The sequence below is a fragment of the Protomyctophum parallelum genome (assembly GCF_964188405.1).
Source record: "Protomyctophum parallelum genome assembly, chromosome: 7".
NCBI lineage: Eukaryota > Metazoa > Chordata > Actinopteri > Myctophiformes > Myctophidae > Protomyctophum > Protomyctophum parallelum.
Window position 1 is genome coordinate 41,070,828 of NC_139705.1, and position 273,680 is coordinate 41,344,507.

General features: G+C 42.2%; 9 protein-coding genes and 1 pseudogene across 11 annotated transcripts; 4 read left to right on the top strand and 6 right to left on the bottom strand.

The window, feature by feature from the left end:
• Nucleotides 1-36,810: 36,810 nt before the first annotated feature.
• Nucleotides 36,811-40,040, top strand: LOC310862102 (P2Y purinoceptor 12-like; the record flags this gene model as incomplete). Its single annotated transcript, XM_083769839.1, has 4 exons — nt 36,811-36,993; nt 37,087-37,485; nt 37,663-38,045; nt 39,959-40,040. The coding sequence occupies 4 exons, from the start codon at nt 36,811-36,813 to the stop codon at nt 40,038-40,040; spliced, it is 1,047 nt and encodes a 348-aa protein (XP_083625965.1).
• Nucleotides 40,041-60,707: 20,667 nt separating this feature from the next.
• Nucleotides 60,708-88,950, bottom strand: hdac6 (histone deacetylase 6). Its single transcript, XM_083769420.1, has 29 exons — nt 88,925-88,950; nt 88,360-88,457; nt 86,349-86,444; nt 82,452-82,537; nt 82,171-82,255; nt 81,482-81,522; nt 81,243-81,339; nt 80,967-81,064; nt 80,715-80,819; nt 76,805-76,873; nt 76,575-76,701; nt 76,295-76,360; nt 76,105-76,164; nt 69,898-69,987; nt 69,601-69,710; nt 69,094-69,161; nt 68,591-68,735; nt 68,338-68,466; nt 67,874-68,042; nt 67,484-67,683; nt 66,888-67,080; nt 66,241-66,390; nt 65,908-66,085; nt 64,713-64,795; nt 64,384-64,599; nt 63,030-63,199; nt 62,316-62,460; nt 60,994-61,122; nt 60,708-60,854 (listed from the first exon to the last, which is right to left on the bottom strand). Exons 2-29 carry the CDS (start codon nt 88,441-88,443, stop codon nt 60,777-60,779), a joined length of 3,267 nt encoding a protein of 1,088 aa, XP_083625546.1. The 5' UTR covers nt 88,444-88,457; nt 88,925-88,950; the 3' UTR covers nt 60,708-60,776.
• A 4,643-nt stretch (nt 88,951-93,593) lies between these two features.
• On the bottom strand, nt 93,594-94,991 carry LOC310862103 (GATA-binding factor 3-like; the record flags this gene model as incomplete). The annotated part of the gene is made up of 3 exons (XM_083769840.1): nt 94,862-94,991; nt 94,117-94,242; nt 93,594-93,941 (listed from the first exon to the last, which is right to left on the bottom strand). The coding sequence occupies exons 1-3, from the start codon at nt 94,961-94,963 to the stop codon at nt 93,594-93,596; spliced, it is 576 nt and encodes a 191-aa protein (XP_083625966.1). The 5' UTR covers nt 94,964-94,991.
• A 6,689-nt stretch (nt 94,992-101,680) lies between these two features.
• LOC310861591 (acidic mammalian chitinase-like) lies at nt 101,681-107,854 on the bottom strand. Its single transcript, XM_083769101.1, has 11 exons — nt 107,764-107,854; nt 107,656-107,682; nt 107,081-107,285; nt 106,699-106,755; nt 106,436-106,601; nt 104,888-105,012; nt 104,657-104,780; nt 103,771-103,953; nt 103,187-103,303; nt 102,931-103,063; nt 101,681-102,519 (listed from the first exon to the last, which is right to left on the bottom strand). The coding sequence occupies exons 1-11, from the start codon at nt 107,786-107,788 to the stop codon at nt 102,245-102,247; spliced, it is 1,437 nt and encodes a 478-aa protein (XP_083625227.1). The 5' UTR covers nt 107,789-107,854; the 3' UTR covers nt 101,681-102,244.
• A 4,748-nt stretch (nt 107,855-112,602) lies between these two features.
• On the bottom strand, nt 112,603-113,661 carry LOC310862105 (beta-1,3-galactosyltransferase 2-like; annotated as a pseudogene). Its single transcript has one exon. The product of its transcript is annotated as a beta-1,3-galactosyltransferase 2-like (transcript).
• A 142-nt stretch (nt 113,662-113,803) lies between these two features.
• LOC310862106 (acidic mammalian chitinase-like) lies at nt 113,804-119,074 on the bottom strand (the record flags this gene model as incomplete). Its single annotated transcript, XM_083769842.1, has 9 exons — nt 113,804-113,848; nt 115,181-115,680; nt 115,808-115,937; nt 117,058-117,178; nt 117,284-117,408; nt 117,531-117,696; nt 117,798-117,854; nt 118,543-118,750; nt 119,050-119,074. 9 exons carry the CDS (start codon nt 119,072-119,074, stop codon nt 113,804-113,806), a joined length of 1,377 nt encoding a protein of 458 aa, XP_083625968.1.
• A 5,769-nt stretch (nt 119,075-124,843) lies between these two features.
• Nucleotides 124,844-125,542, bottom strand: LOC310862107 (COP9 signalosome complex subunit 7a-like; the record flags this gene model as incomplete). Its single annotated transcript, XM_083769843.1, has 1 exon — nt 124,844-125,542. The coding sequence occupies one exon, from the start codon at nt 125,540-125,542 to the stop codon at nt 124,844-124,846; it is 699 nt and encodes a 232-aa protein (XP_083625969.1).
• A 13,349-nt stretch (nt 125,543-138,891) lies between these two features.
• LOC310861626 (copine-9-like) lies at nt 138,892-242,655 on the top strand (the record flags this gene model as incomplete). Of its 2 annotated transcripts, none has more annotated exons than XM_083769157.1 (20): nt 138,892-138,974; nt 143,776-143,816; nt 160,963-161,009; nt 166,412-166,515; nt 168,230-168,269; nt 174,142-174,215; nt 190,111-190,174; nt 194,066-194,169; nt 194,587-194,691; nt 196,688-196,729; nt 206,081-206,156; nt 207,550-207,603; nt 208,643-208,704; nt 210,392-210,438; nt 215,611-215,792; nt 217,019-217,146; nt 234,346-234,448; nt 238,163-238,220; nt 241,317-241,390; nt 242,473-242,655. In XM_083769157.1, 20 exons carry the CDS (start codon nt 138,895-138,897, stop codon nt 242,653-242,655), a joined length of 1,668 nt encoding a protein of 555 aa, XP_083625283.1. The 2 variants fall into 2 exon arrangements, with proteins under 2 accessions (XP_083625283.1, XP_083625282.1); XM_083769156.1 differs by having other exon boundaries at nt 138,895-138,974; nt 168,230-168,275.
• On the top strand, nt 220,714-221,166 carry LOC310861282 (bis(5'-nucleosyl)-tetraphosphatase [asymmetrical]-like; the record flags this gene model as incomplete). Its single annotated transcript, XM_083768681.1, has 1 exon — nt 220,714-221,166. The coding sequence occupies one exon, from the start codon at nt 220,714-220,716 to the stop codon at nt 221,164-221,166; it is 453 nt and encodes a 150-aa protein (XP_083624807.1).
• A 17,889-nt stretch (nt 242,656-260,544) lies between the features above and the next one.
• LOC310862108 (E3 ubiquitin-protein ligase RNF13-like) lies at nt 260,545-261,399 on the top strand (the record flags this gene model as incomplete). Its single annotated transcript, XM_083769844.1, has 1 exon — nt 260,545-261,399. One exon carries the CDS (start codon nt 260,545-260,547, stop codon nt 261,397-261,399), a length of 855 nt encoding a protein of 284 aa, XP_083625970.1.
• Nucleotides 261,400-273,680: the final 12,281 nt, after the last annotated feature.

Below are 273,680 nucleotides of genomic sequence, written 5' to 3' on the forward strand. Positions count from 1 at the left end.
CGGCGTGCTATAGTATGCCGTACGATGTAGGCTATAGCCCATGGTCAAAAAGGATGAAAAACGAGGATATTTTGTCTTTTGAAAAATATGAAAAACTTAAAAAAACGATGGGCTATAACTCATCGTTTCTTCAATTTTTTTCAAATCCTCAAAAATGATGAAAAACGGCGTGCTATAGTATGCCGTACGATGTAGGCTATAGCCCATGGTCAAAAAGGATGAAAAACGAGGATATTTTGTTTTTTGAAAAATATGAAAAAAATAAAAAAACGATGGGCTATAACCCATCGTTTTTTTCATTTTTTTCAAATCCTCAAAAATTATGTAAAACGGCATGATATAGTATGCCGTACGATGTGGGCTATAGCCCATGGTCAAAAAGGATGAAAAACGAGGATATTTTGTTTTTTGAAAAAAATGAAAAAATGAAAAAAACGATGGGCTATAACCCATCGTTTTTTTTTCATTTTTTCATTTTTTTTCAAATCCTCAAAAATGATGAAAAACGGCGTGCTATAGTATGCCGTACGATGTAGGCTATAGCCCATGGTCAAAAAGGATGAAAAATGAGGATATTTTGTTTTTTGAAAAATATGAAAAAATTAAAAAAACGATGGGCTATAACCCATCGTTTTTTTCATTTTTTCATTTTTTTCAAATCCTCAAAAATTATGTAAAACGGCATGATATAGTATGCCGTACGATGTGGGCTATAGCCCATGGTCAAAAAGGATGAAAAACGAGGATATTTTGTTTTTTGAAAAAAATGAAAAAATGAAAAAAACGATGGGCTATATATAACCCATCGTTTTTTTTCATTTTTTCATTTTTTTTCAAATCCTCAAAAATGATGAAAAACGGCGTGCTATAGTATGCCGTACGATGTAGGCTATAGCCCATGGTCAAAAAGGATGAAAAACGAGGATATTTTGTTTTTTGAAAAAAATGAAGAATTTCAAAAAATGATGGGCTAAAACCCATCGTTTTTTTCATTTTTTCATTTTTTTCAAATCCTCAAAAATGATGAAAAACGGCGTGCTATAGTATGCCGTACGATGTAGGCTATAGCCCATGGTCAAAAAGGATGAAAAACGAGGATATTTTGTTTTTTGAAAAAAATGAAAATTTTCAAAAAACGATGGGCTATAACCCATCGTTTTTTCATTTTTTTCAAATCCTCAAAAATGATGAAAAACGGCGTGCTATAGTATGCCGTACGATGTGGGCTATAGGCCATGGTCAAAAAGCATGAAAAACGAGGATATTTTGTTTTTTGAAAAAAATGAAGAATTTCAAAAAATGATGGGCTATAACCCATCGTTTTTTTCATTTTTTCATTTTTTTCGAATCCTCAAAAATGATGAAAAACGGCGTGCTATAGTATGCCGTACGATGTAGGCTATAGCCCATGGTCAAAAAGGATGAAAAACGAGGATATTTTGTTTTTTGAAAAATATGAAAAAATTTAAAAAACGATGGGCTATAACCCATCGTTTTTTTCATTTTTGCATTTTTTTCAAATCCTCAAAAATGATGAAAAACGGCGTGCTATAGTATGCCGTACGATGTAGGCTATAGCCCATGGTCAAAAAGGATGAAAAACGAGGATATTTTGTCTTTTGAAAAAAAAATGAAAATTTTCAAAAAACGATGGGCTATAACCCATTGTTTTTTCATTTTTTGATTTTATTCAAATCCTCAAAAATGATGAAAAACGGCGTGCTATAGTATGCCGTACGATGTAGGCTATAGCCCATGGTCAAAAAGGATGAAAAACGAGGATATTTTGTTTTTTGAAAAATATGAAGAATTTCAAAAAATTATGGGCTATAACCCATCGTTTTTTTCATTTTTTCATTTTTTTCAAATCCTCAAAAATGATGAAAAACGGCGTGCTATAGTATGCCGTACGATGTGGGCTATAGCCAATGGTCAAAAAGGATGAAAAACGAGGATATTTAGTTTTTTGAAAAAAATGAAGAATTTCAAAAAATGATGGGCTATAACCCATCGTTTTTTTCACTTTTTTCATTTTTTTCAAATCCTCAAAAATGATGAAAAACGGCGTGCTATAGTATGCCGTACGATGTAGGCTATAGCCCATGGTCAAAAAGGATGAAAAACGAGGATATTTTGTTTTTTGAAAAATATGAAAAAATGAAAAAAACGATGGGCTATAACCCATCGTTTTTTTCATTTTTTCATTTTTTTCAAATCCTCAAAAATTATGTAAAACGGCATGATATAGTATGCCGTACGATGTGGGCTATAGCCCATGGTCAAAAAGGATGAAAAACGAGGATATTTTGTTTTTTGAAACAAATGACAAAATTCAAAAAACGATGGGCTATAACCCATCGTTTTTTTCATTTTTTCATTTTTTTCAAATCCTCAAAAATGATGAAAAACGACGTGCTATAGTATGCCGTACGATGTAGGCTATAGCCCATGGTCAAAAAGGATGAAAAACGAGGATATTTTGTCTTTTGAAAAAAAATGAAAATTTTCAAAAAACGATGGGCTATAACCCATTGTTTTTTCATTTTTTTATTTTATTCAAATCCTCAAAAATGATGAAAAACGGCGTGCTATAGTATGCCGTACGATGTAGGCTATAGCCCATGGTCAAAAAGGATGAAAAACGAGGATATTTTGTTTTTTAAAAAAAATGAAAATTTTCAAAAAACGATGGGCTATAACCCATCGTTTTTTCATTTTCATTTTATTTTTTTCAAATCCTCAAAAATGATGAAAAACGGCGTGCTATAGTATGCCGTACGATGTGGGCTATAGCCCATGGTCAAAAAGGATGAAAAACGAGGATATTTTGTTTTAAAAAAAAAATGAAAATTTTCAAAAAACGATGGGCTATAACCCATCGTTTTTTCATTTTCATTTTATTTTTTTCAAATCCTCAAAAATGATGAAAAACGGCGTGCTATAGTATGCCGTACGATGTGGGCTATAGCCCATGGTCAAAAAGCATGAAAAACGAGGATATTTTGTTTTTTGAAAAAAATGAAGAATTTCAAAAAATTATGGGCTATAACCCATCGTTTTTTTCATTTTTTCATTTTTTTCAAATCCTCAAAAATGATGAAAAACGGCGTGCTATAGTATGCCGTACGATGTGGGCTATAGCCCATGGTCAAAAAGGATGAAAAACGAGGATATTTAGTTTTTTGAAAAAAATGAAGAATTTCAAAAAATGATGGGCTATAACCCATCGTTTTTTTCACTTTTTTCATTTTTTTCAAATCCTCAAAAATGATGAAAAACGGCGTGCTATAGTATGCCGTACGATGTAGGCTATAGCCCATGGTCAAAAAGGATGAAAAACGAGGATATTTAGTTTTTTGAAAAATATGAAAAAATGAAAAAAACGATGGGCTATAACCCATCGTTTTTTTCATTTTTTCATTTTTTTCAAATCCTCAAAAATTATGTAAAACGGCATGATATAGTATGCCGTACGATGTGGGCTATAGCCCATGGTCAAAAAGGATGAAAAACGAGGATATTTTGTTTTTTGAAACAAATGACAAAATTCAAAAAACGATGGGCTATAACCCATCGTTTTTTTCATTTTTTCATTTTTTTCAAATCCTCAAAAATGATGAAAAACGACGTGCTATAGTATGCCGTACGATGTAGGCTATAGCCCATGGTCAAAAAGGATGAAAAACGAGGATATTTTGTCTTTTGAAAAAAAATGAAAATTTTCAAAAAACGATAGGCTATAACCCATCGTTTTTTCATTTTCATTTTATTTTTTTCAAATCCTCAAAAATGATGAAAAACGGCGTGCTATAGTATGCCGTACGATGTGGGCTATAGCCCATGGTCAAAAAGCATGAAAAACGAGGATATTTTGTTTTTTGAAAAAAATGAAGAATTTCAAAAAATGATGGGCTATAACCCATCGTTTTTTTCATTTTTTCATTTTTTTCGAATCCTCAAAAATGATGAAAAACTGCGTGCTATAGTATGCCGTACGATGTGGGCTATAGCCCATGGTCAAAAAGGATGAAAAACGAGGATATTTTGTTTTTTGAAAAAAATGAAAAAATGAAAAAAACGATGGGCTATAACCCATCGTTTTTTTTTAATTTTTTCATTTTTTTTCAAATCCTCAAAAATGATGAAAAACGGCGTGCTATAGTATGCCGTACGATGTAGGCTATAGCCCATGGTCAAAAAGGATGAAAAACGAGGATATTTTGTTTTTTGAAAAAAATTAAGAATTTCAAAAAATGATGGGTTATAACCCATCGTTTTTTTCATTTTTTCATTTTTTTCAAATCCTCAAAAATGATGAAAAACGGCGTGCTATAGTATGCCGTACGATGTAGGCTATAGCCCATGGTCAAAAAGGATGAAAAACGAGGATATTTTGTCTTTTGAAAAATATGAAAAACTTAAAAAAACGATGGGCTATAACTCATCATTTCTTCAATTTTTTTCAAATCCTCAAAAATGATGAAAAACGGCGTGCTATAGTATGCCGTACGATGTAGGCTATAGCCCATGGTCAAAAAGGATGAAAAACGAGGATATTTTGTTTTTTGAAAAATATGAAAAAATTAAAAAAACGATGGGCTATAACCCATCGTTTTTTTCATTTTTTTCAAATCCTCAAAAATTTGGTAAAACGGCATGATATAGTATGCCGTACGATGTGGGCTATAGCCCATGGTCAAAAAGGATGAAAAACGAGGATATTTTGTTTTTTGAAAAAAATGAAAAAATGAAAAAAACGATGGGCTATAACCCATCGTTTTTTTTTCATTTTTTCATTTTTTTTCAAATCCTCAAAAATGATGAAAAACGGCGTGCTATAGTATGCCGTACGATGTAGGCTATAGCCCATGGTCAAAAAGGATGAAAAATGAGGATATTTTGTTTTTTGAAAAATATGAAAAAATTAAAAAACCCATCGTTTTTTTCATTTTTTCATTTTTTTCAAAAAACAAAATATCCTCGTTTTTCATCCTTTTTGACCATGGGCTATAGCCTACATCGTACGGCATACTATAGCACGCCGTTTTTCATCATTTCTGAGGATTTGAAAAAAATGAAAAAATGAAAAAAACGATGGGATGGCCCATCGTTTTTTGAATTTTTGTAGAAAAAAGTTATCCTAATTTTTCATCATTTTTGACCATGGGCTATAGCCCATACCGTACGGCATACTATAGCACGCCGTTTTTCATCATTTTTGAGGATTTGAAAAAAATGAAAACAAAAAACAAAAAAACATGGGTTATAGCCCATCGTTGAATTTTTTAATATATTTTTTAACCTCGTTTTTCATCATTTTTGAACATGGGCTATAGCCCCTACCATACGGCATACTATAGCACGCCGTTTTTCATCATTTTTGAGGATTTGAAAAAAATGAAAAAATGAAAAAAACGATGGGTTATAGCCCATCGTTTTTTGAAAATTTTCATTTTTTTTCAAAAGACAAAATATCCTCGTTTTTCATCCTTTTTGACCATGGGCTATAGCCCACATCGTAGGGCATACTATAGCACGCCGTTTTTCATCATTTTTGAGGATTTGAAAAAAACGATGGGTTATAGCCCATCATTTTTTTAAATTCTTCATTTTTTTCAAAAAACCAAATATCCTCGTTTTTCATGCTTTTTGACCAAGGGCTATAGCCCACATCGTACGGCATACTATAGCACGCCGTTTTTCATCATTTTTGAGGATTTGAAAAAAATGAAAAAAGTGAAAAAAACGATGGGTTATAGCCCATAATTTTTTGAAATTCTTCATTTTTTTCAAAAAACAAAATATCCTCGTTTTTCATCCTTTTTGACCATGGGCTATAGCCCACATCGTACGGCATACTATAGCACGCCGTTTTTCATCATTTTTGAGGATTTAAAAAAAATGAAAAAACGGCGTGGGCTGAAAAAAAAACGATGGGCTATAACCCATCGTTTTTTTATTATTTTTATTTTTTTCAAATCCTCAAAAATGATTAAAAACGGCGTGCTATAGTATGCCGTACGATGTGGGCTATAGCCCATGGTCAAAAAGCATGAAAAACGAGGATATTTTGTTTTTTGAAAAATATGAAAAAATTTCAAAAAATGATGGGCTATAACCCATCGTTTTTTTCATTTTTTCATTTTTTTCAAATCCTCAAAAATTATGTAAAACGGCATGATATAGTATGCCGTACGATGTGGGCTATAGCCCATGGTCAAAAAGGATGAAAAACGAGGATATTTTGTTTTTTGAAACAAATGAAAAAATTCAAAAAACGATGGGCTATAACCCATCGTTTTTTTCATTTTTTCATTTTTTTCAAATCCTCAAAAATGATGAAAAACGGCGTGCTATAGTATGCCGTACGATGTAGGCTATAGCCCATGGTCAAAAAGGATGAAAAACGAGGATATTTTGTTTTTTGAAAAATATGAAGAATTTCAAAAAATGATGGGCTATAACCCATTGTTTTTTCATTTTTTGATTTTATTCAAATCCTCAAAAATTATGAAAAACGGCGTGCTATAGTATGCCGTACGATGTAGGCTATAGCCCATGGTCAAAAAGGATGAAAAACGAGGATATTTTGTCTTTTGAAAAAAAATGAAAATTTTCAAAAAACGATGGGCTATAACCCATTGTTTTTTCATTTTTTGATTTTATTCAAATCCTCAAAAATGATGAAAAACGGCGTGCTATAGTATGCCGTACGATGTAGGCTATAGCCCATGGTCAAAAAGGATGAAAAACGAGGATATTTTGTTTTTTGAAAAATATGAAGAATTTCAAAAAATGATGGGCTATAACCCATTGTTTTTTCATTTTTTGATTTTATTCAAATCCTCAAAAATGATGAAAAACGGCGTGCTATAGTATGCCGTACGATGTAGGCTATAGCCCATGGTCAAAAAGGATGAAAAACGAGGATATTTTGTTTTTTGAAAAATATGAAGAATTTCAAAAAATGATGGGCTATAACCCATCGTTTTTTTCATTTTTTCATTTTTTTCAAATCCTCAAAAATGATGAAAAACGGCGTGCTATAGTATGCCGTACGATGTGGGCTATAGCCCATGGTCAAAAAGGATGAAAAACGAGGATATTTTGTTTTTTGAAAAAAATGAAGAATTTCAAAAAATGATGGGCTATAACCCATCGTTTTTTTCACTTTTTTCATTTTTTTCAAATCCTCAAAAATGATGAAAAACGGCGTGCTATAGTATGCCGTACGATGTGGGCTATAGCCCTTGGTCAAAAAGCATGAAAAACGAGGATATTTTGTTTTTTGAAAAAAATGAAGAATTTCAAAAAATGATGGGCTATAACCCATCGTTTTTTTCAAATCCTCAAAAATGATGAAAAACGGCGTGCTATAGTATGCCGTACGATGTGGGCTATAGCCCATGGTCAAAAAGGATGAAAAACGAGGATATTTTGTCTTTTGAAAAAAAATGAAAATTTTCAAAAAACGATGGGCTATAACCCATCGTTTTTTTTATTTTTTCATTTTTTTCAAATCCTCAAAAATGATGAAAAACGGCGTGCTATAGTATGCCGTACGGTATGGGCTATAGCCCATGGTCAAAAATGATGAAAAATTTGGATAACTTTTTTCTACAAAAATTCAAAAAACGATGGGCCATCCCATCGTTTTTTTTATTTTTCCATTTTTTTCAAATCCTCAAAAATGATGAAAAACGGCGTGCTATAGTATGCCGTACGATGTAGGCTATAGCCCATGGTCAAAAAGGATGAAAAACGAGGATATTTTGTTTTTTGAAAAATATGAAGAATTTCAAAAAATGATGGGCTATAACCCATCGTTTTTTTCATTTTTTCATTTTTTTCAAATCCTCAAAAATGATGAAAAACGGCGTGCTATAGTATGCCGTACGATGTGGGCTATAGCCCATGGTCAAAAAGGATGAAAAACGAGGATATTTTGTTTTTTGAAAAAAATGAAGAATTTCAAAAAATGATGGGCTATAACCCATCGTTTTTTTCACTTTTTTCATTTTTTTCAAATCCTCAAAAATGATGAAAAACGGCGTGCTATAGTATGCCGTACGATGTGGGCTATAGCCCTTGGTCAAAAAGCATGAAAAACGAGGATATTTTGTTTTTTGAAAAAAATGAAGAATTTCAAAAAATGATGGGCTATAACCCATCGTTTTTTTCAAATCCTCAAAAATGATGAAAAACGGCGTGCTATAGTATGCCGTACGATGTGGGCTATAGCCCATGGTCAAAAAGGATGAAAAACGAGGATATTTTGTCTTTTGAAAAAAAATGAAAATTTTCAAAAAACGATGGGCTATAACCCATCGTTTTTTTTATTTTTTCATTTTTTTCAAATCCTCAAAAATGATGAAAAACGGCGTGCTATAGTATGCCGTACGGTATGGGCTATAGCCCATGGTCAAAAATGATGAAAAATTTGGATAACTTTTTTCTACAAAAATTCAAAAAACGATGGGCCATCCCATCGTTTTTTTTATTTTTTCATTTTTTTCAAATCCTCAGAAATGATGAAAAACGGCGTGCTATAGTATGCCGTACGATGTAGGCTATAGCCCATGGTCAAAAAGGATGAAAAACGAGGATATTTTGTTTTTTGAAAAATATGAAAAAATTTAAAAAACGATGGGCTATAACCCATCGTTTTTTTCATTTTTTCATTTTTTTCAAATCCTCAAAAATTATGTAAAACGGCATGATATAGTATGCCGTACGATGTGGGCTATAGCCCATGGTCAAAAAGCATGAAAAACGAGGATATTTTGTTTTTTGAAAAAAATGAAGAATTTCTAAAAATGATGGGCTATAACCCATCGTTTTTTTCATTTTTTCATTTTTTTCAAATCCTCAAAAATTATGTAAAACGGCATGATATAGTATGCCGTACGATGTGGGCTATAGCCCATGGTCAAAAAGGATGAAAAACGAGGATATATTTTGTTTTTTGAAAAAAAGTGAAAAAATGAAGAAAAAAAAACGATGGGCTATAACCCATCGTTTTTTTCATTTTTTCATTTTTTTCAAATCCTCAAAAATTATGTAAAACGGCATGATGTAGTATGCCGTACGATGTGGGCTATAGCCCATGGTCAAAAAGGATGAAAAACGAGGATATTTTGTTTTTTGAAAAAAATGAAAAAATTAAAAAAAACGATGGGCTATAACCCATCGTTTTTTTCATTTTTTCATTTTTTTTTAAATCCTCAAAAATGATGAAAAACGGCGTGCTATAGTATGCCGTACGATGTAGGCTATAGCCCATGGTAAAAAAGGATGAAAAATGAGGATATTTTGTTTTTTGAAAAAAATGAAAAAATTCAAAAAACGATGGGCTATAACCCATCGTTTTTTTCATTTTTTCATTTTTTTTTTTAAACCTCAAAAATGATGAAAAACGGCGTGCTATAGTATGCCGTACGATGTGGGCTATAGCCCATGGTCAAAAAGGATGAAAAACGAGGATATTTAGTTTTTTGAAAAAAATGGAAAAAAATGGGCTATAACCCATCGTTTTTTCATTTTTTTCAAATCCTCAAAAATGATGAAAAACGGCGTGCTATAGTATGCCGTACGGTATGGGCTATAGCCCATGGTCAAAAATGATGAAAAATGAGGATAACTTTTTTCTACAAAAATTCAAAAAACGATGGGCCATCCCATCGTTTTTTTCATTTTTTCCAAATCCTCAAAAATGATGAAAAACTGCATGCTATAGTATGCCGTACGATGTAGGCTATAGCCCATGGTCAAAAAGGATGAAAAACGAGGATATTTTGTCTTTTGAAAAAAAATGAAAATGTTCAAAAAACGATGGGCTATAACCCATCGTTTTTTAATTTTTTTCATTTTTTTCAAATCCTCAGAAATGATGAAAAACGGCGTGCTATAGTATGCCGTACGATGTAGGCTATAGCCCATGGTCAAAAAGGATGAAAAACGAGGATATTTTGTTTTTTGAAAAATATGAAAAAATTTAAAAAACGATGGGCTATAACCCATCGTTTTTTTCATTTTTTCATTTTTTTCAAATCCTCAAAAATTATGTAAAACGGCATGATATAGTATGCCGCACGATGTGGGCTATAGCCCATGGTCAAAAAGCATGAAAAACGAGGATATTTTGTTTTTTGAAAAAAATGAAGAATTTCAAAAAATGATGGGCTATAACCCATCGTTTTTTTCATTTTTTCATTTTTTTCAAATCTTCAAAAATGATGAAAAACGGCATGCTATAGTATGCCGTACGATGTAGGCTATAGCCCATGGTCAAAAAGGATGAAAAACGAGGATATTTTGTTTTTTGAAAAATATGAAAAAAATTAAAAAACGATGGGCTATAACCCATCGTTTTTTTTCATTTTTTGATTTTATTCAAATCCTCAAAAATGATGAAAAACGGCGTGCTATAGTATGCCGTACGATGTAGGCTATAGCCCATGGTCAAAAAGGATGAAAAACGAGGATATTTTGTTTTTTGAAAAAAAGTGAAAAAATGAAGAAGAATAAACGATGGGCTATAACCCATCGTTTTTTTCATTTTTTCATTTTTTTCAAATCCTCAAAAATTATGTAAAACGGCATGATGTAGTATGCCGTACGATGTGGGCTATAGCCCATGGTCAAAAAGGATGAAAAACGAGGATATTTTGTTTTTTGAAAAAAATGAAAAAATTCAAAAAACGATGGGCTATAACCCATCGTTTTTTTCATTTTTTCATTTTTTTTCAAATCCTCAAAAATGATGAAAAACGGCGTGCTATAGTATGCCGTACGATGTAGGCTATAGCCCATGGTAAAAAAGGATGAAAAATGAGGATATTTTGTTTTTTGAAAAAAATGAAAAAATTCAAAAAACGATGGGCTATAACCCATCGTTTTTTTCATTTTTTCATTTTTTTTTAAAACCTCAAAAATGATGAAAAACGGCGTGCTATAGTATGCCGTACGATGTGGGCTATAGCCCATGGTCAAAAAGGATGAAAAACGAGGATATTTAGTTTTTTGAAAAGAATGGAAAAAAATGGGCTATAACCCATCGTTTTTTCATTTTTTTCAAATCCTCAAAAATGATGAAAAACGGCGTGCTATAGTATGCCGTACGGTATGGACTATAGCCCATGGTCAAAAATGATGAAAAATGAGGATAACTTTTTTCTACAAAAATTCAAAAAACGATGGGCCATCCCATCGTTTTTTTCATTTTTTCCAAATCCTCAAAAATGATGAAAAACTGCATGCTATAGTATGCCGTACGATGTAGGCTATAGCCCATGGTCAAAAAGGATGAAAAACGAGGATATTTTGTCTTTTGAAAAAAAAGGAAAATGTTCAAAAAACGATGGGCTATAACCCATCGTTTTTTCATTTTTTTCATTTTTTTCAAATCCTCAGAAATGATGAAAAACGGCGTGCTATAGTATGCCGTACGATGTAGGCTATAGCCCATGGTCAAAAAGGATGAAAAACGAGGATATTTTGTCTTTTGAAAAAAAAGGAAAATGTTCAAAAAACGATGGGCTATAACCCATCGTTTTTTCATTTTTTTCATTTTTTTCAAATCCTCAGAAATGATGAAAAACGGCGTGCTATAGTATGCCGTACGATGTAGGCTATAGCCCATGGTCAAAAAGGATGAAAAACGAGGATATTTTGTTTTTTGAAAAATATGAAAAAATTTAAAAAACAATGGGCTATAACCCATCGTTTTTTTCATTTTTTCATTTTTTTCAAATCCTCAAAAATTATGTAAAACGGCATGATATAGTATGCCGTACGATGTGGGCTATAGCCCATGGTCAAAAAGCATGAAAAACGAGGATATTTTGTTTTTTGAAAAAAATGAAGAATTTCAAAAAATGATGGGCTATAACACATCGTTTTTTTCATTTTTTCATTTTTTTCAAATCTTCAAAAATGATGAAAAACGGCATGCTATAGTATGCCGTACGATGTAGGCTATAGCCCATGGTCAAAAAGGATGAAAAACGAGGATATTTTGTTTTTTGAAAAATATGAAAAAATTTAAAAAACGATGGGCTATAACCCATCGTTTTTTTTCATTTTTTGATTTTATTCAAATCCTCAAAAATGATGAAAAACGGCGTGCTATAGTATGCCGTACGATGTAGGCTATAGCCCATGGTCAAAAAGGATGAAAAACGAGGATATTTTGTTTTTTGAAAAAAAGTGAAAAAATGAAGAAAAATAAACGATGGGCTATAACCCATCGTTTTTTTCATTTTTTCATTTTTTTCAAATCCTCAAAAATTATGTAAAACGGCATGATGTAGTATGCCGTACGATGTGGGCTATAGCCCATGGTCAAAAAGGATGAAAAACGAGGATATTTTGTTTTTTGAAAAAAATGAAAAAATTAAAAAAACGATGGGCTATAACCCATCGTTTTTTTCATTTTTTTTCAAATCCTCAAAAATGATGAAAAACGGCGTGCTATAGTATGCCGTACGATGTAGGCTATAGCCCATGGTAAAAAAGGATGAAAAATGAGGATATTTTGTTTTTTGAAAAAAATGAAAAAATTCAAAAAACGATGGGCTATAACCCATCGTTTTTTTCATTTTTTCATTTTTTTTTTAAAACCTCAAAAATGATGAAAAACGGCGTGCTATAGTATGCCGTACGATGTGGGCTATAGCCCATGGTCAAAAAGGATGAAAAACGAGGATATTTAGTTTTTTGAAAAAAATGGAAAAAAATGGGCTATAACCCATCGTTTTTTCATTTTTTTCAAATCCTCAAAAATGATGAAAAACGGCGTGCTATAGTATGCCGTACGGTATGGGCTATAGCCCATGGTCAAAAATGATGAAAAATGAGGATAACTTTTTTCTACAAAAATTCAAAAAACGATGGGCCATCCCATCGTTTTTTTCATTTTTTCCAAATCCTCAAAAATGATGAAAAACTGCATGCTATAGTATGCCGTACGATGTAGGCTATAGCCCATGGTCAAAAAGGATGAAAAACGAGGATATTTTGTCTTTTGAAAAAAAATGAAAATGTTCAAAAAACGATGGGCTATAACCCATCGTTTTTTCATTTTTTTCATTTTTTTCAAATCCTCAGAAATGATGAAAAACGGCGTGCTATAGTATGCCGTACGATGTAGGCTATAGCCCATGGTCAAAAAGGATGAAAAACGAGGATATTTTGTTTTTTGAAAAATATGAAAAATTTTAAAAAACGATGGGCTATAACCCATCGTTTTTTTCATTTTTTCATTTTTTTCAAATCCTCAAAAATTATGTAAAACGGCGTGCTATAGTATGCCGTACGATGTGGGCTATAGCCCATGGTCAAAAAGGATGAAAAACGAGGATATTTAGTTTTTTGAAAAAAATGGAAAAAAATGGGCTATAACCCATCGTTTTTTCATTTTTTTCAAATCCTCAAAAATGATGAAAAACGGCGTGCTATAGTATGCCGTACGGTATGGGCTATAGCCCATGGTCAAAAATGATGAAAAATGAGGATAACTTTTTTCTACAAAAATTCAAAAAACGATGGGCCATCCCATCGTTTTTTTAATTTTTTCCAAATCCTCAAAAATGATGAAAAACTGCATGCTATAGTATGCCGTACGATGTAGGCTATAGCCCATGGTCAAAAAGGATGAAAAACGAGGATATTTTGTCTTTTGAAAAAAAATGAAAATGTTCAAAAAACGATGGGCTATAACCCATCGTTTTTTCATTTTTTTAATTTTTTTCAAATCCTCAGAAATGATGAAAAACGGCGTGCTATAGTATGCCGTACGATGTAGGCTATAGCCCATGGTCAAAAAGGATGAAAAACGAGGATATTTTGTTTTTTGAAAAATATGAAAAAATTTAAAAAACGATGGGCTATAACCCATCGTTTTTTTCATTTTTTCATTTTTTTCAAATCCTCAAAAATTATGTAAAACGGCATGATATAGTATGCCGTACGATGTGGGCTATAGCCCATGGTCAAAAAGCATGAAAAACGAGGATATTTTGTTTTTTGAAAAAAATGAAGAATTTCAAAAAATGATGGGCTATAACCCATCGTTTTTTTCATTTTTTCATTTTTTTCAAATCTTCAAAAATGATGAAAAACGGCATGCTATAGTATGCCGTACGATGTAGGCTATAGCCCATGGTCAAAAAGGATGAAAAACGAGGATATTTTGTTTTTTGAAAAATATGAAAAAATTTAAAAAACGATGGGCTATAACCCATCGTTTTTTTTCATTTTTTGATTTTATTCAAATCCTCAAAAATGATGAAAAACGGCGTGCTATAGTATGCCGTACGATGTAGGCTATAGCCCATGGTCAAAAAGGATGAAAAACGAGGATATTTTGTTTTTTGAAAAAAAGTGAAAAAATGAAGAAAAATAAACGATGGGCTATAACCCATCGTTTTTTTCATTTTTTCATTTTTTTCAAATCCTCAAAAATTATGTAAAACGGCATGATGTAGTATGCCGTACGATGTGGGCTATAGCCCATGGTCAAAAAGGATGAAAAACGAGGATATTTTGTTTTTTGAAAAAAATGAAAAAATTCAAAAAACGATGGGCTATAACCCATCGTTTTTTTCATTTTTTCATTTTTTTTCAAATCCTCAAAAATGATGAAAAACGGCGTGCTATAGTATGCCGTACGATGTAGGCTATAGCCCATGGTAAAAAAGGATGAAAAATGAGGATATTTTGTTTTTTGAAAAAAATGAAAAAATTCAAAAAACGATGGGCTATAACCCATCGTTTTTTTAATTTTTTCATTTTTTTTTCAAATCCTCAAAAATGATGAAAAACGGCGTGCTATAGTATGCCGTACGATGTGGGCTATAGCCCATGGTCAAAAAGGATGAAAAACGAGGATATTTAGTTTTTTGAAAAAAATGGAAAAAAATGGGCTATAACCCATCGTTTTTTCATTTTTTTCAAATCCTCAAAAATGATGAAAAACGGCGTGCTATAGTATGCCGTATGGTAGGGGCTATAGCCCATGTTCAAAAATGATGAAAAACGAGGTTAAATTTTTTTTTCAAAATTTCAAAAAACGATGGGCTATAACCCATGTTTTTTTGTTTTTTGTTTTCATTTTTTTCAAATCCTCAAAAATGATGAAAAACGGCGTGCTATAGCATGCCGTATGGTATGGGCTATAGCCCATGGTCAAAAATGATGAAAAATGAGGATAACTTTTTTCTACAAAAATTCAAAAAACGATGGGCCATCCCATCGTTTTTTTCATTTTTTCCAAATCCTCAAAAATGATGAAAAACGGCATGCTATAGTATGCCGTACGATGTAGGCTATAGCCCATGGTCAAAAAGGATGAAAAACGAGGATATTTTGTCTTTTGAAAAAAAATGAAAATGTTCAAAAAACGATGGGCTATAACCCATCGTTTTTTCATTTTTTTTATTTTTTTCAAATCCTCAAAAATGATGAAAAACGGCGTGCTATAGTAAGCCGTACGATGTAGGCTATAGCCCATGGAAAAAAAGGATGAAAAACGAGGATATTTTGTTTTTTGAAACAAATGAAAAAATTCAAAAAACGATGGGCTATAACCCATCGTTTTTTTCATTTTTAGATTTTTTTAAAATCCTCAAAAATGATGAAAAACGGCGTGCTATAGTATGTCGTACGATGTAGGCTATAGCCCATGTTCAAAAATGATGAAAAACGAGGTTAAAAAAAATATTCAAAAATTCAACGATGGGCTATAACCCATGTTTTTTTGTTTTTTGTTTTCATTTTTTTCAAATCCTCAAAAATGATGAAAAACGGCGTGCTATAGTATGCCGTACGGTATGGGCTATAGCCCATGGTCAAAAATGATGAAAAATGAGGATAACTTTTTTCTACAAAAATTCAAAAAACGATGGGCCATCCCATCGTTTTTTTTCATTTTTTCATTTTTTTCAAATCCTCAGAAATGATGAAAAACGGCGTGCTATAGTATGCCGTACGATGTAGGCTATAGCCCATGGTCAAAAAGGATGAAAAACGAGGATATTTTGTCTTTTGAAAAATATGAAAAAATTTAAAAAACGATGGGCTATAACCCATCGTTTTTTTTCATTTTTTCATTTTTTTCAAATCCTCAAAAATTATGTAAAACGGCATGATATAGTATGCCGTACGATGTGGGCTATAGCCCATGGTCAAAAAGGATGAAAAACGAGGATATTTTGTTTTTTGAAACAAATGAAAAAATTCAAAAAACGATGGGCTATAACCCATCGTTTTTTTGATTTTTTGACTTTTTTCAAATCCTCAAAAATGATGAAAAACGGCGTGCTATAGTATGCCGTACGATGTAGGCTATAGCCCATGGTCAAAAAGGATGAAAAACGAGGATATTTTGTCTTTTGAAAAAAAACTGAAAATTAAAAAAAAACGATGGGCTATAACCCATCGTTTTTTTCATTTTTTCATTTTTTTTCAAATCCTCAAAAATGATGAAAAACGGCGTGCTATAGTATGCCGTACGATGTAGGCTATAGCCCATGGTAAAAAAGGATGAAAAATGAGGATATTTTGTTTTTTGAAAAAAAAGAAAAAATTAAAAAAACGATGGGCTATAACCCATCGTTTTTTTCATTTTTTCATTTTTTTTTCAAATCCTCAAAAATGATGAAAAACGGCGTGCTATAGTATGCCGTACGATGTGGGCTATAGCCCATGGTCAAAAAGGATGAAAAACGAGGATATTTAGTTTTTTGAAAAAAATGGAAAAAAATGGGCTATAACCCATCGTTTTTTCATTTTTTTCAAATCCTCAAAAATGATGAAAAACGGCGTGCTATAGTATGCCGTATGGTAGGGGCTATAGCCCATGTTCAAAAATGATGAAAAACGAGGTTAAAAAAAATATTCAAAATTTCAAAAAACGATGGGCTATAACCCATGTTTTTTTGTTTTTTGTTTTCAAATCCTCAAAAATGATGAAAAACGGCGTGCTATAGTATGCCGTACGGTATGGGCTATAGCCCATGGTCAAAAATGATGAAAAATGAGGATAACTTTTTTCTACAAAAATTCAAAAAACGATGGGCCATCCCATCGTTTTTTTCATTTTTTCCAAATCCTCAAAAATGATGAAAAACGGCATGCTATAGTATGCCGTACGATGTAGGCTATAGCCCATGGTCAAAAAGGATGAAAAACGAGGATATTTTGTCTTTTGAAAAAAAATGAAAATGTTCAAAAAACGATGGGCTATAACCCATCGTTTTTTCATTTTTTTAATTTTTTTCAAATCCTCAAAAATGATGAAAAACGGCGTGCTATAGTATGCCGTACGATGTAGGCTATAGCCCATGGAAAAAAAGGATGAAAAACGAGGATATTTTGTTTTTTGAAACAAATGAAAAAATTCAAAAAACGATGGGCTATAACCCATCGTTTTTTTCATTTTTAGATTTTTTTCAAATCCTCAAAAATGATGAAAAACGGCGTGCTATAGTATGCCGTACGATGTAGGCTATAGCCCATGTTCAAAAATGATGAAAAACGAGGATATTTTGTCTTTTGAAAAATATGAAAAAATTTAAAAAACGATAGGCTATAACCCATCGTTTTTTTTCATTTTTTCATTTTTTTCAAATCCTCAAAAATTATGTAAAACGGCATGATATAGTATGCCGTACGATGTGGGCTATAGCCCATGGTCAAAAAGGATGAAAAACGAGGATATTTTGTTTTTTGAAACAAATGAAAAAATTCAAAAAACGATGGGCTATAACCCATCGTTTTTTTGATTTTTTGACTTTTTTCAAATCCTCAAAAATGATGAAAAACGGCGTGCTATAGTATGCCGTACGATGTAGGCTATAGCCCATGGTCAAAAAGGATGAAAAACGAGGATATTTTGTCTTTTGAAAAAAAACTGAAAATTTAAAAAAAACGATGGGCTATAACCCATCGTTTTTTCATTTTTTGATTTTATTCAAATCCTCAAAAATGATGAAAAACGGCGTGCTATAGTATGCCGTACGATGTAGGCTATACTATAGCCCATGGTCAAAAAGGATGAAAAACGAGGATATTTTGTTTTTTGAAAAATATGAAAAAATGAAGAAAAAAAACGATGGGCTATAACCCATCGTTTTTTTCATTTTTTCATTTTTTTTCAAATCCTCAAAAATGATGAAAAACGGCGTGCTATAGTATGCCGTACGATGTAGGCTATAGCCCATGGTAAAAAAGGATGAAAAATGAGGATATTTTGTTTTTTGAAAAAAATGAAAAAATTCAAAAAACGATGGGCTATAACCCATCGTTTTTTTTCATTTTTTCATTTTTTTTCAAATCCTCAAAAATGATGAAAAACGGCGTGCTATAGTATGCCGTACGATGTGGGCTATAGCCCATGGTCAAAAAGGATGAAAAACGAGGATATTTAGTTTTTTGAAAAAAATGGAAAAAAATGGGCTATAACCCATCGTTTTTTCATTTTTTTCAAATCCTCAAAAATGATGAAAAACGGCGTGCTATAGTATGCCGTACGGTATGGGCTATAGCCCATGGTCAAAAATGATGAAAAATGAGGATAACTTTTTTCTACAAAAAATCCAAAAACGATGGGCCATCCCATCGTTTTTTTCATTTTTTCCAAATCCTCAAAAATGATGAAAAACGGCATGCTATAGTATGCCGTACGATGTAGGCTATAGCCCATGGTCAAAAAGGATGAAAAACGAGGATATTTTGTCTTTTGAAAAAAAATGAAAATGTTCAAAAAACGATGGGCTATAACCCATCGTTTTTTTCATTTTTAGATTTTTTTCAAATCCTCAAAAATGATGAAAAACGGTATAACCCAAAACGATGGGCCATCCCATCGTTTTTTTCATTTTTTCCAAATCCTCAAAAATGATGAAAAACGGCATGATATAGTATGCCGTACGATGTGGGCTATAGCCCATGGTCAAAAAGGATGAAAAACGAGGATATTTTGTTTTTTGAAACAAATGAAAAAATTCAAAAAACGATGGGCTATAACCCATCGTTTTTTTCATTTTTTGATTTTTTTCAAATCCTCAAAAATGATGAAAAACGGCGTGCTATAGTATGCCGTACGATGTAGGCTATAGCCCATGGTCAAAAAGGATGAAAAACGAGGATATTTTGTCTTTTGAAAAAAAACTGAAAATTAAAAAAAAAAACGATGGGCTATAACCCATCGTTTTTTCATTTTTTGATTTTATTCAAATCCTCAAAAATGATGAAAAACGGCGTGCTATAGTATGCCGTACGATGTAGGCTATAGCCCATGGTCAAAAAGGATGAAAAACGAGGATATTTTGTTTTTTGAAAAATATGAAAAAATGAAAAAAAAAAACGATGGGCTATAACCCATCGTTTTTTTCATTTTTTCATTTTTTTCAAATCCTCAAAAATTATGTAAAACGGCATGATATAGTATGCCGTACGATGTGGGCTATAGCCCATGGTCAAAAAGGATGAAAAACGAGGATATTTTGTTTTTTGAAAAAAAAGAAAAAATTCAAAAAACGATGGGCTATAACCCATCGTTTTTTTCATTTTTTAATTTTTTTTCAAATCCTCAAAAATGATGAAAAACGGCGTGCTATAGTATGCCGTACGATGTAGGCTATAGCCCATGGTAAAAAAGGATGAAAAATTAGGATATTTTGTTTTTTGAAAAAAATGAAAAAATTCAAAAAACGATGGGCTATAACCCATCGTTTTTTTCATTTTTTTTTAAATCCTCAAAAATGATGAAAAACGGCGTGCTATAGTATGCCGTACGATGTGGGCTATAGCCCATGGTCAAAAAGGATGAAAAACGAGGATATTTAGTTTTTTGAAAAAAATGGAAAAAAATGGGCTATAACCCATCGTTTTTTCATTTTTTTCAAATCCTCAAAAATGATGAAAAACGGCGTGCTATAGTATGCCGTATGGTAGGGGCTATAGCCCATGTTCAAAAATGATGAAAAACGAGGTTAAAAAAAATATTCAAAAATTCAAAAAACGATGGGCTATAACCCATGTTTTTTTGTTTTTTGTTTTCATTTTTTTCAAATCCTCAAAAATGATGAAAAACGGCGTGCTATAGTATGCCGTACGGTATGGGCTATAGCCCATGGTCAAAAATGATGAAAAATGAGGATAACTTTTTTCTACAAAAAATCAAAAAACGATGGGCCATCCCATCGTTTTTTTCATTTTTTCCAAATCCTCAAAAATGATGAAAAACGGCATGCTATAGTATGCCGTACGATGTAGGCTATAGCCCATGGTCAAAAAGGATGAAAAACGAGGATATTTTGTCTTTTGAAAAAAAATGAAAATGTTCAAAAAACGATGGGCTATAACCCATCGTTTTTTTATTTTTTTTATTTTTTTCAAATCCTCAAAAATGATGAAAAACGGCGTGCTATAGTATGCCGTACGATGTAGGCTATAGCCCATGGTAAAAAAGGATGAAAAACGAGGATATTTTGTTTTTTGAAAAAAATGAAGAATTTCAAAAAATGATGGGCTATAACCCATCGTTTTTTTCATTTTTTCATTTTTTTCAAATCCTCAAAAATGATGAAAAACGGCGTGCTATAGTATGCCGTACGATGTGGGCTATAGCCCATGGTCAAAAAGGATGAAAAACGAGGATATTTAGTTTTTTGAAAAAAATGGAAAAAAATGGGCTATAACCCATCGTTTTTTTCATTTTTTCATTTTTTTCAAATCCTCAAAAATGATGAAAAACGGCGTGCTATAGTATGCCGTACGGTATGGGCTATAGCCCATGGTCAAAAATGATGAAAAATGAGGATAACTTTTTTCTACAAAAAATCAAAAAACGATGGGCCATCCCATCGTTTTTTTCATTTTTTCCAAATCCTCAAAAATGATGAAAAACGGCATGCTATAGTATGCCGTACGATGTAGGCTATAGCCCATGGTCAAAAAGGATGAAAAACGAGGATATTTTGTCTTTTGAAAAAAAATGAAAATGTTCAAAAAACGATGGGCTATAACCCATCGTTTTTTTATTTTTTTTATTTTTTTCAAATCCTCAAAAATGATGAAAAACGGCGTGCTATAGTATGCCGTACGATGTAGGCTATAGCCCATGGTAAAAAAGGATGAAAAACGAGGATATTTTGTTTTTTGAAAAAAATGAAGAATTTCAAAAAATGATGGGCTATAACCCATCGTTTTTTTCATTTTTTCATTTTCTTCAAATCCTCAAAAATGATGAAAAACGGCGTGCTATAGTATGCCGTATGGTAGGGGCTATAGCCCATGTTTAAAAATGATGAAAAACGAGGTTAAAAAAAATATTCAAAAATTCAAAAAACGATGGGCTATAACCCATGTTTTTTTGTTTTTTGTTTTCATTTTTTTCAAATCCTCAAAAATGATGAAAAACGGCGTGCTATAGTATACCGTACGGTATGGGCTATAGCCCATGGCCAAAAATGATGAAAAATGAGGATAACTTTTTTCTACAAAAATTCAAAAAACGATGGGCTATAACCCATCGTTTTTTTCATTTTTTCATTTTTTTCAAATCCTCAAAAATGATGAAAAACGGCGTGCTATAGTATGCCGTACGATGTAGGCTATAGCCCATGGTCAAAAAGGATGAAAAACGAGGATATTTTGTTTTTTGAAAAAAATGAAGAATTTCAAAAAATGATGGGCTATAACCCATCGTTTTTTTCATTTTTTCATTTTTTTTCAAATCCTAAAAAATGATGAAAAATGGCGTGCTATAGTATGCCGTACGATGTGGGCTATAGCCCATGGTCAAAAAGGATGAAAAACGAGGATATTTAGTTTTTTGAAAAAAATGGAAAAAAATGGGCTATAACCCATCGTTTTTTCATTTTTTCATTTTTTTCAAATCCTCAAAAATGATGAAAAACGGCGTGCTATATAGTATGCCGTATGGTAGGGGCTATAGCCCATGTTCAAAAATGATGAAAAACGAGGTTAAAAAAAATATTAAAAAATTCAAAAAACGATGGGCTATAACCCATGTTTTTTTGTTTTTTGTTTTCATTTTTTTCAAATCCTCAAAAATGATGAAAAACGGCGTGCTATAGTATGCCGTACGGTATGGGCTATAGCCCATGGTCAAAAATGATGAAAAATGAGGATAACTTTTTTCTACAAAAATTCGAAAAACGATGGGCCATCCCATCGTTTTTTTCATTTTTTCCAAATCCTCAAAAATGATGAAAAACGGCATGCTATAGTATGCCGTACGATGTAGGCTATAGCCCATGGTCAAAAAGGATGAAAAACGAGGATATTTTGTCTTTTGAAAAAAAATGAAAATGTTCAAAAAACGATGGACTATAACCCATCGTTGTTTCATTTTTTTTATTTTTTTCAAATCCTCAAAAATTATGAAAAACGGCGTGCTATAGTATGCCGTACGATGTAGGCTATAGCCCATGGTAAAAAAGGATGAAAAACGAGGATATTTTGTTTTTTGAAAAAAATGAAGAATTTCAAAAAATGATGGGCTATAACCCATCGTTTTTTTCATTTTTTCATTTTTTTTCAAATCCTCAAAAATGATGAAAAACGGCGTGCTATAGTATGCCGTACGATGTGGGCTATAGCCCATGGTCAAAAAGGATGAAAAACGAGGATATTTAGTTTTTTGAAAAAAATGGAAAAAAATGGGCTATAACCCATCGTTTTTTCATTTTTTCATTTTTTTCAAATCCTCAAAAATGATGAAAAACGGCGTGCTATATAGTATGCCGTATGGTAGGGGCTATAGCCCATGTTCAAAAATGATGAAAAACGAGGTTAAAAAAAATATTCAAAAATTCAAAAAACGATGGGCTATAACCCATGTTTTTTGTTTTTTGTTTTCATTTTTTTCAAATCCTCAAAAATGATGAAAAACGGCGTGCTATAGTATGCCGTACGGTATGGGCTATAGCCCATGGTCAAAAATGATGAAAAATGAGGATAACTTTTTTCTACAAAAAATCAAAAAACGATGGGCCATCCCATCGTTTTTTTCATTTTTTCCAAATCCTCAAAAATGATGAAAAACGGCATGCTATAGTATGCCGTACGATGTAGGCTATAGCCCATGGTCAAAAAGGATGAAAAACGAGGATATTTTGTCTTTTGAAAAAAAATGAAAATGTTCAAAAAACGATGGGCTATAACCCATCGTTTTTTCATTTTTTTTATTTTTTTCAAATCCTCAAAAATGATGAAAAACGGCGTGCTATAGTATGCCGTACGATGTAGGCTATAGCCCATGGTAAAAAAGGATGAAAAACGAGGATATTTTGTTTTTTGAAAAAAATGAAGAATTTCAAAAAATGATGGGCTATAACCCATCGTTTTTTTCATTTTTTCATTTTTTTCAAATCCTCAAAAATGATGAAAAACGGCGTGCTATAGTATGCCGTACGATGTGGGCTATAGCCCATGGTCAAAAAGGATGAAAAACGAGGATATTTAGTTTTTTGAAAAAAATGGAAAAAAATGGGCTATAACCCATCGTTTTTTCATTTTTTCATTTTCTTCAAATCCTCAAAAATGATGAAAAACGGCGTGCTATAGTATGCCGTATGGTAGGGGCTATAGCCCATGTTTAAAAATGATGAAAAACGAGGTTAAAAAAAATATTCAAAAATTCAAAAAACGATGGGCTATAACCCATGTTTTTTTGTTTTTTGTTTTCATTTTTTTCAAATCCTCAAAAATGATGAAAAACGGCGTGCTATAGTATACCGTACGGTATGGGCTATAGCCCATGGTCAAAAATGATGAAAAATGAGGATAACTTTTTTCTACAAAAATTCAAAAAACGATGGGCTATAACCCATCGTTTTTTTCATTTTTTCATTTTTTTCAAATCCTCAAAAATGATGAAAAACGGCGTGCTATAGTATGCCGTACGATGTAGGCTATAGCCCATGGTCAAAAAGGATGAAAAACGAGGATATTTTGTTTTTTGAAAAAAATGAAGAATTTCAAAAAATGATGGGCTATAACCCATCGTTTTTTTCATTTTTTCATTTTTTTTCAAATCCTAAAAAATGATGAAAAACGGCGTGCTATAGTATGCCGTACGATGTGGGCTATAGCCCATGGTCAAAAAGGATGAAAAACGAGGATATTTAGTTTTTTGAAAAAAATGGAAAAAAATGGGCTATAACCCATCGTTTTTTCATTTTTTCATTTTTTTCAAATCCTCAAAAATGATGAAAAACGGCGTGCTATATAGTATGCCGTATGGTAGGGGCTATAGCCCATGTTCAAAAATGATGAAAAACGAGGTTAAAAAAAATATTAAAAAATTCAAAAAACGATGGGCTATAACCCATGTTTTTTTGTTTTTTGTTTTCATTTTTTTCAAATCCTCAAAAATGATGAAAAACGGCGTGCTATAGTATGCCGTACGGTATGGGCTATAGCCCATGGTCAAAAATGATGAAAAATGAGGATAACTTTTTTCTACAAAAATTCGAAAAACGATGGGCCATCCCATCGTTTTTTTCCAAATCCTCAAAAATGATGAAAAACGGCATGCTATAGTATGCCGTACGATGTAGGCTATAGCCCATGGTCAAAAAGGATGAAAAACGAGGATATTTTGTCTTTTGAAAAAAAATGAAAATGTTCAAAAACGATGGACTATAACCCATCGTTGTTTCATTTTTTTTATTTTTTTCAAATCCTCAAAAATGATGAAAAACGGCGTGCTATAGTATGCCGTACGATGTAGGCTATAGCCCATGGTAAAAAAGGATGAAAAACGAGGATATTTTGTTTTTTGAAAAAAATGAAGAATTTCAAAAAATGATGGGCTATAACCCATCGTTTTTTTCATTTTTTCATTTTTTTTCAAATCCTCAAAAATGATGAAAAACGGCGTGCTATAGTATGCCGTACGATGTGGGCTATAGCCCATGGTCAAAAAGGATGAAAAACGAGGATATTTAGTTTTTTGAAAAAGATGGAAAAAAATGGGCTATAACCCATCGTTTTTTCATTTTTTCATTTTCTTCAAATCCTCAAAAATGATGAAAAACGGCGTGCTATAGTATGCCGTATGGTAGGGGCTATAGCCCATGTTTAAAAATGATGAAAAACGAGGTTAAAAAAAATATTCAAAAATTCAAAAAACGATGGGCTATAACCCATGTTTTTTTGTTTTTTGTTTTCATTTTTTTCAAATCCTCAAAAATGATGAAAAACGGCGTGCTATAGTATACCGTACGGTATGGGCTATAGCCCATGGTCAAAAATGATGAAAAATGAGGATAACTTTTTTCTACAAAAATTCAAAAAACGATGGGCTATAACCCATCGTTTTTTTCATTTTTTCATTTTTTTCAAATCCTCAAAAATGATGAAAAACGGCGTGCTATAGTATGCCGTACGATGTAGGCTATAGCCCATGGTCAAAAAGGATGAAAAACGAGGATATTTTGTTTTTTGAAAAAAATGAAGAATTTCAAAAAATGATGGGCTATAACCCATCGTTTTTTTTATTTTTTCATTTTTTTTCAAATCCTAAAAAATGATGAAAAACGGCGTGCTATAGTATGCCGTACGATGTGGGCTATAGCCCATGGTCAAAAAGGATGAAAAACGAGGATATTTAGTTTTTTGAAAAAAATGGAAAAAAATGGGCTATAACCCATCGTTTTTTCATTTTTTCATTTTTTTCAAATCCTCAAAAATGATGAAAAACGGCGTGCTATATAGTATGCCGTATGGTAGGGGCTATAGCCCATGTTCAAAAATGATGAAAAACGAGGTTAAAAAAAATATTAAAAAATTCAAAAAACGATGGGCTATAACCCATGTTTTTTTGTTTTTTGTTTTCATTTTTTTCAAATCCTCAAAAATGATGAAAAACGGCGTGCTATAGTATGCCGTACGGTATGGGCTATAGCCCATGGTCAAAAATGATGAAAAATGAGGATAACTTTTTTCTACAAAAATTCGAAAAACGATGGGCCATCCCATCGTTTTTTTCATTTTTTCCAAATCCTCAAAAATGATGAAAAACGGCATGCTATAGTATGCCGTACGATGTAGGCTATAGCCCATGGTCAAAAAGGATGAAAAACGAGGATATTTTGTCTTTTGAAAAAAAATGAAAATGTTCAAAAACGATGGACTATAACCCATCGTTGTTTCATTTTTTTTATTTTTTTCAAATCCTCAAAAATGATGAAAAACGGCGTGCTATAGTATGCCGTACGATGTAGGCTATAGCCCATGGTAAAAAAGGATGAAAAACGAGGATATTTTGTTTTTTGAAAAAAATGAAGAATTTCAAAAAATGATGGGCTATAACCCATCGTTTTTTTCATTTTTTAATTTTTTTTCAAATCCTCAAAAATGATGAAAAACGGCGTGCTATAGTATGCCGTACGATGTGGGCTATAGCCCATGGTCAAAAAGGATGAAAAACGAGGATATTTAGTTTTTTGAAAAAAATGAAGAATTTCAAAAAATGATGGGCTATAACCCATCGTTTTTTCATTTTTTCATTTTTTTCAAATCCTCAAAAATGATGAAAAACGGCGTGCTATATAGTATGCCGTATGGTAGGGGCTATAGCCCATGTTCAAAAATGATGAAAAACGAGGTTTTCATTTCATTCATTTCATTTCATTTCATTTCATTTTTTTTATTTTTTTCAAATCCTCAAAAATGATGAAAAACGGCGTGCTATAGTATGCCGTACGATGTAGGCTATAGCCCATGGTAAAAAAGGATGAAAAACGAGGATATTTTGTTTTTTGAAAAAAATGAAGAATTTCAAAAAATGATGGGCTATAACCCATCGTTTTTTTCATTTTTTCATTTTTTTTCAAATCCTCAAAAATGATGAAAAACGGCGTGCTATAGTATGCCGTACGATGTGGGCTATAGCCCATGGTCAAAAAGGATGAAAAACGAGGATATTTAGTTTTTTGAAAAAAATGGAAAAAAATGGGCTATAACCCATCGTTTTTTCATTTTTTCATTTTTTTCAAATCCTCAAAAATGATGAAAAACGGCGTGCTATATAGTATGCCGTATGGTAGGGGCTATAGCCCATGTTCAAAAATGATGAAAAACGAGGTTAAAAAAAATATTCAAAAATTCAAAAAACGATGGGCTATAACCCATGTTTTTTTGTTTTTTGTTTTCATTTTTTTCAAATCCTCAAAAATGATGAAAAACGGCGTGCTATAGTATGCCGTACGGTATGGGCTATAGCCCATGGTCAAAAATGATGAAAAATGAGGATAACTTTTTTCTACAAAAAATCAAAAAACGATGGGCCATCCCATCGTTTTTTTCATTTTTTCCAAATCCTCAAAAATGATGAAAAACGGCATGCTATAGTATGCCGTACGATGTAGGCTATAGCCCATGGTCAAAAAGGATGAAAAACGAGGATATTTTGTCTTTTGAAAAAAAATGAAAATGTTCAAAAAACGATGGGCTATAACCCATCGTTTTTTCATTTTTTTTATTTTTTTCAAATCCTCAAAAATGATGAAAAACGGCGTGCTATAGTATGCCGTACGATGTAGGCTATAGCCCATGGTAAAAAAGGATGAAAAACGAGGATATTTTGTTTTTTGAAAAAAATGAAGAATTTCAAAAAATGATGGGCTATAACCCATCGTTTTTTTCATTTTTTCATTTTTTTCAAATCCTCAAAAATGATGAAAAACGGCGTGCTATAGTATGCCGTACGATGTGGGCTATAGCCCATGGTCAAAAAGGATGAAAAACGAGGATATTTAGTTTTTTGAAAAAAATGGAAAAAAATGGGCTATAACCCATCGTTTTTTCATTTTTTCATTTTCTTCAAATCCTCAAAAATGATGAAAAACGGCGTGCTATAGTATGCCGTATGGTAGGGGCTATAGCCCATGTTTAAAAATGATGAAAAACGAGGTTAAAAAAAATATTCAAAAATTCAAAAAACGATGGGCTATAACCCATGTTTTTTTGTTTTTTGTTTTCATTTTTTTCAAATCCTCAAAAATGATGAAAAACGGCGTGCTATAGTATACCGTACGGTATGGGCTATAGCCCATGGTCAAAAATGATGAAAAATGAGGATAACTTTTTTCTACAAAAATTCAAAAAACGATGGGCTATAACCCATCGTTTTTTTCATTTTTTCATTTTTTTCAAATCCTCAAAAATGATGAAAAACGGCGTGCTATAGTATGCCGTACGATGTAGGCTATAGCCCATGGTCAAAAAGGATGAAAAACGAGGATATTTTGTTTTTTGAAAAAAATGAAGAATTTCAAAAAATGATGGGCTATAACCCATCGTTTTTTTCATTTTTTCATTTTTTTTCAAATCCTAAAAAATGATGAAAAACGGCGTGCTATAGTATGCCGTACGATGTGGGCTATAGCCCATGGTCAAAAAGGATGAAAAACGAGGATATTTAGTTTTTTGAAAAAAATGGAAAAAAATGGGCTATAACCCATCGTTTTTTCATTTTTTCATTTTTTTCAAATCCTCAAAAATGATGAAAAACGGCGTGCTATATAGTATGCCGTATGGTAGGGGCTATAGCCCATGTTCAAAAATGATGAAAAACGAGGTTAAAAAAAATATTAAAAAATTCAAAAAACGATGGGCTATAACCCATGTTTTTTTGTTTTTTGTTTTCATTTTTTTCAAATCCTCAAAAATGATGAAAAACGGCGTGCTATAGTATGCCGTACGGTATGGGCTATAGCCCATGGTCAAAAATGATGAAAAATGAGGATAACTTTTTTCTACAAAAATTCGAAAAACGATGGGCCATCCCATCGTTTTTTTCATTTTTTCCAAATCCTCAAAAATGATGAAAAACGGCATGCTATAGTATGCCGTACGATGTAGGCTATAGCCCATGGTCAAAAAGGATGAAAAACGAGGATATTTTGTCTTTTGAAAAAAAATGAAAATGTTCAAAAAACGATGGACTATAACCCATCGTTGTTTCATTTTTTTTATTTTTTTCAAATCCTCAAAAATTATGAAAAACGGCGTGCTATAGTATGCCGTACGATGTAGGCTATAGCCCATGGTAAAAAAGGATGAAAAACGAGGATATTTTGTTTTTTGAAAAAAATGAAGAATTTCAAAAAATGATGGGCTATAACCCATCGTTTTTTTTCATTTTTTCATTTTTTTTCAAATCCTCAAAAATGATGAAAAACGGCGTGCTATAGTATGCCGTACGATGTGGGCTATAGCCCATGGTCAAAAAGGATGAAAAACGAGGATATTTAGTTTTTTGAAAAAAATGGAAAAAAATGGGCTATAACCCATCGTTTTTTCATTTTTTCATTTTTTTCAAATCCTCAAAAATGATGAAAAACGGCGTGCTATATAGTATGCCGTATGGTAGGGGCTATAGCCCATGTTCAAAAATGATGAAAAACGAGGTTAAAAAAAATATTCAAAAATTCAAAAAACGATGGGCTATAACCCATGTTTTTTTGTTTTTTGTTTTCATTTTTTTCAAATCCTCAAAAATGATGAAAAACGGCGTGCTATAGTATGCCGTACGGTATGGGCTATAGCGCATGGTCAAAAATGATGAAAAATGAGGATAACTTTTTTCTACAAAAATTCAAAAAACGATGGGCTATAACCCATCGTTTTTTTTATTTTTTCATTTTTTTCAAAACCTCAAAAATGATGAAAAACGGCATGCTATAGTATGCCGTACGATGTAGGCTATAGCCCATGGTCAAAAAGGATGAAAAACGAGGATATTTTGTCTTTTGAAAAAAAATGAAAATTTTCAAAAAACGATGGGCTATAACCCATTGTTTTTTCTTTTTTTTTCAAATCCTCAAAAATGATGAAAAACGGCGTGCTATAGTATGCCGTACGATGTAGGCTATAGCCCATGGTCAAAAAGGATGAAAAACGAGGCTATTTTGTTTTTTGAAAAAAATGAAAAAATGAAAAAAATGATGGGCTATAACCCATCGTTTTTTTTAATTTTTAATTTTTTTTCAAATCCTCAAAAATGAGAAAAAACGGCGTGCTATAGTATGCCGTACGATGTAGGCTATAGCCCATGGTCAAAAAGGATGAAAAACGAGGATATTTTGTTTTTTGAAAAAAATTAAGAATTTAAAAAAACGATGGGCTATAACCCATCGTTTTTTTCATTTTTTCATTTTTTTCAAATCCTCAAAAATGATGAAAAACGGCGTGCTATAGCATGCCGTACGATGTAGGCTATAGCCCATGGTCAAAAAGGATGAAAAACGAGGATATTTTGTCTTTTGAAAAAAATGAACATTTTCAAAAAACGATGGGCTATAACCCATCGTTTTTTTAATTTTTTTCAAATCCTCAAAAATGATGAAAAACGGCGTGCTATAGTATGCCGTACGATGTAGGCTATAGCCCATGGTCAAAAAGGATGAAAAACGAGGATATTTTGTTTTTTGAAAAAAATGAAAAAAATGAAAAACAATGGGCTATAACCCATCGTTTTCTTTTTCATTTTTTTCATTTTTTTCAAATCCTCAAATATGATGAAAAACGGCGTGATATAGTATGCCGTACGATGTAGGCTATAGCCCATGGTCAAAAAGGATGAAAAACGAGGATATTTAGTTTTTTGAAAAAAATCTAAAAAATCAAAAAACGATGGGCTATAACCCATCGTTTTTTTTAATTTTTAATTTTTTTTCAAATCCTCAAAAATGATGAAAAATGGCGTGCTATAGTATGCCGTACGGTATGGGCTATAGCCCATGGTCAAAAATGATGAAAAATGAGGATAACTTTTTTCAAAAATTCAAAAAACGATGGGCTATAACCCATGTTTTTTGAATTTTTGATTTTTTTTCAAATCCTCAAAAATGATGAAAAACGGCGTGCTATAGTATGCCGTACGATGTAGGCTATAGCCCATGGTCAAAAAGGATGAAAAACGAGGATATTTTGTTTTTTGAAAAAAATTAAAAAAATCAAAAAACTATTGGCTATAACCCATGGTATTTTTTCAAATCCTCAAAAATGATGAAAAACGGCGTGCTATAGTATGCCGTACGATGTAGGCTTTAGCCCATGGTCAAAAACGATGAAAAACGAGGATATTTTGTTTTTTGAAAAAAATCAAAAAACGATGGGCGTGCTATAGTATGCCGTTTTTTTCATTTTTTCATTTTTTTCAAATCCTCAAAAATGATGAAAAACGTCGTGCTATAGTATGCCGTACGATGTAGGCTCTAGCCCATGGTCAAAAAGGATGAAAAACGAGGATATTTTGTTTTTTGAAAAAAATGAAAATTTTCAAAAAACGATGGGCTATAACCCATCGTTTTTTCCATTTTTTCATTTTTTTCAAATCCTCAAAAATGATGAAAAACGGCGTGCTATAGTATGCCGTACGATGTAGGCTCTAGCCCATGGTCAAAAAGGATGAAAAACGAGGATATTTTGTTTTTTGAAAAAAATGAAAATTTTCAAAAAACGATGGGCTATAACCCATCGTTTTTTTATTTTTTTATTTTTTTCAAATCCTCAAAAATGATGAAAAACGGCGTAGTATAGTATGCCGTACGATGTAGGCTATAGCCCATGGTCAAAAAGGATGAAAAACGAGGATATTTTGTTTTTTGATAAATATGGAACAATTCAAAAAACGATGGGCTATAACCCATCGTTTTTTTTATTATTTTTTAAATCCTCAAAAATGATGAAAAACGGCGTGCTATAGTATGCCGTACGATGTGGGCTATAGCCCATGGTCAAATATCCCGCTGAGCATTTTTCACGATTTCGGAGGATCTGAAAATATCGGAGCGCATGCTGTAGGGTGATACATCATGTAAATACAACATATTGAGCAGGGCACTGCAGGGAGTTGAACCCCGTTCTGGTAAACCAGGAAGTACCACACCAGTGCCTTAGTTTGTTTTGTTGTAATTTACAGGTCCAACAGCAATCACATTCATTACATTTCAACAGTAGTCATTTCACAATTTACACTTTAGGCAATAATAACAGTAAATAAAATAATAAATCACAAAGCTACCATTGTCAAATTTGCTAAATATGTTTAAATGTACTCTTGCCGACCTCCCACAACAAAATCATTAAAATAAGTAGATTATCATTTTTCACGATTTCGGAGGATTTGAAAAAAGGTGAAAATCATGGAAAGCGACAGTCTATTATCCATCGTCACGGAGCGCATGCTATAGGGTGCCATTTTTCACGATTTCGGAGGATTTGAAAAAAAGGTGAAAATATCGGAAAAGCGAGTCCATTGTCTCGAGTGATTTCCAAAATCGTAAAATCTTGGGATTTAGAAAGCGAGAAAGTGAGAAAGCGAGAAGCGAGAAAACGATAAGCGAGAAAGCGAAAAGCGAGAAAGCGAGAAAACGATAAGCGAGAAAACGATAAGCGAGAAAGCGAGAAGCGAGAAAACGATAAGCGAGAAAGCGAGAAGCGAGAAAACGAGAAGCGAGAAAACGATAAGCGAGAAAGCGAGAAGCGAGAAAGCGAGAAGCGAGAAAACGATAAGCGAGAAAGCGAGAAGCGAGAAGCGAGAAGCGAGAAAACGAGAAAGCGAGAAAACGAGAAGCGAGAAAACGAGAAGCGAGAAAACGAGAAGCGAGAAAACGAGAAGCGAGAAAACGATAATCGAGAAAGCGAGAAGCGAGAAAGCGAGAAGCGAGAAAGCGAGAAAGTGAGAAGCGAGAAAGCGAGAAGCGAGAAAGCGAGAAGCGAGAAAACGATAAGCGAGAAAGCGAGAAAGCGAGAAAGCGTGAAAGCGAGAAGCGTGAAGCGAGAAAGCGAGAAGCGAGGAAACGATAAGCGAGAAAGTGAGAAGCGAGAAAGCGAGAAGCGAGAAAACGAGAAGCGAGAAAACGATAAGCGAGAAAGCGAGAAGCGAGAAGCGAGAAAACGAGAAAGCGAGAAAACGAGAAGCGAGAAAGCGAGAAGCGAGAAAACGAGAAGCGAGAAAACGAGAAGCGAGAAAACGAGAAGCGAGAAAGCGAGAAGCGAGAAAGCGAGAAAGTGAGAAGCGAGAAAGCGAGAAGCGAGAAAACGATAAGCGAGAAAGCGAGAAAGCGAGAAAGCGTGAAAGCGAGAAGCGTGAAGCGAGAAAGCGAGAAGCGAGAAAACGATAAGCGAGAAAGTGAGAAGCGAGAAAGCGAGAAGCGAGAAAACGAGAAGCGAGAAAGCGAGAAGCGAGAAAGCGAGAAGCGAGAAGTCGAAGAGCGAGAAAGCGAGAAGCGAGAAGCGAGAAGCGAGAAGCGTGAAAGCGAGAAAGCGAGAAGCGAGAAAGCGAGAAAGCGAGAAGCGAGAAAGCGAGAAAGCGAGAAAGCGAGAAAGCGAGAAAGCGAGAAAACGATAAGCGAGAAAGCGAGAAGCGAGAAAACGATAAGCGAGAAAGCGAAAAGCGAGAAAACGATAAGCGAGAAAGCGAGAAAACGAGAAGCGAGAAGCGAGAAAACGATAAGCGAGAAAACGAGAAGCGAGAAAGCGAGAAGCGAGAAAACGATAAGCGAGAAAGCGAGAAGCGAGAAAACGATAAGCGAGAAAGCGAGAAAGCGAGAAGCGTGAAGCGAGAAAGCGAGAAGCGAGAAAACGATAAGTGAGAAAGTGAGAAGCGAAAAAGCGAGAAGCGAGAAAACGATAAGCGAGAAAGCGAGAAGCGAGAAGCGAGAAAGCGAGAAGCGAGAAAGCGAGAAGCGAGAAGACGAAGAGCGAGAAAGCGAGAAGCGAGAAGCGTGAAGCGTGAAAGCGAGAAAGCGAGAAGCGAGAAAGCGAGAAGCGAGAAAGCGAGAAAGCGAGAAAGCGAGAAAACGATAAGCGAGAAAGCGAGAAAGCGAGAAGCGAGAAAACGATAAGCGAGAAAGCGAGAAGCGAGAAAACGATAAGCGAGAAAGCGAGAAAACGAGAAGCGAGAAAGCGAGAAGCGTGAAAACGATAAGCGAGAAAGCGAGAAGCGAGAAAGCGAGAAGCGAGAAAGCGAGAAGCGAGAAAACGATAAGCGAGAAAGCGAGAAGCGAGAAAACGAGAAGCGAGAAAGCGAGAAAACGAGAAGCGAGAAAACGATAAGCGAGAAAGCGAGAAAACGATAAGCGAGAAAGCGAGAAGCGAGAAAGCGAGAAGCGAGAAAGCGAGAAAACGATAAGCGAGAAAGCGAGAAGCGAGAAAGCGAGAAAGCGAGAAGCGAGAAAACGATAAGCGAGAAAGCGAGAAGCGAGAAAACGATAAGCGAGAAAGCGAGAAGCGTGAAGCGTGAAGCGTGAAGCGAGAAAGCGAGAAGCGAGAAAACGATAAGCGAGAAGCGAGAAAGCGAGAAAGCGAGAAGCGAGAAAACGATAAGCGAGAAGCGAGAAAGCGAGAAAGCGAGAAGCGAGAAAACGATAAGCGAGAAAGAGAGAAGCGAGAAAACGATAAGCGAGAAAGCGAGAAAACGAGAAGCGAGAAAGCAAGAAGCGAGAAAACGATAAGCGAGAAAGCGAGAAAACGAGAAGCGAGAAAGCGAGAAGCGAGAAAACGATAAGCGAGAAAGCGAGAAGCGAGAAAGCGAGAAGCGAGAAAACGATAAGCGAGAAAGCGAGAAGCGAGAAAACGAGAAGCGAGAAAGCGAGAAGCGAGAAAACGAGAAGCGAGAAAGCGAGAAAGCGAGAAGAGAGAAAACGATAAGCGAGAAAGCGAGAAGCGAGAAAGCGAGAAAACGATAAGCGAGAAAGTATGCCGTACGGTATGGGCTATAGCCCATGGTCAAAAATGATGAAAAACGAGGTTAATTTTTTTAGCGAAAATTCTAAAAACGATGGGCTATAACCCATGTTTTTTTAATTTTTTTCAAATCCTCAAAAATGATGAAAAACGGCGTGCTATAGTATGCCGTACGGTAGGGGCTATAGCCCATGTTCACAAATGATGAAAAACGAGGTTACTTTTTTTTTTTTTTTTATAAAAAAAACTATGGGCTATAACCCTTTTTTTCCAAATCCTCAAAAATGATGAAAAACGGCGTGCTATAGTATGCCGTATGGTAGGGGCTATAGCCCATGTTCAAAATTGATGAAAAAAAAATTCAAAAATTCAAAAAACGATGGGCTATAACCCATGTTTTTTTTCTTTTTCTCAAATCCTCAAAAATGATGAAAAACGGCGTGCTATAGTATGCCGTACGATATGGGCTATTAGACGAGCGTCTAAAAATGGGATAAAAAACGTCTAAAAATAGACGTCTAAAACACGTCTAAAAATAGACGTGTTTTAGATGTCTATTTTTAGACGTTTTTTAGACGTAAATTTTTAGACGTTTTTATCCCATTTTTAGACGCACGTCTAATAGCCGGCTATTGCTCAGTGGGATGGTCAAAAATGATGAAAAACGAGGATTCAAAAAAAATTCAAAAATTCAAAAAACGATGGGCTATAACCCATGTTTTGTTTTTTTTCACTTTTTTCAAATCCTCAAAAATGATGAAAAACGGCGTGCTATAGTATGCCGTACGATATGGGCTATTAGACGAGCGTCTAAAAATGGGATAAAAAACGTCTAAAAATAGACATCTAAAACACGTCTAGTTTTAGACGTCAATTTTTAGAAGTTTTTTATCCCATTTATAGACGCACGTCTAATAGCCGGCTATTGCTCAGTGGGATGGTCAAAAAGGATGAAAAACGAGGATTATTTTTTATTTCAAAAATGCAAAAAACCATGGGCAATAGTCCATTGTCTCGAGTGATTTTGATCGTTTTTTTTAAATCCTAAAAAATGATGAAAAACGGCATGTTTATAGTATGCCGTCTGAGATGGGCTACAGCCCATGGTCAAAAATGATGAATAAAGAGGATTTGAGAAAAAGACGAAAATCACTCCGAGACCATGGGCTATAGTCCATTGTCTCGAGCGATTTTCGTCTTTTTTTCAAATCCTCAAAAATGATGAAAAACGGCACGCTATAGTATGCCGTCTGAGATGGGCTACAGCCCATGGTCAAAATGATGAAAAACAAGGATTTGAGATAAAGACGAAAATCTGTGCGCAGCTAATCTTGGTCACCGCCAGAGCGAACAGCATGAAACTTTGCAAGCGCACTCACCATAGGCCAAACATTTCAAATCAACCTCATGGTGGCTGTAGCTGCCATACATTTTGGATGAATGTGTTAAACAAGTTAAGAAGTTCACTGTGTTTTAGTTTTAGTTTAAAAAAATCTCTTTGTTTTACTGTGTATTGTAAGGCAGGTGAACACCCACAGGGCAGATCAAATCTCTCAGTACAAGACAGTTGGATCAGGAAGCTTAGAACATCCTGTTTTATGTTCAGAATCAGAATATTTATGTTGAGTTAACCTATATCTGTTTCAGCCATTGAGAGGAAGTCTAAGGCTGGCAGACGCATTGGGATTGTGACAACACAGCCACTCATTAGTTCCAGAGACCACAGATTGTAAGTCCAGTTAAATATAAAATATGTGTCATTTGGCATTCAAGAGCAGAAACTTTATTGGGTGTGGAGGGGGCAAGGAACCTGGATATTGATGGGGGTCACTAGTCCAGAAAAGGTTGAGAATTGTCTATGCTGTTAGTTGTTACTGTTATGTTATGCAACTAAAACGTGAGTCAAAATGAGTCAGCCTTTAGTAACTCTTTATAGTTGGAAGACATGTATATGTAATCATCCATCCATCATTATTACTGTGTTTTTTTGTCCCAATTCTGTCCTCTATTGTATTTCTTTTTTTGTTTTGTTCATTTCATCCTTTCTCTGAACTGGTTTAGACTCTCAAGGTTGTGAAGATGAACACCACAACATCCAATAACTCCACTGAGTGTGTTCTAGATACCAGTGTGACAGCGGTGGTCTTCCCTTGTCTATATAGTGTCCTCTTTCTAGTGGCACTGGTACTGAACAGTCTGGCTGCATGGATCTTTTACAACATCCCCACTACATCCACGTTTGTGGTCTATCTAAAGAATGTGGTGAGTGAAGGGATTTGTTTTGGAAATGTATTTGTCAGTGCAAGATAGAAACAGAGACTATAGTGATGAATAATAATGATCGTTCAACAATAGGTGGTGGCTGACATGCTCATGACTCTGACCATCCCTGTGAAGGTGCTGATTCTGCTGAATGAAGCAAGTGTGGGCTCCCTGCCCCTGCGTGTCTTCTACTGTAGATACTCAGTCCCTCTATTCTACTTGTCCATGTACATCAGCATACTTTTTCTGGGTCTCATCAGTCTGGACCGCTACCTGAAGATAGTCCGGCCATTTGGGAGATATGCTGTGCAGAAAGTCAGGGTTGGTAAGGTGCTGAGTGCAACTGTCTGGGTGGTGATGTTGTCTCTAGGGCTCCCAGGCATCATCCTGGCTGACAAGAGAGTGCAGCTCTCTAGAGGCATACCGAACTGTTACTCCATGTGGCATGACCAAAGGAGGCACTTGAAAGAAGCAGGCTCCATCTTACTTCAGGTAACACCTCTAAACTTTGCACAGTAATTATCTCTGCCAGGATACTGTTTGGTTCTCTGCACATATACTGTAACTAAAGTGGTTGCTGTGTGTGTGTGTGTGTGTAAAGTAAAAGTAAAACACTTGACATCTCAGTGAAATGTTTTGTTGTGCTTTCTATTGATGTATTGGGTCCAGGTGGTGTTCTGGGGCACACTGGTTCTGATGCTGGTCTGCTACACCTTCATCAGCAGGAAGGTTTATGAGTCATACACAGCCTCCAGCAGCTCTGGAGTGACCAGTCGCAGAGTCAAAGCAAAGGTCTTCATTGTGGTAGCAGTGTTTTTCATCTGCTTTGCCCCCTCCCACTTTGCCCTGGTTCCCTACACATGGAACCATAAAACAGCATACCACTGCACAGCACGGAACGCCATCGACATCACCTATGAGACCACCGTGTGGCTGTCGAGCATGAACGTGTGTCTGGATCCACTCATCTACATATTCCTGTGCAAGACATTCCGGAGGAAGCTGACAGCCACACTCAGCCACAAGCGCCTCCCACAAGGCAACATGGACATGTGTGTCACAGTGTGTGACAGGAGAGGATGTTAAATGTAACTTCGCAATCCACCAGTCTAGGTTACTTCCTACTCCTACTCCACCTGACCCGACACACACAGAACCACTATTGTTTAGAGCTGGTTTCTTCACTACAGCCTGCCGCTAAACCATTGATATCTTCAACACAGTCTACTAGAAAAGAGCTGTTCTCTGGAAAGAGGTCCCCATCCCTATCGCTTCTTCAATGCTAGGCGATATCATGAATAGAGTACACACCTACCACGTACGCCCAGTTACATGCTGCGGACAGGATGTCTGGAAATACATATATATAATGTACAATAGACCTTTTGAGTATGCACAGTGGACAAAATAATAGCCCTCATAAAACACCTGTAGAATATCAATTCACTGTGAAAAACATGTCATTTCCTTTCCCATTCATTGACTATCTTGTCCTCTTTGCCTGGGCCCTATACATCATTTTGGGACTCTGGTTGATTAACATATAATGTGGAGTATACTACTATATCTTAAGTATCTTTAGTTTATTTCAGAATGAATTGTAAGCATTTATTTTATAATTTAATTTATATTAAAATTAAAACTGATTGATTAAACTGTTCAGTCCTTGATGTTTTGTGGACATGTGTGGTGTGTGTGTGGTGAGTAAACATTCACTACATTTACATCCAAGCTGTAAATTATTCCAGGGGCCACAAGAAAGGACCAGACAGAAACTGTAAAAATGTACAAAATGACATTTATAATGAAACCACCACAACAGAATATTGCACAGAATATATTCTCAACATTTATGAACTGCATATAATGTCAATTAAATAACTTAAAAGAATAAAAGAAAAGATAACAGATTCACACATTTGGAACAATATGACCTACGGAGACAAATATCACTGACTGTCTCTGTCCTGCAGACAAACATTACAGTGTTGTCTGTCTAGGACCATGTTTGACCTACAAACAACACAGTACTGTCCTACAGAGTCAGAAAGAGACAGTTTGTCCCTGTAACACAGACGGTTCCAAATGTCTTAAACCGTTTTATTATTAATAGCTTTTGTCAACAGTCATTTGTCACATCTACAGTATTTTCTCTCCATACAGACTTGTTCTCAAACCAATCACCAAACAATCAATCTGTATTCAACAGGTGGAAGGAAAAAATGAATAAGATAACATTTTTCTCCTGGTGGCAGATGTCATGTGACCAATGTGTCACATGACCAGGGAATGAACAACAAAATAAAATAAAGCCACAATGTGCCGGTACAACAGAAACGAGTACACAAAACAATCTGAGTGTACAAAACAATATGAACATAGTCAACATACATATATGAACTCTGCTTTTTTGTTTGGCATGCAACCTTTGTATGATTTTTTTCCCCTTTCTGTGGGACAGTGTAGTCATTTGGTTGGACTGGATTTCCCACAAAGCACCAATACTGCTGGCATTAACTTCCGTAGCAACACATTTATTAAACCCTACTTTATTTGTTGGCCGGATTCCCAAGGGCTCTACACTAAATAACGTTGCTGAAAATAGGCAATCTAGAAGCTCACATCAGGTTGCGACACTTAGTGAGCATAGTGAGCTTGTAGATATTTTCACCAAATGTTCTCCCCAGAATATGGATGCTACGGTTTAAGAGGTTAACGTTGTCTTGAGGCAGACGGATCAAGGTAACTAGGATGTGGAGACTCTCACTCAGGTCTGACTTACAAAAATTTGATTGGATCAGTTTGACTTTTTTTTTATAGATTTGAATGAAAGTAAGAGAACACATAAGATCTTAACCATTTAAATCCTAAGTATATAGAGCTATTTTCGGGGAATGTTCGACCCATAATAGGGACGACAGAGTTTATGTGGTTAAGTTTCTACTCATCGGTACCTTCTCTGCAGCGTGCACAAACGCCCTGCTCTACGAGTACCGTGTTACACCGCCATCTGTGTTCCCAGAAAGGCAAAGTTGCTCTGTGACTAAGCGACGCCGTCGTATGACGTATTATAAATTAGGCTTTAAAGGCGAGCTTTTCGTTTATATGCTGTTTGTGTGTGTGCAAATCAAACACAAATGGCAAAAGATAAAAAAAGGAAAAATAAATCCCACGTGGCAAAAGTCCAGTCTGTCCAAATGACAACTCATGGACAGGTTAAACATCGCTTTCTCGTCAGCCTCGACAACTGTGACGTTAGCAAAAAGGCAACGAGCTAACTATTAAGTATCCAATTACAATAAAGAATGAGACGGAACAATTGCCAACATAAAATATAACCTGTTGGCCGAGAGCATGGGATCACTGAAGCTATTTGTAAATTATCGTAAAGATATTTTACACAATCTCTGAATCACAGTTTGATATTTGATATATTTGTCTTTTACTCTAAAAGACAAGACCATCTGTAGTGTAGGAGCCGTAATGTGTTTGCATTCTAATGTGCTATTATGATTGACGTAAGGTACAGGTCCTACTCAAAAAATTAGAATATCGTGCAAAAGTTCATTTATTTCAGTAATTCAACTTAAAATGTCAAACTAATACATTATGTAGACTCAGTACATGCAAAGTAAGATATCCCAAGCCTTTATTTGTTATAATTTTGAAGATTATGGCTTAAAACTTACAAAACCCCAAATTCTAAATCTCACAAAATTAGAATATTGTGAAAAGGTTCCATATTGTAGGCTCAAAGTGTCACATTCCAATCAGCTAATGAATCCAAAACACCTGAGAAGAGTTCCTGAGCCTTTAAATTGTCTCTCAGTCTGCTTCAGTAGAATTCACAATCATGGGGAAGACTGCTGACCTGACAGTTGTGCAGAAAACCATCATTGACACCCTCCACAAGGAGGGGAAGCCTCAGAAGGTAATTGCAAAAGAAGTTGGATGTTCACAAAGTGCTGTATCAAAGCACATTAATAGAAAGTTACGTGGAAGGGCAAAGTGTGGAAGAAAAAGGTGCACAAGCAGCAGGGATGACCGCAGCCTGGAGAGGATCGTGCGCAAAAGGCCTTTCAAAAGTGTTGGAGAGCTTCACAAGGACTGGACTGAGGCTGGGGTGAGTGCATCAAGAGCCACCACACACAGAAGAATCTGTGGAATGGGTTTTAAATGTCGTATTCCTCTTGTCAAGCCACTCCTGAACAAAAAACAACGTCAGAAGCGTCTTACCTGGGCTAAAGAAAAGAAAAACTGGTCTGTTGCTCAATGGTCCAAAGTCCTCTTTTCGGATGAGAGCAAATTTTGCATCTCATTTGGAAACCAAGGTCCCAGAGTCTGGAGAAAGACTGGAGAGGCACAGAATGCAAGATGCTTGAAGTCCAGTGTGAAGTTTCCACAATCTGTGTTGGTTTGGGGAGCCATGTCATCTGCTGGTGTTGGTCCACTGTGCTTTATTAAGACCACAGTCAACGCAGCCGTCTATCAGGACATTTTAGAGCACTTCATGCTTTCTTCAGCGGACAATCTTTATGGGGATGCTGACTTTATTTTCCAGCAGGACTTGGCACCTGCCCACACTGCCAAAACAACCAAAACCTGGTTCAATGACCATGGGATTACTGTCCTTGATTGGCCAGCAAACTCGCCTGACCTGAACCCAATAGAGAATCTGTGGGGCATTGCCAAGAGAAAGATGAGAGACATGAGACCCACCAATGCCAAAGAGCTGAAGGCCGCCATTGAAGCATCCTGGTCATCCATAACACCTCAGCAGTGCCACAGGCTGATAGCATCCATGCCACGCCGCATTAAGGCAGTAATTCATGCAAAAGGGGCCCCAACCAAGTACTGAGTACATATGCATGATTAAATTTTTCATAAGGCCAACATATCTTTATTTAAAATCATTTATTTATTGATTTCATGTAATATTCTAATTTTCTGATATTTTGAATTTGGGGTTTTCAGAAGCTGTACATCATTAGCTTCAAAATTATAACAAATAAAGGCTTGGAATATCTCACTTTGCATGTACTGAGTCTACATAATGTATTAGTTTGACATTTTAAGTTGAATTACTGAAATAAATGAACTTTTGCATGATATTCTAATTTTTTGAGTAGGACCTGTATGTCACTTTAATGGGCACTGCACAGGTAGTGGGCGTGTCACCGGGGCTGGGGCGCTGTCACTCTATTTTGATGGCGTTACCTGTCACTTGGGTGAGGGAAGTTGGATAGAGAGAGCAGGTGAGCGTGGGAGAAGACATTTCTGTTGACCGTATCAAACGCACCTTTTATCACCGTAACAACCACGTTCAGTTATAGCTAAAAGCCTGGGAACTGTTGTGACTCAATACGTGTGGTGACTGAATAAATGGTCAAACTTACTGGAACTTAACTGGAATGGACCTGGATTCATTGCGTGCGCGTCATACAAGCGTCTATTTACTCTCATGTTTAGCTCCTCGCGGCGGCCTTTAAACCGCCGCAACATTGTCAACAGAACGTCGTTCCATCGAAGTGTAGATCCGTTGGAAATGGACTTTACATCGTGGATTCCTTGGATCGCATTGGGACGCTTTGGATCGTGACAGCGAGACTTGTTCTTCACTGTTTGTGACACTGTTTGTCATTCACAAATGTTCACCGTTGTATTGGACACCGGAGCTGCCCGCCTCATTCATTCATGAAAACAGCCCGTCGGCAACGCGACAGCAGACTGAGCAGAGCGCAACAGAAGCGGTAGGCTATTGACATGAAGTTGACTTGAATCGTTGACTGTGTAGTTGTTGTTGTTACTACTGCAGTGCCGCTTGTCCATTGGGGACGTGTTGTTGTTGCTTGTGTGTTGTGTTGCTTTGTTGGGTGTTTTCTATGAGGAAGTGGATTTGGTGAATTGATTGGTTGTTGACAAACAGACTGGAATTGTATTGCTGTGGAAGTGAAAGTGATCGATCTTTGTGTGCCGCCGAGCACCGCTGCTGCTGTGGAGAATGTCAAACGTCAATGGTTCAAAAATGGATGAAACAAAAAGAGAAAGCAAACTCACTGCAAAAGCACTTGCAAACAAAATTGAAACTTTACAAAAGGAACGTAGAGTCATGGTACACAGAATGAAGGATGTGACAAATTCAATGAAAGACCAAATGCAATGTGATGAAAATGCCACACAAGTGAAATGTCAACTTGACCTACTGATGAAAATGGTTCATGAATGCACTCAGTTACACCAAACCTTGATTCCTTTACTGCCTGAGGAGGAACAAACCAGACAAAATGAATGGTTCAACAATGTGCTCAGAAACAATAATGGTTTTATTGAAGATGGACAAATATGGCTCTCTGAAACTGGTTTAAAAATGCTAAATATCACTGTACATGATGTCTCCTCCACAATTGTGACTGACCAACATGAAGGTCAGACTCAGGTGTCAATCCACTCTGAGAAACATACAGATATTTGTGTAGAAGATGATATCAGTCCGAATGACAGTGTGTCGAATGTTGGAAGCAGGGGGTCTGGCAGGCCGAGCTCTGCTAAAACTAAGTCCAGGCTGTCCAGCACTGCGTCAAGAACATCATCAGCCCGCATTAGAGCCGAAGAGGCTGACATGGCAGCTCTGATTGCTAAACAGCAACGTTTAAAGGACATTCATGCATTAGAGGAGCAGGAGGCAGCGATAAAAAGGAAAAAACAGACTTGAACTTGACGTGGCAGTTGAAGCCTCAATGGCTAAAGTAAGGGTTTTGAAAGGCTCTTCTTATGTTGCTAGTGGAGCATCGAGGCCTGCATCCAATGCCATGAACTCATATTTGGAGAGAGAAAAAAGGAAAATGAACAAACCATTGAGTGCAGATGCCAGGTCATATGTGCCTGATAACAAGCCAACAGGTGGCAAGCCCAAATCAGCTTCACATGCATTAGGCACACGACCTAAAATGGAACATAGAGTTCATCAGCATGGCATTCACCCAGCCATACAAAACATTCACCCAACAAGGAATCAGCCCTCAACAAGCAGCAGTGATCAACTCGTAACAGGAGCAGCAAACAAAACCAAATCACAGCCCTGCTTGTCCAACAACAATTTATGTCATTCCTGCCGAAAAGAGAAATTGAGGCTTTTGATGGTGACTGTTTAAAGTATCACTCATTTATAAGGGCATTTGAGCGCAGCATTGAAACAAACAATGACAACCCTACAGACTGCCTGTATTATCTTGAGCAGTACACCAGAGGGCAGTGCAGGGAACTGGTCAGAAGCTGTCAGCATATGGCTCATGATCAAGGATATGCCAAGGCTAAGGCGTTGCTATTGGAGCATTTTGGGAATGCACATAAAATCGCCTCCACCTACATGGAAAAAGCACTTTCATGGTCGGCAATCAAATCTGAAGACGTAAAGGCTCTACAGGCATACAGTCTATTCCTGAGAGGTTGTTGCAACGCCATGGAGGAGGTTGACTATATGTATGAGTTGAACACACCTACCAATATGATGACCATCATTAAGAAACTACCCTACAAATTGAGGGATAAATGGAGAACAAAGGCCTGTGAATTACAGGAAATGAGCAACCAAAGAGCCACTTTCATTGACATTGTCATCTTCATCGAGAGGGAAGTGAAGATTGCAAGTGATCCACTTTTTGGGGACATACAAGATGCTCCAGCAGCAGGAAATGAGGCGTGGAAAGCTAAATCCCAAACTCGTCCAAAGGCAAAGGGGAGTAGCTTTGCCACCACCATTGAAACAGTGGAAGAAAGAAATTTAGATGGAGCCACAGTCTGCCTGTTTTGTGGAGGGAAACACACGTTGGATCTGTGCCATCAATTGGAGAAGAAGATGCACGATGAGAAAATTGATTTCTTAAGAGATCATGGTGTGTGCTTTGGATGCCTATGTATAGGACATGTATCCCGCGAATGTAGGAAGCGCCTTTCATGCAAGGTATGCAATCTAAGGCATCCTACCCTCCTTCATTACTCGAAAGGCAGAGAACCACGTGTAACAGGAGAAGCAGAGACTGCAGTGGGCAGTGCTCTGATCACTGTTCAATCCAGTGGTTTAACAGGGGCTGATGAGCAGGACTGCACACTAGCCATTGTACCGGTTCGAATCAAGTCCAAGAAGGGACAAGAGACGTTGATTACATACGCCTTCCTGGATCCTGGGAGCACAGCATCTTTTTGCACGGAGAGACTGATGAACAAGCTAAATCTCAGGGGAAGAAAAACAAACATACTCCTTAGGACAATGGGCCAGGAGAAAATTATTGGAAGCCACATTGTTACAGGATTGGAAGTGTCTGGTCTGGACAGTGATTCTTCATGTGACCTACCTGAGATGTACACACAGAAGACCATGCCAGTAAATAGAGGCAACATTCCACGGCAGAAAGACCTGCAACGATGGCCACATCTGAAACATGTGAAAATTACAGAAATTGACTCTGACATTGACCTGTTGATTGGAACCAACGTGCCCAAGGCTTTGGAACCATGGCAAGTGGCGCGAAGCGCAGATGGTGGCCCATATGCAGTCAAAACAATGCTGGGCTGGACAGTAAATGGACCTCTCAGAGGAGACATACATACATCCAGATGTCACAGTGAATAGGATCTCAGTTGCAAACCTTGATGAGCTGTGGAAGCAGCAGCTAAAAGTTGATTTCCCTGAATGCAGTCAAGATGATGAGCAGATTGGTTTGTCAAGAGAAGATGGTCAGTTCATGGAGTACGTCACAAAGTATGCTGAACTAATTGACGGCCATTACACCATGGGCCTGCCTTTGAGGAAACGGGATGTGAACATGCCCAACAACAGGAGAGTAGCAGAACAGCGTGCTCTGGGCCTCAAACGGAGGTTTCATAAAAATGTTTCATTTCATGCTGACTACACTGCTTTCATGAATGACATCATCTCCAAGGGCTATGCAGAAAGGGTGCCTGTTGATGATCTGGAACGGAGTGATGGCAGGGTATGGTATATACCACACCATGGTGTTTATCACCCAAAGAAGAGGAAGATCAGGGTCGTATTTGACTGTGGAGCTACATTTCAAGGAACATCATTGAATGCACAGCTTCTACAAGGCCCAGACCTTACCGGCACACTCATCGGTGTGATGACCAGATTCAGGAAGGAGCCTGTTGTACTCATGGCAGACATCGAGGCCATGTACCATCAGGTCAAGGTGACAGCTGAGGATTCAGATCTGCTGAGGTTTCTCTGGTGGCCGGACGGAGACCATGGGAAGAACCTGGTAGAGCACAGAATGGTTGCACATCTGTTCGGAGCCACATCTTCACCAAGTTGTGCATGTTTTGCTCTGAGGAAGTGTGCAGAGGATAATAAGAACCATTTTGCAACCAGCGTGACTGAAACAATCCTCAACAATTTCTACGTGGATGATTGTCTGGCTTCAGTGACATCGGAAGAGGAGGCAGTCATACTGTACCAAGATCTACGTGCACTTTGTGCTAAAGGGGGTTTCAAACTCACGAAGTGGATAAGCAACCGACGGAGCGTGCTGGCTGCCATACCATCAAAGGAGAGAGCGAAAGAGGTGAAGGATCTGGACTTGGATACCGACACACTTCCTGTTGAAAGGGCACTGGGTGTGCAGTGGTGTATTCAGTCTGATGCGTTCATGTTCAAGCTCACTCTCAGTGACAAACCCTTGACCAGAAGAGGGATCCTCTCCACAGTCAGTTCGATCTATGACCCCTTAGGATTCTTGGCGCCTGTGGTGCTGTCAGCCAAAATCATCCTTCAAGACCTGTGCAGAAAGGATCTGGGTTGGGATGATGCTGTACCAGCCACAGCTGCTGAAGACTGGACAAGTTGGCTAAAGGAGCTCTGTCAGCTTGAAGATTTTAAAGTGCCCAGATGCTTGAAACCGGAGGATTTTGGGGGAGTGACTTCTGCCCAGCTGCACCACTTTGCAGACGCTAGTGAAAACGGGTATGGAACTGTTACTTACCTGTTATTACACAACATCCACGGAGAAGTGCACTGTGCCTTCGTCATGGGGAAAGCTCGAGTCGCCCCATTGAAAGCCATAACCATCCCTCGTATGGAGCTCACGGCTGCCATGGTGGCAAGTCGAATGGACAAGTTGTGGAGGAAGGAGCTGCAAATGCAACTTCAAGACTCAATTTTTTGGACCGATAGTACTTCAGTACTGAAGTATATCAGGAACGAGACCTCAAGGTTTCAGACCTTTGTAGCCAACAGGGTCTCAAAGATACTCAGCGTGTCAAATCCATCTCAGTGGAGGTATGTCAACACTGCAAGCAATCCTGCTGACATGGCCTCCAGGGGAGTCAAGGTGGAAACACTCCTGAAGGATGACATGTGGGGTTCTGGACCTATGTTTCTGACTAGGTCTGAAGAGGAATGGCCTGTAAACCCTGATGACTCCTTAAAGATCTCACCGGACGACCCTGAGGTCAAGACGAGTCTCTCGGTGAACGCAATACAGGCTGAAGAGGAAGTTGATGCAGTAGCCCGCTTGATCAATCACTTTTCTTCTTGGAACAGACTGAAGAAGACTGTTGGGTGGATCTTCAAGGTTAAGAACCTGCTACTGTGTCTCAGTCGGAAGAGGAAGCAATTGAGTGTGACTCTTGCACAATCGGGCTTGAATAAAGAACAACAGGAAAGAGAATTGGAAAAGGAATTGCAGATGGTCAAGGAAGAGGCTGGCAGTTCTCTTTCAGTGGAGGAAGTCAAAGAGGCAGAGATGGAAATTGTCCGCTTCTGTCAGAGAAAGAGGTTTCCTGATGAGATCAGCTGTCTGGAAAAAGGAGAAAATGTGAAAGCGTCTAGTCACATCTACAAGCTCAACCCAATACTCGAAGATGGTATTCTGAGAGTTGGAGGACGACTAAGTAGATCGGCTATGCCTGAAGAAAGTAAACATCCAGCCATATTGGCGAAAGATCTTCACATTTCTGACATCATTCTGCAGCAAGTACACCAAGATGTAGGACATGGAGGTCGTAACCACATGCTATCGTGTCTGCGCCAAAGATATTGGATCCCTGGTGCTAGTGTGGCTATAAGGAGAGTTCTGTCCAAGTGCATTGTCTGTAGGCGTCTGCATGCAACCCCTGCGCACCAGCAGATGGCAGATTTGCCTCAGGATAGAGTCTCACCAGATGAACCTCCATTCTCTCATGTCGGAGTTGATTACTTCGGACCTTTCGAGGTTAAGCGAGGAAGGAGTATGGTGAAGAAATATGGAGTTCTCTTCACATGCTTGGCGATAAGAGCCATCCACATCGAGGTAGCACCGTCACTGGACACGGATTCATTCATCAATGCCCTTCGACGCTTCATTTTAAGAAGAGGACAAGTGTTGGAACTGCGCTCAGATAATGGAACCAACTTTGTTGGATCTGAGCGAGAATTGAGAGAGGCAATGGAAGGTTGGAATCTGGCTCAAATCAATGACACCCTACTTCAGAAAGGAATCAAGTGGACGTTCAATCCACCTACTGGATCACATCATGGAGGAGTCTGGGAAAGGCTGATAAGATCTGTGAGAAAGGTACTGAATTCCATCCTGAAAGTACAAAACCTGGATGAAGAAGGCCTTCACACAGTTCTTTGCGAAGTGGAATCCATCATCAACAGCCGACCCATTACCAGAGCATCAACGGATCCAAATGATTTGGAAGCACTAACTCCTAACCATCTGTTGTTGCTTAAAACCAAGCCATCGTTGCCACCAGGATGCTTTCTAAAGGAGGATGTATACGCTCGACGCAGATGGAAGCAAGTACAGTATATATCCGACCTATTTTGGAAAAGATGGATCAAGGAATACTTACCTCTACTTCAGGAACGCCAGAAGTGGTCAAGAGTCAAGCGCAACTTAATTCCTGGAGATATCGTCCTCATAGTTGATGACTCAGCACCACGCAACTCATGGCTCACTGGAAGGGTTGTGCAAACTACACCAGATAGAAGAGGACTTGTGCGTCGTGTGCAGGTCAAAACAAAGACAAGCTGTCTGGACAGGCCTATCACCAAGGTTTGCCTGCTACTGGAAGCAGAAGATCCCTGAGGACTACAGCTGACCTTGACCTTCATAGACCTTTGCACACACTGCCACACATGATTGACATTTTTGCACACACGAACTATGACTTTGGTTTTCCCCAAACTGGACTCAGTGAGTGATGGACTATATCACTTTATTAGGCGGATTTTTGTCGTTTTTTGACATGAAGAAGAAGACCTCGTCTTTAACGTTTTTCTTACTGTCTCCTACATAGCCTAATGCATGATTGTAATTATTGTGTTCCCATAATTAGGGGCCGGAATGTAGGAGCCGTAATGTGTTTGCATTCTAATGTGCTATTATGATTGACGTAAGGTATGTCACTTTAATGGGCACTGCACAGGTAGTGGGCGTGTCACCGGGGCTGGGGCGCTGTCACTCTATTTTGATGGCGTTACCTGTCACTTGGGTGAGGGAAGTTGGATAGAGAGAGGAGGTGAGCGTGGGAGAAGACATTTCTGTTGACCGTATCAAACGCACCTTTTATCACCGTAACAACCACGTTCAGTTATAGCTAAAAGCCTGGGAACTGTTGTGACTCAATACGTGTGGTGACTGAATAAATGGTCAAACTTACAACTGGAATGGACCTGGATTCATTGCGTGCACGTCATACAAGCGTCTATTTACTCTCATATTTAGCTCCTCGCGGCGGCCTTTAAACCGCCGCAACATGTAGTGTTGACTGAAAGTCTGTTCTGTAATTTGGCAACAGGTTTCCATTCACGTGGTGCTTTTGGTCTTCAGGGGGAGAAATAGTAAGCTGTCAGGACTTGATTCTTGCTGCTGTCGTCTCCTACGGTCACAATGCTGTAGTCGTCACAGGCCATATGGCTCACGGCCCTGAAACAGACACCCCAGCAGCAGGGGAAGGTTTAAAACAGTGCTTTTATTTGTTCATAATCATCATCTATTTAAGCTATTTGGAGCACTGATGCAAATAGACAGTGTATAACATAACGATATTCGTACAGGTACAGTAGCAAAAGGCATGGCTGAATGTGATACCCACTATATGTGTTTATGCATTATTTGAACAGAGGAAGAACGTTTTCAGAAAAGCACACTATTTACAAATAACTTCTAAAATTAATATTCTTGCACTCAAAACAAAACATGAAACTCATCCCCAACTGAACCCGTCGTTACATGAATTGCATAACCTCTGACTTTCCAGGGCTTTATATCTGCCAGTAATATTTGGAATTCTCAGATCATTCGCCCTAAAATTACATGTTGATCTATTTTCACTATTCTGGAAGGTTTTCAAAATGTTTTGAAAGATTTCTCCTATGACGACATGCCCAAAGACAGGGGTAAATTATTAACAGATTATTTTAATAGATTATCGATTATTTTTTCATATAATTGATTGATAAATTGATTATTTCTGCTGTACTTTAACGTCAACCTGTCTGTTGTTGACACAGTGTTGTGTATTATACCTGTTCCTGGTTACGGTATCTCTGATGGTAAATTGGCTCTCCAGCTCAATAAAGCCATCATCTCTTGTCTGGTCTTTCCATGCGTACACTTTTAAAGTCCCGTCCCGACAGGCACCCACCACATGATAGCCATCCTGTAAACACAATTGCATGAAAAGAATTGACTAATTGTAGCCGAGAAAGGTGTTGCAGCATCCAGACACACTTGATTTCTTGACAACTTGCCTGCAAGTTAACCAATGCAAAGGTCACACAAACAATTGATATGTTTCACAGCTATAAAGTAGCCTGGTAAACCATCCCGGTCGGTCGTGTAAACTCATATTATCATAATGTCTTCTGCAGACCAGTCTGACCCAAGCGCTGTGTGAAAAATATATAAATAGAAGAGCCAATCGGTGTCTGTCAATCACAGGGCACTGAGTGCTGTGATTGAATACATATTCTACAACAGGTCGTTAAGAGGAAGCAATCTGATTGGTTGAAACAGCCTTCTAGCCGGTGGTTTAACCAGCACACACCACCACCTAATCAAAACAAAGAATTCAGCTGCTCTGTTCTCCCAGAGTGCTAGCAAACTCGGTGGCTAGGCTAGCTAGTTTCTTTGGACATTTGTGGTCGTAGTGACTACATCTGTCATTAAAAAAATATATTTTTTCAGCGATTCTCTTTGTTTTAAGGGTAACTGTTGTAGAATAGCAATATTACACTCGAGGGTGTTGTTTAACGTGATTATTGCCACTTCAGTGATGCTTGCGGAACTCGACTTCGTCTCGTTCCTGACCGCATCACTGTCGTGGCAATAACCACGTTAAACAACACCCTCTCGTGTAATATTGCTTAATTATAATGTGAATTCACGCGACTGGGATGGTTTACCAGGCTAGCTACAAGCTTACAAGTGCTTGTACTTTTCACCATAAGAAGAAGAGCCTACCACAAATATGGATGAAACAAGTTCAAATGGGCAGTGCTGGAAGCCTATACGGTGACCAATAAGAAATGGATCCGGTACACGATAGACAAAGATGTTCTTCTGATCCGCCATCACGAGTGTCTCCCCGTCCTTGGCCTCCAGCAGGAGGGTTTGTGGAGTTTGTGTCGGAGTCGAAAAGGGAATGCACCGCGACTCTACAATGGAAACATAAATTATACACGGGAAAACTGAGGTCTATTCATTCGAAAATCATTCCATATGACTCGAAACGTCGAAAGTAGGGCTGCAACTAATCTATTTTCTTAGTGATCATTATATCGATTACGACAGAGGTCTTCCAGCGCTTTTCAAGCCAGAGGAAGCTAGTACATTGTGTAAAATTTTGTTGCAGATTAAACTTTTTCATAAATTCCATAGATTGATTCATAGACTTGTTTGACAACACTGTTATCAGTGTATGTTGGATTCATGGAAATGTGTATTTACTATTTTTCATACATTTAACCACTTAAACCCTCAAAACAGGGGGGGGGGGGGGGGTCCTAACACACAAAGATTTAGCGGCCCCCTTGTAGTAACTCAGAGGACCCGCTGTTGAAGACCCATGGATTACACCATGCATCCACTATCCCAGCTTTAGAATACAGGTACAACATTCACAGCACAGATTGTATAGATACCCAATATATCTGGATCCAACCGGTTGTATTCGTGTATGTAGAATTCTACAACAGGTCGTTAAGAGGAAGCAATCTGATTGGTTGAAACGGTTTCTAGCCGTTGATCAAACCACTACTGTTCACCACCTAATCAAAACAAAGAATTCAGCCGCTCTGTTTTCCCAGAGCGCTAGCAAACTCGGTGGCTAGGCTAGCTAGTTTCTTTGGACATTTGTGGTCGTAGTGACTACATCTGTCATTAAAAAAATATATTTTTTCAGCGATTTTCTTTGTTTTAAGGGTAACTGTTGTAGAATTGCAATATTACACTCGAGGGTGTTGTTTAACGTGATTATTGCCACTTCAGTGATGCTTGCGGAACTCGACTTCGTCTCGTTCCTGACCGCATCCCTGTCGTGGCAATAATCACGTTAAACAACACCCTCTCGTGTAATATTGCTTAAATCCATCACATCGACGTATCCGGTCGCAGCGGATTCGGATTTTTTGCTGCGGATGATGGCCAGTCTAGCAGTCTGGGTGGGCATAAAGACGGCCGTGTGGAGCCATTGCCTCTCCAGATGCAGGATCACATTCAGTGATGGAATACTGATCAAATGCCTAGGAGATATCAACTGCCAGCCACATCAAACAAAATAAATGAAATGTTCTTTAATCCAGGTTTCATTTATCAGCTGCACACAGAAATGTAATATAATATAGTAAAACAAGCATTACCCAGTGCCTACAGAGCTATACTTACCTTTGAAGGCAAATTACAGTCTTCTTTGGTTCCTGCGAAGATTAATTCCCTGTTGGGAGAAGCTAGCAGAATGTTGAGATTGTAAGTGGCGCACACCACTATATTGGTTACATAACTCCAGGCATGGTCGTTCGGCTTGTAGTTAAGTGCGTGCAGTGATCCTCGTTCGGTGCCTACCTGAGAAACATTTGAATTAAGAGAGAGCGTTAACATTTCAGAAGAGAGGGACTTGAATAAAGATGACGTGAGCAAAGATTTGAAGAATTGAGTTGGTAACTTACAAAGAGATAGCAGCTGTTTTCAGTGAAATCTAATCCGTTTCTGTATGGTAGTAATGTGGCGATAGTAACTCCATGGGGTTCTGACCATGACCCCACTTCATTACCTGAGTCAACTTGCCAGCTCTTGATAACCCCTGAGGAATCTCCGGTAGAGACTAATCCAGTCTCTCCGTCAAAGACAATACTCGTCAGTCTCGTCTGATTCCTTAAATTAGCGGAATTAATCCACAACCGCTTCCCCTAAAACAAACACAACAAGCTAATTCAGTTCACTTAAATGGCCACACAAGATGCTAGCTTGTGATGTGAATACATAATACATTTGGAGTTACTGTTTAATTGATTGATTTTTTATAATACATAACATATATTGGTACATATCTGTCAACATGATCTTTCAACACAAAAAAGGCTTGAGCTTATTTCCATTAGTGGTCCTTTATGTATGAATGTTTAATATATGTTGTTTGCCCCCATTGTAGTCATTGCCAATTCCCTCATGTTTGTACAGTATAATAATATAGTAATCGAAGCTTAATTACTTTGACCTTCAATCCCTTTCAAATGTCTCTGCTTCTTTGCCTGTAATTAAGGTTGCATGCCAAATGTTTAGAGTCAGACTAAAAGAAGAGTAGGATTGACATTTTTGTTGCAAGGCTTTTGTACACAAGGTAATAATGTCTTTGTGACAGGTGTGTAGGTGAAGCACACAATGATGCACCAAGAACAATAAAGGCGGTAAGGCACAGGACTTGCACAGTACAAGAGAAGAACTATTATTGAACACATTACGGTCGTTGTGTAACCAGGACATTGAATTACTATGTCTAAGTATGCGACCCTTTTATCTACCGCGCGAATTCGGTAACATTGTGTTGTGTGCTGTTTACATTGCACCTAGCGCGAATGCTGCTAGGGCAGCCACCGCTGTAGCTGACTGTGTTCACAGGCAATTGAAACGCACCCCCGAAGCACCGTGTTTTGTCTTGGGTGACGTTAACCACTGTAAACTCGAATCTGTGCTACCTGGATTTCAGCAGTATGTTGACTGTAAGACAAGAGGGAACAACATCTTAGACAAATGCTATGGCAATATTAAGAACGCCTATAGAGCCAAGGCTAAACCTCCTCTGGCCAATGCAGATCACAATGTTGTTAATTTAATCCCCACATACAAGTCACTGCTTAAGAGCAGTAAACCACAGGTTAAAACCATTTATGTGTGGGACAATGATGGCATTGAAACGTTGAAGGGATGCTTTTGTTGTACTGACTGGAGCCTCTTCCATAGCCTAGACCTGGAGGAGGCTACAGATACCATAACAGAGTACATTAAGTTCTGTAAAGACAATGTGTTGACAAAAAAGACCATAACAATGTACCCCAATAATAAACCCTTCATTTCAAGGGAAATCAAAGAATGCATAGTTAGGAAACAAAGGGCATTCAACAGCGGGGATTTGGTAACCATGAAGAATATTCAGAAGGAGATTAACCTTAAAATAAGGGAGGCTAAACAGAAGGAGAAGGAGAAGGAGAAGTTTGAGGCCTACTGCTCCTCTTCTAATTCCAAAAGAATGTGGGAATCTATGAAGGCCATGACCAACATGGCTCCAGCTAAGAAGGGCCTTTGTGTTGCTAATGAAAAGGAAAAGGCAGATGAATTAAATAACTTTTATGCAAGGTTTGAAACAGCTGACTTTTCGCATGAACAAAATGCTGCCCTAGAGTCTGTATCCACACACAGTGATCTGGGAATTACTGTAGATGAACGTGAAGTCCAGAGGATGTTTTCCCACACATGTCCCTGGAAGGCTTCAGGTCCAGACGGGATATGTGGCCGGCTGCTGCATTCATGCAGTCAGGAGCTAGCTGAGGCTTGGTGTCCCATCTACCAGAAATCACTGGACTCATGTACTGTTCCCCCCACCTGGAAAGACTATCATAATTCCTGTTCCCAAAAGGGCAGGCTGCAAAGAAAATAATGACTACCGTCCTGTCGCCTTGACTTCAGTAGTCATGAAATGCTTTGAGAAGATCATTGTCAGTCTGCTGAAGGCAGCGGTAGGCTGCTCATTGGACATTTTTCAGTTTGCCTATAGGAGCAACAGGGGTATAGAGGACGCAGTCTTGACCTTGGACCATTTTCTTTTGAAACACTTGGACAATAACAAAGCCTATGCACGCCTTCTTCTTGTAGATTTCAGCTCAGCGTTTAACACAATACAGCCACACTTATTAATTAAGCGGTTGAGGGACCTAAGTGTCCATCCGCTTATTATTAGATGGTACCATTCATTCCTAACTAAACGCACACAAAGGGTCAGTGTCAATGGCACTATGTCAGAGAGCAGAACCATGAGTACTGGAGCACCCCAGGGCTGCGTTAGCTCACCTGTCCTTTTTTCCCTGTACACTAATGAGTGTAGAAGTGGCAACCCGAACAATTACATCATAAAATTCTCGGATGATACTGCCATCTTAGCCCTTCTGGATAAGGATAGGGATGTAGCTGACTACTTTTCAGAGGTACAGAACTTTGTTAAGTGGTGTGATGACAACCACCTAACTCTTAATGTTAAGAAGACACAGGAGATGGTATTTGACCCCAAGAGTATTGGTGACCACAGGCCTGTGGTCATCCATGACTCGACCATCTCACAGGTCTCCTCATATAAATACCTGGGGATCTGTATTGACAACTCAATGACTTGGAATACACATGTTGACAGTCTCTGTAGTAAACTACAGCAAAGACTGCACTTCCTTCGGCGTCTCAGGGTTCATGGTGTTGACCAAAGATTTATGTTAGTGTTCTATCGAGCAGTCTTGGAAAGCCTGGTCAGGTTTGGCATCACAGTTTGGTTCGGTAATCTCTCAGTGCAACTGAGGTCCAAATTGTTCAGATTGGTGCAGACTGCAGGGAAGATCATAGGGGTAAGACAACTCCCCTCTCTTCAGTCTATTTATGAGCAGGCTACATTAAAACAGGCTCAAAAAATTGTCAGTGATGTTACCCATGTTCTATATGGCGAGTTTGTACTTCTGCCCTCTGGGAGAAGATACAAAGAACCAAAGTGGAAGTACATTAGATTTAAAAAATCGTTTGTATCAGCATCAACTAAGATGCTGAACGAGGCTCTGAAACAGCGGTAACTACGTGAGGCCTGATTATCCACATCATGTGTGCAATTGTGTAATGTTGTGTCTTCCTCTGTAATGTATGTTTGTTGTCATTGATGTTTTATGTGTGGCTGTAGCTGGGGTGAAAGCCCAAGACAAATTTCCCTTGTGGACAATAAAGTTTACCTTGACCTTGACCTTGACGGTCACCAAGGCCTTCTTCAATCATGCATTTAAGGTCTTGGTGACCGAAACGTGACCAAAATTATTAAGTTATTCTCCTGTTTGGTGCAAGTTGGGCAGTGTGCTGGTGCATTTATTGTTCTATAATAAATGCAATTATTGATAGAATAATCACTAAGAATATTATAGATAGCTGCAGCCCTACATGGCAGATATGGGAATGTAAGTCCTGTAGACAGGTACAGTATGTAAGTACATACCTGAGTGACCCTTCAGGACCTTCTCCTTGCATTTGTACTTCTTCCAGTTGGGGTCAGCTTCGGTCTTTGAGTGGAACATGAGAAAACAAATAAAAACTACAGGCCTATTCATAGTCTGGATTTTCGGTGGTGAGGTGACCACCTCTCCGGTGGTGTGCTGACCACCGGAGCTGAAATAACGTTGAGCGGTGGTGAGTAAAAACAGAGAGAAGGGCTGGAGCGGTGGCGGTGGTTTGCTCTTCACCACGGCTCGTGACGTCATGTTGTAGTTCGGTGGTCACCTAACCACCGAAAGTCCAGACTATGTATGAGCCTTAAGACTATGGAATAAAATAAATGAAAGTGGAATGAGATAGCTGGGGAAAGAAATATTTCTAGAGGTGTGTTTGAACTTATAGGTGGTGGCTGGCATGTCTTGTGAGTTATAGGAAGTGCATAGTTTTGACAGGTCTGCCTGCTGCTGGGGACAGTGAAACCCTGACCATTAAACACGGGCAGACGCAACGATACAGTCTATCATTCATTGTGAAGCCAGCAACATGTTGATGCAAACAGACGTGTACAGTAGCTGCTCTGCCTGCTCCAAATGATATTCCCATTCGTCTTTGTGTCTGCCCGTGTAAACGCAGCATCGAGTGTGAGGCTTGGGGAACGGATGGAAAGTACCATAGTGTTATTAATAGGGCCGGGATTAATTGCGATTAATTAACTACAGAAAAATGAATGCACTAAAAAAATTAACGCATTTTAATCGCACGATTTTCTTCACCGTCGAACGTTGTCACTGGACAGTTTTCAGATGGACCTGCGCACCAAGTGTGTCCTCTTCAGACAATAACACCACCAGACACCGCAGACAGTTCACCAGACTGGGAGAAGCCGCTGAGATCACTTTGCTTGTCCCCGTGGATTGGAAATAGGATTTAAAAGGCTATCCGATGGTAGCGTGGATTACAGCACAGTTGTGTGCAATTATTCAATAAAGAATTATTACCCCCATTAGGCCTACTACAAAAACAATGTTTTATTGCTTAAACTTATGTATTCACTATTCATTGATTCACTAGTATACCAAAATCCATTTGAAAAAATTGCTTTCTCACTGTTCTCGGGTCAAATAATGATATGCGATTAAAATGCGATTAATCTAGATTAATTAATCGCAAAGCCTCTGATTAATTAGATTATTATTTTTAATCGAGTCCCAGCTCTAGTTATTAAGGAGGACTCCTTGGCTTCTAACGATATGGACCAGAGTTAAACTAATGTTAGCTCCCATGCCTATAGTTGCTACCCTCGTCAGAAACACCACCATCCAGATCGGGTGGAAGCTGCCGATATCACTTTGCTTGTGCCCGTGGATGGGAAATGAGATTTAAAAGGCTATAGAAGCGTGGATGAAAGCACAGATGTGCAATAAAGTTGTGTCGTGACATCATGAAAACCCCCTAGATTGACATATCACATGCATGATGACATTTTGACTTTGTTAATGGTATGGTCACATATGCCAATTATGAAAATTGCTCAACATATGCAAATTAGCATCCAGTTTCGACATGCTGGGGACCCATACTCAATTATGAATATTTCTAATTCTAACATAAACACTTGGTGTACTCAACTGTCCGGGTTCACAATGGGGCTCTAGGGCTGGCAAGTAGACTAGTACAGGCAGTACAGTCAAAAGTTATGTTAAGGATAACACAAAAAGCCCAAAGGACTTGTTTCCATTGTGTCTGACCTGTACCAGCTAGGGGTAGAGAGGTTCGCACTTCACTAGGATGGATGGATCAGTTTGCAACTCAAGTTCTTTGCGAACATAACATGAATCATCCGAATAAACGAAACCACACATTGAGTCAGTGAGTCGAGAATAGAACAATAATGACCAGATGCAGCTAGTGGCTAGCAGCGGGGCCAGGCTAGCAGCAGCTCTTTCTTATGAAACACACATTGGTAATGGCTAGCTCATCCGCTAACAACAGAACAGAGAAACTTCCAACCGGTTCTATTCCACAAACTCGATGGACTTTTAACGGGATGATGTGTGGTGGTCTGGTGGACCACCGTCCCCTCATGTCTCTCACCTGCGCCGCCATTTTGGCCAAAAATCCGTTTAGATTTGGAAAAATCCCGTCATCCCGTGTGGTGAGGTGTCTTTGTGGCTCCGCTGAACTGCCTTTATTGATTTAACAGTCTGGCGTGGTAAAAGCAGTGATCGCAATGTTTATGAAAGACAGAGTGGATAGGATGATGATGACCACACGCAGCTAACTGCTCTACTGCTAGCCTCACTCGATAGAATTACGGTGAGCTTCCGGTCTGTAGATGACGCCAACCCATGAGAAAGGGAAGGTAAAACGCTCCTATACTGCCCCCTACTGTCCAAGGTAAACTCAATACTCTCAGATACATTGACAAACGATTTCAAATCACAAAATAAAATAAATAAAACAATAATGTGACTACATTCTAGGTGGGTCACACTAGCCGATATCATGAATAGAGTACACACCTACCAACGTAATCCCAGTTACATGCTGCTGACAGGATGTCACTGGAAATACATATGTACAATAGACCTTTTGAATATGCAGTGGACAAAATAATAGCCCTCATAAAACACATGTAGAATATCCATTCACTGTGAAAAACACGTCATTTCCTTTCCTATTCATTGACTATCTTGTCCTCTTTGCCTGGGCCCTATACAACATAATTTTGGGACTCTGGTTGATTAACATATTATAATGTGGAGTATACTACTGTATCTTAATCTATTTAGTTTATTTCAGAATGAATTGTAAGCATTTATTTTATAATTTAATTTATATTAAAACTGATTGATTAAACTGTTCAGTCCTTGATGTTTTGTGGACATGTGTGGTGAGTAAACATTCACTACATTTACAGCCAAGCTGTACATTATTCCAGGGGCCACAAGAAAGGACCAGACAGAAACTGTAAAAATGTACAAAATGACATTTATAATGAAACCACCACAACAGAATATTGCACTGAATATATTCTCAACGTTTATGAACTGCATATAATGTCAATTAAATAACTTAAAAGAATAAAATAAAAGATAACAGATTCAGACATTTGGAACAATATGACCTACAGAGACAAATATCACTGACTGTCTGTCTTTGTCCTGCAGACAAACATTAAAGTGTTGTCTGTCTAGGACCATGTTTGACCTACAAACAACACTGTCCTACAGAGTCAGAAAGAGACAGTTTGTCCCTGTAACACAGACGGTTCCAAATGTCTTAAACCGTTTTATTATTAATAGCTTTTGTCAACAGTCATTTGTCACATCTACAGTATTTTCTCTCCATACAGACTTGTTCTCAAACCAATCACCAAACAATCAATCTGTATTCAACAGGTGGAAGGAAAAAATGAATAAGATAACATTTTTCTCCTGGTGGCAGATGTCATGTGACCAATGTGTCACATGACCAGGGAATGAACAACAAAATAAAATAAAGCCACAATGTGCCGGTACAACAGAAACGAGTACACAAAACAATCTGAGTGTACAAAACAATATGAACATAGTCAACATACATATATGAACTCTGCTTTTTTGTTTGGCATGCAACCTTTGTATGATTTTTTTCCCCTTTCTGTGGGACAGTGTAGTCATTTGGTTGGACTGGATTTCCCACAAAGCACCAATACTGCTGGCATTAACTTCCGTAGCAACACATTTATTAAACCCTACTTTATTTGTTGGCCGGATTCCCAAGGGCTCTACACTAAATAACGTTGCTGAAAATAGGCAATCTAGAAGCTCACATCAGGTTGCGACACTTAGTGAGCATAGTGAGCTTGTAGATATTTTCACCAAATGTTCTCCCCAGAATATGGATGCTACGGTTTAAGAGGTTAACGTTGTCTTGAGGCAGACGGATCAAGGTAACTAGGATGTGGAGACTCTCACTCAGGTCTGACTTACATACACCCCCCCCCCCCCACACACACACACACACACACACACACACACACACACACACACTCTCTCCTTCCACTCCTGCTCACCCCTCTCGGGAAAAAGGAGGAATCTCTTCTCCAAATTTGGCACAGTGAGCAGAGTTTTTGGCTTCAAACAACACCTAGAAAGAGAGCGAGAGAGACAGAGTCAGAAAGACAGACGAACGAGGTCATGATGACAATCTTGATATCAAGTTCTTTGTAAAAGAAAATGTTATTTTGATTTGGCCATCACGCGCACGCACGCACCCACAAACCTACCTCGTTGTGCACATAGCTTTCACAGCAGTAGCACCACACAGAGAGGTCTGCAAAGCTGAGGACTATGGGATGTTCAGCCACTGTGCCATGTATGACCATGTGCTCGTTGACATAGCGACCGCAGAACACCTACAGTAACACACAGTAGCCATTTAAATGTCAGTCCAATAACCACCTAAAAAACCCTTTTTTTACCTCTTCTCTACACACCAACTGCTAATCCTCATCTTCAAAGTGACTAATGCGACATCACTCTTGAGACTGAGTTTATTGATATGAAAAGTGAAACCGATCGCATCGCTCTACACTACAGCCTAGGAGCGCCTGTTGCGCAATCCACGATGTTGCACAAGTGGGACATCATCGGAAATGTCCCCCCCCCCCCCCCCCCGTTTAGCCGACGACAACCAAAATCTTAAAACGTTAATAACTCGGGATCTAAATCATCCCGTCCGATTCTAAGAAAAGATCCTGTGTTCCTAGTCGCGTTAGATTTAATCATGCCTCCCGTTGTTGTCGATCGCCTTTAGAGTGTTTTGGCTACATTTAGCTGGTCCAGCCACATCCGGTATAACTTTCGGTCCGTCTGTAAAAGTGCTCCGTTGCTATAAATCGATTGGGCGCTATGATTAAATAACCCCGGGCAATCGGAGTGTTAACCCATTTGGCTGGCCATTTGAAAGCCTTTAAAACCATTTGTATCCGTTTGATTATTGGCATAGTTACAGCAATTACTGTAGGCCTTCAAAATAGTACTTTGAAGAAACTCGCGTTCTGTAATGGCAAAAACATCAACGTCGGACCTTGGCAGATGAGACAGACAGACAGATAGACAGATAGACATTCACCTGGTAGCAGATGACAGACAGATAGACATTTACCTGGTAGCAGATGAGACAGACAGACAGATATACATTTACCTGGTAGCAGATGAGACAGACAGACAGATAGACATTTACCTGGTAGCAGATGAGACAGACAGACAGATAGACATTTACCTGGTAGCAGATGAGACAGACAGACAGATAGACATTTACCTGGTAGCAGATGAGACAGACAGACAGACAGATAGACATTTACCTGGTAGCAGATGAGACAGACAGACAGATATACATTTACCTGGTAGCAGATGAGACAGACAGACAGATAGACATTTACCTGGTAGCAGATGAGACAGACAGACAGATAGACATTTACCTGGTAGCAGATGAGACAGACAGACAGATAGACATTTACCTGGTAGCAGATGAGACAGACAGACAGACAGATAGACATTTACCTGGTAGCAGATGAGACAGACAGACAGACAGATAGACATTTACCTGGTAGCAGATGAGACAGATCCAGTTCTCGGTCTCAGAGCCACAGTCCTGACACGGCAGGAAGATGTCAATACCTGCAGGTGGGAGGGGCTTAACAGCATCCAGGTGAGGACACCAGGAGAGCGGTTCTACCACATGCATGGTGCTCTAGAGAGAGAGAGAGAGAGAGAGAGAGAGAGAGAGAGAGAGAGGAGAGAGGAGAGGGAGAGAGAGGAGGGAGAGGGAGGGATGAGAGAGAGAGAGAGAGAGAGAGAGAGAGAGAGAGAGAGAGAGGAGGGGGAGAGGGAGAGAGAGAGAGAGGGGGGGGGGAGAGAGTGGGGGAGGGGAGAGGGAGAGATGATAGAAAGAGTGAGATGGAGAGTGAGAGGAGAAATGGAGAAAAATGTAGCACTTAATACACGTTTTAATTACTGCAAAAACAGCTAACACAATTGTAGGAAAGGATAACCCATTTAGACCTGAGTTAAAAACATTCACCTGAAAGAATACATATTCGAAGATTTATGCCACATAAAAAAAAAAAAAGCAGACCTACAAGTTCATAGCTACTAAGTATGAGCTTGTAGATCAGCTATTTTTCAATAGCTAAATTATAACAATGTTTAAAATACAAAAAGGGGTTCCCGCCCAAAATGGGTTAAGAAACAACAATCATTATATTCACTGTACAACCATACAAATGACAGGTTTGGGCAGTAAATGTATGGTTAGTACCCACCGTCGTCCATGAGCTGACCACAGATCAGCTCCAGGGCAGTTGGAGGTTTGGACCAACCACACGAACCCACCTCTGCCCCCTGCTCTCTCAGCCGGTTCTGCCTCGCGTCACCGGAAACCACTTGGTCGCCGAAGGCAACAGGTTCTGAGGTTGTCGTGGCAACAGCCTAGGAAGGGGAGTGGGAGAGTCAGACAAATGATGCGATACATGGTTGTGATGTTGTCACCTGCAGCTACACCCGACAATGATGAACGACGCTGCTCTGCAATACTTCAAGAGAATTCAACCACTTACGACCCTATGTATTTAATTAACTGGAGTATCCAGAGCTCTATACTAGGCCCCCTCAGGTTTTCACTCTACACTAAATATATTAGCCAATCTACAAAGTCACCTTGTAGACAGACCTACAAGGTCACCTTGTAGACAGACCTACAAGGTCACCTTGTAGACAGAAATACAAGGTCACCTTGTAGACAGACCTACAAGGTCACCTTGTAGACAGACCTACAAGGTCACCTTGTAGACAGAAATACAAGGTCACCTTGTAGACAGACCTACAAGGTCACCTTGTAGACAGACCTACAAGGTCACCTTGTAGACAGATCTACAAGGTCACCTTGTAGACAGAAATACAAGGTCACCTTGTAGACAGATCTACAAGGTGACTGATTACCAGACGGCCTCTTTACGCCCCTCAGCTACAGCCACCTCTGTTAAAAGATGTTTACTTTTTCTGAGTTGATGCAGTGGATGGTAGTGTTAATTTAACATGTTCATCTCCTTTGTACATATAGTGTTCGAATTTGTTGATGACTTGACATATTATTGTTATTCGTTTTTTTTTTTTTTTTTTTTTGATTTTTGAAGGGACAGACAGTAGGCTGACAGGAAACGGGAGAGAGATGGGGGGATGACATGCAGTAAAGGCCATGTCGGGTCCGGGAGTCGAACCCGCGGCACACTGCGACTGGATTACCAGTCCGGTGCCCAGACCGTTACGCTACGGCCTGGGCCTTTGTGATTAGTTTTTAATAGATTCATAGAACCACAATGTAAATAAGTATCCAGGACCTTTATGTGTTATCCTTTTAGCCTTAATGTCTTACTGTACCATGTGCTGTTTACATTCCTGACAAATAAAGTAATCAATCAATCAAAAAACACCATACATACATCGCAAAACATGCACCATAGTGAGGAAATGTTGGAAAACGTTGCACCGCGAGGAAACGAGAAACAGTGGTGCGTGTTTCCTTGCTACATAGCAAGGAAACATCGTTGTAAACATTGCACGTTTCCTTGATGTTGTTGCAAACAAATGTGAAACATTTTTATGGTGACAACAACCTGAGGCTGAGGTATGCTGACAGCTGATTGGTTCTCTTCAGAGGTCACGTCAATAGACTCCGCCTTCACTTCCTCCTCCTTGGAGCTTCTACGAGTCGGAGGGCGAACCTTCTGTCTGGCTCCCCCCACCGGGACGGATGCAGGGCTACGATTGGATGAAGTGCTCTGACTGATGTCAAGGCTGGCCAATCCCTGCAAAAGCTGATCGACACCGTCCTACAACACAACATCATGATTAGACAGACAGACAGACGGACGTACGGAAGGACAGATATATACACAGACACAACAGCGACAGTCAGAGAGACAGACAGTTGGTTTGGACTGACCTGTGTTGACTTCCTGCCTTTCCCCTTAGAACCGCGCTTCCCACGATGCTTTGGGGTGGACAAGGAACGGATGGACTCTGATACTAGAGAGAGAGAAACGGGAGGGAGAAAAGAGAAAGGGGGGAGAAAAACAAATATAAAATATAACGAGAGCAGGAAGAAGTATACATACATACATACATACATACATACATACTTAGGTATGTGGTCTAGTCTAACTTGGACTCAGGGGGGTGGACGCCTCTGCCTTGCATAGTCCCCAGTGAATAGGCAGTTTGCCCTTCACTGGTAACCCCATTTTTGAATTAATTTTAAATATATGAAGGTATTGCGGGCAGTGATTTTTACAAAAAAGCCCCCCTTTTAAAATACACATACATACATGCATACATGCATACATACATACATACCTACATACATACATTTCAGAAGTTTTAGCAGTTTTTAAGGACCCACTTTTAGGCCAGTGCACCAGAGCAAACTTTTGCCTTTTTTTAAACCCTACCCATTTTAACCAAATACATACATACATACATACATACACACTTTCAGTGTGAAATGTATATGAATGCTGTAACTCATTATCACTTGCACGAGCAGACCACAAGTACTGTTTTCCGCGCATGTCCGTGACTGCTTCGGCCATGTGAATTCCCGATGACACGCTCAGCCAATCAGGGATTGTGTGTTTTTGGTGGCGTCGTTCACCCAAAGTTGGCTTGCTGCGTATGTCAGTGGCCCCTCGACCGATTGGATTGGGGCCGTGTGTTGGTGGCGTCGCTCGGCCAATCAGGGATTGGGTGATGATGTAACTATGTATGTTTATCTATAAACGGACATATGTGGATGACGTAAGAAATTTGAGTTTCAAACGTATATATAGGGAACTAAAATATAACTTAAAAAGGTCCATGGATGCTGATAGTGTCTGTTTCTATTCACGCCTTTGCCAAAGAAGCTTGCATTGGGAAGTCCATGGATGCTGATAGTGTTTATGGGTGTCATCTTTGTTATATTTTCTAGAGGGAGGGACGGTAAGTTGACAAGAGTCGGAGATAAGTTGCGTGCTCTGCTTGCGCACTGTGCAGCGCACATGTAGACCATTCATGGACAACTTGTGTGCGAAGCGCAAGTTGGCAGCTCGACAGAGTGCATTTCTAGTTGCCCTATTTTGGCACAAACACACAGTCCTCACAGTGTATCCGCAGCGATGACCAGTAGGGGGAGTGGCAGCGGATGACCTCGTTAATCGCCATGACAGCGTTCTGGTGAGGGGGGGGCAGAGGTGTCGCTAGAGGAGGAGGGACGTCTCCTAGCAATACACTGGTACACATCGCCATGGAGTCAGAGATGGACTGCAAGTTATACCCCCCCTAGAGAGAGAGAGAGAGAGGGAGACACACACAAAAGAAGCAAGGTTGTAAATAGTCTCATCTCTGTCATCACCAGTAGATTGACTTGTGTAGATGTGTGTGTGTGTGTGTGTGTGTGTGTGTGTGTGTGTGTGTGTCCTCGCAGGAGCGCATACCTCCAGGATGACGAGGACCTTCCCTCCGGCCAATGACATGAGGAGATGAGTCATGTGGGCGTATCCTTCAGGTGTAACCTGATACCCTCCCAGAGGGTCTCCCCTCGCTGCATCAAACCCAGCCGAGATGATGACTAGATCTGGATTAAACTACAAACAGAGATGATGATTAGATCTGGATTAAACTACAAACAGAGATTATGACTAGACCTGGATTAAACTACAAACAGAGATGATGACTAGATCTGGATTAAACTACAAACAGAGATGATGACTAGATCTGTATTAAACTACAAACAGAGATGATGACTAGATCTGGATTAAACTACAAACATAGATTATGACTAGACCTGGATTAAACTACAAACTGAGATTATGACTAGACCTGGTTTAAACTACAAACAGAGATTATGACCATGGGCGTAACTAGCGTGACACAGACAATGCAATTGTGTTGGGCTTTGAGCACACAGCCGGCCGCCCACCCATATCGCTGGTAAAATAGAATTACAAATACATACAGAGCAAATCATGCAGTGACAGTTGAGTTGACCAAAGTTTGGCGGAGCCCGGTGGTGGCTGGCTGCTAGCACACACGCGCCCCGCCCCCTAACAGCTCTGGTGTGAGTGGAGTGTAGGATTTGTACCTCTCTGGCGATCGGCATGACAACAGCGTGAAAGGCGGCCAGGTATTCGGGATCTCCCATTCGTCCTCCGTTCCACGGAATGTTGACATTAAACCCCGCCCCCTGGCGGATTCCCACCCTATCACAGCCTGCTTCCTCGGAGGAGGGGAAGAATGTTCCGTGGTCATAGCGATGGAGGGAGATGTAAAGAACACTGAAAGAGAGAGTGAGAACGATGCAACTTGTGCTGGTTCTGAACAACCGGCTGTACGACAGACTCGACACCCTGTGAGGGAGTGGAACGTGTGTGTCCAATTTGAAGTTGGTGGGGCGAACAGTTTTTGAGTTACGTGGATTACAGACGTACGTACGTACACACAGAGACATGGTGCATTTATAGAGAGATATAATATAACTATTTATAATATTGTATATTATACAACTTAGGCATTTATACAACACTCTCATCCAGAACGACATACAAGTGTAAGATCAGAGTAAAAGGCATGAAACCCTAGTCAACACACTTTAGGGTTAGTTGTCACATAAATCAGAAGTTATCAACCTTTTGGGCTGGGGACCCCAACCCTAACTCTACTGTCTGGTTTCAGCCTCACCTCTTGTCCTCCTCGAAGATGTGCTGGGTTCCGTTGCCATGGTGGACGTCCCAGTCCACGATGAGGACTCTGAGGTTGGCGGTGAGGGACTGGGCGTAGCGCGCAGCGAGGGCGGCCGTGTTGAAGAAACAAAAACCACAAGCTGTGTCTCTCTCAGCGTGATGTCCAGGAGGACGGACGATAGCTACGCCGTTACACACCTGAAGAGACAGACAAGAGAGTCAGTCAGACAGAGAGACAAAGACAGTCAGAGAGACAGATAGAGGCATACTGATTGCATACTCATACAGATGTCACACGTCCACACGGTTCCAACATGGTTGTGTAAAAATAGACCCCACAGCTCTTCAGTTAGAATGTTCCGTACAGTGTGTTTTGTTGTCTTGTTACCTTCCCAGTTAGAATGTGTTGGGCCGTGTTGAAGCAGCTCCCAGCAGCCAGCAGGGCACACTGGTAACTCTGGTTGTTGACAAAAATAGAGTTGAACTCTGTTCCCAGGCGATGCAAGTCTCTGGCCTTCATCTCCTCTGAAGACTTTATCAGGGAGATAAGAGACAAACTACACACACACACACACACACACACACTCCGAATGTTTACAAAAACACAACAGCCTAATGTTTGTATCCTCCCCCCACAACATTTTGCAAGGACATTATTTTACATTTACTAGTTCAGATTTTTTTTTTTTTTTTTTTTCACAAATAATCTAAAATGATTAGTTCAGATGAATGTTATTAATTTATTTTACATCTACTAATCTACTAGTTCAGATTAATATCAGAAGAATCACAGCTATATACTGTACCACAGAGTATAAAATATACGCGTGCCTGTGTGTGCATTGTGCATACCCGTGGCACATGGCCAGTTCCTCCTCGGTTGCCAGACGGGATGGTATCCGTTGACAACGATCAACCAATCCTAGCTCTTGGTGCTTTGAGAAAATCCTAGAAATCCTCTGAGGCTGTTCAGGATGATGACTAGAGAGAGACAAAAAGAGACACAGAGACAGAAAGAAAGAAAAAAAGAAAGAAAGGACAAGAGTCACAGAATGGAAAATTGACCAATACAAATGCTGACGCTGACACGCACACGCACACACACCTGTCCCACATATTAAGATGTTCCATCATCTTCGGGTCATAAACCAAACCGGTCGTCAGTCCAGCAGACTTGGCAGGGCTGACCTTTGCTGTACGGTCGTCGTCTGTTTCCCTCAACACTTCACCTTCAGCCAGTAGACCGCCCTCTACAGGAACATAACTATTATTATTACATTCTATTATGATACTTTACGTCAGTGTTTCTGTCCGGGCCCCTTGTGCAGGTAGTACAACATTTTAAACATGTTGCACTAAATCATAACTTGGATGAAAGATCCACTTTCATTGTGGCATCGCCACATCTGTGAAATAAACACTGTTGTCAAAAACCCTAAAAATATCGGTTTCTTTTCATCACTGGGACTGGGATCCCAAAATAGAAAATAATCGCACAATAATCCGTGTTAGTTAACTCTTGACAGTTACATATTCTAAGTATCAATAATTTAGCTGGGCCCCAGGACAAGAACCAGGACATGGTGGTGGAGATTTAGGTTTTGTTACCAAGTACTTGAAGACAGGACCAGTAGGGGTACAGGGCTGATATGGTGTCAGACATGGACTTCAGAGCGCTGGGATGGACAGACAGACATTAAAAGGTCAAGCAAAGGCAACACATTATAAAATTACATTAGGATACAATAAAAACTAAATAAGTAAAAAACTAAATTACTAAATGAAAGGCTGCAGCAAACAGAAAGGTCTTTAGCTGTGATTTAAAAGAACTAGGAGTGGCAGAACATCTGCCGTTTCTGTGAGTTTCTTCCAGATATGTGTGATGCTTAACAAGTTAACAACTAAAGGCTTCTCCTCTACGTTTAGTTTTGATTAGGGACAGAAAGTAAAATGACCTTATTAGAGGTCTGGATGATTCATGATAATCGCACAAGATCAGAAATGTGGTCTGGCCCCTACTGTGGGTGTGCAGGAAAAAATACTCTAGTTAATTTCCAAATAGTACACAAAGTGGTTACTAGGTATTGTAGTATGATAGTGAAATATAAACATTACCTGGTACTAGGTGCAGTACTAGGAGCTACCAGGGCAGGACAAGGGTCCCCTAGTAGAGATCTGATGCAGGCTGCAGCGCCCTCTGCTGTAGACTGCAGGTTATATCCACCCTGAAAGAGATACCCACATCTGTAGTTCATTACATTGAGGTAATGTACAACCCATGGACATGGTGCCGGGACTGACCCCAATCCAACCCTTGACACTCTAACCAGTACAGTGTGTAGTTCTTTATATTTATGTATGTAGTAGCGTGTGCAGTTCTTTATATATTTGTGTTTGAAGTACTTGCATTACCTCCAGTGACAGGACCACTCTTCCCTCAGCCAGGCCCGTCAACATGTGGGTCAGGACTGACAAACACTGGGGACTGCAACACATCTCCCCCTGAAGGCATGCACGCACGCACGAACGCACACACACACACACACACACACACACACACACACACACACACACACACACACACACACACACACACACACACACACACACACACACACACACACACACACACACACACACACACACACACACACACACACACACACACACACACACACACACACACACACACACACACACACACACACACACACACACACACACACACACACACACACACACACACACACACACACACACACACACAGTACTTTAGTAATAAAAAACAAACAAATGATAATGTTGATATGATATTGATCACTGGTTCTCAAAAGTAGGGTCCTGGGGTACTTGAGGGGGTTGGAAGTGAGAAACAGTTTAAACACTGCAACTATATCAAGCTATTTAGCTAAAGACATGAAATTATATATATATATATATATATACATACATATTAACACACAAACACACAAAGCTGTCCATAGGGCACGCTAGCTCCCCTCAAAGAGCCAGAATGCAAAATGCTTGTCATTCAGCCTCACTTGAATTGCTCAGTGGACTGTCTCTCACACAGCGATATGGATAAAAATATCACACCCGCGTGACGTGAGCGGCACTGTTATCACCATACATCACATTCCGTGCTCAGCCAGTCAGCTTGAGCACATTCCGCGCACACACACACACACACCCTCAAAATACAACACAGCTCTGCGTTAGGGAACCCTGTAGCGTGTGGAAGACCCATAGATCCATAGACCCCAAGGTAGCCGCAATGAAGTAATAAATGTAGCAATAGAGTTCAAAGGGTGCAGATGAAGAACAGCTGCACTAATTGGCGTTGTTAAGGTGTGCATGGCAACAGTTTGTGTCTCGTGTGATTTCACACCAGAAGATATAAGATGATGCACCGTGTTGAAAATGACTGTAGACGTCGAGAGAGAAAAGAGAGCGAGATAGACAGACAGACTTGCAGACAGACAGGCAGACAGAGTTATGTTGCCTTGGACCGTTTCCAAAGCAGGAGGACCAAAGCGATCCAGTCATGCTGCTGTAGCAGTGAGGAACAAACTGTATTCCTTTGGAGGCTGTGATGGAGGGAACAGATGGGACTACAACAGACAGATGGATGTCCATGTCATCAACACAGTGTCTTTATGCTGGAAGAAGTTACCTCCAGTGGAACCTGGAAGAGGAGACAGTGACCTTGAGGTTCCATCCAAGCGCTACGGCCACACAGCTGTGTTGGTTGAAGATACGGTCTACATCTGGGGAGGCTATCCTTACTGCAATGTGCTTTATGCATTTGATGTTGACTCCCACAGATGGTTCCAACCCAGGGTTTCTGGGACTGTTCCAGAGGAGAGGATCTACCACTCAGCCTGTGTGTTGGAGAAGGTCATGTTTATCCATGGAGGACACACCAAGATATCTGGAGACCCTAATGACATGTACAAGTTGGACACCAGCACAATGGTCTGGACTTTAATTAACACCAGAGGAACTCCACCTCCTGCTTCACACGGTCACTCTGCCACCATCGTCAGGACAAAGATGTTTGTAATCGGGGGCCGGAGGGAGGGGGTCTACAACACCATCAGAGTGTTTGACACGGAGACAAACGCCTGGCTGGACACACCTTCTGCACAACTTCTACCAGAAGGACGCTGTAGTCATTCAGCAGTTATCTACAATGGAGAGCTGTACATGTTTGGTGGCTGGAACAGTAAACAGATCTTCAATGATGTGTGGAAATTCAGTCCAGAGACCTTCTCCTGGAAGAAGGTTGAGCCCAAGTGGAAAGGACCATGTCCAATGTATGGTATGTGCTGTTGCATTGTGGGAGATCATATCATCCTCTTTGGAGGATACAAAGGATATCACCCTTATCCAAGGATATCACACATCTCTGATGAGCTGTTCATCTTAGACTTGAGTCCTTGTCTTAAGACGTTATGTAAGCTAGAAGTTATTCAGTACGCTCTGGACCAATCAGAACTCCCACACGACATCAGGTGGGAACTGGCAGCCATGCGACAACAGCAACAACAACCGAGACCACATTCCAGACGACCAGAAGGAACAGCAGAAAGATCAAGAAATGATGGATCAAAATCTCATCCCACCTGATGGTGAGCCACCTCTCAGCATCACTTACTGAGATTCAAACCTGAACACGGTGGAACTCTCTTTATTTATATGATCTTTTTTTATTTAAAGGACCAAGCAGTCCTGAAAGGACTTTTATTGTTATTGTAAAAATAAAATTGTTATTATTTATTGTTATTGTTAGTTTTTTCCCCTTCTCCTTCTGCCAAAAAAAATAAATAAATAAATTAAAAAAAAGGATTATCGGCCTACAGAAAAAACTAAAATCTTAAAGACTATCTGGTACACAGGAAGCTAAAAGGAATAAACACACCAGCACGCCAGAGACCAGAATACTTCAAACCCAAACAAATAGTTAAAAATAGAACTACCAAACGCATGTTGGAGATTAAACAACAGATAACAGCCAGCAAATGTGTTTATTTAATCACATGTGAAAAATGTGGCTTACAATTATGTAGGAGAAACGAGTAAAACAATAGCTACAAGGCTGAGACAACACAGATACAATATTAACAATGCAAAAAAGACAACTACAAGGATTGTTCAACATTACATGGCACATGGCATTGAAGCTCTAAAAGTATACCTGGACTTCAACACAATCCCAACTGGACAGTAGGACAAAGACGTTTTAATGCAGGGGTCCCCAAACTACGGCCCGCCATGTCATTTTATGTGGCCCGCCTGCCTCAAGCAAAAAAAAAGAAAAAACTAAATATAGGATTTTATTTTTATTTTTCATTAGCACTGGATGAGAGCAAATAATTAGAATAATAAATTAAGATTAATTTGTATTATTAAGGGACCAAGAAGACACGCAGTGACTTTGGTCACTTCTTGTTTTTGTAGTTTTTTTTCTTCTCCTTCCGCCAAAAATAGCTGTTCTGACTGAACCGTGCAGTCGCTTTTCGTGAAACTCGGTAATCTGGTAGAGGGCCATGCCAAACGGTGACTATGTGAAGCCCATGACCATTGGCCAAATGGTGGCGCTATAGCACTGAAATTGAAAATTAAGTTGAAAATGCAAACTTTGAATGTACATATCTCATGAACCGTTTGACCGTTGGCAATGACACTTTGATACACATATGTGTCTCCTCATGCCGAACAACTTCCATATTCTGACTTTTGACCTCTGACCTTTAGATTACCCACTAATTTGAAATATATGAAAAACAGTTAAAATGTATCTTCTCCCAGAATCTTTGATCAAAATGCACAAAAATGTCTACACTTGAACTTTGGACTTATACGAACAAAAAATCGTAACAGATTTCTTTTAAGTGAAAAAATGAAGTTTTTATGAGCCAATAAAAAAATTCTGTCTTGTGAAACCTCTCATGCAACCAATACGTCTACCAAATACGGTTGGCAGAGCTAATACCTATACTGCATGTTACTGTATAGAATGAGTCAACTGACAGAGTCTGCTTAGCTCAGTCGGTAGAGCTCTCACCTTTGGACCACAGGGTCACTGGTTCAAATCCGGGTAGTGACAACTCGGCCTGTGATTCTTATTTGTGCATATTTCTCTTTCTCTCTCTCTCTCTCTCTCTCTCTCTCTCTCCATCACTAGGACATGACAATCATCACAATAATAGAGATACCAGTAACTGTAATAGAGTAATAAGTCTAATAGTGTAATAAGTGTATTTAGTGTAATAGTGAAATAGTGTAATAGTGTAATAAGTGTAAAAGTAGTGCAATAGTTTAATAGTGAAATTGTGTATTACGTCTAAATTTGTAATAGTGTACTATTAGTGTAATAGTAGTGTAATAGTGTAATAGTAGTGTAATAGTGTAATAAGTGTAATAGTGTAATAGTGTAATAAGTGTAATAGTGCAAAAGTGTAATAGTGGTGTAATAGTGTAATAAGTGTATTCTGTCTTCTCTCTCTCTCTCCACCCCCCCTCTCTCTGTCTCTCTCTCCACCCCCCCCCCTCTCTCTCTCCACTCTCTCTCTCTGTCTCCACCCTCTCTCTCTGTCTCCACACTCTGTCCTCTCTCTGTCTCAACAATCTCTGTCCTCTCTCTGTCTCAACAATCTCTGTCCTCTCTCTGTCTCCACACTCTCTGTCCTCTCTGTCTCCACACTCTCTGTCCTCTCTCTGTCTCCACACTCTCTGTCCTCTCTGTCTCCACACTCTCTGTCCTCTCTCTGTCTCCACACTCTCTGTCCTCTCTCTGTCTCCACACTCTCTGTCCTCTCTCTGTCTCCACACTCTGTCTCCACACTATCTGTCCTCTCTCTGTCCCTGTGTCTCTCTGTCCCTGTCTCCACACTCTCTGTCCTCTCTGTCTCTCTCTCTCTCTACACTCTCTCTGTCTCCACCCTCTCTCTCCACACTCTCTGTCCTCTCTGTCTCCACACTCTGTCCTCTCTCTGTCTCCACACTCTCTGTCCTCTCTCTGTCTCCACACTCTCTGTCCTCTCTCTGTCTCCACACTCTCTGTCCTCTCTCTGTCTCCACACTCTGTCCTCTCTCTGTCCACTCTCTGTCTCCACACTATCTGTCCTCTCTCTGTCCCTGTCTCCACACTCTCTGTCCTCTCTGTCTCTCTCTCTCTCTACACTCTCTCTGTCTCCACCCTCTCTCTCCACACTCTCTGTCCTCTCTCTCTGTCTCTCTCTCTCCCTCTCCTTGGTCCCGCCTTATCGCTGCTTGCAGCTATATTTGCTCTTGTATTTGCTATTGGACACTGGGGAGGCACTGGGGGGACACTGGGGAGACACTGAGGGTACACTGGGGAGGCACTGGGGAGGCACTCAGGGAGGCACTGGGGAGGCACTGGGGAGGCACTGGGGAGGCATTCAGGGGGACACTGGGAGGCACTGGGGAGACACTGGGAGACACTGGGGAGGCACTGGGGAGACACTGGGGAGGCACTCAGGGGGACACTGGGAGGCACTGGGGAGACACTCAGGGGGACACTGGGGAGGCACTGGGGAGACACTGGGTAGGCACTGGGGAGACACTGGGGAGACACTGGGGAGGCACTCGGGGGGGACACTGGGGAGACACTGGGGAGGCACTGGGGAGACACTGGGGAGGCATTCAGGGAGGCACTGGGGAGGCACTCAGGGGGACACTGGGAGGCACTGGGGAGACACTGGGGAGGCACTCAGGGGGACAATGGGAGGCACTGGGGAGGCACTGGGGAGACACTCAGGGGGACACTGGGGAGACACTGGGAGACACTGGGGAGGCACTGGGGAGACACTCAGGGGGACACTGGGGAGGCACTCAGGGGGACACTGGGAGACACTGGGGAGGCACTGGGGAGGTACTGGACATTTCATATCACACACACACCATGATTCACTAGGTCCCTCAAAAAAAAAAACAGCTTGGCATGGCGCAATTTATTTCAAGCATGGCGCAGCGCCATGCCAACAACATTGTGCAGGAAACCCTGGCACTATGCAGCCCTGTAGTGCTGCATGTACAGTACGTGCACTGGTTATTAATATTTGGTTATGTGTGGCTTTCTGGGGGAAAAAAAATGTTTACGTTGGCACCCCTGCGATCGTCACACTTTTTCTGTTACAAACTGACCCCGGCCCCCATCAGAGAAGGGAAAAGTTATGTGGCCCTTACAGGAAAAAGTTTGGGGACCCCTGTTTTAATGGATCAAGAACCTCAACACGGATTTTCCTGGAGGTTTAGACATGCCAAAATATTAGACAAGTTGTTTTGATTTTGTACAAAACCTCCACAGCCATATACATGCTAAACACAGCCAACAATCAATGGAAATCAGACTTTGAATATAGGGGACAAATTAGCATATTCCACACCAAGCCAACCTGGGACACGAAGCAAGAGGTGTCACTGACACCCAATGGGCCATTAGACACCGGGCCCAGGAAACAAAAGAGAAACACATGACAGGGACACCTTGAAATATAACCCCCAAATTATATATATATATATATATATATATATATATATATATATATATCCTGTCCATGAAAATGTTTGATACACAGAGCGAAAAATGTTTACCTTTGGGTCTCCGACCAAACAGTCAAACCCTGCAGCGACCAGGATCAACTCAGGCTGGAACTACAAACACAACACCTATTAGTATTACACGTGTGTCATTGTAGCGTAAGCAGTATATACTGTGTGTGTGTACATGTGTGTGTGTGTGTGTGTGTGTGTGTGTGTGTGTGTGTGTGTGTGTGTGTGTTACCTCGTAGGCTACTGGCAGTAGAAGCTGCTGAAAGGCTGCGATATAGTCTGCATCTGCCATTCCAGCCTATATTATAAACATACATGAATCAGAATATGTTGTACAGTATGTTCAGTATTATAATGTATATATGTTTGCACATACAGTATGAGCAATTTGTCTCTGTGAGGTTGGTGGTAGTTCCAGAGCTCTGCCAGTGGGGGGCAGAGATGATTCAGTCACAATACACACAGAATCAATAAATAATGATCACTAGTCTATCATCATTGGTATTATTGACCTTATTCCATGGCAGGTTGATATTGAAGCCTTGTCCTGCTCCAGTTCCAATAGCACTGCTGTCCGACTCTGAGAGATGAGGCCAAAATGTACCCTGTTCATACCGATGAACTGAAAAATATAGCACACTGAGGGAGAGACACAGAGAGAGATGTTAAATTTACATACATTATGACCAGTGTGTATATTCAGTGTGTGTGTGAGTGTGTGTGTGTGTGTGTGCGCGTGTACCTAGGGTCCTCTTGGAAGATATACTGTATCCCCTGTCCATGATGAACATCCCAGTCCACTATCAGCACCCTTGACAGACAGACAGACAGCCAGACAAAGAAATGCAAAAATAAACTAATTAACAGAAACTAAAACCACTTTCTGGAGTTACTGTAGTAATGTGACGTAAAGGGTCACTTTACACGTGCTGATGTAGCAATTAATCATGCCTCAGGTAGTGATTTATTTATTACTTGCGCAAGCAGAGCGCGCAAGTAATGTTTTCACCCGGTCTCTTCCGCCGTGACAGCTGTCCCGCCATTCGATGTTTATGCAGAAAAACATCAAATCTGTGCCTGTTTTGCTGAGACCAAATGACCACAAATGACCATATTTCTTACGTCATCATTTAGAGCTAGTCATACGTATACTATATACATAATCAGTAAAAATAAAATAGCAAATTGTGCCTCATCTGCTGGGACCAGAGTACGTGGTGTGTATATGTATGACTAGCTCTTAATGATGACGTAAGAAATATGGTCATTTGTGGTCATTTGGTCCCAGCAAACCAGGCACAGATTTGCTGTTTTCTTGCATAAACATCAAATGGCGGGACAGCAGTCACGGTTTTTGGCGCAAAGTAACCACAGTATACCGCTAATCAACTTACAACTACCGTACACACTTTATACAGTATAGAGTATAGGGTATATATGTATACGTATATAGTATATGCCTATATATATATATACTATATATATTTATTACGTCATCATTTAGAGCTAGTCATACGTATACTATATACATAATCAGTAAAAATAAAATAGCAAATTGTGCCTGATCTGCTGGGACCAGAGTACGTGGTGTGTATATGTATGACTAGCTCTTAATGATGACGTAAGAAATATGGTCATTTGTGGTCATTTGGTCCCAGCAAACCAGGCACAGATTTGCTGTTTTCTTGCATAAACATCAAATGGCGGGACAGCTGTCACGGTTTTTGGCGCAAAGTAACCACAGTATACCGCTAATCAACTTACAACTACACACTTTATACAGTATAGAGTATAGAGTATATATGTATACGTATATAGTATATGCCTATATACTATATATATACTATATATATTTCTTACGTCATCATTTAGAGCTAGTCATACGTATACTATATACATAATCAGTAAAAATAAAATAGCAAATTGTGCCTGATCTGCTGGGACCAGAGTACGTGGTGTGTATATGTATGACTAGCTCTTAATGATGACGTAAGAAATATGGTCATTTGTGGTCGTTTGGTCCCAGCAAACCAGGCACAGATTTGCTGTTTTCTTGCATAAACATCAAATGGCGGGACAGCTGTCACGGTTTTTGGCACAAAGTAACCACAGTATACCGCTAATCAACTTACAACTACACACTCTATGTTGAGCGACTACGGGAGATTGATGTTTAAATAAGTCGCTGAGAGGCGATGGGATGGGCCAGGTTGTCAGACGCGCTCCGCAAACAAAAGGATCTCGCTGGGTCCAAAACAATGCGTTAAAGGTGTTTTATTAAAGGCAGGTGCATAACTGAAACGGTGCTCAAACATAAAGTAAAGCAGTCACAGCGATCCAACGTAAATAAAGTAAATAAAATAAAGCAAAATAAGCGGTATAAAGCGGTCAACAAAAGTGCGGCTTCCCACACACCCCCTCTCTCTCACTGTGTGTGAAGCAGGTGAACATGCGAGTTATTGAATGAATCAGGTGAATCAGGTCCGCCCCTATGCCCGTCAATCATCCACGTTAATCACCAGTGACAGCCCACTTATTTCATAGACCAAACATCATTTCATAGACCAAACATAATAAACCAATTCATGGCTCTTACACTCTATATAGTATATATGTATACGTATATAGTATATGCCTATATACTATATATATATAGTATATGCCTATATAGTATATGCCTGCTTTGCTGGGACCAAACGACCACAAATTACCATATCTCTTACGTCATCATTTAGAGCTAGTCATACGTATACTATATACATAATCAGTAAAAATAAAATAGCAAGTTGTGCCTGATCTGCTGGGAGTACGTGGTGTGTATATGTATGACTAGCTCTTCACCCAAACGTATATAGATAGAAACTTGAATCATACTTAATAATACTAGGTGTTTATTAGGGATGCGCCGATCCGATACTCGTATCGGAGATCGGCGCCGATCCAGGCTAAAATTCTAGATCGGGAATCGGTGGCAATGGGCCGATCCATTATCCGATCCAGTCAGATGCCGCTCCGTTCTCCCGTTGGAACTTGAGACATGCTCCTTCCCGTGCGCACACACAGTCAAACAGCCCCCTCGCTCCCTCAGCCCTCTCCCTCCTGATCCTCGAGGGAGAGGAGGGGCTCGGGCTGCGCTCAGTCACTGTGCACTACACTAGTCTGTCGTTCTGTCACTTCTGTCCCGGGTGTCCCCCCGCTGTGTTCTTAACTTTTTTAGCAGGTCGCTCGTATTTCTTTATGTAAGATAAAGAATCCGATGAACACGGAGAGCCAACGAGGACAGTTGCCAAAGCCTCCATTCAATTACATCCTACTTGTTGTTGCTGTTCCTCATGTTAGCGATAGCTGCTAAAGCTATCAACAGTAGCCTACCTACACAACATTGCTAGGCTAGCAAGCTAACGTTGCAGCAAAGGGATCGTTGGTGTGTGTGTGTGTGTGTGTGTGTGTGTGTGTGTGTGCGTGCGTGCGTGCGGGGATTCCGAATATTAAAATAATAATAGTAGTTTGAGTATGCTGGCCCACAGTAGCTACAGAATGTGCGTAGGGAGAGGGAACATATGGGGCTAATGCTGGCAATGATGCATTGAATAATATCTGAATAGAACATTAACTAGAGTTATAAAAGGAATAGAAACCAAAATGATGTGGTTGACTATCGTCAGAAATAAATTAAATTGTGGTTGTGCTTTACAACTTTCCTTTTATGTGTAGGCCTAGCTGGTTTATAATCCATAGTTACTATGTATAATAATAATAATAATAATATACATAGTAACTATGGATTATAAACCTAAAATAATAATTATTATAATAATTATAGGCATAATATTATTATGCATAGTAACTATGGATTATAAACCAAAAATAATAATTATAGGCATAATAATAATAAAACCCCCTAGTGGCCAAAGACGTAATCTGCGTATTAAATCAATAAAAACTATGAAAGTGCATAATACTGCACAGCTTTTATTTGTACTTAGAATGTTAAACCCTCAGAAATCGCCGTGGTTGACCAATATTATTAATCCACGTGTTAATAATATATTATATTTTTATATATAATATAATATATATAATAATGTATTAAATACATTACATTATACATTAGACATAGGGTATCGGATCGGTACTCTGGATCGGCAGATACTGGACCCCCATGTATCGGAATCGGTATCGAATGCCAAAAAGCCGGATCGGTGCATCCCTAGTGTTTATATGCATAAAGTAGGTAGGTAGCAAATAGTTACATTTAAAAATTATACATTTCAAACGTTCCTTCACATAGATACTGAGATTTGACAGTTTACAGCGGTCGAAAGGACTTGCGCGCTCTGCTTGCGCACTAGTTGGCCATTTATGGCCTACTAGTGTGCAACAAGCAAGTATGCACTCGACAGAGTGCAGTTCTTGTTTGAACTGTCTATGAAACATACACACATGTATATAACATGCACTGTCTAGGAAACATACACACATGTACATATGAACTGTCTAGGAAACATACACACATGTACATATGAACTGTCTAGGAAACATACACACATGTACATATGAACTGTCTAGGAAACACACACACACCTGTACATAACATGCACTGTCTAGGAAACATACACACATGTACATAACACGCACACACAGAATCCTACCTGCTGACGTTGTGTGTTTTCTGTGCATAGCGTGCTGCCAAGGCCACGTTGTTAAACACACTGTATCCATTAGCCACTGCAGACTGGGCATGGTGGCCTGGAGGTCTGAGAGAGAGAGAGACAGACAGACAGACACGTTAATGTGTGGTGGATAACACCTGAAGACACATTTATAAAACAAATGATTTGTCTCTCTCATACACACACACACACACACACACACACCATGTATTTTGATAAGATTAGACTTACCTAGCAACAGAGAATCCATTGCGGAGTTCAGAGGTCATAACCTTGTCCACGAGCTGGAGAAGAGAACCTACTGCTGACAATGAAACCTGAAATGTCTCCTACACACACACACACACACACACACACACACACACACACACACACACACACACACACACACACACACACACACACACACACACACACACACACAATAGAAGGTCCAATATGAAATGCAAATCAATACAATCGTTGTAAAGCAGCGTATGAGTGTATACAATTACAATCTATACATACAGTGTGCAGGTAGACAGAGTCATAGTTGTCGGATAGCTTTTGAAGTTCTGACTCTGTCATCGACTGAGTCGACTTCATCAGATCAACATACTCCTTACTGAAGAGGATGGGAGGAGAGATCAGGACAGGACAGTTACAAAAAAGAAGATACTTACATACTGTACAGTAATAGTGATACTATTGACACTGATCTGTCAAGAATGGCAGATCTCTTATTACTTAGAGTAAATCGGACTCACGTGTGAACAAGCAGCAAGTCCTCTTCACTGGCTGGCCTGGGCTGAAAGGACAGAATGAAGGGAGCGAGGGAGGAATGACGGAAGGGAGGAGAGAAAGATAGTGAGCTTTAACAGTAACAACAACACACAGAACGCACCTTAGCATGACAAGTCTCATAAAATGTAACGTTTAAACTGCTAAAATCATAAACATTGTGTTTTACCTTGAACAATGATGGAGCTCTTATATATAATGCTACCTGACCCATGTTTTGGGATGAATTCTTAGAGGCATATAAAACAAACCAGCTCTTTAGTAGCTGTACTCAGCTGACACCGTAGTAATGCTGTCATGCCACAGCTAAACCTACACTGATCTTTAAACTTCTTTCCTATAATGACATGCCCAAAATATGGAGTAGGTTGAAAGTGGTTAAGTCTGTCCGTGGGTTTTATCTAACCACTGAAAAGTATTAACAAGAGCTTGTGACTAAATCACTGCAATGATTGGACCCATTGCCTGAAAAGTAAACAGCAGACAGCAATGATATGCTTACTGTATGATGAATAGAGGAAATGGATTTCAGAGTCAGACCCCTAGGATGACTAGCTGGTGCCACTGGGGACTCTTTAAAATAATTAAATCAACCCATCATGAACCAATCAAACAAGCATGACCTAGTCATGTACAGTATTGATGAATATCAGACCTCCAGAGAGACACAGCGAGACCGCAGTCTTTGCCTGTCCAACTCCTCCATGATGGATGTGACTCTGGCAGGACACTCTGGGTGACTGGAAACAGACAGAGACAATAATCACGAGACAGACAGAGACGATATTCTAATGAGACAGCAAGAGACAATATTCTATCATCAAGGCTGAACTCGGGTCTAACATCACTAAAATAGATGGTCTGTTTGCATTACTGCTAATCTAAAGGTTGTTAACTACTGACGAGGGCTGTTTCAGTGTTGCACAAGTTTGTTACCTGGGATCCCAGAGACATTTGTGCGCGGTGAATATGTCGCCATAGACTAAACCTGTTCCACTGGCAGGCAGTTTGTTGTCTACACCCTGAAACACACACAAACACATTGGATTAGAATAATGTGATCCCCTACACACTTGTGATCGAAACGTTACCACTTTCAATTAAAGATACAACTGGGAGCAGTAAATTGGTGTGCAGACTTTCAAAAATTGCCTATTTACAAGCTAGCAATGTGTCACAAGCAACCTTTTTCTTTCCTCCAAATATGGAATTTAAGGATTAACCGATTCCATGCCATTACCATAGGTGGGATCGTGAGGCGAGTGCCAGTGAAATGTGCGACATAAGCAAAGAAGAAGAGCCACATCTGCCTGACCCGGAAGTGTCGGGCGGATGTAGTCTAGCCTCACTCTAGGCTGTGTACCAACTCGTGGTGAATTAATTTTCTCAGCGTGAGCACAAATCAATGTTTTATAAGGTCCCAAACATGGTACTTTGTCCCCCTTTGAGCAGAAAAAACATTAATAATAACCCTGTGCGTGTGCACGTGTAACTCTGATTATCATGTAGGCTGTTTCTACAATGGGAGGCCTGTGAAGGCTAGCAACGGAAGCGAAAAACGAAAAGGTACCAATACATTTTATTTATATTTTTAATCAAATCTTGTGTGGCCCAGATGGTAATAATAGCTCGAGATATCTCATGGATGGCTTGGATTGGGTTTAAAAGTGGTTAATGTGATCACACTTCTACATTGGATATACTAACTAAAGCGATGGTATTGTCTGAGCTTACACCTATCCAAATTCGTCGTCTCATCGAAATGGCAATTAAGTACTGAATATATTGGTACATTTATACATACTAGTCCTTACCCGTTCTGATATATTTCAACTTGTATAATATATTTGTGTGTGTGTGTGTGTGTGTGTGTGTGTGTGTGTGTGTGTGTGTTTTTATGAATAAAAACAGCAGTATAACATGAAAGTATTCTTACAAATGCATGGTAGGGAAACGTTTTCATGGCAAGAGCAAGGACCGCAACATTTACACTTATTAGCCCACAGAGCCCCATTTGAAAAGTATCAAGGACCCCCAGTTTGACATGCACCTATATATGGACAGTCGCACAGATCCAATTTGCAGGTGGATTTGCGTCCAAAACGGTCTCAATTGTGAGCTTTGGCTTGCGAGAACTCATGGCTTTTGCAACCTGCGCTTAAGGTTACAGCTTAATAGTATTAAGCTGTATGCCTCACTGTGTGGAGTCTGGAATCATTATTTTGTGTAAGGCAACATCAAGGCTTGACTTAAACATTACTTTCCCAACTTTTGTAAAACAAAATGTAACAAACACAGATATAAATGCACTGAATTATTTATTAAATAACTGTGCAACAATTAGACCAGGTTAATGTGTGCGCAGGCTAGCCTGGCTGCATTCCACATGTTATACTGTCAATACTACACTGCTGTGTCACAGAGGAGGTAGAGTTGTTTTCATACTGTAATTACACATAATTATCGGATCGGATAATGGATCGGCCACCGATCCGATACCCGATCTAGAATTTTAGCCTGGATCGGCGCCGATCTCCGATAAGAGTATCGGATCGGTGCATCCCTAATTTGTAGCGAACTGAAAACGGCCACACGATGACGCACGCGCACACATACGCACACACAGCTTAAGTAGTTTACACACACGCTCACAGCGAAAGTAGTCTGCACACACACACACACACACACACACACACACGAATCCAGCCAGGCAAGGGCAGAAGGTTCCTATTATAACGACAGTGGGTGCCCACCTCAGAGTAGCCTGCGCACACGCTTTTAGCGAGGTGCTAAGCAAGGGTTGTTCTGGTATATCAATCAATCCGTCCACTCCATGTGCGTGCGCACGTGCACTCTTTACGTGCGCGGCTGCACGCTGTTTCACCCACGTTTGGTTAAAAGTTATATCAAGTGATCCAACAGAGCCAGCCCGATAGATAATCATTCCGTTGTGATCGTGGCCGTGCTGTTCAATGTTTCACATTAGGTGCAGGAAAGATGAGATCTGTAACTGCGCGACGCGCGTCGTCAGTGACCAGGCGTGTCACCCGCGTTTGGTTTGAAGTTATAATATGAAGTGACGTTCAAACATTGCATTGCAAAAAGTGGTTAAATAACCTTAGTAGGCTATGCGCCGTGTGTAACAGCTGCCTGTCTGCCACAATGGTGCCTGCGCTGTTTTTACCCGTGTGTGGTTTGAATCGTCTGTTACTAAGGTAGAGTGTTCGCCTCAATCGCTTGTCCGTCCATTCGTGCAAAGAATAGCAGCCAGAGGGGGAGGGGCCTGAGGTGGTGTGGACTCGGAGCAGATCAGCGAGTTTGGTTAAGGGGGTTGGAAATATCCCGATCGCTCGCCCGCTGTCTATTGCGAGCAAAATTGACAGCGGGCGAAACAACTCAAGTTACGTGGAAAACTGTGTCCCAGTATTAATCAGTGACCGTCCCAAAATGCAATTCACTTGTGACACTGGTCACACGTGATTTCTGGGGAGAGGAGTTTTGCCGCCCTGTGGCTGCGGGGGGTACTGCACCCGGGTGCGTTTTTAATTCACTAATAAATAAATTAATAATCATTAATGTGTCAAATCGAAAAAAGGGCTTCGTTACGCCCTCCATATTCATATGGTCAATGCCTGTGTGAAAAGTGGGAGCAATTGGTGCAGGCAGTAAGGAGTTACGGCACTGTTTCTGACACACACACACACACTCAGACATTCGCTTAATTATAGAGTGATGATGACCATCTGCACACACTAGGGTTGGGTGACGATACGAATACATCGTCAATCGCGAATATACGAATCCAATCGCCGAATATTTTTATTAGGCGATTTCTCTGGACGATTTAGCCCAATTAACCTGTAAAGTGTGAGCAACATGTGAATCAATTTGGCCCAGCAAAGTAGTAACAGCGTCCGGGTGGAAATCACCTCCTCCGTTATAATGTATGCTCCCACAGTCCCCGCACTCAGCAGCATCGGGCACCAGGGCACGGCACTTACAGCAGCCGCCAGCCAAAGTAAAGGCTGGGAGCCTGGGAGCTGAGGAAGGCTGTAGCCTACATGTTGTTTAAGCTCCGGAGTCCAGACCCATGCAGTTTAATAATATACAGTCACAACAGAATGCACACTGCTGTCTCGTGTCTCATCACAATCCCAATGCCTCACCCGTGAAGTCGGGGGGGGAAAATAAAAAAACTGTCTACTAGTGTTAGTGTATAGGCTCGGGGATCATAATAGCGCTTAGCTTAGCATTAGCTTAGCGTGTAGCCCCTACTGGTGCTGCCCACTGATTGAACTTCATATCCGCCTGTACTCTAAGTTATTTTTATTGACAACGTGAACGAACACCGACACCAGCGCTGCAAAAATAGTCAGATCTACAAGCTCTCAACGCGTAGCGAACGGCACTGCAAAAACAGGCAGGACGCGATGCCTTGAGAGCTTGTAGATCAGCAGCAGCCAGCAGCCCGGCCGCAGCAGCTTGTGGGCTCCGCTCCAAGCCTCCGACTGACCGGTGCGGGGAGGCAAGGGAGCAAGTTACCCTGGCTGCGCAGCTGCGCTGCAGAAACAGACTGATCTACAAGCTCTCAACGCCTAGCGAACGGAGCTGCAAAAACAGGCAGGACACGGCGCCTTGAGAGCTTGTAGATCTGTCTTTTTTGCGACCTGCAGTGAGCTGTTCTCACTTTACTTTTATGACACGAATACATCGTTAAATCGGCGAATATTTGTCAGACGATGGGCGGTTGAAAAAAATTGGCATATCGCCCAACCTTAGCGCACACACACACACACACACACACACACACACACACACACACACACACATTACCAGGTTTTGTAATTGGTCGGCCAGCTGCTCATGTTCTCTGTTCTTCATCCTTCCTCTCCTCTTTGCCTCCTGCAAACTGGATTTATTGCTGGCACACTGAAACAAACAGATCAGAAAAGAGAAGACCGAATCATATTATACACAAATGAGGCAAGAAGAATTCAGACAATAAAAGTACGAGTGATTTTAGAGAGAGGACTGAGGAGCCAAAACTTACATGACCTGTCAATGCAATGTAAACCCAGTCTGGCTCATTGAACAACAGGGACTTTTATACCTGCCCACGGCTACAAGCAGGAAACATGAGGGTTCGTTGATTGATTGCGTCAGATAACGAGGTGAAGAAACAGTCACTACTGTCTTAGGACAGTGCTACTCAAAGAATGCATAACCGAGTCCTCACTAAAGATGAGTAGTTCCAAAGGAACTTCCTTTGAGGCAAACTCCTATAGAACACAGTTCAGGGAGAAGAGCTATTTAAAAATACTTAAAAGATACTTTTGGCCAAGCTTTCGCCACCTCATAGCCAATTAGCCATAGTCAATGTTATTTTGCATGGCCCCTGTTGTTGAATATTTACATGGCTTAACATCGAGAAAGTTACACGACTGACCCACACAGGTGATGGCATTACAGTAGTCCATAGTCTTACCGCGCAACATGAAAACTCCTGTAGGGCGGTCGTTAAAACACCTTGAGGGCCCGGGCCTATTTAATCCATTAATAAAATGTGCCCATCGTCAGCAAGCGCCTCTAGGCTTGCTGACGATGGATCAGTTTTCATAGCACTAATTTGACAGATTATCAATCTCCGTCTCGGGCACATGACCGTGCACTTGAACTTGACGGTGATTTACGTCATGGGCCCCGATGGTGTTAAAAGTTGATTTCTCCCTCTGTCATTTCCTCATATTTCTAGTTTATTTAAATAATGTCGTGCACATTTGCCCAGTGCATAGCCTACTGCAGGCCTGGTTGACTAGATTTAGAAGACATTTTGCATCAGAAATGATCCATTATTTATATGGAGAAATCCCGTCATTTAACATGCATCAATGGGTGAGAAGGACAGCTTGACCTGTCTCTTCGCTGCTAACGTGCCTATTGGACAAGGACGGGTTGGTGAGGGACTTAGTGAAGCTCATCAGTCAACAGTGGCTGTGCTAGAAATGCAGTTTAATGATTGGATTAAAAGCTTGACCACATTAGGCATAAATAGTAATAGAGTTCCTACAGTCATCCACTGTAGCCTGGTTAATAAACCAGACCGAATCAGCCGTTGGCAAAAATAAATTGCCTGCCGGCGGATTACGGTCTGGAGAGGCTCAATTGTACGCCCATTTCCTACACCAGAGAAATGGGGTGGCCAATCGGGACACGGTATGCAATATGGGCGGGCTTTGGTACAGTGACTTCCAATGCTTGAGACCTTTGACTGACAGTAGCTCTGACCAATTGCGTCAAAGAGAAAATGTTTCAACCCGCTCCCCTGGAAATGAAATCCAAGCTGAGCCTCATCAGACTAATATCCCGCGATCTGTGCGATATTAGTCTGGTTTATTAACCAGGCTACATCCACTGGTCCTAAAATCCCTGGAGTCTGGATGCAATCTATACATTTATCTAGGTGCCCGGACCACTGGGCCCGGGCCACATTATATTTGAGCACAGGTGATGGGTTTTGTATTTAGTGCCTCCTTTACCATGCAGCGTCATGGCAATTAACACGCCACTCACTCTAAATGGAAGCAGTATTTGTATTTATACTGTATACATACAGTATAAAGCCCTGCTCGCAAAAAGAAAATCCCTTTTTATGGCACCACATTTTTAAATATTAGAAACTCAAGAATCTCCTTTACAAGATCTCGAGGTTGGATTAATATAAACAGCATGAAACATCATTTTCTATAATACCTGAAATTGTGGGGACAAACAATAAGGTGTCTCCCTTATTTCAGTGACCATGACACACACACACACACACACACACACACACACACACACTTACACCAGGAGACAGTCTTGGGGAGCGTCTCGCAGTCTTTGGTCCTCCTCCACCTGCCTGAGGTTCTGGTTCTAACCCAGGATGCATCACTGCTGCTGGGTCTACTCCGTTTGACACACACACATACACACACACACACAGTGAGAAACAGGAACGAACTGAGGAACATGGGGGTGATGAAGAGTATGTGTGGACTACCGGTATTCTTCTAACATTATGATACAATTCAGTGTTCTTTAAAGAAAAACTATGATCACCCTCTCGGAGTTAAATTAACACTGAGGATTTTAGTATTACTGTGCAAATTTGCAAATGTTTGGTGTCGCTCGCTTGCCGATTAACAATTAACTTAGCTTGTATACGTTTCTTTTCGGCAAGCGACCCCGTCGTACGTTGACGTATAAACAAGTGTCTGCTGGCTAAACAACAATGAACCCTGAACTAACATGCATTAAACGCGTCTAAATGTCTGCATTCGGCTCTCATTTGAACACCAATGTAATCGATAACTGGTCAGAACGGACGAAACCATTCAACTGTAGAGAAATAATGTCATAAAGTGTCTTACTGGGCGCGAGTTGACCAAAACAGACACGTCGCATACAAAATGCGTTTAGCCTAGGAGGAGGGCGAGACTTGATGATGTCACCCACATGAACGCCTGGTGACCATACTCTAAACTGGTGACGCGAGAAACATTATCCAGAAAGATATTCCAATCTGAAATTAATTAGAATACACATTTTAATTCAGTTAAAAAAGAAAAAAAAGAAAGGTTGATTCAAACAAAAAATGAATCATATATATATATATATATATATATATATATATATATATATGCCTACATTTTTGAAAAGAAAAGTCGATTCTAAACTATAAACAATAGGCTATATGCTATATATATAATAGAAAGATTAATACAAATATATATTCAGATGTAAAAAAAATAATGACCTGGGTTAGGGACCCACGTTCGAATCCCAGGTAGGCCTTGAAAGTTATGGATTTTAGTTTATAGGTTCTTTTTTTGGGGAAGAGAGAGGGGGAGGAGAGGTAGAGGGGGAGAATGAGAGGGGAGAGGGAGAGGGGGGAGGATGAGAGGGAGAGGGGGGAGAATGAGAGGTGAGAGGGAGAGGGAGAGGGGGGAGGATGAGAGGTGAGAGGGAGAGGGAGAGGTGGGAGGATGAGAGGTGAGAGGATGAGAGGTGAGAGGGAGAGGGAGAGGGGGGGAGGATGAGAGGTGAGAGGGAGAGGGAGAGGGGGGAGGATGAGAGGTGAGAGGGAGAGGGAGAGGGGGGAGGATGAGAGGTGAGAGGGAGAGGGAGAGGTGGGAGGATGAGAGGTGAGAGGGAGAGGGAGAGGGGGGAGGATGAGAGGTGAGAGGGAGAGGGGGGAGGATGAGAGGTGAGAGGGAGAGGGAGAGGGGGGAGGATGAGAGGTGAGAGGGAGAGGGAGAGGGGGGAGGATGAGAGGTGAGAGGGAGAGGGGGGAGGATGAGAGGTGAGAGGGAGAGGGAGAGGGGGGAGGATGAGAGGTGAGAGGGAGAGGGAGAGGGGGGAGGGTGAGAGGTGAGAGGGAGAGAGGATTGTGAGCGAGAGAGAGAGAAGGTGCATGGAGAGGAGGAGGAGGGATGGAGAGCAAGAGATAAGAGAAAGAAAGAGGATACGAGAGCATGTGGTTATATGGGTCGTGTTATATGGGCATATAGCGACTAACGGATGATTGTGTGCGTGCGTGTGTGTGTGTGTGTGTGTGTGTGTGTGTGTGTGTGTGTGTGTGTGTGTGTGTGTGTGTGTGTGAGTGTGTGTGTGTGTGTGTGTGTGTGTGTGTGTGTGTGTGTGTGTGTGTGTGTGTGTGTGTGCATGCGTGCGTGCGTACGTGCGCAACTGCATGTGTGTGTGTGTGTGTGTGTGTGTGTGTGTGTTTGTGTGTGTTTGTGCGTGTGTGTGCGTGTGTGTGTGCGTGTGTGTGTGTGTGTGTGTGTGTGTGTGTGTGTGTGTGTGTGTGTGTGTGTGTGTGTGTGCATACTGCATATGTGTGAGTGGACCTGTACAGAATATTTTGTGGTTGCTAATCTCTCTGTGTCATTTAACTGGCACCATTTCCCCACGTTGGCCCGAAGACCGCCATCCTCCACCGCCACCTGCATGGCACCCAGAGAGGCCTGCCTGTGGAAGACCACCAAACAGCTCCCTCTTTCCTCTCCAGGCCTTTTCTACTGGGGGTCCGGAAAACCAACAACAGCCTGATGGGTTGCATAACGCTCTCCCCCCAGTGTGGCCAACAGTCACTGATGGAGTGGGGAGGGGTTCTCTCTCTCTCTCTCTCTCTCTCTCTCTCTCTCTCTCTCTGTCCTCCACTCGTTCAATCTTTGAAACTTTGGTTTTACTGTAAACCACTTTCTACACGCAGGGAACCCCTTTTGGTGTTGTATGTTATACTTTAGCTATTGAAAAATAGAAGATCTACAAGCTCATAGCGAGCCACCGAGTGGCGCGCTACGAGCTTGTAGGTCTGCTATTTTTGAAAAAAATCGACTGACATAGAAGCATAGATTTTTCAGAAAACTGTCAGGATGTAGAAGACATTTTTAGAATCTGATCTCAGGTCAAAATGATTTAACAGAAACACATTATAACACACGTTATACATAAACTGCACCTCTATCACACATTACAGCCAAAGCAGACAGAAAATAAAACATTTGTGTGGCATCACTGGCACCCTGTGTGACACAACAGAATAACCCATTGGCTATTATGGGCTGCCACAGACGGGCGCACGCACGCACGTATGCATGCAGACACCATATCCCCCCCTTGCCACTTGCCCGTCTCAATTGTTGCTGTTATGTACAGTACACTCCCAATCTTCCGCCGTAGCCTGAAAACCCACCTTTTCAGACTCCATCATGGACCATAGCACTTACCCTAACCCCTTAGATAGCATTTCTGTTGGCTTAGTAGCATTTGATACAGACTTATAGCATGTTATGTAGACAGCACTATAATTGTATTGTATATAGTCATAGCACGCCATAGTACATATGTATAGCATAGTAGTAAATATGTATAGTTTATATGTATAGTGTATGTATAGTTTCATTATATAGATATTCCACTGTTACTTTCTTAGCTTACGCATGTTTCATGATAAATACTTTTATGTGATGTATTCCCATGCTTTTGTTCTTGCTTAAATGTAAGTCGCTCTGGATTAAGAGCGTCTGCTAAATGCCTAAATTGTAAATTGTAAATTGTATATGGGTGCGGGGAGGGGATTTGGCTCACATATTGTATAGAACCTACAGTAGCATCCTCTCTGACTCGCCTGTTTAATCATTCTGCCATCTGACATTTTGTTTTATAAATGCAATTTTGGGTCATGGGTGGGATGGTCAACTTTATTAAACCCTTTTATACTTTGTCGATGTATGGTTTCATTGGGGAAACTAGCATTGTCTACATGGCTTGTTTTCTCAAAACCCTTTACACAATGGATCAGAGATCTGATGTTTCACTTACACTTCGTTGACTGCGGCTTCCCCCATGGGGTCTGTACTTGGCCCGCTCCTTTTTACCCTCTACACGGAATCTCTTCAACAACAATAGCTGAATGTTCGCCTATATGCTGTCACTTACTGTTTGCCTATTATGACATGCCCAGAATAGGGTTCATGTGGTTAAACATTATGTGTGACATACGTGAATGTTGGACTGAACGGTGACTCTGAACTGTGTGCATTGGTTAGTCATAGTTCTATCTAACTTTGTGGTTAACAGGCTCATGCAAACAGGACGAGGGCGATTTGCATAAACGGTTAGCTGGAGAATGTACAACTTTCAAAAGCTACATTTACATATAATGGAACAGAACAATAAAATAACCGTGTGTGAACAATGCGATGACAATCCATCTCAGTTATGAACTTCAAGTCTCCCTGAATAGCAGCTGGACCTATCCGTCAATTAGTTGAATTGCAACAGGTTCCTTTTACAGTAGCCATGTTGTTCTTTGCTGTTGAAATTACATGAATGTATTTTTTGTGTATTTTGTCCTTTTGACAGATATGTACAATACAAATACTATAGTCATGTACAGTATATGCATTTTTGTCAATAAAAACAATCAATCAATGTAAAAAGACATATTATTCTTACAAATCATTAATTTCATGCTTCTCTCTTTCTGTCATAAAGTAGCCTACTACATTTTCAGATTTATTCAAAAACGTGTTTAATAAAAGTGAAACACATTATATCACTCATAATATCACTCATCAACAAAATAAAACAAACTTGCTATTTGCAAACAAACAAGACGCCAGTATCTGGATAAAGGAAAGGTCATGCTAATGCATGGTGTAAATAGCAAACTGGAAAATTAAATTACAAATCCATGTTAGCTAACAGCAGTGATGGAAGAAGTATAGTTTACATTTTTTTAAATAAAAAGTATCATTATTACAATGTAAAAATAAAAAAGTACTCTGATAAAAAAAGTACTCTGATACGCAGAAATAGCCCATTTCACAAGTTTTCAAAATGTCTAAAAATAATTTGGAGATAACTAGCAGATCTAGAAGCTCACAATGTGGCACATCATGGTGCATTGTAAGCTTGTAGAAGCTTACAATGCTTGTAGTAAATGTACAGGGCTGAACTGGTTAATGTTTTGTAACAATTATCTAAATCTACAAAGTAGACGGGCCCCACCACTATAGTTAAAATACCATTTCGACCAGTGGTTCTCAGAATGGGGTTTGGGGACCCAGGTCCTTTTGAAGGTTAACCGAGGTGGAATACTTGGTGGAATAAAATATTTAGAAATATCAAGAAACATTTTCTAGCCTTTTTGAAAAAGTCTTCTCTTATGGGAATCCCTGGCACAAAATCTCTACAGTTGTTTCTTTGAGAACTATACTGATTTAAAACTGCAGCATACTCCAACAAAACAAGAACTTTTTTTCAGGCTTCGGCAAGTCAATAAGAACAAAAGGACATCATGGCAATGCCTTTGTGACGTTCAGTTTATCATTTATAGCTAAACGTGTGTCAGAGAATACGCTCATGATTTGTTTCTTTTCCGCAATCTGCCAGCAATGTACTGTACCATATGGACTGTTTTGTAGAGAGGTTTTGGTCCCATTTGCACACTCTCAAGAGTTATACAGTACAGTACACACCAAACTGGTGGTCCTTGAAATAAATAAATAAATGTTTGAGAACCTCTGCTTCTTAGACTACATCATGGTGCGAGCCAAACCAACTATGGGAAGAGAGGGGCTGGAGAGGAGAAAGAGAAAGTGATGGAGGGAGGGGGTCAGAGGAGTGTAGCGGAGACAGAGAGAAGGAGGCAGGGTGGGAGGGAGAGGATAAATCCATCAGGGAGGAAAGAGAGGAATGGATGTAGGAGGAGGAAGATGAAGTTAGCAGCATGTTAATGACGGCTTCCTCGGCGGGCAGGGCCAGTCTGGACAGCTCAGTTTCTGATAGGCCGCCCCTCCTGCTCTTCTTGCCCCTATTGGTCAACTTGCGTTTTCTGCTTTGGATTCCTTCCTTTTTCATAGCCAATGGCCTGTTGACCTAAGGAGCAGCAGAGGATTGAAAATTGAGTGCCTCCACTCCGACATTCCAAGTGCTTATGAAGGTGGCCGGGGATCGAGTCCCCGGTTCAAATTATTGTTATTTTGGGTGGTCACGGCCTGAAAAGGCTGAGAAGCAGTGGTGTACGTGGTTTATAGTAATGTAATGAACCTACATGGTGTAGTTTATAGTACAGTCCACAGGCATTGCAGACAGGATCTCCAGTGATGTTTCTCCTCCACAGGGTGGTGACCGTGGTCAGACAGTTGGCACACTGCGTTCCCTGTCTGCTACTCACCCTCTATGAACACGCACGCACGCACGCACACGCACACACGCACACGCACACACACACACACACACACACACACACACACACACACACACACACACACACACACACACACACACACACACACACACACACACACACACACAAATACACTTCACAAGTTGACATTAAGTTTCCCAAATGCATATGGTGTAAGACTGCACATGCTCAGATGCTAAGCCGCACACAGAAGCCTGTGAACATAGACATTTCGTGCATAGATGTGCAACGCAATGGTAGGCCTCAGGCCTCAGGTCTACCATTCTGAAATGTAATAATATGTGGACTGCTGGACAACTGACAGTAGGCTCTCTTTACTCTTAAGAATATATATATTTTTTTATTATTATATATTTTTTCAAATATTATTAAATTCAATTTCAGAATGGTAGACCTGAGGGCTGAGGCCTACCATACCAGGCCTGAGGCCTACCATTGCACGAAATGTCTATGTTCACAGGCTTCTGTGTGCGGCCTAGAGGAGCATCTGAGCATGTGCAGCACTACAAATCTGGATTGTCAATCCAGTAACATTAGGAAATGACAGGCAGGCAGGCAGGCAGGCAGGCAGGCAGACAGACAGACTTACAGGTTTCTTTCTAGGTGGTATCAGAGGTTGGTTGTGTGCGTTGGTTCCACAGGTGATACAGAGGTAGTGTCCTGTCTCAGTTTTATGCCACAGAAGAGACATCGTTGCTCCACAGTTAACACAAACACGCTCCTCTACACATGCACGCACACACGCACGCACGCACACGCACGCACACGCACACACACACACACACACACACACACACACACACACACACACACACACACACACACACACACACACACACACACACACACACACACACCAATAAAGTGTCCATATAGTCAGTGCTTCATATAATGTCATAAAAACAAATAATAATAATAATAATCCATGAAATGCCAATAAAAAGTGTAAATTTGGTCAGTGCAAAAGTGTGAGTGATCTTTAGCATGAGAAGTGATACTACATTTATCATTCTTATACTGCATGGAGAAGATATAGTCAAACAGAGACAACTTAGACATGTAGTCTGACAGACAGACGAATGGACAGACGGACGGACGGATGGACGCACGCACACGCACACGCACACGCACACACACACACACACACACACACACACACACACACACACACACACACACACACACACACACACACACACACACACACACAGCCGGTACCTGGTATTTTGGGATTGTGGGGGTGAAGCCCCGCCCCATGCAAACCATCACCATGGAAACTATCTCCTCCCTCGTACGCAGGGTGGAGTGTGAGATAGATCCTGCTGTCATTCTCCGCCCCATCCTGCATGTCTTCCAGACAGGCCTCCTGAAGCCTGGGACTGGAGGGAAGCTTCTTGGACCCCACAGACGGCAGCACTGCCTGGGGGCTGAGAGCAGAGGATGGATCACTGCAAGGCCCCGTTCAGTAGAGCAGGGCGATATGGCCAAATACATGTACGTCAACAAATCTTCTCTTACGTGGGTGATTGGTCCCTGGCACAAAACCTTTTCAGATGGAGGTCCACAGTGAAACACATGAGAACTCCCTGGTCTAGCGGATGTATTGCGTATCACCCATGTTTCATTCAGCGAAACACTCATCATTAATACATTGAACATGGAACATAACATGTTTTTTTTAAACTACAGTGTTTTGAGTTTACCTGCTGCTGTAGACAGAGGACAGAGGATAGGAGAAGGGAGGAGGAGAGGAGAAGAGAGGAGTCCTTGGAGAGCAAGCAGCGGACGATGGGAGTGGCGGCGGCCTCCAGTTGAATGCAGGGTGACCATATAAGTTCAACGGAGGCGTGGTCGTGGTGTATGGGGAGGCTGTAGATTGACAGCTGGGACTGACCAACCAGGAGTCCGGATTGCTGCCTTCCGAACCTGTAAGCGAGGAAATGTATATCTCAACGAAATAACAAATTCATTAGGAGGGCAACGATGTCGTTTCCGAAAATAGCCAAGCTTGCAGATTAGATATTTTCAGAAAGCGACAATATGGTGAAGCATTACCCATGATGCTGTGTGAGTATCCATGGTGTATAGATGAGGCATTACCCATGATGCTGTGTGAGTATTCATGGTATATAGATATGAGGCATTACCCATGATGCTGTGTGAGTATTCATGGTATATAGATATGAGGCATTACCCATGATGCTGTGTGAGTATTCATGGTATATAGATATGAGGCATTACCCATGATGCTGTGTGAGTATTCATGGTGTATAGATGAAGCATTACCCATGATGCTGTGTGAGTATTCATGGTGTATAGATGAAGCATTACCCATGATGCTGTGTGAGTATCCATGGTGTATAGATGAAGCATTACCCATGATGCTGTGTGAGTATTCATGGTGTATAGATGAAGCATTACCCATGATGCTGTGTGAGTATTCATGGTATATAGATGAAGCATTACCCATGATGCTGTGTGAGTATTCATGGTGTATAGATGAAGCATTACCCATGGGCCATGATGCTGTGTGAGTATTCATGGTGTATAGATGAAGCATTACCCATGATGCTGTGTGATTGTGAGTATCCATGGTGTATAGATGAAGCATTACCCATGATGCTGTGTGAGTATCCATGGTGTATAGATGAAGCATTACCCATGATGCTGTGTGAGTATCCATGGTGTATAGATGAAGCATTACCCATGATGCTGTGTGAGTATCCATGGTGTATAGATGAAGCATTACCCATGATGCTGTGTGAGTATCCATGGCTGGCGCTGGCATCGCTGCTGCAGGACGTGGCCTCAGTCTCACTCCACTGGAACGATCTCTGGGATTGGATTTGAAATATTGGAGAGGCAGAGCTAACCTGTGAGGAAGATGACGTTATTTGACCACGTTTATGGAAAATAAGAGAGGGGTTATGCTTACTGCGAAATAAAAGCACAACACAATTCAACAATGACAACTTGATTTTTGTTTACGTAGAATTCAAATGTTATTTGCAAGTATACGTTCCAGCTATAAAATTCATAAATTGACTAAAAGTAACTAACTATTTGAAAATTAATTTTAAAAATATATTTCTGGCCCAGGCCGTAGCGTAACGGTCTGGGCACCGGACTGGTATTCCAGTCGCAGTGTGCCGCGGGTTCGACTCCCGGACCCGACACGGCCTTTACTGCATGTCATCCCCCCATCTCTCTCCCGTTTCCTGTCAGCCTACTGTCTGTCCCTTCAAAAATCAATAAAAGGCGTAAGCCGCAAAAAAATATCTTAAAAAAATAAATTTATATATATTTCTATCAAATATTTATAGTGTAAAATCTACGTTGGAGCCTTTAATTGCGTAACCTCAGTGTGCAGGTTGTGTAGGTCTGAAACCACTGGAACTGCAGGTGCACTCCAGGCAGACAGCATCATTTCTGCCCAGGAAGACATTGATTGATGGATTGACTGATTGATTAACTGATTGATGACACACACACACACACACACACACACACACACACACACACACACACACACACGGCCGGTACCTGGTATTTTGGGATTGTGGGATCACGTGTGCTGCTCAAACAGCAGCACACGTGCACACACACTCGACAACACTACTGTACTACTGTTACTACTATTACAACCACTACTACTAATACACCAATTAAAACAACAACTTATACTGCTGCTTCATGCTATTACTACTACTACTACAGTAGTAGTAGTAGTAATAGCAGCAGCAGTATAAGTTGTTGTTTTAATTGGTGTATTAGTAGTAGTGGTTGTAATAGTAGTAGTATACTACTATACTACTACTACTACTACTACTACTACTACTACTAATAATAATAATAATAATAATAAAAAGAGTTGTGATACTCACAGTCTGTCAGACCTTTCCAAGAGTGAGAGAGAGAGAGAGAGAGAGAGAGAGAGAGAGAGAGAGAGAGAGAGAGAGAGAGAGAGAGAGAGAGAGAGAGAGAGAGAGAGAGAGAGAGCAGGGAGAGATAAAGTAGTAGTATGGTAGGAGATGATAAGAAGTAACAGGTTTGGAAAGCATGGTAGAGAAAGAGTGTGTGTGTGTGTGTGTGTGTGTGTGTGTGTGTGTGTGTGTGTGTGTGTGTGTGTGTGTGTGTGTGTGTGTGTGTGTGTGTGTGTGTGTGTGTGAGAGAGAGAGAGAGAGAGAGAAGGAGGGAGGGAGGTGTGTTTCAGTTTGTGAAGGCGGAGAGTTGTGGTTAAGAAGAGGTTGCTGGGAGGAGAAATTAACAGATTCTGATGCAAATGTAACAATAACTATACTACGACTACAACTACAAATTATTATTATATTTAAGCTTTTGCGTGGACCGTATAAAACATATTTGTGAGAAGACTCATGTGCTCCAATACTTATAGTCATGAAAAGTTGTCATATATTGTCATTGCCTCAGCCAATTGATTGCCATGGCAACCACACACCTGCCAATTGATTACTTAATCCGTCCACTTTTCACAGTCAGTTTGCACTCTTCACACACAGGCAGACAGACAGATACAGAGATCTCCATGTGGGACACAGACAGTAAAAATGGGTGCTGCTGTGACAACAGGTATTGCATACTACAGATATCTCCATACACAGTATATGGGCACAAAAGGGACACAGACAGATAGTTAAAATGGGTGACAAGTTGACAACGGGTATTATTAGGTTCCAAAGTTGCATCGTTCCCAAGTAGGCCGGTTGGCCGACGGACGGACTCGTACAAGTCTAGTCATCTTAATGCATATACATTCACTATGTCATACAGTTCTAGGCTTTTCCTTTATAAATACTGTAGTCCTTATTTTTGTCCTCTGTCCATGTGTATTGTCCATTTCAACCATTTATCGACCATTTTGCTGTTCCTGTAGTCTTACTCTTATGCAATGTGTCCGTTTTTCCGTAAGATATATTTCTTCTATCAGGGCTTGACTGGGACAAAAATTCGGCCCGGTCATTTTCGCGTGAATTTGGCCCAGACCGGCCCACCACAACCAGCGCGCAGATAGCAGAAACTCTACCGCCTGCTCCGCATCACTAATACCACCACATAAATGATACAAACCAACAGACAACTACACAACCCCTTGTAGAGGGTTTATTTGTCACTCACTGATACAGTGGTGCAGTGAAATTTTCATGATGGCACTGGCAGAATGGCAGCACGCCCGGACCTTTCCTGGTGGCCTGCCACCTATTGGCCTGCCTGCCTGTCAAAAAAAAAGAAAAAGAAAAAAAGGGGGTTTTATCATGGCGGCCCGCTACGGTCGCGGCCCACCGGGAATATGCCCGGTACGTCCTCTGGCCAGTCCAGCCCTGTCCGTCTTGCCTTATTCCCTGCTGCCAATACAACATTTTACCAAATATCTGTCCTCTTCTCGTATTTCCAGAACACATGTGAGTGTTCCACATTTACATCTCCTGCACTCTCTCCAACATTGTATCTGTTTCTTTACCTGTGTACTTTAAACTTCCCTTTGTTTGGTCACAAGAAGACTTCATAGTCTTATGATAAGGATTTAGTTTTACCATTATCTATGTATTGCAACATGTTGATGCTGCTATGCATCACAACTCATTAGTGTGGACTGTGTTTAAAGTTGCTATAAGCGATAACATTGATCAATCGACATTGGTCAAAAAAAAAGACTAACCAATCAGGAAGTAGACAGGCAAATTGACCAATGACAATGCTTCTAGGAAAATCTTTGAATGCAGATTGTGATGCGTATAGATGCATCCCCTTGATGTGTCACAGAGTTTACATTTTTTGGGAGCGTTTTACCCATTGCTGGCTGTCTGAATACAAAAAAAATATATATATAAAAAGATGCAAAACAGTATGGAAAGGATTATTCTTTATTCATGTGTTCATCTTCAATCATACAGTCATACGTTTTTACAGTTCAAAATAATACAGAAAATGTTGCATTATCCATTAATTGAGTATAGTGCAATCGATTGATTGGAAATCAAATTACTGTAATATCAGCTGAATTCCATTTGTGATGAAAAGTTTTCTCACAATAGGTGCATGCGTTGCCAGCATGCATACATTTATTTAAGTAAAAGTACAAAAGTATTGGTCAAAATGTACTAGATACCAGGTATCAAAAGTAGAAAGTACTCATTATGTAGAATGTCCCATTTCACAAGTTTTCAGAAGTATAAAGTTTATTGTGAAAATAGCAAATCTACAAGCTCACAATGTGTCGCATTGCGACGGATTGTGAGCTTGTATAGAATACAAATCTACAAAGTAAATAGTAGTAACTTAGCCTGGCATCATGGCTAGACTGTGGCTGATTTGTCTGGTTTCAAATAATTGTAGTGGAGTAAGTGTAGTAGAAGTAAAAGTAGGGGAGAGCCGCCACGGTTGTAACGCGTCATGGTTGTAACATGCACGTTATCTATTGATTGGTCAATCACCCAGGAAGTCTGAAGTGTTTACCTTCATCCTACGGGGAATAAAAATCCACATGGATGTCTTCATGATTATGTTATGTTATTAGTTTGCATCGTGTTTAGACGGAATGCATGTTCATTCTGGTCTGTAAGCAACGCCAAAGAACAACTTGCTAAAGTCGGTCAATTGTAACACATATACCATTAAATACCATTATATGTAATATTTACATATTTGACATATTGGCCAATATTATATGTTAGTCAGCTGTCTTTCATTACAGCGTGTATTCTAAATTAGTTTAGGGTTGTATAACATTGTACAACTCAATCAATCAATCAATCAATCAAACGTTTGTTTAATCAATGCATTTTCCCATTGAACTGACTCAAACGCCCAAACTGGTACACCCGGTACTATTTAATATTTTGAAAAGTTTGATACATTTTCTTATCACATCCATGGTATGAAAACAATGTTAAGGAGTTGCTTCAATGAAATATAATTGCTTTAAGCTGAAAACGATATGTTTAATGGTGTTTTTTAGCATTGTTACATTTATCACGCATGCCGTTACAATTAATCCGATATGCGCAGCAAATGTAACACTGGAACAGCGTCCACGTTCGGTTTAATAACGTAAAATATAACGTAAAATATTACATATGTAGATAAACGGATCTCTGAGTAAAAGAGTGAAATGTGCAAAGTGTTATAACCATGGCGGCTCTCCCCTACTCTAGAAAAAATAGAGTCTGCAACACTGGTATGAAAAACTCAGCTCCACTGGTTTATTTGATTCAACGTTTCGATCCCTTAGGATCTTCTTCAGGAATAGTGTGACAGGGAATGGGTGTGTACCTATATACAGGAAGGGGTACAACTGATTGGCTCTAACGATGGGTGGTGACTCATGCCACCTAAGCCCAAACCAATTAGCCAGTTTCCAATGTCACAATACTAATAATAAACATGACAGGTTTAAATATACACAAATACAAAAATACAACAGGTACAGAATGTGTACACAATATGCAATATTTAAGCACAATAATACACATTGATTTCAGGATAGGACACAAAAAGATTGTCATGGATAACAAAAATCTTATTTGAAATTCCAGATGACTCATTTATTAATTGTTTGATGTTGAAAATAAAAAAGGATAAAGTCCCAAAGCTCCTAGTGAGGAAGCTGAGACCATTACTTTAATTATCACCAATTGTGTCCGATGCTGAGAACAAATGAGGATGAGGACTAGTAGTTCTTCAGGAGGGGCACTCCATCAGAGTACATCATCCGACAACCTACAGATAAGAAAGAGAACATGTGAGATACAAATAGTACAACAGGTGAGTGCCTAAACATAATAGAGTGTGGGGCATGCACACTGTACTACTGCAAGAGTTAAAATCATGTTAAAAACCTTCAAGTAAAAAGGGGGATAAATTCACCACAAATGTACTCAAAGGTATACTGGATATACTCTCCCCTACTCAACATAGGAAATACTCCACTAAAGTACAGTACTTGAGTACTTAGTTAATTTCCACCCTTAGGCCAGTCGCAACACTTACAACTGTCTCGAAAAACTAAACCTGCAACACAGTTTTGGACGTGTGTGATGCCATGTCCACAGTTATAATAAGAGCCTTGGGCGTCAGGCTTGGCGTACACCCCATCTGCCCTGCCTGCACAGAAGGAAGCACCAGGTGCTGTTTTGGTGGTTGAGGGTGTAGTGGTGTCAGTGGTGTGCTCTTTGGTTGGAGATGGTGGTGTCTTTACCCCTGGAGTTGTATGTGGAGCGGGAGGGAGATCTATGGAGGAATAACAATATTTGAATAGTCTGTACATTGCAATGAAAGGGTTAAAAAAAAATTATTTTTTATATTGAATATTATTTAAGATATATTTTAACCAAATGAACCCTATTCTAGGCATGTTATAATATGCAGAACATTAGGCAAAAATAGTGGGTCTACAAGCTCAAAATATGTTGTGTTGTGAGCTTTTAGATCCACTAACTTTAGCCAAGAGATTTGTTGTTGAAGGGAAAATAGGCAGAGGCCAAGAACAAACCTGGAAAGTTAAAATGTCAGTCAAAAATGTTCTTTGTTATTATAGTGTTATTACATATTACACATTATTATAAGATTATTATTATTATTACAATTATTATTATTATTATTATTATACAGATTGACATTGTTTGATGTTTAGTTATTTACCTGAATTGAGAAGAGAGCTCAGGGAAGTGATGAGTGGATAGGTGCCCTGATTGCAGAACTGTCCTGTAAAGTCATCAAGGTCCACAGCCCATACGAAAGCTCCCCCAAACATGTTGTCTTTTATGTAGCGGACCTGAGGAAGCAAGGAAGACAAAGAACAAGAAAAACACTAGGATTTGCAATTGGCACGAACAAATCAATCACAATCTGAGAATTGCAAAGGGATTGTCGTGCCAAAGATGAAACAGACGATCACCTTGGTCTCAAGGCTGGCCTTGTTGTCAAATCCAACCCATTCATTTCCTTTGGAGGCATATGGGACTTCCTGATCGTCAATCCACTGGATAGAGGTCCCTTGAAGAAATGTGCAGATCTGAGGAATATCCAGACACATTACGATCAATATATCAAAATAACAATCAAGTGAAAGACATTTTGTATGAACCCCACTTCAAAGCTTTGGTACAATAAGCCATGCCAAACAGACATTCATTATGTGATGATGGACAATAGAAGCACAAACAACAGTGGTAGGGGTGGGGTTGGGGGGGGTCTTCCAAACTATGAAAGATAAAGTGATTCTGATTCTGGACATTGATCTGTGAGTCCTGACTGTCCTACAGTCCGTATGGGTCACATATGTACAGTAGTGTATTTCGACAGCTTGTTTGCTGTTTGTGTCGCAAAACACTAGCATATCAAGAGCCTGATTTTTGTAAACAGACCGTCTGTGTCACAGCCTCTGCATGTACAGTGTCGACATGCAGGCATTAGTGGTCCATTGTGTTTGACTGCATCTAATAACAGTTGACCTGTTGTGTTATTCATGCATTTCTTTACCTCATAGTAGGACCAGAAGCCAGCCTCTCTGGTGAAGGGCCCGGCAGCAGCAGGTCCGCTGACAGGAGCTCCGATAGCAGTGGACTGAGAGGAGAGGCGAAACGCTCGGCCATAGGTTCCAACACCCAAGTTTAGCTTCTCCACAGGCGCTCCCTGATCACGGTAATACCTCATGGCAAAGTCCTTGTTGCGTGAAAAGGAGGACAAAGGGTTAGGGTTAAAATTGACGATTTACAAGCTCACAGTGTGTCATGATGCAATGCCTTGTCAGCTGGTAGATCAGCTATTTTCGGACCATGTCTCAAGTCAGCTCATAATTTAAATGAATAGAAACACAACAAGGAGGGAATTTGGGTAGAAATGTCTTGTCATGTATTTACACGACACTGGTTGCTTCCTGAGGCCCCCACCATAAAAGAATGGATAGAATAGTAAATTATATTTATAATATGGAACAGATCACTTTCTCTCTCAGACTGGAGAAGGAGAAATGTATAAAGTTTTGGTCTAATTGGGTGGAATATATTATTCCTTTGCGACCAGATTTTGTAGCGGCAAGGATTGATTGATGATTGATGATTCTGTCTTACTCATGTTTTCTTTTTTGGTTCCGTTGTTTTTATTTGAATTACTGCTCACAGTTTCAAATACTCCCTTATGTCTCCCTATGAGTATTAAATTGTATTGTACTTTAATTTCTGTACACATCATCCATCTCTCCCATATGCTTTATTTTATTTTTATTCTTTTATGTTCCTGTCTAAAAATGAAGAAAAAAAAACCTGTGGACGAAGAAACACTATTTGAAAAATTGTTGTATAATATGATTGTGGATGTCCCTAAATAAAGAATAAAAAAAGAAACACAACCAAAGGTGAATTCTCACTGTATTGAAGTAAACGGCCTTTCCAGTGTCTTGGGAGCCCTTGTACAGAGGACTGTTATGGCCTGCAACGTTCTCCCAGGAGCCATGAAAGTCGTACGTCATCACGTTGATCATGTCCACGTACCTGACAAAATGGAAGTGAGGTGTCAGTTTACCCACATCCAGAAGACTTAGCCATCAAATTTCTACAGACATTGAATCTTCTTAACTCTCATACAGTAGGCTACATACTTAGAAATCTCTGCTATTTCATAAGCAGCATCGATGGTCCCTTTCCCAGCTGCCACCGCAGCAGTAAGCATTAGTCTGGGGCGACCAGTGGCTGCTCCCTCTGTCTCATAGGCCTGTCGCAGTTCCTATAGGTTGCACGCACACACGCACGCGCGCACGCGCGCACGCACGCACGCACGCACGCACGCACGCACGCACGCACGCACGCACGCACGCACGCACGCACGCACGCACGCACACACACACACACACACACACACACACACACACACACGCACCCTCACACACACACACACACACACACACACACACACACACACACACACACACACACACACACACACACACACACACACACACACACACACACACACACACACACACACACACACACACACACACACACACACACACACACACACACACACACACACACACACACACATATACAGTACATGAAACAACAAGACTGGTGAAACAATTAATCCATTAGTCGTTTGATGGATAAAGAATCAAGTTAAACATTAGTTTCAACATGTCATCTTGTGTTATGTAATGAATTTACAGTATAGTTACACCAGAATATGAATGATTTTCATCAAAATGAAAGGTTTTGTTTTTGACAGCTGCATAAATATTTCAAAGAAAACAATTCCAAGATGTCATTTCCCATACTTTATTTTTAACATAATTTATGGTTTAAATATGGATTAACCACTTGTCTTAAACCATGGGTTTTCAACAGGTGGTCCGTGGACCACTGGTGGTCCATGGAGGTATTGCATGTGGTCCCTGACCATTCATTTAGTAATGTAGGATTTGTTGATTTGTTTTAAATGTTTCCACTAGTTGAGAAACCGTGAAGTGAATGACCTGGTGACCTATGATGAGTCCATCCATGTAGTCATTTACTGACAAGAGGTCAAGAAAGAGGTCAAGAAATTCAACAGAAAAAGGGAGTTAGATTCTCAAGAAGGGGGAAGTGCACCGGATTGTCTGGTTGAGTCATTCATTATTATTAGGACATTTTACCAGTAGTAGTCAACGGTTGAGAAACAGTGGGATGTACAGTATACATACACATGGGATGCATAGCAAGTGTTAACTTACAAAAGCACTAATCTTAGCCCATATCCCCACCCAACACAATAGTGGTCCCCAGGTTGATTCTAAGCCATGGTGGTGGTCCCTCGTTCACAATCAGTTGAAAACCCCTGTCTTAAACCATACTTGGTTGACTGCAGTCCCCCAGTACAGGGGTCTGGCCCCCTCTTGTTTCGCATCCACACCAAATCTATTCACAGAAATGTAAATGATGGATCTACAAGTTCACAATGCGACGCAATACAACACGCTATGAGCTTGTAGAGGGGCTGATTAATTAATGGCAATGGCATGGCCAGAATAGGGACGATAGGGTTCATGTAATTAAATTAAACGTGTGGATTAGTCAGATATCGACACAACAAATATTGATGCACTAACATATTGTGAAAATAGTCTTTACACAGTAAAAGCAAGACATTTGTATGTTCCTGCTGGCCTGACCTTGCATAACAAGGTGAACTTCTGTTTGTCCCCCACAGGACTTCCTCGTGCTCCTGGATATTCCCAGTCCAGGTCTAAACCATCAAAACCATGTTTTCTCAGCAGAGTTATGGAGGACTGGATAAATGTATTTCTATTGCCTGGGGTTGACACCATTCTGCTGAATCTGGAACAAACAGTAAATACATTGATGATGGTTGTCAAGAGGGCATATCATCATACACATTTTAAAGATTCTATGCGGACCACGTCAAGTATCTCACTTTAGGGAGCCAAAATTCCATCCTCCAACCGCCAACAGTGTTTTGAGATTAGGATTCCTATGAGAAGATACAAGCACAGTTTAATTCGTTGAATGAAAAGTGTCATTGTGAGTATCCAACATCTACCACAATGATTGCAACAATGGTTATGTTCCATAGCAATTTATAATTACCCGCCCATTATTGTGGGAGAAAGGACCTCTCTTTAACCACTTTGGGTCAAAATATTCACCATGCATTTTTTTAATTAATCAACGACTCAAGCATTGTGAGCATTGTAATTATTTAAAAAGGAGGAAAAGGAAAAGAAATAGGGCTTAAGAGGATAATTAATTCAATTGTTTAACTGCTCAAATTAATTATTGTGGAGGAAAGGACCAACCTATCTTTAAGTCCATTAAAGGACCTATAGAGTGTCTCGTCATTCCATTCAAAAGTGACAAGCTCATTGGCATCATTAATCTGAGCGAAGGCATAGAACAGGTGTGTGCAGAGGTTGGGATCGATGTTAGCAGGTAGAAACTTCCCTTGTCCAGGTCTGTATTGGGCCCAGTTGGTGAAGTAACAGCCCAGCCTGTACGAGGAACCTGATACAGTGAAACAATAGTTGATTGATTGACATTCATACAAACAATGCAACAAGAATGGATGCCTTTTCCCCAACATTCAGATGCACAGATCTATATCAAATGGATAAGCAATTGTGTGTGTGTGTGTGTGTGTGTGTGTGTGTGTGTGTGTGTGTGTGTGTGTGTGTGTGTGTGTGTGTGTGTGTGTGTGTGTGTGTGTGTGTGTGTGTGTGCGTGGGTAGCTTGCAATTGCATGTGTGCATGCAACAAATCTGTGTTGATATAGGCTAATTTAGATGTTTAACGATGGTCAGAGTGTTATCAAAGATTGCATATTTAAACATTCCATTTAATCATCTAATATCAATCTAATAACCTGAAGACTCACCTAAACTGCCCAGGCTGATGCACAGACCTTCAAAAGGTAGAAAGATTCAGAAATTAGATTTAGACTTCAAGAATATTCAGTCTGTTAAATGACGTATAAATGGCTTACCTGCAAGCAGAATAAGCTTGTTCATGGTGTTTTTAATTGGGTAAGTGTCCAGTGTTTTGGCGAGATCAGTTCCCAATACACAGATTACCTCCAGGTACACATGCAGACACACAGACAACCCCTCTTATACAATAGATGTCTGGCCGCCAACAGAGCCATGGGATCAAAATAGAGGAAATGTAAAAAGGGAAATGTAATTGTTTGTCAAAGAACTCATGACAATGAGTAACCATTAACCAAAGACAAAAAGAAAGTACGTCACTTCAAGCTGTTTGCCACACATTTGTTGCAACTTGCAACATACTGTCCAATCCAAACACCCAAACAACATTAGTCACTAAAATACAATAAAGACCTCCCTGAAGATATGGCTGAATTGCCTTTTGTGTGACGCACCCATGTCTCTGGTGCGAACACGCACACATGCACATACGCACGCATGCACACACACACACACACACACACACACACACACACACACACACACACACACACACACACACACACACACACACAGTTAACGTCTCACTGAATATCAAATGACAAATTTCACTTGAAACTGGACTGCGATTGATTATCGGAATATACTTTTCAACCAAAACATTTTGTTTTAAACAAAAAAAAATACCACTTTTATTGTAGGCCTACAATATTTTGAACAAACATGAGCATTATGTTGACCAAGGGTTCCCAACCTTTTCAGCCTAGTGCGGACCCCCAAAATAATCACATTTAAACTGGGGAATGGGAACTCCCCACCCCAGGATGGGCGAGATCCATTTTCGATCTCGCTGTCTCTCCCCCACCCTGGCAAGCACTTGGAATTGTATAGGCATTGCATTTGGTTTGACTCTGTTCCACAGACAAATATTGTGAAAATAGCTAGAAAAAGCAAAAGTTCTGGTTGCAAGGAAGTTCTAAACAAGTGTAGTAAAAACGGGGATAAGATAACCCACGTGTAGCGGCCAGCACAGCCTCCTTCAGGATATGTTTATGTATTCATAGTTTCATACCCAGAAGAAGGCTGTGCTTGTGAAAATGTGTGTTTTGAGCTTGTAGATCGGCTATTTTCACAATGTGTGCCTCTTTCTCTGTAACAAGCACATGTTTATCCGTGCTCCTTCTCCTACCAAACCACACTGTTAGCACACATCTCTCTATGCAAAATAAAATCTGCACGCTCCCAGAATCCAGCTGCACTACATAGCATCCACGCAACTGTCATATTTACTGTACAATTATTACTTTTGTCAAACACACTGTTATTGCGCAACATTTCGCTGCGATGCAAATTACATCACAACTTTCTCATTCCCCGGCACCTCCCCTTTTCACTGCACACACACACACACACACACACACACACACACACACACACACACACACACACACACATACACACACACACACACGTGCGCATTTGTGTGTGTTTGTGTGTGTGTGTGTGTGTGTGTGTGTGTGTCAACAACTTAATTGGTATGCCCAAAAAGGAGGCAAGAAGGCTGTATTGTGCTGTCTCTGCTATAATCGGCAGCCACCACATATGGTAATGTTTCTTACCCACAGGCCACAGGGTATGATATAGGTATGTGTGTCAGATATAAGAAGGGGAGGTGTCAGGTGTAAAGGAGCAACTTGGACACTCAGGCATGAAGGAAGCATGAGTTCAAGTCCGTTGCTCTCCCCATGTCCCCCATATATGGGGACTAGGTTGGTGGAGGGTGTGTAGAGCCACAGGGGTGAAAAATGGGTTACAAAATCGTGGGATAAAAAATATATTAAAAAAAAAAAGAAGGGGAGGCTGCAACAGCTACATTTTGGGGATGTAGGCCTACAGTACAAGATTGTTTACACTACATAACCAAACCTGATGACCCACATGAGATTACAAAGGTGTGTCTGTATCTCTGCGTGGGCCACTCCTTAGTCCTTACTGTCCACTACCTAATACCAAACGCCAGCAAGCACACACGGAGGACAAACACAAGTTCACACTGCTCTGCCAGGTCTGCTAAAACTAAAACTGCTCAAACTAAAACTACAGAAACCTTTTTAGCTCAATAGTTTTTAGAACCACTGTACTGTTACTATTATCATTCATTATGACCCATTATTGGGTTTGGATGTAGGAGTTACGCTCTGCCTTTGAGCAGGAACGATATCTGACCGAAAGGCCCAGACTGATGCTCACAGCTGCAGTGGCTGCTGGGAAGGCAAACATTGACAATGGTTATGAGGTCGCTCAGATCGCTAGGTGAGTTTGCTGCCTTTTCACCAACATGTACTGTGTATCTCAAGTATAATGCAATGCATTTGAAACTTACTAATGCAAATACTCTAACCTCGCATCACCAGGCTTTCCACCGCCTCGGAGGAAAGCCTGGTCTCTGTTTCAAAAGTCCGTATGATCCGGGCTGGGGCCGGATGATGTGGTTACGTCATGTTGTAGTATTGTTTTGTAGTCGGAACAGGCGGCGGCAACTTCCTTTTCTTTCTCAATAAAAGCTCTCGTAAGCGAGAGCTTTTATTGAGAGGGAAAAGGAAGTTGTCGCCGCCTGTTCTTCCTGTTTGTAAGCATATCATCCGGCTCCAGCCCGGATCATATACCGAAATGAAATGGTGCCCAGGCTACAAATACTCTGTTTATAACACTTTCTGGATCACTCAGACTTTTACCATTTTGGTCACAGTGTATTACAATTTTGTAATACATTATAATACTTTCATAACGCATTATAACTATATAATGATGCATGCATGGTGATTATAAGAGTGATTATAAGAATGTTATAAAGTTCTAACACGCTACTCATTCCAACATTGTAACATTTTACTTGACTTACTGTAATTACATAACTGTGTGTCATTGTGTGTGTGTAACAGGTCCCTGGACTTTTTATTTTATTTTTATTTTTATATCTTTTATCCCACGATTTTGTAATCCATTTTTCACCCCTGTGTCAATCATCAGAGGAAATCATCACATTTTGACCTCACAGGTACATTTAGTTCCATTTGTATAGTTTTGGGGTCCCAGATAAACAGAAAAAGGTATCAAATGGGTTCATGGTCTAATTGTCTCCACCAGGCCGAAGGCATGGGGGGAGAGTATGTTTTGCACTCCGTCCGTCCGTGTGTCCGTCCGTGTGTGTGTGTGTGTGTGTGTGTGTGTCCGTCCGTCCGTGAGCAGCTAATCTCGGCCACCGTTAACCCGGTCGATGCCAAATTTTGCACACACACTCCCTGGATGCCAACGATGAACCTCTGCCCCAAACTTTCCAGAACGGCCTGTTATAGCGCCACCAGGAGGCCGCTTTGTGCAAAACAGGTTTTTGCACAGCACACCTACAGATTTTGTCCAAACATCACGCAAATTGGTACACAGTCTCTCTAGAGCCATTCAACCAAACCGGTCTTTCAGATTTCTCACACTCCATCCTGATTGGATTGGATGGCTCACCAGCCGAGAGCACACACTTGGCAAGGATAATGAGGATTTAAGTGAAGCATCTAGAGAATTCCATAGATGAGGGCCTCTAAATTTGATGATTGATGTTTGGAAGTGCGACAATAGGGTAATTCAAAATGATCTCTTTGCCTTGTGGGGTAGGAGTGAATGTCAGAAGTAACACGGAAGAAATTGTGAAAAGAAGACGGAATGTCTTGTATGCATTTTTTTAATTTAAACATAAATAAACAGGTCTGAAAAACGTTTACTTTGTCAATGGGTATAGTGAATATTTAATAAAGATGATGTATTTGTATTTATGCGGGGGGGGGGGGGGGGGAAACAAAATGTTTTGTTCTTTAAAATGTTGAACCAAATAAAAATATTTCAGCAATAGGCCATACGGATATATCTGTGCTAGGGCGTGACCTTCGGGGTTGTCATTGCGGCCAAATCTAATATGGCCACCCCCTGAACCGGTTTTGATAATGGTGGTGGGTGGGTGTCTGAAGTGTTAGACACCAAAGTTCAGCTATTGTTGCATGTCTGTGTCGTACCGCGGAGTAAATAGCAATCTACAAGCTCACATTGCGTCAAGAATGTGACACGCTATGAGCATGTATATCTGCTATTTAATGGAAGTCACTGGTGTTCTAAATCTAAAGTGAATTACACCATGTTACAGGTAGGATGTAATTATTTGTTGACAGGGAAGGCAGCAGTAATTGACAGTAAACGTGCTCACGTTCAGTTATCTTGCATTAAAATAGACACTGGAACACTGGCTATGTTTGCCAATCAGAGATTTGAGAGGATGTGTTACTCTCACAAAAGGTACTCATACGGGCGTGCCAATGCAAACACTTCGGTGGCAGTGTTTAATTTGGTCCCAACTGCCCAAGCCACGTCCGAGGCTCTGAGCCTTCTTTCACCACCAACGCCTCCATTATCACTCAATTGGACCGGCCGCTACCACACAGGAGTTCAACAAAGCAATTGCCGTTTCAGTCGAGTGATAATCATGGAGGCGTTGGTAGTGAAAAGGAGGCTCGCTCAGCTTGGCTAAATGAAACTAAATAAAGTTGATGCTCTGCAACACCCTACAGTGCTGCCGAGTGCTTCGTGCATCAACAACAAGCGAGGATGCACAGGAAATTCGGGAATCAATGACCGATTATCGTGTGTACAATCATAAGGTGGTTAGATCTTAAGGGAAACACCATTTTACCAGTACAATACAAAACAAATCGGGGCGCTATAAGCGCCATGTTATTAGTGTGATTAATGTATGGAAAAACCGACTGCGGAAAACGCTGCTGAAAATCTGAAAAATATTCATGGTCTGAAAAACATTTTCCGTTTGGCGGTTATTTTCCAACCCTATAGACAACTCATTCCGAGAGCGCTCCATCTCTCTGAATTTTGCACCAGTACTCCAGCAGCTGACCGGGATGAAAACTGTGGACTGTGACCATGTTGCTGTAATCGAAGCTGGAGTAGGACAATCCGAAGGGGTTGAACAGCGGACCACACCTCTCTCCACCGGGCTGTGGTGTGGGCTTGATCCCTAGCCAGTCCAGGCAGATCGACTCCCACGTACACATCCTCAAAACGCAGGATGCAGATGCTCAGAGAAGCTCTGTACACTTCTGTCGCAACGTCTCCGGAGAACACATAGCCCGACCCTGAGCAGTAGTCTGGGTAACTATCGCCTGGGTACTCTTCTAGGGGCATGAACAACTTTGATTTATTGTCTCGGATTGCCAGGGCGTCTCTATGGATACAGCCGGTAAAGTAGTTTGTCTTGGGTTTCAGTTCCGGTCTCAGCAGCTTGTAGATAAGGAAAAGGTAAACGGTGTTCACAAGGATGTCACTGTCAGTTTTCAGAACATAGCTGGCCCGGGGACAGTGCATGGCCACCCAGTTCATCCCCATCAGTGTCTTTAAAGTCAGGTTGTAGTAGGTATCCAGGAAATCCTGCTGAATGATATCGTGGTGCCTCAGGCTCTCGGACTCCAGGGTCTTCTGCTGTAGGCGCCCCAGCTTGCCTTCCGTCACCCCCACCAGGAACAGCCGGATGATTCCTAGGCCTGGAGCGAGGCTCTCACCCATGTCCGCCGTATGGCATTCCGTGCCTCTACTTCACCGGCCATGCTGAGTATCAGCAACACTAGGAATGGTGGCGGCTTTCCCTCTGGGCATTTGTTTGGCTCCCTAATGATGTAGTCAGGGAACGGCCAAGGAGTTGGCGTGCCCCATGGGTGGCCGATGGGAGACCCCTCATGGGTGGTCACCTGTTTGGTCTGGCCACCGGTATGGTTTTCACCCGCTTCACTTGGGCTGGCTTTACCTGGCAGAAAGATAACTGTCTGCCAGCCCACATTGACCAGGACCCCTAGGAACGAGAGGAGACACAGAAGTGCAACGATGTGCTTCCTCTTCCACTTCATGGCATCTGGTGGTGGAGCCACTTGGACCGCAGTCGGATTGGTGAGAGAACTTCAAGGCGATGTGTCTTCATGTCAAGCAGCCGAAGCCGAGGTGTGGATCTGAATAAGCCTTGAATGGTATACAGAGAAAACATGATCAAAATCAGCAGGTCTTTATATACACGGTCTGACGAGGTAGTTGACAACACTTGGGTTTAATAAGACATTCACTTAGTAAGAGACCACACCTTCGCTCAAGATTAACAGTTTATTGAAACAGAATGAGATGAATGCATGTGGAGTGGAGTGAGGAACCCAAGGTAGGGCGAGACTCAGGGTGGGGGCGTAGTCTCTGGAGCTGACGGTCATCTTTGCTCTATACTCGGAATGAGCGGCTGGTCGTCTCTGCTCCGTCACTGCCCCCCCCTGGATTCCTAGAGAATCGAGGCGGAAGGAGGAGGTTGGGGTGGAGGAGGATGGCGATTTTGAAGAATAGTGAAAATAGCCGATCTACAAGTGCAGTACACACAACCCATGTTTGGTCTGTCGTGGAGCAGAACAAACAACTTGGTTGAGAGATCGCAGGTGTATTTATGCTGTGGTGATTGCACCGGGGATTGGCCGGGTGATAATGAAAGGCAGATGAGTTTGATGAGGAGGGAGGAGTTGTTGATAATGAGGGAGGAGTGGTTAAGGTCAAGCGGAACTACGTTGTATAAATACAACTTCCCATAGGTTTAAGATAAATCTAATAAACAAATACAATCTTAAGAGCATGCACGATTGCAGACTGTTAAAATCGGGACACCTGTGGTAGGTAGCATCAGGAACATACTGTTTATACAAATATTCGTAAAAATAAAGTCCCCCCATTCTGTGTTGCCTAGAACTGGAGGTCTGAAAAAAACAGTAACATTATGAAGTACATTTTTGTGTCACTGAGATGTACTTCATAATGTTACTGATTTTTTTTTCAGACCTCCAGTTCTAGGCAACACAGAATGGGGGGGACTTTCTTATTATATCCACACAACTCTAAGGTATATTAATGACAGTAAAATGAGTGGAATCCCGTAGTCACTATTCACTGGGATACCAAAAACATTTAAAAAAAAAGGTTTCTCACTGTTCTCGGGTTAAATATTGATATGCGATTAATCGAGATGAATTCATTACAAAGCCTCTGATTAATTAGATAATTTTTTTTAATCGAGTCCCAGTTCTAATATATATATATATATATATATATATATATATATATATATATATATATATATTAAGGCCAGTCACAGCATTTGCAACTGTTTCTGTAAATGAGGTTAGCAGGGCATCTCTGGAGGTAGGTAATTCCGTTGGAGCAGTGATAGAAAGAGTTTGTGTCCTCGACATTTACATAGAGGCCATTTGCCTTCCCGCCACAGAAGCTACTACGAGGCCAGTCACAGCATTTGCAACTGTCGCTGTAAACGAGGTTAGCAGCACAATTCTGGAGATACGTTATTCCATTGTGGCAGTTATAGTAGGAGTTGGTGTCTCTCACATTTACATAGAGGCCATTAGTCTTCCCTCCACAGAAGCCACTGCCAGGTACAAGAGTGGTGGTGGCAGCAGTGATTGTGGTGGTAGAAACAGCAGCAGTAGAGGTAGGAACAGTAGCAGTAGGGATGGGAACAGCAGTAGTGATGATGGGAACAGCAGTAGTGGAGGTGGAGGGAACAGCAGTAGTGATAGTGGTAGGAACAGCAGTAGTGATGATGGGAACAGCAGTAGTGGAGGTGGAGGGAACAGCAGTAGTGATGATGGGAACAGCAGTAGTGGTGGTGGGAACAGCGGTAGTCATGGTGGTGGGAACAGCAGTAGTGGTGGCAGCCGTGTTGACTACAGAGGGGCCACTTTCCATCCCTCCACAGAAGCTATTGCTGTTTCCAGGTGCAAGAGTGGTGGTGGTGGTGGCAGCAGCAGTGATGATGGTGGCAGCCGTGTTAGGGATCTTAGCTCTGCTTACTGGTGGATTGTTTGGCGTGAGAGTGGGACGGGAATCTGACCAACAAATAATAATATGTTATTAAGATAAAACACAATCATTTCCTGTGAAGAATTGTGGTGATGGATGAGGTATGTTTCATAATGATGATGAGTGGTGTTCTTTTTTGATTGTTTTGTTTACCTGAATCCAAAAGAGAACGCAGGTGGCTGATGAGGGGGTACCTGCCCTGTCCACATTCTCCAGAAAAGTCATCCAGGTCAATACTCCATACAAAGGCTCCTCCAAAATTGTTGTCCTTCAGGTACTTCACCTGTACAACACAACAATAAATATATCGAATGCTGCACACCAAAACCAACTCATACATGGAAACAATTTTGAAGAACAATTATGACATCAAATTATGTATAAATACATGATACATACAATTACGTTTCATTCATTCTTAGGCTTTGTTGAATTTTTGCCAAAGTCATAATTATATAACTTAACTAATAACTCAAATGAAATAGGCTACTATGTTTCAGTATGAATAAATAGTTCAGGATCTTTATTTTTTACTTTTTTTACTATGTAGACATTTACTTGTTTTAGACAGTGATGACTTAGTGCAACTACAAGTTTGGATCATAAAGCTATGCTGTATTACCTTGTTTGCAAAACTCTCTTTGTTATCAAATGCCACCCATTCCTTTTCTTTGGTTGCATAAGGCACCATTTGCTCAAGAATCCAGTGGACTGTAGCCCCTTGCAGGAAGGTACAAATCTGTTGGACAAATGAAAATCTTAAAAAATTAACTGCAGTGAGTGAAGTTCAGTTGTGGCTCTTGTATCGACTGTTGCAGCAAAATGGACAGAGAGTTGTTCCATTTTTGGAATATTAAATACAACATTCACTGACCTCAAAATAAGACAATAATCCAGCTTCTCCTGTATAGTATCCAGCAGAGCCAGCACCGCTGACTGGTGACCCGACACCAGCATCTACTGAAGATGTGCGAAACGTGCGTCCATATGTAGCAAAACCAAGCATGAGTTTTTCAACAGGAGCTCCTTGCTTTCTCCAATAATTCATAGCAAAGTCCTGGTGGCAAAATGTAAGTTAACATATGCACAATTGCAATGTATATAGCCAAAGGCCCCATGACTAGATCATTCCCTCCTATTTCAATTTATTTAGCTGTTATTTTACCAGGAGAAACCTGAGGTTAACAATTTAAACAATAATATAGTCACTTCAACCTATCTTCATATAATTGGTCCTCACTAATGCTTATATATATGGTAACATTTTCGGTCTGTCTCTCAGCTGTGGAGAGTTCGGAAACCTGCCTACCAGTGACATCATCATTGAGGAATTGAGGCCATTTAGCTGCTAGCGCCCCTCAAAAAGTTAATGCGGAATACCACATTTGGATATTTCTTCTCACCACATTTTTTGTATTATTTTCCTCTTCTGAAGAACTGGTGTACAGAGGACTGTTGTGGCCAGTGAATGTCTCCCATGGTCCGTAGAAGTCATAAGTCATGATATGAATAAAGTCCAGGTACCTGTTATACAACATACATTGACACAGTGAGTTATGGATGACAAAATACAAGTTTCAATTATGGAATGAATAGCTTGTTAGAAAACAAATTCTCACATGAACTCACATAGCTATATTAGAAATCTCATAACCACTGTCAATGTGTTCCTTCCCAGCAGCAACTGCCGCCGTGAGCAGCAGTCTTGGTCTTCCGTTGAGATCTCCTTCCTCCTCAAATGCAGCACGCAATTCCTACATCCAAATAGAACATGTGCGATAAGCATGACAATGTATGCAATGTCAATGCAATCACTAGTGATAACAACAGATAAAGACCTGCATCATCTGAGCAGTTTTTAAACTCTCTAGCAGACCTTGCAGAGCAGAGTGAATCTCTGCTTGTCCTCTGGAGGGCTTCCTCTTGCCCCAGGATACTCCCAGTCCAAGTCCAGCCCATCAAAGTCATGGCGTCTCAATAAAGCAATGGCTGACATGATGAATGTCTGGCGGGTGGCGGCAGATGAAACCATTTTGGTAAATCTACAGAGGCATAAAACAACAGAACAAACACCTCAAAAACATTACAAGGCTGTTATCCAACAGCATTATGAATTCATACTGCTAAAGTCTTTTGAACTCACTGTGTAGATCCGAAATTCCACCCACCAACAGCCAGCAGAGTTTTCAGCCCAGAGTTGCTAAAAAGTAGACATGCAAGAGACTTTATGGATGAAAAAGAGATGTGCTACTTTTCACAATCTTATCAACCTGTTTTGAGCAGCGCTTTAGTAGGTGCCACAGTGGGTTCCACAGTGGGTGCACGCCACAGTGGGTTCCACAGTGGGTGCACGCCACAGTGGGTTCCACAGTGGGTGCCACATGTCCATGACTGTGACCGTGAAGTCATGTGGCAGCCAAGTCTATGGTCTTTTTAAAGCGCTGCTCACTTCACAGTTCACAGAGTTCATTCGTATTCATTTTTTTTGATGAATTACCATTCACAATATTGTACTATTTTTATTGTATTTTTTGTGGCACCTCCCCTGAGCAGAGGTGAAAGTGCATGCCCCTGCCATGCAGAGTCCAAGACACTTTGGGTAATAACATCATATCCTGTGTTTGTAAAACTGATCTGAATATTTCTACCTTTGAAGATCTGTGCATCAGCCTGGGCAGTCACACACACACAAACACGCACGCACGCACACACGCACACACACACACACACACACACACACACACACACACACACACACACACACACACACACACACACACACACACACACACACACACACACACACACACACACACACACACACACACACACACAAAACCGGGGATCCTTGAAATAAAAAAGAATCACTAAGGTAGAACACAACTCACCCATTCTTGAGTCCATTGAAGTCCTTGTAGAGGACTTCATCATTCCACTCATAGGTGGCCAGCTGGTTGTAATGGTTGATGATTGAGAAGGCGTAGATCAGGTGTGTACACAAGTTGGGGTCAATGTTAGCAGGCAGATATCTGCCAGTGCCAGGTCGATACTGGGCCCAGTTGGTGAAGTAACACAGTAGTGGTTTGGTGGATGACACTTTTCAACAAAAACGTTACGTTGAGACTATAGTATAGAATATGGGAAATTGAATTTTAAAGATGGAATCATGATTGTAAATTCTTATTGAATTAATTGATTGAATGAATGAATTAATGATTTTTTTAATAATGAACACATACCCACTTGAAGACCACTGATTAAAAGGGTTAGTCCTAAAAAGACCAAACATTTTTGAGTAACTGCACCATTGAGTTACTGTATATCATAGATTATAAATAATATTAAAGGAATATTATTATTTCATTTGATTAACAGTTATTAAGATTTCCACCTACCAGCCACGAGGATTAATTGAGCCATGTTCTATTACAGTGAGTATACTCCCTTTATACGAAGTGGCCTGAAATAATAAAGAGTATAATAGTAGGGGTGTAACAATACATTTTAACGATACGATACGTATCGTTGACGATACGATACATAGATGATATTGATTAATTCATGGTGATACAATACGATACGATTCAATGATTTAAAATCTGTGTGAAACAGTGGATACTGGATAGTGCAGGTTTTTTAACGGAAAATGTATGAATATGGATATAAATAAGTAAATAGTGATTATCTGGCAAATACATATTATACTTGAACACATACAGACAAACCTGTACCTTGACATGAACACAGAACACTGCACCTAAAGATAAGTAGTAATGACTTACTTGTTTCTCAGTGAGGGACTGGTCCTTCTTATGAATCAACGCAACTGGGATCATCTCTGTGGTTTATATAGAGGCAGGGTCTGTGGCTGCATTCCAGCAAGGTCAAGATATCCTAGTTATATATCCTAATTATATAGTACTGTTACACATACACCCAGTCGCCTGCATTGAACCCAGAACCTTGGGTTCCTAACATTGTCACCAAACTGTTCCAAGATGAGTGGAAATTACTGGGGGTGAGGTGACAGTAGGTGTGATGCTTTACCTCAGCAATCCATCCCTCAACTCCTCAAGGGTCTTCTAGTGCATTGTAAAAGTGGATTAGACACCCTTTTGCTGTTGGTATGGACAATAAGCCACTCTGACTCACTTACATGCCTGGCTCAGGTTAAACCCTTTGGTAAAACATGAACAAATATATACTGTTTATAGAATGAGTCCCTGCGACATACTAGCGTCATGTCCAGGGGGTGTACTTGTACATCAAGCTGCCTCACGCTACAGAAACAGGAGATAGGCTCCTGCCCTATGGGCCTCATGGCTCTGCAAGGCTACTTACTTACTTATAATATAGAATGAGTGACAATTTTGACAATTATATAACACTGACAGCATTCTCCGCTAGCACTGACTGCACACATTGTTCTTTGCCTGTGTCGGTTAGACCACTGTTTACCAGATTTTGTGAGAAATAAACAGCAGGTCTATGAAAACAAGCCCAACAGAAGCGAGTCCTAGGCTACATGAATGTGAAAATAGCTGACCTACAAGCTCACAACCCGTCACATGCTTCCTTGTAGATCTGCAAAAAAAATCCTGAAAAGAAAAAGTGAAATATTTTGAATATAATTGAAACAAAATTTTAACTGGTTTAAAAAATGGAAGCGAGGCCCAAAAAGCCTGCAACCACCGCTATTTACTTATAATAAGCAGACATGGCAACACTGGGTTAGACTTGTGTAGCTGATACCCAGTCCAGAATTTTAGGCTGCACTGCCACCGGAGGCATTTCCAATACTGGTATCCAGTGACGCAGACATGCAGTGTAATTCCATTTACTCAGAGTACTTCCATTGTTCATATACTTTTACACCACTACATATCTCAGAGGCAAACCATTTTTTTTTTACACTACTATAATTATATTTGAAAAGTATTAGAAAATTGTAGATTCAGATTATTACAAAACATACGTATGTATTATGTACATTTTGATGCTTCATCATTTTCCCGATCTACAAGCTGTAGCGTTGCTATTTCTTTTAAAAATAGACAAATTATGAATTGTGAAAGGCTTAATGAGTATAATTTTACTTTACTTTACTTGGTATGGATATTGGGACTGTCCCGATATCCATAACAAGGGATGTACTTACAGTAGGGCCCGACGGGACAACTCATATAGTTCTCACGCACAGTTTTACTGCAGGCAACAGTGACAGACAGGCTGTCTATGTTTAAGACGTCACCACCCTTTGTTTGTTTTAAGTAGGTCATATTCATAATCGCACATACGCACGCACACACGCACACACACACACACACACACACACACACACACACACACACACACACACACACACACACACACACACACACACACACACACACACACACACACACACCCCACTTTATCAGTTTCAATAAATCATTTTTTAATCTCTGGGGACTCCAATACGCTCTGTAAAATCTTCAGTGTCAATTTGACTCTTGTACACTCTCATTTGTAGCCTATACTTTGGCCTACACTCTTTGGCAAACCTACACTCTGCCATAGAGGGCGGAGCTTATACGAGAACCGAGCGGCGCAGAACAACGAACGGCCCAGGAAATGAAAACGCAATGCATTTCCCCATAGGCAGTTTTTATTTAATTTATTTTAAGACCTTTTAAGCGTCGTACGAAGCCAACTCTTGTCGTGACAAATCATGACAACACACACAATATTTTGGACCAAACAAATAATTACAAAGAAGAAAAACAACAAAAAAAGTGTTGTAACCTGCCGTTTTTTTCTACTTTCTAATTCTTTGTTTGGCCCGGAATATTGTGTGTGTTGTCATGATTTGTCACGACAAGAGTTGGCTTCGTACGACGCTTAAAAGGTCTTTAAATAAATTAAATAAAAACTGCCTATGGGGAAATGCATTGCGTTTTCATTTCCTGGGCCGTTCGTTGTTCTGAAAGGGGGAGGGACTGCGCCGCTCTATAGTGTAGCCTATATGGATTGTTTCATTATAGATATTCCACTGTTATTGGTCAATTGGGATCCAGCTCTATATATGTTCCTGTGTGTGTAATAAACTTTGTGAACCTTTAGCGTGATACTGTCTCGTGTTGCATTATTGTTCTCCCGGGCCCGGCGCCGCTGTCGCCGTACCAAAGGTATACTTCAACCGGATTGTCACACACCACCCAGCCGCGGCACACACTACCTGTCTGTCAAACCAGACGAGGGTCCAGTACTTAGAATTTACAACACCTGTGTTTAATGGTCAGGGTGTCCACTGTTCTGAAATGTGATTGCTGTCCCAACCCTGTGGAATGCACTTCCCAAAACTCTCAGAGACATGCCACCACCCTTCAAACCCACCTCTTCAATGTTGCTTTCTCCAGCTATCTCATTCCACAGTTTTTTGTTTTATTTTTTAACTTTTTTTAAAATTTTAATCAAACATGGAAACGAAAAGACTATGACAATACATACAACAAAAATAAAACAAAACAAGACAATATACGTACAATACACACAAGGGGAGATATCTGCCTCTCTTCTCTATTGATGATCATTATACATACAGTAAGTACTTAACAAACAGGTGCATTTGCTTCAACAGATTTAACTGAATTTAAACAAAGTCAGGTCTTATGGTAGAGACATGAGTAATCCATCTAAACCAGTCTATGATGCCAGATCGAATGATATGTTGTACTTAAGTCCATATATGGTGTGTACCTTACTTCCTTGTATGGTAATACTGGGAGGTTCTGGGTATCCTATACAGGGGCGTCACTACCGTGAGGGCCCATGACGCCTGAGGGCACACCCAGGTCGGGAGGAAAAAACAAAAAAAAAGAGGTGGCAAATTTAAAAAATAAAAATAAATAAAGAGGCGGCCGGGCCCCTTAACAATATATTGTTAACTGAGGTTGATTTTACGTCGCAAACCATTGTAGAAAAATACAATCACGATTTAACCTGTGAATTCCCCATTCAACGTGTATCATTCCGTGAGTGCCTGAGACAGCATTTCAAACGTGAAGACCATCCGAGAGCTCACAAAACTGCTTATTGTGGAGAACAGCAGCATTACATTAGTGCTAGTTTTGGCGAAGTCTGCACTGTATTGCTGCTTTTCATAACCATTCCAGTCACAGTGGCATCAGCCGAACGTTCATTCTCAAAATTAAAGCTGATCAAAAGTTATCTGAGGAGTAGCCTACAATGGGACAGGGTCGGCTCAGTGGACTTGCCACTCTGTCCATCGAGAATACGTGCACGCCAGCTGGATGTGAAGGACCTGATAGATGATTTTGCAGAGAGAAAATCCCGGAAGGTTCACCTATAAGGTAATCAGAGCGCAGAGGCAGAGCCTCTTTATTTAATTATATAATTGCTGTCTAATTTTCGTGGTGCGCCATCACCATATTTTTATAGCTCAACTTCACCTCTTTTTGTTCTCTCTTTTTTTCTCCTCTCAACCCGCTGTCCAAGGTGCTAATTCAAGTGGCCTGCTGCCTGTGGGTGGTCTTCAAACGAAGCTTTTCATATGGAGATATGGAGATTTCATATGGACATTGTTGTGTTGGAAATGGAATGTTGCTGCATTTTACATGGAGGACTTCAGCATAATGAATTGTGCATGGGCGCATACAGCGCGCTGCCGCTGCTGCGCATAACTGTCCATTCTGCCCATCAGCTCATTTTTTGCGGTCAAAACAGCTTTGAGAAACAAAATGAATAGTTTAAAATAAAATGCGTTTGTGTTTTACAGTACTTGATTATTTTGTTGTTTACTTTATTAAGCATTTCTAGCTTGCCGCTTTTTAGTTTTCCGTGCTGTGCAACATGGCCTTATAGATTGATAGCGCATTGTTTTGGCTGTTTTCTTAGTTTATTTTCATAATTGGCTAAACAGAAAAGAGACCGAATTTGATATATAATGCCACTTGCCACAGCTTGAATCTATTCATTTTAGAGTAGTGTTTGGTCTGATACAAAACCGTTGTTTTAAACATAGTTAATTTGTTTCTATAGCGGCTTGGTGGGGGGGGGGGGGGGGGGCACTCTGGACCATCCTGCGTCAGGGCCTGTTGCTGCCACTGATCCTATATATGGTTTCCATTGTAGAGTCACGGTTAGGTAGCTCTGTCCAACCTTTGGTGCAACCATGACGATGTAATGCTGTCATTCTGGCAACAAACCGGGGTGAAGTGACGAGCACTAATATATTAAAGTCTAACTTATGTTGATTAGGTGATGCAATGGTGATGTAAAAGAAACGGTGCAAATTAACACATGATGCCATTAACAAACAATTGTGTTTGTTGTCATGATTTGTCACAACTCGAGTTGTCTTTGTACGACACTTTTTGAAATGTCTATGGGGAAAATGCATTGGGAATTATTTCCTGGTCCTGGCGTCGTCAAAGGGGGTGGGACTGCGACGCTCTATACTCTATAGACTATTTATGTTTTCTTTAAGCATATGATGAGGCATATGATGTACAAAAGAAAACAAAGGCACCCCTCACTTCACATATAAGTGTGATTGTTTTTGTAATTTTTATTTATTTACTATCCTCAATCTATGGAGAGAGCCCAGTTATATGTTCTTCTCATTATTTATTATAATTTGTTTCCCTCAAAACTTTGGCATCCTCTAAGTCTTGTCATACTTTCAACTCTAAGCCTAGTTAATCGTCATTCAATTCATTTCTCCTTTTCTTCACGAATAGCAGGGAGGCTATTTTTTTGGGAGGTTGTTGGGAGGTTACTTTTTGAATCTTTTAAAACTATAAATTTAGCTATGATGGCCATCACATATGACGCACGATGCGATCGTGGAAATGACGTCCATTTCGAGATGATGGCCATATAGGAGCAGTGCCAGTTTCGATTATGTCAGTCATTGGCGGTCAAATACGGCTGAAATATGGAGATGACTGACGTAATACTACTGACATAGATGACTGACTTTGCAGACTTTTTTTTCACGTTTTGTGAATTAAAGCCTAATTCTGGGTCAAAACATTGTCTGTATACAATGGAAGATTCTACAGGTCACAACAACTTTGAAGAGAATTGGTGTTGAGGAGGGGGCGGGTGAGTGGACCTAGTTAAGAACCCTGAGGGATGCCAGTCAACTGTAGCATAGGGTTAAGATAAGATTCCCAGATCCACAGATCACTCTTCCCTTCTACTTCTACCGGCATATTGGTTTCCAAAATTTCCAAATCCATAGTTGTGCCCGGACCTTTTTGTGACCTTTTTCTTTAAATCTTTAACCTGTGTTTCGACCTCATTCTTCTTTTTCTGTTGTCTCTTTCTTTCATCGTTCGCTCTATCAACCTGCATGGAAATGCCGCTCAACACTGCGTCACACCCTGTACACCACTCCTGCAGTGTGTTGACGATGCCGGGGAGCGCGTTGGGGCCCAGGTCTCGGCTCTTGCTGCAGTCCACCTCCACCTGCTGGTTGCGCTGGTCCAACTTGCCCTGGATGACGCGGCAGTACAAGGCCTCGATCAGCAGGTCCTCCAGTTCGCGCACGTTCTTCAACTCCAACTGCTGCAGCAGCAGAGAGTAATGCAGGCACTTTTGATTGGACGCCAGGCTGATGATGGACAGTTGGCGAAGCTTGTTCCTCTGCGCAGGGGTCAACTCTGGAAGGGATGCAGCCCTTTGTCTGTAGTCACTGTAGGTTCCATAAGCAAAGAGTTTGAGGAGTTGGTACACTGGAGCATGGGGACCTTTCTCCAACTCTCTGACATTGGGCAGTTCCAGGATGTCGGAGAAGACATAGAGGTTTGGCGCCTCGAGCAGAGAACTGACAGCCTGGGCAAGAGCTGGGCCAGACAGAGTCTTGAGTTGCTCCACCTCCATCTTATAGTTTAGTTAATTGGAAATACAGTAAAAATATAACAAAACACACTTGTTTGTATTGTGCCTGTTCAGTTCCGCTGTCACAACGCTGACTACTTAACTGTGAGTTCCTCAAACCGATAAGATCTGATGAGAGAGAGAGGTCTAGCACGGATCGCACAGATTGCTCGTTTGAGTTCGGTGAGCCATTATAAATATCATTCATGATGTAGCATGACATCACTAGGTCTGTCCAAATATGATGTCTACCCTGGCTGGGAGCATGTTGCCATGGTGATTAGTTTACTCTAGATGCTTGATATGTTGATATAACGTTTACAGGCACATCTATCTTCACAATCAGAATCTGCTTTATTCAGGTTCAGGTTCAGGTTCAGGTTTATTTGTCATATGTATAGATAATACAATGACATTTATTTTGCTCAGAGCACTCTCAGTCTTACATACACGGGACATAAACAAACATCTATAGTGCAAAGAAAAAGACAAAAACACAAAAAATGTGAATGTACACGACGGACACGTTCACCTGCGCATCGCGCATTTCTACATGTTTGTATTCATTTTTGTGAACATACAGTTCTCACGGCATGGAACAGCTGGGATGAGAAGAATGCCCAATAAATGCCCGTTTATAAAGAACCGACCTGTGTCGTCAATGTTGTGAGAAGAGCTACAGCCATGATCATGCAGACACTAGTTTGGTTGTAAAAAGTCTTAAAATCAAACAGAGAGCATGGAAGGCTGATTATACCTGATCCCATAAGAGGCTATTGCTGCTTTAGTAATACATTTGTGAAAATTCCTATCATGTGGATCTCAGATTTCATGTGGCCAGCCACCAATAGTTATGATGTCAGTCTCTATGACGTCAGTTGTCTATGACAGGGGTTCTCAACGTTTTTGGCTGGGGACTCCCGGAAATGCTTTGGCCATGTCTTGGTGTGTCTCGTTCGAACCCGGGCTCCCCCAGAGTTAGTGTCGAAGTGTCCTTGAGCGAGACACTGAACCCCACATTGCTCCTGATGTGCTGGTTGGTGCCTTGGATGGTTTCCGCCGCCATCGGTGTGTGAATGGGTGAATTGATGCACAATCTATGTAAAGTGCCTTGGATAAAGGTGCTATATAAATGCACCATTTACCATTTATAGGGAAGTGATAAGCAGTGGGTGGTCTCTACTCCAATGCAACTAAATTTAATAATGTACAGTATTTAGATTTTAACTAAATTATAATATTTCAGTTCTGAAGACACCAGAACTAAGGAAATGCATGTAAGAATAACATTATCTGTGGACATCAGCTTTATCATATGAAATACAAGCTTTTACATGTAGCCTATACTGTAGGCTGTAGGGCGTAGGCTATGCATGGTTGCCATGATTTAATCTGTGTTTTATTCTGTGTTGTACTGTACTGGCCACTTTAGGTGTTGCAGCTTTCCGTGCTCGGACATACAGATGCAGAGACAGACATACGGGCATGGTTTGTTTTGATAAGTGTGTGTGCGTGTGTGCGTGCGTGCGTGCGTCCGTGTGTGTGTTTAGAACTCTCATCATTTCAAAATACAAAACAAGTGCAGAGCTGATTTAATGCAAAGAACACTCGGCTGTCAGATTCAATGAATGCTGCAAAAGTGAGGAATGGACACTTTTGACTGTTTTGAGCATGACACAACAAAAAGAAGCACAAAGAAAATCAGCATTCGCCTCAATGAATCACAAATGAAGTGGATAGAATTATTGGGATGATGGATGGTTGGGAACTTGTAAATGTATGTGCAAGCAACTGCAGATTATAGAAATTCTTCAGAGGAGTTTGGCACTTTTTAATAACTTTGTCCAACATTGTTTTCTCACTCAACAGTAAAGAAACCAACATACAGTATTGGTGTCTACTGGTATCTGCACATTTCTGCAGTGACAATTGAAGGACTTTTGAGATGTTTACTGTTTAATGTAAGTAGGCCTAAATGTAAGTAGGCCTATACAAAAGTATACAAAAAAACAATGCCCAAATTCTGAAACAATACCTTAGAAAGAGGAAATGTAAAAAAAAAAAACGCCCCAAGGCATTGTAAGCATAGCCTATATCGGTCATTTTCACAATATTGATCTCATCTGTGGAACAAAATGCCTCTTGTCAAATATATTAAATAGGTTAAATAGATGAACCAGCGATCACTAAGTAGAGATGGTAGTCGAAACTGCATGGCCCCTGTAAAAACATTAAAGACCCCCCCTCCCCCCTTTTTTTCTGTGTATATTAGTTATTTATTTTGCATTGAATTGTATATTTGTACGTCATTAAATGTTCTGATGAATTGAAAATGGAGGACCCTTATGTAAACAAGTCTTAGTGCCTTCTAGTTTTACCCTCTTAGATCTTGTATTGACCTGAACTTAACTGTACCCATTCTACAAATATTAATGTAATATAAAGTGTTAATACAATTTTCAATCAATCAAATGTATCTTTAATATCCAGTAGGGGGAAACCTCACTCTTTGAAATGCTATATTATAGCCTAGGCCTACAGTCTTGTGCAAGGAGGAGAGATATATATATATATATATATATATATATATATATATATATATATAGTTACATACCTGTCCTAGGGGTGCCAGATACACAACAAAAATACAGGGGAGACACAGTACTCAAATGAAGTATAAATGTATTAAGTAATCAAAATAAGGAATTAAATCAGACCAAATCAAATCAAGAGCAAACAGATGAGGTGTGGAAATCAGTAGTGTAGTGCGTGTATGCATGAGTGAGATGTATGTGTGTGCATGTTGTATGTATTAACCGAAATGCTGAAAAAGGTGCATGGTGGGAGAGGAGCAAAGGAGAACTGAAAACAACAGAACTGAGGAAGGGACTGGGGAGACAGGCTTTTATACAGGGTGTCGGCACCGGGCCCAGGTGCCGCCGCTTGACTGATTGTCATGACATCATAGCACTGCTCCCCAATCCACTGCAAGATGAGAACAGAAATTAGGACAGCAAAGTAAAGAAACCATAAACTACTAACCAAAGTGTACTATAACAATAATATATAAAGCTACACCAGACCACATAATATAAGATAACATACTTCAATATAATATATATATATATATATATATATATATATATATATATATATATATATATATATATATCCTATACCATACTATATACAGGGAACCGTCACAATATTTGTAATTTAAGGCAATGTAAAAAGATAATTGAGATGAATTAGTGAATGAATGAGATGAGATGAATTTAATGAAAATGAATTAGGCCTATAATAATATGTTTATGCCAGTATCTCAACTTTCACTAAGAAAGGAAAGAGGCCGTAGTCACGATGCTATAAACTTTATTAATCCAACGTTTCGGCAAACAGGTTGCCTTCTTCAGGGTCTCAACTTTCAACACACTTCTGCTTCTGTGTAGCTGAATCCACCGATACATCATGACAATGATGAACAATAGTTAGGCCTACTCACAGACATATTTACATTTTTGATTGATTGAATACTTCATTATCAGTTTGCAAAAAAGTACGGGGGAAAAGTTTTACAATATGCTAAAAGCATAACACAAAAAGCTCAAGGGCTTTTTTCCATTATGTAATAATTTCATCAAGACAGGAAGACATAATAAGTTACACACATGCATTACATACATGCATTAACATGTATTACATATATACATGTTTTAGGATTGATTATTTTACTTGTTTATAAAGCGCAATGGTCTCGCACCTTCCTACCTACATGACTGCCTGCCTAGATATGTCCCAAGCCGCCCCCTCAGGTCCTCCACAGCTGCCTTGCTTGATGAAAAAAATCACACCTGTGTGAACTGAGCGGTACAACTATACATTTATTGTTATATTGTACTCTACTGTGTACTGTATTGTAGTGTACTGTGTGGTGGTCCCTGGAACATCCAGACCCCCAGGAACTCGCCCAAGGTGCCTGCCCGGTTCCGGGGAGCTGCCCCGCGTCCGAAACGGTCGAGAAATGACAGAGTTACCGTTTGGGGGTCCCCGGAACATCCAGACCCCCAGGAATGTGCCCAGGGGGCGGTCCGGTTCCGGCGAGCTGCCTTGCGTGTGAAATAGTCGAGAAATGACAGAGTAATCATGTGGGGGTCCCCGTGGGGTTCCCCGGAACATCCAGAGCCCCAGGAACGGCCCAGGGCTCATACTGTAGTGTACTCTGTGCCACTTTACTCTGTGCTGTACTGGCCACTTTAGGTGTTGCAGCTTTCCGTGCTCGGACATACATACAGACACAGAGACATACGGACACACATAGCTCCGTAATGGAGCGGAGGCACCGTTCAAAAATGGCAACTAAAAAACACGGTGTAGCAGCTTTCTGCTTCTATGGGCCGATGGTGTGGAACAAACTCCCACTATACCTTCGACAGGCAGCCTAGTCTGTAGACATGTTTAAAGCACAGCTCAAGACCTGCTTCTGCACTCTTGCTTTTAGTTGATCTTTTAAATTCTTACGTAACGTACATACAGTACATACAGTAGGCCTACATACAGCTGACCGGCTGTTAGTATTGGGAAAATTTATATAGGGGTTTCTTGTGACCCTACCATTACCATTCTATGGCAGGCAAAAAGGTCAAACTAGGGGGTTTTCATGATTCTGAATCCATTCCAAGCATTAGTTTTGCACAAAATACACTCCTTGGGCTAAAAACAGCCATAGCCACTTGCCCAAAATGTCCTGACCTCATCACATTTGCGCATTGAGCATTTGTGCCTGTCGTAGGCATGCGCAGAGAAAGTTCAGTCAGGGAACCTCAGTGCAGTTGCATGCCGGCCGTTAATTGGGCCGCCTCAGCATCACTCTCTCATTCACTCAGCCAATCACACACTTATTCCATCTTCATACCGGCTAATTTAACCGGAGGTTTGCATTTCTCCTCCTGCTTCCTTCCTTGCTGCTGCGTATCAGCGTGCTGCTGTATACAAACCTGCTGCTCACCCACCTCCACCCCAGCTACCACCTGTCGTTTTGGATCTTTAGGTACGGGGGATTCATAGTCCCTATATATGGTCGGGACTGATGCGCTTGATCTGAGTACCTAAAAAGCAGATCCAATACATTGCCAAACCATAATAAATGTATTGCTCATCTTATATTCAATAAAAATATATTCCATCCATTCTTGAGTTGTCCTGACTGAATCATGAAAACCCCCTAGTTTGACATGTCACATGCTACTTAAAGCATAAGGAAAGGTTGCCGCAAAGGTCACAGTTAACTATTATCATGCATTTCCCGTCAGTCAGTCAGTCAGTGTATCTCTCAAAATCCATATATATGGTGCCCAGGTCTCGTGACATCACATGACATCATCAGGGATGGAGATCCGATGTCATAGTAAATGCGACCTGCTGTCACACTAAGCCCATATATGGAGATCTCTGATGTCATCAATATTAGTATATGGATATATGTCAGAACCTGTTTGGCAAAAAATAGAGTTCTCAATAGCCCCGGAAATTAAGGCCTGGCCCTACCTGGGCTCTCATCAAATCCTGTATATTCAATACACTGCCCCCGCTGCCACCCTTAGATCTCCATATATGGAGCTGACCTGTTCTGACATTCCATATCTTGATCTGACCTCATCACACCCTGTATACTCAAGATACGCTCCATATATGGCATGCACGCCTAAAGGGCGAGGTCGCATGCACTGCCCCCCAGGCGTCTTATTGTATATGCCCCGAGCTGAATTCAAACAGTTGCAGTTGTTTAGAAAGTTTGATTTGCTTGTCTACTCTACAGTACATATTATCCTGGCATTTAATGTTTGTGTTGCCACAAAAAGCTGATTTGTTCAGACACATGACCTAAATTCTCCTTTCATTGTCAATGGCAAATGTCACACCCATGTGAAGTGAGGGGTGCTCTTATCATCATACATCATCATGTATACATCTACGACCCACGGTCGCAAAAATCACACTTGTGAGTCGTGTGAAGTGAGGGGCGCAGCGAGGGAAGTATTTATATCAGCCAGATGACGTCTTATGTTGTCATTCACTGCATTAACAAACATTATAGTCCATGGACTTGGTTTGCAAAGAATTATATTATTATATTATATCATAATGGCCCTAAACAAACATTAAAGTCCATTGACCGGGGAGTGGGGACAGGTCATTTATAATTATAAATTAACACTTAGGATTTTACTGTGCAAGCTAGTGTGTCATTAGTTTGTTCTGGGTTCCAGAGTTTGTGGTCCTCTTCATGAGACAGAAGCATTGAACCAGACTGCTTCATCTTCAAGGGACCACCCAGAGTCTACCAGACTGCTTCCTGTGCAAGACTCTGCACCGTGAAATGGAAGCTAAGCCGGAATTCCTCCACGTCGGATAATTAAATGTCAATCCACACAAGCAGGCACGCACGCACGCACACAAGCACAGCCACACACTCGCACGCACGCATGCACACACGCACACACACGCACAGTCCACTTTGTCAGGCTGTCAGATACACTCGTAGAGATGGTCTGAAAGGAAATGGTTCTAGAAACTATACTTTCCTTCTTTATATCAGTATTTGCCACACAATCTCTTTGATCTCTCTCTCTCTCACACAGGCACACACAGGCACACACACACACACACACACACACACACACACACACACACACACACACACACACACACACACACACACACACACACACACACACACACACACCATGCACACACAAGCACCCACACCCAGTCACGCACACACAGGCACACACAGGCACACACACACACACACACACACACACACACACACACACACACACACACACACACACACACACACACACACACACACACACACACACACACACACACACACACAGGCAAAGGTATTTCCTTGGCCTCTATGGAGGTGGCATACAAAGTTATCCACAGATCCGTGCAGTTAGAGGTAAAAACACTTTTCGGCCAGTTATAGCACCACCATGGAAATGTTCATGTGGCATTTCTTCCTCGGCCTAGTGGGAATGTGCGTGCACAATTTCACAGACGGACAGACGGACGGACAGACGGACGGAGTGCAAAACATACTCTCTCCCCATGCCTTCGGCCTGGTGGAGACAATCACTGACTGCTTCAGTCATGTCCATCACAAATACTGTAGCCTACACTGCTGAGAGTGTATAGGGTCCCCTTAGTTACATGACCCTGCTCTCATTTACACAGAAATGAGAATGAGAACTTAACTAGAAAAGTGTGCACCTCAGAGCCCAGACCTCTGCCAGGCTGGGTGGCCTGTACCCAGGCATGTGGAAAGGCATGAACACCACCTGTCATCAGGTTGACCTTGGACTTTTGCTTTCCCCCATGTGGACCTACCTGTGGATTTGTATTCCAGTAAAGCAACCTTTTGTCAGTTTTGTGAATATGTGGTTGAACTTTACACTTGCCGATACTCTGCACCTTAAACTCATGTAGGTGGCTACATGCACTGATGATACTGACAACCTTGCTCGTGCACCTTATTCCTAAATCTCAAAAAAATAATATTAAATATGTAGATGTAGATATGTTCTGATTCCGATTAAGTTGTCGACAGAGCACGATTTAGAAAATTGGGTATGACTGGATGTTCTGCGGTATATATTGGTGATTTTTTTGTTTTTGTTTTTAAGAAATAGGTCCTGCCCACACATGTTGAAGGCATTACAGGCATTCAGTGTGGAATATCAAAATGAACCCTGTTTGATGGTAATTGGTTTTATGTAGACTGTGGCCATCTTGACATAAGAGTTTGGAAGTGCTTACTTTCAGCAAAGCAACATCCTGCTGCCTGCATTATGTGCAAATTCAAAACAGGTGCAGGACACTGAGGATAGTTGAGTGATATCTAAAGTAGCTAATGCCTTCATTCTCCGGAAGGGAAATCTTGTCTATGAGATCTTTCCTCTTGGCAATATCGGTAGGGCGCAGTGGTCCAACTAAAAACATATTTTTCCGGTGGAAAAACAATCCCTTTCTGGCCAAAAAGTACATTTTATACGTGTAGTGGGGGGCTCAGAGTGCGTCCAGCCGTCCACTAAGGAAAGTATAGGCTTTCTAATCACACAACCCGTCTTTGTATTGGTGAGTGGACCAGAGCTATATCTAACGAGCACTTCCAATCTGCAACACTTAGAAGAATAATCACCTGCAAGCTAGGAAAGAAAGCTCATAACATGTCTCCAGTAGATTTTTATGAAACAAACACTTTGCAGATATAGAAAGAGGATAATTCAAGCTGTTCATATATACAGCTGCAATGCTGGTGAGTTTGACATTGTTTAATACAATCAGATATGACTTTTCTGTTTGGAATTGTATATATGGGCTGGCAATGGGAAATTGCATCTAGTTATCACCATGCCATTAACTTGAGTTGAGTTGAGTGGTGGTGAGTAAAAACAGAGAGAAGGGCTGGAGCGGTGGCGGTGGTTTGCTATTCACTGCGGCTCGTGACGTCATGTTGTATAGTTTGGTGGTCACCTCACCACCGACAATCCAGACTATGAATGAGCCTTAAGTGAAATGTAAACAGTTAGCCTCTAGGCGCTCGGGTGGTGCAGTGGTAACTTGCCGGCCTGCTCACCACCGCTGACGTTGTGGGGGCTCCTCACTGGCAGGTAAGTCACTAGGATACAGAAGTGACAAACAACACACACACACAAAATGTGCGTGGGGAAGAATCAGTTGGCATAAAAACTCAATTGGGCCTGGCCAGGAAAAATCTCTGTGTTTATCCAATACACAGTGCTTTTCATGAAAGTGCCAGGTCTGATGGAGCTAGTATAGACTATACCACTTGTCTGTTCTGCCTTCCAGTCGCATCTGATTTGGGTGGCATACAGGTAAAAGACTTGGCCACATACGGAGACGCAGGTTATCTACAGTAAATGGTTGGCAACAGTGCCCAACAGTCCCCATCTGCTGTGTTGACTGACTGTCACAGGATGCAGCCTGGCAGGGAATCATGCGTTTGGCGTTACGGTCTTCAGACCCCTGCTGGTTGGTCGAATCTCCTGTTCTGCTGGGATATGGGATCTGGTGTGAAGCAGCTGGCCACGTACTGTTTCAGTGGAAGCACCAGTGATGGAACTGTTCACATGTCACAAGTAAAAGTAGCCAGTGGCGTGCACAGACATTTAGAGGGGCAGGTGCTCAAGTGAAAAAGGGCACCTTGTGCAGCGCGTGGAAGATAGATTTTGGGGCAAAAATTATTATATAATATTTAAAAAAATAATAATCAAGAATCAATGTCACCATGGTCCACATACTGTACACTGTACAAAAATAACTTTTTCAAAAGTGCACATTGCTGTCTAGAGGGCAAGGGCAATATATGGCAAAATGTTCTACATTTCATTATGCTTTAAATAGCATGTGACGTGTCAAACTATGGGGTTTTCATCATTCTGAATCCTCCTGTGTGAAAACTCCTTGAGCTAAAAACGGTCATAGACACTTGCCCATAAGTGCCCAAATGTTGTTGTATTTGAGCATTTTAATAACAGCACTTACAACGGCTATGGCTTGGAATGGATTCAGAATGATGAATTGAAAACCCCCTAGTTTGACATGACATGCTATACTTAAAGCATAATGAAATTTAGAACATCTTGTCACGGTCCGTGACATGTTATGTTTTCTTGTGTACCTTTTATTTTGTAGTATTGTTTTGTGCCATCCTGTCTTCCCCTGTAGTTCTGTACCTGCCTTGTCTAACCTGTGTTGTGATCAGTCTTTGTTTTCCATCTGTGTCCTCTTAGGCCCCCAGCCAATCCCTGTCTTGATTTTGAGTTTTGTTCACCTGTGTCTAGTTATCCCATGTCTATAAGTATGCCCTTGTGTTTTCAGTTCTTTGTTGGTTCGTAAATTGTTGTCAGTGTATTCTAGCTCCTCGTGGTTCCTTGTATATTTCCTAGTCCCAGTGTTTTTCTTTGCTCCTAGTTATCCCTAGTTTCCTCGTGTTTCCTGTGTTTTGTTCCTGTACCTGGTTTTTGGTTAATAAACCACCGTGCACTCGACCTGCCTTGTGTCTGCCTCATCCTCTGCCATTGTCCTGCGCTTGGGTCCTACACACCTCTGACTCTGATCGTGACAGTACGAACCAACCACGATGGACCCAGCGGACAATGCAGAGGTGGACGATTTTTCCAAACTGCTGCTCTCCATGAGTTCCATAATGGAAGACTGCCTTCGTCCGTCCACCAGTGCAGAGAAGAAGATCGAGTCTGTGAAACAGGTTCTCCGCGTGGCCTACTCCAGGCCCGACCTAGCAGGCAAGCTGGATGGGGTTATTAAGGGGTTGTGGGCTGCCATAGGCAATGTGCCTGCTAGCCTTCGGGCTGCTAGCCTCCGACCTGCTTCACCACCTGCTCTCCAGCCTGCTAGCCCTCAATATGCTTGCCTGTCTGCTCACCATCCCAGCTTGCCCTTTACCTGGAAGAACTTTGGGGTGACCAGGGAGGTGTTTTTTGAAGACGGTGAGTTCCTTGAGCAACTTGCTCAATATTGGAGGAGGGACCGTGAATTTGCGAAGTATTTTGCGTTTTTTCAGTGGGAGAGTCGTGGTGCCCCTCAGCCTCAGTGGGCACCTGGTTCGATTTCTCCAACCTCCTCTACACTTCCTGCCACCCACGAGCCTCTGCTGCCCAGCGCCCACGAGCCTCTGCTGCCCAGCGCCCACGAGCCTCTGCTGCCCAACGCCTACGAGCCTCTACTGCCCAGCGCCCACGAGCCTCTGCTGCCCAACGCCTACGAGCCTCTACTGCCCAGCGCCCACGAGCCTCTGCTGCCCAGCATCCAGGAGCCCCAGCTGACCAGCCACTTTGAGTGTCCACCGGCAAGCGATACTGAGTCCTCGCTGTCTAGCGACTCCAAGTCTCAGCTGCTATCCGGTGAGGCCAAGACTCCACTGCTGCCCAGCGTGACTCCGCCCCCAGCCCTGCCTGGTACCTTATCAGCCTTCTGTACCACTATCCGGCCGGACCCACTGTCGGCTGCCCACGACGACGTCCTGCCGGACCCCCCGTCGGCCGTCCCCGCCGACATCCTGCCGGACCCCCCGTCGGCTGCCCACACCGACATCCTGCCGGACCCCCCGTCGGCTGCCCACACCGACGTCCTGCCGGACCCCCCGTCGGCTGCCCACGCCAACGTCCTGCCGGACCCCCCGTCGGCCGTCCCCGCCGACATCCTGCCGGACCCCCCGTCGGCTGGCCCCGCCGACGTGCCACCTGACCCCCGCTCCTCGCTTCTAGTGACTGTGTCTCCTTGTCCCCAGGTTCCCCTGTCTCCATGCCCTTCTACTCCAGTTTCCCAGCGTAGCTCACTTTCTCCGTCTGCCAGCCCCTTTGTCCCCCATGTCTCAGGCCCTCAGTTTCCCCAGGCTATGTCCAGTCCCCAGCCCCCTCTGTTCCACTCTGTCCCACCTACCAGCCCGTTAGTCCTTCTCCCTGTCTGTCTGTCCGCCTGTCTGTCTGTATGCTTGTCTGCTAGTGTGAATGCCTGTCTGTTTGTCCGTCTTTCGACCCCCCAGTCCTCCTGTCGCCCTTCTGACCCCTTTACCCGCCTATTGTGTCAAACATCATGTCTGTCTGCCTGCCTGATTGTCTGTCAGTTGATCTGTCTGTCCCTCGGTTTGTCCCACCTGTTGTCTGTGTGCTTGTCTGTGTGTTTGCCCGCCTGCCTGTCTGTGTGATTCCTTGTGTAGTTGTTTCTGTGTTTTGACCGTTTTTTTGCCCTGCCCAGTCCATGCCAGTCGGTGTTTAGTCCTGTGCCCCAGTTTCTTTTTCTAGCCCCTGGTCCCATGGCCCAGTTGAGTTTTGTTCACCTGTGTCTAGTTATCCCATGTCTATAAGTATGCCCTTGTGTTTTCAGTTCTTTGTTGGTTCGTAAATTGTTGTCAGTGTATTCTAGCTCCTCGTGGTTCCTTGTATATTTCCTAGTCCCAGTGTTTTTCCTTGCTCCTAGTTATCCATAGCCTCGATAGCCAGGCTTTCATTTCGTCTGCGCGAAAGATGAAAGCCTGGAAAAAGCCGTGGGCTGAACAAGTCTAAAAGTGGGAGTCAACCCTTCCGGGTGGGCGTCGCTCTAAATGATGTGACGTAGCGCTGCACTAGGGGGGAGAGGAGGGGCCGGGGGTGACGGACAGATCGATGAGATCCAATCAGGGTGCGCGCATTTCTGAGGCGCGACCCGCCCCTCTAGACGAGAAATGTCTCGCTCTGGGTCAGGCTAAGTTATCCCTAGTTTCCTCGTGTTTCCTGTGTTTTGTTCCTGTACCTGGTTTTTGGTTAATAAACCACCGTGCACTCGACCTGCCTTGTGTCTGCCTCATCCTCTGCCATTGTCCTGCGCTTGGGTCCTACACACCTCTGACTCTGATAGTGACACATCTTGCCTACAATGGTTGTATGGTACCCCAACTTTCAGCAGCTGTCACAAATTCCCCTAGGGTGGTTGAATATAAACCAATGTGGGATATGTTAGTAGAGAGTAGACACCTTTACAAACACATTGGTGAAGAAAGTCCTTGGTAAGAAATTTATTCCCAGGTTTTATTAATATCCCCTGACTATTTGGATGAGGGAGACAGTGAGGGACCACAGCATACATGGATCAACAATGGCTCAGAGGATTTTGAGTGTCACTTATAGTTACTGAATGGCTACTGAATGGAAAATACGATCAGCAATGCATCATTGTCTACTATTATTATTATTAGTATAGGCTAATGATACTACTACTACTAATAATAATAATCATAATAATAATCATAATATGATGATGATGGTCAGATAATATTTATCATTGTGATGATTCAGAATCATCATCATCATAGTTATGATGATGATGATGATGATTCTGAATAATAATATTTATCGTTATGATTCATAACGATAAATATTATCTCTGAGAGAGCGAGAGAGAGAGAGAGACACACACACACACACACACACACACACACACACACACACACACACACACACACACACACACACACACACACACACACACACACGAGAGAGAGAGAGAGAGAGAGAGAGCCTCGGAGAGGGGGTGTGTGCGTCTTGGCACCGGACAAACGCGGTCCGTGCTGTGAAAAATGAACTTTCAATAATCCTCGAACAACTTTATCTCCTCTCTCTCTCGCTGGAGCTAAACCAGTAGGCTAATACACCAGAATGGATGTACTGCTACCGTCACAGACCTGCCGTGTGTGAGAACAAACGTAAGAACAAACAAAAAGAAGAACAAGCCGAAGCCAAACAGTTGACGTCTTAATGTCACGCGTCGAGATGATGGCTTCAATAGGAGAATTCGACCCTCTCAACACCAGAGTACCTGCAACTAAAATAGAAGTTACCGTCTCGTGCAGGTAAGAGCTGTAATATAAACTTATAAACTCCGGGTTTCTTGCACCTATTAAGGTTATTATGGAGGGAAACGTCTAAATGTAAAAAGTATTATATGAGAATGGCAAAAACTGCAGCAGTAGCCGCCTATATTTCTCAACTGTAGGCTATAGCCAGTCTGATCCTGACTGTCTAGCGCGCGCACACACACGCGCACACACACGCGCACACACACACACACACACACACACACACGCACACGGGAAGTAGCGCACATGCACGCGATAGGCCAGTAGCCTACGCACGTGCAAGACAGACACCCGCAAAAGCTGGAAACCACTTAATATCTTAAATAAATTGGTTTCCCTCCTGCACGTATAACCCTCCCATCTCCCATCTGCCTGTCAACGTCCTTGGAAGGATGTGTCTCTAATAGTTAATCCCATCAGCAGCAATATATGGACCCCAACTCGATCATGAGTCTCCTCCTATAGATGTGAGACCACCTGGCTAGTGGCTAGGCTATTATTAGGCTACAGGTGGTGCATCTTTCTAACTAAAATGGCTACATACATAAAAGGGTCAATTTGGTTATGTAGCCGCAACACTTTAGATTAAAATTGCAGTCCACAATTCACACTATAAACAGTTGATTCGTTACAGATTGTCTTTAGTTTGTTAATTAATCTTGAAAATGGTTCTAGCTAAATTGCATGGGGATTTGGATTTGTTTTAGTATTATTTTTGAAAAGATTGGAATGTCTATCACCCACCCCAGGTGGGTCCATTTCACAATCATATTATTTGCACTTTAATGTTGCAGCTGGTAAAGATGGGGCTGATTATAAGCTTATAGCTTAACCTATAATAAGTATACTATCATTTATAATGTTTTGTATTAATAAAGTACATCTGCAAAGTAACTAGTAACTAAAGGTGTCAAACGTACGTAGTGGAGTAAAACGTACACTATTTACCTATATGAAATGTAGTGGAATATAAAGCATTTAATTCAAGTAAAAGTACCTCATATGTGTACTTAAAGGCGTAGTGAAATGAAAAATAAGTTTTTCACACTTTCTTTCACATAAAAATGAAGCTCACCAGTTTAATTTCCCATATGTGCGCATCCGTGCAGCACAGCTGCTACTGATTACATTACAGAAATCAGACAGTGTAACATCCAGACAGTGTATTACTCGGTTTCAACTTAATCATCACGCTAAAATACGTATCTGAAAACATTATAGGGTAAAAATAAGCTACATAACAGTAAACTGGTACAGCTAGCCAACTATCTGACTTGTAAACAAACACACACCATGCTCCTGCGTATAGAGCACCGAAGTCGGACGTCACTTGACTGACTCATTCTTAACCCCATCCTTTTTTTCCCTGTAGCCATTTTTAAAACTAGTAGTCACCAACCTTGGTGTCAAATTGGACAGTGATTTTAAGCTTAAACAGATTGAACTTGTTAAATCCAGCTTCTCAGCTCAGTCAGCTGAGACTACAGCTAAAGTCAAGTCTGCTGTAACGCTTGTTTCATCATATATGGATATGATCATATCCTCTTGCCTTTTAGTATATTTTCGCTACTAAGTGCAGCACTTTGTTTCAATGCAGTTGTTCTGTTTTAAATATGCTCTATAAATAAGGTGGATTGGATTGGTTTGGACTGACTGACTGACTGGCTGGCTGGGGGGCTGGCTGGCCGACTGACTGACTGGCTGGGGGGCTGACTGACTGACTGACTGACTGACTGAATGACTGGCTGGGGGGCTGGCTGGCCGACTGACTGACTGGCTGGGGGGCTGACTGACTGACTGACTGACTGACTGAATGACTGGCTGGGGGGCTGGCTGGCCGACTGACTGACTGGCTGGGGGGCTGACTGACTGACTGACTGACTGACTGACTGACTGACTGAATGACTGGAGGGATGTCTTGAGAGCTGGCTGGCAGGTCCGACCTCAGACCATTATACACTATTCCAAACCCTAACCTAACCCTAACCTCACAGGAAGACCATTATACACTATCCCAAACCCTAACCTAACCCTAACCTCACAGGAAGACCATTATACACTATCCCTAACCTCACAGGAAGCCACGGGTGATTTCTGAGTCTTAACCAGCCACGCAGGTCTGACTTATGGGCAGTCCCAGGTGAATATTCCATGGACTTGACTTTCTTACTATGTGTCTGGCTGTTTATTGACCACAAATGTCTTGGCTTGGTTGCAATTGTTAATCCTACCATTGAATAATAATGATGATGATTGTTGCACACAAGCTCCCCTGAGGAAGTAATATAATTTGGCAAACATACACTGATTGGTTCATATTAAATACAGATATACATTAAATTACATGTTAATCTAACTCAGTGAATGATGTAATCTTTATCTCTCAGAATTAAATTAACATTAATTTAGCAGTGTAGTATTTATAGCTTATGTGATGGCTTTTAAACTTTGTTGTAATGAAGGCCTCTTTTTGTCTTGCAGCCTAGCAAACAGATTTGTTAATATTTTCCATTACCAACCTGCACACCTGCCTATGTAATTTTATACAATGTCATTGTGTCTTGCAGGACTTTAAAGACTTAGGGCTGTATTTTGCGTGTCTTAAGTACCAGGTCTTATTCCCTAACTTGAGTAAACTAAAGACCTGGAGGCGTGATCAATGCCATTTGACTATTCTGAGTGGCCAAAGAGCATTGACCACGCCTCCAGGTCTTTAGTTTACTCAAGTTAGGGAATAAGACCTGGTACTTAAGACACGCAAAATACAGCCCTTAAAGTCAGGAGTAGTATATTCGCCTAACGTTTTTCCTATCTTCTATTGCATTTTCGGGCCACAGAACTGCCGCTCACTGGATAATTCACACCATTCTCTGCAAACACTATGGACATGGTTGTGCTAGTACTATAGAGCAGCCGGTTCTGAAATGATCAGGCCAGTGCCCGTTTGGCACCAACAAGTCCATACCATGCTCAAAGTCTGATGTTCAGTTTGAACTGCAGCAGATCGTCTCGACCATTTCCGTAGACCTAAATGCATTGAGTTGCTGCCATATAATCAGAATTACTGTCCCTATCTCTAACCCTAACCTAAACATAACCGCAAGCACGGGAGCAGTGCATGTTCGCCAACCTTACTGCATGTTCGGACTAACAGGACTTCTGATCTATGGGTAGTCCCCATATAAATGACTCATTCGAAATGTGTGTTGTTAATGTTAACGTCCAGTTGGAGAGTGTAAATGAAGTCCTGACCTATACTCCCGTTACCCCTGTACCCCTGTACCCATATATATGCATATATTTCACTCTTATCAGGAACATCTGACCCGTTTTCCATCTATCTTCTTCCCTTTACTGAAAATTATAAATGATGGGACTCGGAAGCTGATATAAAAATAATTTCACACTGTTTTTACACCTGTAAACCTGTGATGTGACATTACAAACAAAGCTGGAGTTAAGGATCCTTTTTTTTGGTTATGAGCACATAAAACGCCATTGGCGTTGATCTACATCAATAAATGTTCCGCTTAACGCTAGGGATGCACCGATCCGGCTTTTTGGCATTCGATACCGATTTCGATACATGGGGGTCCAGTATCTGCCGATACAAGGCTTGACTTAAACATTACTTTCCCAACTTTGTAAAACAAAATGTAACAAACACAGATATAAATGCACTGAATTATTTATTAAATAACTGTGCAACAATTAGACCAGGTGAATGTGTGCCTGGCTGCATTCCACATGTTATACTGTCAATACTACACTGCTGTGTCACAGAGGAGTTAGAGTTGTTTTCATACTGTAATTACACATAATTATCGGATCGGATCGGATAATGGATCGGCCCATTTGCCACCGATACCCGATCTAGAATTTTAGCCTGGATCGGCGCCGATCTCCGATAGGAGTATCGGATCGGTGCATCCCTACTTAACGTCAATGCCGTAGTCCGTAGATGTACGGCAGTTGATCTTTTATAGTGCTTTTGGTTGATCAAGTCGTAATGCTACTCATGGTAGCTTTGGGTTGCTAGCTGGTGTTGTCAATAACACTGGATCGCGACATCTTGATTGCCGTGCGCATATAGACTTATTATATCTATTTCTTTCAATTGCCTGTAAATGGCATTTCTGGTCAAAACCAAGTTTATTCCACGGCACAGAGCCGACGCTGTGATCAGGTAAACAGGAAGTGATGATGGAACGTCACACACACTAACATAAGACCATAACATCTGGTGTGGGTTTTTGGCTCTTCAAAATAATATGCAAATATGAGACTACTAGTCTCTCTCTCTCTCTCTCTCTCTCTCTCTTTCTTTATTCAAGCAAGCTCTCTTTTTCAAGGGCGCCCTGATCACAGCATTTAAAACACAATACATATAGGAAAAAAAACAATAACAAGGATTTGAACCACAGAACAACGCCACAGATGCAAATAAAGTATGACATGAAACAGGTGTAGTCACTTTGTGGGCTCAAGAAGCACCGTCTATTGAACCTGTTTTAGAGAGTCCTGAAGTTTGTTCTATTTGTGTGGCTTGTGGTAAATGAGTACACACGCGCGCAAACACACGCGCACGCACGCACGCAAACACACACACGCGAACACGCACACACACGCACACGCACACACACACACACACACACACACACACACACACACACACACACACACACACACACACACACACACACACACACACACACACACACACACAGCATGAGGTCATCAACATTAGACATCTCATTAGACGTTCCTTATGCCTGTTTTTCCTTTGTTTCTATAGGAATCTCCTGGATTCGGACACGTTCTCAAAGTCTGATCCTGGTATGTAAATGATGAATGTCTTTGTCTTCTTGCTTCGTGAGTTGTTTGACAACAGCAGCGAGTCTAATAGGCTATGTGCATAACTCCACTCCACACCTGCTCCCTGTTGCAGTTCATTGTCCCATAGCTTCATTTGATTGGCTTGTTTGATTAATTGCAGAGCCGATCAAAATTCGCACACACACACACACACACACACACACACACACACACACACACACACACACACACCCTCACACACACACACACACACACACACACACACACACACACACACACACACACACACACACACACACACACACACACACACACACACACACACCAGCAGTGCCTTCCAATTCTGCTTGAGTTTGTTATTATATTATTTGATACGTTTATAATTCAAACACAATGTCACGGTGCATGGATAAGTAAATTACAGTATATTCATACAAATATCAGAAGCCCAACCTTGTTACACCAGTCAAATACAAAGCCTCGTGGCTGAGCCTTGGGATAAGAGTCCCAAACTCCTAAAGTTTTAAGTGTTTCTTTGCAAGTACGGTGACGAGAGGGTAGTGGTTGCTTTCTTCAGCAATAGAGGGGGCAATACATGGCTCTCTTGCAAGGTCTATTATTGCAAGTATTATGTATGTATTTGTTTGTTTATTTGTTTGATTTTCGTATTTTTTGTTTTCCTTTACCCCAAATGATCCTGTGGGCTGGATTTGACCCCTTAAGCAAGGTAGATGCAGTTTGACACCCCCCGGTCTAAAGTGCGTGTATTGGTTGTCAAATTTGTGCCGATCATGCTTTGGCAGAGATGGAGAGAAACTGACAGACAGACAGGAACAGGGAAAGAAAGAGCAGTGTGTACCTCATGGGAGGTATTTACACACAGCGGGTGATTACCTACTGCCTCCACTGTTAGATTCTGTCTGGCGAACTGTAGCGGCATGGAGAGAGACAGTCCCTGTCAGTGTTGGGAAAGTTCTTTTATTTTATGAACTAGTTCAGTTCACAGTTCAGAAATTTAAAAAGGAACTAGTACAGTTCTTGGTTCATCATTAAACATTTTGAACTAAAGTTCATGGTTCCAATTATTATTACCACAGCCCATAGCCATATATAACCTCAGACTTTATTTAATAATAAAAAAACCTTGGGGGATTAATAAAGTGACAACTTGTACAATATCTCCATTACCATTATCCAAATTAATTCCTTATTATATATAAAACAAAATACATTTTGGAATACATATGCAATGTGAAATGCCACCTAATTCTTAATCCTTTTCCTTGTCTTTATTATGGGCCAACTTGTGAAAGCTGCATGCTTTTATTTTGAAGGGTCTCAGTTCTCACAGCCTGCATATTTCCATGTGCTGAAAATAGCTGATTGACAAGCTCACAACGCGTTGCGTCCGCAACGCGTTGTGAGCTTGTAGATCAGCCATTTTCAGCATGGAACACGTGTACGACGAAGAATAAATCAGGCATCACTGCGCTTCTGTGGAGGGAGCGAGATAGATATATTTGTTTGACCGAAGGAGGCGATCATGTTTGGACATCTGGACAGCTATTTTGGACAGCTATTTTTCGTGGCACATTATGTTTAATCACAACAACGTCACGTTTACTTTACCTCCTCAGTGTTTGGGTCGGGACATGTAGGACTGTATGTGTCTGCTGTCTACGTGCATATGCGCTCTGCGTGCTCCAGTGAAATTGTACGGCTGAGAAAGATGAGTTAATTTGTGTTGGATAAGGACTTATTGGTGGGATTTCCGCTAGATATTAAGGAGTGGTTAGGGTGTGTTTTAGCGGAGGTTTCGCCTGGAAGGCTCACTCACTCTTGAACGAAGTTGAACGGGAGAAAGTGACGTTCACACACGCCAGAAATGAACGCGTTCACAATGACGTTCATCAAAAGAAATACAGTTCAGTTCACGTTCAGCCAAAAAAAAATCGCGTTTGTGAACGATCGTTCGTGAACGATCGTTCGTGAACGATCGTTCTTTGAACACGTTCAGGTACAACACTGGTGGACTGACGAATTGGTTGTTCAGTTTGACCCACCAGTTTTGGAGATATGCCTTTTCGAGTAATGTCTTGCAGAAAACAGCGAGTTGAGAAAACAGGCTTGAAAGGTTCACTTCTGTGGTCTCTAACATTATACCTGGCTACTGTTTAAGCATTTATTTCATATTTACATGTCGATTTCAGCTCTGACACTTATTTCAGACATGCTCTAGTGTGTGAAGAGTCCCTGTGCTATTAACTCATTTTGGAAATGGTGAAAAGCTGGAGTTTGCGCGATGGCAGGCTCTCAGTCAAATCTGGTCACATATGCTTTCACTCTGTGCAAACTGCACGGGCAGAGCCGTTTCCTCAGCAGAAAGCTGTGTTCTTGTCCAACTTGCCAAATCTAATTGATTGGAGGAACACCCATGAATTACAACCCCTTTTCGCTTTGCACCATGCTAGATTATCCACAATCTAACTAGATACATTGGAGTTGGACATGCGCCCAAGTGCCATGTGCTGTAGCCAGAACTAAACTATTGTCTGGGTGATTTATTTTGGGAGACCCGTAAAAGACTCCCTTGGGAGTCAAGTCTACTGAAGATGAATGCATGGACAGGTTTTTCCAAATCCTGCTGAGACATAAGTCCTTTATAAAATAGCAGATCTAGAGGCCTACAAACTTGTGAGCTTGTAGATCTGCTATTTTGTAGAATTTCGAGAAATTTGTATTTTCTTGTATCAGGACACCAGGGTGAAAGTGGTTAAGGTGATAGTAGGCTGACTTTGAAGTTATCTTAATGTGGCTGTTTAAATTCAGGTGTGAGTGCATGACTACAGCAAGATTTCTTTCAGCTTGAATTGATTTCACTGTTTTCTGTTCATAATCATGATCAATGGATTTGATTCGTCTCAGGTCGGTTCCCCATGGCTTTAGAAGGTTTGTGTTATCTACCATGCCATGATGCCAGTCCCTGTGATTAACTTAATAAGACCTGAGGCTAATTCTAAAAATGTTTTCACGATTTCTTAAATAGCAGATCTACAAGCTCGCAGCACGAAGCAATCGATGTGCTGTGAGCTTGTAGATCTGCTATTTTTGAATAGCCAACTAAAATGACACACATGCTTTCCCGGTTTTAATGGATTAAACTGTGTGTGTGTGTGTGTGTGTGTGTGTGTGTGTGTGTGTGTGTGTGTGTGTGTGTGTGCACGCGCACGCGTGCATGCTTGTGTTTCTGTGGTGTCTTGTGAGTGTGTAGATGTTTTTGGGAACACATCATAGCTTGGTGAAAGAATGAACAACAAAGATAATAAAATTACACCAGTGCGGTCGCTGTCCTGATCTCATTTATTTATATCACACACTTTGTCCTTGGAGGGGTTGTAGTACGTCACTGCCTTGTTGAAATTCAATTTCACCATTACTCCACTCACAAATTACCAGTTGCATTTGTGTTTGTATTCTTGCGTTTTGATAGATGAGAGAAGTGGAGAGAGTGACAGAGAGAGAGACAGGTCATGAATTATATTGAAATATTTTGTATATTATCTATTCTATAACTAATTTTATTATACAGCACAGATTGGGGTTCAGCTGTCGTAGCTGGTTTGGAGACATTGATTGAACTGCCAATCGATCACATTCTGTAAGTGAATCCTGCCCTATAATGGATCTCTGAATTAGGGCTGACCCAAAAAAATCGATTAATCGATGTTCAATCGATACGCACGGGAATCGATTTTTAAATTTTGAATCGAATAGTCATTAAAAAAAAGCGGCCGCTTTTGGTCCGCGAGACGGCCCCATTTGGTCCGCCAGCCATGCTCGCGCCTCGCAGCACCGCAACGCCTCCTCCCCTCTCCCCCTCACTCGTGGTGGTAACAACAAGGAAGGAAGTCAACACAGCAGCCTGCAGTCATGCCGCCACAAAATAAATCTAAAGTGTGGTTGCATTTTAGAATATGCAAGGAGAACAAAGAACAAGTGGTGTACAGTGTCAACTAGAAAAAGTGCCCTTCCGGGCACAGGTCTCCACCAGGTTATCCACAGATCCGTGCAGTTAGAGGTAAAAACACTTTTCGGCCAGTTATAGCGCCACCTTGAGGCTGAGTTGAAATTGTTCATGTGGCATTTCGTCCTCGGCCTAGTGGGAATGTGGGTGCACAATTTCACGGAAATCACGCGATGTGTTCATGATTTGCAGCATTTTGTTTGAAACTGAGCACTCCTGTGAACTTTGGAAGCCAATCTTAACCAATCAGGATGGAGTCTGATAAATCTGAAAGACCCGTTTCGTTGAATGGCTCTAGAGAGACTGTGTACCAATTTGCGTGATGTTTGGACAAAATGTGTAGGTGTACTGTGCAAAAACTTGTTTTGCACAAAGCGGCCTCCTGGTGGCGCTATAACAGGCCGTTCTGGAAAGTTTGGGGCAGAGGTTCATGGTTGGCATCCAGGGATTGTGTGTGCAAAATATGGCATCGAAAAACTTGTTTTGCACAAAGCGGCCTCCTGGTGGCGCTATAACAGGCCGTTCTGGAAAGTTTGGGGCAGAGGTTCATGGTTGGCATCCAGGGAGTGTGTGTGCAAAATATGGCATCGACCGGGTTAACGGTGGCCGAGATTAGCTGTTCACGGACACACGGACACACGGACGGACGGACGGACACGCGGACGGACGGAGTGCAAAACATACTCTCCCCACATGCCTTCGGCCTGGTGGAGACAACTATGTGACAAGAAATTGGCGTATCACATATGGGATGGCCCAAGTGGTGCGGGGAAAAAGGTTGGGTCTGCAGGCTCGACTCGACCGGAGACCTGACAAGACACCTCTCCCCAGCATTCTTTTATCCAACGTCAACTCCCTGGATAATAAAATAACAAACATCAACCCCTGGCAACAACAGCCCCCACTCCCCCCAGCAAGCTCCCGGGGTTCCTAACAATGGATCTGCAGTTCACACCTCAGTGCTGGAATATGATGGTAAGGATCTACAGACGAACGTCCCTCTATCAGTGACAGAGTTGGACGTCCACTCGTCCTTCTCCCGCATCAACACTCGCAAAGCTGCAGGCCCTGCCGGCATCCCAGGACGAGTCTTCAAAGCATGTGCCACTCAACTAGCTGGTGTTCTCAAGGACATGCTCAATCAATCACTCCGGGAGTGCAAAAGTCCCAGCATATAACCTTTTCCCATTTATTTTCACATTGTTATAATGATCATTAGACTCAGAGCATAGGCCTCCTATCTCCCTCCCCCAGTCAGAGTTCAGAGTTTTAATGAATGTAGAATGATGTGCAGGATGTAATTTACATACAAATATGAGTGAATTCATTTATTTGACTAATTTTTTTAAATTGTTTATTTACCGGTAATTGTTTTGTTTTTTTAATGCCAGTGTGCCAGTGATCACCCTCCTTTGTGCCAAGGTTGGCACCAGTGCCAAAGGTTGCCTACTCCTGCTCTACAGTTTACTTATCGCCAGAACAGATCCACGGATGACGCGATCGCCACAGCTCTCCATAGACTATAGCTCAGTGTTTAATACCATAATCTCACCCATACTAGACACCAAGCTAAAGAGTCTGGGTCTGAACACAAACCTCTGCAGCTAGATACTCAACTTCCTGACAGACAGACGTCAGTATGGGCACAACAACTTCTGCCCCTCTGACCCTCAGCACAGGAGCCCCCCAGGGATTTGTTCTGAGTCTCCTTCTCTACTCCCTGTACACCCATGACTGCGTGGCTCTGTTCAGCTCCAACAAAGTGATCAAGTTTGCAGACGACACCACAGTCATAGGCTTGATCACAGACGATGATGAATAAGCCTACAGGAGAGAAGTGGATAACCTGGCACAATGCTGCAAGGAGAACAACCTGGCTCTCAACGTTGACAAAACAAAAGAGCTGATCTTCAACTACAGGAGACCTCCCAGAGACCACTCATCACTGAGGATCTCGCCTGGGCAGTACAGACATTGTGGGTGGTGAAGACAGCACGCCTCTACTTCCTGAGGAGACTTAATTAAGAAAGCTGGCATGGGCCCCAAAGTCCTAAAAGCTTTCTACAGAGGCACCACAGAGAGCATCCTGACTGACTGCCTGGAATGGCAGCTGCACCGACCTCAACCGCAAAGCAATGTAGAGGGTTGTGCGGACAGCCGAACGCATCAGCGGATGTGATATCCACACCCATCGAAGCACTGTATGACGAACGTTGTGTCAGCAAAGCTTGTGGAATTATGAAGGACCCAAGCCATCCCAACCGCAAAACGTTGGAAAACGTTTTCGCAGTCTCAAAGCCACTGGAAACAGACTTCTTCCCCCAAACAATCAGATACATGAACAAACTGATAAGAACCAAAGCGAAACCGGGCAAAGGAAAACGCTAGTCCCCCACCCCTCACCCACTATCATGATCAATTTGCACCCTTCTAAACTAAATTTGCTGTATGGAACATAGCCTCAATTGCACCTTCTTAAACTAAATTGTGTTGTATATATGGAACATAACCTACTGTGAAGCTGTTGACAAAATGTTTACCTAACTTTGCTACTACAGGGAAAACATGCACATAATTATGTTACTATTATTATTTACACTTTGATTGCTCTTTCTTGCACTCTTTATTCTTGTTTGCTGTGCTTTCTGTGGGTTTGTTATGTTTTTATGTTATGCTGCTGCATTGTCTGTAAGGAAGCCAAAACAAAAATAAGTTTTACTCTTATATACCTGTACACAAGATGTAACAATAAAGTACAACCTTGAAGTCCAAAAGAGGCTCAAAAGAGGAATGGGGATCCCTGCGAAAGTAATGGGCTGTTCAGAGATAGTCTCTATCGTTTGAGAAGACATAAATGCAATACTATGAAAGGTTATTTCGGGGGCGCAGATAAAAAATAATGAAATTCATGAGTTTTTTCCCTCTTCAATTTCAAACCATTCACTGTACTCACTTTGTTTAACTTTCAACACTAACTTTCTTTTTAAGTCACACAAGATGATTAAGTTCAGTTCCTACATGATTTTGATGCTATGCTGATAAAGATTCCAATTTCAGACCATACTGTAGATAAAACCAGTTAAGATCAAGAACCTTAGGTAGGATTATGATTGTCTGAGAATGGGCAAGTTGGTTTGTTTGTATGTTTATTTATTTATTGTGTCTTTCCTTAAGTTTATTTTTCATTTTTTCATCTATTTATTTATTCCGAACATATTTAACCATAAATGAACAGACAAAGGAAATAAAGGAAGAACTAGATTTAAAATAATAATAAAAAAAACCCAAAAAAACCAAACACGTGATATCTATTATCCTTAGTTTATGTTGGAAAAAGGAATAGGAAGAAGTTTAGTTAAAAACGTATCGGGTCCTACCCCTTCTTTGTTTTGACCTCGCATTAAAGCCAGGTCAAAACAAAAAGCAAAGTTTCCATGAATAAAAAAATCAGTCAAGCATACAAGACAGTCTAGATCTACATACATTTATACACACACGAACACATTATGCGTGTTCATTGTTAGGGACTGCAATATGTAATAAGTATACATGTGTAATCATTTTCCCCTGTCATAAACTTGTGAACTCATTGAATAGATTAACGTTATCTAAACCAGGGCAGGGGTATAGGCAACCTGTGGCACATTGGCACAAAGGAGGATGATCACTGGCACACTGGCATAAGTGTGAGAGTGAGGATTATTTTTTGTTTAAAATAAACTTAAACATTTTGTAAGTCCCTCACATTTGTATGTAAATTCCATCCTGCACAAAATCATGGCAATTAGTTTAAAAAAGGTTGCAGAACCCTGATCTAAACTAAACAGTAAAATGTAGTGTTATTTTAACTCAGAGTGCCCTATTTAGAGCATCTATGCCATGGTATACATTCTAAACACAGGGTGCATGGTGCGTTGGTGGGTGGTGGTCTCTCAATATGTCGCTAGTCAGTTATCTGTGCACAAAGCTCTGCCACTATAGGTGCGGGGGGGGGGGGGGGTTATTAAGCCTCTGAATTAGTCATGAGTGTGTTTTGGGCATAACACAAACTAGTATGCTAATCAGATTGTCCTCTTCCATTCCCTTTAAGAGCTAGGGGCGCTCGGGTACGCTTGAACCCTGCCGCATTGTTATTACAGTGACGGATTGGATGAGACACAAACAATCTCCTGTTCTGGAAAAGTGTGTGTGCAACCATCAAGCAGCACTAATAATGTGATAGCCCAACGATTTCAGGAGATAGGGGGAAACTGGCATTTTGGGCACGTGCAAAGAATCGCACCTTCCTCCAGCAATGTCTCCCTCATTTACAGTATATGTCCAAGACAGATCAGTGTTCAATGTAGTGCCGTGATCCCCCCCCCCCCCCCCTAAAACATGATCATCATGTACTATGATCATACTAGGAGTATTTTTTCAAAAACATTTACAGAATGTGTCAAAATTATGTTTTAACTTTTTTACTGTGTAGTGTACGTACCACAGCTTAGAAAATAAAGTTCACAAGAAGTACGCCTACCTGTACACTCACAATAAGCACCTGTAGCTCATGACAGAATATAACTGAAAGTGAAATTGCTTCCTTCGAGACCCTTGGGATGTCATGTCTGTCTACAAATAATACATTCCCTCAAATGAAGGAGATATATTTCCTGTGTCTGGCATTGTTTATCACCTTGGTATCCAGCTGGGTCATGTTTTAAAGTTAAAACGTTACTGTCAGGCTGTCAGAAAACTTCCATCAGGCCTGGGCCGTGGCTCAGTGGTCCAGGCACCATTGCTCCTCTGTGCTGCAGCTGGCTTCCTCCTTCTCCTGGCTGTAGATCATCAGCAGATTAGTGAGGCCTGTGCCCACCTCGTCCCACCTAAGCTGCTGTGTGGGTGGAAATCATCCACCACATCCTATACCTCCCACTCCAATCCAGCTCACACACACACATGCATGCACGTATGCTGCACACACACACACACACACACACACACACACACACACACACACACACACACACACACACACACACACACACACACACACACACACACACACACACACACACACACACACACACACACACACACACATCCTCTTCCCAGCCAATCTCATTGGCCCTGCACCTCAAGCCCATGAGCAGTCTTGGTTCTGCTCACCACACTGTCCCTCTGTCTGCCTCCTCTGTGATTAGGCTAGTTGTTACTGTGGCGCCAAGTCCAGGAGACAGGCAGCAGAATTCCACAGCGTAATCTAAGCCTTCACACAGGTGACTGTTGCTGTCAGCTCACCTGGCATTAGCCGGATAAGTCAAAGAATAATAATACAAAAAAGAGAACCTGCCATTTTTTAATTAGGCTTGATCAACTTGTGGCGTTAATTTCTATATGAAAATACAGAAAGGATTTCATTCTGGTCTTGAATTGTTTGTGTATCTTATAGATCCTGCCTCTGTCAAGTCAGTCATGATATGATAAGTCATTGTCGTGCTGCTGTTGTATGACTTTGTTTGAACTAAACAGAGCTGAGAGACATGTTGCAGTGGGACATGTGACGCTTGTTGGACGGCTATTTTAGGTGTGCGGCACCTGCTCTCAACTAACTCAGGCTTTTTTAGTCTTCTTTGCCACACTAGAGCAGCCAGCTCTTCCAAATAACAGCTTAATGTGGCTCTCAATTGTCGGGCTGATTCATTTCATTTCAGAGTCAACGGTGTGCCCGTCCATTTCCAGGCAGAATGTTGTCCGGGAGTCTGAGATGGAGTTAACCCATCAAAACCGGGAAAGCCTCTGTGTCATTTTAGATTTTCTTTTTTTGCGTTGGCTATTCAAAAATAGCAAATATACAAGCTCACAGCGCGTCACTTCGTGCCACGCTGCGACCTTGTACGTTTGCAATTTTTTTTCCTTTTTTTTTAAGTGTGAGAACTGATTTCGAGGGCATTATTTTGTAGAATCGACCTCAGGTCTTAATTTGTTAAGAGGCAGGGAATCACCCTGATGATTTAGCCGTTCTCTGCCTGGCCAGATGGGCCCCTCCTATCCCAGTCACTTTCCATAAAGCATGCAATCTGTCAAATGGGCCACACTCTGGACACGGTCGACACCAAGAGAGACCCACATTTATAGAAGTCCCCTGTCGAGTTTAGGTGTTGTTAGCATGTGCCCTTGGGGAGAGACAATCATTTCCTGTGAATTTGAGCTCCGAAACCCAGTAAGAAAAGGAAATAGATGCATTTGTGCCGTGCCTGTTCTTTGTCTGTGTGAACCTGCCGATTGCTAGTGGAAGATGTTTGGCTTTGGTGAAATCACCTCAATAGATGTTAATCAAATTGATAATGTGCTAGTTGTATTGTAGGCCTAATCAACATATAAAACATCATATTTTAATCAACACCAACATACCAATACTCTGTTAACTGCCCACTGTCACGGTTCGCAGTGAAGGACTGAACCCAAGTGCAGAGCCAAACGCAGAATAGTCATAAATTACTTATTTATTAAAGCAGAGAAGCATACAGCCAAAGTAAATAGTCAATGCAAAATGTAAATCCAAAACAGGCAAAACTTCAGGAGGAAAATTGCAACATCACAGGAAGTCCAAAAATGAAAAAAAATGCATAAATGCATAAACCAGAAGTCCAAAAGTTATAACAAGCAACTGAAATCCAAGATACCTTTTAGGAGACAAAAAGAACAAACCAGAAGTCCAAGGCAGATCACTGGAACAACAATGTATGTCCTGACAGTGTGTTTGTGTAATGAGTCCAGTTTTATAGGGAGCAGGGTGATTGCAGAAGTGTTCTCAGGTGTGGAATGGGCATGGCACTGTTGGGCTGAAGAGGGGGTGGAAATAGGTGTGTGACAAGGACTGAGAGAGGGAATGGAGAGTGGGAGTGTCTGATTTAGAGACTGTAGAGTCTGTAGAGCGACAGACCATGACAGTACCTCCCCCTTAAGGGACGGCTTCCAGACGTCCCACCATGCTGGCCCGGAACACAGAGCAGGGTGGGTGGAGGGGGTCTGGGGGAAGGGAACTGATGCTGAGCAGATGAAGTCAGGTGGGCGGCCCGGGGGCTGGGACGAGACAGTCAAGCTGTCGTCGGGCGGACGACCGGGAGGCCGAGACGAGATGAAGGACGGATCTGGAGGTCGGCCAGGAGGCCGCGACGAGACGAAGGAAGCGTCGTCTGGAGGTCGGCCAGGAGGCCGGGAGGGGACGTAGGACGCGTCGTCTGGAGGTCGGCCAGGAGGCGGAGCCGAGATGTAGAATTTGGGAGGGATGCCGCAGAGGCTGGAGGAGACGCCAGGGATGCCGCAGGCAGAGGCGACGCCACAAGAGAGGATGCAGGCAGAGGCGACACCACAGGAGGAGCTGCAGGCTCTGGAGCCAGAGCTGCAGGTGTCAGGGCTGCAGGAGCCATTGCTGCAGACTCAGGAGGGAGGGCTGCAGGTGGAGCTGCAGGCAGAGGCGAGGCCGGAGGTGCTGCAGGCAGAGGCGAGGCCGGAGGTGCTGCAGGCAGAGCTGCACACCGAGGAGACATGGAGGGTGCTGCACACCCAGGAGAGGATGCTGCACACCCAGGAGAGGATTCTGCACACCCAGGAGAGGATTCTGCACACCCAGGAGAGGATGCTGCACACCCAGGAGAGGAGGATGCTGCACATCCAGGAGATGAGGAGGAGGCTGCAGACGGGACCCCAGAGGACACTGCACACCCAGGAGAGGAGGGTGCTGCAGATTCTGGAGCCTGGACTGCAGGTACAGGAGGTGGTGGAGAGCTGGGCGGCGGAGAGCCGGGCAGCGGAGAGCCAGGCAGGCTGAGCGGCGGTGTGCTGGGCAGAAGGGTGGTCTGGACACCAGGCAGCGAAGTGCTGGGCAGTGACGACCACTGGGGATGTAGGGAGCCATGGCGACCACGCCTTCCCCTAGCAGGCCCACGGTTCCCCACACAAAAGGCTAGGTGCGACCCCTCATATGGGTCCTGGACTTGAACCGGCTCAGAGTACACAGGTATTTTCACATGTTTGCAGAAATATGAAAATAAGTCCAAGGGTTGGTTCCCTTGTTGGTCTGGAACAGGGCAGGCTGATTGCAGACTCACTACTCCAAGCCTAATGAAGTTGGGAGCTGGCTGAGAAACATGTGGTATTGAGGCGTCTTCAAAGTCCTTAAGCCTCCCACGCACCACACCCAGGTGGGGGACAAAATGGCTTACCCATGGTCTCTCCTTGAACCAATGCTGCTGTATTGATATCTCCACTTGGAGTCCAGTACGCAGTTTAGGTGGAGAGGCCAAGAGACGAGAAACCACATTTTCAAATTCTGCCACCTTTCTATGAAAAAGCTTAAGCTCTGCTGGGTTCATTATGGTCAACTGAAATCCAAGATACCTTTTAGGAGACAAAAATAACAAACCAAGGCCTATCACTGGAACAACAATGTATGTCCTGACAGTGTGTTTGTGTAATGAGTCCAGTTTTATAGGGAGCAGGGTGATTGCAGAAGTGTTCTCAGGTGTGGAATGGGCATGGCACTGTTGGGCTGAAGAGGGGGTGGAAATAGGTGTGTGACAAGGACTGAGAGAGGGAATGGAGAGTGGGAGTCTGTAGAGCGACAGACCATGACACCCACTGCCTGGAGTTAGTTAAGTTGCACATAAAATGTTAGGCAGAGAGTTACATTTCAAATCACAAACTTTGTATTGACTGCAGTGCGAATACAACTGTAATTGACACAAGGACTTTTCAATCACACTTCACGGAATACAAATGATGGAATTCTGAGTGAAAGACTGGAGAGAGGTAGACAATGAATGTGAATGAGAGACAGGGAGACAGACATGGTACGACTGGTCATGGCTGTACATTTCAATGCATTACAACACTATTACTGTTAGGGCTTAGGGCATGTCTCCTGGCAGAGATTTGACCCTTAAGGGCTGTATTTTGCGTGTCTTAAGTACCAGGTCTTATTACTTAACTTGAGTAAACTAAAGACCTGGAGGCGTGATCAATGCTCTTTGGCCACTCAGAATAGCCAAATGGCATTGATCACGCCTCCAGGTCTTTAGTTTACTCAAGTTAAGTAATAAGACCTGGTACTTAAGACACGCAAAATACAGCCCTTACTGTTTAACACAATTCTTTTAAGAAAAGTATGTTTTTGTATTGGTAGAAGTGTCCATAACTGGGTCAAAATGAGCCTGTAGTGTATGTATATCTAATTAATGTGTAAAAAAGAAAAAAAATAGTGTCTTATAATGTTTGGTTCATAAATCAGTCAAATGACAAAATAAAATCAGATCTGCTATTTATGCCCCATGACACCATTGTATGGCAACGAATAAACTAGGGCTTTTAAAGGGTATTTCTTCACCAACCAGCTCAGTGGTCTTACCCACTGACCCCCTTTCCACCGGTTGGTTCCCAATGGGAACCGGTTCAGTTCTTTTTGGTTCTTAGTCCATGAGCCAGAGCTCCAAAATTGGTGGGAAAAACGAGACCTATATTAAGTTGTTTATAGCAGGGGTCTGCAACCTTTTTTAAATTAAGACACCAAGTGAAAGATTCCAACATATTTTGCTTATCCTTCTTTTTTAAATATTTTCTTTCACGTTGTTATAATGATCATTAGACTCAGGGCAATAACAGAGTTCAGTTTTAATGAATGTAGAATGCAGGATGTAATTTACACACAAATGTGAGGGACATTTATTTGACTGCATTTTTTTTAATTGTTTATTTAAAACCAAAAATACTCTCACACACTTGCCAGTGTGCCAGTGATCACCCTCCTTTGTGCCAATGTTGTCACTGGTGCCTAAGGTTGCCTACCCCTGGTTTATAGGATCAATACAAGTAAATGAATACATGATAACCCTTCCACAGTAGTAGCTTTTTCATATTTTCTATTATTTTGCATATTTTCCTACATAATGCCTCATTAAAAATGTAACATTTGTAATACAATAAATCATTGTCTTCATGTAAGTAATCAATTGGGGAAGTGTCATGGTGATAACAATATAATATAGGTATGGTTTTGCCCACTCAATTTATAATTAATGTTCCAATTTTGGAGCTCTGGCTCATGGACTAAGAACCAAAAAGAACTGAACCAGTTCCCATTGGGAACCAACCGGTGGAAATGGGGCCAGTGACTGTGCACCCTGAGATTGGGAGGTCTGGGTTAAATGTCGACAGGTGGTGTACTGTACTTCTACATCATGGCTGGTGGATATACTTGCACATTAAACCACCTCACAATACAGAAACAGGAGATAGGCTCCTGTCACATGTCTTGGCAAGGCTACTTATTTGATCTTTATTTCACAAGTCATATTTGAGTAATGGCAACAACAAAAAGCTATGGAGGATGAAATTGACTGTGACTCTGCGTTAAAAGTATGACATGGCAGACGGACGTCACACTGATGTAAAAGACCAGTTGATGAGGGAGAGAAAACACAGTGCATGAGAAAGAACAAATTGAGATTAGATGACCCAGAAAAGTGCTGATGCTTTGAAGAGTCGTTTGTAGGCAGTGAGAGGCACAGGCAATCAAGGAAAGAATAAAGTTAGAAAGAATGTAATTATTAATTAATACTTCTGTATGGATGGATGCAGTCACTTCTAACGTTACTGTTTCGGGGGAGTCTCTATTTTTTAGGAGGTGGTGGGTGAGAGCGTACTTTATTCAGTACCGGTATATATGTGCGCACAACATACTGTACATAAATGCTATGCACAAATAAGCATGCATGTTGAGTTGTTGACAAGTGCTTTACTAATAGCCTATTATTTAGGAAACTACATACAGAAAAATATAAATTCATACAGGGCGGTGTGATTGCTTGGGGGGCCTGAGTGTTAATTTCATTCTGAAAGTGTAAAAATGAACCTGGGAAAACTCCCTTTTTCATTTTTATAGTTTCAGGAATGATCAGAAGGCTGCAAAAATCAAGAATCCCCCCACGGCAATGTGTAGAACAAACCTTCATTTAGCATACTGCATTATTTGGCTACTTACTAAAAAAGTAAGATATTATTTGTAAACTAAATACAATAAATAATTTTGTCGAATCCCTACCTTTACTGTGACTGTGACGCTTTTGATCCAAAATATAATAGACTCTTCAAAACCTGACTTAAAATAAATATAACTGTATGAAATGAGCATCACACCTGTCACAGACATGCGCAGAGCAAGTTCAGTAAGGAAACCTCAGTGCAGTTGCTGCCGGCCCTTTAATTGGGCCGCCTCAGCATCACGTTCACATGATTCACTTCATCCAATCACACACTCATTCCATCTTCATACCGGCTATTTAAACTGGAAGTTTGCACTGCTCAATCTGCTTGCTGGCTTGCTGCTGCACACACTGATACTGCTGCGCTGCTGTCTGCCTAAACTTTTGCTGCTCACCCTCCTCCACCCCAGCTACCACCTGTCGTTTTGGATCTGCTGTTTAGGTACGGGGGATTCGGATTTGGAGTCCCTATGGTTAGGACTGATGCGCTTGATCTGAGTACCTAAAAAGCAGGTCCAATTCATCACCAAACCATAATAAATATATTGCTCATTTTATATTCAATAGATATATATTCCATCCATTCTTGAGTTGTCCTGACGGAACTCTGTTTCTTTCATTCATCCTCATATTCCTCACTTGCATCTTAGCTCCTCCAACAAAACAATGTGAAAATTAGATGTGAGGTTGAAACGTGAAGCCGGTAAAATTGATTCGATTGGTAAAATGAATATTGTTGTGGGACGCTTTCACACTATCAGACCGTTGACAGCGACATTAATCAGATGGGGGTGGGCCGCGAGGTGTTACATTCTGATCTTTCATGCAACAACTTCTACAGTAAACATGGCCAGTTACAAATTGCCGCCATCTGTAAGAGCTCTTTTATAGAGCACCGAAGTTCTGACGTAACTCGCTCATCCCTTCGATTCCCCTTGTTCGCGGAAGTAATTTCTCTATGGAGAATAGCATGGGCTCATCTTATCATATGAGTGAAACGGAGAGAGAGAGAGAGAGAGAGAGAGAGAAATAGGTGCGATGAACTATAAATTAAGGTTACAAATGGACCAGTGAGTGTCTGGATTTGACGTTGATGTCATCATCACAATGTGTTTTGTTACAGTGGTGAGAAGCCATGGTGCCCTACCGCCTGCCCTCATCTGCCTCCTGTTAATTGCTTGTTAGGTGGGGAAATGCGTTTTTAATTGTCCACTGACACAGACCATCTAAAGTTCATTAGAGCTAATGCCCGCACGTTGGACGGACGGACGGACGGACGGACGGACGGACGGACGGACGGACGGGCGCACGCACGCACACATGTAGCAAATCTTGGTCTTTCGTGGGTGGTGTGCCTATATGCTGGTTAGTGGTTAATGGTGTTGGGGGTGCGTGTGTGGGTTTGATACCATAATAGTAATCAATCAATCAACTAATCAGTCCTGAATTGGTATTCCGACTCCTGATACACCACGATAACATAATTGTTATCGTGGTGTATTGATCTTCATTATAACTATGAAGATAATGATTATGGAGCTGGCCTGTTCTGACATCACAAGCATGTTCTGACATCTGCATAGACTCCATATTTGGGCATGCCTGATAAAGAACTCCATATATGGGCATAAAAGGGACACATAACTGTAATGTGGCATGCATTTCCAAGTAGGCCAGTGCCCAACGGGCACCGCTCTAGTAAACATGAAAAAATGGGAACACTCAGTAAAAGTTGAATATTCCAAGATTCAAATATACTTGGTAAATGGTACTTGAGTAAAAGTAATCAATTACTTTCCACCACTACTTTACCATCCCCCGCTTGCTATTTAATAAAGCACTCCAGGTTAACAATGGTGGTCTAATAGTGGTGTTAATAGCTTATTGACTCTGCCTCAGCTGTAATCACACTGGACGTGGATCCCATTGATTTGGTTAGTTTTGTACCTGTCAGCTGTAAGAATGCGCCATCGTCTGGGGCAATTAATTACCACGCTGACTGTCTGTCTCACAGCTTTAATTATAAACTTTCTTCTAAATTTCTCCTCTTTTCTTCCCTCTCCCCTTGTCTTCCCTGTGACCCCCTCCATCACCCCTCCAGTGGTAGTGTTGTATTTGCAGGCGGCTGGAACCAAGGAGTGGAGAGAGGTACTGTAAACTGAACTATATCATCATTTATTTAACTCACGACCATGATCACATGGTTTGGAGCACAAATTCATAAAAGTATACAATCGAAAGTATACAATACATTACAGATTACACGATATACATAGACATATCGGAAGGCTTTCCCTGTTTGTACAGTGGAAGAACATTTTTCAGAAAAGCACCCAGTTTATAGATTCTCTGATTCCCCTGTAATAACCGTGTCTGACTGCATAATGTACCCAAACTCATTGTAGTTGTTTTTTTGTTTGTGTTTGTATTTTTCATCATTCAGCAAGTTCAAATAAGGCATGTTTATTTTAAGATTTTTCCCCACAGAGAATGCCGGAAGTTAAATGCTAATTGTTCTGTAGAAACGTAGATATTAGCATATTGGCATTGGAAAACGTCCCACATCCCTGTCATGTTTAATGCACGAAGGGGATGAATATTTCTTCTCCTGTGAGGAATTGTCATCTTTTTCCTCTCTTTTTAGACACCTGAAGGTACAGGAAAGACAAGCTTGGCATGCAGCTTGTAGTCTTGAGTGACTTTGGAATTTCAAAGCTGCAAATTTCACATATCACACATCTCTCAATATTTGCCAATTGCCATTGACAATGAGAGGAGAAATTAGGTCAAATGTCCGCCAAATATGACGTAAATCTGTGCCAACACAAACATTAAATGCCATTGACAATAAAGGGAAAATTTACGTCATATGTAGACGAGCAAATTAGTTAACGGTTAACCGATTTGCTCGGCTACATATGACGTCAATTTTAGCCGCTAACCAAAGACATAAATTCAGTTCAAAGAAAGAGGAAATTAGGTCGTATGTGCCTCAAATATGATGTAAATTTTGTCCCCTCATATTTGCCATTGACAATGAAAGGACAAATTAGGTGAAATGTCCGCCAATATGACGTAAATTTGTGGCAACACAAACATTAAATGCCATTGACAATGAAGGGAATATTTATGTCATGTAGACAAGCAAATTGGCTAACCAATCACATAAATTCAGTTGTTCATGAGATGATGTATAATGATAAGAGCGCCCCTCACTTCACACAGGTGTGATTTTATATACAGCTTTTGTCCCCACACGTCTCAAGATTTGCCATTGACAATGAAAGGGAAATTCAGGTCAAATGTCTGCTAAATCTTGTTCCACACATCTCAAGATTTTCCACTGACAATGAACGGAGAAATTAGGTCAAAATTTAGCTAAATATGACGTAAATTAAACATCAAAACATTAACCGCCATTGACATTGAAGTGAAAATTTACGTCATGTAAACGAGCAAATCAGCTAACCAATCACAGGCAACAGGCATTCTGATTGGCCAGTATGAGATGATGCATGATGATGTATAAGAGCGCCCCTCACTTCACACAGGTGTGATTTTTTATTTATCTATAACTACTAATTCTAGAGATTCCGTCCTCAGACTGCGTCCTCAAACATTGTGCAACACTCTCCTCATCACGAGATTGCCCCCTTCTCCTAAGTGGCTGGAGCAATTCATCTGAATTTGCACAAAGATATTGACCAATGCAATGACCGTTCGTACGCACCAAATTACGAAGCCCGTTTTTCACTCACCCAAAATGTTTATTAACGTTCAAGGGCCCGGGCTGTGTGCGATTGCTTCCCCATGCGCAATCACAGTGTTTAGTGGCGGCACCTGTGTGGTGATATTTGGCATCCAAACGTCCTCCATTCACCTCCTCTACTCAATCTCTCTCTCTCTCTCTCTCTCACCCTCTCACGCACTTACGCACGTACGCACAAACAACCTTCAGTTCAAAACCCTGTCTACCCTGCCAATTTGCCTCTTTTTTCTTTCCGGAGGCGTTATTTATCCACTGGCGCTGATGTGTCGTCAGGGCTTTGATGGTACCGATCCGCTGGTTTATAGACGCCTCACACGCCCTCATCCTATACATGACAGGACCTAATCAAAAACACACCATGAACTTGCACCATAATCAACAGAGCAAACATCCCGCTGTGGGCCCTTGCTAGCACACACATACAGCGAAATTGTGAGTGCATAAATGCGTTTGAGAGCGCTTAAGAGCAAACCCAGACAAATCCTTTGTTGGCTTTGACATAATACCTCGTTAGCACATCACGCCTTGATAGTGAGACAGAGATAGAGAGGGGAAAAAAACAGAAATGCTTGAGGATGGAGAAAGATATGACAAGAACAATTCACATGGAGATAGAGGGTTGGGATGGAGATAGAGGGTTGGGAAGTCACAAGGTGAGCAGTACAATGAGTCATGTCCCAGAAAAAGAAGGCAAAACGCAGATGAAGCCTGTAGGCTGGTCAAAGGAAAAGGGTTAGGTGTAAGGGAGGGGCGAAGGGATCAGGGCAGGTGGTGGGTGTTGTTCGGTAGCAGGGTTTAGGCAACAGGGCACTGGGCAGGTCAGGCAGCTATAGCTGGTTAGGGGTTCCCAGTCACAGAGCTTCTGATTCGACAGAGGAGAAAAATAGCATCTGTGACAAATCAGGCATAGCACAGATTTCTGCCGGTGTCTCTGGTCTTCTTCATTTCAGTCTCTGAAGGGGACTGAAATGTGGGAGAGAGGACTTTTATGCCGGGCAGGGCACTGGGCAGGGCTGCAGTCTGTCAATTCCTCCTTAGTTCCAGATTTTTGTACTGGGGCCAGTTTACTTTTAGCCAAGTAGTAGCCTGACCAGTTTGTTTTGAGATGTCTACATTAGATGTCATGTCTTCTTTTATATTCCTGATTAACTGACAAAGGACGCAATCGTTCAGAAATAGTGTTTGTTCACAAGGCGGTCAGCCGGCTCTCATTGACTCCAACGTATTTACGGTTCAAGTTTTGTGTGACCTGACTGTATCTTGCCAGGGCCATTCAGATTTAAAGGAATACGCACACACACACACACACACACACACACACACACACACACACACACACACACACACACACACACACACACACACACACACACACACACACACACACACACACACACACACACACACATTTCTTCATGGTGAATGAAGAATCAAAAAATGGGGGCCAAGATCAACAACAGCAAAACTTATTATTTTCAAAGCATTGTCTTGTTTTGGATTATTGATTCACTGTGAAGAAATGTGACAAAAACAAACATTGTCCACAAATTCAAGGGCTTCACGGGGTCAGTAATTGATAGAATTGTTTGGGGTTGAAGTATTCATTTAACTCTGAGAACATGGTACAAATGCCATGGATACATTCACACGGAAGATTTTACTGTATAGATTATCTACAGCTACCACTACCCCCTGCTATTAAGACACATTTTCCTGGGTAACTAAACAATCTGCCACAGTTCACACACAATGCATCAGCACCTATTAACCAATCAGTCCCCCATCGATAGATTATCAGCCACTAAAATAGAAGCGCAGAGAGGGGATATACCACAGGATTTCTCTGCTGGGTCGATATCGCCAGGTATACGGTTCCGATATCCAATAAACTGGCTTGGTATAATGGATAGGATGGTGGGTGGAGTTGGGACTAAAGGACATGAGCAGGGGGTATTGAGGCTGTTTCTGAAGGCAGTGCTAAGGATCAATAGCTCATTACACCATGTTGTCGGGGACAGAGATGGAACGGTCCAGCGAGGGGGATTACTGGACTGATTGTGGAGGAGATATAGCGAGGATGGTGGACCGTGGGGGCTGGGACGGGACGGGAGGGCGTTCTGGGGAAGGTGGGCCGTGGGGGCTGGGACGGGACGGGAGGGAAGGTGGGCCATGGGGGCTGGGACGGGACGGGAGGGCGTCGAAATCTACGTCATGTCTCCGTGGACATATATATTAGCTCATGGACTTTACCAGGACATAAAATGGAATTTCTGTCATGGGAGAGATCGTGTTTCAGAGAAAACTTTAAATTTGTTGTTGCTGTTGTTATTGGGTTTACTCCGGTTTTTTCCACTTCTTAGTATTACAGTAGCCTATTTATTATATTTTCATCATATTCTCATCAAAACATTTGATTGGTCCAGCTTGGTCATAAATTCTCCCAGAAGATGAACTCAAACTTTAACATGTTCTGATTTTGGGGAATAATATGGGATTTTTGAAAAGGTTTATACTTTTTGAAATATTAAAGCCATGACTGAATTCAGTTCAGAGCCATGCACAAATACATTTCTGTTCAACATTCAGTTTAAACGTTTGGGTAATCCAAGACTCTGAACTATAAGGTGGAGGATGGGGTCGGGAAGGCAAGCTTTGCCGCAGCAGCAGCGTGTGGCAGCAATTGAAAAGCTGAGATCTAGTGAGGGAGCCGTATTTAAACGGACCGCCTTGTTGAGGAAATGAGCTGTGATTGGTAATAATAATAATAATAATAATAAACTTTATTTATATAGCACCTTTTTTTACAGTGTCTCAACGGATTTAATCTGGGCCTCAAGACAGAGGTCAGAGTCCAGTAGTACACCCAGATCTTTGGCTACTGGTGTGACATTTGCTGACAAGGAGTCGAGACAGTTTTGTAGGTGGGTTCTGGAGGCGAGAGGGCCAAACAGGAGAATCTCAGACTTGTTAGTGTTAAGTTGTAGGACGTTTGAAGACATCCAGCTGGTGTGTAGGAAAGCGTGGCTGATTGCTTTCAATCAGCATACTGACAGCTGATTACAGCTGAGACGTTTGCGACTCCCGTGCCCTGCTGCATGAACTAACAATATGCTTCTGTATATGTTTCTTCAGGAACGTTAGTTCAATCTAGTGTTTTGTCACTGTCGGGTAGAAACCACGTATTGGTCAAACTCTGTGGGTTTCGGACATACAAGGTTTTGTTCTTTGTCATCTTCATCAATCACAATAATATGTGTGATGATAGTTTCAGTGTCTAGTTTGTATCTGTCTGGTTACACTTTGTATCTGTATTACCTGTGGATGGAGTTTTTTGTCACCTGAAACCGTGTGTGCACATTCATTATCAGCCCGCTATCCAACCGCATTAATTATATCATCATGAATATATAATCAATTATATAATTTGTATTTACCGCACCAACCGCTGCCTGTAGTCCACCGTGTTGTTGTTTTGCACGGACCCCAGCCAACGTGTATACTGTATAGGCAGCTAATTTGTGCCAGATGGATGTGTAATTGTATGTAACAATGTAATTTTTTTTCTACTAACGCACACCGATATTTTGGGCGTTTTAAAGCTATAATAATATGCCATTAATTTATTTCCTGCATTATTTCACCCGCGGTTTATCCAATATTAATTAATAATATATTTAATTTACCCATGAAATCCACCCTAAACTGCGGTTACCTGCGGCTAAATCCGCCATCCGCAGGCCTCTAATCTGTGTGGTGACCGTTTGTATCTGTTTGGTGACAGTCTGGCAGGACAGAGGTGATTGACAACACTCTAAACCCGGACTTTGTACGAAAGTTCTTCCTGGACTTCTACTTTGAAGAGAAACAAAACCTGAGATTTGACGTGTAAGTAACACCGCCTGATCTTTCTTTTTAAGTGGTGCAACCACTTCCTTAGTAGCTTTGTGTGTGCCTGGCTGACTGGCTGGCTGGCTGGCTGGCTGGCTGGCTACCTCTGTCTGAGCACGGAAATAGCATTTAGTTGGTTTTCAAAACCAAGTGTCACTGTTGTGCAGCCTGGCTAACACACACACATCACATTTAGCGCTATCATTTATTGAAAAATTATTATTAATCGTCGGATCTGTGCTGTCAAAGAAACGTTGTTTTGACCAAAAATGCCATCTGGGACAAGGAATAGGAGATACAGGCAATCGAAAGAAATGGATAGAATGGATTATTATTATGGCGACGGCGATCTAAGATGGACGATCCAGTGTTGTGCTAACAACACAGCTAGCTAACCGGCTAACGTGAGTAGCATTATGGGTCGCTTGATCGAATGCACTATAAAAGCGCAATTGACATTAATCATCGGCAATGGTGTTAAGCGTCAGTATCAAAATTAGGCTTCAATTGACAAAGACCTTCGGCAATGGCGCTGAAAGTTAACACATTACCTGCAGTCACAGAATATTTACATTCACATTCCTCTGATCGTTGATAATTAGATAAAGGAGCGCAGATAAACATGTGAAAGAATCATCTAGAATGGAAGTGGATGGGAGCTGTTTTTATAGCGATCACGTGATTTCCTAGTTCCTGGTTTCAACGACAGTCAAACTGTGACTCAAACGGTGTCAATTGTGGACGGTGTCAACCAGGATATATTTCATTTGTTCAAATATGCGGATGATATGGCCCTGGTTGCCTTACTGAAGAAGGGGGACACAGCGGGGGAGGAAGCATACAGAGTACAACTTGTAACCAACGCCTCCACCTACTATGCAAGCTCACTCCTTTAGAGTGAGCAAACATATCATGGAAACAGTCTATAAAAACCTGAACTAAACTAACTAACTAACTACTCCTTCAAACTAGTGCTTTGCATAAACATTAGTTGAGTAGAGGTTTGGGTTGTGTAGTTCCTTTACGTCAACTATTAGACAGTCCACCTTCAATAGTTGCTCTGTTGATTAGAAATATTCCCAAAACGTCTCACTGTTCACTATTTTAGTTCAAACAAACGCAAACAAAGAGGACTCTTCCCATGCATACACCATACAACACGGCAGTGGCTCAGGAGTAGAATGGCAGCTTGGGAACCGGAAGGTTCCTAGTTCGATTCCCAGAGTTAGGGCCGATTCATACTCCAATTTTACCGCTGTTTCGGCGCTGTAGTGCCGAAATGATTTTGGCTCGTCAGAAAATTTCAGGAGCACCTTAGAGCCGACTTTAGGATGGTCCCCGCCCCCCCCGAACCTCAAATGATTGTAGGCTCTACAGAGCCGAACCGACTTTTATTCGGCTCTAAAATAGGAGTATGAATCGTGTAGTAGTGTCAAAGTGTTCTTGAGCAAGACGCTGAACCCCTAATGGTTTCCTCCGCCATGTGTGTGTGAATGGGTGAATGTAATGCACAATCTATGTAAAGCACGTTGGATGAAAGCGTTATATAAATACACCATCTACCAGTATGTAAAGCACCTTGGATAAAGGTGCTATATAAATGCACCATCTATAACACTACAAAACCTGATTATGCATGCAAGGACAGAGCATTAGGAGAGTGCATCTTATTAGCAACGGTCTTACCAATCATAATATGTTCTATTTACAGGTACAATGTAGACTCCAGAAGCTGTAGCATGTCTAAACACGTAAGCGTGAATATATTTTATATAAATGAATTCCTTTTATACTTTGTTGTATAGATAATGTCATGCAAAAGTAGTGAAAATGGCCGATCTACAAGCTCACAAGCCATTGCATAAGCTTGTAGATTTTCACAATTTTTGAAAAATGTATAACATTTATGAACATTATTGAACTTCTATGCCTATATTGACACACCCAAAATACTGCCAGGTTGGAAGTGGTTGAGTGTGACTGTGGGTTTTTATAAATATTGAACCAATGAAAAGTATTAACTAAGATGCATTTGAACACAGGTAATAATTTTCCAATTCCTGAAAAGTAGCAGTTTTGGACAAGGTTTTTGCCTGACAGCGACGATTAGCAATCACCTCGAGTTGGCATGAATAAAATGTTGGCATGAATAAGATATTGGCATGAATAGGATGTTGACATGAATAAAATGCCTGTCAGTGGATCTGAAAGTGGGTTCCAGGGACCTCACAGTTCCCTGAGAGGCTTTAACTCTGAGAGTATTAGAGATTTTGTCACCCGAATCCGAGTGTGCATATTTATAAAAAATAAGCAAAAGTGTATACTGTATACAGTAGTATAGCCAATCCACAAGCTCACAATGCGTCGCTGGCTCTCTGCGACGCGTTGTGAGCTTGTAGATCGGCTATTTATAAGTTGTGTCACTCACCATTGCCGACAGTTCACCAAAGTTACGGTTGTATATTCCCATTCCCATGGCAACAAGGCTGCCGTCCGTTCAGTCATTCACGTTCGCACATCGCAACGAACGTCTTTTCATGTGGCATACGTATATCCAGCCCTCGCTCCCATGCAGTCCCATGGAACAGAGTCCCACGCCAAACTTATATTCTTCCCTTCTGTTTCAGTTAGTTGTAAGTTTCTTTCATACTCTCAGCTGCCTGTTAGCCTAGCAGCTAGCAGACCTATATTGGTCCTTCCTTAGCCAATATAGGCGTCTGATTTGTGCCTGATGAAAATGTTAAAATACTACTAACGCACGCACGTCGCACGCCGATATTTTGTGCCTTTTAAAAACTATATTATAAGCCTAAGGAATATAGATGGATGCCATTAATTTATTTCCAGCATTATTTCACCTACGGTTTATCCGATATTAATTAATAATATATTCCATTGACCCTAAACCGACCCTAAACTGTGGTTAACCGCGGCATCCACGGCTAAATCCGCCATCCGCTGGTCTCTAGAGAGTATTCAAATGGAACAGAATGAAAGGGTGATTTGCTGATGGTGTATTCTCTTTTATCCTCATGCTGGTCACATCATGTGAGAGAGCAGAAGGTAAGTAGCCTGCATTATGTACACTCATTGACCCATTCGGACCTGAGATCAGATTAAAAAAATGTCTTCTACATCCTGACAGTTTTCATCTTGACCTGAGATCAGATTCTTTAAAAATGTCTTCTTCATGTCAGTCGTTCTTCGATTTTTCAAAAATAGCAGACCTACAAGCTCGTAGCGCACCACTCAGTGGCGTGCTATGAGCTTGTAGATCTGCTATTTTTGAAAAACCAAAACGGGTTCCCGCCTAAAATGGGATAATGACGGCAGAAGAAATCCCTGACTGCATTGCAAGTTAGACACCTGCTATTTGCATGGTAGACCAAACATCTACCACTCAGGCAAGAGGGAATAATACCTGCTTGTCTAGGCAAGATCATTTGCTTCATACATTGACATAACAACGCGTCATCAGAGCGGAGGGAGGGGCGTCAGCTGCGACTCCGTGGCTCCGCCCACCCCCCGGGGTAAGATTTGTGATTTGTGATTTGCTCTCGTTCACTGCAATGCAATTTGCGGCATTTTCAAAACAATATTGCGCAGAGTAGCGATTATCTAACGTATTTGCAATGCCATACGTTGAAAGATCTGTTGCCCGCGGACAAGGCACGTTACCTCCGCAAGTTAGATATTATCGGCATAGGTGTTTGCCGTATGTGATTAAGGATTGGAAAAAGTTGCATTGGCAGCCATAGAAAATTCTGCCCGGGGTAAAACACCGGATGTGATGTTTTTGGGCGTTCCTGTCTTGTTAAAAAACCGGCTGTGACGTTTTTGGGCGTTCCTGTCTTGTTTCGTGTCAGTGTATACAGTATCTTCCGGCAGGGCTATTTTGTCAACCAGAGTAGGGAGACCATCTCCAACCATTGCAGATGTACTAATTAATATAGGATTATCTCTATACCATTAGTCAGGGGATATTAATAAAATCTTTGAATACATTTCTTACCAAGAAATGTCTTTGTCTTTGTAAGGGTGTCTATACTAACATACCCCACAACTTTATATTCAACCACCCTAGGGGAATTTTTTATAGCTGCTGAAACCATACTACCATCAACAACCAATAGAGGGTATGCACGGACATCATCATCATACCCGGAAGTTATGCGGGGACGCCTAATGAGTGTCAACAAACTACTTTTCTGGCCTTGACAGTCCATACATCTAAACAGAAAAGCCCTATCTGATTGCAGACACAACACAATCAGTGCCGGGATTCCTTCAAAATAGAAGCTCTGGGGTGCCGGATGTCACATGCTACTTAAAGCATAATAAAATGTAGAACATTTTGCCTTATACAGTATATTGGTTGTTGATGGTTAACTTTCAGCAGCTGTCAAACATTCCCCTAGGGTGGTTGAATAGAAACCAATGTGGGATATGTCATAATTATGTTAGACACCTTTACAAACACATTGGTAAAGGTGTTGATAGTATTCCCTGACTACATACAGATTGGTTGAAATAACATTTTATTCTTTAAGATTTGTTCGAAATTGCAGCCTTAAATTCACTAGTTTGAAACGCATGCTTCCATTGCTCACAGTGGGGAATTGTTGCGTTGTTGTGTGCCTTTTATGTTGTTATTTTCATTCTGACAGTTTGGTCACATTTTCATCAAAGGGCAAAGCGATGCCAGCTGCCAGCCAGCTGTGGGGGAATTCATTAATGTGGCGCATTGTCACTTATTTTTTATCTGTCTGCGTTTTGTCACTTGTTCAGGTAAAACATCTTTCAGAAGTTCAACTTCAAAGATGGAGCAGATGTTGTTTGAAATGACATATTACAAATAATATAGCATGCACAACTTTGTATGCTAGCCATGCACACACACACACACGCGCAGTCGCGCACGCACATACACACACACACACACACACACACACACACACACACACACACACACACACACACACACCCCTGTCTTGGGTGAGGTTATTATGTGACCTCTTAGACCATGCATTTATATTACCACTCATTTTCAACACTATGTCATTAATATACCTTAGCGTTTCATTCAACCTTTATTTAAATTATCTGAGAAATCAATTGAGGGAGACCCTCATTTTCAATGATGTTGAGATTACACAAACATAAGTGAATTGGATGGAGCCCGCACACCATAGGTACTAGCAAGACGTTCTTTATTTAAATACTGACAACGTTTCGATCTGTTAGAGCTTCATCAGGTCATGTGAACATACACACAAGTTTGTACATTTATAATAAGGGAGTGCCCCCATTACCCAATCAAAAACACCACATTTTGGTGCCCCTCCCATCACTACAGGTGTGACTCATCAACCCTGAGTGAGTGGGTGGGGACCCAGACATATTGATGTGAATATAGTCTGTTCAGAAGATTTAGTGCACTAGTTAAAAACATTTAAAAACCAATTTAAAAAAAAACATACATGTATGTCTATATTCAAATTATCGGTACATCAAATAAAGGTCCCACATGTCCTGTACTAGGTCTGTGGGCTTAAATTTCCATTTCCAATGTTATTTCTATTTGTTGCATTGTTCTCCTTTTGTAGGGTAAAACTTTGCAAAAAACTGAAAAACAGGAAAATACTGATGCAGATACATAAAGAACAATCAAGAACACTACCAAATTAACTACATAAAGACACCAAAACTATATATATATAAAGTACACACCAAAAAAGAAATGCATGAAAACAACAACATATGCACCAGGTTGGATTTATTCAACGCAGGAGGCCACTTTTTTAAAGCTTAGGACAGTATAATTTTGAACCATATTTTTTACTTTTTACTTTTTAAATTTTTAAATTAAAATGGAGAAGCAGAGCTTCACTCCAAACAAAGGGGTTTCTACAGGAAATGTCTAATTTCGTCTTCTTGGTTTAGGCCCCTCGGCATCATGGTTTGAAGAGTATGAATGTGGTAACTTTCTCTTCTTAATAAGAGGTTATTTATGTTACCTCCCCTTCTTGGGGTTTTTACATGCTCTATACCAATGTATCTCAGGGAGGAGACACTATGGTTTGCTTCAGCAAAGTGTAAGGCCACTGGACTGCGTTGATCCCTGGTGCGTATGTTGCTCCGGTGTTCAGCAATCCTGGTCTTGAGAGCTCTGGTGGTCTTTCCTACATAGGCGAGACCACAGGGACATGATATTAGATACACAACATTGTTTTGGTTACAGGTAATGATCCCTCTAATTTTTATTTTCTTCCCTGTGTGAGGATGGTTATATGTGGTGCACTTCGTAGTGAAATTGCACTGTGTGCAGGCTCCACATCTATAGTTCCCATCTGGGACATCTAGAAAAGTACCTTTTCTTAAGGGAGGTAGATCTGATTTAACCAATACATTTCTCAAATTTGGGGGACGTTTGTTTACCACCCTTGGGGGATCTTTGAATACATTACCTACTTGTGGGTCTGTACTAACTATATGCCAATGTTTTTTAATAGAACAGAGATTACACAAACAACAATGATACAACAACACAAGAACAAAGAAAACAATGAACAAATTAAGAACAAACAATTTAAAGCGGTTAAATGTTGACAACAATCAGTTACATACAGGTAATGCACGATTATTAAGTATGTTCCTAAAATTATGCTAGGGTTTTCAGTTCGTGTTGGGTGCACCAATACTGAAAGCAGCCTTTCCCAGCTCAGAGTTGGCAAAAGGAGCCAGAAGGCCTAACCAATCACTGGAGCGAGTTACAATGTGACTGTCATGGTTTGCAGAAAGTTGAACCCAAAAGCAGAGCCAAACACAGGAACCAAGTTAAGGTATTTATTCACAATAAGTGAATGGGAAGGTAGCATAAAACAAACATGAATGCTGAGAAGAGCAGGCAGGGCAGGTGGCAGGCAGACAACAAGCAGGCGGGTGAACAGGAGAGCTGGGTTCATGAAAGGTTGTACAATGATCTGGCGATGAGTGGAGTGAAGGGTTTAAATACTGTCAGGGCTGAAGAGTTGATGGCCGGCAGGTGTGTCGGCCAGCTTGCCCCCACAGCAGTCACCCGCGTGGGTGGAGCTTCTTCGTCCACCAGCTGTCTAAAAACCCGTAAAAGACGCCGGCAGACAGCGGAAAATGGCCGTGCCTGTCTGGTAGGTCTGGCAACAGCTAGACACACACCCCATGGCCCCTCCCACCAGACAGAATAAAATAATAGGTGATCTACACATGATCTACTACATGTTACATCTGTTTAGAAAGTCGGCACAAAATACATTACGTACATTTTCAATGAATTTAGGCTTGTAGAACTTTGCTTTTCAAAGTCTTTTCAAAGTCCAGTGTCCCTCTCTGACACAAAAGTCTTGTTCACAGACAAGGAGTTGGTTTGGCCCAATTTGGCCCCAATCACTGGGTGCAGGTGTGTTTCCTGACAACCTATTTAAAGTCCTGAACCCCATTTTAATTGTTTTAGATCCATGAGCATGTCTCTGTTGAGTGTGTTGTGTCCATGTCTGTGTCCATAACTCTGCTGTGTCTAGTCTATTGTGTCTAGATTGTGACTATTTTTGAATAGAGTCTATTGTGTCTCTTTTGTCTCCCATCCAGTTCCTGGGTCAGACCTTCTGCACGTTGGGAGAGATCATTGGCGCTGCGGGAGGACGGGTAGAGAGGACGCTCTCGTAAGTCTTCCAGCATCCCATGCTGTACTGTTATCACTCGTTCTCAACCTTTTAAGGCTGTGACACAACACCCCCCAAAAAATAATCACATTTGAACTGGGGACCCCCATCTTGACAAGCATAGGGATGTAGAAGTTGAGGCATTAAATGTAGTTTAACTCGTCACTCGGCCACATACTATAAATCGAGCAGATCTACAAGCTCATAATGACCATTACTGATGCAGTAATGGTCCCTCCAGCCGAATGATTGACCAGAGAGTGAATAAATGTTAGGAACTCAGTTCCTAAGTGTACAAATGGAACCAAGTAGTCGACTACAACTGTGGGTCCTTGACCTTCACTTTGAAAAGACTGAGAATCACTGCTCACTACAACATGGAAGCACGTTGGACAGAGATCCTTGTGTTTGTTGATGGCCGCTGTTTATTGTTTCATCTTACATGCATGAAGGAGCCAGAAAATATGACCTAGCGGCTTTGGAGATGTTATTTCATCAGTATTGCACATGTCCTACCAGCTGTAGGAATGCTGTTTGGTTCATGGTGGAGACAGTACTGTATATTGCACAAGGCACTGATGTAAATAGGTTTTCAATGTAATGGGACCCAGGACCCGGGTGGTCATTTAGATGGGTCCCAGGGACATCTTATGAGTTCTACTTCAACAACGTTAGAGTACAGTATTGCATCCCAGGACCCCCAGAGGGTGACATGAGTGCGTCCTTTCTCAATTTAGTGAGTCTAAGGATGCAGGATGCAGGCTATTTGCATCACTGCAAGGAGTCGTACCGGCTGTAGGGATGTTTCCTGAACAGGTATATTGCAGCTTCTCCCAGTGGAACTGGCTGGTGAGACCATGGGCCCCAGGGGCCAATGCGTCACAAAGCCCCCCACAGCACATCACTGGACTGTTTCACCGCTGACATGGTTGAGAAGTCTTATCAAGCAGAGACAGACCACATATAGTCGGCTCTGATCCACTGACAGCTCCAAAACACTGTTGGGTGTGTGAGAGAGAGAGAGAGAAAGGGTGGGGGCTGGGGGAGGGGGGGGGGATAGTCGAATGAAGCATGAGGGAGGGATTGAGGGAGACGAGACAAGAGAGTAGAATGGAGGAGGGAGATATGACAGGAGGAGAAAGTGAAAAAGAATAAGCACTAGACGCTCTTTGATGACAGATATAGGAGGAATGAGGTGGGCCTACTGTCGTCACCAAGGCAAAACAAGTTTATTAGCACATTTCGAGGCAATTCAAAGTGCAAACATAAAAGTATACAATTATGAAACAATTATGAATATGTATTAGATAAGTGACTATAAGAAAGATATAAAATAAGAGAAAGAAATGGCAAGAAGATGTTAAAAATACCAGTAAAGGGCAGTGGCAAAGAGAAAAGAAACTGACACCATGGCACTAAATACATAAAAAAAGAAAAAAACTTGTATTGACATTTGACATGCCTTCATATATTTCTGTATTTGTATTGAATCATCTAACCCCCCCCCCCCCCCCCCCCCCCCCCACACACACACACACACACACACACACACACACAGCAGTGGTGGTTCATACAGTGACAAATTTGTGTCTCAAAAGATATTGTGAAGTGTTTCATCTCGATAAATATCTGAGATATTTTGCCACTTGAGTGAGTGTGGTGTTCTGTGTTGGTTCAGCCCATGTCCATGATTCAGGCTAAGCATAACTGCATGAGACAAATCGTTGTTTGTCTCCACTGGGAATTTGCACATTATCCATAGATTACCCGGTATAGATTTATCTCTATTAAATGGAATCTTTGGACTCGGAGTCCGGACAATAACTCATCCATGGCATTCAGTGTCTGTGTAATCAATCAAGTTTTCACTTAATTTATTTTCACCTTGGTGAAAGGTGAGAGCCATTGTGTGCCATTGAGTGTCACCATTGAACGGTTATAATACACTCTCAATGAATGTCTTAATGACATCCAATGTCAGGACAATGGTGTCTATGACAGACACTATAATAATTCCTCACCTCTCCCTGAGAAAGCACAGAGGTTACACAAGCATTAATGTCCTTTATTTAGACAATTAGCCCTTCACTAAGTCCCTCCCCAACCCATCCTTGTCCAATAGGCACGTTAGCAGCGAAGAAAGCTTGACCTGCATAGCAACCGTTGCTAAACTATTTAGATTGGCATTGGCCAATCACCTTTTGGGGTGGTATTTAGTGAAGGGCTAATTGGAAAGCCGGGAGAGATACCATTTTAGACATAATGATACTTGTGAAAAGGGACAATCTGCATAGTGTATAATGAGTAGGCCACTTTCACTTTTGGTATATTTTGATGCCAATACTTCTGTACTTTTACTGGTGCGGTGGTGCCTTGCCTGCCTTGTTCTTAATGTTTTTTTTGTTTTGTTTTTAAGGTTTTTAGACTTTTTACCTATTACAAGTTGGGAGTGAGCACAATGTCCACATTTCATTGTAAATCCTATGGGCTGTGATGCAGGAAAGGTCTACAAAGAACATTAAAAAGTGACGTGACAGGGGAGCTTGGCATGTCAAACATGTTAAGCTTTAAGTTTTAAGCTTGTAGATCACTAGCTTGTAGATCTGAATGCGTTGTGTTTAGGGAGGCAGGCTGGTGGCATGGGCGGTGCCAAGGAGAATTGGGGGCGGTATGGGGCGTTGTTGCTGTGCCATTAAGCTAGAGAGATCACATGAAACCCTCTTTCCCAGTGTCTCTGTTTAGAAGCCTGCAGGGAATAGACTGCTGTCTGAAAGACCACTAAAGAACCAGACACCACAGCCCCGAGGGGAGGGAGGGAGAAGGGGAGAGAAAGAGAGAGAGAGAGGGTGGGCGGGTGAGGGACACAGATTGGACAGGGAAGGGACAGATTGGGGACATGTGTGTGTGTGTGTGTGTGTGTGTGTGTGTGTGTGTGTGTGTGTGTGTGTGTGTGCATGCCTGTGTGCGTGCGCGTGCCCACGTGCGTGTTATGTGTTCGCATGTGGGTCTTTGTACATTACAGTACATTGTGACTTTGTACAAAGTCACACACACACACACACACACACACACACACACACACACACACACACATTATATATAATCTCGGGTCTGTCGTCTTCAGGTCTCTCGAACACCCACGCACGCACGCACAAGCACACACACAACCTGGCCATAATTCATAAGATTGTAGCTAAATGGGAAGGCAGGGTCTATCATTAGGAGGTGTGCTTTTAGAATCCTGATTTATACCTCATTGTACACCAAAAATAGCCAAGTTATTAACCAAGAGTGGACTATAACTCAGGCAGTGGTGGAAATACTACTTAAGTAAAAGTATCAATAACACAATCTAGAAATGATGTTGAGTAGTTAGTTTCATAGTCTTCTTTCGGTACGACTGAATTGGATAGGCTGTGAAACTGAATATGCCTCTGGGACATAACGTCTAATCTAATCTAATCTAATCTGCATAAAAATGATAAGAAATGCCATGTTTAAAAATAAAGATCCAAGGGGGAGAAGATACTGTGATAAAGAGGGCCAGATAAATTAACATCGGGGTGCATAGTCACTAAAGCTTACTGAGGAAGATATTTCAGTTAAACAGGATCTGAACCACTCTACGTTTTTACCTTTTATACCAACATACCGCATTCTAGACGTGAAGTAAGAACCTTCTTAGGAATAGGCCTAAAGTAAGAGGAAAAAAGAGCTGTTTAGATTATTTTTAAGATTAAGGTTCCAGCACTGCAAATTTAAAATAGGCTAGAACAACGCCTGAAGCAATTAAGATGTAATTTACAATTACAGCTTGTATTACATCAATTACATACGTCTTTGAAGGGGCGAGGTGGGACGCTATCAGTGGAACAGGATAGTTGAGAGACAAATATTTTTAAGAATTGGAGGAAGAACTGATTAAAGATTGATTAAAGACAGCAGAGCAATGGCTGATCTGTACGGATCAAAGGGGGCGGGAGTGAAATGTAAGCTCTAATAGAGGCAATCTTGTCAACGAAGAAGTAGGTGATTTTTCACAGACTTCGGGTGAAACTTCCAGCCAAGTGGAATGGGGAGTAATGAGAATGTTTTTTGGTTCGTAGTGGTTGTTTGAGATCATATCGGAACATGCTTTTCTTTTTCAGCTTTGGCGAGAACGATTTTCTGGTATTAATCCAATTTATCTGGTAATTATCCTCTCTCTCTCTTTTATCTCTCTCTCTCTCTCTCTCTCTCTCTCTCTTTTAATTCAACTAAATTGCAAGTGTATAGTCTCCGCGACCTCAGTGATTATCACTGTGTGTGTGTGTGTGTGTGTGTGTGTGTGTGTGTGTGTGTTTTAGAAACGCGCTCTTACCTGGCTGTTGCTATAGAAACCCACGAGTGCCTGGCAGGGTGTAAAAGTAGTCTGATTGGCCCATGAAAAAGGGGAACACAGTTGGACACAGTTATGCAAGCACGAACGCACGGTAACTTAGTACAGGTAAACGGAACAGGAATGTCATATATTAGGGATGCATCATTAATCTGTAGCATAAAATCGGCCATATCGGCCATGAAAATGCCATATCGGTAACGGAAAGGTCCCAAAACAATACAGAAAAATGTTTAAAAAAAATCATCAATGAGTTCAATACATTTCATTTGTGTACTCATTCAGTATAGTCATTCAGTTGTGAAAACAGACACTTGGAAAAGAGTATAGGCTATTTATTGATTGATTGAATACTTTATTAACCGGCTTTGGGCCAAGCCCCTAGCGCCTAGACTTGTTTCCATTGTGGTCCTCTGTATAATATCAGGATCGGTCAGTATCGGTTTCGGCAGAAATTACCCTGCAAATAATCGGATATTGGTCATAATTTCATAATCGTTGTTTGTTTTTACGTCCGGAGAGCCCATCCAGGACAGGCAGACACGTACTGTACGCCTCCTTGCTCAGATCTGAACCCATTTGATTTGGCGTTAGGAACACGTTGCAACCACATGCCCTTGCTGACCCCAGGCAGGGTTTGAACCCACAACCTTCGGCAAAAAAGGCATATGCGCTAATTGGGCGGCCCTATTTACACACATGTATGCACTTATATGTTATAAGTGCACGTGACGTGTACATTGTAAATTGTATGCATCGTGGTTAGAAGAATCGGCACACACAAGCACTGCAACAGCAATACGTTTAAATTTGCAGTCATTGGAAGTAATAATGTGTATGTACAAGAACATTGTCCTCATGGACATAAATCAAACACACAGCCACTGCTGTCTTTCAGATTAATCCACGTTTGAGTATAGGAGCCAGGTCCGTACGTCCATAAATCCCACCACAGAATTAATCAGAAAAACGTTAATCCAATCATTAATCAGAACAGCCTTTTAATTATCATAGATTAACTTAGAATTAAAATAGCAGCTGAATAACACAAGCACAGGTCTTCAACAGGGGATCCGGGACCCCCAAGCGGTCCTCAGAGTTACTACTGTACATGGCCAGTCCTTTGCTGATGACAGAAATGGGGACAGACAGAGGGGACATGAGACAAACAGTGAGACAGGCAGACAGACAAAGTGCATAAACAGACGTGATGCTGCCTGATGCACACGTTCTGTTTGCAGAAAAAAGAACTATAACCTGTATTCCAATGGACAGACAGAATCATTTTCAACCTGCATGGCGTCTCTATCATTATAAAGGCAACATTTCCCCCCTTTTCATCTTTCACTATCGTGATGCGTTGTGATCTTGTAGATCAGCTATTTTTGCTACTTTTGTGAAAAAATAGGGTATTCATTTATGAAAATAAATAAATACAACCCCCCCCCCCCCCCCCTCAAAAGAAAGAAATGTAGAAATACTAGGGTTTCTGCCCCAACAGCGACAATTTGGAAATGGAATAAATGTGTGGATTCCATTAGGGTTCCCAGACGCCCCTGGCAGTCAGACAGATGGAGATTGATGAGGTGGGACAGCACCTAAATAAGCTGTCAACAAGGGTGGTTACGTCTGTCGTTGTCATAAATCCACAACACCATGTGCTGTCTAACGATGTGTCTGCGAGGCATATTGACAGCCGCCTGTTAGACTGCACGGCGTGTTAGCACTGAAGAGGTGATTTGTGACGGCTGAGTGAACACATTGGTGGGATTGTCTACTATTCTCGTATTGGTGATGCCATGTTTGCATCTACTGTATATCTAAAGCCAACACACAATGCACACATGGACCTAAGGGTTGCAAACTCACAGTTTAAATCACGTCTACTTTTATACCAAGGCCTTCTCTTTAGTTTATTGTTTTGTTTATTGTTGTACTGGTTTTATTGTGTATTTTACCATCCCCCCATTCCAACAGAAAAATCCAAATAAAAGATTATTATCCATAAGAATTTATACAATAGGATTTGCTCCTATTGGAGCACCTGCCAGTGAGGAGCCCCCACCAGGAGGACGTAGAGCCTTCGTCCCACTCCTCCCGCCCAACACTCCCCGCTGACAGGGGCCGTCCCAGCTCGTAGGAGTACGTGCATGTCTATTAACGCCCTCCCCGTCCAGCTTCCCTCCACCCAACATGGGCCAGTTGTGTTTGTGTAGACTAGAAGTCTAACAACTACACAATAGCATTGACAACACAGACATGTGTGGGAGGAATCAATTGGCATAATGACTAAATTGGGGAATTTAACGCACGCACACACACACACACACACACACACACACACACACGCACACACACACACACACGAAATGTTCGTATTTTGTGCTCTTTCATAATACGTTTGAGATGTGCTATTTTGGAATACAGTATGTTTATTGTTTACTGGAGTTTGGGTTTAGCACTCCACTGCAAATCTGTTGAAACGCAGCCTGTTTCTTCTTTTGTTTTCTTTTTTTTTATTCACACACCACATGCTCATAGCCAAAGCCGAAAACATGCGCACGCACGCACGCACGCACGCACGCACGCACGCACACACACACACACACACACACACACACACACACACACACACACACACACAGACAGACAGATACATTTCTCTCTTTTACACACACCAGTGTCACCATCCCGTCGGCGGTTCCCTGCGGGCTGTGTCCTCGACAGCACTCACCTGCCATCTGGCACGGTCTGCTCCGCTCCGCTCTGACAGCTCTCAGACAGACCACCACCGCCGCCGCTGCTTCTGCAGATCGGCTCCATGCAAGACCCAATATTAGGAATTCAGCTAATTGCTGTCCTGTTGGCTGGCAGGGCCCCCAGATTTATATCCGAGGCCTGGTTTCTGGATCCTGTGCCATGCGGTTCAGTCAAAGGGCTTCAAAGGATTTAGGACCATTTATACTGTATATCGCACCAGATGGACCTACTGTTGTGTTGTGCACAGCACACTGTAAATGTAAGAAATGTCATTGGCAAGCGTTGCTCCCCGAATGGGCACTGCACTAGTCCACGTACAATACTAACGGCAGTTTCAGACATTTGGAGAGAATTAGCAGCTTTAGCAGGGTCCAATGGAGTTAAGAGGTTTAGTCTGAAGTGCTTTAGGTTCAATATTAAAAAGGAGTTAGGTGGTTTCCTCCCAACAGCAACGACTATGGTAATTAGCTTCAGGAGATTAACTGACGGGCGCCTTTTCCGCCAACAATTATAGTGAAAGAGTGCATTCTTTCAAACTACTGAGAGTTGTGGGGTCCAACCACCTCCTATATCCTGACCCCAATACATCAAACAAAGAGTTCATGCCATGTAGCTATATGAGATGGACTCCCTGGTGATACATTATATAGCAGGCCTGCCTATGGTCTCTCTTTTATCTGATCTGTCCAGCTTACATGTTCAACCATTCTGAAATAACAATCCTGAGAGAGACTGTAGGAACGCTGAGAGGGAGATAGTGTTGGAGAGACAGTGGGCTCCACTTGTGTTGCCGTCGTTTCCCGCGACGCGGCCCGCAATTCAGCCGCTGCCCGAAAATTACGAGTATAGGAGCTTGCTCTGTCCCTTAATGGTATTTTGGTCCAGTGTCACCCGCTATCTACTTTGCCGACACCGGTATTTGCACCTAGAGGTGTAGTCATGGGCGTGTTGGCACACTTTCCCCTAAATTGCTATTTTGGTCACATACATTTGGGAAGGCGATAGTTTAAAAGCACCTGTAAGCCTGTAATGTCCGGGCCCAGAGTCAGGCTGCCTCATCTCTCCTTATTCTCCTATTGCGTCTGTTTGTAATTTTCCTATACTCAGCAGAAGTGAGTGCCACTTCCTTGTGTCCATTGTGTTTATATAATTGTAATAGTCAAAAAGTTATTTGTGCCAGGCATTGTGTGGTGTGCGTGATTTCATTGGCTCGTTTAGTTACCCATCCATAGCGCAGCAAATGGGGTTTAATCCGATTTACAGAACTTTCCTTTTCATACCGTTCCGTAGAGACGGCCTACACGCACAATATATATACCAACCGAGATTTGAGCAAGTTGTTGCCAGAGGGAGGCAGTTTAGAGACCAGGATTACTGCATGTTTTTTGTGAGGGTACCTATCTCTAGGGGACACGGGGAGAACATGCAAACTCCACAGAGAAAGGCCCTTATGCCAACCCCGCCTCGGGTATGGGCACTGCATATAGCGGAGGATAGAACAAGCCCCCAGCACCCACAGCGTCCGCAGCGGGACCTTCTAGCTGTGAGGCGACAGCACTACCGACTGTGCCACCGTGCCCCCACAATGCCGCTTTTGAAATGTGTCTGTGTTTCACTGTCTGCAGAATGCAGCTGTTATTCTGTGTAATTGATATCATGGGAGTCTTGTAGAGTGAAGTGAATATGTAGTTCTGGTCATTTTGGGCTCTCGTGTGGTGGTCAAACCATTTCAGCAGCACACTCTTTTAACATCTGTCCAGCAGTTCTGGTATATCCGCCAGCTGTCGGCTGTGGAGTTTGAGTGGATTTACTCATAAATAATTCCCGCCTTGTTGCCTGGCTGGCACTGCAGGCAGTTGGAAGCCCGAGTCCTCAGCCCCACATCACACAGAGCTCTGTGCTCACATTCTTTCTGTTCTGGTCTCCCTCTTGTTATGCCTCCACCAGCGTCAGCCGTGGCTGTCTGCATTGTGTCATCGGGTTGTCCATCCGTCTCCCTCCATATTATGTACATATACGCACGTACCACAGACCCACTTTGTGAATGCGATATCTCAGCAACGCACAGCTCGTAGTCACGATGCCAAAAATACTTTTTATTGGGTTGCCAACGTTTCGACAAACAAATTGCCTTCTTCAGGGTATGATCTTTGTTACGCATAACTAAAGCCAAAACCAACATGCAGGAGGACACACAACACATTCCATTCCAACTTTCTTGTATGTTTGCATAATATACAACCATACATATATTATAGCAATAGTATATTATACTATTGCTATAATAGTGTGTGGTTGTCACAGAAAGGCATCTGGACTTATCTCACGGCACACCATTGTCACCATGCGTGGAGGGAATTGGCACGTCAATTAAATTGGGGAGAAAAAATAGATTAAAAGAAAGCTGAAACCAAAACAACCTTGTTGAACGGCACCTGCGGACATCTCTTATGTCTTATAATGAAACACTGTGACTTCCCTGTAAGTGGCCCCTAGGGGCCCCTTTATCCCTCCCAATCTCTCTCTCTCTCTCTCTCTCTCTCTCTCTCTCTCTCTCTCTCTCTCTATCTCTCTCTGTGTCTCTGTCCTAATTGCTTTTTTATTTCCTCAAGTCTGTCCTTCCTGTCCTCAGTAGCTCGCAGGGTGAAGACCTTTGGATCCATGACCCTGACGCTGTCAGAAAGTTCCTTCCATCTCTCTTCTCTGTCTCCCAATCTATTCCAACTGTTTTATGCTCCTTTGTTGTTTTATTTGCCCTCTGCTTTCGCTCTGTCTCGTCCCAGTTTGATCTTTTTAACATCAGCTCAATTTCTTCCTCGACCCGCTCAGCCTCACAACTGACCATTTAATGATCCTGAGAGAAAGTGAACTGGAAAGGAAACAAAACAAATGGAATAGAGGAGTTTCAGTCCAACGGCTTGTCACATCCTCAAGTTTACTGGAAATCAACACGCTAGGAGTTACAAATGTAGAAACACAAAACACAAAATAACAGGATTTGACTAATTGGCGTGTCCAGACACACAACCAGTGGCGTGCACAGACATTTAGAGGGGCAGGTGCTCAAATGAAAAAAGGGCACCTTGTGCAGCGCGTGGAACCGGCTGGTTGCCTTAACCCATTTTGGGGCGGTAACCCATTTTGGTGTTAGCATTATGGTATGCTTTAGCTATTGAAAAATAGCCGATCTACAAGCTCTTAGCGCGCCACCGAGTGGCGCGCCACGAGCTTGTAGGTTTGCTATTTTCTTTTAATCAAAGAAACTGACATAGAAACATAGCTTTAGATTGTGGGGGCCTAAATAATATAGTAGAAGCGTTTTTATCAAGAATTGATCAATGTCACCATGGTCCACACTCCACACACTACAATTCTTTTTTTTTTAAGAGCACATTGCCAAAAGGGCAGGGGGTGCTCTAGCACCCCCTAGGGTATCTGTGCACGCCACTGCACACAACTGTTATTTGCTGTACCATACAGTAGTTGTCTGCAAATGAGCTTTAATGAGCTTTAGAGATAAAAAGCAGACAACACTGCTGGCTGGAAGGCATATACCGCCGTTCTGCACAGCATTAAGTGCTCAACTCCAAGCTGCTTATTTTCACCTGACGGGGCATGGAAGTATCACGTTGTTCCAACCAGCTCCTGGCAATATAGAGACCAGGATTACTGTACATTATTTATGTATGTACCTACCCTAGGTGACACGGAGAGAACATGCACACTTAACACAGAAAGACCCTTTTGCCAACCGCTGCTGTTCAAACCGTTTGAAAAAAGTTTAAAAATGTAGCAAGTTATGGTTATTTAAAAAGTAAAATCGAAAAATAAGAAAAAGGCGCACATTCGTAGCCACAATGCTGTATATTTATTGACAATAATCCAACGTTTCGACCTAGGAGGTCTTCTTCAGGGAATAAACCAGCCAGATGGCAAACACACACTTATAGGGGAGCAAAAACAGGTGGACTCCATAATAGTGGGGTGTGGTTGTCATCAGGAAAAAACAATCAGGTAATTAGTATCAGAATCGGAATCAAACTTTATTGTCACATCACATTACAAGTAACATGGGTGAAATTCTTGTTTGTGCAGGCTCATCATAGCAGTTACAGCTATGGCTGTAATTGCTGAAGCCCCACCCACCTCCCCAACACAAGGTCGCTCAGTTATAGCTATATGTCAGTGTTGTTACTACTCAAAGGTTTCATGACGTGACTCCACCTTGTTTACCGCCATTGCTAAATCTGACCACCAAGTCAGAAAGCCTGAACAATGTAAAAAACAACAGCCCACACACATCAAAGTTATTTTTATTTTTATCAGATTTGAACCACATTCCAATGTGAATTGAAATGTGATTCAAATTAGATTTTTACAGATGAGTCTCGGTCTGCAGTCTGGACACTCAGACATTAAAGCCTGATATATATATACTGTTGTTGTATACTTTGTTGTACAATAGTGTCACTTGCCGTGACAGATGTGCTATTTTCAGCAAGAGCAACAGAGTCAACTCACGCATTATATCCGCAGCAACCAATGCAGATAGTTTGAACAGATCTGATCACTTGCAAATATGTCACTCAGCAGTCAGCACTAAAGATCAGATTTGAGAAACAAATTTGCCTGCAGTGTGAAGGTTGCAATGATGCCTGAATGTCGAGCATCAATGGATCTGTCTGTGTCATGTGCTGAAGAACACAAGGCAGCTTGCAAACTGTCCATCAACTTCCGGCAAGCCAGTGCTTTGTCTACATAGCCTATACCCATCTTGTATCACCACGTCTTTGTAACTCCCTATGCTGGCCACTTTTGAACATCTAGCCATGTCCTGTGCACAAAAGATATAGGCATAGCTTAGAAGAAGCAATCAGCCTCTGGAACTGACTGATATTGAACTTAATTAATTATAGCCTGGCATTTGACACCGTGGACCATCATGTCTTGCTAAATGTCCTCTCGAATACTGGTTTTCACCACAATGTGCTAGGCTGGTTTAAAAGCTACTTATTTGGCCACACACAGTGTGTTAAATTTGGTGACACACTGTCTGACTCTATCACCCTAGAGAAAGGAGTCCCTCAAGGTTCCATTCTAGGACCTTTGCTTTTTCTGCTGTATGTGAACCATATTTGTAGTCAATCCAAGCATAGTAGGTATCATATGTATGCAGATGACACAATTCTGTATTCCTGTGCCCCCTCACTTGATGTGGCAGTGTCAAAGTTGGCCTCTGACTTTGTCTCCTTGCAGCATGAACTGCTAAACAGCAAACTGCTACTAAATGGCCACAAAACCAAGGCCATGCAATTTTCTCCAAATAGCCTAGTCAATGTCCCCTCAAATATCACCACTCTGGATGGAGTATCCATCGAATGGGTTGAGTTGTATAAATATCTTGGGATTTGGTTGGACAACAAGTTAAACTTCAAACACCACATTGACACCTTGGCAAAAAAGCTTAAGTTCACGCTGAGTTTCTTCTACAGAATGAAGTCCTGCTTTTCTAATGCTTCTCGCAAAAAGCTGGTTACAGGCCTCTTCATGTCGCAGCTTGATTATGGAGATACTGTCTACCGCTTTGCTAGTTCCTCAACTCTGAGCAAACTTGACCCCCTGTTTCATGCTGCATTGAGGTTTATAACCAATTCCTCCTATAGGACTCATCACTGTACTCTGTACGCCCTCGTGGGTTGGTATTCCTTAACGTCTCGCAGGTTGCTACATTGGTATACTCTCATTTATAAAGCCATTCTTGGTAACCTCCCACGTTACATTGGTTCTAAATTTGAACTTGTCCAAAACTCTCTCAACCTCAGATCAAATGCTTGGTTACGCTACGTCGTGCCCGCAACAAAATCTGAGGCTGGGAAAAAAAGCATTGCTTATTTCGGACCCTGGTCTTGGAATGACCTACAGTCCAGACTGGCTGCTGTGATTCCCCTAGTGAGCTTTAAAAGGATTGCCATGGGCACACTTCCCATACATTGCTCCTGCTTTGACGTATAGCAATTGTCTGCTTGCTTTTTAGTCAACTAGCAATTAGTCCTTACTGGTCGCATTCCTGTTCTCCCTTTGAGCTTCTTCGGTAGTGGGTACTGTATTTATGAGCATTGTATGTCTGTCCTGTTTTGTTACTGGCAGAGCTGTGTCACTTATTTTGCCTATTGTCTTGGCCAGTTCACAATTGTAAAAGAGACTTCAGTCTCAATGTGGTTTTTACTGGTTAAATAAAGGTTAAATAAATAAATAAATAAAATATATGTTAATACCTACAGTACTAATACGTAATAACAGATGCTCCTTCTTTTGCAATTACAGATAATTCACTTCCTTTCCTTCACAATGGGAGCACACACTATTGCCTACATGCTAAGCACTGCAGAAAGTAATTATGTATGGCTGGCATCGCTTGTGTATTTTGCATCGCCATTTGCATTCAGTTGTTGGGCCATAGGATTGTGTTTAGCAATCATTATAGCATTTTTAAGAAATTATCAGTTTCTTTAGACTCCTGCCGGATGTACTGCTTAAATCAGCCATTTTCGGACTCTTGGGATGTCGGAATGGGCCGTTTGAGCAAAATCCCCAACATCCCCGCACGCACGCACGCACACACACACACACACACACACACACACACACACACACACACACACACACACACACACACACACACACACACACACTTCCATCTTTGAAAATTGCTTTTTTCCAGTGTGAAAATACTGAGTGAATCTGATGTGTGGATAGATTAGGATGCAGTAGGCAGGAGAGTCTGCATGTACAACGACAAAAGCTGAATCTTTCCTTTGAGAGCATTCAAGCAATCAATACAGGTTATATAATGGTTTGAACTACTAAAGATTTGACTTCTAGGGACAAGAAAAATGAGTTTGTATTTTCAAATTCTTGGCGTCTATTGTTAATTGTATCTCCATTATGAACACAGATATGTCCTAGAAGTGTGAAAAACATATTTTTCATTGTGCCTTGTAGATTAGCTCCATTGTCAAATTGTTCTAGTGCTGGGCTGAATAGCAGCTGGACCTCATTATAACTGTCAATGAGTTGAGTTATACAGGAGCAGGTTCCATTTAATGTCCCATTTTGAATGGAACCATTGTAAATGGCAGTCAGGTGACATAGGGCTATAGGGAACATTGGAAAAACTATACCTGACAGCTGGGAGCCTGTCACGTCAAACGTCTGGCGAAACATGCAGTAACTATACTTTTACTCAACTCGTCAAAAATAATACCCCTTGGGAGTGACAGTATGTAGACATGTGTGTGTGTTAGTGTCATTGTATTTCTATATGGCCATAAACAAGTAACCATGTTTGTGTGTGCATCTGTGCATGATTACTGTACATTCTTCATCAATCTCACAATATGCTTATTCTTCCCCACTCTGTCTGTCTGTCTGTCTGTCTGTCTGTCTGTCTGTCTGTCTGTCTGTCTGTCTGTCTGTCTGTCTGTCTGTCTGTCTGTCTGTCTGTCTGTCTGTCTGTCTGTCTGTCTGTCTGTCTGTCTGTCTGTCTGTCTGTCTGTCTGTCTGTCTGTCTGTCTGTCTGTCTGTCTGTCTGTCTGTCTGTCTGTCTGTCTGTCTGTCTGTCTGTCTGTCTGTCTGTCTGTCTGTCTGTCTGTCTGTCTGTCTGTCTGTCTGTCTGTCTGTCTGTCTGTCTGTCTGTCTGTCTGTCTGTCTGTCTGTCTGTCTGTCTGTCTGTCTGTCTGTCTGTCTGTCTGTCTGTCTGTCTGTCTGTCTGTCTGTCTGTCTGTCTGTCTGTCTGTCTGTCTGTCTGTCTGTCTGTCTGTCTGTCTGTCTGTCTGTCTGTCTGTCTGTCTGTCTGTCTGTCTGTCTGTCTGTCTGTCTGTCTGTCTGTCTGTCTGTCTGTCTGTCTGTCTGTCTGTCTGTCTGTCTGTCTGTCTGTCTGTCTGTCTGTCTGTCTGTCTGTCTGTCTGTCTGTCTGTCTGTCTGTCTGTCTGTCTGTCTGTCTGTCTGTCTGTCTGTCTGTCTGTCTGTCTGTCTGTCTGTCTGTCTGTCTGTCTGTCTGTCTGTCTGTCTGTCTGTCTGTCTGTCTGTCTGTCTGTCTGTCTGTCTGTCTGTCTGTCTGTCTGTCTGTCTGTCTGTCTGTCTGTCTGTCTGTCTGTCTGTCTGTCTGTCTGTCTGTCTGTCTGTCTGTCTGTCTGTCTGTCTGTCTGTCTGTCTGTCTGTCTGTCTGTCTGTCTGTCTGTCTGTCTGTCTGTCTGTCTGTCTGTCTGTCTGTCTGTCTGTCTGTCTGTCTGTCTGTCTGTCTGTCTGTCTGTCTGTCTGTCTGTCTGTCTGTCTGTCTGTCTGTCTGTCTGTCTGTCTGTCTGTCTGTCTGTCTGTCTGTCTGTCTGTCTGTCTGTCTGTCTGTCTGTCTGTCTGTCTGTCTGTCTGTCTGTCTGTCTGTCTGTCTGTCTGTCTGTCTGTCTGTCTGTCTGTCTGTCTGTCTGTCTGTCTGTCTGTCTGTCTGTCTGTCTGTCTGTCTGTCTGTCTGTCTGTCTGTCTGTCTGTCTGTCTGTCTGTCTGTCTGTCTGTCTGTCTGTCTGTCTGTCTGTCTGTCTGTCTGTCTGTCTGTCTGTCTGTCTGTCTGTCTGTCTGTCTGTCTGTCTGTCTGTCTGTCTGTCTGTCTGTCTGTCTGTCTGTCTGTCTGTCTGTCTGTCTGTGTGTGTCTCTCTCTCTCTCTCTCTCTCTCTCTCTCTCTCTCTCTCTCTCTCTCTCTCACAGCGGGATACCGGGGAAGAAGTGTGGTATCATTATCTTCACTGCCGAGGAGCTCAGTAACTGCCGGGTCAGTTCCCCGTTTCCCTCTTTCCCTGTCTCTCTCACACACACGCACACGCACACATACACCCCCCCCCCCCCCCACACACACACACACACACACACACACACACACACACTCACACACACACACACACACACACACACACACACACACATACACACAGACAGACAGACAGACAGACACACACACACACACACACACGTCTGAACATATCCCCAGCTCACTGTGCATCGTGGATACTGCTGTCACAGCCATGGTGACACACTTTCTCCCCCAGGTTTATTTTTATTGGAAGTGCCAACTGGCCTCGCCCCCCAGCACGGACACAATGGCTCAGGTTCATTTGCATGGAAAGCTTCTAAGCTAGGTGGAATTCTCAGGAAATATGGCTGCTTAAGACTGTACGATTACAGTAGGAAGACTATCCTATTTACTAGGGGTGTGCTGAAATATCGATATTGCGATATATATCGATACGTCCCCCTCGCAATAAATAATTATTGAAATAATAATAAGTGATGTTTAGAAAAGGAGGAAATGACAGCTAAAATAAAGCAAATCCCACTCTCTGATTCCACAGCGACCAGAAGTACTGAATTGCTGGATGGTGATTTGTCCAAACAGCTTTGTGGGAATTCAGAATGCAGAATGCATTTCCTCAGCAGTGGACAAGTCCACTGACACCAGTGATAATTGTCAGTTGGTGGTGTTTGTGAAGTATTATGATGATACCAGTGATAATGGTCAGTTGGTGGTGTTTGTGAGGTATTATGATGATACCAGTGATAATGGTCAGTTGGTGGTGTTTGTGAGGTACATTATGATGAGGGTATGAGGCAAAGGGGGAGTTGATTGAGTATTAATTTAGTTTGAGTGGTGCAACCACTCCTATAGACAGCTGTGTGTGTGTCCCTCCCTGTGTCCGAGCAAATATCGAATATCGTGATATTATCGTTATCGAGGGCCTAATATCGCAATATATCGTATCGTGAGGTACCCATATCGTCCCACCCCTACTACAGCCTGCCTACCTACCTGTTAATGTTTTGGGCAGCTGCTGCTGATGATTTTACCAGCGTCGGCGTGATACTTTTACAATTAATTGTAGTAGCCTAATGCTGGCTACCGCCGCAGTAGCTCGATATAGGATACACTTCTCCACCATGTTTAATGTATATTCCAAAGTGTGTACACATTGTTTAAGTCAAAGATGCGCAGCATCATGGCTTTCATATCGTAATATAAACTTTGTCTAAAAGCAATCCACCACCACCATCACTTCTAATCAATGTTTACAATCTGTCAGTCCCTCTCTCCCGGCTAGAAAAACAACTGTCTGTCATGGAAGTAGGCTACAGCGGAAACAGACTTCCTCTTCAAAATAAGAGATTAGTCAACACTAGTTTTATTTCTTAAGTGAACTTACAGGATGTGTAGATATATTTGTAGCGCCCTGAGAGATAATGCTTTTGACTGGGTGTCTGTCATGAGTGACTGTGTAACGCTGTGTGGTCATCGATCGATCATCTGACAGCCCAATTAATATCGCTGATCTCGTCTTCTTTTTTATCTTTTATATTTTACATTTTAGCGGCTCTTCCATTCATCTCTTTTGTTGCTTACACAACAAGTATTTTGACATTAATAAAGGTTTTGACGGCGGCCACAAATCTCTATTTTAACGAGTTCCGATAATTAACTGTCAGGAGGACACTAAATGACTTTCCACTTCCTCCGGTCCTCTGTCATCCGCTTGCATGCTGTATTAATACCATACACTGTGTGTGTGTGTGTGCGTGCGTGCGTGCGTGAGTGCGTGTGTGTGCGCGTGCGTGCGCATGTCAACAGACTTATGTTTCTTTGTGTTTACCGTCATGCTGGGATGCTTACCCTTGATAAGACTTTCCTTAGAAACACGTGCGGGCGGTTCGTGTGTGTGTGTCTTGGAGGAGGGGGTGTTCTAGCACACATCCCATATCTGCCAGTGACACCTTCAGTTGTTGCCTTCAGTTGTATTGCCCTCCAACTGAAGGTGAGGAGGACTTAGTAGTTCATTAGTTGGAGTCTAGATTATTGGGATGGAGCTCGTTCATTTTTATTGATAACAAGCACTTTATCGATCAGGCATATTGAGCCGGGTTCTTATCGAGCCCAGCAGTATAGTGGGCCTAGGGCCTATTATAGGGCCTTCAAATACAGTATAGCCTACTTTTCTAACAGACGGAAGGCAATTAACCTTTTTACCAATAAAATAATATTAAAGAAACTGGTTAATATGTATACCGTCACTTTAAAAGCATAGTTTTCTTTACCCGGACAGCACTGGTTGGCAGGTATCAATACACTTTTAGACAGACAGGATGATTAGATCAAAATAGTGTCAATGTTCCCATCTAGATCACCGGATAATCAGAAAGGACCTCCGAACATCGCACGTTTTTTCCAAACCATGGATGTGCGAACCTGTCTAGGATCACTAAAGAAGTAAAGGAAAGGCCAAGCCTTTCTTTATATAAGAATTTATATAAGAATTGATCAATTTATAACATATAAATGATGTAGCCTAATGTTGATCATAAAATGTATTACACTGGTCCTGTTCAATAATCCTCCCTTCGTTAGAAAACATTGTGAAATCAATATTTTCTATTACATTCTTCTACACTTTGTGTATACGGTATAATATTTGGAGTGCAGAGCACAGAGACACAGGCGGACAATGGTCTATTTATTCAGAGAAATAGAGTTGAGCTGATGATCCGTAGCTGGAGGAGATCGACGGAGGCAGACTTCCCGAAACAGGGTTGCATTGAAGACTCACTGTAAACACAGGAGAGAACAAATGACAGAGAACAAAGAATCTGTCTAAGCCTGGGTGGAATGTGACTGAACTGGTCAAGTTTAGATCGAGTCTATACACAATCTGGCTGAGACGGAGGCGTTGAACCGTGCTACGAAGGGCTGATTAGCATCTGTTCTCCTGCCTCGAACATCTGTCTCCACTACTGCAATTAGAACATAACGAGAGAAAAAAATTTATCCCGGTGCTCAAATTTCCTCACCTGTGCTGTCCTCCAGTGTGACCCATACATGGTTTGTGTGACGCATCCCAAATGCTCATTTGCTTTTGGAGGAGCCGAGAGTGGTGAGAGAGGGAGGCTCCCCAAGCCGTTTGGAGTGAGTATACATTTAAGTGTATCCTGCAGGTCTCCTTCTTTGGAGAGCGAACCTGATCGCTTCCCCAGTCCTTGCGAGGTGCGAGGAAACGACGCGAGTGGAGGATGTGAGGTTTGAGTGTTAGGATGATCTGGCTGTAGAGAGAGAAGCAGAAGTCAGTGGGTGAATGACAGAAAGTGTGTGTGGCACTTTGTAAATGTATCCTGAATGTTTTTATTTATCTTTTTTTTTTTTCTTCATCCCAATTGATTCCTCCCCACACACAACATTGTGTGTGTTGTCACTGCTGTTGCATCCTGACTAGGCCAGAGCCTTTATCCTACAACTCCTTCCACCCTGACAGTTGCCACCCCAACCCATAGGATTAGCAATGACAATCATCCCATGTTTGGGGGAGGGAAGCCGGACAGGGAGGGTCCCTGTCCGGCTTCCCTCCCCCAAACATGGGCCAATTGCGTTCGTGTAGAATCTCGACAAAGCCAGATGCACCACGGTAGATTTGAACCCACAACCTCCGTGGTGATGGGCAGGCACTTTAGCACTGTGCCACCCGAGTGCCATTGTGTCCTGAATTAATCCATTTTCACAAATCGAATATACAACCAGTTGTAAATATAAATTAATAAATCATGCACATTTGCATTCCGGCTTGACAGGCTGTTTCCTGTGTTTTACATTTCTAATATGTAATTTTTTTTCTTCGTTTTTTCTCACCAGGACATTGTTACCATGCAATTATGTGCCAACAAGCTGGACAAGAAAGACTTTTTTGGGAAGTCAGACCCTTTCCTGGTGTTTTACCGAAGCAACGAGGACGGGACGTGAGTTGAAGATATTCAGACGCTCATCTGACAGAGTAGATGTCTTTAACTGTCAAGCAGACTCTATTTTTGTAGTAACAAAAGTCTGACTTTGTTTTTTAGGCTTATTATCTTTTTGCCTGGGTTGTACAGTCATCAACAAGAGAATGCCCAAATCAATCTTCTTAATTCATGGATAAATTTATGTTGCAGAGAAAAGCGTGAAAGTATCTTGGTGACACAGAACTTATTTTCTGCACCAGTTGAAAATCGTGTATGGTAAAGAACCAATGGGAATCTGTCTTTGGAGCCTATTGCTAACTCACCTTCGGGTGTTTTGGACCACACACTTTAGCATTTTAGGTGAGGCTACTGTACTTTGACAAGAATAAGGTGATTCTGCTGCCCCCTAGAGGAGACCTGTATATTTACTTCCAGGTTCACCATCTGCCATAAGACGGAAGTGATCAAGAACACGTTGAATCCCGTGTGGCAGTCCTTCACCCTGCCTGTCAGAGCACTCTGTAACGGAGACTACGACAGGTCAGTCCTTATTCACTGCAACTCAATGTCCTGTCCTTTTGTATTTCAATGGCAAGATCAGAAAGGCCTAATCCAACCGATGAAAGTAATAAATACTGCCACCGGACTGCCATCGGATGAAACATGAAAGCTTATTGAATTCACCTGTTGCCGGAGGGCGGTCAGAATAATGCCAGCAGTCGGTCGCGGTGTCTCAGAGACCAGCGCTGGTGTTATTAGGACTGACTCTGGTTGCAAATACGTCCATCCCATCACTACGTGTACCGTAGTGTCTTGTTGCTTCTCGACAGTGTTTTCCAGATGGGACATTTTCAATTATCGTACCTTATGTGAAAGAACACATATTGAGACTCCTACAACATGAAAACGCATCACATACACTTCGTGGAATACTTCCAGAAACTGGACAAGAAAGATGCGAACAGTGTTTTTAATGCCTTTTAAAGTACAGATCTAGGGGCAGATTTACAGATTTCCTGACTTATTTTGAAAAGCCAAACGGAATACCGATTCAACTAGTCTTTATGATAGTTGCATCTCTATCGTGACACTAAACTGACACATTGAATCTTGAAAGTCTGGCTTCTGTATTGTTTTTTTAGGTTCTTACCGACACCGAACCACATCGAAGGTTTAAATCAGGGGTGGGCAACCTATTCAGGCAATAAAAAAAATCCTGCTCATACCGTACTACAATTCAATTTAATTAATATTCACACAATGACCTATAATATGCTAAACATCTGCAACCCCCCATTGGTTAAAAGCTGCAGTCAATAATGAAAATAAATTGGGGTAGGCCACCACTGCTAGTTACTCTTGCATTGACCAAATGTACTGACCAAGATACTCCCCAAGGGTCCATTTGGTTCCATTGCTACACTCCCAGAGTTATGGGGAGGTCTGTGGCATTAAGTCAATTTGGTAGCTGCTGTTTGCAATTCTCAAACAGGCCACTGTCAATGTCAATGTTGAGCGCTACTTTGATGTGAAAACCTTCATGTGAGAAAACACATAGGCCTACCGGTACCCAGCTTGTGCAAATGGAATACACAACCATGACAATAGCACATCACGTCCTTTATAGGCCTATTGACTATTTTCCTGCACAGTGCTTGCTGGTGATAGGTACTGTAGTGGAGAAACAGGGGAAATCTTCCTCAGATCCTTAATTCCTTATTGTCTTTCAGTGTCAAATTTGTATGCATGTCCTCTCGTGCACACATGATGAGAGGCTAACTTTAGTTTACCAACTGGCTTTGTGAAAACAAACTTCCTCTAAATTGTATTAGAGGAATTTCAGATCCTTCACATGTTTTCCCCCGGTTCATTGTCCGTTCAGAAATCTTGTCAAATGTGTGGTTTTGTGTCTTTCTCAGTTCCCTGTGCTGCAGATGAAACAAACACTGTTTGACATGAATCATTCCAAGCTCACTGTGTGTCAAGGGTATCTGTGTGCAGGGACCCATGTTCAGTCAAAATATATATATATATTCATTTTGTTTCTTTCCCTGAAGTGAAGCATTTTTTTCCAAAAATGTTCAGAAATGTTCAGCATTTTTGCAGATCTACAAGCTTACAACATGTTACATGCAAAACATTGTAAGCTTCAGGGCTCTACTAGGCTCCCTTCTTTTTGAGGGCCCCTCCTATATACAGCTTTAATGTTTGTCTTTAAACGATGCTTGTTTAAGAAAACGCCATAGACAATAAATAGAAATCTAATGTTTGTTTTGAGGACTAAAACAAAAATCATTAGCACCCGTTGCTTAAACATTATGTTGTAAGATGATAAGAGCGCCCCTCACAATTTTTTCCCCTCAACACCAGATCTCATCAGAGAAAATAGCAGATTCACAAGCTCATAACTCGTCGCGTAGTGAGCTTGTAGATCTATATATTCTGCCAAATCTTCTCACCAGAATAGGCATGCTAGGGTCCCTGTGGTCAATATTCTGAAGACAACATAACTAGACATGGCTCTCTCTCTCTGCAGGACGGTGAAAGTGGATGTGTATGACTGGGACAGAGATGGAAGGTAAGAAAACCTCCATTTACCCACAGGAAGAACATTGCATTCACCCACATGAAGAATAATGAAAGATTTGTGTTCCAGCAGGTTACACATGTTTTTTTTCTATTCAGGTTCACACTGTACAGAGTAGGTACTGTAGAAATGGCATGGTACACAGCAAGGAGAGAGACACACAGATAACTAGATAAAGTGCCAATCGGCACAGGTCTCCACCAGGATTCTTCCTCAGCCTAGTGGGAATATGCGTGCACAGTTTCATCGCAATCGGACGCTGCGTTGAGGAGTTGTGGCCATTTGCTACTCCTGAAAACTGTAGGAGCCAATCGTGGCCAATCAGGATGGAATATGAGAAATCAAACAAACCTGTCTTGATCACATGACTATGGAGATCATGTGTACCGATTTGCGTGAAATTTGGATAAAATGTGAAGGAGTAATAATAGAAAATGTGTTTTACATATGTCGGCCTCCTGGTGGCGCTATAAAGAGCAGATGTGAAAAATTCCAGGCAAAGGTTTTTCCTTGGCCTCTAGGGAGTTGGCATACAAAGTTTATCTAAGCTCATCTCGCTCAAGAATCGCCTAAGGGTGGCGCCATTTCCATGGTGCCAACACAGAATAAATCCATATACTCACGAAACAATACTGATTGGGTCTATCACGGCTGTAGCTGCAGGCTCCGCCCAGAGCCTATAAAGCAACGCACAGCCGGAAAGACGTCATTCCTGCTTTTTTCTGCGCTAACACAGATGTATTTCTAAGACTACCACTTCCATAACTCCGTTGAGACTATTATTCCCCCTGGACGAGTGCTTCACTTGTACCCTGGAATTCGCGGTGGAAACCCGGTGGTCTACACTCACGAGAACGAAACGCAGTAAGTTTCAGAAACAAAGAAAAAAAGGGGCTTTTTTCTGTCAGTGCTGTGAAGCCTCTCGGACATAGCCCCGTTAGCTTTGGCTAACACTAGCTTAGCTTTAGCCTAGCTGTTGACAAACGCTAGCTTAGCTTTGGCTCAGCCTAACCAGTGTCGGGGGACCTCACGTTAGACAAGACACAGCCGCTCGTCGGAAAGAAGCTCAGCCCGGCGACCCGCGGAAGTCAACCTGCACTGCTCTGCTAACGGTGAGTTGATAAACCTCCGCTTTGCAACCCCAGTTAGCTCTGTTTTCTCCCCTGTTTTCTCTACACTATCGTTGGAAACTTTGAGGGACCCTACTAGCTAAAACGCAGTTTTCACAGACTCCCTCGGCCCGCGCTGACCCACGTTCTTTCCCGCTACGCTGTGTCGCAAGACCCCGTCGGCTCGGGAAGCTCTTCCCGCCACGTTGTGTCGCGAGACCCCGTCGGCTCGGAAGCCCGTTCCACGACTATCACAGGCTCCCACACGGCCGCAAGGCCTAGCACTAGATCGGCGATGCACGTTGCTCCGCGTCGAAAGACCCTAGCTACTAGCTAGCTACTATCTAGCTGCCCTCTGGCTACTTCTAGCCTCCTCTAGCTGCTATCAGCTACTCCTGTTGCTTCTAGCTACTGTTGACTACCCCTGGCTCTTGGTGTGTGTTTCTGTAGCTGTTTATAGTGACTTCTAACGTCATCTGGCTACACCTAGCGACTTTGTAGCTGTATTCTAGCGACTTCTAGCTACTTCTAGCGGAATCTAGCGGTTTCTAGCTACTTTTTCTCCAGACTTCTGGAGAACACTGCGCTTGGCCTACAAAACTCTCTCCGTGTGTCGGAAGACCCTGGTTAGTTTTCTAGCCTTTACTACACCTCAGTGGACAGTTGGAAAACTAAACTAGGCAACATGGCTACCGGCGGTGACGCTACACAACACAACCAGACCCAGGAGGACCCTCAGTGGGTATGTTTCAGTCGCAACTGCAACAGAACCCTGGCAACAGACAACCCGCATAAGCAGCAAGCTGCAACGCTGTTTCGCTTGCTACCGGTGTTTCTAGCTAATCCTCGGCCGCTAGGCGTTGATTTTAGCGCCACCAACAACAAGCAACCACCGTAGCCGGGTTACGACGCTAGCTTGCTATCCAGCCGCAGCTTCGCTAGCCTTCCTAGGTTAGCTAGCTCCCGCTAATGCAGCTATAGCCTTTTAGCTCCGCTAGACACTAGCTAGTTTCCAGCCGTCAGGCGTTAACTACAGCTTCTCTAGCTTCTCTTTGGCACGGTTGTTTTTTGCTATCGAAGGCCACAGGCCTGCTCTACGCAACCCGCACTACCCAACGAACCGCCGCATCGCTCTGTGTCGTCAGACCTAAACAGCACCAGCCCGACGGCCGCGCTACGCGAGCCCCAGGCTTTGCGGCCTTCCCGTAGTCCGGCGCCTTTTCTTTCACGCAACTAAACAGCTTCTCTGGCCACCACAGTTTCACAACGTGGTCGTCTCTGTTTAGACAGCTGATTTTCAGTGGAGCATCACGAGTCCTACTCTTCTACTCCACCACCACTTTTCCTTTTTTATAATTTTTATATTATAACTTAAAGGAGAAGTGCTTCTACAATGTCTTGAACTGCTGGTTCCTTCTTTAAGCTACAACTGTGCTTGACCTACAAGACTCTTCCCTGTGTCGGAAGACCCTGGTTAGTTTTCTAGCCTTATTACACCTCAGTGGACAGTTGGAAAACTACACTAGGCAACATGGCTACTGGCGGTGACGCTACACAGCACAACCAGACCCAGGAGGACCTTCAGCAGGGGTGACAACAGCCCTCCCGGGTTCCCGAGGAGGAACGCCACCGGGAATTTCTCATGCAACTGCAGCAACCTGCTGTCCCCTGAGGACAGTCACTCTCGTCTAGAGCATGCTCGCCAGGCTCTCGAGACCTCTGGTCTCTACCCCTGCTGCTTCTGCTTCGCAGACGGGAAGAAAAGCTGACGCATCTCACGCGTCAAGAGTCACCAAGACAGGTCCCTGGTCGACACCTCCGAGCCAGGCTGTCCCGACCAGCCCCAAACTTCGAGGCCTAGGCCCACCACCTCGTCCTCTCTCTCCAGACCCCTCAACCTTGACGCGTCTCAGAGACACCATGACGAGTCCTTCCTGGGCTCCTCCCCTGCCAGGAAGGCGGCTCGGACCGCCAGCAACAAGCTCCACACGCTCTTCACCACACTGGTAAACAGGCCTGTGGAGCCAGACCCAAGACATCAGCCAGGCCTCGCCGGCTGGCTCTGGGTGCTGCTCTCCCTCCAGCGGGATCTCGTCGGCCCACCAACGAGGCTCCCCCGAGCCGGGTGGTTGCGACAACGAGATGTCGGATGCAGTCCTAGGCCTCCACCGACAACTACCGCTGCTACTACTTCACGCAGCGGCCGAAGGCACGAGTCTCACTCGACATGGTTCCCCAGCGACCCTCGACTACCGACTGCTTCCCTCAACATTACAGGTATGTACATTGTGAAGCTAGGGTTGTTTAGCTATTTAGCTAACTTTTTCGAGGTCGGGAGTAGCAACCTCGTTGGATGGCCGATGCCACCCTAGCATGCTTAGCATTCTAGATAGGCTGCTTTTCAAGGTGGACGACGGACAGCGAGCTCCTCCAAGAGCTCCCTCCGCACGCCAACCCCGACACACCAGCGGTGGTAGGGGTGGCCGCTCTGGCTCCAAGCCCCACCAGGAGAGGGCAGGAGGCCAGCTGGCACCGTCCGGTGCCTCGGCCGGCACCCCCAACCGTGACAGACGCCCGGCTGGGCGTGGCCACGGCCGCCCGCCCCATGGCCCCAGACGAGGCCAGGGCAGAGGCCGTGGGGAGCCACAGAGCAAATGACACCGTCCCAGTCCCAGGGGAGACGAGACCAGACGTCTCCCCTCCCCCCCCTGAGCCTGGATTTGAGTATTCTTCTCACACTCAGACCGCCCAGGAAGAGGCGGGGGCTCACGATGCGGAGCATCACCACGGGTGTGGCCGATCATCGACATGTTGTTGTTTCCAATGTTGTACCTGTTTTATTTCCTGTAATGAAGGCCTTCACGCCATTAAAACAAACAACGACAACAACATCGGGGGGACATGAACCCACTGCCAGGGGTAGCCCCCGGGCTCTCCGACACAGTGGGGCGGGACCTTGGCCTTGTGGCGGGCCTAAACGCCACTGGCAGGACGGGTCATGCCAAAATTTTCTCTGGTCCACCAGGGGGCGCCAGCCCTGCGCGACGACGCGCTCCCCTGGCGATGGAGAACCCCCTTGCGCGTCGCCTGACACAGTGGGAACTGTGCGGAGCGTCTCCTTGGGTTCTCCGCACCATAGCGAGAGGTTACAGGCTCCAGTTCGCTATGAGACCCCCTGCATTCGGAGAAGTCCTCTACTCCGATGCACGCGGCGAGGCGGGTCAGGTTCTCCAGCAGGAGATCGACTCTCTGCTGGAGAAGAAGGCTGTCAGAGAGGTACCCCTGAGCCAGAGTCGCAGCGGGTTTTACTCACGCTACTTCCTGGTCAAGAAGAAGGGGGGGGGGCTACGTCCAATCATGGACCTACGAGCTCTCAATCGGTACCTCAAGTCCTTCCGCTTCAAGATGCTGACAGCCAAGTCTCTTGTGCGCTCTATACGCCTGAACGACTGGTTCACATCTATAGACCTGAAAGACGCCTACTTTCACATCCCTATCTACCCACCTCACAGGAAGTTCCTGAGGTTCGGTTTCAAGGGGAAGGTGTACGAGTACACGATTCTCCCCTCTGGGATGTCCCTGAGCCCCAGGGTGTTCGTCAAATGCACCGAGACGGCTCTGGCCCCTCTGCGGCGAGGAGGTCTACGTGTAGCAAGCTACATCGACGACTGGCTTCTGAGTGCGTGCTCGCCACAGGAGGCACTGTGGAACACCACTCGGGTGGTGTCCCATATGTCCTCCCTAGGGTTCACCATAAATCACGAGAAGAGTGTTATGGTGCCCGCCCAGTCGATCAACTTCATAGGCATAGCACTGGATTCAGTCTCCTTCACGGCTCGGTTGAGCCCGGAGAGGATCGAAGCCTTCCTGAAGTGCGTGGCCCTGTTCCAGAGAGGACACAGACTGCCACTCAGGACCTGCCTACGTATGGCGGGACTGATGGCATCGGCCATCTCCCCGGTGCGGTTGGGCAGACTCCACATGAGACCCTTTCAGCGCTGGTTGAGGTCTCTACGGGTGCCCACCAGATTCCTCTCGCGGCGAGTGACAATCCCCGGGGAATGCACGCTCGCCCTGAGATGGTGGTCGGACAGACGGATCCTGACGGAGGGAGTCCCCCTTGGTCTACCGTTGACCAGGAAGGTCGTCACTGCGGACGCGAGTCTGAGTGGGTGGGGGGCCACCCACGAAGGCAGGTCAGCCAGAGGGATATGGGATGGAACCTTGAGGTCCGCCCACATCAATTATCTGGAACTCCTAGCGGTCTTCCTCGCGCTGCAAGCGTTCGAGCCGCTCATACGGGGCTGTCATGTCCTCGTCCGTACCGACAACACGACAACGATGTGCTACATCAACAGGCAGGGTGGACTGAGGTCCTTACGCCTGCACACGTTGGCATACAGGCTTTTGACTTGGTGCGACAGATGTCTTCTGTCACTGACAGCCTGCCACGTCCCGTGACTTTGGACGTTGTCCAGAGGTCTCCTCCGCTACAGCAACTGGTCCCTACACCCGGGTGTAGTGGAACAGATCTGGGACAGGTTCGGGACACCGGTCGCAGACCTGTTCGCTGCAGGCGGGAACGAGAAGTGTCCACTCTTCTTCTCCCTGACAGGCTCACTGACGTTGGGACTGGACGCGATGGCACATCGGTGGCCTCAGGGCCTACTCTATGCTTTTCCTCCACTGGAGTTGATTCCCTTCACCTTAGCCAGGGTGAGGGTTCAGGGCTCGAGCGTGCTCCTAGTGGCGCCAGCCCGAGGATCCTGGAGGCAGGACATCTGTCCCCTCCTCTACGACCGGCCCTGGCAGCTCCATCTATGGAGGGATCTGCTTACCCAGGCGGGTCACGAGATATTCCACCCGCGCCCGCAGGACCTAGATCTCTGCGTATGGCCGGTGAAGGGTCGACCCTAGTAGCCACAGGCTTGCCCCCTAGAGTCATTAAGACGATTTTGGGAGCCAGGGCCCCTTCAACTAGACAGCGGTACAACACGGCTTGGAACGTGTTTGTGCGCTGGTGTGCTGCGAGGCCGGAACGGGCGGTTCCTTTTCAAGCCTCGGTGGTTCTTATCCTAACCTTCCTGCAGGAATTGTTGGATAGAAACTTGGGGAACTTCTCGGTCAAACTCAACCTGGCGGTCGTTCGGCCTACCATGTGGGTATGGACAACAGACCAATGAGTGAGAACTTATTGATTCGTCAGTTCATGAGGGGTGTCAAGCGTGCTCGGCCGGTATCTAGATCCTTAGTTCCGTCCTGGGACCTGACTTTGGTGCTACACGCTCTGTCAAGAGCCCCCTTCGAACCACTGGACACAGTGGGTTTGAAATTTCTCTCACTAGAGACCGCCCTGCTGGTCGCCTTGGCTACAGCGAAGCGATCTAGTGACATGCATGCGCTCTCAGTGAGCTCAAGCTGCATGAGGTTCAGTGGGAACGATAACAGGGTTTCGCTCGGGCCGAACCTGTCGTTCCTGCCGAAGAATTTTCCTTCCGGATGTGCTCCGGTAGATTTGGCAGCTTTCCACCCGCCCTCGTTCGCATCGGCGGAGGACGAGAGACTGAACAGTCTCTGTCCTGTCAGGGCACTGGAACTGTATGTGAACAGGACTGCTGCCTTTAGGAAGGGCAGTCAGTTGTTTGTTGCATGGGACCCTCAGAGAAGAGGGACTCCCATAACCAAGGTGAGACTTTCACAATGGGTTGTGGAAGCCATACAGTTGACTTATGCCGAAAGAGGAGCACAACCCCCGGAGGGTTTGCGGGCTCACTCTACGAGGGGCATGGCTGCATCCTGGGCCCTTGCGAAGGGAGCCTCACTTCAGGATGTGTGTACGGCGGCGAGTTGGTCGTCCCCTTCGACTTTCGCCACGTACTATAACTTGGACGTGGCATCTTTTGGAATTGCTCACGCCGTTCTGGGAGCTGCCGCTAGGTGATGGGACAGTTGGGAACAACGGTCACACACGCGCACTTCAGGAGATAGAGCCTAGGGCATATAAGATGGGGAACCATCAGCCCGCGTCTGAGTGCTTAGACAGTTTTCACTGGCTAGCTCCTTAGATAGGTTCTTGTCTACTGGGCCTGTGGTCCAGATAGCCTCCTTGCCTTTCCTTCTCCCCACGGGCAGGGAACTGCTGGGGGAGGGGTCCCGGGTCGGGCCTCCTTTTCAACTGGTGGTAGTGATACGGGGGGTTTATGTACACCCTTAGGCGATTCTTGAGCGAGATGAGCTTAGATAAACTCTGGGTTACTTTAGTAACCTCAGTTTATCAAGCGAATCGAGCGAGAGAATCGCCCTTACTACCCTTCTTGCTTAGAAAGAGCACAGAAAAAAGAACTGGTTGATAGGAATGACGTCTTTCCGGCTGTGCGTTGCTTTATAGGCTCTGGGCGGAGCCTGCAGCTACAGCCGTGATAGACAGCTGCACGACCCAATCAGTATTGTTTCGTGAGTATATGGATTTATTCTGTGTTGGCACCATGGAAATGGCGCCACCCTTAGGCGATTCTCTCGCTCGATTCGCTTGATAAACTGAGGTTACTAAAGTAACCCAGAGTTATCCACAGATCCGTGCAGTTAGAGGTAAAAACACTTTTGGGCCAGTTATAGCGCCACCTTGAGGCTGAGTTGTAATTGTTCATGTGGCATTTCGTCCTGGGCCTAGTGGGAATGTGGGTGCACAATTTCACGGAAATCACGCGATGTGTTCATGATTTGCAGCATTTTGTTTGAAACTGAGCACTCCTGTGAATTTTGGAAGCCAATCTTAACCAATCAGGATGGAGTCTGAGAAATCTGAAAGACCGGTTTGGTTGAATGGCTCTAGAGAGACTGTGTACCAATTTGCGTGATGTTTGGACAAAATCTGTAGGTGTACTGTGCAAAAACTTGTTTTGCACAAAGCGGCCTCCTGGTGGCGCTATAACAGGCCGTTCTGGAAAGTTTGGGGCAGAGGTTCATGGTTGGCATCCAGGGAGTGTGTGTGCAAAATTTGGCATCGAGCGGGTTAACGGTGGCCGAGATTAGCTGCTCACGGACGGACGGACACACGGACGGACACACGGACGGACGGACGGACACACGGACGGACGGAGTGCAAAACATACTCTCCCCCATGCCTTCGGCTGGTGGAGACAAATATGGGTTTGTCATTGATAGAGAGAGGCTGAGAGTCCTGCATCGGAATTGGGATCCCATTACAAATATTGCACACCTGAAGCTTATGTGGCCGTGCTTTACATTAGATTGACTATAATTATGTACCATACTGTACCACAGTATGGTACAGTACCGTACTGTACTGTACTGTACTGTACTGTACTGTACTGTACTGTACTGTACTGTACTGTACTGTACTGTACTGTACTGTACTGTACCGTGCTGTTGTGTGTGTGTGTGTGTGTGTGTGTGTGTGTGTGTGTGTGTGTGTCCTCTAGATTCATGTATGTATATATGAATCTAGAGGACAATATCTGACTCCAAGTCTTAGGAATTAAATGAGGTAAAAACACTTTGAAATACAGTACACTCGTGCTTCCTAAGGTGTGATCTGGGTCCCTAAAGATTAATACAAATTTAGGTTGCACTTGCTATGCATCCCAAATAAGCTTTGTAAAGTGTTATGATAAAAACTGTCTGGCTCAGCTAGAATGCTCGAATGCTCTAATCATCAGTGACTGTCCTTTCCCGTTTGTGTAATGCTGAATTCACTCTAGCAGCAGCAGCTTCCGCGTTTGGAGAAAGCGAGAGGCATGGTCTCTACTCTATGACAAGGAGTGGGAGGGGGAGCAAGCAAAAAGCTCTTTTGCCAAATTTGAGAAAAGTTAACTTTTCTTCTGCCGCTGTGTGGCAAGTCAAAGCGACAGTCAACCAGATCTTGTCTGAATTAGTTATTGACTCAGACATTTGAAGGCACCTGAAGGTGACGTGGGTGTGGGTGTTTAGTATGCAGTCTATGCACCCATTTTTATGGCAGAGAAATTAGCTATCGCTGCAGGTGTGAATTCAGCATAATAGTTGAATTAATACTCTTGTGTTGCATGCCCAATCTGCAAGCTATTTCGAATTGTGAAGCTTTGTAAGCTTGTAGATCTGTCGGCACCAACATATGAAGATAGAGATAGATAGAGATATACTTTATTAGTCTCCCGAGGAAGAAATTTGTCTTAGACAAGTATAAGAAGTATAAATCAGGCTTTATACATGGTTTAAATCGGTCCACTTGCAGCCATGACTTCATCGGAGAATTCACCACAAGCTACAGGGAGCTGTCTAAAGGAGAGAACCAGTTCAACGTCTACGAGGTAAGACTACTATTGACAATTACCATTAGGGATGGAGCTTGTTAATTTGGATTACCACCTTATCGATCAGGCTTATCGAGCCGGATTCTTCAAGCAAGCATCAAGCATTTTCTATTATTTTGTGGGAAGACGGGAGATAATACATTCTGAACAGAACCTGTGTCTTTCAAATACAGAACTTTTCTAACAGACTGAAGGCAATTGACCTTTTTATCAATAAAATAATATTAAAGAAACTGTTAACTGGTTAATATGTGTACTGTCACTTTAAAAGCGTAATTTAGTTTTCCCGGACAGCGCTGGTTGGCAGGTATCAATATACGTTTAGGCACAACATTATGTGCTGTCTTCATTTGAAGACCTATCAGTGGCGTGCACTGATAGGACATTTAGAGGGGCAGGTGCTCAAGTGAAAAAAGGGCACCTTGTGCAGCGTGTGGAACAGGCCGGTTGCCTAAATAGTGTGAGATTTATTGATTTTGGGGCATAAATAATATATTAGAAGGTTTTTTTTACAAAAACAAAAAGTGCAAAGGGCACATTGCTGTCAAGGGCAGGTGTCTATCTGTGCACGCCACTGAGACCTATACGTTTTTAATGCCGGTCTATTTGCCGGTCTATTTGCTTGTTTTTGTTTTATTTTTTATTGCAACAGAAAATATAAAGGATGGACCTTTGCAATGTGCCTTATTCTGTGTGCAAAATGGAATACATTAATCCCACCCAACACCGCTGACGGCTGAAGTGCCCCTGAGCAAGGCACTGAACCCCCAACTGCTCCCCCTGGAGCTGCTTAGTGGCCAACAGTATAAGACTGTGGTCGTACTGGTCAGCCCCCAGGTTTTAATGTGTGTCTGTCTGTCTGTGTTACTATGTGCAGGGCGTTGCTGAAAATGAGCACCTGTGCTCAACTACTTCCCTGGGTAAAAAAAACAACTAATACTATTATACTAAAAAAGTAAGGGAAAATAGACTTTTTACAGTACAATAATGTTTAAAGTTTCCACATATATACAAATAAAAAGGCCAACGGCATAAACAATATTTCTTTACCTCTTCTACAAAAAAAGCTGTCATTCTCTTATATCGTACTTGTATTATTTATTTATTTCCCACCACGGAGTAACCTCGCGGCAGACTATCAGCATGTATCTTCCACCCCGGAGGAAACTCTGGTAAGGCCGGCAGTGTCGGTATAGGCCAATCAGAGGCAGGCGGGGTGTTACCATGTCTATGCTCGGACGTAGAAAAGATTTACGCATTGGAAAAGCATTGTGGTGGCCTAAAAAAAAACAAAAAAGAATGACCAAACATTTGTTTGATTGTGTTTGATATGTGTGAATGAGGCCTAAGGGTTATCTTATTCTTAATTGCCTCTTGCTGCCACCAACAGGTTTTAAACCCCAAGAAAAAAGGCAAGAAGAAGAAATACGTCAACTCGGGCACGGTGAGCATTTCCTAATTTATGCTCCTTCGCTGTGTGCTGAATATAGCCAATCTGCAAGCTCACAAGCAGATGGCCTATTTTTGGAGAACAGCACCACCATATGATGGAATATAAACCAGGCTTATCAATGACACTCCCCCTGAGTTGGTAATTAATAGTGCAGAGAATTAGTACCCTCATCCTGTGCTCCCTTCTGCTCTGTCCCTGGGCACTTTTGCTTACGGAAATACAATTTATTTATTTTATTTGATTATTGATTTATTATTCATTCAGTGTTCGTTTTGTTTCCATTTTATTTTTTTAATACATTTTTATCCCACGATTTTGTAACCCAGTTTTCTTTTCACCCAGTGCCAATTATCTAATGTAATCCTGGGCGCTACACTTCCTCTGCCAACCTGGGGGGCAGCGGACTGACCTCATGCCTCCTTCTATGCATGAGGAGTCCAAGCTGCTTCTTTTCACCTGACAGAGGGGAATTTCCCCGGCCGGACGTAGCGCGTGGAAGGGACACGTTATTCCGACCAGTTCCTTTCCCCTCCATCAGGCGCCCCGGCATTTTATTCTTATGGCTGTGTTCTGAAATGGTTCACAACTAGTACACATTGTTGTGAAAGTGCCGTGTTGGCAGTCTGTTATGTCATGTCTGAACGGAGTGTACTAGCAGAGAGTTTGATTACATTCTCTGTATTTTAGTGTTCACCAACTTTCCCATTCATGTCAAACTCTTGTAACCGGACGCAACCGGCTTTATTCCTTTAATGGTTTATTTTCCTTTATTATATCATTGCCATCTGTTGCATGAAAATAATATACAAACAGAAGTTTCGTAGCAATTCTTTATTCTCTCGCCAAGTAAATACCTAATTTCCACAACAGCAATTGGGTCGGTTTTTACCCCCTTCATCAACGCAGTTTATGCCTCAATGCCTCTGAATCTCTCGCTGTCTCTCTTCTTAAACTCCTTTTGTTTCTCTCGCGTGCGTGCGTGCATGCGTGCGTGTGTGCGTGCGTGCATGCACGATGCTTGATTTGACAGGTAACTCTGCTGTCCTTCAAAGTGGAATCCGAGTACACCTTTGTGGATTTCATCCGTGGAGGGTGAGTTGAATACTGATCACTGTGCGTGCGTGCCTGCTGAGTAACCAGCGTTTATTAGAGTGCATTTCCTGATGGCATTGCATGTGTAATATCTATGAGACCAGGAGGACAGAGTTTCAATCAAGTTTGCACTTTTTTAATCTAATTTGTAAACAGGTAATTTATTCTGCTTGTTCGCTTTTAATTACCAATTCCATTTGTTTAACCTAATTAGTCTTGCAAGATTGTCCTGCAATACTAATAAGGCAATCAACCAATAAACTAATTAAATATTGGCGTTCCCCCGTAATTGCTATCTTGTGCCACAGCATAAATCCTTAAAACTCCTCCTTTACCTGTTACATTATGCATAGGTGTGGTTTGGGCGTTACAATAATGAAACCAATCACCGTGCCACATGCCATTTTTTAAGAGGGGGGGGGGGGGGGGGCAGATCAACATATCGACCTGGGTGACAGCAGACTGCTGGGCGAGCACTGGTGTTTTGGCATGGGGGGTCAGATCAACATATGGAATGAATGTTTTAACCTTTTAAACCTTTTAAATTGTTTTCTAATAAAATGTGTCTGTACTTCTTTCTGTAAAGCGACTTTGGGTACCCAGAAAAGCGCTATATAAATCGTATATATTGGGGCACGGTGGCACAGTTGGTAGTGCTGTCGCCTCACAGCTAGAAGGTCCTGGGTTCGATTCCCGCTCGGGGCGCTGTGGATGCTGGCGGCGTGTTTCCTCCTCCGCGTCATCAGTGCCCATACCCGAAGGCGGGGCTGGCGAAAGGGCCTTTCTGTGTGGAGTTTGCATGTTCTCCCCGTGTCCCCTAGGGTAGGTACCCTCACAAAAACATGCAGTAATCCTGGTCTCTAAACTGCCTCCCCCTGGCCAGCCGGGGCGCCTGATGGAGGGGAAAGGAACTGATTGGAATAACGTGTTCCTTCCACGCGCTATACGTCCAACCAGGGAAACTCCCCCGTCAGGTGTAAAGGAGCAACTTGGACACTCATGCATGAAGGAAGCATGAGTTCAAGTCCGTTGCTCTCCCCAGGTTGGCGGAGGGTGTGTAGAGCCCAGGATCACATTAGATGATTGACACAGGGGTGAAAAATGGGTTACAAAATCGTGGGATAAAAAAATATAAGGGAAAAAAAAGAAAATCGTATATATTATTATTATTATTATTATTATCTGTATTGGCCAGAGGTCAGATCAACATATGGAATGTCAGAACAGGTCTGCGGTAGATGGGCGATGAGTTGTTTTCGTCTGCGGATGTAAGAAGAGGGAATAAAAACTTTCCAAACACTGGATTTTGAAATAAGTGCGCGTGCACGTCAGATCCGTATACTATGTAGGCTGTTTAACATGTGAGTAAAGGAAAAAATAAAGAAAGAAATAAAGAAATATTTTTAATTGCTGGATTAAATTACATTAAAGAAAGACAGATTTTTATGTTCTGGCACAGACGGGGGTGGAGAATAAAACAGAATTCCACGTTCTTGGCATACATTCGGTTAACTGCGACCTGCGGTCCCAACAATATAGATAATGCATAATACATGTATGGAAATCATGTGCCTTACGACATGAATCTAGTAGAAATCAATATGTATGTATTCATTATACATTACTGTACACTAAAAGAGTGTGAATGATGATTCCGTTTGTTTTGCTATTTTGTTATTTCCTACAGAACTCAACTGAACTTCACAGTAGCTATAGACTTCACAGCATCTAATGGTAAGATATCCACTTTAAGTCTTCCAATGGTTCTGTGATTTTCATTTCAAAGTATGCATGGTGTTTGTAGGCTTACTTACTTACTCATCCCATGGTATTGCTGGGTTTGTAGGCTACTGGTGTTCATTTAAAGGACCACTTCACCACTTTTCAACTTCTCTTCCTATAATTGGTCCTACGGATATAATTAATGTTCATGATAAAATACCACAATTTCTTCCTACTCAGTCTGTGTCTCATAGGAAGGCTGTGGGCAGTACAGAAACCCGTCCACCAGTGACATCATCAATGGTGAATCCAAGCCAATAGAAACGGCAGGCTTTCTTTTCCTGAAAAGTTGCAATGCAAAAGTTGAAGCCATCATTCTCATGATAATAAAAATCTAAATATATTTTTAAACAAATCTTGTTTAAAAAAATATATATGCCTAATGATGATGTCACTGGTGGACGGGTGTCCGAACTGCCCAAAGCCCTCCTATGAGACACAGACTGAGTAGGAAAAGATTGTGGTGTTTTATCATGAACATTAGTGAGGACCAATTGTACGGATATAATAAAACTTTGCTGTTTCATAACTTTGCTTAACTACTGATTCTGAGTAAAGGAGTGTAACAGACAGGTACGGTAATTCGTGATTTAAACACACACCGTTATATTGCTCAAACACACACTTCCTCCAAGTTGCAATAATGCTCGCAAACAATCACTTAATTTTGGCCATTTTATTACTATTATCTCATAACACACTCATACACGTACAAACACACTTCTACTAAACTTGTGTACAGTAAAAAGCCTTATTTGCCTTGTCTGGCCCGTGTTTAGATATAGTTCAATAGCATCAAATGATTGTCCACAAGATATTCAGAGATCGCGGCATTAGTTAATAAACTGAAACACAAAAGAAACACAACACATACTATTAATTCACAGATCTAGCGACTGCATAAGCGTATCATTATGACTGTATTTAGAGCATTTAACTGTACTTATTAACACATTATAAAGACTTACGCAAACGCCATGTCTCCTGTTCATTACATTGCTTCAGAATGAACTAGAATCCTGCGCGCATCCTGCCTCATATCCTGTGAAAGCACGCCTCTGTCATTGGATACTTCCTCCTGCCTATTGCTCACTTCACTAATTCCCATAGTACGCACCAAGCATCTCCCTTAGTATAACACATTTTACCCCCCAATTAACTGTATTAATATCTACATCCCTGAGATACTGTAATTGGTTGATAAGAGGATCTCTGTTCTTATATAACACAGAGTATTTACTGTATAGGCAGTGAACTTCATTAATAGCACCAACATCTATATAAGCTGGGTCGGCACTTAACATTATAATGAGCCCACCACACGGAATAAAGGCGACACCAATTATATGAAGAGATGTTGAAAAGTGGTGAAGTGGTCCTTTAACTTTTCATTTAAAATTGGCTGATGGTGTGTTTCTACTGTTGGGCGGATTCATTCGATTGCATATGCATTGCTGTTGAATTCAGATGAAGAGTGTGAGTTTGTGTGTGTGTGTGTAAAAATCAGAATTCACCCAGCACTGCACTCTATACCAGAAACTGTTGTGTGGATGGTTCCTGTCACCTTGGCAGACACGTTGAATGCAGGGGGTTGACCTAGCAGTGACTGCAAGGGTACGAAAAGAAATTCTGGGAACTCGTGCCTTTTTTAAATTAAGTCCATATACAGTATATACTAGAGGATGCTAGCGGACCTTATAAGACAGGTCTGTATATATACGGACCCCAACGTATACACGGTGTAAATAATGGTTGAGCCCCACGGCAGCTTTTAACATTGGTCCGGTTACTATGGCTAGTAATTGCTAACTGTTGGCCAGCAATAAAATAATTAAACCTCAAATGGTGCATCCCTGAAGATGGAAAGGCGAGTGTACCCCAGCCTGCATCAGAAATTGGATGATTTATGGAAGTGAAACATGCCCCCGGTGGGTCGAGCATGAAGAGAAGCAGTTCTTGCTTTTGCAACTATGCCTAAACCTAACCTTAAGATTGAATTGCTAGAAAAAGGCCTATCATTTGTCCCAACTCTGGACATTTAAAAAACAGCAGAAGAACAAATTAAACTAGAAAAAGTGCCCTTCCGGGCACAGGTCTCCACCAGGTTATCCACAGATCCGTGCAGTTAGAGGTAAAAACACTTTTGGGCCAGTTATAGCGCCACCTTGAGGCTGAGTTGAAATTGTTCATGTGGCATTTTGTCCTCGGCCTAGTGGGAATGTGGGTGCACAATTTCACGGAAATCACGCGATGTGTTCATGATTTGCAGCATTTTGTTTGAAACTGAGCACTCCTGTGAACTTTGGAAGCCAATCTTAACCAATCAGGATGGAGTCTGATAAATCTGAAAGACCCGTTTCGTTGAATGGCTCTAGAGAGACTGTGTACCAATTTGCGTGATGTTTGGACAAAATCTGTAGGTGTACTGTGCAAAAACTTGTTTTGCACAAAGCGGTCTCCTGGTGGCGCAGGCCGTTCTGGAAAGTTTGGGGCAGAGGTTCATGGTTGGCATCCAGGGAGTGTGTGTGCAAAATATGGCATCGAAAAACTTGTTTTGCACAAAGCGGCCTCCTGGTGGCGCTATAACAGGCCGTTCTGGAAAGTTTGGGGCAGAGGTTCATGGTTGCCATCCAGGGAGTGTGTGTGCAAAATTTGGCATCGACCGGGTTAACGGTGGCTGAGATTAGCTGTTCACGGACACACGGACGGACGGACGGACGGAGTGCAAAACATACTCTCCCCATGCCTTCGGCTGGTGGAGACAATAAGGACGTTTCCACCGAAGACTTAAACTAGCATCACATTTCGGACCGGGACACGAAAAATAAATCCCACCCTTTCAGCCAGGATCGAACTGGGAACCAGCAGATGAAGGCCTCCCGCAAAGTCTAAAAGAGATAATCACAATCATTTTTGGAGTTATCAATTTCTTATCAAAAGTATAAAATAATTAATGTGTTATTTGTCATATCTGCCCTGTGCGACTTTTGTTTACAAAGCCTAAAAGCCAAACTGAAATGTCATTTTTAATTCATGAATAATGGGCGACAGAAACACAATTACCACTTTGGTAACACTAATCACGACTATTTGAGTCAAGTAACATTTCATAATCGTGACAGCCCATCCCATCCCATCCCATCATGTCTTTGACCTTCAGTGCATAGTTGCATACCTGTCAAGGGCATCGACAGGCTTGCCACGGTTTCCACTCCCGCAGTGGCAGCCATAGTCCAGTCCATGCAAGCTCACTCCAGGAAGAACACATCCAATCATGTCTTGGTAGTTCTTTAGTGAACGCTTGCTGCGGCTCGCCTCCACGGAGGCTATGAGGGAACATGGAGAGAGCGGATTAATCTCAGACATCTCAGCCATTTCATGTCTCCATTTTGTGCTTTATGTATCATTCTGTCTGCACACATAAACCTAAATGTACATGTATATATTTATGGATGTATTATTTATAAGTAGGACCCATGCACACAGCTTCTCTAAATGAGGGTTAATATCAATATTGCACGTAAATACTAATATTATTCATACTAATATTAGCACTAATACGGTAGTAATAGACACAAATTCTACTGAAAAAAGGCACACACACAAAAAATCAGCAAGTCTAGTCCTTAAATGTGATACAAACCATCAGAATTAAACAGTTATCACACCTAGTCTACATGAGAAATGTGTTTCAAAAGTAGATAAAAAACAAGCCGGGTAGTGCTGTCACAACACTAACCACATTGGATGTTGAATACTCACCGGCCAGGAGACAGGTGGCCAGGACCAGCAGAACACCAGTCAAGTTCATTTTGCTGTTGAAGCTGTGATGTGGAACAGGAACATTTTATATAGAAAAAATACCTGCAGGCATGTTCGTTAACGGCAACGACCGAAAACCTAAAAGCATACAGCCCTGCAGCCAATGTACACTATATTGTTACATATCTCCATGTATATACACAAACCTTTGCAATATGTTAAATAAATCATAAATCAACCTGCATTCCTGTATTAATTGCTCCTGAAAGCTCAACCCATAAACCCTATATTAACATGAACATGAACCCTATACTGGGGTTGAACATTCAAGGCAGAAATAGCAGATCTACAAGCTCACAAAACATGTATCATCGCAACACGTTGTGAGCTTATATTTGATATATTATTGTATTTTGTTATTGTATTTTATTGCGACGTGCGTGCACATGCATGCGTGCGTCAATATTTCGCATTAAGTGGAACGAGCAAAGACGACAAAAACCAGGAAACTCGGGGAAGAATGACGAATGTTCTGACAGTGAGTGTGTGCAAAGAGTCCAGGTATATAGGGAGCAGGTAAATTGGCAAAATGTTCACAGGTGGGCTGACGAGGGAGTTGGAGACAGGTGAGTGAAGGGGACTGCAGTGTGAAGGAATGGAATGTGGGAGTGGCCAGGGAGGAGACATGGTCTGTGGAGTGACAGACCATGACACATTGTTGGCTTTGGAAAAACATAAACTTCTGGCGAGTTTGCTATGAGACATCGCTGCTGGCCTGCATACTGTATGTCAAACTTACGTTATATTAACTTCAAATATTGATGTACTGTGAGTCATCAATGCCATGAGGCCCATACCCCATAGGTCAGGAGCCTATCTCCTGTACTTCACAAGTTCATTATATCTAAAATGTCTAAACGCATCACATCATGACGTGTTGTGAGCTTTTAGATGAGCTATTTTCAAATAGCCAATGTTTAGGGCTATAGTGGTTAATGTATGTTTTATACTAATAATCAAAATCTACAAAGTTACTAGTAACTAAAGTTTTGTAGTGGAGTAAAAAGTACAAAGTAGAAATAAAAGTATAGAAAATTGGAAATATTTAAGTAAAGTATAAGTACCTAAATAATGTACTGTTTACAATTTACAGTACTCGAGTTATCACATGTATTTAGTTACTTTCCACGACTGATAATACTATTACATGCATGGTAACGTAACTATATTTCCATGCCAGCGCTTTTGTCCTTTTACTCAAGTTTGATTTTGAATACGTGTGACTTTTCTACCTCGTGGTTTGTATACTTTGACACACAAGGACACGAAGTTCTGACATGTCTGGCTGTGTGTTGCACACAGGTAACCCATCCCAGCCCTCGTCGCTCCACTATATGAGTCCTTACCAGATGAACACGTACGCCATGGCGCTGAAGGCTGTGGGGGAGATTATCCAGGACTACGACAGCGACAAGCTCTTCCCCGCCTACGGCTTCGGAGCTAAGCTGCCCCCCGACGGCAAAATCTCCCACGCTTTCCCACTGGTACGACCCCCTCCCCCCTCCCACACACACACACACACACCTAAAACTACCTTAAATGTACACACATCCAGCACAGCGTGGTTTGGGGCTGTCGCCGTGGTAACAGCTGGCTGTTTGCGTTTAGCAGCCGGCTCATCTCTCTCTGCCCAGTGGGGCTCTCTGCTTCCTCCTGACGGATGAGAGGCACCTATATCCACCCAGGTGGATGCTTAGATGCTGCTCCCATCTTCAACGACCTGTAGTTCACCCTCATGACAAGGGATGGGTGTCGTCAGGATTGAGCCCATTAATACAGATTCACATACTGCTTAGTTATCAATACCACCATTTTTGTTTACTCTTACTCACATGAAAACAGTTATTTTGTTATAATTTAGGGGATAATGTGTTTGATTGAATTCTGTATTAGTCCCAACTTAAGATGAAAACAATCAGAGAATATGAATGTTTCATGGTCACAGGCTATAGGTAAGGCTTCATACTGTGGCCACATTGTGTTCTCCAGCTCATATATGATAATAGCAGTGTTATGCAGTGTTAGATGAAGAAAATAATTAGTCAAAAACCTTCTATTCCAGTAAGTTCAAACTTGTATTACTCAATGTCAGTTGCACATAGAGTTGATTATTTTTGCTGAGGGAAAAAGTGTTACCTTCAAAATGAGACCATCCCCATGCATGTATTCCAAATGCTTTAAAGTAACTATAAGCAATAATATGTCAACATTTTAATTGCCTTTTTTTTTCTTTTTGGTATTCAGACAGCCAGCAATGAGTAAAACGCTCCCCAAAAATGTAGTCTCTGTGACACATCTAGGGGCCACAATCTGCATTCAAAGATGTTCCTATAGAAGCTTTGTCATTGGTCGGGGAAAAAAAAGAAAACTGCAGAAATGACTAATCAATCAGGAAGTAGACAGGCAAATCGACCAATGACAAAACTACAGGCCACAGATTGTCACAGAGACTACATTTCTTTGGGAGTGTTTTACCCATTGCTGGCTGTCTGAGCAAAAAAAAAAAAGAAGAAATGTTTGACATAATATTGTTTATAGCTACTTTGGGTATGCTGTGTATAGGCATTTTTTAAATCAGCTGGGGGTCCCAACCCACAGGTTGAGAATAACTGCAATAGGGGGGGGTTGTATAGGGTGTAGTGGGTGTTCTTTGTATTGGATTTGGATGCTGTGGGTGATTTGTTGTTGGTGTTGTTGTGTTCCATTTCAGAGTGGTGATGAGGACAATGTCAACTGTGTAGGAATAGATGGTGTGCTGGAGGCTTACTTCCACAGCCTGAGGACAGTGACACTGTACGGACCCACCAACTTCGCCCCTGTCATCAACCAAGTCGCACAGTGAGTGTGTGTGTTCGCGCTCGCATGCGTGTGGGAGGGAATGAATGAATGAATTATTTTGTATAATTTTGTCTTGAACTTAAGTCAATTTTAGCTACTCTTATCCAGAGTAACTCATAAATCATATAGGTGTTATAGACACCTTAACGAAAAACAAAAATAAACACCACATGTGCTGTATCCATGTGATCTGTAAACCTCCCAAACATTTAAAGTCTTATGCCAATTTCACACAAGCAGCATCAAGGCTATGTTAACAATACTAATTGCAATAAAGTGGGAACGTCCGAGGTTATGAGTGACAGCCTGTCACTGTGTGTCAGTTTGCTACGAAGGTGAAGAAACATACTGTATGGAAGTAGAGAATAATGAAAACTAAGTTTTAAACTAGCAGCTGTAGATGTCAAATAAGTCAAGATTGAGCAACTTCAGTAGCTAGTGCCCAAAATGAATACCAGTAGTTGGTTTATAAACAAGCTTCCAGAGATGAACAATGATTGTCTCTATTTCTCCTCCCCGCTGATCAGCTCTCTGGACAGTAGGCTACTGTAAAACTTTAATATGTTCATTCAGCAGTCCGTTTATGTATATCTCAAGTTGTGTTGAGTGCCTAGTCCACACTCGGCGAGAGCCATGGTCGTTCAAGGCATAAATCTTGTTTATTTTCACAATCACAACTTTGTTGCTAGTTTCGTCTTTCAAATTCAACCTTAACCTTATCACAGGTTTTTGTGATAAAGTTGTGTTGTGTCACTCACTTCTTGTGTTAAGAAGTGAGTGAAATACATTTTCATACTCTACACGCTCCCATCATTTGTAGATTTCAGGAAAGGTAAGAAGAATAGACATAGAACAAAAACAAAATTTCAAGAAATTTTACTGGGTGCCTGAAGCTCGCCAAGTCTGTGCAGCATTTGAGCCACGGACCACCATTTGATGACATTTAGCCTCTCAGAAGGGTCCATTTGGTTACATGTGAGCCAGGTCTCCCCATTGACTTTCAATGAGGTATTTTGTCTTAGTTCATTGCGCATTACGTTGTAACATGATAATGCTAACATGCTAATGCTATCATGCTAACATGCTAATGCTAACATGCTAATGCTAATATGCTAACATGTTAATGCTAACATGCTAATGCTAACATGCTAATGCTAACATGCCAATAGTAACATGCTAATGCTAACATGCTAACATGCTAATGCTAACATGCTAATGCTATCATGCTAACATGCTAATGCTAAGATGTCTGAGCTGTAAGGGTCCATTTGGTTTCGTTCAGGGGGGCGGCCCGGTTCCGGCGAGCCGCCCTGCTTCTGAAACAGTCAAGAAATGACAGAGTTACGTGTTTCCCCGATTTTCTCCATTGACTTTCAATGTGTGTGTGTGCGTGCACATGTGTGCATGTGCGTGCATGTGCGTTCGTGTGTGCGTGTGTTTGAGAGGTGGTCAACTTGACCTTGAATCATTAACAAAGTATCAATTTCACCTGGGCTAGGGCTAGTCTATGCAAATGCAAACACTATTGAAAGTTAAAACCACACTGACTCAGTGAGAGAACGTATGTCCGAACAAATTGCTCTATCGCAAAAAGTAAACGTCAAATGCGATTTTTGTTTTCGCCGTGAGTGACCCGAGACATTGAGGTACGCCGTGTGCGATCGTGGTTTTGGTACGATGATAAACGTGGTTATGAGAGCGAGTTAAGAAATTGTGTTTGTGATGAAAAAATTGCTGACTCATTCAGGCATTTAACATGGAGTTGTATGACACATTATGATGGTACACCTGTCGCTTTCAGGGCTGTAGTTCACGTACCGTATGAATCTGGGCTGTGGTTGTGACATTGGGTGAAAGAGGACGAGTGTGGCTAAAAAATTACCGAAACCCATGCGTGTAAAGTTAATATTTTGGCCGTGAGGACGATTTGTTCGGAGAATTTCGCTACAGTCTTCACAATGGCTTCTCACTCTGACCCGGTCTCTCTCTGGCCGTGCGACACTCTAAATCGAGATTTTTACTCAGACCACACACACTTTGAACTGCGATAGCGAGCAAACCGTGCAACGTATTCGAATTCCGTCTGAACCACAACAAAGTCGATTGCCTCGTGTGCTGTTTGACGTTTAAATCGTGTTTCTACGTAACAGTATGCCAGAGTAATGTGGCTCCAAAGTAACGCGTCGTTTTCTGTTTTTACTCGCGTCTCTCCATTGACTTTGAATGGGGATCTTTCGCGTCGTTTATTGCGAATTACGTCGGCACGGTAACTCGAATCGGAAAGAAAAGCACAAGCACATCATTCCCGGCCGAGCCGCACGTTTCGATGTATATATTGTGGGGCTTTGGTAAATTGTGCGGCCGGCCATAGAGGTCAAAGTTTCGGAACATATACGAGTATTATTAAGTATTGGTTGCGGATTTCAACCTGTGTTTCTGCCATTGCATGGCAGGCACCCAGAATGAAGGAACAAGGAAAACAGGTCAGATATTCAAATCTTCCTGATATTGCTCATATTCAGTACAGTTGACTGTACACTGTATATAGACATACATAGCACGGCCACTTCAGAGCACATCGTGGATTTGTATTATTATTATTATTTCATTTTTCATGGACACGAACATCATCATTCCCCAAGAACTCTGAGCGACCCTCACTTCACATGAGTCACGAGTGCGATTTTACTTTTATAAAGTATTTTACACAGCGATTCCCAGACAACTTTATTAGCGGCAATATGTACTACTCTGTACATTTTTGGCACAATGACCAAAACGTCTAGGCTACAGATGGGCGTTTCAGGAAAATATCTCTTGTCAACCAGTATAGGGGTGTGCCATGTGCACAGTGTGCTTTCAGATATCCATGTTTAAGACACATGTGTAACCAATTTTTGAGTGGCACTAGCCCCTCCTATACCCAGCTTGCCGGGTTTGTGTAAACACAAACATTGGCTTGTGATTGGCTGATCACCCCATAGTGATGATTGGCTGAGCAAAGTACATATTGAAGATAAAAGTGAGGGCGGAAAGTGAAGACAGAACTTTTTTAAACGGATGTACTGTATGATGATGTATGATGATAAGAGCGGCCCTCACTTCACTTCACACGGGTGTGATTTTTGTTTACTAGGTCTGCATGGAATGCTCTTGATTGCGTAACAGATAAAGCAATTGATTAGGCTTGGATTCGGGAAAGTATTAATATTGAGGGAGAATAGGGCTGAGGGAACATTGCACCATATATGGGCAGGCATATGTCACAAATAAAATGTGACAAGCCACAGCAGTAGCTTGTAGCTGTATACATCCCCTGACCCACTCAGACTACAGGGAAATTAGCTGTTGGATTTAATAAAGGGAATCCTGTTAACCGTTGCCACCGACTCGAACGTCAGGGTTACTCCAAGTATTGCATCACACAATGTGTGTAGGTTACCTCAACGGGGCAGCAGAACAGCCGATTACACTCTGGGCTTAAATTACCCTCAGCCAGTCGGATCTGGTAATCACGGACAATTGTGGAGATTCTATCAACGGCGTCTAATCGAAAAAGCGTTTGGGATGGCTTGTCGCGCTTGTGGCTTCATAGTGTACCGGTGTGGGGCCCAGTCGGTCTCGGGGGGCTCGGACACAATCCAGTATCTGCTCTTACAAACGTCCTATGGAGAGCATCACTGGACCCCGCCCAAGGGGCACGTAGAACCAGGGGAGGACGACCTCACCACCGCCCTGAGAGAGACCCAAGAGGAGGCCGGGCTGGGGGCGGAGCACCTGCGCGTCATTGGCGGCTTCCTGCGAGAACTGCACTACGAGGTGGGACAGAGACCCAAGGACGTCGTGTACCGACTGGCGGAGCTGACGGACCCGGACGTGGAGGTGACACTGTCCGAGGAGCACCAGGATTATCGCTGGGCGGAGCTGGAGGAGGCCTGTTCTCTGGTCCAGTACCAGGATCTACAGGATGCGTTTAGGACCGCCCACAAACACCTAGAGGCCCAGCAGGATGGAATATAAATATATACCTAACCACTATGGTGAACGATGCTCGTTTAGAACGCATACTATAACGGAGGGGCATCCGTACCCGTGCCTGTACCAATGTCAGCGCTGCACAACACAATACATTTGTTTAGCGAACCTGCGTACAGATTCAGAATTCAGGTGAGGTGATGCATCATGCTGTGTCTGTGTTTATGTGCTATCTGAAACAGGCTTTTGCAGTGAAAAAAGCGAAACTCCAAATCACAATTTGGGTCCTCACTTTTATCCCCCCCTCACTTTTAGCTTAAATAAATACTTTGCTCAGCCAATCAAATCATCGCTATGGGGTGATCAGCCAATCACAAGCCAATGTTTGTGTTCACACAAACCTGGAAAGATGGACATAGGAGGGGGTAGCGCTCCTCACACATCGTCATCAAGAATCATACGGAAGCTAACATCCGTCTGAACTATGCGTATACACTATAGAGTGCTGCCATGTCTACATAAAATGCTATCTAAATTACATAAGTTGAGCCTTTGCATACGCCTGTACTCAACTCAACTCAACTCAACTTTATTTATATAGCACATTTAAAACAACCATAGCTGCCACAAAGTGCTGTACAGTACATAGGTAAAAACAGTAAGTAAACACATAGACTAAAAACACAGAATACAAAGACAACACACAAAACAAGAAAAGGAGGGGGGGGAAGCAAGTTCAGGAACAGAGGTCTCATGCTGTGTTAAAAGCCAAAGAATAAAAGTGCGTTTTCAGTGAGGTTTTAAAAATGGCCAGAGAGGGCCTGCCTAAGTTGCAGGGGAAGGTCGTTCCAGAGCTTGGGGGCAGCGATTGAAAAAGCTCTGTCCCCTCTAAGCTTCCGTTTCGCCCTCGGGACCTCTAGCAGCATCAGGTCAGCTGACCTGAGGGAGCGGGCGGGAGAGTAGGGGTGGAGGAGCTCAGAGAGGTATGGAGGGGCGAGACCATTTAAAGCTTTAAAAGTAAAAAGCAGAACCTTGAACTGGATTCTAAAGTTCACTGGCAGCCAGTGGAGAGAGGCGAGGATGGGAGTTATATGCTCTCTCTTACGCGTGCCAGTTAGTAGTCGGGCAGCCGCGTTCTGAATTAACTGGAGCCGAGCAAGGCAAGACTGACTGGCTCCAAGGTAGAGGGCGTTACAGTAATCCAGCCGAGATGTAATAAAGGCATGGATTACTGTCTCAAGGTGCTGAGTGGTTAAAAAAGGTTTTACCTTTGCCAGTTGTCGCAGGTGAAAAAAGCTAGACTTCACCACTAAGCTAATTTGGCGATCTAGCTTAAAGTCGTTGTCCATTTTAAAACCTAGGTTGGAGACTGTTGGCTTCACAAACTGTGCCAGGGGGCCTAGATCAAAGGGAGGGGGGTTTCCAGAACCATTTGGGGCGAACACCACCACCTCAGTTTTCTTGTCATTGAAGCTTAGAAAGCTTAGGGCCATCCAGGCTTTAATGTCATCCAGGCAAGAGAGAAGAGCTTTAGGATCAGCGTCTTTCTTCTTTAGGGGAACATAGATCTGACTGTCATCAGCATAGAAATGGAACGAAATGCCATGTTTTCTGAGGATGGACCCTAGCGGCAGGAGATATAAGGAGAAGAGCACTGGGGCTAAAATAGAGCCCTGTGGAACACCATATGACAACGGCGCCGGGGAGGATTCTGAGCCAGCAGCGCTGACAGACATGGTTCTGCCCGTCAGGTAGGACCTGAACCACCCTAGCGCAGTTCCACATATACCCACTAGGTGCTGCAAGCGCCATAGCAGGACGTTGTGGTCGACTGTGTCGAACGCAGCCGTCAGGTCCAGCAGGACAAGAATGACATAGTCGCCTGCATCATTAGCTATGAGGATGTCGTTAAATACCCTAACTAGTGCAGACTCTGTACTATGCCGGGTTTTGAAGCCAGACTGGAAAACCTCAGGGATCTTATGCTCCTCTAGGAAAGACTGTAGCTGGGCATAGACAACCTTTTCTAGTATCTTGGAGATAAACGGCAATTTAGATATGGGCCGAAAATGAGCCAACACAGTGGGGTCGAGGCCTGGCTTCTTAAGCAGTGGTTGCACTACAGCATGTTTAAAACACGTGGGAACAAGACCAGAAGAGAGACTGCTATTTATGATTTTCAGGACCATGTGAGCTACGCTGGGGAAAACCTCTTTAAAGAGGCGAGCCGGGATAACGTCGTGAGGCGAACCTGAGGCCTTTAAGTGGCTGACTACATCCTCCAAAGAGGACAATGTTACAGGTTCGAACGAGCTGAGCACGGCGGGACATGGGACACAGACAGAGGGGTCAGAGGCAGGAGCAGAGATGAGGGCCCTTGTATTTTCCACCTTGTCAATGAAAAAGTGCAGGAAGTCATTACATATGTCAGATGATTCAAAACAGACAGGCTGAGCGATATGAAGAACTGAGTCAATGGTTTGATAGAGTACATGTGGATTAAGACGGTTAGACTCAATAATATTCGCTAGGTGATCTCTTTTTGCCTCTTTGACAGTGTTCTGGTAGAAGAGCCAGGATTCCTTTAAAATCTGAGAAGAAACCTGCAGCTTATCCTTCTTCCATTTACGTTCTGCTTTTCGGCACTCCTGTCTAGCTGCACAGGTTCTGTCATTAAACCAGGGCTCGGGCTTTGCCCTGGGCAGCTTGGATTTCAATGGGGCCACAGAGTCCATTATGGTCCCACACGAAGAGTTAAACCAAGAGCACAGTTCCTCTGTGGGAACAGCCGAGACAGACGGGGCACACAACTGTTCAAAAGCAGCTGAAAAGCGACTAGCAGTGCGGGGGTTAAGAGTCCGACAGAGTCTAGCAGGAGCCCTAGATCTATTCTCCGTACAAGAGAGAGCAACATCAAACAGAACAGGGCAATGATCAGAGAACGTACTATCACAGATCTCTAGGTTAAGAATAGGCAGCCCATATGAGATAACGAGATCTAACATATGCCCACGATCATGAGTAGGACCCGACACATTCTGCACCATGTTAAACGATTCAATAAGGTTTAGGAAGTCCTTCACCATCGGTTTATCAGGGCAACATACGTGTATATTCAGATCTCCGAGAATCAACACTCGATCATAGTTGGGCAATATTCCAGCCAGGAAATTGGAGAAATCAGTCACAAAATCCGTGTTGTATTTAGGGGGTCGATAAATGAGTGCGCACAAGACCTGCTCAATACGACCCACCTCAAACACAGTCACTTCAAAGCTGGAGAAAGAAGCAGAACATTGCTTGCATTTAATGTCATCCTTATAGATGACCGCTGTTCCCCCACCCTGCCTGCCCGAGGGCCGCGGGGAGTTGAAATAGGAACAGCCGGCCGGCAACAGTTCAACGAGGGCGCTGCACTCACCCACCGCCATCCACGTCTCTGTCACACAGAGGAGATCCAGGGCGCGGGAGCTGAAGAAATCCCTCAGGATAAATGTTTTATTTGTCAGCGATCTGGCATTCACCAGGCCAATCCTGACAGGGGCTGGAGCCTTTGATCCGGAGGAGTTAGGATCGCGGCGCAGCGACCGCAGATTGCAGAGATTCACCCCGCGTCTCCAGAGCTGAGGAGCGCAGGGACGGCAGGGCTGGAATAGCAACTCCAGGCTAGCAACAGGAGCGAGGCAGGTCGCGCTGGGGACCTGGCGTCGTTGCAGCAGGGCGGAGGGAGACGATAATCCAGGTTTCACGTGAGACAAAGACGAACAGCATACCCAGGCTTTCAGCTTCACCAGCTTGCCACTCCGTTTGCCACGGCGGCGCCGCGGCGGAGACGTTTCCTCCTCGGCGGCGGGGACGCAACCGGGAGCAGATGAGTCGGGATTCCTGTTAGGAGCGGCGGCGCGGCTTTTTGTTCATTGTGGTAAAATGAACCAATAATCCTGGCATTTTGTCGGATATCCAGGAGGGATTGGCGATCATACACCAGAAGAGACTTAATCTGAACAGTGCCAAGGCTTAGACACAGCAGAAACACAAACCAAAACGAGAGCAGGAGACGAGCAGCCAAACACACTGGCACCATCACTTCCGCACTGTAAGCTCGCTATGGCTAGGACAAGTGCTATGGGCAAAGATGGAGTCTGAAGAGGTGGGTTTTCAGACTACGGCGGAAGATTGGGAGTGATTCTGAAGTTCTGATTGCAATGGGAAGTGCATTCCATAGTTTGGAGCCAGAAGAGAGAAGCCCAACATTGAGGAAAGGAGGGGAAGTCCGCACACTATAGATCCCAGTAAAAAAAGGTTTATGTTCGAGTCAACAACATTTGGACCACTGTGGGTCTTAATCAAGTCCTCGTGTGTGGTCAGGGAACTCCTCTGTTTGTAAAGACTACTTGGGTTTGTCAGTCGTCTGCATTGTCTATCTACCTAGGAGTTAAACGATTAACAGTTCAATTTCACAACAAATATTGCCAAACAGAAAATCCGTGTTGTATTTAGGGGGTCGATAAATGAGTGCGCACAAGACCTGCTCAATACGACCCACCTCAAACACAGTCACTTCAAAGCTGGAGAAAGAAGCAGAACATTGCTTGCATTTAATGTCATCCTTATAGATGACCGCTGTTCCCCCACCCTGCCTGCCCGAGGGCCGCGGGGAGTTGAAGTAAAGACTACTTGGGTTTGTCAGTCGTCTGCATTGTCTATCTACCTAGGAGTTAAACGATTAACAGTTCAATTTCACAACAAATATTGCCAAACAGATGACAATTAAACCAAGATAAACCCAAGGTTCAAGGTTTCTTTATTTTGTTTCCCAAAGGAGAAATTTGTCTTGGACACAAGGACCCGCACTGCAGCATACACAATACACAATACGCTGTGATCCATCCCACACAACCTACACCAACCTTAGAACCCTCTGTGATCCATCCCACACAACCTACACCAACCTTAGAACCCTCTGTGATCCATCCCACACAACTTACACCAACCTTAGAAGCCTCTGAAGCACTGCATATCCTGTAAGAGAGGATGATCACGCATGCATAAACAACCATAGGAGGCCTTAAGTATGTTTCACCAGTTTCAATTGAAACGGGCCTCCACCCTCAGGGGGGTCTCCACCCTCAGGGGGGCCTCAACAAAATAATGATGTCATAGGTATATGGGGCCTCATATTTGGTCTTGAAACGGGCCTCCAGATTCCTAAGGCCGCCCCTGAGAACACACAAACACACAAAGCTGGCCATAAGGGGGCGCTAGCTCCCCTCAAAGAGCCATAATGCAAAATGCTTGTCATTCAGCCGAACTTTGAGTTGCTCAGTGGACTGTCTCTCACACAGTGATATGGAGAAAAATATCACACCCGCGTGACGTGAGCGGCACTGTTATCACCATACATCACATTCCGTGCTCAGCCAGTCAGCTTGAGCACATTCCGCGCACATGCGCACGCACACACACACACACACACACACACACACACACACACACACACACACACAGCCTCAAAATACAACACAGCTCAGTGGTAGGGAACGCTGTAGCAATTTATAATTTAGGCATTTAGCAGACGCTCTTAATCCAGAGTGACTTACATTAAACAAGAACAAAAAAGAGTTCAAAGGGTGCAGATGAAGAACAGCTGCACTAATTGGCGTCGTTAAGGCGTGCATGGCAACAGTTTGTGTCTCGTCTGATGTCACAACAGAAGATATATAAGATGATGCACCGTGTTGAAAATGACTGTAGATGTCGAGAGAGAGAACAGACAGACAGACAGACAGACAGACAGACAGACAGACAGACAGACAGACAGACAGACAGACAGACAGACAGACAGACAGACAGACAGACAGACAGACAGACAGACAGACAGACAGACAGACAGACAGACAGACAGACAGATTGACAGACAGACAGGGTGATGTTGTCTTGGACCGTTTCCAAAGCAGGAGGACCAAAGAAAGCCTATCATGCTGCTGCAGCAGTGAGGAACAAACTGTATTCCTTTGGAGGCTACTGTGATGGATGGACCAACAACAACATGGAACAGATGGATGTCCATGTCTTCTACACATTGTCTTTATGCTGGAAGAAGTTACCTCCAGTGGAACCAGGAAGAGGAGACGGTCACCTTGAGGTTCCATCCAAGCGCTGGGGCCACACAGCTGTGTTGGTTGAAGATACAGTCTACATCTGGGGAGGGTCTTGGGAACCGCAGTATTACAATGTGCTTTATGCATTTGATGTTGACTCCCACGGATGGTTCCAACCCAGGGTTTCTGGGACTGTTTCAGAGGAGAGGAGCTTCCACTCAGCCTGTGTGTTGGAGAAGGTCATGTTTATCCATGGAGGATTCACCAAGCTGACCAGATTGACTAATGACATGTACAAGTTGGACACCAGCACAATGTTCTGGACTTTAATTAACACCAGAGGAACTCCACCTCCTGATTCACACACTCACTCTGCCACCATCGTTGGGACAAAGATGTTTGTATTTGGGGGCTGGACGGCGTACCAGGGGGACTCCAACAACACCATCAGAGTGTTTGACACAGAGACCAACGGCTGGCTGAACACACCTTCTGCACAACTTCTACCAGAAGGATGCTGGCGTCATTCAGCATTTACCTACAATGGAGAGCTGTACATATTTGGTGAATGGATTGAAGAGAAAATCAATGATGTGTGGAAATTAAGTCCAGAGACCTTCTCCTGGAAGAAGGTTGAGCCCAAGGGGAAAGGACCATGTCCAACACATGGTATGTGCTGTTGCATTATGGGAGATCATATCATCCTCTTTGGAGGAGACAAAGGAAATGGCATTCACTCTGATGAGCTGTTCATCTTAGACTTTCGTCCTTGTCTTAAGACGTTATGTAAGCTAGAAGTTATTAAGTACGCTCTGGACCAATCAGAACTCCCACACAACATCAGGTGGGAACTGGCAGCCATGGCAACCAACGACAACAGACGACAACAACAATAACAACTAAGACCACATTCCAGACGAAGGAACAGCAGAAAGATCAAGAAATGATGGATCAACATCTCATTCCACCTGATGGTGAGCCACCTCTCAGCATCACTTACTGAGATTCAAACCTCAGGAGACTCCTCTCCAGACAAGCTCTCCAACCATTCAGCTATAGCATCAAACAATGACAATTGTTCCGTCCAACACAATGCGGTGGAAACACAAACCTGTGTCTGTATGTTCCAAACTGAACACGGTGGAACTGTCTTTATTGTATTCTTTTTTTTCTTCTTCTTTTTATCTTTTTTTTTTTTTTTTTTTTTTTTTTTGGAAAGAGCAGTAGATTACAGATAGCATTTTCACATATGACACACGAGCAATTCCCAAGATTCTTTTTTTTTTTTCACCCCTCTTCCCTCCCTCATCCCCCCTCCATGTGGCTCCAACTCCAATGTCTCTTTCTCTCAATAGTCCTTTTTCATATGACATCAAATCCACACTTAAACAGGGACAAACAGGTCAATATCACTTCGGATTGTAACATTTCAGGAGGACAAAAAGAAAAGGGTGGGCAGAAAAAGACAGACAAAAAACAACAACAACCAACAAAAAAAAACGAAAGTATATACACTATTGCTGCATGAGGGGGACAAAAACAATACAGCTTTGGTCTTCGACCATGAGAGAAAGAGAGGTGTCTTAAACATTTTCTACAATCGTAAAGCAGGCAAAGGACCAGTGAGATCACACAAAGTCCGCTCTCAGAGGGGCAATGTGCACTATCCACTTGTTCCAAATTTGGTAGAAATTGTCTAATCTAGTTCTTAACATGTATGTTAATTTTTCCATTTTTAAAATATCCAGGACTATTCCATGCCAATCGTCCATTGTGGGTGTGATTGGGGATAGCCATCTTCTTGTTATTGACTTTTTGCTGGCTGCCAAGAGCACCTGCAGTAGCTTTGTGTATCTCTACTGGTTAAGACATTCAATGTGGCCCAGGTACTATATATACTGTGTATATTTATTTCTATGATCTTTTTTTATTTAAAGGAGTCCTGAAAGGACTTGGTCCTTTATTGTTATTGTTAGTTTTCTTTTCCTTCTCCTTCTGCCAAAAAAAAAAAAATTGCGAAACTCAGCCTACAGAAAAAACAAAACTCTTAAGGGCGACTGTGGCTCAAGAGGTAGAGCAGGTCGTCCAATAATCCATGGGTCGGCGGTTCGAATCCCGGCTCCTCCTGTCTACATGTCGAAGTGTCCTTGGGCAAGACACTGAACCCCAAATTGCTCCCGATGTGCTGGTTGGTGCCTTACATGGCTTTCGCCGCAATCGGTGTATGAATGTGTTTGTGAATGGGTGAATGTAATGCACAATCTACGTAAAGCGCTTTGGATAAAGGCCCTATATAAATGCACCATTTACCATTTTATCTGGTACACAGCAAGCTAAAAGGAATCAACACACCAGCACGCCAGAGACCAGAATACTTCAAACTCAAAACAAATAGTTAAAAATAGAACTACAAATGCACGTTGGAGATTAAACAACAGATAACAGCCAGCACCAGCAACTGTGTTTATTTAAAAATGTGGCTTACAATATGTCGGAGAAACGAGTAAAACAATAGCTGCAAGGCTGAGACAACACAGATACAATATTAACAATGCAATAAAGACAACTACTGTACAAGGATTGTTCAACATTACATGGCACATGTCATTGAAGCTCTTAAAGTATCTGGACTTCAACACAATCCCAACTGGACAGTAGGACAAAAAAATAAAAAGAAGAAAAACAATGGATCAATAACCTCAACACGGATTTTCCTGGAGGTTTTAACATGCCAAAATATTAGACAAGTTGTTTTGATTTTGTACCAAAACTCCACAGCCATATACATGCTAAACACAGCCAACAATCAATGGAAATCAGACTTTGAATATAGGGGACAAATTAGCACATTCTACACCAAGCCAACCTGGGACACGAAGCAAGAGTGTACAGTGCACTGAAGTCCCCTCAGTCAACCCCCGCCACTCTTGGCCCTCTCTCTCTCTCTCACTCACTGCCTTGCTCTCTCCCACAATGTTAATGTTAAGTTAGTAAAGTTACCTATTTTATGTAAATAACATGGTAAAATGTGCAGCATTGGGAGGTAAAGGGGAGACACTTTCATTGTGAAGGGACGACAGGATGAGGAAAGGTGTTGTTGCTAATTGTCAAGAGTAATGGCTGCGTGTGATATTGAACAGTCAAACTATTCGTATCAATATTACAATTTACAATTTACAATTTAGGCATTTAGCAGACGCTCTTAATCCAGAGCGACTTACATTTAAGCAAGAACAAAAGCATGGGAATACATCACATGAAAGCATTTATCAATATCATGAAACATGCGTAAGCTAAGAAAGTAACAGTGGAATATCTATATAATGAAACTATACATACACTATACATATAAACTATACATATTTACTACTATGCTATACATATGTACTATGGCGTGCTATAACTATATACAATACAATTATAGTGCTGTCTACATAACATGCTATAAGTCTGTGTCAAATGCTATCTAAGCCAACAGAAATGCTATCTAAGGGGTTAGGGTAAGTGCTATGGGCCATGATGGAGTCTGAAAAGGTGGGTTTTCAGGCTACGGCGGAAGATTGGGAGTGATGCTGCAGTTCTGACTGCAATGGGAAGTGCATTCCACAGTTTTGGAGCCAGAAGGGAGAAGAGTTTGGGACGTGTGGAGCGTTGTCCCGGCGTTTTTAGTGAGGGTACTTCCAGTTTCCCTGCGTTGGCTGATCTGAGTGCGCGGGAGGGTTTGTAGGGTTCAATCATACTTGTAAGATATGGGGGAGCCATACCTTTGGTTGCTTTGAATGCCAGCATCAGAGTTTTGTATTCTGTGCGGGCAGCGACCGGGAGCCAGTGGAGGGAGCGGAGCAGGGGGGAGACATGTGAGAATTTTGGCTGGTTGAAGACCAAGCGAGCTGCTGCATTTTGGATCAGCTGGAGAGGCTTAAGTGCACATGCTGGTAGGCCAGTAAGGAGGGAGTTACAATAGTCGAGTTTTGACAAGACTGTTGTCTGGATTAGGAGCTGGGCTGATTCCTGGGTGAGGAACGGTCTAATTCGTCGTATGTTATAGAGTGTGAACCTACATGATCGAGTGACAGCTGTGATGTGAGCTTTGAACGAGAGCTGACTATCCAGGACAACACCAAGATTCCTGGCTGTTGGGACAGACGTTACCAGGGCGTTGTCTACGGAAATAGTTAGCTCCCGCATATATGGCTGTATCAACAAAATAATTATGTCATAGGTATATGGGGGCCTCATATTTGGTCTTGAAACAGGCCTCCAGATTCCTAAGGCCGCCCCTGTAAACAACACATACCAAAGTAAACATAAACAACACACACCAAGAACACCAATGTATGCAGCAACACGTACTGTACATATGTATGCACTCAGCCATTAACAAACACTCACTCACACACACACACACACACACACACACACACACACCGATCAATGTTGTGCTCAGCCGGGCGGAACAGGTTATTCTCGTGTTAGATAGAGGGTGTATTCTTGAGTAAACAGATACACACCTGAAGGACATTTCAGGACGGACGGACACACACACACACACGCAGGCGCGTAGAAATACACACAGACACACACACACAAACACACACACACACACACACACACACATCTAGACACTGACATATCCCGTAATAAGATGATGTGCTGTGATACGGAGGCGGTGAAAGATGGACCACTCTGATTGTATTTGTCTGTTGGTAATGAGGGGCCGTGGCAGAACCAGGCCATGGCTTACATTCTGTTATTTCATGCTGTGTTACCTCGTTGAGTCCTCGTTATTCTGACTGACGAAGACGATTGAGTGAAATTCGAGGATAGTAAACAAGTCAAGCCTCTGTGACGTGGAACCAGTGTCCCAGAACATAACCTGACTGCCTTTGAAGTGTAATAATATTTCATAATATTGTGTGTGTGTACTGTGCGTGCGTTACACCCTTAAACTTGTGATGTGGTCATCTGACATTAGAGTGGAAGTTATCGGTGTGCTGTTTATATTATATTATATCTGAATAAAGCCAAGTGGCCATATGAGAGAGAGTTCCTCCACAAATAAAAGAGATGGAGCTGATCTCATTAACACTCATATAGGCTATATTAGTAATAGCCTATAGGAAATTCAATTGATTAGATAAAACTAACTTAACTTAATGTATCTGTTAATGAATGTACAGAGTTGACCTCTTTGCTGAGAAAGCTGTAATGATTTCTATCTGGTGTGAAAAGCACATCCGCTGTTCTACAGAGACAAGTGGTAGGGTCAGATGAGTCACGCACCCTTCACCAAATATGTACCAAATACTCTGTCTGCTATTTCTGTTGACATATAGCTGTTGACATCATCGTCTAACATACAATATTTTGTGGAGAAATACGCAGCATAAGACGTGTCAGAAAAGTGGGGTTTAGGTTCAAGATATGCAAAGCTTCCTTTTTAAACTTGTTTCCAATCAAATTTAATATTCAATATTATTTCAATATTTTCAACTTTAATCTGAAGGAGGGTTATTCCCCAGGTTTGGAATACGGAATCTGATCTGTCTCTCAGCTGCTAATAACAAACCCATTCTGGGAGGGAACCCCTTTTGGTGTTTTAAGCATTATGTTATACTTTAGCTATATAAAAATATTGCAGATCTGCTATTTTTGAAAAATCGTTAAAATGTGCCTCAAATCTTTGAATATATATTCTTTCAGAGTGATCGTTTTTAACTCAAATATTTGAGTACAACATTTCAGATGGGGGTCGGCGGCCAATTACATATAATTCTGTGGGTCCTTGACATCAAAAAGGTTGAGCGCAACTGACATAGAAATACAGGTTTTTCATAAAACTGACATAGAAATACAATAACATAAAACTGATTTGGAAGACATTTGTAGAATCGAACTCTTACAGTGTTGAGGAAGCTAATGAAGCTCAAATTAAACTCTAGCTTAAATGCATATGAGTCAGATCATTCTATATGCTCAGCACTGATGGATATGATTGACAAATGGTTATGAAAAAAAAATCACACCTGTGTGAAGTGAGGGGCGCTTATCATCATACATCATCAAATGTCACATTCCGTGCTCAACCAATCAAATCATCACAAATGTCATTCAGGCCAATCACAATTTGCGTCTTCACTTTTGTCTTCAATGTTTGTGTTCACACAGACACGAAAAGCTGGGCATAGGAGGGGCTAACGCCCCTCGAAGATAAATACAAATGTTTTCAGTGCAGTATGCCCCAGGGCAGGGAGTTGTCTTGGACCACTATTCTTTTCAGTATTTGCCAATGACATAAGTGCAGTACTACTATATTTTCAGATGATATACATAGTATACTGTTCTTTCAAATATTGATATTGAACAGGTTCAAGAAGCTGGTGTCACATTCGATGAATTGAAAATGGTGGACCCTGTTGTAAACAATTGTAATGCTTTATCAGTGTGTCGTCCACAGTAACAGTCTTTGTACTGAGTTGTGCTTTCATGTGAAATGTACCCATTCTGCAAACTGTTAATAAATATTTCAATCAATCATTCAATGGGCAGCTATTGAAAATTCTGTTTTGAAAATGGGTAGAGTGAATATGTTCCTATTTTCTTAGCCCCACGTCTATGTTGACCTAGACAGTAGACACTAGTTTGATCTCACCTCACCTCGGTTACTGCTCAGCACTCTGTTGTCTGAATTCAAAATAGTGTAGTTGGGATTAAGGCTTAGAGGAGAGGAGGGTGAGAATGCCAATGGCCCGGTTTCCCAAAGGACACCTCTTACACCATGGTGTAAGAAGTGGTGTTGAACATGCTCAGTTGCTCATCTAGGCCGCACACACTTTTTTTTTAAGAATAAAGAGAGCCTACTGTCAGCTGTCCATCAGTCCACATATTAAATTAAATGTCAGAATGGTAGACCTGAGACCTACCATACCAGGCCTCAGGCCTGAGGACTATACCATACCAGGCCTCAGGCACGGAATGTCTATGTTCACAGGCTTCACAGCGTAGAGGAGCAACTGAGCATGTGCAACACCACTTCTTACACCATGGTGTAAGAGGTGTCCTTTGGGAAACCGGGCCAATAGGGGTGTTTACGTTTGTAATGTAGTATGGATGCCTTCTCCAGGTGTGCAGCAGAGGTCACCGATGGATCTCAGTACTTCGTGCTGCTGATGGTTACTGATGGAGTGATATCTGACATGATCCAAACCAAAGAAGCTGTGGTCAATGTAAGTAACTAAGTAATGTAAGTAATGTAACTCTTACTTCCATGTGTGCTACGTGCAGTGGTGGAAGAAGTACAGTACTACAGTTTACGAAAATGTTTGAAATTCTTAAATGATATGGTGTCATCGACAAAATGATCAATACTGACTGAGAAACACCATCATTCCCCAATCCCCATCCTTGCATCCTTGCTCCAAGGCGACACACTTGCCCTGTTTCTATTTATTATTGTCGTTGATTATGTTCTTCGTAAGTCAGTTGATACTATCAATGATAAGGGCTACCAAATAAACCCTAGGAGAAGCTCTCGTCATCCTCCTAAAAACTTAACCGACACTGACTTTGCGCTTATCAGTCAATCATTGGAATACACTCCAACTGTGTTGGTCTTTATCTCAACGAGACGAAAACTGAATACGTAAATATATGCAAATCCAACAATAACCACATTATAAAAACACTTAACAACACTCCTCTGAAACAGGTTGATGACTGCAAGTATTTGGGTTGATACTGTATATCTTCTTCCCTAAAGGACTTTCAAACTAGGAAGGGTATGGCCTCGTCAGCCTGCAATGACATGCATAAGATCTGGTCATCCTAGCTTAGTAAGATGTTCAAAGTAAAAATATTTAGGACGACCGTTGAGCCGATACTTACACCCGCCTTATAATGAGAGCACGGAATCTGTCTTGGAAGAGCCACCCATCGACTAATCTAATATGCGACAACCTTCCCTGTGTTTCTTCACTAGTCCGATCCAGAAGAACACAGTTTGCTGGCCACTGCTAAAGAGCTGACAATGTGGTTATATCTTCCCTTCTTCTCTGGAATCCTGCCTCAAAGCAGACCAGAAGTAGACTAGAAAAAGTGCCCTACTGGGCACAGGTCTCCACCAGGATGAGCAGATGTGAAGAATTCCAGGCAAAGGTTTTTCCTTGGCCTCTAGGGAGTTGGCATACAAAGTTATCCACAGATCCGTGCAGTTAGAGGTAAAAACACTTTTCGGCCAGTTATAGCGCCACCTTGAGGCTGAGTTGAAATTGTTCATGTGGCATTTCGTCCTCTGCCTAGTGGGAATGTGGGTGCACAATTTCACGGAAATCACGCGATGTGTTCATGATTTGCAGCATTTTGTTTGAAACTGAGCACTCCTGTGAACTTTGGAAGCCAATCTTAACCAATCAGGATGGAGTCTGAGAAATCTGAAAGACTGGTTTCGTTGAATGGCTCTAGAGAGACTGTGTACCAATTTGCGTGATGTTTGGACAAACTCTGTAGGTGTACTGTGCAAAAACTTGTTTTGCACAAAGCGGCCTCCTGGTGGCGCTATAACAGGCCGTTCTGGAAATCTGAAAGACTGGTTTCGTTGAATGGCTCTAGAGAGACTGTGTACCAATTTGCGTGATGTTTGGACAAAATCTGTAGGTGTACTGTGCAAAAACTTGTTTTGCACAAAGCGGCCTCCTGGTGGCGCTATAACAGGCCGTTCTGGAAATCTGAAAGACTGGTTTCGTTGAATGGCTCTAGAGAGACTGTGTACCAATTTGCGTGATGTTTGGACAAAATCTGTAGGTGTACTGTGCAAAAACTTGTTTTGCACAAAGCGGCCTCCTGGAGCGGCCTCCTGGTGGCGCTATAACAGGCCGTTCTGGAAATATGAAAGACCGGTTTCGTTGAATGGCTCTAGAGAGACTGTGTACGAATTTGCGTGATGTTTGGACAAAATCTGTAGGTGTACTGTGCAAAAACTTGTTTTGCACAAAGCGGCCTCCTGGTGGCGCTATAACAGGCCGTTCTGGAAAGTTTGGGGCAGAGGTTCATGGTTGGCATCCAGGGAGTGTGTGTGCAAAATTTGGCATCGACCGGGTTAACGGTGGCTGAGATTAGCTGGTCACGGACGGACGGACACACGGACACACGGACACACGGACGGACGGACGGAGTGCAAAACATACTCTCCCCATGCCTTCGGCTGGTGGAGACAATAACTGTCGTTCCCTGATGTCATCGCTAGGGACACATGCATCAGTAAACAGGAACTGGGGATGGCAATGATTAACCGGAAAGTCTGGCGTGGCATTGTGAAATCCATGATCTCGACCGTGGTCGAAAAATGATGATGATGACTACAGTTTATGTAAGTTAAAGTAGCACCCTCAGTAGCACCCTCCGTAGCACCCTCACAACCTGTCCACTTGCTTGCACTCAGGATAACATCTTTTTTTCATTAATATCTTTAATTCTATGCAATAAAAGAGAATGAAAGCTTTTAAAAATAAAGAACAACCTAACCCTACTCCAGTAACCACCTTTCTTTTTGTTTTCTTTTTACCCACTTTTTTCCTACCCAATTTAGTCGTTATGCCAATTGATACTGTGTTGTCACTGTTGTTGTACTGACTCACCTACCAGCGAGGAGCCCCCACCGGGAGGTTCTACTCCTCCCACCCAAGACTCCCTGCTGACAGGTGCCACCCCACGCCTTATTAGGATTACAGTTATCACCCTCCCTGCCCGGCTTCCTCCCATGAACCCACGGCCAATTGTGTTTGTGTGTAGATACTCGACAAAGTGGGATGCACTACGGTGGATTGGAACCCACAACCTCCTTGGTGGTGGGCAGGCACTTCACCACTGTATCACCTGAGCGCTTACTACCTTCCATATTTTCACCATATTCTCTTTTTTCTCTTCAACTTTGGAAAACAACAAAAATATGATGGTCAACTATCTTCTTTGCTCCTTTCTTTGAAGTTCCTTGAGAATTACATTTGTAGCCCGCATCTCAGAGTGACTGCATTTCTGTTTCCCTCTAAACTGAGAAAGAAGAAAGTTTTATAAATAGATGTTATCAATGTTTGAGAGGCTGTTCCACTTTCCGATGAGAGACTCTGAATCCTCTCTGTACCATTGTGGACCTGCAGCTATCATTTAAATACTGTGAAGTGGAACACAAGAGATTTCCTTTACAGTTTATAGTGGTAGAAGAATATACTGTATTTATTTATAAACTAGCAATTCCACTCTTATCGTTGTACATTTTCACATCTCATGCTCAGCCAATCAAATCGTTTCAATCAAACACACAAAACCGGGCATAGGAGTGTGTGTGTGTGTGTGTGTGTGTGTGTGTGTGTGTGTGTGTGTGTGTGTGTGTGTGTGTGTGTGTGTGTGCATATATATATACATGCATATATCTATTGTACATTTGAGAAGTTGTACCAAACAAGTTGTACCCAACACACGGACAAGGGACCCAAAGTCAACAGCTACGTCATGCCGAGACCGCCCTACTCACTACTGCAACGCCGTCCTTCACACGGCAGTGACGTCACACACTTACCCTCCGCGTCGTTCGGCCGCTATCTCCTCATATCGCGTGCGTGTGCAGTTTGATTTCAGTATCACTAATCAAAGTAATACAAAACAAGTTAACAACACATAATATAATAGTAAGTAAAGTGAAGTCTGTCAAATCCCAAATTTCCTTTTGTATTCTGGTATACATACATACATACATACATTAACATTACATACGTATACATACATACGCACGCGCGCACACACACACACACACACACACACACACACACACACACACACACACACACACACACACACACTATACATACATACATTACCTTACATAATTATAAGTAATATAGTAACGACCTGTGATGTGAGTGTTTTGTACTCTGTGTGTGTATCTTCAGGCAGCCTCTCTACCCATGTCCATCATCATCGTAGGAGTGGGACCTGCTGAGTTCGATGGTGAGTGTTTAACCACTTAAACCCTATGTATACTAATATACTATGTTGACCGACCGGTAAACAGTTCCAAACTCTTCAAAGATTGTGGAATAGCAGTCTGGCACATGCAAGACTACTGTTGGGCATTGGTATGCATGTCTAAAACTGTTGCTTTTCAGGAAATGTAAAAATGCATAAAACATCAACACCGGGTGTTCATGTGCAGCCAATTGCAATTCGGAACACCCCCTTCCCCCTCTCCCAACCCAATGGGGAGACTATATTACTGAAGTCAAGTCAATGGAATTACATTTGTACAGAGATCAATGCAGCAAGCCACAGACACACACAGTTTGTGTGTGCGTGTGCATGTGCATGTGCATGTGCATGTGCATGTGCATGTGCATGTGCATGTGCATGTGCATGTGCATGTGCATGTGCATGTGCATGTGCATGTGCATGTGCATGTAGGTATATAGGCTACTAATATACACTATCGGAGTACCAGCGCTGTGTACTAATACTATTCGAGTACCACCGCTGTGTACTAATACTATTCGAGTACCAACGCTGTGTACTAATATTCAGAGATGAGATGGGCAGTATTAGTTTGACTTCGATCAACAACATGGATTTATTGTTTTAGTGAGGTGAAACTGAAACGCAACAAAGCCAACGAAAAGATGCAAGTTGGAATGTTATGCAACAACGTGTGGATATTATGCATGTGAATCTCGTCTCATCTCACGATTCGATACGCATCTCGATTAGGCATGTGGAAAATAATCGATACGTATCGATTCATCGATTATGACGTGCGCGATGCGAGTGAATCGGTCCATTCACTGTGTATCGGTAAAATTGACAGGTGAAATCTCGATGCATCGTTCGCGGAGTGCTTGCATCGGTAAAATCTGTGGTTGCACCGTTTTTTTATGGTAAATTTCACCCTATCCTGTGTTTCCGAGGCGCATTGAACGTACCATCAGAAAAGGAAGAAAAAAAAAGGTCTCTCGCAGCCATAGCTCGCAGCGCACACACAGGTCACGTTCGGAAATAGCGCACTGAGCCCACTGTGCAATGCAAACTAATAGGAGAGTGTACTCTGGTGTGGTATTTCCGAACGCGCCCACAGTCAGTGAACAGAAGCTACCGTACGACAGTGCAGTCAGAGTAGACACGTTGAGACAACAAACAGACTCAGACTATAAAGAGCACCCGCGACTAACAGAAGTGAGCCCCACGCATTAAACAAGAAGCACCACCTTTACTCTTTAGCTTTATAAAATAGCTGTCCGAGTAGCTTTGTCCGTCGATCAGTTGACTTTTCACTGTAGCGTTGCGTGCTGGACTGCTCGTAAAGTCGTAATGAATCTGATCCACACTCCACAGCTGTGCTTGCTGATTATCCGACGCAAATCTGCGTCGCGATCCTCATCAATTTGTAATTAAAGAAAGCTTCTGCAGTCTGCACACACGTGTAAAACAACAACAACGCCACAGCAGGGTGTAGTAGTACTGCTTGCGTTTAAAGTAGTTTACAACTTTCCACTGTCCAGCTTTCCCCTGCTGTTCTCTGGGATAGAAGCCTTATTTATATTCTGCAGCAAGACGGTGTCGCACGCCTAAAATTGCAGATCCACAAGCTCACAGCGGGGCGTGGATGAGACGCGTTGTGAGCTTGTACATCTGCTATGTATTTATAACGTTAATAATACATGCAGGCCAGGGTCTTCAATGTTTTTCAGGTCAAGCCAAGGACCACTTAGCTGAGAGTGAGAGATCAAGTGGGGACCCCCACTATATATAGGCAATTATATTATAAAACTGTTGCAGATTAAACTAGACATAGACTTGTTTGACAGCACTACAAGTGTGACCTGTAATTTTTGTTTTGTTTATTTGTTTCTTTGTGTGTAATGTTGGTAACATTAATTGATGAACGATAGGCTATTTTCATTTTAATCTCTTGAACCCTCTATACTCAAAACCTCAAATTGACCTTTGAGATATAATAAGTATACTATAGCCTATGATTATTAGTAATCTAACAATTCCACAATAACCAGCAGAGAGCAGACCCTTTGTTTACTTACATAATTCTATAAGTTGGGTTGTTTGAGATGCAGAGCTATAATACTAACCTACAGTAACACAATAAATTGCTTTGAATTTAAATGTAATGCTTTTTTACATGTTTTGGGAAATTAATAGAGCTTTAATATAAATCCTTTCTATTGTGATGAATCGCCATCAAATCGCATCGTATCGGTAGAGGGGTGAATCGCATCGTATCACATTGATTTGAACTAAATGGTTATCGCATCGCATCGCATCGGGAAGAGGGAGAATCGTATCGCATCGTATCGCCAGGGGATTCCATGTATCTCTAATGTATCGTATCGCTGGCAGTGCATCGAGACTGGATATGTGTGGCAGACTACCATGTAATGTAAATCAGGTATAGGGTATAACTAAAATCAATTATCTGGGTGAAAAGCGGGAAATCTAGCGAAGATGCTAGCGGAGGCTCCATATGTGTGTGGTTGTGTGTAAGAACAACTCTCTTGCCCTGCATGCTGCGTGTGTGACACCTGATCTGCCGGAGCCAATTGAAAGACGTATATCGGTCCCCCGTCCCTTCCGGTGCGTTCTAACTTTTCGTTGGAATAGATAGATAGTATAGTGTTGTAGTACTCAAGTCCTTGACTTGTCTCGTGTCGTCTCGCCCTTAATTTGACTCAGTCTTGACTCTCTCGGACCAAGGGATTTAGACTCTTCCCCCACCGAGTCACTCGAGTCACGAGTCACTACAATGCAATGTAATAATTGTATTATACCCATAATATGAGGGGCCCATTCACATTAACATTATAAGAGAGCTGCCTGGCGCTTATAGACAGTTACCTTGTTAAGTAACGGAGCACAGCTGATACACCTGCCTGCTCTCTTAGCAGTGTTTTCTGTACCTATCAAATGAGAAGTCTCAACTCGTTCTCGTCTCCCGTCAGTCTCGGTCTCAACTCAAACTCCACCACCTCCCACACTCGGTCTTGACTTGGACTTGCTTTAGGTGGACTCGACTACAACACTAATGTATATATATCTCTCTCTCAGCCATGGAGGAGTTGGACGGGGATGAGGTCAGGGTGTCGTCCAGAGGTCGTCTGGCAGAGCGGGACATAGTTCAGGTGAGCCATCTGCCATGTTGTTGTTACATCATGGAATTGATAGCATCACTGCTATTTTTGAACATTTGAACACAAGGCTTTTGTAGAATCGGCCTCTGGTCTTAATGGGTTAATTATACTTGATTGAACATAGCTATGAGCCTGATCGACAAGCTCACGAAGCATTAGTGGTTCAGTTCAGTGCATCGGCTGTTGGATACTATCGGCTTAATACTAAGCTAATTGATGCTAATTCATAATTATAATTAACTCTCTTGATTTGGCTGATATCCAAGAGTGCAAACAGTCATAAATACATTTTGCCCATTTGAAAAGCTTGAACAAGGAGTATAGAGACATAGTTAACTGAATACCATACTATGCATTGAGGCTTGTGCATTACATTTCAGAAGGTTAATATGGGTCATACAGTGTAATGTACAGTCGCTCCACATAATTCTGAGTGACATGACGTGTGTAATACACTGTGCAAGGTTTATTATTGCAGCTTTTTCACAATTAAACTGAAATCGTTCATTGATCAAATTATATGATATGAGTAATATTTAGACTGTCCAGTCTAATTGACTGGACAGTGGACACACTCTCTGCCTCCCGAGCAGTCAGAACTGTAGATTCACCGCCTAGCACTCAGCTCTTCAAATTCCACCTCAGCCCCTAGCGCTCGCCTCTAAAAACTAAACACTAAAGAATGTTTAGAAGAAATAGGCAATGCAGTTCAATAGGCCTACCGTAACTAAACTTTGTGAGCCGACCTGTTGCGTTTAATGTAGGCCTACCTGGCTGGCATAATCTTTCTTTGAATAATCGACTTTCTGAATTGACGTGAAAAAAATCAACTAAACCAATTTATGCTGTATGTTATGTTGTTGTACAACGGTGTTGTGCAAAAATATAGCAATAAAATGCTATTTTGCTATTTTAGAAAATATTTATCAGTTAGTGTTTAGAGTCGATTGAATCCATTAGTTATATTCACTGTTGCAATGCTAATCTGGTGTGATCGCAACACATAAGTACCGAATGGATATCAGACTGTCAGGATCACAGATCTCCCACATCCTTTGCCTCCTTTGCTCCAGTTCGTTCCTTTCCGGGACTACATTGACCGCTCTGGGAACCAGGTCCTGAGCATGGCGCGGCTGGCCAAGGACGTGTTGGCCGAGATTCCCGAGCAGCTGCTGTCCTTCATGAAGAGCCGGGGGATCGAACCGCGGCCGGCCCTCTCCACCTCCTCACTGCCGGAGCTACATGGGCACATGTGACGCCCACACACTCGAGTTCCCTTTTCTCTCTCTTCTCATCACTCAGCCCATCCTCACATCATCTTTGCAGGAGAGTAGAGAAAAGTTATTATTTTATTTATCATCGTTACCTGCTTTGACCGCTGATTTTCACCTTCGTCCTCAGCACTCACCCTATGTTACCTTCCACCTCTGAATCTCGACCACACTTCACCTCGCTATGCATTGCAGACGTATGGTTTAGACGTGGTTCTCAACTCTTGCCCTACTGCTAGTTTAGTTATTTACCATCGAGTTTCTGATATTCACCTGGCCTCCCTCGTCTAGATTAGTCCCTGTTAGATGGATGGAATGAAAACAATTGTTCTCTAAATGAAGAGACTATAGGCCCTATCTTGTGTGACGCCTTACCCCTCATGCCTAAACTTTTTAGGCATGTTTTACAAATATGAAAAACAGTGCCAATCAACAGAACATCCTTTGGAATATCTCTATCCATATAAAGTATGTGTTTATGCAGCAAGGCAGCAAGTAGCCAGCTCTCTCAGCTTTTTATGGAAATGGCTGGAATCGGCAGGCTTCACACTGAATGATGACAAGACAGAGACAAAACACAGATACAGAAAACATTTCAGGCGATAAATAAGCAATGCAGTAACATTATCTGGAATTGAGCCTAGTTTGAAAGTTTCAGTATCGCAAGTCTGAAGTGTTGTGATGCATGGGATTCATTTTCATTACGTTAAATTCAAGCAACGCTATGAAAATCATGCACCTCATCGGATGCTGTCACACCCACATGAGGGAAGTGGGCACAGCTTTTATCCCACGATTTTGTAACGCATTTTTCACCCCTGTGTCAATTATCTAATGTGATCCTGGGCTCTACACACCCTCCGCCAACCTAGTCCCCATATACAGTATGAGGGACATGGGGAGAGCAACGGACTTGAACTCATGCTTCTTTTTCCCCCCCTTCTATTTATTTTTCAACTGTGTGGCTTCACTCTGGACTTTCACCCAGATGCGGCAGAGGGCACAGGCATGCAATATCACCCAAAGCATGACTAACACACAACCTGCTGATTCACACACTGATAACACTTAACGGACTCCACGGCCTACAAACGAGAGGCAACATCATTCCAGAGAAGAGTAAAGCGGCAGCTCTCATCAGAACCAGGCAGTGGACACATGTCTGTTTGTAGTCAATATTTTGGATCGCTTTCTAATTGTAGTGTCTGACAGGACCCTTTGTATATCCCCCCAAAAATAGCTAATTTTCAGGAAAGGAAGTTGTATTCTAATGGATCCAATGTAGACTTTTTTTGTCACTGAATACTTTTCGGTTTTCGGTTCACTTTGACTGCCACCTTGGGGTCATTGGTGGTAGTTAGCTTCTACCGAAAGAAAATGGGGAAAATAGCATTAGCTCACAATGTCTATCTTTCTGCCAGAAACGTTAATATTCTAATCGCGATTTAAAAAACAGATAACAAATCAGATCCGAAACTCGGATGGTTTGTCAAAACCATGGACAGCGCTCGTAGTTTCCGAGAAAAAAGCAAGAAAAGATTGTCAGACTTCAAGGTGGATGTGATATGTTATTTTATTTCCGCATTCCGCCAATTGCAAAACCTCCGTACCATTGTGCTGGATGTGGTAAAACCACCGGTTCCGGTCTGCACACTGCTTCATTGGCTCGGGCGGATGGGTTGAGCCGGGCAGATTATTGAGTGAACTTTATTTGGTTGGACTCTGTGTGAAGTATGTAGCCGCCACGAGGGATAAATCACACACAACGCAGGAGGTAGATGCTTTCACAATATCTGTGTGGAATGTAATGGAGCAGAGAGATAGTATGGATATGATACAGAACTACACAGGCGTGCTACACAGAGTGTAGGCTGGTCCCCAAGATAAAATATAAATTGTTCAAAACTAGATTATTGAAAATAAATATTTAGTTGTCACCAGATAGGCTACTTTATTTTTATTACATTTACATTTTTGTGTTTATACTGTATGTTCTGAGTGTCAGTTTTACATTTAACTGAGTGCAAGGATGAACATCAGACCCAGACCAAAAACATGTGCATTGAAATTTTCTGCAAACCACGGATATGTTGAATCTCGATGTCTTCGGGCAGGCATGCAGTTCTGCTGTGAATCTGGAAATAGTGGTAAACACTACTTCCAGCAAAACAACTCAACATGAAACCCAAAACAACTGGAATAACATTTTCAGACAAAAGAATATAAGCCTGCATTCGGAAAATAAAAAAGGTATATAGTTACTTCACTCCTGAAAGTAAAACGATCTGAAGCGAAGGAATGGACCGATTTCAATACATGTCACAACCATCTTTTGTGTACAAAAAGTGTACAATGCCAGTGTTTTCTCTGGTGACCACCAGGACAGCAGGAGTATAAAGCCTGATTTGTAAAAAAAAAAAAAAAAAAATAGACAATCTACAAGCTAAAGAAACTACCGGTAGTGTATTGTACAATGTGAGCTTGCAGATGCTTTAGTCTGCTATGTGACACAGACGAAACAGTCAGTCCATTTGAGTGCTTCAGTGGACACAATCTCAACAACCTCTGACCCACGACAAAATGTGTTGTTAACATTCTGTCTAATTTAGTCATTTATCATTGTCATTATCAACAATGCACACATTTGTGGAGAGACTCGCAGAGCTCTTATTATTTTTTAGAGCCCTGCCTGCCACAATCAATTACATTAATCCTTACACTTTTTTCCTTACAGGTTTTTTTTTTTAAAGCTGTTAAGACCAATATTCCAACCGTACATAGATAATTAGACAATGTTGGCAGATCTTAAGGCGGGGGGCATCATTTTATGTCCAGTACTTCCCGTTCCAGTTCCACACACACACACACACACACACAGACACACACACACACACACACACACACTGTCGCACTCGCACGCACGCACGCATGACACACACACACACACACACACACACACACACACACACACACACACACACACACACCTGTCTCCTGCACCCTCCCTCTTCTACCCAGCGTGGGCTTAAGCTGGGTGCAGCCAGAACTCCTGCTGCTAGAGAAAGGCCAGCCCACCCCCCCACACTCCCGTAGGGAGGAGGAGGAGAACGATAGGAAGAGGAGTGAAAGGAGAAAGTGATGAAGGTGGAGGAGGAAGGAGGAGAAAGGATATAAAGTGCAAGTGAAAATGTAAGACGAGGGAACAAAGGAAAAAGGTAAAAGAATAGTAAAGCCCAATGAATACTCCGTCAAACGACGGAAACGAGTGCCAGAAATGGTCGATCTACCAGCTTGTGAGCTTGTAGATCAACTATTTTCATGCATAGATGAGATGTAGATAGCCTACTAAGACCAGTGCGCTGTTCAATGTGTGCTTTGTTTTTGTCATTCAAAGTATTTCAGAGAACCACTGTGTTCCCTTTATGATAGTTTGACAGATTTATTTTGCTAGAAGAATTGCCGGAAAACGTCCTGAAAGTTGTATAAATGCACATAAGTTCAACAGAAAAGCAATAGTTGTGATTCCTAATGATGTGATCTTTTCTTTCCCTATGCATGCACCCCCACACCCCTTTTCCCCCTGCTGCGACTTGACATTTTATATGCCCCTCCAGCCAGCCACCCAGTGCATTGCACTAAACAGTCCAACTCTGACCCCTAGTGTTTCTGTTGTGAGTAGCAAGGTGTCTGTCTCTGTTATGCATGGTTTTTCTCAAGTAGTAGCATTTTACCAGTAAATGTGTTCCTCTGTACTTGTACTGTATATCTTTGTTCCAAAAGCCTAATTTATTCATACCTACAACTCACACTTCATAGCCTCATTTAAGCTCTACTCTTCCGTCTGCTGTAGCCTACTGCACAAATGGTGTGCTAGTTTGTCTATTTGTAGATGGGCTCGTGTCAGCAAGTACTGTAACACAGAGTGACACCATTGCTCTCAAGCGGAAAGCTTGTTTATTTTTTGGTATAAATTAATTCCCTACTTCATCATACAAGAATGTTGCACAAAAGTAGTGAAAAAAGCCAATATACAAGCTCACAACGCCTCCCGATGCCAAGTGTTGTGAGCTTGTAGATTGACTATTTTGACGATTTTAATCATTTATTTTTAAAGTAATAATACAAAAGGAACCGTTTTGGACATCCGACAACAATATACATTATTTTGCATTCTCACATACGGTATTGTTGACACCATTGACCAGGATGGAGTCAACAGAAGTGGACATTGCACCGGGCGGCTGGGCACTTATACAGCTATAGCGCCTCTGTGGCTCAAGTCTGTTTCTGTCTTATTTTAAAATACAATGACACTTTGGTAGGTAGGTAGGTTTGGGTGGTGTAGGCAGAGCCATAGAGTAAAGGCCTATTCATAGTCTGGATTTTCGGTGATGAAGTGACCACCGGAGCTGAAATAACATTGAGCGGTGGTGAGTAAAAACAGAGAGAAGGGCTGGAGCGGTGGCGGTGGTTTGCTCTTCACCGCGGCTCGTGACGTCATGTTGTAGTTCGGCGGTCACCCCGCCACCATAAATCCAGACTATGTATGAGCCTTAAAACAGAGTTACGACAACACCGTTCACTTCATGGGGCCAGGCTCTTCTACATAGACTTCTATTGAAAAGGGACAATTACAATGTAGGCATTTAGCAGACACTCTTAATCCAGAGCGAAAACCGGAAGTTTACGGAATGCATTGGCGTCTATGGCTCCGTCTTATGAGCAAATTTAAGACTTCCGCTCTGAGAGCTAGCAGATTTAAGACATCCGGTTGCCTTCAGAATAAAATAATATTTTTAATTCGTTAATTAAATAACTATTACGTTACATTATTAGTGTAAAAGTGTGTTCTTTTCGTTAAGAATCACCCAAAAAGGATTGTAGTTTAGCCCAGCCGGGCAATAGTTTATTATAAAGTCCCGTGCTAAGAGTAGTAATAAACAACCTGTCAGCTCAGTCTAGTGCAACCAACAACAGGTACCGTGCGTACCGTGCGTCACGCACCTGTATAAGCAAGGTTCCTAGGTTCCTATCTAAGCAATAAAGGTTCCTATTTCATCAAGCAATAATACACCTATTATAACAATTAGTATTATTATTACATTACAGTTATTGTAAAGACACACATTATGTTTCTGTGTAAAAATAAGTAATTAAATTACTAATTAGTAATTAAATAATAATAAAAGTTATCTAAATGGATAAATGCTATTCACTGGAGTGCATGGACTTTATAAAGTGGACCCTGGACAAAAGAGGCCTCCGCGAGGCAACTATCTGGACATACCCACGCGTTCGGGGAGATGTCCTCTACCACACCCCACTCTCCGCTAAGCGGGAGAGGTGTAAAATTCACAGCAGCAGACCTTCTACTGTGGTCAATGCTGAAAAAAGTACCGTTTCCGGACCCAGAATGGACACTGGACAAAGAGGCCTCCGCGAGGCAACTATCTGGACATACCCACGCGTTCGGGGAGATGTCCTCTACCACACCCCACTCTCCGCTAAGCGGGAGAGGTGTAAAATTCACAGCAGCAGACCTTCTACTGTGGTCAATGCTGAAAAAAGTACCGTTTCCGGACCCAGAATGGACACTGGACAAAGAGGCCTCCGCGAGGCAACTATCTGGACATACCCACGCGTTCGGGGAGATGTCCTCTACCACACCCCACTCTCCGCTAAGCGGGAGAGGTGTAAAATTCACAGCAGCAGACCTTCTACTGGGGTCAATGCTGAAAAAAGTACCGTTTCCGGACCCAGAATGGACACTGGACAAAAGACGGCTCCGCGAGGCAACTATCTGGACATACCCACATGTTCGGGGAGATGTCCTCTACCACACCCCACTCTCCGCTAAGCGGGAGAGGTGTAAAATTCACAGCAGCAGACCTTCTACTGTGGTCAATGCTGAAAAAAGTACCGTTTCCGGACCCAGAATGGACACTGGACAAAGAGGCCTCCGCGAGGCAACTATCTGGACATACCCACGCGTTCGGGGAGATGTCCTCTACCACACCCCACTCTCCGCTAAGCGGGAGAGGTGTAAAATTCACAGCAGCAGACCTTCTACTGTGGTCAATGCTGAAAAAAGTACCGTTTCCGGACCCAGAATGGACACTGGACAAAAGACGGCTCCGCGAGGCAACTATCTGGACATACCCACACGTTCGGGGAGATGTCCTCTACCACACTCCACTCTCCGCTAAGCGGGAGAGGTGTAAAATTCACAGCAGCAGACCTTCTACTGTGGTCAATGCTGAAAAAAGTACCGTTTCCGGACCCAGAATGGACACTGGACAAAAGACGGCTCCGCGAGGCAACTATCTGGACATACCCACGCGTTCGGGGAGATGTCCTCTACCACACCCCACTCTCCGCTAAGCGGGAGAGGTGTAAAATTCACAGCAGCAGACCTTCTACTGAGGTCAATGCTCAAAAAAGTGCTGTGCCTTGGGGCATTGACATGAAATCACTGGCCTATAACATGCATTGCAAAGTAATACTAATTATTTTGGTAATTACTGGTGTTTGAACACTAATGTCTGCATCAATGACAATGGTAATGTCATTCACTATGTAGATGGGCCATTAACAGTAATAGTTTATTTTTACAGTGCTGTGTTTATACATTCCTCCAAACCCTCTTTCTGATAAAACAGAGCCTTTTAGTGCAGTGCAGTACTTAAACTATGTACTCAGAGCAATACATTTTTTCCTGTCAGCTCATACAATACACAATCTCGCTTTTCAGTCTCTGTTTGGTAAGTGTTGAGACTCACGTCAAACAGAACAGCTTTGGAAAACAAACAAGTGTAGAGACCACAGCTACTGGTATCAGTTTGTGTTATGAAATGAGGGCAACTGTCATAACACTCATATCTAAATGTGATAGCCATACCTCTACCATGAATTGCAAAGTACTGTAAGGCTAAGTATTTTTGCAGTGGACCAAATACATTAACCAGGTCTTGTTCATAGCTATGGACTGAATCCATTAGAACAACATCTAAGATTATGCTATCACCCTCCACTGTCTTTTTAGAGAAATCTACGACAATTGCTCCCCAATGAGTCTTTTGGAGGTTGACTGGCAATATTACCAACTCATAGCTCCACCAATTCTGTGATGTTCTTGGTACATCTATATACTTGTGCAATTGTGTCTAAGATGCCTTTTTGTGACACGTCCAGTGGCTGCACTATAAATTGTGACATGTTCTTTGTAGATGGTAAGGCCTTGTCACCACATTGAGTACAACTATACAGACTAAGACTTTTCAGGCAAAGCAGGTCATCTCCAAGGAAAGGAGACCGAAGTGTGTATTCTACAAAGCTGTTTAATATGGTGTATACGTCTGTCCTAGAAAATTTCTGAGACACTAATGACACTGATGTGTTGGCTAGATTGAATTTCTCAAGTTTCCGTCTAAATGTTGAGTCCTGCGCTGCTGCTTCTTCAAGCCGTGTGTGACATTTTTTGAAAGCAGATGTCTGTTGTAGAAATGTTAGAATTGGTAATGGTATGGCTTCACACATATTGTCATTTAGACTTTCATTGCATAAAACCACATCATCATCATCTTTTTCCAAATTGTCCTTCGTTATTGTTCTATTATTATCCTTGTCTATTGTGATGCCAGCATCACCACATTTCACATAGAAATATAAGCACCCATTTACTTTTGACTCTCGCACAGCATTTGCTGCTGGTAATATTTCTATCATTGTGTCATTTGCTTTAATTACAACATTGTCATAAAGCAAGTCTGCCCAAAAGTGTCCAGTTTTGGCCATAGCGCCTATATGACAAATGATTGAGGCCAACTTATACTTAATTTTACCGCCGTCACAAATAGGAATTTCGATTACACCAGATGGTTCTACATGCCTGCGGCTCACCGACCCACGATCAGTAACACGCGACAGAGAAAGAGTAATGAAATCAGGAGAGTCATTCCAACATATTTGTCGCTTCATATCACAACCACATGCTGTACACTTGTCTGGACTTACACCTTCCATGATTGAGTGTTCGAAAAGAGAATTGAGGGACTCTCTTTTCTGTGGCAGCGGTAATGCAAAAATATTAGTAATAGAAGAATTGAACATCTTGAACAGCTTGTTTAAAATCAGTTCCCCATGGTAGGTATTTTCACCTGTGTCATTGGTGGTTTTCATTGCTTTATTGGCTTCAGTCCTTACTGTGTCAAAATGTTCTTTGAAAGGAGATGTACTTTCACTGACATCCTCAAAATCACCAAAGAAGTCATGATCAATCACAGTGTCTTGTTGATCATGCTTTTTATCAACATTTTCTTTCTGTGGCGCTAGATTCTGTGTCTCAGACATGATGGTGTCAAGACTGGCTTGCACCACGCTGGAGTTCCTTTTACTACCAAGTACAATACAAGCAGCTTGTACTATTGTACTTGTTTGTTGTAGTGTTTTGGCATTAACTAAAGTGCTGAAGATGTACATAGCCAAAGTATACCTCTTATCTCTGTGTATGTACTGTTGTTTGCAATGTGACTTGCCTGTTTCATCAAATGACTCTTACATGCCCTTATCGTACAGAAATCTAAATCTTTGTTATCTGCCTTTCCTACCACTATTCTCCAGCAGCGTAACAAGTACATACTCATGCTATCTTGATTGAAGATATGCATACTGGCTTTTAAAAGCACTATGGATCTGAATCGGTGTTGTGTTTGTACCAAATATCTCCTTCTCTTTGCATCTCAATTGTGTGAGTAGTTCCTCTATAGCTGATTGAGTATGTTCTTCAGAGATCATGAATGCAACAGGAGTTGATGAATTAAATGAACTTACTATAATTTCATAATACAAAATCCTTTTCTCTGTTAGTTTAGTCTTAATGATCCCCCCTGTGGCATCCCATGATGCCGCACATTGTGCTGTCGCATTGTGCCACAGTTTCACTCCTGCTTCACTAAAACATATAACCTTAAGGGGACTAACTTTAATAACTTGAATGAATCCTTTTACAACAACACTGTCTGTGTCTTTATCCTCCCATTCTTTTTTAAGGTCCATCAAAGCTTTGATCTCACTGTTATCCTTCCATCCTTGTTTCCGCTGTTCATATTTGACCTGCCTGTACAAAGAAGTGTCTTTGCCAACTCCGCTACGATTTCCAGCTATTAAAGACCTTGGGTCTGCAATGTTCACTGCCTCAATGTAGGCATTATGTGCAAATCGGTTCATCATTGATCTACCCAAGTTTGCACGCTCTGTGCTTCTAATGTATCTACCTCTCAATTTGTCCTTTGTGTGATATATGTTGCCAGTGTAAGCTATATGAAATATGCCGTCTTCGAATGAATGGAGATGAATTTTAAAGGTCATCTCACATGAAGTATGCCGGCAGGCGCCATTGATTTTCTAACGACAGCGGTAGAAAAGTGGTGATTAACAAAACTGATTATACAGTATGGATTACTCTAGTCAATTTGATACCGGATATGATTTAATACCGGACTTTTTTTAGGCGGAGGCCTCTTTGTCCAGTGTCCATTCTGGGTCCGGAAACGGTACTTTTTTCAGCATTGACCACAGTAGAAGGTCTGCTGCTGTGAATTTTACACCTCTCCCGCTTAGCGGAGAGTGGAGTGTGGTAGAGGACATCTCCCCGAACGTGTGGGTATGTCCAGATAGTTGCCTCGCGGAGCCGTCTTTTGTCCAGTGTCCATTCTGGGTCCGGAAACGGTACTTTTTTCAGCATTGACCACAGTAGAAGGTCTGCTGCTGTGAATTTTACACCTCTCCCGCTTAGCGGAGAGTGGGGTGTGGTAGAGGACATCTCCCCGAACGCGTGGGTATGTCCAGATAGTTGCCTCGCGGAGGCCTCTTTGTCCAGTGTCCATTCTGGGTCCGGAAACGGTACTTTTTTCAGCATTGACCACAGTAGAAGGTCTGCTGCTGTGAATTTTACACCTCTCCCGCTTAGCGGAGAGTGGAGTGTGGTAGAGGACATCTCCCCGAACGTGTGGGTATGTCCAGATAGTTGCCTCGCGGAGCCGTCTTTTGTCCAGTGTCCATTCTGGGTCCGGAAACGGTACTTTTTTCAGCATTGACCACAGTAGAAGGTCTGCTGCTGTGAATTTTACACCTCTCCCGCTTAGCGGAGAGTGGGGTGTGGTAGAGGACATCTCCCCGAACGTGTGGGTATGTCCAGATAGTTGCCTCGCGGAGCCGTCTTTTGTCCAGTGTCCATTCTGGGTCCGGAAACGGTACTTTTTTCAGCATTGACCACAGTAGAAGGTCTGCTGCTGTGAATTTTACACCTCTCCCGCTTAGCGGAGAGTGGGGTGTGGTAGAGGACATCTCCCCGAACGTGTGGGTATGTCCAGATAGTTGCCTCGCGGAGCCGTCTTTTGTCCAGTGTCCATTCTGGGTCCGGAAACGGTACTTTTTTCAGCATTGACCACAGTAGAAGGTCTGCTGCTGTGAATTTTACACCTCTCCCGCTTAGCGGAGAGTGGGGTGTGGTAGAGGACATCTCCCCGAACGTGTGGGTATGTCCAGATAGTTGCCTCGCGGAGCCGTCTTTTGTCCAGTGTCCATTCTGGGTCCGGAAACGGTACTTTTTTCAGCATTGACCACAGTAGAAGGTCTGCTGCTGTGAATTTTACACCTCTCCCGCTTAGCGGAGAGTGGGGTGTGGTAGAGGACATCTCCCCGAACGTGTGGGTATGTCCAGATAGTTGCCTCGCGGAGCCGTCTTTTGTCCAGTGTCCATTCTGGGTCCGGAAACTGTACTTTTTTCAGCATTGACCACAGTAGAAGGTCTGCTGCTGTGAATTTTACACCTCTCCCGCTTAGCGGAGAGTGGGGTGTGGTAGAGGACATCTCCCCGAATGCGTGGGTATGTCCAGATAGTTGCCTCGCGGAGGCCTCTTTGTCCAGTGTCCATTCTGGGTCCGGAAACGGTACTTTTTTCAGCATTGACCACAGTAGAAAGTCTGCTGCTGTGAATTTTACACCTCTCCCGCTTAGCGGAGAGTGGGGTGTGGTAGAGGACCCCGAACGTGTGGGTATGTCCAGATAGTTGCCTCGCGGAGCCGTCTTTTGTCCAGTGTCCATTCTGGGTCCGGAAACGGTACTTTTTTCAGCATTGACCACAGTAGAAGGTCTGCTGCTGTGAATTTTACACCTCTCCCGCTTAGCGGAGAGTGGGGTGTGGTAGAGGACATCTCCCCGAACATGTGGGTATGTCCAGATAGTTGCCTCGCTGAGCCGTCTTTTGTCCAGTGTCCATTCTGGGTCCGGAAACGGTACTTTTTTCAGCATTGACCACAGTAGAAGGTCTGCTGCTGTGAATTTTACACCTCTCCCGCTTAGCGGAGAGTGGGGTGTGGTATAGGACATCTCCCCGAACGCGTGGGTATGTCCAGATAGTTGCCTCGCGGAGCCGTCTTTTGTCCAGTGTCCACTTTATAAAGTCCATGCACTCCAGTGAATAGCATTTATCCATTTAGATAACTTTATTATTATTATTATAATGATTTAATTACTTATTTTTACACAGAAACATAATGTGTGTCTTATAGCATCATATAGCATCATTTAAATGCTTAATTTGTAGTTTTAATGTGCAAATTAAACTTTTTTTCAATACTCTAGAGGGTACTCTTATTTTGAAGAGATCGTCCACCGGAAGCCTTAAATCTGTTCATTAGATCTGTTCACTAGACGCTGCCGGCGTCTATAGGCTTGCGCGACATGACCAGGCTGTCTGTGTTGTCCCCCCCCCCCCCCCCCCCCCCCATGTCATAACTGTCTTACTGTCTTACTATATGGCTCTGGGTGTAAGTACCTTGTCATGATAGTCCAATAGAGTGTATGCGCGTGACACCATCAACATACTCGGAAGTTATGCGGGAACGCCTACTGAGTGGCAAAAAATGGCTTCCTGGCCTCGGCAGCCTATACATCCAAACAGAGAAGTGCTATCTGATTGCACTAAGCAACATTAAATGACTTTAAAATCACTTTATGCATGCGAATACCCTCTATTGGTCAAGTATGTCCACACCCCTCACTTTATGCATGCGAATACCCTCTATTGGTCAAGTATGTCCACACCCCTCCGTGTTACAGCGACAGCTTGTGGCGCAGAAATAATGCAGTCACAGGATTACAGAGTTACATTCCAAATGCATAATTATAAATTTGGACTTTGCAATTCATATACAGTATAATACAAATGTTGCCTGTTTAATGTACTTCTGTAGTCCTAAATGTTTTGTTGGGGGTGGGGTGTCTGAGGTATATAGCCTACAATAAATGTCTCGTGCACTTCTTAACTCTTGCATGTTGAGGAATAAACTCCTACTGTGTTTTGCTCATATAGCCATACAGTATATCCTCCAATTCATATGAATTCTTGTATGACTGACTGTATACATTATTAATGGTTTTTAAGTTTGGTAATAAATGGACAGATATTCTGGCTGTGTCCTGCGACGCCTACAGGAAATTCTGTTGTATGCAAGCTGCTTTTATCTCGACTGATGGACATGTAGGCTACTGTATTCATACATGCATGCATGTGTGCGTTTGTGTGAGGCATTCGTTCAGTTTGCTTTAATTTCATGTAATTTAACCCATTTTGTATTCACATTGTTGTGGTCCAATGCGCACACAGTAGAATACCATCTCCGTGATTCAAACAATGTCGTGCTTATAAACGCACAGCAATACAACGTCCTCTGGAGTGTTCATTTCAGTATTTCACCCTGAAAATGTACAAATAGACCTGGTCCATGTTTATACCTTTTGTCTGTCTCTTTCTAAACTAAAGCAATGAGTCACATTCAGTTATTTCATGTAAATGTTTAGCAAGGAGGGCATTATTGTGAATGAACATATGACTGTATAATGTTTGGCATTTGATAGTCATCCAACGTACAATTATAAAGGCATTAACTACATTTTAGTAATGCCTTTTAATTGTACATTTCCAAGTTTACAGTATGTGCGTATGCTTGACAGTTCACTTTTACTATGATGTCTCAATAAGCCTATAGATTGTTCAATTAGACAGACTATTGATTGTTTTGTTTGTTTTTTAATGAATGTATTAGTTAGTCAGTTAGAAGCCCTCTTCTCATTCGAATGAATCACACTGCTGCCATGCTGTCATTTGATTTGGGGTTTGTCTTTCACTTAGCTGAGTAGCTCACGTCAATTTTACTTGATAAACCTTATATGGTTAAATATTTTGTTGTTGTGATCTTGATATAAACAAAATGTATTTATAACCGTGTTCCTGCAATTCCATTCATCCCTTTCTGACTGACTGACAACGACCTGTAAACACATTAAAGCACTTTAATACATGCTTGAAGCTGACTTATTTTTATTCACATCTCACTGCTTTACAGCAGTCAGTGGTGGAAAGTAACTATAGGACTATACCGTATTACCGTACTTACAATAGCTGATCTACTACAACAATTTAGGCATTTAGCAGACACTCTAATAACAAGCTCACATTGTGAGAGCTTGTAAGTGCTACACATTTTGAATTAAATCGTGTAATGGGGAATTCTGAATAACGAGTATACAGCTCCATCTCACTTAATTAGAATATATTGTAAAAGTTCATTTTCTTCTGTAATAAAATTCAAAAAGTGAAAGTTTTTTCCCCCCAGTATTTAAAACCTTTTTTTGTTTTAATCTCGATGATTATGGCGTACAGCTCATGAAAATCAAAAAATCCTATCTCAATGAATTAGAATATTTTACGAGACCACAAAAAAAATGTTTTTTTTTAAATGAGAAATGACGACCATCTGAAAAGTATATTAATGTATGCAGTTAATACTTGGTCTGGGCTACTTTTGAAGAAAGTATTTCATCAATGGGGCGTGGCATGGAGGTGATCAGTCTGTGGCACTGTTGAGGTGTTATGGGGTTATGAGGTTTGCTTTGATAACAGCCGTAAATGAATTTGTATTGTTCAGTCTCATGTCTCACACCTTCCCCTTGACAATACAACCTAGATTCTCTGTGGGGTTCAGGTCAGTTGGCTGGTCAGTTAAGCACAGTAATACTGTCAAAAGGCCCATTGAGACTCACAGCCAATCAAGCAATCTTGTGTGCGTCCAAGAGAAAACGTGAGTCATCAACTGTTTGTTCATCACCTCATCATGGACTCACTGCACTGCCCATGTGCTTTGTGTCAAATGTTTGTTCCAGTTTATTTGTGTACTATGGGATGACCAGCAGTTCAGCTTTCAGTTATTTCCTTTGGTTTATGGAAACTGGAATGTAGACTAAACAGACCTATAGTGTTCGGCCTGCCTAATTGGGCATCATGTATATGAATATAATATGTCAAATATATAAATACCATGGTCAGTAGACCAGTTACGAGTAGTTTTGGCTCTGTGGGCAGGTGCCAAATCGAGCTGGAAAGGAAAATTAGCATCTCCATGAAGCTTATCAACATACTGAAGCACAATGTACTCTGTGGCTGTGTTGAAACCATTGTTAAGTTTTCACTGTCAGTGGACCAACACCATGCAGCCTAAATCAGCACTGTGTTTTGTCATGTCCAGAGTCTCAACACAACCGTCTATTATGATATTTTAGTTTTACAGCACTGCAGGCCTCCGAACATTGACAAGCTTTATGTTGATGCTGATTTTCCTTTTTCCAGCAGCACTTGGCACCTGTCCACAGAGCCAAGACTACACAGTGATGATTTAGGCCATGTTATGTGCATGGTGTTGGTCCACTGACAGTGAAAAGTTAACAATGGTTTCAACACCTTTTTAGAATAGATTGTGCTTCAGTGTGTTGACAAGCTTCTTGGAGATGCTAAATTTCCTTTCCAGCTCGATTTGGCACCTGCCCACAGAGCCAAAACTACTAGTAACTGGTGTACTGACTGACCATGGTATTACTGTGCTTAACTGACCAGCCAACTGGCCTGACCTGAACCCCACAGAGAATCTAGGTTGTATTGTCAAGAGGAAGGTGTGAGACATAAGACTGAACAATACAAATTAATTTACGGCTGTTATCAAAGCAAATCTGGGCTTCCATAACACCTCAACAATGCCACAGGCTGATCACCTCCATGCCACGCCCCATTGATGAAATAATTTCTTCAAAAGTAGCCCAGACCAAGTATTAACTGGATACATTAATATACTTTTCAGATGGTCAACATTTCTCATTTAAAAAAAACATTTTTTTATCGGTCTCGTAAAATATTCTAATTCATTGAGATAGGATTTATTTTTATTTTTATGAGCTGTATGCCATAATCATCAAGATTAAAACAAAAAAAGGTTTTAAATATTAATGAATTGATAATATATGAAAGTTTCACTTTTTGAATTATATTACAGAAGAAAATTTACTTTTACAAAATAATGACAATACTTTTACTTTTACTACAATTTTGAATGCAGCTTTATTGCCACATCACAGTAAAAAAGTGAGTGAAGTTACCGGTATTGTGCATAATATAAGTTCCCATCGTGTCATTTTTCCAAGAAAAAACAAAGAAAGGGAAGAAGAGGGGGGGGGGGGGATCAAGGCAGAAAAGAAGAAAGCATTCTACAGGACTTTTACCTTTCACAGAGTAGGCTATTTCTACATTATTGGTACTTTTACTTGGTAAAGTGGTAGAGTATTTCTTCCACAACCTCCTTTGTGAAATGTTCACATTTCTTTAGTCATATCCATTCAGTGTAACTATGTGGCGCCATCTTCTGTCAAATGTAGATGCATACACATGGCCTTAAAAATTGCACAGTAAAGTTTTACTCCGGTTTGGTCAATACAGTATTACTCTTTCGTTAACACAGTTAACACCCTGGATTTTTACCCTGAGAGAGAGAGAGAGAGAGAGAGAGAGAGTGTAACAGAGTGGTCCTCTGTTACTTATTATGCACAGCATATTGGCACTTTATTAACTTGCACAGTTGTATTTTGCAGTCATGATTTTATTGTTGAATACCGTTTCCTGTTTAGCTGAGATGGCCACTCAGCCAACGAGTTCCACTTGGGGAAATGCTTGGTGATTAACAATAACAAACATGAGGGGCAAGTGCAATGTGGGTTATAGATTCAATATGTTTTGGAAGTGCAATAATGTGGAGTTCTATTGTTGAGGTTTGATTGAATGCCTAACAATTGCCTGTGATGTGTTTCAGTAAGGATTGGGCTGGACCATGTCAGGATAGCAGGGGGGGTTAAGATGTGCTATTGTGATTGATTATTTATGTTGTAGTGTGAAGGACTTATTATATAACTTGTATAGTTCATGTAGTTCACAGAAACTTGTAACATTTGTATGGTTTAAGGTTATTTATTTATATGTATTTATTGTATGCGTATGTATGTATTTATGGTATGTTCTCATTTGAGGACACCCCTGTAAACGGGATAGTCCATTCTCATTATCTCCAGCTGGGTATAAAAGGCTGCCATTTTGCCAGTGAACTGAAGTCTGTGCTGGGAGTAGAGAGCTTCCTGTATTAATGTTCGTAGTGCTCCTTTGGTGAATAAACATACCATTGGTTAATCTTTACCAATGCCTCTGTGCTGTTTCTTCAGCCACTAACACGGTCATTCAGAGAGAGAGAGAGAGAGATAACTCAACTCAACTCACTGTGTGGTTGGACCATGTGAAGACCTGTATTATGTGGGGTGCATGCCCTTATGCCTCATAGGCCAACAGCAGTGCTTTGTGGGCAGCAACAAAAGCATATAATAAGGAGAGAGTTGCAATAGTCAGCTTAGAGATAACTGAGTCTTGGATAAGGGGTTGGGCAGACTCATGGGTGGGGAAGTATCTAAAACGCTGCTATAAGTTTGTCTTCAAACAAATGAGCCAAGCACATTTGTTTTAGTTGTTGCTTAAATGTATAAATTTTTGTACTTGTTTTGTGCCCCTCCTATATACAGGTTTAATGTTTGTTTTTTTAGTTCAATGTTTGTTTTAAAAACACATTAACAATGACTGGAAAATGTACGTTATCTTGTCCTTAACACAAACATAAAATGCCATTAACAATAAAGAGTATTTAATGTTTGGTTTTAGTTCAATGTTTGTTTTAAAAACGCCATTGACAATGACGGCAAAATTTCCGTCATCTTGTCCCTAACACAAACATTAAATGCCCTTAATAATTGTTTGTATGATTTTTGTGTGCGGATGAAATTTAGCATCCTTTGGATGTTGTAACTTGTAAACTTAGGGCTGATTCATACTCCTATTTTACCGCTGTTTCGGCGCTGTAGTGCCGAAATGATTTTGGCTCGTCAGAAATGTTCAGTAGCACCGAAGAGCCGACTTTAGGACGGTACCCGCCCCCCCCCCCCCCCCCCCCCCCGAACCTCAAATGACGTCACATTGTAGGCTCTACAGCACCAAACCGACTTTTATTCTGCTCTAAAATAGGAGTATGAATCGGCCCTTACAGGATCGGTGATCGCTGCAATGTGTGCCTGGCTTAAAGTAATGTGCTGCATGCACCGCAGTGGTAGGAGAGCTTGTGAGAACAAATGACAGAGCCAAGAGATTTGTTGAAGAGGGTAAAAAAGGAGGGCGGCCAAGTACAGACGCCTGTGTCACCCAGTCAAGAGGGTATGGGGCAATGAAAGCAAACCATTCCTTCTCAGCTTAAGTGATTAAAACCAGGAAAAGACTAGACTTACTGTATGCCATATCAACATGTTACATTATTCAAAATTCCAGGTGATATTCATATCGATATATCGCTCAAATCTATTGTGACGTCATTACAGTCTATGTCCAATCGACTTCCAGCCGTGACAGCTGTAAGTTTGGGGATATAAAAGCAGGAGTTTACCTGGCTTCAATTCATAGCGATGCTGTTGACCAAACAGCTCACCATTATAACTGTGCTGCTCTTTACTTTCCTCAACATCCTGCCGGTAGAGGCAGGCATCGCTGCTTACACCAACAAAGAAAAGCAGGAGGACTTTCTACACCTTCCGGCACTTTTCAGCAGATACATACCGGGCGGCGATGGGCTAAGCAGCCGTCTGGTTGTGGCAGAGCCAGAGGATGCCTGTGGGGACATTGCCAAAGCCTCCGTCAGTGGCATCTCCGTCCTCATAAGGAGCTTTGACTGTGACTTCGATGTCAAGGTCAGCAATGCTATGGCAGCCGGGTATGAGGCAGCCATTATTCACAACGTGGGCTCCAACGAATTAATCCTAATGGGATCATACTGGGATGTTCTGAAATGGATCAGGATAACCATCCCAGCAGTGTTTGTGGGTGAAGGCACCGCCACCGCACTGAAAGAGAACTACACTCATGAGAGAAATCATATTGTCCTCACATCAGCTTACCTTGGTCAGACTATCCTCACTGAAGTCATCGATGTGTTCTTGGCCTTAGTCTTCATGAGTTTCATGGCAGGACTCCTCGGGTTGATGGTCCACACTCTTTTATATCTGAAAGTGTTTCTCCAAAGACGCCGTCGGGCTCGAAGAGTCAAGGAACAGCTCAAAAAACTTCCCGTCCACAATTACCAGGAAGGAGACACGTATGATATGTGTGCCGTCTGCCTGGAGGACTACCAGGCAGGAGACAGGCTGTGGGTCCTGCCATGTTCTCATGCCTACCACAAGAAGTGTGTGGACCACTGGCTGAGCAAGATGATGAAGAACACATGTCCCACGTGCATGCAGAAGGTGTGCTCTGAGCAGGCGTAGTTGTCACAGCGTGGCACCTCTATGGGATAAGCTGTCTACACCAGTGATTCTCAACCCGTTCAATTTTAAGGACCCCAGTTTTGTTTGCATTACACCACAGACCCCCAGTTGACAGGAGTTTTTGAGGGGCGCTAGCTAGCCCCTCCTATATACTGTACAGCTTCTGTCCCCACATGTCTCATATTTGCCATTGACAATGAAAGGAGAAATTAGGCCATTATGTCCGTAAAATTTAGCCTGGGTAATAAGCCTAATATCACACAACACTGTCGCGGGAGGCATTTTTTTTGCCAACGGCTGATTCGGTCTGGCTTATTAGCCAGGCTACGTCAAATTATGATGTAAATTCGTGGCAACACAAACACTAAATGCCTTTGACAATGAAGGGAAGATTTACGTCATATCTCATATGTAGACGAGCAAATCGGCTAACCAATCACATATACAGCTTTTGTCCCCACACGTCTCATTTACCATTGACAATGAAAGGTCAAATTAGGTCATATGTGCCTCAAATATGATGTGCATTTGTGGCAACACGAACAGTAAATGCCACTGACAATGAAGGGAAAATTTACGTCATATGTAGACAAACAATTTAGCTCCGAGATGAGGTGCCGTCCCGTGATATCCCTCGAGCCCGTCCATAAACAGTGGCAAAAACCCTTTTTGCAGTATCGTTTCCAAAAAGTAAAGGTAGAACCGAGATACAGAAACCTATAAGGCCGGCACGTAATTATTTTTGAGCGGATTGAAACAACTGCTTAAATCAGGCTTAAATACAAATGTAGTCCAGTCAACCCCCGTTCGCATGCGCAGTATTGAGAAAACATGGTAGGCTACTGGCTGACAAACAACCGCTTGGTAAGTTGTTTCACCCTTAACTTACAATTTACCTGCCAGCGTTAAGTTTATCAACTGTATCTCGGTTCTGATACCTTTACCTTTTGGGAAACGATAAAAGACTCCCTCTTTCACAACGGCATTTGCTTTGGCAATATGAAAGTTTGTTTCCTCGTGCCAATAAAGCTCGCTTGGATTTAATTGATAAGTTCAATTCAATTCAATTCAATTTTATTATAGTGTCAAATCACAACGAGTTGTCTCAAGACACTTTACAACCAACAAAGATCCACCCAGAGCAAGCAATATTGCGAATTTGCGACAGTGGCAACGAAAAACTCCCCTTTTAGGAGAGGAGAAAAGAACGTCAGTTCGGTGATTGGCCAGTAGTTCCGCATGACTTCCGACTTCGCTGCTAGGAAGTTCCTATAGCTTCGCTGGAGACACATCGCTCCAATGAACTGCAGCGGCCAATGAGGCATCTATTTCTTTTTAGCTCATCAGTTTAGCAGAGCTGGGAGGCAGCACACTGTTGGCCAGGTGTAGCTAATCAGTGCTGATTACACCTCAGTAATGGGCCTGGCTGTGCACAGGGCACCCCTCCATGGATTCATCTACCGGTATATGTATTGGCTGCAGACCCTCATCTGTAAAGAGTTTGTGCCACAGTGCCAGGGACCCACATAAGAGAAGATTTATGTTATTCTTTCAAAATTATTCGAAAATAGAGTCACCTTGTTGTGTTGTGAGCTTAGATCAGCTATTTTCGAATAACCAAAGTATAAAATACGGTTGAAGTGGTTAAACTGACTTTCATGCTATATATTAAGTAATTTAGCTGGAGACCCCCTGGAACCACCACGTTGAGAACCACTATTGTAAGCAGTATTTATGTAATGTTCTGAACTACAAGCCGGATAGCAGCCCAGCCTAGTTAGGGACCGGCCTTTTACTTATATGTCAGCTAGTATAGCCCCAGTGGGAGCCGCTATTATTTTGACAAGACTTCTATTTGCGTCTGTTTTGTTCTCAATAAAAGCCCCTGGTCATTGTCCAGTGTGGGGGACTGCAACCACACTGCTCCTTCCACCAACTCCTTCCTGTTGCCTTTAGTTTTGTTACAAAAACAAACAAAGACAGTCTACATTTCCCAAAAGGAAATGTGTGTATTAAATACAGTCTGACCAGGAGCAAGGATAAAACATATCCCCCCACCGGCCATAAAAATATATGACCAGAGGGGGGGGGAGCAGAGACATTGAACCCCATCCCCCGCAGCAAATCCAACTCTGCATGACGTTGATGAGAGGTGGAAGTCACACTGATGTACACTTCCTCTTGCTCTCATTTACCTGCTGCTCTCTCTTTTCTACAGTGTCGGACAACAACAAAAAGCATACCTCCCCTCCCTACTCAACATTTTTTTTCTTTTTTTTTACGAGGACGTGGAAAGAAACGAGGAACAACATCTGGGGAAAACGTGCGTTTTTTTAAGGGACTCAAACAAGCCAGGTTTTGTGGGACTTTGGGTAATAGGTCAGGGAGGCTTAGCTCAGGGAAACTTTGGGCAAATATAAATGGAGCCTTCAAGCAGAGAGAGAGCGAGAGAGAGAGAGAGAGAGAGGATGGAGATGAACTAGTGTTGCTGTTCGTTCTGTAGGAATGGAAAGACAAGCTGCTGAAAAGTAGCTACTTTATTTGTCTTAATTATAGGTACTCTTTAATAGCATCAGTATTAATTTAACTCAGAGAAGGGTAACCAAGTAGACTCGAAAGGATCCTATAGGGCAGGCCTCCATTTGGCCCTAACACTAGACGGGCCTGCCCCAAAGTTATTAGTGCAGCCGCAGCCGGCGAAAACTACCCGGCCCTGTACACTCAAGACACGCTCCATATATGGTCAATACAGAATCGATTCCAATTATGTTGATCTGACCCCCCATGCCAAAGCACCAGCACTCACCCGGCAGTCTGCTGTCACCTAGGCGGATGCGTGTACGTGACCTCGCCGCTTCTCCCCCTCAGGCGTCTTACTGGTACTTGTAGGCTGGTGTACTTGCATGTACTATGCATGGGGAGTAAACTGCCATGGGTATCCCCTGGCCCATACCTTGAGCTGTTGAGTTAAAATATTTGTCACGGGGCATATATATATATATATATATATATATATACATATATATATATATATATAAATTAAAAACTGATGGTTTGCTAATTGTCTCTCCTGCACTGCTGCATTTCTCTTGATTAGGAAGGGGCCAAGTGCTGTGCAGGGGAGGGGTGTTCTTCTTATGCTGTGAGTAATGGTCATTGCGTTTTCATGCTTATTTATATTTGTTTAACTGTAACACATCTTTAGTATGAAAGGGAGTCTACCAACGCGCCTCAAGCCTGAAACGGCTGATCCGGTGCTTCACAGGTGCAGGGACATCAAAGTTGCATAAGGAGAAGAGACTGGAGCAGCACGGACATTTAGAGCCTTTTATTTAGGTGCTAAGTATACAAAACGACTAACGTTTCGACCTTGCGGTCTTCATCAGAGTCATGAGTGGTAGCATTTGGGCATGTCTTATATACAGGTTGGGCTCTCAATAAGCCAATGACAGGGTACCATATGACATGTAATAACCCGTTACTACCAGCAGTCTAGATAATGTAAGAGGTGGCTATGGAGAAAATTCTGTTGAACAGTGAAATAAATAAAGTAAAACAGTGATTTAACCATAAAAAAGCCATCAAAATAAAAAAACAGTATTTAAGAACAACAGTGCACATACATATTTAAGGGCCTTGTGGCCAAATATATAGAAAAAATTATATAGAACAGAGGTACATCAGAAACAAGGCAATACAACACTCTCAGGGCATCTTTAGTATGTTTAGGTTACTTTTATACAATGGATTATTTATGGAAGTATGTATTTATAAGTAGTTATTGAGAAGAAATGTTGTTAATTGATTCTGTCCTGTGGTAGGATCCACTCCTATTTAAGGGAGGCTGCAGGGACAGGGACATGTTCTGGACACTTTTGTTTATTTGTGTAGTCTACAGCAGACTTGAGCCACAAGACACCGCCAAGCGAGCGTTTTGACGTGCTGAGTGTTGCAAAGTCCGCTTCAGCCGAGTTAATGTCCTGATAGGGACAGAATCGTAGTTGTGTGCCTTGAGGGGGTTCCGGGGGGTCCCAAGCAAAATGACTAAATATAGCATCAAAGTCAGCTAACCACTAACCCTATATACATTGGTTACTTGAAAATAATCAATCTACAAGCTCACAGTTGTGAACTTGCAGATAAGTGTACAGTAGGTCTGCTATTTTTTTTAATAATCTTGAAAAACAGACACATTTGGAATATTTGTATGGGGTTCCTGGCACAAAATGTATCCAATTGCCAAAATATTTATGGCCAAAATGCCAAATACATAATACACATACATATACATAAAATTGGGGGTCCTTGATATGAAAAGGTTACAACAGATTACATATTTCTTCCTTCTCTCTTGATGGAAGCTCTCTACCTAAGACTCCAGTAAGACATGTGCATGCTTAACACAAAACGTACAGCAATTTATTAAACTTAAAACCAGCTTTTAAGTGGCCGAAACATGCTAGCAAAGTGACTGTACTATATAAAAGTGGAACGACTTTGATGAATCTGTTCAAAAAGTTAAATAATTGCAGAATTACTTAGTATACATGATGAGTTTCTAGCACGTTGCAGAACCACACAGACAGCTGTCCTGTTTTTCCACTGACCTCACACACCTCAGATGCTTTATAATTATAAAACACAGTTGTTGTTGTTATTGTTTCGGGCCTTGGAGCCGAGACGTGTTGCGGACAGATTCTAAATGAAGGAGAAATTATGGTCCAATGTACCGTGATGTATGACCTCACGTTATGTCTCTCCTGAGGACTGTAAGTAACTCCTCTGCTTTTCGTTGTAATTGCCATTTTTAAGAGTTATAATACACAATAAAATCCTCATTGTTACCCTTGTGGATCCATTTGGTCCAGTTTGTACACTCCTACGAACGAATTAACACTTAGGATTTTACCGTGTAGTTTATGAGGGGTCGGCAACCTTTTTGACATGAAGTGCCATGTTTTTATTTTCTTGATAGTCAGTGTGCCATGTCAACATTATGTTAAAAATAACAGAATAAACAGAATAAAAATCTAAACAATTCCAACAGATGTTGATTGTCCATAAATATAACAACATTTCTTTCTTCTTCTGGACTATGTTCTCTCACATCAGGACATTGTAATGATCGTTAGAAATAATGTGCTGTAGTGTGGACGATTAAGCAATTTACACTTCTGCGTTGCTTTCGGACAGCATCGCAGGCATGCATTAATGACGTTAAACCACCCCCTCTCGTGTAATATTGCAATTATACAACAGTTACCCTCAAAACTAAGAAAATCGCTGAAAAAACATATTTTTTTAACGACAGATGTAGCCACTATACGACCCCAAATGTCCCAAGAAACTAGCTAGCCTATCCACCGAGTATGCAGCGCTCTGGGAGAACAGAGCAGCTGAATTCTTTGTTTTGATTAGCCGTTCCATGATGCTCGTTTGAAGCATGGCTACAAGGCTGTTTCAACCAATCAGATTCTCAGTCAGTCTATGAGTGAAGATGGACAAAAAATAATTTTGTTGAGTGGGATGTCGGTCGGACTATCAGTTGTCCAGAAGCAAAAATAAAAACCTCTCTGAAATTGTCTATCTACTCTGACAACGGGTAGCCTACAACAGTCAGATATTGCGTAACCAGATGAGTTATATCATCAGGGGAATGAAGCCTTTGAACCAGATGGTTATGGGACAGATTCACTAACCACTAGACCTCCCACACAGTCAAATGACTTCATCACATTGTATGGACTTACATGGCATCGGGATGATTATAAAACTCACCACGAGAATGACATGCAAATGCCTCATTCACTTATTATTATTAATTTAGTTTTTTATTTATTTTAAACCTTATTTAGGACCTGAGGTCTCGTTCTCAACATACCTGCTTCAGACAGCAGCAACAGCGCTGCAACGATCAACAAAGTTACATACAAAACTGCAGTTCATTCAATACAGAGACAAGATAAAGAACACTTAATCAAAATTAAAGTGTAAGTGCTCACAAAAGTAAAACAGCTAAAGTACCAGTGCAAACTTCCTGCTTTTGCTAAATAATTTTAAATGTTAATAAAATGCTATTGCCTTATTCACTCCTCATTGCCATATTCATGCCTCATCGCTTTCGAAAACATCATATGATGTAATCTCCTGTCACTGGCGTCTAAAGATGGAGGGAACATTATTGTTGGAAAAGGGGGGAAACTAGTTAAGCCAATAAGCCGTAAAATCGTGTTTGAGGTGCTGTGGTTGCATGTGGAAGCGCGCTGGTTTTACATGGGGACAGCGAGGGGACACACAGGGAGGAAGTTAGGAGGATACATGACACCGTCCTGTTGGACTTTGAATAAAGGCAAAGCTTTGTTCTCGGGGTCTGTAAACGGTTTGGATCTGGTCCGGGCCAGGCCTGCCCGAGCAGATCCAGGACTTGGAGGCAGAATATTCTCAGTGGAGCGTGGCGGTAGCGACAGTAACCCTAAACACTGCTGCCTCTGTCTTGGAAAACAGAGTCGTAGCTGGACCGTGAGGGGTTTGGAAAACAACGGAGATGATGACTTCAATTTTACTCTCTTTCAGACTCTCACACACACGCACTTGCCTAGGGCATGTGTGTGCCGTGCGTACGTGCGCATACACAGTACACACGTCACGTGTATACTGTATGTGTGTGTTAAGCAGAGAGCACAGGAAAGTCCTGTTTGACTCTGATGGGCCCATTCTCAACCATGTGGATTTCACAGTGTGGGAAGGTCTCTCGGGCATTGGAGTGATAGCGTGTAATTTGTAGGCTTTGGACAAACCAATGGAACAAGCAAAGTTTAGCATCGGAGTAAATTAAATTATTATAAAGGATTTTTATTGAATGCAGCATTTTCCACAACGGCCAGTTTGTAGCTACAGCCTACAGTATCTTAAGCTGCAAGCAGGGAAAATTTAACTATTTACATAAAACCTCAAGTGTCGAATTATCTTTTGTGCACCTGGTCCTCTGGCCAGCTCACAACAGCACACATTAAGTCAACTCCGACACAGGCAGGATTACTCTCTGGCCTTCTCTTGTCAATGAGTAACGGCTATTTTTTCATTCTTTTTATGTGCTGTTATGTGCATTACAAAGTGCTTTGGAACAGGAAATGTATTATGTTGGCGTTGCTCAAGTAAATACATACTGTTTCTGATTACATTATTGTTGCTTTCAAACATATTTTCTGCTCTCTGACTCTGACCATGCTTTATTTGTTTCAGGAACAGTGCTTCCAAGGAACACTAGTTCCTTGGAAGCACTGGAATTCTGGAAATCACAGTTCAAACAGATGCTGAAATGTAGAATATACATGTATATGAATGAAAGATACATCATAGGACCTACCTAGAAGAAGTATGATTACTTGGTTACAATGGCTTTAATAGTTTTACAAGTATGATCAACTCAACTGTATGCAACGGTAACCGGAAGGCTTACCCCAAAGCACAAATTGCCCCCATTCTTTTCCAGAGACTGCATGCCCCCCAGCGGTTCTTGTAGGCCTATTCTTGTATTTGTTTTACTGCAGGTTAGGAATAAGGTTAGGGTTAGGCATATAGTTTTACTGAGGTTACGTTTAGGAATAAGGTTAGGTTTATGCATAGTTTTACTGAGATTACGTTTAGGAATACATGGTGGCGAGCGTGTTTTGGGGCAACTTGCTGTTTCAGACATTAAAACTGAACAGTTACTGTCGATGGACAATGGAGCAGCTATAGTCTGTTTTTAACGTAATGGGGAAATCTAGAGGCAAATTGAGTGGCAAAGTAAGTTTAACATTTAACATTTAACGTTTAATGCAATCAGATACCTAGGACTGTATTGTTATTGACCTGTGGCTTCTGATTGGTCTGTAGTGCGGGTTGGGAAAAAACCCAGTTTGACGTCGTATCAATGCACACTGCGTAGCTACTGTTGTTGCCCTGCAACGTAGGTATCAGTCACTAAACTCACCCCACAATGCCCACAGCCGTCAGTTTTTTTGTACTACTGATTACTGAATGAAGCTGACATAGTGCACTACTGAATCGATCTAGTGTGTGGGCCCAGGTAGGGCCTTAATTTTCGGGCCTGTTGAGAACTCTAGTTATCGCAGGGTGCGGCTGCACTTATAACTTTGGGGCAGGCCCGTCCAGAGTTTGAATGGACAGGTATCATTAAAAAGGGAGACATTGAGGAGGAAGGACGGGTGGGGAAGGATCAACATATGGAATGCCAGAACAGGTCAGCTCATGGAGATCTAAAGGTCTGAGTTGCTGGCCGGCTCCATATATGCAGATCTAGGTCTTCTCCATGTATGGCTATCCAGGGTTTGATGAGGTCCGTGTCGTGAACTTCATACTGTACTGTCATTTCTCAACCGTTTCAGATGTGTGGCGGCTCGCCCGAACCAGGCCAGCACCCTGGGCGCGTTTCTGTGGGTCTGGATGTTTCGGGGACCCCCACACAGAGTTGCACCACTCACTTCACACGGGTGTGATTTTTGTTTTTTGTCTGACTTGGTCATTCTAATCAATGGGGGGAAGGGGAGGACGACGATGACGACAAACCACCACTAACTCCACAACTTGGTTTGGCCGACAGTTTGAGATGGATTTAGGAGGTTTTCATTTGTAAAACCCACACACAGACGTAAGCTGGTTTCTGCCCGACAACAACGATATGTTTTATTATCAATAAAGAAATGAAAGTCAATGTGTTCATGTAATTCTGAGAGTTTATTTAGCTAGAACATTTAGGTCACATCTCTTCTTGTCGTTCTCTTAGCTAAAGCCTTTGATTGTCTTGATCCGTGTATTTCTGTTGTGTTTTCTAGTATTCCTTGTTCCAGTTTTAGTTAGTGATTTACTTTTCTGTTGTGTTCCTCTGTAGTTACTGTTACCTGTCTTGTCTCACCTGTGATTATTAGTTTTCTCCACCTGTGTCCTGTTAGTTTCCTACCCAATCCCAGAGTATGGAAGCGTAGGGGCACGGTGGCACAGTTGGTAGTGCTGTCGCCTCACAGCTAGAAGGTCCTGGGTTCGATTCCCGCTCGGGGTGCTGTGGGTGCTGGCGGTGTGTTTCCTCCTCCACGTCATCAGTGCCCATACCCGAGGCGGTGTTGGCGAAAGGGCCTTTCTGTGTGGAGTTTGCATGTTCTCCCCGTGTCCCCTAGGGTAGGTACCCTCACAAAAACATGCAGTAATCCTGGTCTCTAAACTGCCTCCCCCTGGCCAGCCGGGGCGCCTGATGGAGGGGAATGGAACTGGTTGGAATAACGTGTTCCTTCCACGCGCTACGTCCAACCAGGGAAACTCCCCCCTGTCAGGTGTAAAGGAGCAACTTGGACACTCAAGCATGAAGGAAGCATGAGTTCAAGTCCGTTGCTCTCCCCAGGTTGGTGGAGGGTGTGTAGAGCCCAGGATCACATTAGATAATTGACACAGGGGTGAAAAATGGGTTACAAAATCGTGGGATAAAAATTATAAAATTAAAAAAGAGTATGGAAGCGCTCATTATCAGTAAAGCAACCTCCTGCTGCCTCCTCCTGCATTATGTTCACATTCAAAACAGGTGGTACGCATGGGCCGTTGAGTGATAGTCAACGAGCACTTCCAAACTCCAGCACTTACAGTACATGTCTACGGTGGATTTTTATGAAACAAACACTTTACAGATTGAAAGAGGATAATTCAAGCTTTCCCTACAGCTGCAATGTTGGTGATTTTTGGCCATCACGTGGTATTGTATCATTGGATGTGTAATTTGTTTGATTTGTGTCATGCTGAAAGAAATCTGCCTGTTCGATTTTGAGATATCTAGTGTGCATTTAGTATTTTGGCCTGAAGATGGCACTAGAGCAAAGGTCAAGGAATCACTCAAATCAGTGGGGTTCAGGCGCCTGCTGGCCTAGTGGTCCAGGCGCATGCCACATACATTATAGGCTCTGGCCTGCTGCGTGTTCGAGTCCTGTTCATGACGACCTTTGCTGCATGTCTCTCCCCTTCTCTTCCCCTCTTTCCTGCCCGTCTTCACTGTAACTATCAATAAAGGCACAAAAAGCTAAAAAAAACGAAAGAAATATCTTGAAATCAGTGGGGTTCATCCCCCTGAGGAGCATGAGGTAAATCCAGCAAGTGAATTTTCATAATAATATTAAATATAGTTGGACTAAATTGTTGGATTGACAACTGGACCGTCCAACATTCTTAGATCCTGCCCAAACAAAATCAATGTACACAGTGGAACGAACCCCCAAGCTCTATATTGTGATAGTAATCATTTCACAATCGATATTTGTATTTAACATATACACGTACACCACCTTTAAAGTAATAGTAAAGTAATGTAGTTTTTTGCTACTTTGTAACATTTAGTACACATACAGTATATACTGCATGCACACAAACCTCTCAATCTCTCTCAGCCACTGTACAGACTTGACCACAGAGACACTCACACACACACACACACACACACACACACACACACACACAAAAGCCACAAACTGCCCTTGAATAGGAATCTACAAAGGCTCTCCACAACTGTGCCAAGTATGAATCACAGTCCCTGAATACTAGCAGGTCTGTGTGGATGTAGAACCCTAATCCATCAAATAGGATGAGACTAGGCTACTACTGAAACTACAAGCCAGACGACGTGCAATCGTGCATTAGACTTATGGCCGGGAGGGGGGGGGGGGGGGGGGGGGGGGGGGGTGTGTGTGTGTGTGTGTGTGTGTGTGTGTGTGTGTGTGTGTGTGTGTGTGTGTGTGTGTGTGTGTGTGTGTGTGTGTGTGTGTGTGTGTGAAGGGGATGAGCAGTTCACTGAGAGTTTTGTTTTGTTTACAGACTTATTAAGAACCTGTTGCATAATTCTTGGAGGCGTCTTATGTTTTTCTTTTTACTTTTTTTCTCAGTGTATTTCATCTTGTTATTGGTACAATGAATGAGAGGGAACAAAAATGGACAGTTGGCAAACATGCCATGTGCCCCAAGGCAAACAGGGTTGGGTTTGACACTGTTTGCTCAAAGTGGCAATATGTTCCATCTATTTTCAAGATCTTACAATTTTAGCTTACTTTGGCTTCATATTTACATGCAGTCTATAGATACGTATAGGCCTATAGAGTGACAAATTAAGTCCTGACGTCAGACGCTCATCCCCTGGTTCCAAGGGGTTCGCAGAGGTTTTTCTTAGGTTAGGTGTCAAAAGCGCAAGGTTTCATAGTTAACTTACCGTTGGTCGCAAAAACACCCACTGGATATTATGATGATGTGTTTCTCAAAACATCTTTTAAACACATCAACATCATGTTTACCACACATCATCAAAATGCTATTCTTTTTTCTTTCTTTTTTGGGGCCTTTACCTATTTTTGAGGGGCGCTATATACAGGTTTAATGTTTGTTTTTAGTTCAATGTTTGTTTTAAAAACGCCATTGATAATGAAGGGAAAATGTACATCATAATGTCCCTCATTACGTCATATTGTCTCTTTATTGTTAATGGCATTTAATGTTTGTGTTGGCACCGTTTGTTTTACATCACCATTACATCACCTAATCAGTAATCAACATGAGTTAGACTTTAATATATTAGCGCCCCTCACTTCACACGGGTGTGATTTTTCTCCACAATTTAGATGTTATGCCAATTGACTCTTCCCCACATACATTTGTGTGTGACACTACTGTTGTATCCTACTGACTCAGCTGCCAGTGAGGAGCTCCTGTTCTGTTCCACAAGCATCACGTTTATGCTATTTGGCTGACTCTGACAGACTCACTCAGCTGCCAGTGAGGAGCCCTCAGTGGGAGGACGTAGAGCCCCGGCCCATAGGATTCTTGTACAAGTGTGCAGTGATATCACCCTCCCTGCCCAGCTTTCCTCACCCGGACACAGGCCAATTGTGCTGGTATAGACTTTCGACAAAGAGAGAAGCATCACGGTGGATGCAAACCCACAACCTCTGAAGTGGTGGGCCGGTACTTTACCACTGCGCCACCCGACTCCCAGAGGGCAGATCAAAAACATATTCTGATGTTGCCATTCTCCTAGTAATTGCATAGCCAGATTGATATGCCTTCAAAATACAGATACAGTACAATACAACGGGTGACATTTACATTCAATGAACGGGCTTTGGACACCGGGGAAAAACCAGCAGTAACAAACCTACGCCCACTTAATTGAAAACCAATCCTGAGTGATATCATCTCATAGGAAGGAACAATCTAGCCGTTGCATTGGTTTTGTAAAGCCATTGATTTCCCCCGCT

What these genes read in the sequence shown, in the direction of transcription:
- hdac6 (XM_083769420.1), bottom strand. Translation starts at nt 88,443, where the DNA reads ATGCATCCTGGGTTAGAACCAGAACCTCAGGCAGGTGGAGGAGGACCA. An exon ending in AACACATTCTAACTGGGAAG is followed by an intron (nt 67,684 to 67,873) that starts GTAACAAGACAA and finishes CTGTCTCTTCAG; the next exon opens with GTGTGTAACGGCGTAGCTAT. An exon ending in AAAGCTATGTGCACAACGAG is followed by an intron (nt 60,855 to 60,993) that starts GTAGGTTTGTGG and finishes CTCTCTTTCTAG; the next exon opens with GTGTTGTTTGAAGCCAAAAA.
- LOC310861591 (XM_083769101.1), bottom strand. Translation starts at nt 107,788, where the DNA reads ATGAACAAGCTTATTCTGCTTGCAG. An exon ending in TTTAATGGACTTAAAGATAG is followed by an intron (nt 106,756 to 107,080) that starts GTTGGTCCTTTC and finishes ATCTTCTCATAG; the next exon opens with GAATCCTAATCTCAAAACAC. An exon ending in AGGCCGTTTACTTCAATACA is followed by an intron (nt 103,954 to 104,656) that starts GTGAGAATTCAC and finishes TCACGCAACAAG; the next exon opens with GACTTTGCCATGAGGTATTA.